The sequence below is a fragment of the Metopolophium dirhodum genome, chromosome 9 (assembly GCF_019925205.1).
Source record: "Metopolophium dirhodum isolate CAU chromosome 9, ASM1992520v1, whole genome shotgun sequence".
NCBI lineage: Eukaryota > Metazoa > Arthropoda > Insecta > Hemiptera > Aphididae > Metopolophium > Metopolophium dirhodum.
Window position 1 is genome coordinate 1,277,152 of NC_083568.1, and position 288,358 is coordinate 1,565,509.

Consider the following 288,358-nt stretch of genomic DNA (forward strand, 5'->3'; position numbering starts at 1 on the left):
CGTTTGAAATTTCTTATTTTTCACGTCAACGGTAGTACGATTTCCGACACGACTCTCCGTCGAACGATTTTCGTGTGTTATGCGCTGCGATCCTCTACGAGTTTTGCATCCACGATATTAATTTTATATTATATTTGTGTACAACAACTGAACAACTACGAGATATAAAATCCTATATATAATTCTAAATGTAGGTAACATACAATACTATAATATATATTATTTGAATATTCATTGCGTAAGTCATAAAATATACATACGTGCCTACTTCGACTATATGTATATAGCCGTATAGGTGAGTAGGGTGAGCCGTATACGGGGCAAAAGGGCTTGGGGTGCCTGTGTAAAGGATGAATTATTACCGACATCTCCGTACCCCCTCCCCCCGCAGCATCCTAAATCGTAGACCCTATATAATCGATCCGTTTAAAAACGACAAATTTCCTTAACGATGTCGGCCGCGGCGGGTTCGAACGCCAACAGCGAGAATTCCGAATCGAAATAACTTTTATTTCGATTTTTTCGGATATTATTATTCTACCGATAGGTTAAAATTGCATATTATAAAACATAATTATTATTGTATTGTGATTATTGATTTTGAAGAAAATTTACTTCGGATCGATGTCATCGAATACGGGATAATAAATATGAATGTGAGTATATATAAGTTCAATCAAAATTCAAAATGTATTGATGTCGTGATGATTAAAATTGGTCTTGATCTTGCGGTATTGCAAGATTCTAGCTACAAGGACAAGACTACGGTATCGACTACCGGCACTAGCAATAAGACCGAGACCAAAACAATACAAACGCTGCAAGACTCTTTCAAATTTATTTTTCCCCCGAAAATATATTAGTGTATCTTGATTTAACTAACTTATTTATAACGAAAATAATAAGAAATTATCTTTGTATAATTATTAAATTTGATCGGTATTTAAGGAAATGGCAAATAATTGAAAAAAAGATAAGAAATAATTGGAATTAATATTACAAAATAATATACTTAGTTGTTTGATAATTATTAGCAACTACCAAAAAATTATTTTATTTTCCAAAAATTGATATGGACTTCAAAAATACTTCTTTGAATTTAATACTAATAATTTCTGGAAGTCATTGCGGACAGAAATGGTCTATTACCAATAAATATTAAAATAAACCTATCAATCTAGTACTAATATACTAAGTAAATAAAATAAGAATAAAAGTTATAAGTTGAATAATAAATTAATAAATAAATATTATTATAATATCATTATAAATTATAATAAATATAATTAAGGCTGTTGAAAGCAAACTATTTTTAAGGGGCCGGATTTAGGCAACATTCTATAACCATCGTGAGTTATGTGTGTGTAGTGACTGATCATTAGCGTGTGTGAGTTCCCCGAACGCTTTATTTAGTTATAGATAAACTACGGTCTACGGCTGAGATTCTTGGAAATCAGTAACGTATATACGTGTAGTTATACAAGTCACTACATTTAGCGATCAAAAAAGCAGACAACGATATTACGTTTCAATATGAACTATGTAAATATCAATTTTTATAATAAGTTTTGAACATATTGATACTTGTGATAAAATAATTGGGTAGATTAAAAAAAAAATCCCATTTAAATCTCCTAGACTTCATTATAAGAGTAATAGTTCAAATCGGTAGGCAACATAACGTGCACGGTGAAGACGTTTGCTACAAAAAAAAAGTGAACGATGAACGGAGGAAGAAGAAATATAATTAATATTGATTTACTTATAATTTAATATTAATCAAGCAGGGAGAGTGTTGAATTGTGTGGATCGGTCCGATGGTCGATGGGTGTCGTCCGAGCTGATGAAACAGTTTATTTAGAAAATAAGGGTATAAATGTAAAATAATATATGACCACAGATGTTTACATCTGTGTGACTGTATATACAATAATACAATATTATAATATATACTGATATGATAAGGGTTATGATGACACATTGACACATTATTACTCTATGGATGAGATTCTTTTTAGTTTTTAGTATTATCTAGTTATGAAGAGCGGCTATCATTGCAGGTATGTGTTACACAATATATTACTTGCATCATTGATTTGATTATGTTTTTAAACTAAAACTCAAATTCAATAAAATATTTAAATATATACTATTGGGTATGCACTTAGGGAATTTCACGGGATATATAAAATATTATGCGTACTTATAGGTTAAAATGGTTAAATGCATAATATATACAACATAATTATTATAATATATATTAATATTATGGATATAGACTGATTAATTCGTCTATAAGACACAGTGTACGGATTAGATAAGTATTTTTATATCTAGATAAAGATAAAGATAATGCAACTCAAATGTATCTAGATAGATATAAAACATAACTTAACTCATATTTATCTAGATAAAGATAAAGATAAATACTTTTTTATCTAGATAAAAAAAAGATACAATTTTTTTTAAAATGGGTTTTAAATTTATGTATATTTTAGTTGGGCACTAGGAACATAATAATAATAATGATTTAAATAAAAATAATTACATTATTTATAAGCCATAAATTTGGTTTGAGAATCTGTATAAATATTTTAAACACGTTTGTACAATTTCGCGATTTTTATCAATAAAAAATGTATCTAGATGAATTTATTTAGATTAGTAAAAAATTATCTAAGATGAACGTTTAGATACCTTGTAACTATTTATCTAGATAAGATAAAAGATGAATAAATAATTATCTAGATAATTCCGAACACTGATAAGACACGAATATCTATAGTCTTCTACTATTCTTTTATCTATGAGTATAGTACCTAGACGTGTATACTGTATACACAGAAATATGCTATAATAAAAAGTTCATAACAATAGCTACCTATATACTATTACTATTATACCTACTAGGTTTTATTATATACATCGTCGTGTTTTTCTGCCAAATTAATAATTTTAATAGGCACCTAGTATAAATTCGTGATAAAATAACAATTTTTAAATAATATACAAAAAAATGTATTAACTTGTAAAAATATTTTGAACACTTTTAAAATGTATTTGTATTTATATTCAAATACTTTTGAAAGACAGCATTCGAATACGTATTTTAAATTCAAATACGTACTCTGGATATATTTGTAACAATACTGGTACTGGATAGGTGGAAATCCATTAAAATGTCAATGGGGGACGAACATTTTCAACTTCAATGTGAGTGTGGGGGAAAGGAGTTTCGATCCATCACGACTAAAAAGCTGTCTGTTTTTAAGGGGCCACCTCCCCCTGATTTCCACCTGTGGATTAAGGTGTTTTAAACTCATGTAAACAGCAACTAAAAAATATCATACAATGTCTGTACTCTGTAACCACATTTAAGATAGGTAGATTAATATTATGGCTGACTGATTATGGCCACGAAGACAAGGATAATAGGAGCCCAAACCCGTAAAACATTACACTTATTTCTCCACCAGACTGATCAGACGTCTCCGAGGCCATCCGACAGTTGACACACGATTAACAGATTACCAATGTTATAAAAGACTTTTTTTAACCTTAATGTACAACAAAAAACGGTAAGTCATATTAAAATCAGCTTTATATAAGTTTTAAAATAGGAATAACATTCACTAGTTACAAATGTATAAATGTATGACATAAATAAGTAAAATAATTTTACTATTAATAATTATAATTGTATATGCAGCGGTAAAATGCAGCCGGACACAACTTATCACCTCACCACCACCAAGACAATATCATTTTACCGCTTTCTGCAACATTTGTGACAAGCCTTTACCAAGCATTAAGATTTATTAAAAATCGGTTCTAAAAAAGCGCCAACAAGTTTTAAAACTGAAATATAATTTAACTAGATAACATCAATATATAAATATATTATTTTAGTGAATAAATTGTAAAACAAAAATTACATTGTAGAATATTAACAGTAAGAATAACAGCACAATAACAAATAACTAATAAGCCAATGACGTTGCAAAATATGTTATTGGGTTAAACATTAAATTGTTGATTTTAGTCTCATAATTGAAATTTGTCATATGAATAACATAATTATAACACTATATTATTTTAATAAATTAGAATTGTTAATGTAAATGATTAAATTTAAAATTATTCTACTTCAAAAGTATTATTATACAATACAAGTAATTAGGGTCTATAAATAAATAATAATAGTAATAAGTTGACAACGCCATCGTACGCATTTATTAATACATAAATAATAAGACAATTATAATTTGTTTAATAATCTAAGTATAATAACAAATTAATATTAAATGATCAAGCACCAATTTTTAGACTTTTAACAGTCATAAACATTGAGTTTATAAAATTCGTTTAGTGTTTTACAATATTTGTCGATGAGTGGCACGTATTTACCCTGCTTAAAATCTAAAGTATTTGTAATACATAATATAATTAATATAAGCTATCGAGCAGATTTGGCTAATTTAATTTTGGTTTATTTAATTAACAATATAAAAAAAATATAGAAAATATTAACAAATCTTCAAAATTAATAATAAAAATAAATTGACATAATGAAAATGGATACAAATTAATTTGGCAAAGTGAGTTTAAATGTATACCGTGTGTTAAGTGGTAAAAAAATAGAAATGTTTAAGATTTATGATGTATTTATGTAATACTAAAAATAACCATTATTTTTTAAATACCCAAGCCCAAAGTATTTAACTATCAAATACCGACATTTATACGATTCACAATAGATAAAAAAAGAATAAACTATGAAATTTAAATCTTGTTTTAAGAATGAGTAAAAATATATTTGTATACAATATCAATATTAAATGCAAAAAACAAAAATGAAAATAGTAAATATCAATTTCATATCTTGAAATTAAATAATGTAAAATGTTTTAATGATTATATAAATTGAATTGAATACTGTATAATACTATTATACGTATATTATGATTTTTAGCCAACAACTAAAGCCGTCAGACATTTTTTGTAGTCACCAGATGTATCGTCCTGCAACAAAAAATTGATTAATAAACAAATAAGATTTCTGTAGACACCATACATATTATAAACAAAGTAAATAAATAGATTAGCTTTTTCTACAATGGTTTCTAATGGATGGGTGCAAAATCAACAATTTTCAGACTTAGGTTAAAATAAGTTCAAGCAAACCAATAGTTTTAAATATTAGTTAATTATTGATTTATTCAGCAGTCAATTATTAGAAGCAGTGGCATGGCGAGGCAGGTTTTTTTAGTCATGGCTCTGTTGATTTTTGGGGGTGGTGGTGGTATAGATTTGTAAAATATATTGCTTCTAAATTATGAACTTGAGAGCTGAAATATCAGCAAATGTTGGTATACATCCTGTTGTGAGTGGGTGGGTGGTTTGATGGATAAAATATATTTGGCTCCTTTAGTTAAAATTGTTCACCACACCACTGATTAGAGCTAACATATTTTTCATTCACTACTCGTGCAGTCGTGCAGCAACTCACCATAGTATCAGACTGTTGATTCGCATAAATAAAACAAAACAAATTTCAAATTAGGTGTTATATTTGTCGTCAATAGTTTTCTAATTATAAAACATTTTTTTTTTTTTGGTTATTGATTTATGAATATTTAATTTAAAAAAAAATACTATATTAATAGTCTGATTAAATGAGATAGGTCATACAATAGTATGAAATTTGAAGGTCACAAGCTTGAAAACATTTAATTTTAAATTTATCCTACACAGTATAGCAATCACAAAACTTGTTAATTAGTATAAGTTCATTAAAAATAAGAACAATTATAATAGTACAGAGTACTGAAAGTTACCTTTTTAAAGTTGAATTCAATAAAGTAAAACTATTTACCTCTAAAATCTGTAATAATTTTAAAAGAATGTTGGATAACTTTTGGTGTGTATTAAAATATTACACTACACATAAGCAACGTCAATGCAATCATTTATCTCTCACTAATTGAACTTAGGTTTGACACACTATATGAGGGGAGGATACGAGTAGATAGGTACTTATTTCTCACATCCTGCTATTATGCGCCACAAATGAGTCAAATCAAAGTTAAAATGATGAGTGATAATTGATAAATGATTGTAATGACTAATGGCAATGCCTATCTATAGTAATTTAATCTATGCTAGAGTTATCTAACATTCTTTTAAAACGGTTGTAGATTATAGAGTTATTTAATCTATGCTAAAGTTATCTAACATTATTTTAAAACTGTTGTAGATTATAGAAACTATATAATTGTTAATTTTTTTTTATTATCTTTTTGGTCCTTAAATTTTTAATTAATTTTAAAAAAAGTATTAGGTATCTAATATTTATTTTAAAACCTATATCATAATGTTTTATTATTACCTATAAAATAGTATAAAATTATTGAGTGGTTGACGTATTGTGAAACAAAATTGTTAAGCAACAGTAGCAAATCTAATTCAATTAAGAGGGAGCCACACACGTGTGTTTCATCTTTCTAACACAATTAGCACATTTATGTTCAACAGGTCAATTTTTTTTTTGGCTTTTATTGATATCTTAATTTAAGTATTAAATTGAGCTATAACTGTGTAAAATATTACAATTTTTAAAATGCTCATCTCACTCAAAAATTTAAGTATTGATGAAAACCATTGAGATGCCCTAGAGAATATTCTTACCTTCAAATTTGATAATGAGCCACTCTAATAGGTAATATTTATGCAATGAATTCATTCTAATATTAAAGATAACATAAACAACTTGATACTGCTGAATTCAGATTTTGTACGTTGTAAGTTTGTAAGACAGAGACAATACATGAGGGTGTGATATCTTTACATAATTGTATGAAAAATAAATAATGGTAACATTTTTATTATTTTATTTTAATATCTAGGTAGTATTAAAAAAAAAAGGTCAGTCTAACTATAACTACCTGAATGATTTAAATAAATCAATTTTTAACTAAAAATGTATTTAAATTTATAAGTCAGTTATGTTGGAATATTATATTAGGCACCAACTTTATTTCATTTATGTACCTATCTATACTCTGTTCCAAAAGAGAAGACACCAGATTTACGGAAGAAACCCAGATTTGCCCGTAGCAGCCTGGTGTCTTCTAATTAGGAACAGGGTATTGAAACTACAAAAATAAAAAGATGAATTTTATTGATTTTCACATTTATCAAATTATTAAATTAATGTTTAATCAAAAAATGACATTTGAAAAATTTTATCTCCAGAAAAACAAAAGTAATTAAAAATATAAAACCCATTTAATACAAAAATTAAGGTACATTTTCTTTCATTGTTGATAAAATATTTGGTATGTGTCTATTGTGAGAGATAAATACAAAATAGTAGGTAGTAGGTATTTTATAAGCTATAAGTTAAAACAAAATATTTTACTTAAGGACTGTTTTTTTTTTTATTATTAATAAGTAATGCTTAGTAGTATGGCACACACTAGCATAATATTATGTTGTCTTCTTCTAACAAACATACAACTTAGCATTTTAATATTATCTGTTTTCAGCAGATTCAATTTTTGAGTAACCTTTAATAATAGAGTGAATTGACCCGGGTTGACCTATAATCAAACTAAAGGTAAGAACGCTATTTTTGTTTTCGCTCTGGTTTTTCAAAAGATTAATCCTTATCAAATTAAAAATTGAAATTTAATAATTATTGCGAACCCTTATTTAATAATATGACTAATATAATATAATATCATCTATAAAATATAATGCTTACCGCAATATCAGCCTCCAAAGATTTTCCATACATTGACATGTAAGCATTCTTAATATCAACCATATCTATTTCACAACGAGTTGCAACAATACGAATCAACGATCTATCATTTGTGCCAAAACCAGCCATGCTCTCATGCAAACGTTTGGCGAAGTATGAACTTTTGTCTCTTACGGATTTCACTGTAAAATGATAATAGAACAGTTTACGTACAAACCGTTTAAATTAGAAAATTCCAAATCCTTACCAACTGCTCTAAGCCCATTCTCAATATCTCCACTGAATTCACTTTTGATAACATCTTCAAAATCTCTTCCAGTAAGACGATGATATTCTAAAAATACTTGTTGTAGTTGACAGAAACTACGGCTACACAAGACCATGTTGAATGTAGATTCATCCGTTCCAAATTGTAGTTCACCTATCAAGTTAAAATAATTTAAAAATACATTATTGGTTTACATTTTTTTTTTAAATGAACAAAATATTATACCAGCTTGTAACAAGTTTTGTGCATCAGCTTGTGCAGATGCTACATCAACAAATGTATTTTCATTGCGTTGTCCCTATACAAATAAAAGTAAAATTATATTATGACCAAGAAATAGTACTAAAGAAAAAACAAACCTGACAAAGCGACACTAATAATCTGCGGAAAGTTCCTGATGTTTCTCCCATAAGTTCTTTTTCTAAATCTTTTCCAAATACTAGAAAAAACATAATAGTTAAATTAATAAACAAATATAATAGATTAATAACAAACTTTTTAGTATAAACTAAATTTAACCTACATTTATGGTATGCCATTTTTATATTATTAATCTCAGCATTAGAAGCAGTGCATATGATTTCAATTATTGTTTCTTCATTAGTGCCAATACCATCAATAGCATTATGAATTTCCTTAGCAAGAAAATCATAAGTAGGTGTCATGAGCGCTACAACCAAATCTTCAAACTTTCCGCTCAATTCACTTTTCAAATCAGATATTAAATCCTAAAATAATAAAACAATATTTTATTTATCACACAAAAAAATTAAAAATTATGTAATTACGACTCACAGTATGTCATAAGTCTAACAAAAATTGTGTACTACATACTTTACCAAACAGAGTCTTGAATTGAATTGCAATTTCCTGTCTTTGAGAATTAACTCTATGGGCCAAGACCAGTATTATCGATTTTTCATCAGTTCCAAACCCTTTCATAGCTTTACGCAATATTTCAGCATCACGACGTGGATCAAATGGATTGACTGGACGAAGCGTTGGATTAGACTAAAACAAAACAGAATGTTTTTCAATATGCATAACATAAATACAGTACACATTTTTTATAGGTACCATTATTTTTTTTTTTAAAACTATTGAACTAATATTACAATGTAAAATTAATGAACAAACTAGCAATAAATAACTATTAGTTACTGGTTATTAACTATAAAAATTAACATTGATTAAGAATAGGGCGTATGCATCATCCATTTTTTAATAATATGAACAGCAGAATATAAAAGCTAATTATCATGTTATCAGCATTATCTTAATTATGGACTTTCAGCATTAATTAAAGTTGGTGCGATGCAATTAAGTGTTTATGAAAGCGAGATATTAATGAAGTATATTATATAATATGTATTACTATACTTCAGAACTTACTGTTATTCCCTAAATAATAGACATATATTAGAATCAGCACTGATTAACAATATTCAATCATGTATATTAGTTACATTTCTAAATATATAGTAAATAGTTATAATTTTCAAAATTGCATTTATCTATTTCTATCAGATATAAGGTTAAGAATAAATAAAATAATTAATTATTTTATTATTGCTTTAATAACAATTTCAATTCCTATTAAAAAATGAAAAGTTTTATGAGTAATGTAATTTTTATAGATTTATTATTTTAACAGTAATTTTAAAATGTAAGTGGTACAGTGAAAAAAATTACACTGATGGTATGGTGCGGTCTTCTAGACCACATAGTTTTGTTAATTATATTAAGACCATATTTATCAGTTGTTCCGTCGCATTATTTGTAGAAATAATATGTTTACACTTCACAGTGTCAACTTTTATTTGACTATCATTTTTTCGACTCAAATTTAATAACTTTAAGGAAATTAATTAATTTTTTAGACATTTTAAGAAGTAAACCAAAACAAAAAACTGCAGCGGTCTATGGGACCAGACCAGACCACTTACGGGTTAAGCTAAATTTTATTAAAATAAACTAAAAAATGTAAAATAGATATTTATAATTCATTGATGGCAGTTGTAAATATATTGAACCATTAATCTTGATTAGAATCATAATGATTATTTCATTAATTATTAAATTATTTGTATATTTAAAAAGAATTTTATGAAATCTCACCTTTTTCTGAGCAGGTGAGCTGCTCAATGGTTGGTAATGAGCAGGAGTGCTAACAGGTGGATATGCTGCTTGTGGTGGAACTCGAGAACCACCATCGTAACCACCTGCTGTCATATTCGGATAAACTGAAGTTGCTGGTTGAATGGGTGGGTAGGCTGATTGAGTTGGGTATGCTGATTGAGTTGGGTAGGCAGCCGACTGTGGTGCGTAACCAGAAGGCAGTTGGGCATTTGAAAATGCAGAGGCCTGTGAGGTAAATTGGCCTGGTACAATAGATGATGGATACATGGATGGATTTTGAGCATATTGACCAGACTGAGGTAAGAACTGTCCGGGCTGTTGCGGTGGATATTGACCTACTTGAGGAGGGTATGGGCTCTGTTGGGGGTAGCTTGGTTGGCCTGGTGGATAAGCACTTGGCATTGGATACCCTTGTTGTCCTACATTACCTCCGGGGCATTGTGGATAGGGTAACTGGGAGCCAGGCTGTTGCACTCCAGGATGACCAGGGAATCCCTAACAAAAAAACAAAATAGTTCATAAAATATTTTAACTAAGTAAAAGCTAAATACATTTTTTCAAACGTAGTGATTTGTAAGTTTGTAAGACAATTAAAAATAATTATCATATTAATATTTAGCTTTTAGAAAATGATAAATCCAATTTTTTTTTAAACATAAATTACTTATATTTAATCATGAATGTACCTACATGTATGATGTAATATACCTAATTAAATAATCGGGTTCGAGATTGAGTTTTAATATAGTTTTTTAGAAAAATTATGATTCATCTTGGTAAATTTAACAATATTTGTACAGTACCTACTAGAATAAAATGTATAGGATAATATATAGATAAAAAAATAATACTTAATATGCTTATATAATTATGTTATTCCGAGTTATACCAATATATTTAAATAAATAAATACATCCATAGTACAATAGTTAAACTTACCTATATAAAAGTAATCATATTTATTTCCAATCTTACGTTAAACAATGTGAAAAATGTTTAATTTAAGATCAGTGTAATATCATATCGTATATCTACAATTTTATTCTAGATCTAATTAATGGTAGCTGTTAGATAGTTATTTGTCAATCATTAAACCAACAGTGTTTATGTTTGTGGTTTACATACATAAACAATAAAGTATGAATGTACTACATTGTATTGCTTATTGATTTATTTACTGCTAATTATATCAATAAATTAATGTATAAGAGTGAACTTAACTGATAATATTTTAGTGTGAATTTATTTTATTTAGTCTTAAAGAGAACATTATATTATGAACCAGTTAATAAAATTACCAAATGAAAATTAGAGATGATACATACATTTAGTGCTATTATACTAATAAAGGCACTGATAAAACTTGTTAACATACAATTATAAACAACGAAGGATAAAATTATCCGTAAAATATGAAGATTTGAAGTTTATGAACTGAAATACAAATTTTTTTAGCTCATCAAAAAGCATATTTCATATTTCAAGAATATTTTATGCAAAATAATATGTTTTAGGAATATATTGCCATATTGGGGTTTTAATACAAGCATTTTATAAAAGAATGTAATGTCTTATAAAAAAATTGCAAAATATTTTTGACCTCGATCAATTTATGTACCCTTATTGAGATGAAAAGACACAAAGCAATATTGATAAGAATAGAGGATTCAAAGAGAATGACTATACTCTGTTCAAGTTAAGAAACATAGTCGGCGATAACCAGTTTCCATCGAGCCGTAATCAGGCAACACCCGTTTATCTCCCTGCCCAGTTAATTATCTGTATACCTGCACACAAATCAGCCGCTGACAATGTTTCTTAACTCGAACAGAGCCCGCTATGACTAAATATCACTGATTAAATAATTTTTTAAAGATTAGGATTAATTTAACTAATTTATAATTTTTATAAACTTATCCTTTTATCAGTTTTATCAGTATTTAATACGTTTTTATGAAAATCATGTTTTTTATTAAAAGAATATAAAAGATTATTTTGATGAAATTATAAAGCATAATAACATATTATTTTTAAGATTTTAAGCACATATAAATTCTGTCTTAAGTAATGACTAATGACACAATTAATGTGTAAATACACTTTTCCTACAACAATAATGAAATAAAACAAACAAAATGTTTTTGCATATAAAATTGGTAGATATTCTGGAAATTAACTGTTTGTAACACATAAAGATTTGATTAAATTTTTTCAAGCCTGTTTGTAAACATTAATGACTACCTAATATTGACTATTAATTTGGAATTTAATCGATTGGAAAAAATTATTTGGTACCTTCACGATGTAAACGGTTTCTACAACATGGGTAGGTACCTACCACCTATTAAGTATTTATAAAAAAATATTAGTCAATTTGTTAGCTCTCAAACAATTAAAATAATTATTTGAAATTGATTTCTACTACCTTGCATGCATACTTCATGCAGTTAGATGTTTTGCTCTATAAAAATAGTTATGTACAGCCGTATAAGTAAAGAGACACATATTGTAGACCATGAAAAATTGTAGTCTTAAAAATAAAAATTAACTCACCTGATTGTTAGGAGGATATCCTGGATAGCTCATGTTTATAGATTATTGGAATTAGAAATTTTTTTTTAATATAGGTGTATGGACGGGGAGCAAAGTTAAGATTAAACAAACGAAATAAAATATGTCCGATAGTGAACGAGTAAAATAACAGTAAACACTCAAGTACTTAACGTTTGACTACTGACTGTACCAGTAACCACCAACGAGTAACGAAGAGAATATTAGAATACTGCAACAAGTAGTACTTTAGTAGTGAATAAGAAGAGTTGCGACTGAAGATGACGAATCGACGGATGACTAATGGGTTTTGATTATTGAGTTAATTAGTAATAATTACAATATGAGTAATATGACTACAACCTTGATGACAAAATAAATAGGCATGTCAGCAAAATCGTTCTGCGGACCAGGCATGGAATAAACGAGTTCTTTATCAATATCCCAATGTATTGAGGCCAAAGCACGGATTTACTCGATCGTATTTTTGTGATATGCTGCTGACATACCCGGTTAGTTATACGTGGTTATATCATCATTGATTAAGGTTATCAATTATAATTTCTTATCACGGGACCCAACTCTTATCACGGGGCCCAACTGTCCCCATCCCGAATAATATTTTGTGGTTATGTACTTATATCATGATTGTGACGACGCTCATAAAACACCGCGCGCCATACTCGACGTCTCCGACAATCGTATACACAGCACACTGTGCTTACTGCTTAGTGCTTACTGCTTATACAATAAGTGAGTTATACTTGGAGTAAATATCTTGGGTAAAACTTCCCGTCATCGCCCATTCGCCATAGGCTAACAATACTATTAACGAATAAAGATCATTTTGCTTTTTTATGTTTTGTTTTTACGTTTTGCCTTTTGTTTAATAATTATCGTTGGTGCGGATTATTGGAGATTGTATGCCATATTGTAATAAATTATCCAGCAGTAAGTACCTTGTAAATGTATCTCATATTATTACAACAATAGTTTATAGTTGGTAAATCATAATTGAATACCGAACTCAATGTTTTCTATGTTAAATGCACTAAACTAAATATTTAGTATTATATGTAGAAATTTAAGAGGAATTCGGGGCACTTTTTGGTTTCTCTCTTTGGTCCATACTCAACATAGACAAAACACATTTATGCGGAATAATTTTTTTATGTTAAACATAGGTGCAATTAAGGTAATTTTTCTGGTAGGGGGGGGGCTAAAATTGTATCAGCAGCACAAACCCTATTCACTAATATTTTAAACTAAAATATGATCAAACACTGGGGAGCTTAGTCCTTTCCCCTACTTGCGCCTATGGACACGCCTAATATCAGAAATATGTATTTATATACTCATTTTTTAGCTGAAGGACGCTGCACAGATATTTGTTATCTCCGTCTAACAAGTGCATAACATATTAAATTTATGCTGTGTCTCGACACCCGGCTGATTTATGTGCATGCGCCTTAGACACCATAATTTTATTTCTATTTATTTAGATTTTTCCGTGCATGATTGCAAAGGCAAAGCATCCAGGTGGAAAAGGCGCTAATGCCCCAGAACAATTTAAGTATGTAATTTAATATTACTATATATAATTTTTTTTTTTTAGTAGGTAGGTACCTATTTTTTAGGTGTTTAGGGCTTTAGTTCTGAGTTTTATTAATAATAAATTATATTATATATTATTATTTATATAACTATATATATAGTTTTCTCTCAAACCAACGTAAGATAACACCAGAAACAACAGCCGCAATTGCTATGTAGAATATTAATGGATTTAAATGCTAATAAAAAATTTATCCAAAATAAGTTGCTTAATGAAACAGGAAAGGTTATAACTAGAGCTATGCATTTGTATGAAAGTGCATTTTTTCAGGAATTGTGAAACGTAGCTTTGTAATTGCATAATTTGAATTATGTAACTACGAGTCCATTTATGAAACTTTTACGCAGTGTCCAAAGTAAATCCAGCGAGTGCGTGCGATTTCTATTCTGACCATGCTGTTTCAATTGCGTCCAATACGGCGAAATACAAGCTGTTTTGTTTTTTGACGCATTTACTTTGGATACGGTGTTATTTTGCACTTTTTGACGTTAATTTTTTAGGTCATGTTTTTGCATATTTAGATCTTAATTTCTGGCATTTTTCAATCAAATTCTGTCAATGTTGGAAAAACATTTTTTTGTAAATAGTAATGCAATGCAATATTAAAGACGAAATATAAATAAGGTACCCGCAAATAAAAATATGTATGTTTGTTTTATTATTTTAACAAAATAAATACTTAAAAAAATTTTCTTTTAAATGTTTAAAGTGAATAGCATTAAACAAAATTCAAATTCAATCAATATTTTTATTATTTTTTTTTATTATTAAATAAATACATTTTTATGCATGAAATGTAATGAAATAATTTATATTATCCTATAATATCAATATATATATAAAAATTAAATTAAAAACCATTTTAAGCGAATTTTTGGCATTTTTTAAGGTTTTTTAGTGCATTAAATTCACAGCCCTGGTTATAACATTATTATTTATATGCTCATATATACCCTATCCATACATAAACTTAAAAACCGTACATAATATCATATAATTTTATTTTAATTCACATACCTATCATGAAATAAATAAATAAAGATCCATAGTCAAGACAAACTAATTTTCAACCATGTTTTTTGGGAAATTTATTTTTTATTACATTTATTATAAACGAACAAATTATATTAAATACTTTCTCAAAATATCTCGGAATATCTTATTAGTTTATATATTTTTCATTTTAATTTTTATCACGTATATTAAGAATATAATGTATCAATATAGCTTAATATGGGGATAAAACAGATTTAACTAGTTACAGGCTTATTTCATTAGGAGGAATTCTAGCCAAAATCCATGAAAAAAATAGTAAAAAATCAACTATTAGAAATCTTGGAGCAGCATACAATTATATTTAATGGACAATATAGATTTAGAAGAAATTTAGAAACAGAAGATCCATTATTTGATCTAACCAACTTTTTTTATAGTAAAAAAGGTAATAAAAAAAAAAATTTAATATAATTTTTAGACTTAGAAAAGGCATTTGATTCAATAAGCAAACAATTATTATTAAAGAAGTTAAAAACAATTAGGCTTTGATTTAAATGCATTAAAGTGGTTCACTAGTTATCTGAGTAATAGGCAACAATAAATTAACCAAAGAGAGTCAAAGATTATGGAGTCACACAAGGTACTTCACTAGGTCCAATATTATTCTTAATTTATTCTATCCCTTAACACAAATAAATCAGTATGCATGACAATAGTCACAAGTCGTTCACAGCTGCCTGATGGATACAACTTTATAATACACAAATGCAATACTAATTTAACCAGTTGCAACTGTAAACCAATTAATATGGTATTATCATTCAAATATTTAGGTTTATTAATATTAATAGATTTTGAACTGAAATGGTCAAATCATATACAGAATGTTAAAAATAAAATGAGAAGTTTAACTACTCTATTTTACAAAATTTGTTTTCTAAATAAAATAGTTATAAGACAAGTATATAATATGGTATTGTGTAATTATATAAATAATGAAGGCATTGGATTCAATTCTTTATGATAAATATAATTATATTGAAATTAATGTAGTCAGTTAGTTAAATTTATTATAACAACTTAAGAACCAAAAATTTGATTTTTCTTTTTGGATGTTACGTTAACACATTGTTTATGGTACAGCGTTAAACAGGAATTACATAAAATGGAATCTTCATCATTTTTTTCACTTTGACAAGTAGGGCACACCCAGACATTAATTTCCTTTTTTAATTCAATTATGTCTGAGTAAATCCCAAGCACTACACAATGGTTTAATTAAATTGATATTAACTTCTGGTTCAACTATTCCCATATGAATGAGTTCAACGTGAGTTTTTATGTCTTCTCTTTGTATAATATAATTTTGTTTTCTGACATTTTGGGCAATAGAATTATTTGTTAACCACTGAATAATTATAATTTATTGCTCTAGATAATGTTTGAGTCTAAAACCAACTGGTTTGCGTAATCCTTTTTTTTTTTGGTAATCCAAGAGTTGTCAATATAGCTCCTTTGGGTCAACCACAGGTTTTAATTTTAGTTGGTAATTTTATATCACGAACAGCTGAAATGGGCAATTTGTAAAATATTAAAATAACTCAAAATCTTAGTAATAATTGATTAAAAATAATATAAATTATACCAATTGAATGATTTGTAGAATCTGATTCCGGTACATTGGTTATTGTAATTGATGTTTTCTCAGGTTGATCTAGAAAATTATTCATTATATTTTTCAATATAAACATTATTTAATTTTATAATTTATATTATACAAATAAAAGTATTTAATTAAAAAAAATACCAAAAGTAGGTAATGATAAATCCTTATCTAATAGATCAGTTGAGGCATCATTAAAGATAGATCTGTTGACAACACCATATTTCACATTCATTAATCCTCCAGCAATAATAAAATAGTTATGATCATGTTGAGTGGTGTTGACATTTTGTTTCCTATAACTTGTGTCCATAAAATCACCTAAAAACATATAATATAAATTGTATATTTATATTTTGTATGGTTACCATTACATTTGGTGGGTAATTATGTTAAATAATATGACAATAAAATAACTCCCAAAATGCAGCATAATGTTTGTTTTTGGTTAATTAACTAGTTAAGTTTTGTTTACCATTTAAATAATTATTTAACATATTATCATTGCACACATTGGTATCATAATCATTAATATTGTATATGTCCATTGGTTCTTCCATTTTTTCATTTTTGCCTTAAAGTATACGTAAGAAAACATATAATATTAAAAAAATTTAACTAAAAAATGACAAATTTTTAATAAATATTATATGAAATAATATTTGTATAGGTAAGCTTTTAGATATTTATTTTATTAAGTTAGAAATACATGCCACTATTATATAACTATTATTATTTGAAAACCAGTCATAATATTTTTCAAAGTCATAGAAACAAATAAATACCTAAAATAAAAAATATTAAACTAAAATGTTTAGTCAAAATAGTTGCCGTAATTGTTACCATACATTTGGTGGAATTTTTGTTAAAGAATATACAAAGACAAATGACAGTATTAAAATAACTCCCAAAATGCAGTATAATATTTTTGAATGATTAATTAGTTATGTTTTATTTACTATTTAAATTATTATTTAAGGGGATTCGATATACCGTGATTTTCTGTTTTTGTCTAACATGTCTAAAACACGTCTAAAATACTAAGTTACGCGTGTGTTAGACAAAAACAGAAAATTACGGTATCGAATCCCCTTAATATGTTATCATTGCACACATTGGTATCATCATCATTAATATAGTTTATGTCCACTGGCTCTTCTATTTTTTCATTATTTATTGCCTTGAAGTATACATAAGAAAACATAGAATATTAAAAAAGTTCACATTTAATAAATAATATTTGTATAGGTAAGCTTTTAGATATTTATTTCATTAAGTTAGAAGCATATGCCACTATTATATAACTATTATTATTTGAAAATCAGTTATAATATTTTTTCAAAGTTGTAGAAACAAATAAATAAAATATGATATACTAAACTAAAATGTTTAGTGAAAATAGTTTTTTGGTATTTATCAAGGTATTTATTTTCTAAGCAAGTTATTTTTAACAAACACTGTTAGTATTTTAAGATGGGTACTCAGTAGTTGAGAAAAATATTTTTATAAATAAATAAAAAAATGTATAACTATAAATTATAATGAAACAAAATAGTATTAAAAATATCAATCTAAGGTATAATGGTTTATTTTATTTTTAACCAAGGCGCCTCCTATATCCTTATATTAATATTATAATAGTAGTAGTAGTATTGGACGTTTATACCATCAATAACTGTAATTTAAATCTCTTTTCCATCACTCCAGCTTCTTAACAGTAAATTGAGTTGCTCAAGTTTTCTATCAAAATGGACATGGGATGTATATGAAATAAGCTCAGCAATTTTAGTAACACAAAGTTACTAACTAAATCTCTATGCCTTTCGAAATTTCTCATGACTACTTTTTGGTTATTTTGATTTAATCTGTTCCATATGAGGTTCAACATTTATTTCCACATAATCTTGTTCATTACATTCAGAATTGTCTATGGCTGTTTTTAAAGCTTTTTGTGATTTGTAGTAGAATTCTCTTAACCATTGTTTATCACATAGCGTTGAATCATACAGAGGAAAACTTGATTTTTGTCGATATTCAAATATATGACAGCATGGTAATCTCATTGCCATAAAAAACTGACAATTACATGTTTTTTCGGTTGTATTTTGATTAAAGGATATTTTACTTTGAAATTGTTTTTTAAGAAATTCAAATGCATAGTGTTAAAAGATTAAAATATTTAACTAATTCTGGATTTTGTATACTAGTAGTTGGTTGTTTTTGGACCATTTTCAGTGCATTTTTATCCCTTTCTAATCTTAAACATCTAATAACAAATAATTTTTCCACAAATGTTTCCAAATTTGAAAAAATAGGAATTACACTTTAATTTATCGTTAAAATTTTATAATCTATTGTTTGTTAAATTCATAAAGTTCCCATTACTGCTAGTTAAACCTGTTACCCATTAAATCATACCAATTATTATTAAAATACTCTAAAACTGAATTAGGAGCAACTTCTTGTAGATGTTTATACAAACAGGAATATTCTTCTTTATTTTTTTGAATAGCATAATTTTTCAAAAATATTTTTGACTTGATCTCTTACTTGGAGTGTTATTCCACGTTTTCCACAGGTCAATTCTCTATTGAAGGTTTTTAAACTATGAATTAAACATATTTCTAAAGAAGCATCTGGGAATACTTCTCGTATAACTGACCGTTCTTTCATCTCTTTATCGCTGACAAACAAACAAATTAAAGTGCTGACTGAGTTTAAGCGCTTGAAGGTTTGAAAAAACCATAGAAGTATATCACGTTTTTCATTTACAAGTAATCCAATGCCTCCTACCTCACTTTGCCCATTACCATCTTCTAATAATAATATATATACTGGAATTTTCCAATCCATCAATTTATATCTAGCATCAACAAAAATCACCTAAAATCAATTAAAAAATAATAATAAATTATTATTACTTTATAGTTTATATACTATTAAACATTTTGGATTTATAATTTCAAATATTACAACGTTTACTGTTTAGGCCTTAGGGGACTTAGGGGCTTACAGAATTTGTTATATTGATATTTGATATAAAAAAAGTTTATTTATAGTATTTTTACCTTGAAATGACTTGCATAATTGTGTCCTGAATGAATATCCCAATCAAACTATTATCATCAGACACAGATAATTCCACTGAACAACAATATGTTTTTTTTAATTTTTGGATTATTTCTTCAATATCACAATTTGATTGTTGTTCTCCTTTTAATTAATAAATACTTGTTTAGATAAATTATAGAATTTGTGTTATGAAAAATGTTGTCATAATGTCATAGTTAATAATATGGTTCTATCTCTATTTTATATTATTAATTATTATTTAATTAATATGAAGTTTGATGACTGAAATGGAGTGTGTAAAGCCCCACTTATAATAAACTCCCCTAAAAAAAATCCTGGTACCATGCCAGTCTATAAAGATTAATAATTAATAATTCAAATACTTTGTTGCTGAGTGGCTAAAAAATGCTGTTTGAAATAAATTTAAAATAATAGGTATGCTTAATAACTAAGAAATTATTAAAAATAAGTATTCCATAAGATAGAATTTAGACTGTAATTATATTTGCAATCAATTGAGTTCAAGATATGGTGTTTATCTATAAAAATAACGCTTTTTTAACCAATTTTATTTAAAATTGACTTGGTGTTTCTTTCCTTTTAGAGTTAGTCAGCCACAGTACAATTATTAAGCAATCATTCTTAATAATTAATATTGATACTTACTTAAGAACTTCACAATTTTATTATAAATAAACAAACCTTAATTAATCATGACTGTTTATCAAGGATTAGGATTTTAGGTTAATATGTGTTAGTATAATATACTATAGTTTATAACAGCGGACAGCTGTTCTCAACCATAGGGTCAAGACCCAATTTTGGGTCGCCAATAATGTTAAATGAGTCGGTAAAAATTTAAAACGTTGATATTATATTTTTATTTTCGAGTCTGGCTACCTATATGAAATAGTTTTATAAATAATAAATTAAACCGTTTTTGTAAATTTTTCTAAAAGTTACCATTATAAGTCATTCACAATATTGATAATTGGTATTCAGTAAAATGCTTATCAAATTTAATTGTTTCATTGAACATTATTTATAAAAAGGTCGCATGAAAAATTTGGTAAATATCTTGGGTCGACACTATAAAAAAGTTAAGAACCGCTGGTCAATAACATAGTTAGATACTTAAATACCTACCTGATCTACATTTGTTTGTAATGTCTTTTAATGTTATAACCTTTCCTGTTTCATTAAGCAACTTATTCTGCATTAATTTTTTGTTAGCATTTAAATCCATTGATTCAACATTTGCTGCCATTGTTTCTGGTGTTACCTTACGTTGGTTTGGGAGAAAACTTAACATTGTCCGAGTTATTGGATGATTGTGGATTTCATTATGTTTGGAAATGACTAGTGCATTTCCCTTTTCAGTTATTCATATATAAATATATGCTTCACAGCCATGTTTTAATGTTCTGAAATTAAATAATAATAATATATAATATAACTATTACTAGGACTCAGCTACTAGAGCCCTAAACACGTGAAATCAGAAAATAGTTGCTCACGAGGTTATACGCTTGTCAAGCCATGTTTTTATACACACCACCGTGTACAAATATATATTTTATATAATAGTATTTTAACTGTCCTGGGGCATTAACACCTTTTCCACCGGGATGCTTCGCCCGGATGGATTCTAAAGTTTTACAATCATGAACAGAAAAATCTACAAAGTTTGTATCTTTATATTGTTTAAACACTCTCTCAAAATCTTCAAATTCTTGAAATTTATCTCCTAACTTCATCTTAAGTATGAGAGATTGTAATTCCAAATTATAGTGACTACAACCACAGAATATAACAATTTACAATTAGTGACTAGATGATCATGCGCCGATAATATGTATGAGCATATAAATAAAGCATATATAATATATAGTAATATATATGATCATATAAATAAGCATATATAAATAGAAATAAAATTATGGTGTCTATGGCGCATGCTCATAAATCAGCCGGGTATCGAATATTATTTGTTAATACCGTTTGTTTTTCATTCAGCAATGTTTAAGGTGAAATATGAATATCGTACATGGTATAGGTACCTACATAATACAAAAACACGAAATCGAACTGACAAACGCATACAACTTAAGAGGGCGCTACACCCGCAAATTGTATTCTCAGCAGATCACGTTTAGCTCTGTTAGTTTAAAAATTAAAATGAATTGACATCTTATACATTTTAAAGGTAATGATATTATCTTGTGAAACTCATAGTTTTTTTAGATTTTAATATCAAAGCAAGTTATGAGTAAGTGTTTTAAAATGCACAAACAAGTTACTATTTTAAAATACTGGGTCTCAGAGAGAAATAAATATTGCGCTGACATTCTCTAAATGTATAATATAATCAAAGTATCTCTGATAATATTAATGTGAGAATTTAAAAAAACCATTTTAGCATTGTTTGGTAAAATTATCCATTTTATTTACCGGTAAAACACAATCTTACATAGTTTTAATTCCTGTAATCTGTCTAACACTAATGTACCTACTCTGCTATTACAAATGTGAAAAAAAGCAATTTAAAATTCAACAGAAAACAATGTTTTTATATTGATGTATAAAAAGAGAAATCTTTTACAACAATTGAATATTTTTACTATTGACATTATTGATTGTTGGGACTATGAGAGACATATTATGTATGTAAAAGCGTTAAAAATTTTAAAATTTGTTCTTGGTAGTTGGTAAATATTGTAGGAACATAATGAAAATGTACCTATTTAAAAAATAAAAAAAAATACTGACTTAATATTTAATTTTAAATGCCTATCAGTGTTTCCATTTTATTTGTGGCAGTCCAAAGCAAACGGTTTACAAAAAAAAAAAGTGCAAGTGCACACCCTAACAATTGCTTTTATGACCAAATGATAGGTGTGATATAAAAAGTACCTAATTGTAATGGTCCATGTTCACAGTACCTAATTGAAAAACAAACAATTAAAAGGATAATTCAATATGGAACCATTAAGAACAACAATTGATGATTGCAAGATAAATTCCAAGTGAGCAAACACTTTTTAATATGTGTAGCATTACAAAATTATGTAAATTTAACATACATTTTGATAGAATTTTATTTTAAAAAACTAATTGTTTTGATAATTTATGTATTATTAAAATGGTGTATTGTATTTAATTAATACATTAGTAACCTATAGGTACCTACCACGGACTAAGATAGAGAGGACTGGAAATGATATGATGGGCGGGTGACGGGGAGCCGGACCGCAATTGCCTCGGCACCTTCTACACTTCCCTGCCAAAAATTGATTACATAGTTAACATGCACACTATCTGCTTGGTAAAATATCAACTTTTTGGATTTTGATTTTTGAATTTTTCATTGATTTTTATAATTTTCATTCATATCATCATTCAAATTTCCATTTACCCACAAGGTAGCATTAAAACCAGTTATGTATTTTGGAAATCAGCAGAGGTACTTCGGATCCGTTAAAAATTTGCTCGTTTCTAGTCTTCTCTATCTTAGTTTGTGGTACCACCTATTAATAAAAAAATCTATTTTTTTACAATTTATTTTATGTATAGTTATATAATTTACAGTTCTAGAGCGTTGTCCAATTCACTTATTAGATGTGATTATCAAGTATTTAATGGCATTATTAAACAGGAAAATATTGATAATCAAGTATTTAATCGAACGATAAAAGAGGAAACTATTGATGAAACAGTTAACCACAATTATAGTCAATTATTACAAAAAGGGTATTTATTTATTTATTTATTTATTTATTTATTTATTAAGTATTAAAAGGGCAAGACCCTGTTTCCATAGACATATAAGTAAATATGCCTATGGAAATTGGTAAAAATAATAAACAATGTACAATAATTATTGAAATAAACATAGCGTGTTTAAGTGTTGAGAATTAAATAATCACAATACGATTTGAATGAGTCTAAATTTGGTGAGCTGAACATATCAATTTTAAATTTATTAACAGTTTGCATTAATCTATTGCAGGGAGTATTATTTGTATAGTTGGTAACTTGTATCCCTAAGAGTGTGCAATTGTTTTTTTTTTGGGTTGCGTCCTCTTAAGTGTAATAATTATCAAATAATCAGTATTTAGTTGTTACAGTTAATCTTAGATTATAATGTATTGTTTGTATGTTTATTGATTGTAAAAATTATCTACCAATTATAACCGATTATAATTTATGTCTAAATAATAATCGATTATAGTGTAAAAAGTATCGATTATAACCGATTATAATTTTTCTTTTGATAATAATCGATTACAATTTACAAAGACAAAATAACCGCTTATAGTAAGTATCGATTATAACCGATTATAATTTATGAATTAATAATAATTTATCATAATTTATGTATAAAAAAATAACCGATTATAACCGATTATAATCGAAAACATTTTCTACATATCGATTATATGGATATAAAATAATCGCGCAGCCCTAGGCGGTAGTATAGTAATTTCTATAACTAATAAAAATTTCTAAATAATTTTAGTCTTTTAGTTATTCATAAACATATCGATTTTTCGATTTCTGAGCCGAGCGATGAATGTATGATTTTACAATGATGTGTGTTTGTTTATTTAATAACTAGCTTTAAGTGAAACTCGGGGCACCGTTGGACGAATGAACGAGAACGGACGAATTTTGGTCGCCGCCCAGTATCGTTATACCGGCGGCGGTAGTAAAATATAAATATTAGGTGATAATTTTATAAATACAAAATCGATATCGTCAAAAAATTGGTTTTTCGTAAAAGTTCTCATTCTTCCTTAAATTAATTTTTTGGTTTTTCCCGATACTTCGAAAAAAAATTGAAACTTTTCAATTTTTACCTCTCAAAAGTAACAACTAAATTCACTTTGACAGAACAAAAGATATTGAAATTGAAAATTTAAAGCATTATTTCGACTATTTATTTTGTAGAATTATTTATTATATTTGAACGTATTAAATCAGTGGTTCACAACTGGTGGTCCGTGGACTAATCTTAAGTGGTCCGCGAATAAAAAAATGAGCCAAATTATACTTGATATTTTTTATTATTAACGGCTTAGCGTCTAACAGCCAGATAACACACTATCGCGACCGATGACAATTTATGTACGGATAAATAACATTCGGTCATGCGGGTATAGATGAATTGTGATAAATATTTATCTGCGTTTTTCCACTATACTACTATATTACGGTAACTATTACTAGTTATGTCTCATAATCTGTCGATAATATTATTACGTAGGTATTACCTACTCGTTTCCTTATTTATCTTCATTAGTATTTTATCTATTATTATTTTACTCGGATCATATTTATTTGTCATATCGTAGTTAGTACACTACGTGACTTCGTAAAGAAAGTACATATTTTCTTGTGCGTTGTTTGATTAAATAACATTTATTTGTTTGTATAATTATTTATTATACTATAATATTACTATTAAACATGCCACCGAAAAGAAAATACAATGATGAATACATTAAATTTGGTTTTACCGATATTACGGTGAATAAGGAAGTAAGACCACAGTGCGTGATATGTACAACAGTTCTCAGTAATGATGCACTAAAACCTGCAAAATTGGAACGACATTTGAAGACAGTCCACCAAAATTTTAGTGATCGTTCTCGAGAATTCTTTGAAGGTAAGAAGGAAAACTTTAAAAAAATGAAACTTGGGACAAGTGGTACGAGATTTGAAACCTCTGAAAAAGTGCTTCATACCTCATATGAGATCTCCCTATTAATTGCAAAATCTAAAAAAACCTCATACTATTGGTGAAACTTTGATTAAACTGTGTTTGTTGAAAGCCACAGAAGAGATTTTAGGTAAGGATGCAGCAAATAAAATACAAGACATTCCTTTATCAAATAACACTGTAAAATCGCGAATAGAAAATATGTCACAAGACATTGAAGAACAGCTTATATGCCTCATAAAAAAATCTCCCTAGTTTGCTCTTCAGTGTGACGAAAGTACGGATGTAGCACAATGTTGTCAATTGCTAATCATTGTTCGATTTTTAAGTGCAGATAATACAATAAAAGAAGAATTATTACTATTACAAGTATTAGAAACTACGTCAAGAGGGGTTGATTTTATGAAAATAATTCTTGATTATTTTGAAAAACATAAACTAATGTGGGAAAATCATGCTGGATTTTGTACCAATGGCGCTCCTGCTATGCTCGGGTCACGTTCAGGTTTAGCTACATTGGTAAAACTAAAAAATCCAACCACATTAACTACGTATTGTATTATACATCGTCAAGCGTTGGCATCCAAAACATTACCAAAAGACCTAGCTTTTGCGATAAAAATATCCATACAGTTAGTGAATGCTGTTAAAAATAGTGCACTCAATACACGTGTTTTTCAAAAATTATGTGCAAATATGGACGCTGAGCATGAAACATTACTATTTCATACTGAAACAAGATGGCTTTCGAAAGGAAACATGTTGGCACGTTATTTGAGCTTCGAGAGGAGTTGAAGGTTTTTTTAATCGATAAAGGTATGAACTATTTACATGAGCAATTTTGTGAGCCAACAATTGAAATGCAAATTGCATATCTTGCGGATATATTTGCCCACTTACATCACCTAAATTTGCAACTGCAAGGTCCCGGTAATGTTAAACTTGAAGATTCCGCAAATATTTTCGTATTTGAAGATAAAGTTCGCGCTTTTGTCTGCAAGATAAATCTTTGGATTGACAAAACTCAGGTGAAAAATTAATCTGTATTTCCTACACTGCGAGTTCTTATTGATGACGAACACTACAAATGTTTTACAGAAGATATTCAGAATAATGTATTAGAACACTTAAGAGTCCTTAAAGAGGAATTTACCAGATACTTTCCAGAATATGGTGTAGTAGGCACTGATGTTGTTAAGAAGTTAATTCGTAATCCTTTCACTGTCGAAGTCAACAACGTTCAAGAAGAAATGCAAGAAGAATTAATAGATCTTCAGAACGACAGCAACTTGAAGAGTTCGTTTGAATATAGTACAAACTTAGAAGAGTTTTGGTGTAAAAAAGCCATGGGATATCCAAACATTCGGCAAACAGCATTACGTTTCCTCATGGTTTTTTCAACCACATATTTATGTGGGCAAGGATTTTCTTCACTATTATCTATAAAAAATAAACAACGAAATCGTCTGAATCCAAGTGATGATATGCGACTGGCACTAAGCAACAGCATCGTTCCAAGAATTTCACAACTGGTAAAAGAAGCACGCCCTAATAAGTCACATTAATACTCAATAATATAAATTTGTTATATTTTTTTCTCATTGAATAAGTTAATTAATATAAGTTCGTAAAATGTAAAATTTAAATTTGTATCAGCTTTTTTTATTAAATTAAATTTTTAAATAAATAAGTTAAAATATTTTTCCACGACATAAACTGTATTTCTGATTTTATTTTGTACCTAGAAATTATAAACTATATATAAAACTATAAAAAAATAAGTGATATATAGAGGGGGTGGGATGAAATCAGGGAGTGGTCCGTAACGGTGAAAAATTTATAAAAGTGGTCCGTGCCTATTGTTGAGTTAGGAACCACTGTATTAAATAGATGGATATATAAATAAATATATGCATATAATATTTTATTAATATACATTTTTATTCTAGATGTACGTTTGATATAATACTCTGCTGTACACATTTTTTCTCATATTATTAAAATATGCAAACCAAATATAATTTGTTATAAATAATCTTGCCATAAAAAATATTCAGCCCTCAATTACTAGCGATCCTGGTGTGTGTTAAACGCCAGAAACTATTTATTAATTAATAATTAGCGCTGGAATATTTTGTACCGCAGTGAACGATCATTAGTATTTATAATCAATGCAAATATCTATGTAGTAGTTATATTTATTTTCTTTATTTGATAAATGTTTTTGATATACCTAATTTTATTTTTTTAGAACTAAAACTGAAGAAAAAAGAAACACAATCGATACCGAAATTAAAGTAGAAATAGATTCAATTGACTGTTTTGTATATGAAGGAACAGTTTTTAGCCATTGCAACTCTTCAGAATTCAGTACTCTTATGAATTCGAACTCGACATCTAACTGTTTAAGGACAAATTCATTGATTGAAAACTGTGATAAAATGTCTACCGGAAAAAAAAAGTATATATGTGATGAGTGTGATCAAATTTTTTCTCGGAAATCAAATTTAATAACTCATATAAGGATGCATACCCTCAAAAAGCTATATAAATGTGATTTATGTGAAAAGTGGTTTTCTGCAAAAACTTATTTAACATCTCATATAAAGACACATACTGGTGTCAGGCCGTATAAATGTGGTATGTGTGATAAGCGGTTTTCTGGATCATCTTCTTTAACTATTCATACAAGGTCACATACCGGTGTCAAGCCGTATAAATGTGATATGTGTGATAAATGGTTTTCTGTATCATCAAATTTAACAACTCATAAAAGAACTCATACCGGTGAAAAGCCATATAAATGTGATATATGTGGGAAGGAGTGTTCTTCATCATTCAATTTAACAATTCATTCAAGGATACATACCGGCGAAAAGCCATATAAGTGTGATTTATGTGATAAGTGGTTTTCTGCAAAAACTTATTTAACATCTCATATAAAGACACATACCGGTGTCAAGCCGTATAAATGTGGTATATGTGATAAGCGGTTTTCTGTATCATCTTCTTTAACAAGGCATACAAGGACACATTCCGGCGAAAAGCTGTATAAATGTGATATCTGTGATAAGGAGTGTTCTTCATCATTAAATTTAACAATTCATTCAAGGATGCATACCGGCGAAAAGCCATTTAAATGTGATTTATGTGATAAGTGGTTTTCTGCAAAAACTTATTTAACATCTCATATAAAGACACATACCGGTGTCAAGCCGTATAAATGTGGTATGTGTGATAAGCGGTTTTCTAGATCTTCAGTTTTAACTATTCATACAAGGTCACATACCGGTGTCAAGCCGTATAAATGTGATATGTGTGATAAATGGTTTTCTGTATCATCAAATTTAACAACTCATAAAAGAACTCATACCGGTGAAAAGCCATATAAATGTGATATATGTGGGAAGGAGTGTTCTTCATCATTCAATTTAACAATTCATTCAAGGATACATACCGGCGAAAAGCCATATAAGTGTGATTTATGTGATAAGTGGTTTTCTGCAAAAACTTATTTAACATCTCATATAAAGACACATACCGGTGTCAAGCCGTATAAATGTGGTATATGTGATAAGCGGTTTTCTGTATCATCTTCTTTAACAGTTCATTCAAGGATGCATACCGGTGTCAAGCCGTATAAATGTGATATGTGTGATAAATGGTTTTCTGTATCATCAAATTTAACAAAGCATTCAAGGACACATACCAGAGAAAGTCTTTAAAAATGCAGTATACTTAAGACACATAAAATCATATTATTTAATATTTATTAGAACTTTTGAATTCAAATATACCTGGACTTCGGGATCTACCTAACTCCTTCTCTTTCTTTCGAAAAGCTTATGAATATTACAATTAGTAGAGCCTTTAATGTTCTGGGTTTCATAAAGCGCAACTCTAGCCTTTTCACGTCTCCTGCTTGTCTTCGTTCCCTCTATATCTCTCTTGTCTGCTCTATTTTGGAATATGGATTAGTTGTATGGTACCCATACTCTATACCGCCTACTCAATAACTCCTAGATCCATACACGATATTTTGAATTTATATATTAACATAAATTTGTTAGTTTTTAATTGTTTTGTACACTAGTTATGTAATGTTTATAATTGTATTAAATATTTAGTTGAATTGCGCTATGAATTACTGTGTTTCACCTTTGTTTTTTCTGTAAGATCACTTAAATCACTATTATTATTATACATTTTCTGTATTTAACTTGTGTTGTCTCTTAGAATTGCCGATTGGCGTTAAATAAATAAATAAATACTACTGTTCCTATTGATAAAAATCATTAATGCTTCGTCTCAACTGGCACGGATACTGACGACTAAATGCGAACTTTGAGTCCACCGTGGCACCGTCTAAATCGCGTATCGTGTGTAGCACCAAAACGATTTCTATACTTTGTTTTTAATGACAACTAAAGCAGAAAACCCGACTTCACATAAGTATGTAGTTGGAAATGGTAATAACTAATAATGCATTTTCAGATTCTCCTGTTAAAATTGGTTTATCTTTCAGTTGTTCCCAAAATTAACCAATAATTAATATTGAAAACAAGAATAATACATCAATACTAATATGCGTACCTATACCAAAATTACGATAAGGACGCATCGAGGTACGCCGTTGGGAAATAATACTATGAAAAAAAAGAAATTATATACCTATACTACGCTATGAAGGTACGACCGCACACGGCTCGTCCATATTTTTTTAAGGTGCATTTCCCTGGCACCCCCACCTCAGAATTTTGGATTCAAACCAAGGGCTTTCGTTTGTGCTACGTTTGTGCCGGATTGTGCTCGAATTTCATCGTTTGTGCTGCAACCCTTCTAAAGTTATAAGGGATAATGATTGGGGGTGCCAGCGAAACGACTGCACCTCCACCTCAGAATTTCGGATTCAAACCAAGGGCTTTCGTTTGTGCTGGATTGTGCTCGAATTTAATCGTTTGTGCTGCAACCCTTCTAAAGTTATAAGGGATAATGATTGGGGGTGCCAGCGAAACGACTGCACCCCCACCTCAGAGTTTTAAAATATAAATTATGCCATTCGTTTGTGCTGGTTTGTGCTCGAGTTTTATCGTTTGTGCTGCAAACCCTAATGAGCTAGAATGGATCTTTAGTGGGGGTGCCAGCGAAACGGCTGCACCCCCACCTCCAAATTTTTGAATTTAAATTATGCCATTCGTTTGTGCTACGTTTGTGCTGGATTGTGCTCGAGTTTCATCGTTTGTGCTACAACCCCTAATGAACTACAGGGGATCATTAGTAGGAGGGGGTGGTATGGAGCCATAATGCAACCCCAATTCAAAATATTGGTTCTCCAAATATGAGCCAATCTTTAGTAGTTTGCTACTGATATCCTGTACCATACAGTACTCTACTACTTCCGGAGTTATCCTTATAAATTTAATTAGGGGGTTGTAAAGACGAGCCGACACCCCCCATATTGAATTAATTGGTAAAAATGATCCATATATGTCATTAGTTATTTCTCGTAGTTTTTACGTTCAAATAACTTACTTGCATGAGTTTGATTTTAAAATTTACGTAATCGTAATAATTATTGTGAAAATTAAAATTCTCAAATTTACGTTTTTATCTTGCAAAACTATTAGAAATAACTAAATGGCGTACATAGATCATTTTTACTTTTACCGAAAAAATACGTATCCCTAACTGTTGAATCAAAGACCAAAACGAAAAAATTTTAAAAAAGTTAACCAAGGAAATACGTAATACGCGTGATTAAATCACTCAAAAATCAAAATAGACTTTAAAATTTAATAAAACACTTAGGTAAAGATATTTAACTATTTTTTTAAATTATGTAGTAAATAGTAATAAAATATATTGGCTTCAATAAATTTAATATTAAAATTAATTGATATTATATAAGTAGCTACCTTAGTTACCTTATTAAACTTGTGTAGGTACCTATAATACTAGGTACCTAGTATAGGTACCTATAATTCACAAATCACCTACTTATGTACATGTACATTGTACACTTTATATAAAACTTCTCTGTTAATATTTATTATTATATAGTAAGCACTAAGCAGTATAACAGTATAGTACAATAATTGTAAAGTACAATAAATTATATTATACAATAAACAATATTATTTACTTATACTTTACGTTACAACTAACGTTTTATATAAATAGTTGCAAAACATCAATGGACAATTTGTGCAGGTTATAATATAAACTTTTATTTTATAATACTTACCTATGGTATTATACTGTAAAGTTTTTTCCTTGCCCAAGCCTAAAGTAATAACATTTTTAATTTTCATTAACAAACGTAGATTTTTTAAGACATAGCCACATAGGTATACAGGTCTGAAGCTATCTATGTGTTTTATTTTATCCTGATACGTGAGTTATAACTTACAAGACTTGTAATACAAGTTACAACTCACAATTCATTGTTTTTTAATATTATTGGATTTTTAATCATCATCAATTTATTCGCCTCTGAACTTAATACTGTCTGTTGAATAATCTGGTTGGATTACCTACCTACTTAATAGTATAATATTGAGTGTACCTAATATTGATTAGTGATTAAGTACCTATTGACAATACATTCAGTGGAATCCAACTATTGTACCTACTGTATTTATTAATAATTTATTCTTCAACATAATTTGTTTAGGTTCTAAATTACTACAGGTAACATCTAATTTTTTTTCATGTTTGGAATGTTCAACTATTGCCTTTAAATAGGTACCTATCTAAATAATGTGTATATTTTGTTATTTTTAGCAAAACCTCTTATTTTTTAGTCTTGAATAAATTAAGCCTGGAAACTTTATGTTCTACAATATTGTCATGATTATGTAAGTAAACAAAAAAACACCTTAAAGCAGGCGCGGAACTTGGGGGTGTATAAGCCTATATTAAGTTGAGTGGTCAGGGACATTGAAAAATTGTAATTTTTGGTAGGCTACCGTGCATACTATTATGTATAGTGGCCCCCAACACCCATGCCTAATAAAATTTTTTATTTTTTCAATTTTTATTAACAAACGTGATTTTATAAAATATAATATGTATCTACAGGTCTGCAGGTAGGCGTATATTTTAATTTTGTATAGTTTTTTATAATACTATTATATAAAAAGGTGGCGGTACAAGTTACGACTAGCCACTAGGCACCAAAGGTACCCAAGAAGAAAAAATGGGAACATAATAACAATAATATTATACACAAATACTGAAATACCTAGGTACCTATCTATAATAAAATATCTTTGCAGGATAAAAATAATAGCCAAGACAATAATATTAAGTAGGTATTATAATTCACTATTGTTTCCCTCATCATATTTTAGTAAAAATTATATTGAATATAATTCACCTGTCAAATGCAAATTTACAATCTACTAAATTTTAGGGTTTCACCTATAAAGGGTCATCTTTTAAGAGATTAAATTAAAGTATAGTGGTTAGGTAGGTACTTTTTATTCCACGTACTGCTGACGGGTTATTTGTGCGAAACCTCACGACTACTCATTATTGTAAAAAACAAAACATTGTTGTTCAGTTCAACAGTAAGTTTTTTTTAAGTAGAAATTAGGGATGCAATTAATATTTTAACATATTTATTATTCATCACTATGTTTTTAACTGTGTTCGAGCGTATATCTATAATATGCGTATAGGTACTCGGTGATTTTTCGTTCGAATTGTTTTGGAAATCCAAAAGAGATTTGATTCATCGTACATTTATGGTATGTATTCATATTTTATAAATAATTATTATTTAGTATAACATAAGTATTATAAATATTATAATATTATGTAAAATATATACATTTTAAAGATACTAAATGTTTACATAACTATTAAACAATTAATGTATTATTTTTAAAAATAATTCTGTTTCATATTTAATAAATTCACCAATTTTTTTCTGTGAATGTAAAATATTTATTTATAATAAATAATAACAAAAATAACTACAACTCAAAAACATTGAAAATATTATTTAATCAACTCGTATTGTAGTAGGTATAATAATTTAAGTTTATGTGACCACTCAGACCAGGCTTGGATTTTAAAATAAAATATTCAACCGTTTCATTATTTTACTTTTATAATTAATTAGAAATTAAATGTTATTTAAACAGGTAATGCATTAAATATAACCATGGTTTTAACGATACCTACCTACTTTTCTTTTGAGTTTAATATTATGTATGATTTATTATAATAATATTTTTTATATACCTACAAATAAATTGTTACAATAAATTTACATTTAACTTTCTTCAATTTTAAATGATGAATTTTTACTACTTACTGCCTTGGCCTTCCTTCAATTTTGTTTAAAACTAGGTAGGTATACAGTTATAGACCTTATACACATAATTATAATTTAGGGTGTTTTTTCCAACATACAATTTTTTAATGATTAAGAATATGGTTTTAACCACAACTAAGAATAATACATATAATATGAATATCAATATAATATATGAATATGAATACCATTGAATATAACCACTAGAATTACTTTCCCATCTACTAGCTATCAATAATGCAATTAGTATGTACCTAGATGCCTACTTAGTTATTACTTATTAGTAGGGTTCGGATTTGAAGGCAATATAATCAATAAAAAAAGCATTTAAAATGTAAAAAAAGGCATTTAATTTATATAAAAAGGCAATTCATAAATATACTACAAAATAAAAAAGTGAACATTTTTTAAACACTTTCAATCGCACACATTTTGAGAAAAATACAAATTAAAAATTAAAACTGCATGCAAAATAAACTAGTTGGTATTAAAAAAAAAATTGACTACCATGTACTTTGATAGGCTGTCTTCAGTAAATACCAAATACTCGATAAGACGATATCGATAAATATTGCGAATAATAAAATCCATTTGTAGCAATATACGCAAGCTGTGTATAAAATTATAAAATCAACTGAAAAATTAAACAAAAAATAGGCATTTATAAGTACAAAAGGTAAAAAAAGGCATTTATAAGTAAAAAGGCAAAAAAAAAAAGGTTCCATCGTCTAAGAAATTAAATGAAACACATTTTTGTATAAAAATTATTTTTCTATTATGATTAATAAAAGAAAGGCATTTGCCTTCAAATCCGAACCCTACTTATTAGTTAATAGTTAATACATACCTAGGTATTTATATTTATATACTTACACAAGGTGATTTTTCAAGCATTCTTACCCCCATTTTTTCACTTTAATAGTAGGTAGATACTTTATTAATATTGTGGTTTTTAGAATTTTTAAGTAGGTAGTACTTATGTAAATACCATATTTTCAAATTCTTGATATTTTTTCTATTACTTATGGATGGTCATGTGGCGATACGAACAATAAACTTCTATTTTTCAAAGGACCCTCGTATAATTTATTTTTAAAATTGTATTTTATAATTTTACGATTTCTACCGAATCATAAATGCTGGATAAAATATCATAATTCATAATAATAGATATTTTATAATTTTTTAGCCTTTTTAGGTATCTAACATAGATAGTGACAATTATTGTAAAATGCATTTAGGCAATTCATATTATTAAATTTCAGTTATCTCAATAAGGAAACAACTATCATTAAATGTATACATAATCAACTATATGTTTTGTTTTGTTCTTCTGAATAAAACTGAACAAGGTATCACAAAACATTTTTATTTTGGTACCTGTATTTTTTTTTTTTTTTTTTATTAAAGGTGTTGCAAATTAATTTTAAATTTGTATAGGTGGGCTCTTTGCCTCTTTCACATTTTACACTTATGCAATTATACAAACATTATAAATGCAAAACTATCTTTTTAGCATTACTCAGGTTTTAAATAATAATGTTTGCATCATCTAATATATGTATTAATTATAATATCTATGTGATACTAATCCTCTTTTTAAGTGATGCTGGGTTTAATACAAACCTCTCCTAAAAAAATATCAAATAAATAAATAATTACATGTATCTTTAAAAAATTGTTTATTAAACCATACAAAATAATAATTAAAATAATTGAAAAAAATAAAATTATGTATTTTTAAAAATTGACAACATTAAAATCAACAAAATATTACAAATATTCATAACTAACATTCTTTATTAACACAAAAAAAAAACTTATAATATTAATACATCCTATATTATGAACTATAAATATTAAATATTTTTATTATTAATTTCAGAGCACACAATATTTACAATTCATTAATTTGTATTCAAATATTGAAGGATGCCTCAACAACCGAAGTTTGATATTGATCATTTATTATCAATATTGATTTCAAATAAATCAAAAATAATAAATCCTGAAAATGGAATCATCAATCCTCCTGCATCAGAATGCTGGAATAATATTTCTAAGGAATTAAGCTGTGCTATTTCGTCAAAATATATTTATACCATAGTTAAATTAAACAGATATGGCATTAACGATAAGTTGGTGGGAAATTTTGATTCTACTACAACAGCAATTTAACATAAGGTTATTGATGATGAAAAATCAGATATTTTTTCATCCGAATACACATCAGATGACGAAGAAACCATATTACACTTTAATTTAACATTATCAAAAGAAGAATGGGATAGTATTCAAGAGCCAACAGAAACATTATATAAACGATCCGATAAAAAATATCCTGTGCGAGCATATCAAACATTGAAGTGTAATATTTGGGCACCTTTAATTCATGAACATTTTTTTGAGCAAACACAGCTACCATGTACAATTGTTTATAAAAGGGCAAAAATTTATAAGAATGGCAATGTGTATTTAGATATACTGGGTTATTGTTCAACATGTTTGAGTAATTTTAAAGGTGTTGTCAATAAGCAGCCAGAACCTAATAGCCGTGTTATAGTCAAATGTTCTCTGATTGGAAATTTTAAAAATTGCAAACCCTCAAGTAAACGCAGACTAAATGGAGAGCAAAAAATAAATGTAATCAGTAAAATGGTAACAGAATGTAAATCTGCTTCATATGTGAGACGAGAAATGGCCAAAAATTTGATGAATTTTGGCGATCAAGAACCAAGCAACTTACCATCATCGAATGCTTTACGTGTTATCAAGTGCAAGGCCATTAAACAGGGATTACATAATGATGATCCAATTATTTCATTGTTTATAATGAAAGGATTATCACCATTTGATGAAATAATACATGATATTGGGTATGACCGGTTTTTTTTTGCATTATTGGTCCACAACAGAAATCAATTTGTACCGTACATATGCAAAAACAACTAAAACTCCAACAATTAGCATTGATGCAACGGGTAGAATTGTGAGGAAACCAACATTGATGTCAGGAAGAATAACATCCAATATATTTTTATATGAGATTTGTGTTATGGATAATATCAATTATTGTCAGTTTTCAGTGGCACATATGCTTTCTGAACGGCATGATAACAACAGCATTGGATACTGGCTTAGTGAATGGAAAAGAACTGGAGTACCACAACCAAAAGTCATAGTAACAGATCAGTCTTTGGCTCTCATGATGGCAGCAGTTACATCATTTACACAATACTCATCGCTGGCAAAGTATATAGACATATGTTCTTTGTTAATAAATAATAAAACCACAGAACTGCCAAACTGTATGTTACGAAATGATTTTAATCATGTCATGCATATTTTAAGTACCTGGTTTGACAAGAAAATATCCAAACATATTAAACATTTTTATTTACGTTCATTTGGCTTAATAATATCTTCTACTGATTTTAAAGATATAAAGCTACTTTTGAAATACATCTTTACAATAGCTTTCTCTGAAACGGATGGATATAACCTAGATGGGACACTGACAGATTGTGAGTTTGCAAAACAGTATCTCAAATGTAGAATAGCTGGGATAACATTTGTTGATGACTTCCTAAACAATTTGGAAAGTACTACTGAATTCAAAGAAGATAACCACAACTCTCTAACTTCTAAAGACAATTTTGAGTCAATAGCTATACATGAAGAGATTCAAGAAATACATGATACATGGAAAAATGGAGATCACGATAATATGCAATATGATGCAAACATAGCAAAAAAACTTCTGAAATTCTGCAAATTGCTTCCATGTTGGTCAGCTGTTATGACACCAATTTTTAAGTATGGCAATATTACAGAAAGTAGTGCATCATCGGAAAGTTTATTTAAGGATCTTAAACATATTGTTCTACAACATAAAACTCTTCCAATCAGAATTGATGATTTTATAAAAGTTCACGTGGACTCAATAATTGGTACAAATAATATTATAAAATCAAAAATGAATATTAATAATAAAGACAATGAGGAAGTTCAGGACGACTATGACAGAACCAAACCAAATGAAATTCATATGAACTCTAACAATAATATTCAGGACCAATATCAATCACCAGAAAAAGAATTCGAATCAGCAGCCATCGAAAATTGGAAAGGTTTGGGAGAAGTCGAAAAAACAAAGAAAAAAAAAGGAAATTATTTGGAAAAAGATCAAACCGTACTCTATTACAATGAAAACAGCAAAACCAAAAGTACAATTATTGGAATATTGCGAAATGGAAACTTTTCAGATCTTCTTCCGGTTATACTGAATGGTATTTATCATACTTTCTCTAACACTTGTCCATTTGATTCAATATTTCAATTATTATGCACCACGTATGCCGATGACCATCTTTATGCAGCATTTATTGATAGTAAGATTGAAGAAGATCTATTTTTTAAATCCATTTCCCGAGCAATGAGAGATGGGATCAACGTACAAACATATAAACGACGAGCAAATATACTAAAATATATTTACGAAAACCAAACTAAGGAGCTGACAAATAATTTCACTAATATAAACTGTGCATCTACATCACATTTTATAATTATGAAACTTTTTCAAAATTGGCCTTCATACGAACAAAGTACATCTTGCTTGGGTTGCAGTACAATCGACACGAGATGTTCTTCAACATTAATGGCTAATTTACCAACCAATACCCTAGATTTTTTAGAAGATGTTGTCAATCAATTATTGGAACCTCAACAATTAGACTGCACCTACTGCAATCTAAAAACAAGGTCAAAACAGATTAATTTAAAACAGCAATTAATAATTGAAACCGTGGCTTCATTTTCTAATCCAATTAATAAAAACAATTTTGAAATATCAGTACCTTTAGAAAATATTCCGACACATTTATTAATTAATAAATGTAAACACTACAATTTAAGAGGCATAATTGTATTTATCCCTCCAATATCTTCATCTCCACTAGCAATTGGTCACTACGTTAGTTATAATTGGAGAGAGCACAATAACACATGGGAGCGATATGACGATACAACTACAAAAGAAAAAATTGTTAGACGGTCTACAATAGTCAACTGCCAATTTGTTTTATACACATAATATTTTATTGTTTGATTATATTGTAATTTAATATTTAATTTGTACGTTAATTTTACTACGTATTAAAAGTTGTAAAATAGTTATGAATATTTATTAAGTTTACATATTTTAAATACACATTATAATGTTAACTATTAAGTTTAACTATTAATTTTACGTTTGTTGTTTGTTGTTAATTTAAATTTTTCCAATATTTAAATTTACATATCTAATCATATATATTTATGACTTACCATAATGCAAATAAAATACATATTACATACAAAGTTATTGCTACATTAAATAGTTTGTAATCATTTTGAAAGATTTATTTGCTATTCAATGAGTTTAAGTGATTGTGCAGAACTTCCAAATCAATATTAACTTTCAAGACATTTTTGATCATAAAGAATCTTTGGAAACACCAAATAAATCCTAAAAGTTATTATTTACAAAATTCATTTTCAAAAATATATAATGGTAGGTACATATTATTTTAAAGTAGATACAAACATTTAATAACACTGTTTAGCATAATTTATCGATGTAAATACATTATAAATTAATATTATATTAAGAATTTATAAAAAAAATGCTCCTAATAATAATTACCTAGAGGTTAATGATTCGTATACTTCCATTAAAGTTTAATTTCAAAAAGTTGTCTACAGTTTGGGCTATTTCCATACTTTCTGGTTAAAATTGTTTTTCCATATTGATAATAATAGTATCAAGTATAGGATAAAAACAATACATTATCCAATAATTTGTATTAATTGAAGTACGCATTAGTACATGGTCTTCTTTAGCTACACTCGATAGCTGAACTAGTTAATAATACAGCATACTATTGAAAATTTGAGGTTTCCTTCTGCGACGTTTAGAGACACCTGTATTAATTTAAACTATATCAATAATTTGAACCATAAATTTGTTTTATTTTAATAGGTATTACCCACAATAACACACCTTATCCAATGTTGTTCTTCACAAAATATAGTAATTTCATTCCACAGAGTATCAAAATATTCATCTGTACGATTATTTTTCAGAGTATCAATCGCACCACACACTAATGAACTTGACTTTCCAATCAGATTTTTATTGCAATTGAGCACTCCGAATGTGAATAATTTGTAAAACATCTGACACTGGGACCGCCATATGATTAAACTATTATATTAATTTTGTCTAAATTCAAACATTTTAAAAACTGTAATAGAACACCAATTATACTGTCAGCATTTTGATTTTTGGATACCTACATCTAAAAATCCAACAAATTGTTCCTCTACTTTAAGATTTTTTAGATAACGAACACACACAGCTAACTGTTCTTCTTTCTGGAATCTTGAATTTTTTTTATATAAAACTATTATCAAAATGTAAGGTTGTTAAGATTAAACAATATAGTATTAAGAAATTACCGTGCTTCGTCCCACAAAATGCTATACATTCCAGCGTTTATTATATCTTCAACAATAGTATTCCTTACATGCTTAACGCATATCTCAATAATTTAATTTTGTATTAACCAATTAGAATGATTTGTTGATTCTGCATAATTTAAAGCAAAGTTGGATTATACTTGCCATTAGTTCGCATACTTCTTTTAAGTTACCTACAATAAACATGATAAATAATATAAAATATAAATAGGTATATAAATAATTTATATTAGTTAATTATAGAAATAAATAAATTATATGGCACTGAATTCACCTAACTCGCCTGGGTTCAAAGATGTTTCATTCTCAATATGACCTCTAAATGCTATTCCTTGATGTGTCAAAAATAATATAGTATCTAATGCTAGCATGTAATCTCTTTTTTCTAATATTTGATCACGGTGTACATTTATAACTATATAATGTATGAACAGAACCAGTAGTTTTAGATTGGATATGTGCATGCCACTTTGTCATTCAAGTCAAATGGTACAGACAACTAGTATGTAACTCCAGCTTTGAATTAGTGTATTTTGGTCATAATCTTCTAGAGCCAAATTCGACAAAATTAATATTAAGTATGTTCAAATAAATAAATAACCCACAAACATGAATATAATATAAACATATCAAAATAACTCAAAAATAGTCATCTAACAATTACTTTTTCCCAATTTCTAAATCCTTTATATAAAAATTTCATGTAACACTGATTATAAATACTAGTAATGATGTTAGCTACAGTTCTAGTGCCAAACATTCTACAAGGATAGCATAATACAGCATTCTCAACAACATTATACTCTATCCAATTGAAACGATTATCAACTGTAGAAGAAAAACCTCTATTTTGTGAACCAAATTGTGTCTGAGGGTATTTCTATACAGAAGAATAAAATTATTGATTATTATTAATTACTGACTAGTTTTAGAACTTAAGCTACAAAAAGCCTTCTTGAAAGATAAAAATATATTAGAAACACTATAATGTATATTGTATACCTATTTTATGATAATATACTATTATATTTATTACCTATTTAAATATTTTAAAATAAAATATCTAATTTTTGTACTGCACAATTTATTATCAAAATAATAACTAGGTAGGTATTAATTAAATTGTACAACTTACTTGTAATATAGGTTTAGCAGGACCTAAATCGATATCAGCTAAATCATTTACCCTGGTATTTGACTGAAAACTATTAATTTTTGGATCCTTGTAGGAGTTTAATAGTACATTTTCATTTTAATCTATTAATGTTGTAACGCTTCCTGATCCAGATGATCAATCTTTAATAATGTGAAATGTTAATTCAAATTTAAAAATACTACTTACAACTCAGGGTGATGACTGTAGAATGCCATAATTGCCTTTTTTGATGTCTTTTTCAGTACCTATGAGTAGGTACTTGTTAATTTGTATACACTTTTAAAAATGCTAAATACTGATTTGTTGTCCATAATTTAAATTGTTTTTAATATTAGGTGAATTTATTGATTAGTTTATAGCAAACGTTTTTAACACTAGCACTGTTATATACAGTAACAACTGTCATACTGAAGACTGATAAATAATATAAAATATTACAATAGTGCGTACAGAGTACAGACATATACCTAACATAATTTTCTATGGTACAAACTATATTTGTTATGGGCACATTTTTGTAAATGAAAACTGCCAGGACGGTAATCAACTAATAACTAATGCTAATCACTAATTTCTAATAATCATGAACTAATAATAAAATAATCAAAAACGTACGTATATAACAGCAACATTATGCTTGATAATCACTGGAAAACCCCATTACCTGTATATACACATAATATATACTATCATGCCTTTATAATATAACATGTCTATTATGAATCTTATTATAAATTCTTAGACAAATATTTATATTCCCAATGATTTAAATTAGGTTATCAAAAATCAAAATTACTTATTTATTTTCATAAATTAATTAATTTTGTATTTAAAATGTAAAAATAAAGTTTATATTCACGATATTATGTACAGCCGAAAGCCACATTAAATTATTAATACATTATATTTTAATATAAGAGTACATATTGGTGTGAGGGGGCTTAGATGCATTAAGGAGGGGGGTATGAATGTATTGTCAATAGGTACTTAATCACTCATCAATATTACATTCAATATTGTTCTGTGATATTATACTATTAACTATTAAGTAGGTTGATAATCAAATAAGAATTAAAACAAAGTGATTTTTCGAACATGGATGATTGCTGAATTTATTGAAATATTTAATGAAAAGGAATCAAAAGAAAAAGTATCTAAAATAGATAATGTTATGATAATCATAGACATATAGAACAACTATAATATTTAATTTTGTTTAACAATGTTCCATCTTCCATATAATATCTACTAGCTGAATTACCCGTCGTTGCCAGGTTTAAGTATAAAAAATGTCTACAGCCCAACTTTAACCGGACGGCCGCAGACCAAGACAGATGATTAATTTTAATAGGTATATAATACAAAATAATAATGTATGACAACAATCTTATTACAAAATTACCCAACTATAACTAAAGCTACTTCATTAGTAGTTGCAGCATTGTAACAGCCTTTGTGTCCATTAGCAGGTTTTCTATCAGCGTGAATAACCACCTGAAAATTAGAATTATTTTGACTTGGTTCATAGTGCCAATGTTATTTTTATAATCAATTGTGGGATTATAATACGCTAGACCAGATAATTTCTTAATTTTCCATTTGCGTAAATTAATTTTAGTCGGAAACCCTAAAGTTTCTTGGTGTTTGATTGCTTTGTACTTTGTTATAGCTTTCTTAACTTGGTTGATTCGAGTTGTATCTGTATATCTAGCACGGCGACGCTTCTTACTTTTTTTATTAATTTTATTTTTCTTACTATTTTCTGTGAAACTAACATTATTAAAAATAGATAAATCGCCCTCTGAAGTAGTAATTAAATTTACTACAACATTATGAATATTAGGAATAGATAAATAAACAACAAAATGACCACTATTAATATTTCCAGTTTAGACGCAATCTTTTTACTGGGAATGTATCTACACCAAATTTAGCATAAAAATTATTATTATAATAAATTTGAAATAAAAATGGGAAAATATTTCCAGCTGCAACCAATTCGCAATAACCACCGTAGACAGTAGGATTGACCATTTCACGAACATAAGCCTCAGCAGTGGAAAAGTTGTCACCATTTGAATTGTAAGACATAGTAATAAAGTTATTCCAACTATCAGACACATACGAAACAATCGTATTTCGGGTCTCCTGACATCTTACTTGAGTGTTAAACAAATGAAATGATATTGAACGGAAAAGGCAGGCACCATCACCGATAATTGGTACAACTATTTGAGGTGTCAACATTCTATTGACAAAAATGTCTTCAATCGATGACATTTTTAAAAAAATGTATTCAAACAATTAAATTGAATAAATATAATATTTCAAATAATTTTCCAACGTGTTCCGGGTAATCTTTATACTTAAAATGTGATCTACCTACATGGCTACATATAATGTACAGCTAGAGGCTCACGGCTTATTTTTCACTAAAAATATATTACGTATTATAATAATAGATATATTGGTCAATATTTTACGTCATAAGTTTAGCGGTTGAAGCCGTGTTATAATACGTATTAGTAAAATACATATAATGTGTATCAGAACGTATCAGTAGAGCAGTGAGCCTCGGACTCGTGAGTAAGTCAGTAGACAAATTAACTGTCGTAAAGACTGTGAATAGTGTATATGGTGTAAATGATATAGGAAACGCCGCGACGGCATGGTGGATCGTAACACGTTTATCGCATAAGAAATGTATTATTATTTTTCGATAATGCAATATTTGTTTAATTTGTAGTCGATGTTTTCCATACAACTCATAAAATATAGCCTCGGAACAATACATATCTACACGCCGATAAAATACACACAAAAAAAGGCCAGAGTCCAGGTAGATGGAAACCCTCGGGCCGCCGCGCCGTGCCTTACATTATTTCCTGTTATCGGTCGACTGCTATTGTTATTATTATATCAATATAGATATACAAATTACATGTAAAAAATTATTTTTACCGATTTCAACCCTTTAAAATCAAAATTTTGATAAATCCTTTCTTAGTGCCCGATGAAATTATTACAAAAATCTATCCTCGAAATTTCAAGTCGATAACTCAAATAGGTTCGGCTCTGCGTTGATTATTGGTAAAGTACACTTTCTTTTATATAAAGAGATGATGATAATTGATAAATGATAATAAATAACATTAATGATTAACGATCTATATTATTCTAAATTCTAATTACTAGTTTAGAATAATAGATTTGAGTATTTCAATTTCCATTTTCAGGCATAAAAATAAAAATAAAAATTTGAAATTCACAAATAATGTAAACAGTTTTTGGACATAACCTTAAAAAAAGCACAAAATTGTCTTCCTCTCTTTAAGTTCTCTCTTCCCCAAAAAAGCACACGGCCCCATATGAAACTGGTATAGGCATGTCCTATGGGAAGCACGCCAAAAAGCCACCCGACAAATAACCACCCGACATAAGGCCACGAGATAACGACAAAAAACCATTCGACAAAACACCATCACCAAAATCCGACAAAATGCCATCCGACAAAAAACCATCGTACCACACTACCAACTGTAAATTTGCGAATGAAAATCGAACACTATTGAATCGTCAAACAGCCACTCGACAAATAACCACCCGCCATAAAGCCACTTGATAACGACAAAAGGTAATTCGACAAAAAACCATCATACCACACTACCAACCGTATAAATACGGTAACATTGTCATAAAATATTGACAAAATATCACTTAAATTAATTATCAAAATGAATTAAGTTTTTGGCGCTTGATTTGAACCACTAATCAGATAATAGATATTAAAATTTAAATCTTATGGGCCATGGCATAACGTTTTAAAATTTCACATTTTCACGATTCACGGATAAATGACACAAGTCACGTCGTTAATAATTTTCTTCAGTACTTCAAAATTTTCAAGTTACAAGTTGCGAATTATTGTTGATGATTATTAAATAATGTTCGATATATTTCAACATTAACACCAACTAAATTATAAAAAAAAACGATAAATCGAAACGTTTAAAACCAGAAAGTAAGTACTTCTAAATTCTGAAAGGAGCGAAGAATGTAGCAATGATTTTCCGATGTGTTTAATACTATTTTTTTTTGTCTGTAAACACCTTTCAGGGGTGCAGTAATATCTATAAAAACTAATATCGCATCGATTAAAATACATTTTGTACTATATACTTTTCGGGTAGAAAGTGAATCTAGTTAGTATACTTTGGAGGGTAAAAAGTAAGACATTTTCAGTAATTTTCAAAGGGGATCGGGTTAAACAAAAAAAAAAAAATTATGAAAATTTAAATCTTTTAGTAATATATATTTTATTTTTTTGGTGTAACAGAAACTTGTAACAGTATATAAGTACTTTAAATTTCACCAAATGTTTATATGATCTTTATCCATACATCATAAAATTTTCAAAATATTTTGACTCTTAATGAGCTATTTGTAACAATCAGAAATTTACTTTCAATTATTGTTATTTACTAAAGGTATATATTAATATATTAATGGTTTATTCAACTTGCCAGTAAATAAAAATATTATTAGTTGATATTATTAGATGATACCGTTATATTATCTGATAAAAATATAGGTCCTTAATACAAAAACCAAGTGTTATTATAAAAAAAGTAAAATACTCGTTTGACAACAACTTATTAGAGTTAAATATATAAGTCAAAATATATTAGTTTTAATAATAACTCTAATGTTAATAACATTTAATTGATAATATAATAATTGAACAAAACCTTTGTCACAAAATATTTATAAAAAAAAAAAAATTACAATAAACAAATAAAAAATAACATAACATAGGTATTACCTGAGTTAGGGCAATGTTATACAGTTTTTATATAACTTAATTAGTAATTAATTACAATATTTAATATTTTAATGTAATTAAAATGTATTTTTAAGCTACATTATTTCATTTTATGAAACCTTAATATTCGTCAATTATTTTACATTTCTATATTATAGGTACTTATCAATAGATATAAAATTAATAAATAATCATGAGCTCAGAACTGTCGACTGATAAACAACTTACAACTAGATATAGAACTTCAAACCTTACGGCTTACAACAACTTTGAAGATATCAATAAATTAGTTATGATTGTACATTTGTACCTACAGTATAATTACACAAATAAATTTATATTTTATATATTACTTACACTTTTTGTTCATCAAAATATATTAGCATACTTATTTTTATTTAATACTATATGACATTGAATACATATAATTAATACAGTGTATTAGCTTAAAGAAAATCTTGGTCACAAAATATTTAACTAAAAAAAAGATTAGAATCAAAAGTAAGAATTAATGTTACCTTAGCTACATTTGAGTTGTTAGGGTAGTGATTTACAGTTTTTATATAACTCAATAAGTAATTATCTACGATATTTAAAATTGTATAGAAACTATATTATACATATTTAATTTCATATCAAACTATCAAAGATTTAAATAATTAGTAATTATAGTTATAATTTATAATAACATATTATAATTATAGCTTATATTTTAATATATAATAAAAATAATGACAAAAAATAAAATTAATGAAAAACAAATCTATTTAATCATCATGGAATTCTCTGAACCTGGAAAAATCAATACCTGCAAAATAACAAAATATATACATATATATATATGTATATTCAATCTTATGAATACATACTAAATAAAAAATAATATTATAACAATCTTTTTTGAATTTAAACATGCAGGTAATATCAATATTATAAATTTGATTTATTTTGAAAAATATGCGTTTGTATTATAGTATTCGTTCAAATAAAAATGTCAGTCCCTAAAATGGAAAGTGAAATATATTATTATTATAAGTGAGTTTTAAGTACCTTTTAAGTTTGCAATAATATATTTTATATTTTACTAATGTTATTGTTATTTACAAACTACTGTGGAAATTAATTTTACTATATAATATATTTGAAATTATGTTTAATGCTTAAGTATTAAGGTAGTACTTATTTTTTAAGTTTCATCATAATATTCAAACAACATAATATGTATGTTTACTATTTTGTTTATTATCGGCATCTACTTTATGTATATTTTCTATTATTAAATTATTAGGTACCATCCATACCTTATTGTTGTTACCTACTTTAAAATATTTGTACGATTAATGTGGTTTCGATGTTACAAATAGGGCAACGGTTGTGGATTAAATTGCCCAAGCAATCTCTACACAAGCATTTGTGTCCACAAGGAATGCATGCGTGGCTGTTGACATTGCTTAAACAAATAACGCAGCAATCGGCGGGTCTTGGTTCAACTCCATTGATATCGAGAGGAACATGAGGGATGTTTTCCCTGTCTTGAGCCCTCCTCTGTTCCTCAATTTCCGCCATAGCAATGAACACCGGATCATCATCCTCTGCTAATACAAAATCAGGTTCATCTAGATTATAATAAAATACAGGTACTTAAAAAATAGGTTAGTAAATAAATAACATTTAAATTAATAATTATGGTATGGTTACCGTTAAAAATATTTAATGCATTATCCTGTTCTTCTGCCATCTCCCTTATGCGATTTTGTTGTTGTAAAATCAATTCTCTTAATTCATTTTGTCTATCAAAACCTAATGCAAAATTGAGTTTAATCTATATTTGCTTATAAAACATCTAATTTATAAAAAAAAATCATTAGGTAATGGTAAAAATAAAATTCCACATGAAACTAAATCTCTTTAAACCAAACATTTAATAAAACTAATAACTATACCTACATAATAATAATATAATAATGACTTCAATACATAATATTAGAGAGACTATAAGTATAAAATTAGCAACCGTTTATGAACACTTATGTCTTTATACCTACAGTTTTTATGTTAATAATACTAATTTGGATAGATGCAATTTGTGTGGGTAATTAGGTTACCAGTGAAGTATTTTTTAATTATATTTTTTATTTTATTATTTAAGTAACATCTGCCATCCAAAACATTTAATACAACAAATTAATATACAATGCTCGTAATAGGAATAGGTAGGCATTTGACGTATTTTCACGGGGGGGGCCATGTGCATATTTGAGCAATTCTTAGCATATTTGTGAATATTTCGCATTTTTTTTTTAGTGCACTTAGAATGGTCGGAAAAATTTTATTTGAATAACATTCAAAAATATTTATTAAAATAATTTCGGTTTGGGTAGATAGTATAGGCACAAATAGCGCTTGAGATTTGGTGAGGCTGAAGCTTGAAAAGTCCTACTATTATAATATTAAAGAAGCTTAAAAAAAATCTAGAAAATATTTCGGAGGGCTGTTCAAATTGATGGTGGTAGCTTGGCCTCCAAATTCCTTCTTCCTATTTGTGCGTTTAGCAGCAGTAAAACTAATTTGTCACCTAGATTCTAGGTTGTACAATGAAATGAAAATCACAAGATAGGTACCTATGTGGTTGGTTTTATATTTGAACACCAAGTCTTTTTATTCCTATAGTTCACAATTGAACATATATTTGTAAGTACTTAAATGGTATTATTTTGAGTTCAAATATTTTAAATTTGATAAAAATCAAACCTCCAACAACGTTGTCTTCCACATTTACAGTAGGAATTTGTTCTGAAATGTTATTTAAACAAAATAATAATTAGATAATTGCATATTGTCATTGTGAACATTGCACTGTGAATATTTTAGTTATTTTTTTATTAACCTTCAATAGTTTCCACGATTTGGGGTGGAACAATTCCTACGTTCCCCACTCCACGCCTTCGTTCTAGAAATACAATTTTTTAATGTAAATATTGTATGTTAAGCAAAATGATTTCTTTTATTTACAGTCACTTGAAGATAACTAATTATTTTTTATTTATTTTAAATGTATATTTCATACCTGCATCATAAGCCAAATGCCCAGTGTAGAGGAGAAATTCTTTAACAGAAATCCTGCCCTGGGCCAACCGTTCAGTGGCTTCGCTGATTTTTTTATCGATTTGAACATAAGCTCGACGCCGGGCTCTTAGAGCTGGTCTGCTTTGCATCCTTTCATATCTTGTGCCATATTCTTGTTCAATTTTGACTAATGTTTCTATTGATATTATTCATTGAAGTATTATAATTTATTGCATTAGTTAGAAACTAGAGTGGATGAAGAGTATGTATATGACTTCCAACTGGTTTGGAAAAATATTCAACAATTAAGGAAGAATAAAGTACATTATTCAACATAATCATAATATTTTAAAAAACAGTGTGGTTATTGTCAATTGCATCTACCAGATAAGTTATATAAAAAGTTTAAAGTTACAAAAATTTACCAAGACTTTTTAAAAACTAACGTTTTTATAAAAACAAATACATTTTTTAGATTGAAAATATTTTTTTGGAGTAATCAAAATAATGATTATACATATAAAATATTAAAATATAACTTTTATTAATGTAAATATGTTGATTTCATTATTTTAGTGATATTAAATTTAACTTACTGGTAAAATGCCAAATACCAGGACGTGGACTATTCATGATAGTGTTTAAATGGCGGTGAAATATCTCCTGGTCGTTGTTAGTTCTCCTTGGCATGCCATGTACACAAAAGGTTTCCGGTCCAACCCCTAATGTTAATTAATATTATTATGGATAAAGACTACTTAAGGTAGGGTTATAAACTTTGTTTAATTTTTGTAATTTTGTTAAAAAAAAATCTGTAACTGGTTTGACTGAATATGAACACTTAAACTTACAGAAAAAACAAAGTTACGATTTATTTTTATTGAATTACTTATGATTTAACTTTTAAAATTAGATACTTAGTAATCTCAATATATTCATTAATTTATAAGGGTTCATTAAAAGAATAAATTGTGACTAAATAGATATTAAAACTCAATTTTTATCATAATTTATTATTGAAATATGAAAATTGAAATGTTTACTATCTATAAAATATATGTCTATTATAAAAATTGAATTTTGAAATTCTATTCCTAAGTGTAAAATGTAACTAATTATCTTAATAATCTCATATGTACTATTTAAACAGTTTTAATTATTAAACAAATTTTAAAAATAAAATTATAGGTAAGTAAAACTAATTCTTTTAGAATAACTCACGTTCCATCCACTGATTTCTAAAATATGTAATGTATCTTTCTGCAACCTCAGTATTTGGAGAAAGCCTTGCCTCGTTGACCACCACTTCGAAGCCTTCAATTATCATGTTTGCCGGCAAAAGTGCAAGAGCTTTTGACATACGAAACATAGTATGCAGTGCATTGTCAGTCCTGTATACTTGTCTCCGTATGCCAAAGTCTCTTGCATTCTTTTCGAGTGCCTATTTATATAAAATAAAGTGTTTAAGAAACTTGTTTTAATTTTAATATTATTTAATCATTAAACTGCACAATTCCACAAATCAAAGTATCTAAATTTTATCTTACAGAATTAAAATTGTTACATTTTTTAGGAAATCATACTTGGGCCATATGGAACCAGCATTTCTGTAATCTGACTCCGGAAAAAACGTTGGTCAACGCATTGCTCAACCCTACTTCGTAGTCAGTGACAATGTTACTTGCACTAATCCCCGGAACACAAGTCTTAATATGGTCCAATACACTTGTGTACGCCATTTGAGTTTTTCGGGTCATTAATGCGTATGCAACGGGAAATGCCTGTTAAAATAAATAAAATAGTTAGGTATTTAGTTTATAAAAAATTGGTATAATGTATTAAAATATAGCATTAGGTATGTATTAACGTTTAAACAAAGTTTACCTGGTCCATGTACATGGCCATAATTATCAACAGTTGTTCTGTTTGTGGAACAAGGGGCCTGCTTTTAAATGTGGCATCTATATGAAGTTCTCGAGCAGAAGTCAATAGGCTAAAAATTGTTTAAATTAAGATACATGTTGAATATACCGAGGAGTAGATTTATATTCTAACATTGTGTTCTTGATAGTTAAAATTAATTACTTTTCCAGGGATGGAGATATGAAAACGACTGCTGATCCAGCGTCAGGAGGACCCATGACGAACCCTCTGAACATTTCTCGTCCATTAGCAGTTTTGAATAAATGAACGTATCGAGCATCTACCAGATTACCTGCGTATTCCATCAGATCTCGTGGTATTTGTGGTTGTGCTGCAGCTCTAGTTCTCTCCATAGTTCTCAAAAGAGAAGTATACCCTAGGTGATGTTCTAACCCTTGTGTTCTAAACAGTTGATGTGTAAGATAAAAAAAAAAACAATAAATATGTGCAACATTTTTTTAAAAGTAAAAGTACTGCTTCTGCCACTTCATAATTGTTAAACGAAAAGACAAAATTACTACCTACCTTGATGTCTCTTCTTCATAAATCACCCGAAGTGGAGTACATTCTTCCACGCACCTTCGTAAAATACTCTGCTTTAAAGTCACTAGGGCTAAATAGTTCATGTCAGGGCCATGTGTAGTGTGAGTACGTTTCTCATACAATAAATTTTCCACGATGAGACCTTTAAGAAATTGGTAATACAGCTATTTGTAAGTCAATGTGCAAGACTTTTCCACAGAAATTATCATATTTATTACATTAGAAACCTATTTTAATAATTACAATTGGTGAGTGTATTTACTATTTAAATTAGGTGCCTGTAGACTCTTTCATTTTTTTCAAATTGAATTTATTAAAACCAACTATTTTAATGTAAATTAAATTATTTAAAAAAAATATTACATTACAATTATCATATATAGGTAGTACTAAATATTCCTAGTGTATTTTTCAACTCCAGAGAGTGAAACAGATACCTAGATATTGGCTATTACACTGCAGTCCTTTTAAAATAACAAAATAATATGCTGAATACTCGTAGGCGTAAATAGTGTTTGAAATTTAGGGGGGGGGGGGCTGTAGATCAGGTCTCTACTTATAAACTCTTATGATACTTTTGAATTATAGTAGTGAAATCATTAGTTTTTGGGGGCTACAGAAATTTCAAGGGGGGCGAAGCACCTCCAGACCCTCCCCCCCCTATTTGCGCCTATGTAAATACTCTAACCTCCTAATTCAAGTTGTGAACTTGATTTCGTCCTAGTTCATTAAAATAATTACCAGTTGCAGGACAGTCTGTTTTAAAAATGTAGAACGGTTCTAGTACATTTAACTTTGTAAAAATATCCATTGCTAACGTGGACAATTTTACTATTTGAAATGAAGCCTTCAGTCGTGACGAATTCCATTATATAAATATTAACATCAATATTTAAATTTTACGTCATTATTTATTTAAAATATCAATTGTATGAAATTGTCAACGGATAGGAAACGAGTAAAAAAAACGTGTCCTAAATAAGATTATCACCTCGGTAAAATATTTTTTTGACTTTTTTTCTAGTGTGGGACTTTTTTTACCAGGACTTTTACCGGGACTTTTTTTTTCCGATTACCAAAATATTAACATTATCAGTTTAGTATTCATATTATATAACTTATTTTATCAATATCTTGATTTTATTGTATAGATTTGTACAAAATTACAAAATACGCGGATTTTAAGAAAACTGTCAACCATTTTTAAAAAAGTGACTTAAGGTGACTTAATGAAACAAGGGGACTTTCAGACTTAATAAAAAAATTACTTTTAGTTGAAAAAATGACTTAGTGGCTATAGTTACAATCATTATAAAAAAAAAGGTGGATAAGTGGATGAATAATAATTTATTACCTATCTAATTCACTAAAAAAATGTTTTAAATATAATAAAATTTAGCATAAATACCGGTTGCAGAACAGTCTGTTTGTATACTGTATACATTGCAATGATTTAGAATTTGTTCTTGTACATTTTATTTTGTAAAAATACCCATTGTTACAATGTACAATTTTACTGTTAGCCTTCAGTCGTGACGAATTCCATTATATAATTATTAAGTAGCTAATTTGAATTTAAATTAATTTAAATTTTTAAATATTATAGTGAATGGAGAGAAAACAAGAATAAAAATGAATAGGTCAATTCGGTTAAAACCTTAGAACACATAAACGTGAAATGACTAGATCTTAATCGCAAAGCTTGGTAAATTATATTTTTATATAATTATATATACAGTGGAACTTCTATAAGTGGAATTTTCGATAATTCCAAAGAATCCCATGCCCCCCGCATTTCAATGTTGGAACATATTACAATATGTGCGATTAATTTTCTAGATAATTAGAATTTCTCGATAAGTCTAAGTCATTTGTGTTGAATTTTGGCTTATAAGTTGAATTGTTTGATATACTGAAATACAATATATTATTATATAGTTCGTATGTAAAATTATGTAGGTACATACTTATTATAATAACGATACCTATTAGTAATCAAAAATACGGGTAGTGATTATAAATTTAACCTAGCCTAAATTTAAGAGGAACCTTGTATTAAATTTTCAAAGTTTTTGACCGATCAAAATCTTTTTTATCGACAATTACAGAAGAAAACAATTGATTAAAAATGTCAATATAGTTTAAAAATTATACTATTATGTAGGCAGTGGCGGCCATCCTAGAGTAGAGGTGTCTAGATGTGCTATTTATTAATTTAAAAAAAAAAAATTAAGGAAAACCTGGGATTTTCACGCTAAATCGGTTTTCGACAAAATCGATTTTGGTTTTTGGTGTAACTTTAAAACAAATGACCGTTGATATATGAAATTATTTAAATAAATTAGCATTTTCTATAAACGATAAAATTTTGATTTGTTTCGACCCGTTTACGGACATTTTCAATTTCAATTTTTTTTAGTTTTTATTTCTATGAATGTCAATAATATTTAATTTGTCGGGTAAAAAATCTTGAAAATTTAATACAAGACTCCTAATATATTGTTACAATGAAATTTGAATAATATTAAAAATCCAGTCACAATTTTTTTTATAAGGATTTAAAGTTCAAATGTTTATATATATGAAAAATATTTTGAGCTAGAAATTGATAAAAAAATTTTCTATTTATATTTAAGATTTGAAAATGTAATACAAGATTCCTCATAAGTTGGTCTACCTATGTAAAATGCTAAAAGAAACATTAGGTACATGTTATAAATATCTTTACGATTATTTGTTTTTAATTTACAATAAAATACTGGTTTTTGTGAAAACTTTTTTCTCTAGTTTTTTAAAAAGTACTGAACATTTTTAATTACCTATTACTAATTTACTTCTCAAAGTACCTACCAGCTAGATTTAGTTTCCTACCAGAAAAAATATTGAAGTTGATAATCAATGGTATTAGCTATTTACCATTATTATTACAGTGAAACCAGGATTTTTTTTAGGGGGGTGTTTTTTTCTTGTAATAAAATTTGACTTGTGAAGGATTTTACACTTACTATATACAATGTAGCCACAAATTGTTTTTATAAATTTCAATATGCGTTTAACCTCCAAATATTTATTTAAAATAAATTGTTTTACTTTTTTCATAAATAATTATAATGCAAAATGGTAAATGGACATTTCCCTCCCGGACTGTTTTCGGTCTAGTAGAACATTTCCTCCTTATATATTTTTGATGTGGACATTTTCCACCCATTTTTTTTTATTTTTTTTAAATAAAATATTATTAGTCAATAATAAACTTTAAAAAAAAATGGGTGGAAAATGTCCACATCAAAAATACCTATATGGGAGGAAATGTCATACTATATCGAAAACAATCGGGGGTAAATGTCCACGATTCAATGCAAATAGTAGGTAAACAATAGTATTCATACCAGTCTAATGCGACGATTCTTTCTAGCCATATTGTCTATAACTTCTCCAACAGATACTTCCAAGTCACGGTGAATGTTCAGTATAATATTATGTTAACCCATTAAGTCGTTTTTCACTTATTATATTCCTCAAATATGTTTTCAACCACCTAAGGGTCGAAAATGATCTTACACTAGTTGCAGTAGTAACTGGTAAAGAAGCTAACATAATTAAAAGTCTGTATATTAAAGAATATAATATGTTTTCATAGCAAGTTAGAACATTTTGTATAGGTTTGGTTGTTATTTGTTCTTTCCATAATGCAAATTTTTTTCCAAAGTAGAATAGTCATCACTCATCAGCTTTAATGTCAACTACGTAGTTTTCAAAAGTGCTTTGAAAAATTCATCACTATTATCTTTATTTTTTATTCGTTGACTCCTAAAACTGCACACTCACGATAAAATACAGACCAAAACCGCACACTTTCAATAGGTTAAAACCACATAAAAATTTAAAATTGTTGTATCCAAATACCGTATACTTATGATTTTAACTCCAAAAAGGTCTTTACAATACCTAGGTACTTTATAATGTATATTATGTACAATATTATACAAACAAGATTTAAACAAGTGCTCCTAAAAATAAATATAATTTAATTAAAAATCTAAAATATTACTATTATGTATTTACTAATTTGTTTTTTGTTTTAAAACGTGTAAGCATGATTATTGTATAGTATCTTTTTATCTTTTAGCACACAAAATAGTGTGTGATCTTAACCCACTATAACTTATAAGTTTAGTTATACCATGACCGATAAAGTGTGGGGTTTTTGTCTATCGACATTTTTAGTTTTTGTGGTCGAAATCAAAAGTGTGCGGTTTTTGCATGCAACCCTTTTATTTAACAAAGTAAATTACTCAGAATTGATTTGTGTGCTATTTGTCTGCCATTCAATTGTTGATTAAAACTATCCAAAAAAGGAATAAATAAAGGGTCTCTATAGTATGAGTTAGCCTAGTCTGTTATCGCATTTGTTCTATGCTCTTGATTGTTTGCTAACTAGGGACTTTTATATTGATATCAAACTTTTCAGATTTTTTTAATACCTCATTATATAAGTATATTTTTAAATCGTTTTTCTGATAACATTTAGTACATTTTGTTTACTTTTTGTTACAATTGACCAAGGTGGGGGGTGTTGTAACGAAATTATTTATTTAACCAATTAGTCATTTAATTATGTAAGAATATACATTACGGGATCATAACATTTTCGTTCAAAAAGTTTTTTTAACGAATTGATTTTGTGTCATTTTTCTGAGGCAAATTTAAAAACTATTTTATTGTCACATTTTTATAAAGTGTAGAAACTATTATTTAAATAAGAGCGTGCATTTTTATGGTTGGAATGGCACACAAGTTGTTCAACAGCTGGATATATAAAAGTTATTATTTTTTTTTAAAATATAATTTAGGTACATGCTATTAATATAATTATTTAAATGTATTCTATTTATTAATTATTAACAATTTTAATTTTTTTTATTTGGTATTTTATAGGTATTAAGGATATTGCTAAATGCGTAACACAAAATCCATTATCGAGTACATCTATATTATACTTACTCAATGACGAAGAATTCTATAAACCTATTACCACAAAGATACTTTTTAAACTTTGCTTTGATTACCTTGGTATTTTCATTCTAATAATAGCGTAGTATACTGTTATACTTATTATTTTAAACGTGTCTATACTATACTGTTATACCGAGACAAACCACAAGCGTAGGTATAGCTTATTGTGAATCAGGGTGATCCTACCTTTGTAGTTGGTGGGCCAATTTACACTTTCACTTTTGTTTCACAAAAAACACTGGCGGAAGCCAAAAGAAAAAAATTTTATTATTTTTTATATTTTATTTTATTACTAAGATATTATATAATGCACAAATTATTAAATTACAGATTAATATTATAACATATAGATAATTATGACGATTATGTAACTTATATTTATAAATTTAGATACCTAATTAATGCGATAATCGGCATTGATTTATAGAAACCAATTTTTCTTTGAACATCCTGATACACGATTTTAAAGAAGAGTTGTGAATACGGTTTTTTGATTTAGACTTTATTTAGGGTGTTGGTGCCGGTCATTTATTAAGGAGTAAAATTTAGGCAATTCAATTCACATGTTGTATCGACCTCACGCGGAATATGCATGCATGTGAGAACTATGTAAATCAATATTAGTGTGACTGTGTGAGTGAGCTTTAATTACACGCTCAGATAAAGATATTTACGCACATACATGCACAAGTCAGTGGTATACTTCGATGGCTATAAATTATTGTCGAAGCATTATTTTGATGAACAAAAATGCTTTTACAGGAAAAACTCTCATGCTTCGTTGATACGTCGGATTTTGGTAATTTTTTTTTTTTATCTGAAAGATGAGAAGTTTTTGCTGGTAATAGAAGAAAAATACGTTTGAAAAATAACAAATATTGCGCATTATTCAAATGCATATTCCAGCTTCTATAATTACAATTGTCAACATCAGGCTTTGATCCGACCTACAAAATGTTCTGTACTTTTAAATAAAAAAAAAAAATTAACGAAATCCGACTATTCTACAAGGCGTGGAGAGTGTTTCCTGTAAGACATGTTTTTGTACCAAAAAACGCACCGGCTCCGACCCCATAAATTCATATGGCAATAAATGCCGATTCTCAAATATACTTCCAAATAATGAAAAAATATCAAGATAAAGATTCCTAGATACAAATATGGAATTTTATTGGATAATGTCTTAATTTTTTCATGGATCATTATTGTATAGGTATGGTTGTAATTCAAATTTATTCTAAAATGAATCTAAAAAATATAAGTACTGCCGGTACTGGATTATAATTAATGACGCCTCAGACCGTTCTAAATTTAATTCACTATTAATTTGGTAAAAAAAATTACACACTTCATTATATCTGAGATAATAATTTTTTTATAATGAACTTGGTAAAAACGTATATAGTCTTTGTACCAGTATCACTAATTCTAATTTACCAAGTAAGTCAGGTCGATAATGACGATAATGTGTATTTAAATCAAAATATAATATGCTCATGCAAACTTTTGTAAAATTATTTAAAAATTAAATATTTAGGTGTAAACGTGTAATATGTAAAATATCTTAAATTAAAAGGCTATATAAAATTAGTAGCAAATAAAAAATTAAGAAAAATAATTTGTGATTTCAAAAGTTTTACTTGTATCTTACAATTTAAGAAATTTGGACAAGTATACTATCAATTATCAAGCGTTAAAAGTTTTACCTATAATTAATTATGTAGATGCGAAACAACTATAGGTTCGTTAAAATAAAATATTAAAATTTATTCCAAAAAAGCGGGTAAGTAGTTGTTGCTCTGCTGTAGCGCCTGTAGGTACAGTGGGTCACTCGTCACTGTAATGAATAGTATTAAATTTGAATTCAATGATATAATATCATTGTATACAAAAAACGATTCTGAGCGGAGACGGTTTGTTAGTTTAGGATATATTATATTATATATATATATTATTATTACTTATTATTAATAACGTTTACCTATACTAATATAAAATAACTAAAATCATTATTCTTGGTCATTTATTATGTAATTTCGTCCAAATTTGAACTTAAAATATCTATAAAAAATAATTGTATATATTATAATATAATATATATTTTTAGATTATTTAGTTACAGATTTAACTAATTATGTGCAACCTTATTTTAAATATTCAAATCTTAGTTATAAAAGTTGAACATTTCATACATTTTTTACTACAAAATAATTTGTACATTTCAAATTTGATAAATGTTGTCAACATTTGAATTTTAGATGATTATAAAAAAAAAACGTGCCTATGTATTTTTAATAGTTTTCAACTGCTATTGTAATTTGTAACAATATGTCAGGAGCCTTGTATTACATTTTCAATGTTTTTGACCCAACAAATAACATTTTATCGACATTTATAGAAAAAAAAAACTAAAAAAATAATTTGCAAATTTACCTGATTTTTACGTATTTTGTCGAAACTCAAACTTAAATGTATAAAAAAAAAATGAATGAATTTTTTATATTTTGTAACTGCTATTGGAACAATATATTAGGAGCATTATATTACATTTTCAAGCTTACTTATCGACATCAATTTTAAAAAAACTAATAATATTCGAAAATTTTGTTAGAAATTTAGGATACATATTACAATAATTATTAGAAGTGGTAACTGGTAAGTTGTCATATTGTTGGAGAATCCATGAATCCGTCACTATTAGAATAAAGATTATTACATTCTCATTCTGCTCCTCAAACCAAATTATAGTGTTTCCTATTTAGCTATAGACAGCAGTTAAATCTACCTACAGTTTACTGTCACTAGTAAAATCCAAATGTATAAATGCAAATGTCTCCATGCATTAACCAAATCCCCGTCCTATGTCTCAAATTAAAAATAACACTTAATAAACAATACTCTTAATCAATTTTATTCTAACAATTAGGTGTAGGTCAACAGTTCAAAACGTTACCCAAAAATTTGTAAAAAACTTTAAGCTTTTATTAACTTTTTTTTTTTAAAAATAATATTATGGCTTTATTAGAATATTATATGTATATTATCATTGATTATAAATAGTAGTGTGTACAAATAGCAATAGTTGTGGGAGGAAAAGACAAACTAAGTTTAAGGAATGGCGGCATGGTAGGAAGTCAAGACTTCAAGTCTTGTAAGTACCTACTTGCCTACCTTTTTTCATAATTATTTCAAATTTTGCGCCAGACACTTAATTCATTTTGATAATAGATAATTCATTTACGTGGCTTTTTGTCGATATAAATTTGTCGGTTATCTAACATTATTGTACACAAATATACGGTTGGTAGTGTGGTACGATGTTTTTTTGTCGGGTGGTATTTTGTCGGATTTTGGTGATGGTGTTTTGTCGAATGGTTTTTTGTCGTTATCATGTGGTTTTATGTCGGGTGGTTATTTGTCGGGTGGTTATTTGTCGGGTGGCTTTTTGACGATTCATTAGTGTACGATTTTCATTCTCAAATTTACGGTTGGTAGTGTGATACGGTGGTTTTTTGTCGGGTGGCATTTTGTCGGATTTTGGTGATGGTGTTTTGTCGAATGGTTTTTTGTCGTTATCATGTGGTTTTATGTCGGGTGGTTATTTGTCGGGTGGCTTTTCGAGGTGTAACCGTCCTATGCATTCTTTATATTATCTATGATATTATTATGGTCACGGCCCGCATACAGCGGTATACTGATTATTGATAAAATAAAACATATGTTAAGATTCTAGAATTGATTACACCACCTAACTATCTAAGCCGTACTTGGGTTTTTGGGCGGAGTCCTTTTAGCGTTCTGTATCGTTTATTTTATTAATTTGTAATTTGTACTTAAATGTGTTTTACTTGCGTTTGACGCGTACATCATTTTTGTCGACGATAAACTAATAAATCATCCAAAATGAGACTGAGGGCGATATTGGGCTACTCGATCTTCGGAACGGGATCCACATTGATGTCGGCTATCATACTGTTCTACCTGTTGGCCGGTAAAGGTGAGCAAATCAGTATTGGCTGGTTCTTGGCCAATACATCGCCCTATATGTGGGCTGTGTTGGGTATATCATTGGCGGTTGCTCTATCGGTGGTTGGAGCCGCGTTGGGAATACACACGACTGGTGTGAGCATTGTCGGCGGTGGAGTGAAAGCACCTCGCATTAAGACCAAGAATCTTATATCCGTCATCTTCTGTGAAGCGGTGGCTATCTACGGACTGATCACTGCAATCGTCATGTCTGGCCAGTTGGAATCGTTCACAGACAACGTGGACACCGCACAACAAATCAGGGATCAAAATTGGATGGCCGGCTATTTAATATTTGCTGCCGGTATTAGCGTAGGTCTGGTAAACCTGTTTTGCGGTATAGCTGTTGGAGTAGTAGGTTCGGGTGCGGCATTAGCAGATGCAGCCAACTCATCGCTTTTTGTCAAGATTTTGATTGTTGAAATTTTTGGCAGTGCCATTGGTCTTTTCGGTTTAATTGTTGGCATATATATAACTTCCAAAGTGAAGATGGGTGATAAGTAATCTAACATTCTATGTTATTCATGTGTATATTGATTTTTGAATAGTTTTATTTTGATTTTGAATTCTCCAATAAAAAATGTAATACATTGGATGGTTTTTAAATCTACCAAGTAGTATTAGTGTTATTACTATAAGTTAACTAATTATTATTTCACTTGGTTTATTATTCAATTTATTTGTAAAATACCAATTCCAAATACATTTCACCTAGCCGATTATAATATTATACATTTATATATATGAAAAAATAATTGTTTTATATAATAAATTATGTTAACACATAGTCTATTTCCATCCATATTGTAGTAATTGTGATCAAATTTGGCCTACTAATGATAGTGTATGGAAAATAATTCATACAAAATTAAAATCCTTTAACTTGTAGACTTCTTATTATAAGGGATAGGTTAATAAATTCAATTTTTGCAGTGCATACTGTCCGAGTAATATTCTAAGTATCATGTTACTTTTAAGCTAGTAAACAATAAACGAAGACAAATTGTTCATTTTATTTTAATATTTAATACCAAAATATGTACTTCATCATTCCACGTGTTCATAAATAAATACTTGTTAATTAAAACATTATATCAGTTACAGTATTTATTTGATACCCATCATATTAACCATTTTGTATTTATGTTATAATAAATATATTTACTGTTCATAGTACATTTGACATACTAAAATATAAAGAAACAATTGAAAACAAAAAGGTAAAAACTATGTATTATTTATTTAGAAAACAATGTTGTGTAATGTTTATCTGTGTGCCTGCAAGGGGGGCTTAAAGAGGCCATTGTACCCCCTAAGAATTTTTAACTGCATGTACCACTTGTATATCAATATTACTATAATTAATATTAGATTATAATTTATAAGTAATTTTTATCTTGTCCTGATTGGGATTTTATCCTGCAGGCTCGTGCTTATATGTACATAAAAATGAATATTTCTTTGTTTGTCCTCTTCGTCGTTAACTGGACTGTTTCCAATAACATTTATATAAATAGATTTCTTGAGACCTAAAGGGTGCTTATAGCTTATTTTTTCAACCCTGAGTGGCTCACGAAAATCAAATTTAATTTTTCTATTAATTAATTAAATAGTTGCCATTGGTTAGCAGCAGGCAGTGGTGGCAGGAACTTTTTTTTCCTATGAAGCAATTATCTGAAGTACCTTTAAGTACCCACCCCACATACAAATTTTTTCACACATTTCAAACGCAGGTCGTATGTGATTACATGAGTATAAATTATAAGCTAGTCTAGCCGTCCAGGTTGGAGACTGGCGTCATTGGGATACCCACCTCCACTTTTGAATGAGGCAGCTGCCTTATGAAATAGCTATTGATGTTGCCACTGACAGCAGGGCTGGATTTAGGGGACCCAGGAGTCCATTATAGTTTCCTAATTATTTAACAATAAATACAGAAAAATGTATTTAATTTAAATTTACAAATATTAAAAAGTATATTATATAATATGGAACATGATTTTTCTATTTGAAATTAAATATTTGTAAACAAAATAATTGGTATTTTTGTATTTTATGTATTAACGTATGTAATGTGTTCAAATAAATGAGTTGTGGTCTAGTCGTAGAATATCAAGGTTTTTGTGCAATCTACAATTGCAAGGTTAACTGTAACAATATTCCTAAATGCAGTTCTATAAATACACACACGTGGGTTCAGAATTCTACATTAAAAGTCATGGTAATATGACGTTTAACTAACTACAAATTATACGTCAAAAACATTTATTGGTAATAACAACCAATTATATTATTATGTTTGAATGTAGTACAGCGGCATGTTAATGTTAAAACTTTAGTATCTTAGTACTTTACAAAGTTAAAAGTACATAAAGTTTTAGTGAAATCTAGCGGATAGTGTTACCATTTTCTACAAATGTAAAAATCAAAGAATTATTTAATAATCAAAACTGTACTGTCTTGTTTATTAATTTGCAATATATTTGGCCCATGGGCGGCCACTACATACCTAAATTCACCAATAGGTTACAGATGTATTTATATTATGATAAGTAAAAATGCAGCATATTTACAAATGTTTTTCAAAAAAAAAAAAATTACTTAAACACTGACATTTCAAAATACTTATATAAATGTTATGACCACAATTATAAAGATTACTTTTATGATTTGCTATCCTAATTCTGAAAATTTTTTGAAGTAAATATTAAGATAAATACTAATTTTAACAATTTTGGACTTACTTCAGCGTTTAAGCATTAGTCATTAATCATTGTAATTTTTTGTATTTTATATTTTAACTCAAGCAAAAGTGAAAACAATAAGTAGATAAATTAATTTAAAACCAGACAAAGTCGGGTAATAAAGCTAGTTATTTTATAAAAATTAAAAAGATCATAAAATGAAAAAATCATGAAAAATCATAATAGGTATGTAAAAAAATTAAATTTATTATAGAAATAATACATTAAATCAAACTAATTATGTCCAATTTCATTGATAGACTTTGTAGCTTTGTCAAAAACTTGTTTACCAGTTGGGAATGGATCTTTTTTACTCAATACAACTTTCTTGTGAGCATGTGATAAATATCCGCGTAGCGTCCCTCTATAAATCATGTTAACTAATAGAGACTGCGCTTTGTCATAATCTGTATCAGGGTCGTCAAACTTTTTCAATATAGCTGTTATAGTATCAACTGGTATAATATGATTGTTAGCAATTAAGAAACTGTAAAAAAATAAGAACAGTGTTAATTAATTTTAATGCAAATTGTTTAGCACTTGTGTCATTTTAAATCAGTTCAATTTAATGTCTTGACAGAAAATGTATGAACTTATTATTTTGATAAAACAGTTAATCACTGTAAATCATTTATTACTTCAAAAAAAGTAATTTTGTCCCCAATAGTTATTAGAAAAAATGTATAACTACAACACGTTTTTAATAACTATGACTTAGGTTAGTAAAGACCGGATTTATATTCTCTTAAAATACCTAAAATATGATGCTAATATTCTCTAAAAAACCTCGAAAAAAAATATGCATTTTCATATTTTTTTTCAACATTATTTTAATAGTGACGTAATATAATTAAGTATTGAAAGTTGCGTATTCTAATGGTATTACTATATTGCACTTTAGTAAGAGTTGGAAATGATAAAAAAAAAAATTGTAAATATTCAAATAATATTTTTCTGTGTACCGTCATCTTAAAATTCAAAATAAATACAAATTCTTTCTCACAATTTACGAAATATTCCAAAATATGCTAAATGTGTTAAATATTCTCAAACCCATGAAATATTCTCAAATATACAAAAAAAAACTTTTTTCTACGCATTCGGAATGAACGAACCGTCCACATTTTTTACTCTCATAAGACTGCATAGACCCAGTAACGATATGTAAAAACATATAAATCCGGTCTTTACTTATGAGTGTTTAATTATTAAATTGCTTACAATTTCTTAAACAAGTTCCTGTATACTAGGTTTATCAATTTTTGTAGTAACAAATATATTCCGCATTTCATGTAATGTACTTCATTAACATCAATACACTCCCTAAATTTTTGGACATTGCCCATTTTAATGGACTCGGTTAGTTCTTTGAATATATCCAAATTATACTTATTGAGAAGATCTTTTGATGGCATTATTCCCTAAAACAAAAAAATAGAAATTTATTTGTATAATATTATAATGTGTAAATGCAGTTAAAATGTTATTTACATGCAACATGTTTAATGGGATGAGTTTCTTTAAAATCAATGTCTTGTTTTTGATAGAGCTTCTATGACATCCTTCAAATGCAATTGTTAAATTTTCTCTAGCTGTAATAACCATAAACAATTGGCAATATATTTTATTACATGTTAAATTAACCTATACAAAATATTTTTAACAACATTAGAACAGTTTAGGTTTGAACATATGAAATTCTAAAATATCATGTTTAGTTCAAATAGTGGTTTGCACTGAATTGATTTCATCAAACTGGCAACTATCCACTACCGTAAAAACTGGGCGCACTAAATGTGTAAGATTGTGCGTAAAAAAATGATTATAATAAAACATTGTAAGTAAATTTCAATAATGTTGTTTTGCTATGACATTAAATTATGTAAAAAAAAAGTTAAGTTTTCAAAATAATGAGTGTAATTAAATGGCTCAATTGTATAAAATTAAAATATGACTCCATGTCTATATTATGTTTATTTTATAAAAGTAAAAATGCAATACGTGATTTAATTATATATAATTTATATATATTTTTTTTTTAACACGTATTATTCCACTTTTACTTGTATAATCTCTATTAGTTTTATGTGTACAGTCAACCTTAGATGAAAAGGTCAAAGAACCACTGATTTCTTTATTTGCGCCGCCGCCTCCGTTCCAATCTATTTAACTCGTATTGCAGTAAATTTAATTTACATTACCTATGAGATTTGATGAATTTGTGTCATTTTTGTGTGCGTCTAAGCATTTTATGCAGTAATGCAAAGCAGTTATAGTAATAAATAATACATGAATTAACTAACCATCATTAAATTTTCCTTCAAATATTTCTTTACAGCCAGTATAATAATAAAAGGTGACAATATGTGCAATTGGAAATGTGTTCTTGTCCGGGCACATGAAAATAGTTTTAGTCAATCCTGTAGTCAAATGAAATTTCTTGATTTTATGATACACTTTCAACATCTGATTTACAATAAACATTATTGTCCAACGCTTGGATTGCCGTGCTGGAGCTCGACTAATTGTTAAAATAAATTTTTTAAAAACATGAAAATAATTTTAGAACAATTAATGCTAGTGATATGACTTACATGTCATTAGAACAAATACGGAAATACATCATCATTATATCAATGTATTTTTTTTGAAAATCATTGTACTTTTCTAATTTCAATTTTTTATTTGTGGACTCATATTTATCATACGCATTTAACAGATATCTAAGATCTACACAAACCTATAACATTCAATATGTAATATAATGATTAATAAACTTATTTTTTTTTTAACCATTATATATAATTACTGTGTTTGCAAGTGGCACCATCCAGTTTTCACTATCAGATTGAAGATATTTAACAATGTTTTGTAAAATTGCCAATTGTCCTCTGAAAGCATCATCGTATTTTTTTTCTCCTATTGATTTGAGGACACTGTAATAATTTTAAATAAAGTAATGAAACACTTCCAGTTTTTCATAATATTTAATATTTTTTATTTTTAGGTATGAACGTTTTTGACAGTACAATAATCATAAAGGTACAAATATATGTAATATAAAATGTTAAATATTAAAAAAAAAAAGTATATAAAGAACTTAATTATTAAAATTTTTAATCATATAATACATTATATTTCAAAATAGTAATTTAGGGTTTACCTAATTACAATAGTTGGCTACGAAAAACAAATGAGATGAACTGTTTTTCCGGCGATAATATGTAACTAATATCGCAGATTATATATAGTTTAATATAATTAAATTAATATAAATTAATTTTATATATTTATATTAATTTTTATATATTTAATATATTTAAGTTTAATATAATCTATGCTAATATTACTAGCTAATATGTTAAACAAAGATAACGGATATTATGCATCCTTCCAAATATAATGTTACTAAACAAAATAGTTTGAATAAGAAAAACTAACTTTTTTTGAAGGGTGTAAAGTACATTTATCAAAAACATCAAAAACTAGCTATCTTTAAAAAAATGAAGCTAAGACTTTTTTGCACAATAGATTCTTTGATAAAATTATTATAAACTTTCTGGTCCTGGCAATCTTAACAATCTCTAATGACCTTTATTTTATTTAAAATTTTAAAATTAATTTTTCAAATGTTTTTATGATATTTTTTATTCATTCAATATTTTAAGTTTCAACCATATAATTTTTGTACACAACATTTGAATACTATTACATAGTGCACAGTGGTCATAGGCCAGTGGAACAAATTCTTGCATAGATGCGTTTAACACAAAGTTGTGACTAATAATAAGATAATGTTAACAGTTTTTTTAAATTTCCCACTTCAAGTTTCTTCAAGATTATTATAGAAAAATTCTTTATAGAACTTATACTCAATAGTAACCTATATTATGAAAATTACCTTAGGTGCAGTATTATTTCACTCTCGAAATCAAGTTCATTATCTTCAGAAATTTTTTGAAGATAGTCAATAGTATTTTTGAGGTTCCACTCTTTTGATGAATTATCTCTCAACGAAAAGAAATTCTGTGACAACAAAAACAATTTGTATACTTAAAATTACATTAATCAACAAAAACTATAATTACCGCCAATTCAGAACCATTTTCTTCATTGTAGAACGTTGTGGTCTAAAACATAATATAGTTCTGAGTAAATGGGAAAATCAAAACTAAATATCATTTTAAAAATATTATGATATTTTTACTGTCATACCGATAAAACATAATCTTTTGTATACATGTTTGTTTCTTGGTTCTTGCAAAATGTTTTTTATTCAAAAGCCATTTATGAATGTTGTTATGATATAATTTCTGAAAAAAAAATGTAGGTAAACATAACAATTTTTTTTACAAGCATACAATACATTATAAATATGAATTATGATTATTCAGCTTGATATACTAACTACATTAAAAAGACTTAAAATAATCTATGATATAGTATAAATTGGAGATCATCAAATAGAAAACAAATTTATTTTTTTGATTTTAACTAAATGGGATTTTCTTTCATTTTGATTTTGCCTTTACTTTTTTGGATTAACATGTACATTTAATTTAGATTACCCCCGAACACTTTGTTGAATTCTTAAAATAACAAAAATATTAAATGGTGATCCCTATTCCCTGGTACCTATAATCGACTTTAGTGAATAGATACTTTAATACTTACAAATTATTAGAAACATAGTGGATACTTTCACGTAATTTAGTAACTGTTACATACAATAATACTTACGTTGAGTAAATCTTAACTGTCACTTGAAAGTCGAAAACTCGAAAGTTATATTATATTATAACATTGGGCACTGTCCGTCTGCTGTGTTGTTATCATGAAAACAAGAGATAACTCAGATAAGAAGATCACCGCCGAGGCGCCGACACAAAATATTATGAAAAACTTCCTGAAAAAAAGCGCACGGTTAAACTACTACCAGTAGCGCGTCGGTCGTTTGCGTTGCGAGTACTATCCAAATCATAGATCTAGTTTATAGGTCTATGATCCAAATAGATCTATATTTTAGTCATGGACTATACTAAATTGTGGTTGCAACTGAACTGTGCAAAACATAGGAATTAATAATTATAATATTATTCAATAATTTTAAATCACGATTTGTAAAATTTTGAATTTATGAATTTACCATATTGTATTGTATATGAGTGTATCATATTACATTGAGCCATTATGGTCGCATTAATTGAGATTTTGAATTTATATAAATTATTAATTTATATTAAATTTTGAACTGCCGCACGTTTTAGCTTTGGAATTTATAGAGTATATATTATATTGTCAGGTTCTAATACATATTAGAATGTTCAAGTTTTAAAAGGTTTATTCAACAGCTCATCGCTCTGGTGTGACCTCTGCAGGTTATCTCGCAGATTTCATGCAGAGCTGCATATTTATTTTGATTCTTTGGATTCCGTACGACCGCTGCAGCATACTTCACTGGTAGGTATGACTGTTCACGTCATGGTCGTTGTGTGTTCTCGTTTATCAACGGTACTAAATTTCGTGTCTTATGCTGTTTCGCATATTATATATAATTATTTTGTTCCAACTGGAAAAATTAACCATCAGTGACGTACAATATATTCTATACTCTGTTCCAAAAGAGAACTGTCACTTTTCGCGCATATAACTGACGGCTGTGGCAGTGCAAAGGCCAAACTCCCCCCCTTCCTAGACAACGATCGTCATCGTCTTCGAGAAACGTCGGCTAGCAAGGCGGGGAAGTTTGGCCTTTGCATACTTCCGCAGCCGTCAGTTGTATGCGGGAAAAGTGACCGTTCTCTTTTCTTGGAACAGAGTATAGTTGCCTATCTATGACGCCGCGTGATCGTAATTTTACGATCGAAAAGTATATACCTAGGCAGCTAACGCACATGGTTGCAGTGGCATAGGCCAATATTTTCAACGGAATTTAGGATGTAATTAATTTAAGTGCACTGCGGTTAACAATATTATAACATAACATCTTATATTACAAACCAATTTGAAAAAATTGAAACTTTTTTATTATATTAGATTTTCTTTGTGGAGTGTTAAATATATATAACAAAAAATGTAAAAAAAACAATATTAAAAACTAAATCAAACAAGACGAAAATTCATTGGTCTTGATTTTGTAAAGAGCTCGTTTATGACTTCTTCAGAGATTTTGGTACTTATGTATCTAATCTTTATGTATATATTCGTCAGTTCTAACTTCTAGTCAATTTAATCTTGACCGCATCCAGTGGTATTTCTTATGTATATTTTTAAATGTTTAAACACTGTAAAAGATGAAAAATAACGCTCATTAGATGCTGTACTGCTGTAGTAACGGGAAAACTTTTTGTTTATCATGGTGGAGTTTTAAAAATCGATCTTTTAACTGTACCGAAAAATTATCAAAAAATGGTATATAGATAATGGATTCATAATATTTCTATTGATAAATTTCTCTTGTGTCCTTGGTAAATTAGTAAAATCAATATCTAAGTTTCTATTTTGGTACCACTTTTCTAACTTATTGCATTCATTGGTGAATTATTCAGATGAATATAACTCTTAATCTCTAAACTTTTGTTATATCTGTGATGATATACCAGCATTGCAAGAAGCGTGGAAACATTTCACAGTGATGCGTAGCACGTCTTGACATTATAGACATGAATTTTTAAAATTTATTGTAGACAACGTGCCGGTGTATAACACATATCATATTAGCATACGTGTGTTATAATAATTATTGTTTATTATCAATTATGTACTATATTATTGTATGTACTCAATACTAGCGCGCTCATAATTAATAAGTTAATACACAAAAGAATTTATTGTGCATAGTATTTTGGTACCTACCAACACTGTGGTGGTTTAAAATTAAATTAAAAAATTCAGTGGATGGTAGGTATACTTGCACCAAAATGCCAAAATGGCCCCCCATCTGTACCTACGCCACTATAGTTGCAAGTTTTGGTGTGAAAATATATCCATTGTGAATCGAAATTAGAATGTAATTTTGTTTTTCACTTAAAAAGTTAGTAGGTAAATGGAAATGGCATTGAACACTGGTTGTATATAAATAATAATAGGCCACTTACCGCGGCAACTGGTAAATATTATAAGTTGAATTATGTATAGATTTATGAAATGCAAATAAAATCTCAGTTAAATAATTGCGTCACGCGCCGTGACGAGACGTTTGTTAATAATTAATATACTTAACATAAATCATAATACATATTATACATTAAACATTAATACATTGTTGATCTTCGAAGAGTATATAGATAATAAGTATGTAGGTAGTACCGCAATGTATATTTATTATACAATGAAATACTATAGTTATTACTTATTAGTTGGTTAAGTTCATTGTGGTTAACTTTTATCTAATGTAATTTAATGTATCTTATATATATATATAAATGTTACAATACAAGTAATTTCAGGTAAGCATCTAGTTTATAGCGTAATAATATAACCAAAACCTCGTTAAAATAAATATACTATCTGTCCAAACAATCATCTAAATACAGTTAAATTCTCAAATCAGTAAACATTTTAAATGTGAAAATTAAGTAATTATACATTACTTAATCCCATATTTTAACACGCGGTATAAGGATGAAAATAATATGAAATGTGAATTTAAAAATGTATTATTTAGGTACTTATTATTATTTATTTTACCTTTTAACAAAAAGTTATTCTGGGCCCTAGGGTTATACATAGTTACGTAGGTATAAATACGTTCAAGTTTTCAAAAGTTGTTGTATCATAATCACTCCATACTCCACACTATAAGACTGTCTAATATCATTGAGTATAGATTTACCATCCTTACTTACCTAATGCTAATATTCCAAAGTATATAGTATGTATAGTATATATTTATTTGAAAAATACTGGCTTGTCTTTTTTATACATAATATTATACTGTATTTATGCAATATTTTAATATACCAATAATACCTAGCTGTCCATCTACAATAATTTTATTGTTAGTAAATATACTTAAATTATAAAATATCATATTAATTAACTACTTAACTACGAATTAAACTTATTTTTGGTTACGCACTTTACAATAAAATAAAATGGAACCGAATGCAAACTTTATAATACGAAAATTTAATAAAAGCATAACCATAAAACGTTAAATAAATATCAGTAAACTAATATCGACAGATTGAATGTATAATACTATAATGTATTATGTATATTATAGTATCTATGATGTTGTAGGTAAGTATACTATGATGATTGAAGACCATAATACCAATAATTGTAACATGTATACAGGTATACTATACAGATATATATATCTATAATCTATACACTTACACTCACACAGTCACACCGAACACCGAACACTCAGATATATCATATAGTATTATATAATAATATTTTTGAGAGCTGAACTATATAGAATAGTGTATTTAATTGAATGTACCTATAATACAGTAATATAGTATCGGACTATATATATACACTAACACTTACCTACCAGTTACCAGATATTTAACCTTACCTATAGGCATTAGGCAGTATGTATACATAATACATACATTCAAATATTCAATCAAGATTATATTATGAATATTCATATCATAGTATTATAATATGTTGTGTATACATTGGGTAATTAGGTAGGTAACGAGTAACGACGTAGAAAGTTACTCCGAACATTTTTTTGTTTTTTGATTTGATGTTATTGATAACTGATAGATATATCTCCATATACGTTTATGCGATATATTATAATATACCTATGGGTAGGTATCATAAAATAAAATTAAAACTAATATTTGTTTTACATTTATTTTTATTATAATTAATTATTATTTATTTTTGTAATAAAATGACCAATACCAATAACAGACTAAGCATAATATTATAGTAAGACAAAGTTGATTACCTATATTTTATGAATACCTTGTAATAGAATTATTTTATTTTTATTAATCCATAAAATAATTAATAATTATGTTTTATTTAAATATTGTATATCGTCCCCGTTCATGCAAAACACACTAAGTCCAAAAATCGGGTTTTCCGGTTTATTGTCATATAAAATTCAGTTTAAAAATATCTACAATATGCTGTATTCAACTAAGTCCCAATATTATTTAAAGATGTTTAATATACAATTCAAAATGTTAACTAAGTCCATTCGATATTTTCCTTAATACGCAGAACACACTAAGTCCACACGTGGACTTAATGCGTTGTGCATGACTGCATGAGTTGATTCATAGAATATAGTTACTAACATGCAAAATTAATTAAGTCCATTTTTAATCTATAAATTATTAATAATATTATTTTTTTTATCATTATTGAGTAGTTAGAATCACGATTTAAAGTATTTAATCGTGGTTAGTGGTTAGTGGTTACAATTCAATTGATTATAAATATTTATTATAAATACTTATTTTATATTTATTGAAGTTTATAAATAGTTATTTCTCGCGAAGATTAGAATATTATTTTGATAAGAACTATTAGTTAAATAGTTAAACTACTTAAACTTAAAAATTAAATTTAATAAAAACACTGAGATATGACAAAGAATATCCAAATCATTTGCTATATCGATATGATTATTATTGTTATTGAAATTAACTATCAAATAAATCAATTTAAACTAAATTATTCGATCTACAGATATTTGTTTATAATAATATGTATTAAATTATAGATAACTATCTATAATCTAAGAATTTTTTTACTAATTTATTGTGGAATTTTTATATATTATACATTTTAAACTAGCTATATTAGCTGTTCAAAATGCTATAACCAAGACTCCATAGTTATAAATTCTCCACACTTATTTAAACTTCTTGTGTTTTCAAATGACTTATAGGTAGCTGGTTATGGTGTATATATAGGACATAGCCACATAATTGGAAATAATTGGTTAACCAGAATAATATGCAAACTTTAATATTTACCACTGAAATAAATTATATTATATTATAGGTATACAGTTAACGTAGGTAATAGGTATAATAGTTTTAATACCTACATATAGGTTTATACAATCATACTACATGTACAAATAATATACGATTGCCGCTTGTGAAGTCCTCAGTGTTGAGTGTGGACAGTAAGTTAAATACCCGTAACCAGTAATTCGCTGGGGCAGTAGAGCTGAAATCCGTCATTAAATATTATTTTACTTTTAAACACGATATTAGGTATCGTCTTTGTTTAAGGGATTTTTGTATTATTACAAGACATAAAAGATACTATCTATTTTAATTTTTTTATTAAACTATTGAAGTATTTACTATTTACCACCTACTTACAATACGTTTTGATGAAAAAATCAAATTTTCAGAATTCTTCTTTGAGAATTTTCGTTATTGTGATTTTTAAGTTTTTAAATTTTTAAATTATAATGTGTTTAGCTTTATTTAATTTTTATTGTACAAGTAAACCAAGTACCCATATTAATATGCATGTACATGTAAAATAACATGCTTTTATTTCAGTATTGTAAAGAATACAACTTTTACATGAGCAGACATTTCCAAAATATCGACCTATTAAACGATATAGCTAGGTAGTACAGTGTTCAGCGTTGTGGTACAAAGTGCGTAGTGCATAAAAGCAAAATATAAATCAAAGGTACCTTGACTAAAGTATAGGTAGTATAAATGCAAAGGCCTTGGACGTACACACACATTATACGGCTGATATAATATATTGAGTATTGATTGAGTTTTTGACAATTTATTATAAGTAATAAGTATCCCGTACAGTGGCGTAATTAGGAATTTGTCTTGGGGGGGGGGGGAGGGATATACATTTTTTTACACACAAAATATTAAATTTTCAAGTACATTGGTGAGTATATAATATAATATATAATATTATGAAGACTCTGGGGGGGGTCTATCCCCCTCATTCCCCCCCTTAATTACGCCCCTGATGGCCTGATCCCGTAGCTACATCTTACGGGGTGTGTACTGTACACCGATTACCTACCGCACGGGAAGACAGCGCACACAATATTATTGTCTCGGCTGCCATCACTGTGCCAGGACGTCGTGTGCACATAATATTATTATTATTATTATTGTTATAGCATAACAACGCCGTCGGTCGTGTTGTCGCGTCAATCGGTGGGAGGTTGAATAAAAATTGAAAGCCGGCGAAAAGAAACACGCGGGCCCAGCGCTTCTGTAGGACTGTTGTAGACGGCGACACAGTACCGCTGTGACTGTTGTGAATAACGTTTGCCCGTCGGTCGCGTGTGTTGCGGTGTGCGCGCGTTATCTCGCCGAAACCGTTTTTTTTTTCTGTTTTTTTTTTGTAGTGATTTTCGTTCCGTAATTTACTGCACCCATTCTTGGATAATTATTTGACGCCTACTATAACTCGAGACGCGTGCGATTTACCGATCTCTCCGATGACGGAAGGCTGAAAAGCGTCGTGTTTGCCTGTGACATACACCTGTACAGCGAAGTCTACAACGACCCTTCGCCATGGCCTACAACCTCGGAAGAAATGAAATATTGACAGGTTAGATACTATTTACATGTATAATATTATTATGCAGTCGGTGCATTTGATAATCTACAAGAGATTTTGACACTTTGTCGCCGAGACAATTATCAGTTCGATTTTCATTATTATGCCGGGTTGCACAAAACATTTAATGAATCAATAGTGAGCCCAGATTGGTCCATTAATTTTTTAGAGAACTATTAAATTTTTATAAAACGGTTCACGCAACCGAGCATTAGTCTATTAGATGAATGTAGGGGAAGAGTTATAATATCTAGTAATTTTGGCGCGAATTAGCTAAAAATGAACGCATGTACCATAGACCATCACCATAGTACTTCATAATATTATAGAATAATATACATGAATCGCATAATAATTAAAACTATCCATACTGGATACGAGTCCTGGTTTACAACCCAGTGTTAACCAAGCGCTATTTATTTGTTTCTAAAAACAAAAAGTGGAAGGTTGGTAGGTAGTGAAAACAAAAATTAAAATGAAAAATAGCCATCGTTGGTTGTAATAATAATATTTAGATAAGTAACTAATCCCAACGATGATAATTAAGTAATGATTAAATGTGATAAGTGAAGGATATTATCTAATAATATTTTATTGTTGAGTATTCCATAGGTATTTCAATTAATTTACTCATGATATGTGTATTTTGATACTTAATGTTCTCAATATTCAATACCCTAATGACAACAATTAAATATAAATTTATTTTTCTTTACTAAGCATGCCCGAGTGCCGCTCACAGCCAACGAGGCTGTGTGCTTAAAATGTTATTATTCCTCACTGCAGTTTAATTTATAATATCTTGTATATTTTTATCAATTTCGTTTATACCTACCGTTACATAATGTAGTAATAACACATAATTAACATAAGGGAATTGTTAAAATATTATAATGCTTCGATTATTATCTGAAAAACAACTTTATGTTCTTATTATAATAATTAGCAACATGATTGATATAAATCGGAAATGATAAAGGATTATGATGCGCAAATTTTAATTTTTCATATGACTACGACTTACTAGCACGTACTGCACAAGTACTTACTTTTTCTTTATTTGTACCAAACGAATGGAGATGAACCTTAAATAATTATAAAACTAACATTATTATTTTATTTACAACGAATACCTAATTATTTTATAATTGTTATTTAGCTAGTGTAGGTGCCCACTACAATTTACTTAAACGAATCAAAACCATAACAAAGTATATAACTAATGTAATGCCAACCATCACGTGTTAAATACCCGAAAAGATACTGTGGTAGGTATAGTGTGTGGAAACAAAACTGTTTTATTCTGCAAACAATAATAATTATAAGTTAGACTGACACACAGCATTCATTTCTATCGAAATACTTTCTGTTTTACTAAAACCTATTTAAGAAACGACTATTAATGTTTTCTACGTTATTATGATATTATGCCTAATATGAAGAGAGTACTGCTAATTTTTTTAATAACAGATTTTTATTAAAAAATCGACGTAACTATATATTTTGTTTACAAAATGTATACGGTTATATATATATGCCAATAAATAATAATACATACTTACTGCACAACTGCTGTATTTACTATGTTTACGGGTATTTTTTCATTGGCCTACCGCAATCATATTATACCTTATATTATATTAATTGACTTACCGCGAGTTGTGACTCGCAATAATTCAATCACTTAATCGTAAATTTCTGACATTTTGTTAAGGCTGTAATCTAAAATGATTATAATATTGTGGTTAGCCTGATGACGACCGGTGTTCAGTGTTCACCGTCGTGCAAGTTATTTTTATTAGATGGTTTGTAAACAATATATACAGCCATACAACTTTACTGGTACTGCAATAGTCAATTTGTCTTCAAACATGATTGGATTATTCTTATCACACGTTTCAAACGCGTTTTTGATTTGTAGCGAATATCGAAATATTCTAGGAATAACGTAATAATGAGTCAATGATGAACATATTATTTTGGGTAGCGCATATTAAATATTGTACGTACAACGTACCTATACGTCAGGTATGTAAGAAAAACAATTAACATTCATGGCACGTTCGGCACGAAACGACTGAACAAAATGTGTCTTGAAAACAGGCTTAGCATTCTTCGGTTTGGGTCAGAAAGATGAACTAGAAAATATGCAATAGGTAGGTTCCAGCGTCTTTATTTTTAAAAATTTACTTTGGAAACTTTACAAGTTTAGATCTTTATTTCCTTAAATATAGGCACCTATATATAAAGTGGTCACAAAAAAATGTGTTTAATATAATATTATAACGGTATAATATGTACTCTAATGTACGATGTGTGTGTAAAAATACGGTAGACACACATGGCGCATACACCGCATAATAATATTATAATAATATAATACCTACGAATTTATCGATTAATATCGATCGGCTGTACAAATTGTATTCGTAACGACAATAATCCGTATACCGGTACAAAGCTCGAATTCCACTTTATATTAAAATGTAGTAATATTACGTATAGTTATGTCACTGTCGAACATAATCGGTCAGGTATTATAGTAGTATGCCAATTATATACACCGAGCACCTAATAGACGCATCTGCCAATAATCTGTATTGATGACTTCGACGGAAACACGTGTTTCTGTAACCGATGTTAAATCATTTAAAACACGATTGTGATGCGATTTCACGAATTATCATATTAAATTAGTGTGAGACTTAACCGCGCGCGGTAGGCTGCTGCAGTTTATGTCGGAAAGTTATAGCCGACTACTTTCACTGCGTGCAGTTTAAAGCCGCGCTATCGAATGAAGACGTTTGCTGGAGATTGTTCAAGTTTAAAATACAATAATAATATTATTATATAGCATTATATGCACAATTACTCTTGCCAACAATAAAATAATAAAATAATATTAACAACGTAGAAATTACGCTTCTTTTATTTATAATATATATAAACGCAGGACGTTTATAGCATTAGAAAACTTAATCGGGTGTATAATAATAATGTCAATATTCAACTTACAGTAGTGAGCAGTATAGTGAGTAATGACGCAGAAATACGTTTTCGATGATAGATTGTAAACGCGGTAAAAACGAATGGACATTTACCGCAGCGGTAGTGGCATATTATAATAGTGTCTCTAACTCAGTTGCTCTACAGAGTCTACTAGCTGTCCAGTATAAATATAATATTATAAATCTTAAACTAGAGTTATGAAATTATACCTATTCGTGCAACTAAACGACCGTGAGGATAACAAAATATTAACGCGTGCTGTATGCGGACCTTGGCCGTCGGTAATATATATATTTTTTATGATCTAAAGATTGGTACATCGTATATGGGTATAATATGTTGATGAGTTCTGTGCGTCGCATATTATATACCTACGTATTATACAGACGGTTAATATTCTCAAGATGATATTATTTTTCGTTCCAATGGCGGTCGTTTTAAACAGGGATCCCTAGAGGCAAAACAGATGCGCAAGACGAATAATATTTAAAGTACGCATACCTAACAAGTGTGTATCTATATATATATATAAATAGGTACAATACTATAGGTTAGGTATACATATTATTACATTTTCGTTTAATCGTGATGTGCTGTGTGTGCGTGAAATACGCGTAAAAAATACAAATGGTTAAATCGCAAAACCGGAATCGCTAATTGTCACTTACGGTAAGCCGCGACATATTCGCTGGCTACCTACATTCGTATGTAAAAAAAATACAGATACAGATGCACGGCTCACATAATCCGTCAATAAAACCGTCACACGAAAAGAGGTTACTGGAATACTAGTCCGACTATATAAGTCGAACTTAAATGGTTTTTTTCTCTCAATTAAACGTTTGTGTTTTACCCCATTAATATTGTGGTTGTGAGTTGCGACGACTACAACTGCAGAACGTGAATCGAAGCGACAAAACGTAAATAAAATACGATACAGGTAAAGACACTTAATACGCGTCGTCGTCGTCGTCATCGATCTATCGCGGAGAAACCTATATCGTCTACTTTACGGAAATCTAATACTTCCACGTGTAACTCCGTTTACTTATAATATCACGATACTATTTTTATATACAAATATACTATAATATGTCTATATCAACGTGGGTGCTGCCGTGCTGGTCGTATTAAAGTGCTTAATCTACCTATGCGACTATGCGTTATTATAATTGGTTTAAAAAAAACACACAATTTGCGTCAAAACGATGATCTACACCATCGCCGACGATAGCTGGCTTATATATATGTTTATTATAATGTTATAATTTATAATCGTTCTCATATTATAGTAATAATTGAGTCGACTCACATGTCATCTCGTTTCACCTTTGTGCGTGCGCCACTTGTCACGTATCCCCCCATACATACATACGTATGACGTAGGTATCTATTTCATTGTAAACGCCAAAAATACTAAAACTCCGGTGTTTAAGAGGATGTCTGCGAACTATTGAGCTATTTGTTTTCTCTCTCTGACTCCTACCAAATTCACGTTCAGTAGATCCAACCTTATATGGCTATAATATGTTGTTACATTTATTACAAGGGTGAATTTATCTATTATCAAACTTCAAGTTAACAAAATGGCTTGTGGTCGCTATTTTATGTAAGTTATGAAGTAGTGTCATCCGTGTAAATTATTATCATAAATATATAAATATCGTAGAAAATCCAACGTAGCGACACAGGTAATGTTGTTAACCAAGTTAAAACAGGATTGTTTCTGTTAAACGTATAAATTGGCTATGATACGCACTTCAGAGAGATAAAAATGGTGTACTGACATAATTTATTTTGAAAATTGTATTATTTAAAAATAATTTTATGAATTAATATCTCAGAAGCATGATTTTGTTTTTAAATTTTAGATTATACTGCCTTCCGTGTTATAATTTATAAACAATCAGAAAAATTAAATATTACAATACTGTATAATACAAATAACACAATTATTATTATTCCTCTTAGCATAATAATAATATTCGAGAAATATATTTTTGTTACTACTATTCTTTTGGCGGTTATAATTTTATTATGTGCGTATATGTAATATACGAGTATTCGCACCGAATTATACCTTCGGGATAAAAGTTGAACGACGTTTTCCGCATTGAAAAAAATCGTACAACCAACGACGACGGTATAAATCAAACGCTGGCGCGTATCAGCGGAAGGTCATCGTTTCGTTAAAGCTTATGCAACGCGTATAGGTCCTAAGAACATTAACAAGTAACAACCGCTTTCTTCCTTTCGTGTACAACACACACACACACATATATATGTATGTATTATACGATGTATTTTAAATGTCACGAATCGAAATCTAATCTGGTCCTGTACTTCTGAGTACGGATATTATACGTTTAAGTCGTATATTACGTTTCCGTATAGAACAATTATAATATTATGTGCTCGTCGGACACTTCATCGAGAACCGTTCGAGCGCGAGTTATCGCCAGACGCCTGGACATCCAATATAGGTATATTTAATAATTATTGTATATCTATTATGTGACTTTCACGCGAACCAGGTAAACAAAAACGTTAATTATTGTCGGATTATTATTATAGTGCAACGAGTTGATTGTTTCTTTTTTTTTCGTAAAGACGTAAACTCGTTTTTGTCATGGTCTTTCCGTATCGTTTCATTATCGCAGCTGCACGGGCGATAGTTAGGTTATAACTTATATTATATATACACCTGTATACTGCTAGATAATAATTAATAATAATATTAAACGATCTCTTTCGTCTCGCATAATAATATTATTATATATTAACTATCATACGTATGCGATAGCAGGTGGTTTTCGTTTGTCAACGCGAACACGCATCAGTGGAGCTTAGTCATATTAAGTTATTTCCGGCATACCGCGTGCCTAAATGTACCTTGGTCGTAGTAGGTACCTAATTATTTTATTTGATTATGAATTTATTTTACCCATAGTAAATAATAATATTAAAATATTATATAGATGCCTATAGTTTCACATAACATGATTCTATAGTGCCTTGCGCGTAGTGTGCTAAATACAACCATATACCTATAAAAGAGTATTTTTATTCATATTTTATACCCAAACATATTAATTTGGGGAGGTCAAACGAAATTGCATAAGTTCCTTTCCGATGTTTATTATTTAGGGAAATTGTTGGCCGAACGGGACGAATGTATCGGGCTTACCTAACCTTTCTCCACCATCAATAATATTATTAACCAACTCGATAAGAGCGCATTTCGGAATTGATCCGCGTCCAAAACGCGCAAGTACCTATATCACATTTTAATAAAATACATATAATATCATTATCCTTTCTAAACGACGAAAAAACCAGTCTGGTTGTCTCGGCGATAGATCCAACAGAGGTGGCGGCGGTGGCAGGAAATCGCGGCTTCCTCCCGACCCCGAGGCGGCACAATAACCTGCGTCCTATCCTCCACCTGTTTTTGTAAACCGTCGACCGCCGTGCAGCGCGCGACATGCCATTATAACATGCTATGTGCATTCGCAGTGGTATAGGACGCTCATAGCATTCGTATAGTATTTAATAATAATAAGATAGGTGTGCGCCCAAGTATAATATTATGTTGTTATGTTATTCTTATTTGTTGTTTAATAATACAAACGTTTTTTGAAAAACCGTTACTCGGTAGCTACATTTTTATATTATATAATATATACAGGGAGATACTTTTAAAACAAAACACTCAAAACACGACGAACTTTCGGTTTTAAATGGCAATCTTTGATTTTTAATTCAATTTTAGAAAATGTTTTTCTAAAATTGTTGATGTGAATTTTTTGATCTATGAGCGATCAACTTTGAACGGGACAAGTACAGTGTAGGTACCACATTGACATATTGTACCAATATTATACTAGTATACTATAAGACACAAATCATACATTAATTGCCCATCTCCATTAATTTATATAGTGCCTAAACTCTTAAACTAGGTCTTAACCCCTTAACCTTACATTTTTATACATATACTTAATCATAATTCTTTGATATTTTATTAACCATGTAATTTACATTATTGCAGAAACTAGATATTCATATTTTTTATTTATTATGAATATTTCTATAAGTGTTAGCCGATGTATATCGGGAAAAGTAATCGCCTCGTATACTACAACTGACTTATATAACTCCCCTCTACCTGCGTGGTCCAATTCGTTGGTGACCGATATAATATTAGTGTTATACGCCAGAGAGATCATTATAAAAAAACCCTCCTATCAGTCATATGTTTACCGGTTGGTCGCAAACTAGATGTATATAGTATACATAATATATAATTTATATTGCATTGGGTTACGTCTGCGGGTCTCAACAGGCCCTAAGGGGCCGCTAACGCACAAAGCCACGGATCAAATAATATGTAATATCATATTATTTCGAATTCGACCAACGGTATAATATGTTTTACAATATAGTAGTATTTCCTTTATGCGGCTTCTGAATTTGAATAGATTATCATTGAAAATATTCTCTACGAATTAAAAAATAATAATAATGTTATAATATACATGATACAATTTGTTAGTGTCTAATATGTAGGTATTGATATAGATCATCACTGATAGCATATTCGCTGCAGGTTTTCGATACGATTTTTGAATATATGTTTCACAACTTGTTCGAGTTATTGCCTTGGAACGGACGGAACTTTCTACGCATAATACAAATTAGGTATAGGTACCGCATTTAAATTGACTAGCAAACATAATATTGGATGCTTTTAATGAGTATTTTATATTTATTGTATGATTGCCAGTTAATGATAGATAATATTATTTATAGTACAAAATATATCTTTGAGTGGGAATATTATAATCTAAAATGCATTGATTAAGTATCCCTAATACGTATACAGTAATATTTCAGTAAGTATAATCTTTGATAATTTATTATATTGTTGTGAAAAATTATGAATGAATAACTATAAAATGATAACATATTAATGTTTTAGTTATGTCCTATACCTATATAATATATATTTTGATTTTTGTTATTGGAATTATACATCATATTTAGTAAAAAAACCTGTCTGATACATAGTATAGTTTTTGACGTCATCATTATTTATTTAGAAATGAAAATAACCACTATTTATCGTTTTCATCATACCTATTTCATGGGTTATTAACAAGTTATTATTTATTTCTCATAAAAAATAATTAGGAAAGATCTTTTTTATATATTTTTTTAATTTTTAACTAATTACCAACGTATAGACGTCACCTATAAATTATTTACCTAGGTAGGTAATTTAGATTATCAAAGTTGATTAAAGTGTTTACCTTAAGAGTAAATTAAAATACTTCATTATATTTATTTTATTTTTTATATTGTTGGTAAATTTTATGTTTGGGAAAATGAAAAAAAATTTACACATGTCTGCAGTTGCATAAAGGCTAAAGTAATAATTTATTTTTATGTCAAAGTATAATATCACACTCGTGGGTTTAATGGTGTAAAAATTAAAAATATAAGTGCCATAACAATAACACGAAAGACGTCAATCTAAATTTATCGTTTAATGGCGTAAATAATTAAAACGAACAAAAAGCATTTAAAAATGTAAGGATTGGAATTTTTAAATTATTATTAATCATTTTATATTTTATATTTGTTAATTTCAGCTTGTTTATATTAACAATTTATAAGTGCTTATTCAAGTTTTTGACTATATGTACCTATAATGGTTTTTTTATACAACTTATAAATAATTTTTTTGTGACCATAATATTATTATGAAATACTGTAATTAGTAATTAACTTCAACTTGAATTAAAAATATTTATATTTAATCATTACACAGAGGTCTTTCAAATGTTATGATGAAAATTATTTATTACACTGTAAGATTTGTAAGTGCCTGTGTGTTTTTTTGATTTAAAAACTATGAAAATTATTCTGTATATACTATATAGTATATATAGGTACCTAAATGTATAACCATTCGGTTATCATTTATCGTTTCACTCGAATTAAAATGTTTAATTAATCGGTATACAATATAAACACATGTTTAAATAGGTACAGTTATTATTTGTAATTCATATACAATGTATGTGTGTGGCATTTTCGGAGTAAATAATGACGAAAATAAAAATTGACTATACTGCAAGGTGGAGTTCCGTAGATTCATTGTTTTTCATGTAGGTATATAATGGCCAACGCGGGAAAATGGAAAAACTCAGCAGTGTTGTATTTCCACCCAGTGTAATGTAATTTTACATCATATTTAGTACCTATGACAAGTCTAAGACTTGTCGCGCGTCATGAAAATAACTTCATTGTATTTTAATAATTATAATAAATTATAGTGTTTACCATTTTAAATATCGAATTGCGTATTTAATATCGGTTGTGAGTGGGCTGCGGTGTGACGCTGTGGATATTGGACCCCGGGACTAGTTAATATCAAGTTTGCAAATGTTTCCTTTTCCTGCAAATGTGCGATAATATTATACCAATATCGGGTTGTTATCCTACAGAATTGCATACTTATCTGTGAATGTACTTATGGTATAATATATTATTTACGATATATGCATCTATATATTATAATACGAATGAAAGTGATATGATATAATATTCTCTGTTGTTATTACGGTAACCTATAAAAATGTTTTTCATTTACTAACGTTATATATGGAACAAATGCCTCCGGCGGACAAAGTACCGTATCTCGTATCTATTCAATAAATACAGGACGTGCTTCTAATAGGAAACATTAAAATGAAAAAATATAAAAAATAAAATAGAATTAAAAATAATAATAAACATATTCGTAGTAGTTACTTTAGTATGGCATAATATAGTGTTTCGGGCTATTATATCCTATATATATATATAGATATGATGGTTTATGACACATGGTTTTTTTAATATTCACATATTAACCTTCCCGCGTGAGACCAATTGTGAGATAACGTTTATTTTTATTATTCTTCTGGCACGCACGTCCAATAATAATAATAATAATAATTAGTGGCGTGGGTGGTATACTGCACCAGGTTATGAGACGTCCGCTTTTGCTAAGACTATAACATATACTAGGTTTATGATAAGACTTTATTCCACTGAAATCTCTTACGCTATGACACTAATCATTACTATGGTATTCTAAAAGTTTTCTAAAAGTTGTCAAAACACATACTACGGAATTATAATGTTATATAATAGAATGCGTGAACGTTTTCAGACAATTTACGATGGACGTGAAAATATAATCGTAAAAAGCCCTCATTTGTTTAATAATAATAATAATAATAATTATTATTATTATTATTATTCTTGTTTTTAAACGTTCCATCATCATCTTCCGTGCTGATATAAATTATTGTTATTGGCTATTCATGTAGACACTTGAGAATTGTATATGCTATTGGTTTTCTCGTCGATTGTGTAGCAGTATCTATAGGTATGTATATTATATAAAAACAAGGCGATATTCTTACCTTGTAACGTTTAAAAAAATCGTATTCCCATAACCGGCCTATACTGCGGTGACCTACACTAGATTGGCATCCAAGATCTAACGCCCTCCACAATACGCATATAAATATTCTAAATTATAGACGTCAAGTCACCGTAAATATTAGTTAACTGGCGTAAATCAATCTCTAAATATCTTGCAGAACTTAGACAAGAGTATAAACATATTATTTTGTATATCACGGACCCGTGGGAGTCCTTATTACTCATCTTAGAGTAAATTGTGACGCGTGTACAACAAGAACGAGGAAAAAAATACTGAGGAACGATAATATCACCAGCTGATGCTAATCATAAATATCTTTTGTGATTTGCAAGTATAAGATAAAATTAAAATTAAATATGATTGTAGACATTTTCGCTAAACTGCGTGTAAATGGGAAAAATTTTAAAGAAACTTATGTTTTTCTGAAGCAGGAACATAATTTAGATATGGTGGGTGAAGTGTTTACCTTACGGGTGTCATAATATAGCTGCGAAATATCGATTGCTTCTATAATAACACCTGTGAGGAAATATATAGTGTAAAACCGCCCTGATTGTCCTAATTAGTGCATACAAATCGGAAGTTAAACATCGCGATTTCGTGTATACAAGAATCTCGTACACGTTTAGTATTATAATATATAGCATATCGCGGTCAGTGGCCGACAAAATATACCCGTATTTACTCTTTAGGTAGTACCTACACCGCGGAGAGCGATTAACTCCACGAATGTGAAATCAACCGAAGTCGTAAAATTATCTGAAATTCGGTACCAATTAATAACGCGTCAGCGGGAGACCGGGCTGCCCGCCGATCTTGGACAGCTGACCAGACAGAATCGGATATCTATTGGTATAATATAATATATACATATTACGATTATGCGATCCCGCGGGAAATTGGGGATACCCACGAAACGGTTGCCGCGATGCACCCTCGGGCGATCATATAACGCGATTCATCGTTTAAAACACGTTTGACTATTATATTTCATATATACTCAAGAAAAGTTATAGTCGTGCGAGATAACCGGTAATGAACACTATGCGAGCAGTTTCTAGCAACACTACCTACTGCATATATATAGGTACGATATTATTATTATTATAATACACATGCTGCACTGTATAGCGAGGTATTATAATTATATAGTAAGCCGTAACAATGTATATATATATTCATAATAATATGTATTGGGGAGTTTAGTTATGTTGACTATATGGTTACTCAAAATGGCTGTATTGCGTAAGGCCGACCGAAAAGAAATTCAATAAGCTTCATATCTATACGTATCATATATATACGTATACATGTATGCGAGTATATATATACAGCATATTATAATAAATTATAGGCGCAAATTGGCCCAGAAAAAAGTTATATACGACATTGCTCAAGAATTCCGATGTTTATGATCGCACGAAATTAGCTCGAAAAGTAAACACGATTTTCAAAATATTTAAGGCACACTACTGCTGCTTGTCATTGCTCGTTAAACCTATTTTTGTGGAAGATGTGAAACGTTCAATGACATGCGCGAATAAAAGTTGCGTAAACAATACGTAAGTTATCTGAAAAAAAAATACTTTTTTTATGTGCATTTTTTACTTGTCTTTGAACATATTTGTGTTTGAAAAATAATTTATGGCCCTTCGCTTAAAATAAACGACGAATACACGAATATACACGTATATTTGCTTAGTTGGAATGAAATATATCATCTTTTTCTTCAACCAAGATTGAGTATGATCCGTAATTTTGATATATTACAACTAATAATCACGAAACAATAACATACCCATGCCAAAATATAGTATATATAATATATATTATATATATGTACTTTGTCATGAACATACCCACGTTAACAGTTTTAAGTACCTACCTACTACAAAAATATAGTGTAGTATTTAGAAAAAATAAATTTATTGATTTTGTTGAGTAAAAAAAATTAGTTTAGATACCTACGTTCACGCATTCATTAAAGTTTCTAATAATTGAGCATACTATATTATACAATATACTTTATTTCTTTGGAGTTTAGAAAAGTAAAACAACGTTCCTAAAAAATTTAATTTGATCTTTGTAAGATAATAATATTATTACGTAACCGATGTTAGTTTAGACTGTTAAGAGATCTTATACGATGTATATTATAATATGGCATCGCGATGCTTATAATTAGTTATAAATTTTTACTGTAGGAATCTCACGAAGGTATAAAATATCTTAATATTCTCTTGTCGTATTTTACAAATTTTGTAACATAAATCATACGACCATTAAAATAGGTGAAATTGTGTCTTTCATAGTTAACTCTCATTTTTACATATATGGTAAGAAATTAAAAAATAACAATAATAATAATACAACAAACTGTGGCGCATGTAATTATATTGCAATATATAACATGCATATCTCGATACATATATGCAATAAATAATTCACAAATTGAACATTTGTTACCATTTTTGGGTTTTGTTTATCCTGCTGCAAACGAATCTACAGTCGAACCATTCTAAGTTATCGGTCGATGTTTTTTAGTTTATACTTATATACCTATACTTGTTTAGGTACTTGAACAATATTTCTTTCAACCCTTTTTATGGTTATGAATTTGTTGATGTTATTGCAGTATATAATATAGTTAGGTACCCACTCTAATTCATATTGTAGTCGTATGACTATGTTCAAAAATATTTTATCAAATTTACATATTAAAATCTCATATTGAAAATTATTTTTGATAATTGCTGATTTAAATAAATTTAATTTTGCTATGCGGTTCTACCAACATATTTTCGTATTAAAATATTTGTAGTTTCTCATTTTATGTATTTAAATAATGTTTATACCTATATTTATTTCTTTTCGAAGAGTAGGTATACATTTTTGAAGCAATTTAGAAAATTAGTACCTCGTAAATAATTTATCGGTTTGTTCACGCAATATCTGAGATAGTGTATTTTAAGAGAAGCATGTAACTCAGCAAAACTCCCATACATAAGCTAATGGCATTATATTATGGGTGTGGTTGTTATAATATGTATACACGCATTATCGGTGGACTGTAATATCATAACATTTTGACACTATAAAATGAACAACGTGCATACATGACATAAGCGGAAATCCATTCAAATTTCATAGAGCAACATTTTGCATAAATCGGCTTGCAGACCGAAAATTTCAAAAAAGTAAATATATAATCGCATCAAAATTTGAAATGAGACATTTTGAGGTACCTATACTGTTGAAATATTTTCAATGGATTATATGCAAAGGATATTATTGTATAAAAATAAAATAGAATTACAATTTCTTATAGATACCTCTGGCTACAGTGGCGTAATTAGGAATTTTTTCACGGGGGGAGGGATAGGTATTATTTTACCATGTGCATATACCTATAGATTTCTTTATATTCATTATTTTTTTGTCGTGGTGTCAGCGCATAACCTCACAAGTTACAAATCAATAACTAATTATTTATATATATATACATCAAAAAGGTTCTAGAGGGATCTATCCCCCTCATCACCCCTTAATTACGCCCTTGCCCGCGGCTGTTATACCTATAGTAAATATTCGCTCGCGGTAGGTGTAGGAACTCCCGCCGCAGATGGGCTCAAGAATTATCAAAAAATAACAGCATAAATTATAATCTTGGTTTACTGTTATAATGTTATATAATATAACATTGTTGTTGTAGGCTTATACACTATATATATTATTATTTTCACATTCTATTTCACACGCGTATCGTACTATCGTATATTATTGGCGTAGGTATACTGGACAAATCATAATAATTATTAATCGGACGCACGGGTCGTAGTAAACGTTAAGATGTTAACGAGTTGGTTATGTTAAATAGAATATGATCAATAGATAGTGTTCTCGAGTACTGGTATTTTTCATTATATCCTTAATGTTATTATGCTATCATATACTTTTTTTTAAATATACGCTAGCGTAAAATTAGATTAGTTTCTTTCGTCCTTCGACACTTAACTTTTAAAAGTATCTTTCGTGATACATAATATGCTATATTCGTGGGTCCTATTTTAATCTATATAATATGATACCTATATATACTTGATGATATTAATAAAAAACAATATATACCTAGGTAAGATAATTAACTTTGTCGTGCTGTATTCAATCACAACTGTTGTAAGTACCAATATAATATAATAAATATAAATATATAATGATATAATACCACCAATGTGGTTTTGTAGAATGCTATATGTAAATAATATATTCGTAATGGTATCAATTAAAGCCGATGTTTGAATTCATTGTTTTCAATTGGGACGAGAAGACTACGCCTGTTACGCGGGCCGCGCTCTTTTCGTCCGTATAAAAATTATTTCATTATTATTATTATTATTATTATTATTGTTATTACGGGCTCCCACATGCCGCGATCTCTTCGGTTTGGTTTACACGGCGTACCTATATATATATATATACAATGTTATACATTACATATGTAATACGTGCGTTCGTATTAATCAACGCCATCATTCGGGACATTATAATAATTCATAATATAAAATGTATCCGTCGAGCGGGGTTAATACCCTGAGCTCGGCGAGACGTGCATATCATAATCGGGAAGACGAATAATAATTATTGTAATAATACATTTTAACCCGATTAGTATGATTATCGTACCTATTAGTGCATAGCTTATAGTGTATAAGCATGCGTGTCCGGTGTGTGGCTTACGCGTTAAGGTCTCCACCGATCTGCATATAGCGACCAAATGGTTGAATTTAAGGAGATTATATCTTACATTTAAAAATCACATAACATAACCCCCTCTGATAGGCTTATCTAGCTTTTAAATGTTTTGCTTCTCTTGATCATATTATTATAATATACCTACTCCTGTGCAATAAACAAAACTACATGATTGTGCGCAATTCGTAGATATATGATATAATAAATTGCGTGGCATAATATTCAAATATAATATTTCAATGACAACAAAAAATCAAAAATATGTCGACAGTTTAAAGTTTTTATTGAATAGGTATACCTTGATTAAAACAAGATGTTTTTATACTATTTGTCAAAACGTGGGAATGCTCAATTTTTTAGTTGGGGGGAGGGGGCTTCCTCCAAATCAACGCTAATGGCTTTCGGGGTCGCCGGGTCGGCAGGATTATTAATATTGTCAAAAGTTAAGTGCGTATACTTTCACGCATGATGAACGGATGAACTATATACCTACTATACATTTATGCGTACATTATATTATTATGTATATATATAGGTACACGTGCGCTCCCCTCGTGTGGAGTAGGTTGCTGGAAGACCGTTGTTTATAATACTATATAAGTACCTATATATGTTTATTTTTATATACCTCTTAGGGTCCACGTGTATAAATCGACCAGCGCCAGCAACCATCGACGGATGTGTGGTACGTCTGCAGTTGTACACTTAAGAGGACAATGAGTCGCTTTTGTTGTGTGCGTGTAGTTACTATTATAGTGTGTGTGTGTGTGTGTGTGTGTGTGTGTGTGTGTGTGTGTGTGTGTGTGATCGGTATGCGCCGTGTAGACGCCAATGAAGATTTTTGTCCAGAAAAAGGTTTGTCACGGGACAAAAAAAAAAACATAAAATAAAAATTACAATTAACGATGTTTACGATGCTAATGAGATAACTTATAATACTACAATAGTTCTGCGCGCACGTGTGTATGGGACCGACAACGAATTAGAAAGTGAGAGCGGCCGTTACGAATACGCAGGATTCAACGAAATAATATAATAATATGTATAACGTTGTTAACCACTTTGGAATAATTGCACCAATATTCAAAATTGCAGTATGCATGGTGTGTTATACTGCCCTGATTTGTGTGGCATTTATTATAGAACAGCAGAAAGTAACAACTACTATAAATATTGTATTATATAATTATTGCGCTGATCGCTGGAAAGGATTCTTTACCGAGCACCTATATGGTCATATACCCACCAACCGTCGGGAATATTCGTTTTTCATAAACTATCACTTTAAACTACCGTACATACGTCAGTATAACTATTGACATTCAAAAAGATGTTCAGTACAATTATTATTGTTCGATCCGACTACCTACCTAAATTACAACTATATATGTATCGATATTTTTTTTAAGTATATGTACTTTTAATTATTGGGAAACAAATATACCTACTTTGAGTTAAAAAAAAAATGACTACGAGTCTACGAGCCATAACATTGTAATAGGTAGTATGGATAATATTAAAAACATAAACTAGAAGAGCTATCTGTATCAATATGTATTTATTTTTTATTTTTCCTTATCTGACTATCGGACTATCTAAGCCCATGGATATATCACGAGAATTACGTAATATTTGTTATTACGGCCTATGGCTTATTTGTTATAATATTACAAAACGTATTTGAATAAAAATGTATAATTGTTGTTGTTTATTCATGACCTGCACTTAATTTAACACTATGTACTATGTGCACAGTATTATTTAGTAAAAAAATTACCTTAAGACTATTAAAATAAATTATGTGTTTGCGAAGAATATTTGCGTTAGACTTCCTTTGTTGGTTAAACCAAACACTACTACCATACATCACTATATGCATTTGCATCATCGTCTAACAAAAACTCAGCAAAAATAAACATTGAATATCTAATTGATAGCCGTTTTTAAGAATAGTTTTATGTCATTTAATAATTTCATTGAAAACCGTTCTTCTATTATTCACTATTTTGGTTAAATTAGATTCCGTAAGTATACTTTTAGTATGCTCACGTCATTGAAAGTTTGGTAAAAATTATTTTTCAAATTATATTATAATATGTGTAAGATTATCCAAACAGTGAAGCTTAGTAATTATATGAGACAGCAGCTGCTCTTAATATATTTTTTTTTAAAAAGCAAAAGAAAAGAAATTACAGTTCTTTTAAATGGCTTTATATAATTATGCTATAGAAATTTGTTTAATTCATATTCAACTATTAATGTTTTAAGAAGGAGAAATAGTAATACAATTGCCCACTAAAATATGTAGGCACTCGAACTTCCTTGAATTTTTTGAATGGACCAATAATTGAACACAGTTCTTTCACAAAATTCAGGATGACAACTCTCTACTGTGTAATATGTGATTTTTAAGCATTTATGTTGCATAATTTTACTTTGATAAAAACCATTGCAAAAATTGAAAGTAGTGAATACAAAAAAAATTATAAGAATAAATATTATATGTATAAATACTAAATTTTAAATGCGATTGTCATCGTTCAAATCGATAATATAATATAAAAGTGTAATTATTGTTATAAAATCAAGAGGTTATAAATATTTAATTAGGTGGGTGCTGGAATTGTATTATAGATATTAATAGGCATGCAAAACTTAATCAATATTTTGCCTATATACTATAGTATAATGTACCTAGAAGTACCTATATGTATTATTGATACCTATAAATTTAAAATTAAAATTTATAATAAACAATTTTTTAATTATATTATGTTGGTACTTTTTATGTATATTATATAGGTATACATAATATTATATATTAGTAAATATACGTGAAAGTTAACACATATTATAATAAGTACTCTTGCTAAAACATCAAATTACGAATACTCGTAGATTCTTCAGCTCGCCATTGAACTATATATAAATACCTATGTATATAATTATTATTGTATGAAAGTAGTATAGGTATATTGTTATTATCTATAGTTTTCCATTAATAAATATTCCATGTGAATCATGCTAGATTTTTTATGACTATTTTTATGTAGTGATAAAAACACAAAAAAGTCATTTAAGTCCGATTTAAATTTTAAAAAAAATGTTTAATTTTTATGTTATGTATTTAATAAAATTCGAGTATTTTTCTTACTGTCGAAGCCTATGCGATTTAAAGAGATACGTAAATGATCGCAGTCACAATTCAAAGTCGTTGACAACAAGCTCATTACACGGATGAATTAATTCTGTTTATTGTACATAAATATATGTATAGTATCCCGGTTTCATTCGATTTAAATAACTAAATATTTTTTTTATCGGAAATTATTTTATAATCAATTGAACGGCATAACAATCGTTTAATTTTTTTATTTAAAAATACGTTTTGAAGGTCAATGTGATGAGGTGCAATTTATTAGCATTCACGATACCTACGGTAATAAGCATCACTAAACGTTGCCAAATCACGATCAGCCGATGATCGTTTAGCATAATATTTTTCTCTCAAACATGAATCATTTACTAGGAAATCGATTTTAATATTATTTATAGTATTATTTTATGGCAAATGATGATTACATAGGTAGATACTAAAACAATTTTAAATAATAATAATAATTATATTTGTCCCAAACTCCCAAATGGTGTATAGTTTCAAACGATTGAAAAAAACACGCATTCCTTTAGGTTATAGAGTATATGCAATTTTTTGACTCTAAATGTTATTTAGTTAATATTTACTATAACATCGATATAAGGCAGCATACAAGTTGCATCCCAAAAAAAGTTATATTTTGGTATTAATTTAGGTATAAATTCAACCGATATAACTGCGTCTTGAGAATGACGCAGCTTGGCGATATAATTTTTACTACTTGCTCTAATATATAGTCACAACTCATAAGTTATGACTCATTATATAAAATACTTCCTCAAAACTATATTTTTTAGTTTAGATCGCTTTTTCTATAGGTAGTTAAAAATTTATTTTATTTTCAATTTTAGTACAATAGACCTAAAATTAAAATATAAGTTTGCAGTTATAGTGTAAGCTGACAATTATAGACGATTCTATGTAGTGATATTATATTATTTACGAACATTTTTAAAATATTTAAGTTACAATTATACATTTTTAACTTTAACCGTATATAATAATAAACGTATAATAAATTGGTACGTTTATCGTGTACAAAATATAAAAACATGTGTTCAAAACCTACAGTACCCTCCCCACAGTTCCACAGGCTAATGACCTCAGTTTTCAAAGCCTCAACCCCCAAAAAAAAATAAATTTATAAAATATTTAGTTATTTAGATATTTATAAAAAAAGTAACAATTTTCTCCAACACTTGGAACTTAAAGTTACAGAATAATACATTTCCAAGTATTTATTATACTTTTCATAGGTACTATTGTAATAGTTTAGTTTTAATTATTTTGTTTTATTATATAAATTAATTATAATAATGTGTATAATTAGTTATTATTACAAAATATTATATATTAGTATCAACATTAATTATATAAGAAATGTCCATTGGCAATTTGTATTTATTTAAATGTGTGATGATGTAATAATAATAAATATCTATAATTTATAATATTAAAAACTGGGACGTAACTATATGCTGTTCAAAATGTATTTTTTTGGACGCAAGTTGTAGACATTGTTGAGTAAGTTGTTTTTAAATGTTTCAACACGCAAGTCACATACTACAGATAATAATCGTAGACGCAAGTGTTATGCACCGCAATATAGAACTTCAGTTTCATAGAAAATATCATATCTGACCTCTGCAGTAGGTACCTCAATATCAGTTTTAAATATTCAAGACAGTCAATTGTTGATAAGGTATTATTATTTTGTACCATATGATAATAATATTATATACTCTTATAATTGACATCTACGTGTTGATTTTTTCCAGAAAGTGAGAAATATATGTACGTTATTACGTTCGTAATTATTGAAAAATACAAATTTTTTTAAGTTAGAAATAAGTGTAAAACCAACTGATAAAAAAAAAAAATAATAATAATCAATATTTATACGTGCACGTACACGTGTCATGAAACTATTAAATATTAAATACATTTCTATCTGTTACAGATGTGGCTCTATATTTGCAAACGGTGTTGGTCGCCGAATCCCTTTCAGAGCGAGCCGAAATACAACGCCAACAGCTCTTGGAAAAACTCACCAACAGAGAAATGTCACCGGCTAGGACTCCGTACATGGACATGAACGGACGTTCAAAGGGTGATTATTTTAGCACATTTTTTGTCATGTTTAATTTACATCTCCGATTTTCGGTAATATTCTAAAATCAGAGATGACGAGGAAAAATATGTGCAGTATAGGTACTAATAGCTTTCACCGGGTTGGCAAATAACGGTAGGTCATAATATTATATACTCATATACAGTTTGCAAAAGAAGCAATCAAATAACTTTATATATATATATACATGCACACGATATGAATACATAAAGAGGTAGTTTTTATTATTGTGGCGTTGTCTCGTCGCCTATTTCAATCGTGACACGATGGGTTTCAAGGTAAAATGTTGACATGATATCAAAAACGACAAAAACCCACGGCACAATGCTTCCATGCCGACGCGACGACGCCACAGGTAGAGGTATATAGTGATGGTAGGCCGATAAATACCTACAAAAATGCCCACTACAAGAATAATATAAGAATATAAGAATACGTGCAGCGTACCGTGTCAACATTTGATATAATTATTTTGAGTTTAATTTTAACAATTCTATGCAATTTCTTTTGTGTACACGTTTCCCTACATATCAAAAACGTTACACGGTAAATGGTAAAAAAATAACATCAAATTATTTAGTACCAAATACCAAAATATATAAACATATAATATTAGATATTTTTAATATAATACGTTTATTGTAAATTAATATTTTTAAAATTAAAATCATGTCGGGATTGGAAGCAGCGGTGATTTTATAATTCTTAAGTTTCTATCCATTGTAGCCTACGAGGATACCCCCAGCATTGGAAAGTATAATATTTACTTCTATTTTGTTCATTTCCAACATTAAATAATTTTGAAAACTGTGTACAACAATTATTATATTGAAATTAGCTTCACGTACCTAATACAGATTAAATTTTATAATTTTAAAATGGTAGATACCATGAAAAATTAGTTATTTTTTAAATTGTCTAAAATTTTATTTTACGGGACAGAGATGCTGCTGTATTCCTGTTACAGTATTTTATCTGACTTAAAATACTTTTGAAAACCCTATACATTTTCCATAAAATCGACCTATAATAGCAATAACTGACAAAAATGAAGGTAGGTACTTTTAGTAGTTCGATTTAAAAAATTTTAAATGTTTTGATTCTGTAAAGAAGTTAATTTTGAATCGTTTGGAGCATGTATTTTATAGTTTTTACTTTTTACTATAGCAAATTAAAAAATGTAGGCATAACATTTAAAATGTTTATTTCTGTCGAGAATTTGCTGAAATTGAAAAAGTGCTCCACCGATGCATATAATATACATATATAGTATATTTTGTATATGTATTGAAATATCTTTACAATTTATAAATTCTAGCCTTTGAAAGTACTTCAACTTTTGTCAGGAGTAACTATTTCACGTTCATAAATTGGTTTTGAACATTTTGATCGAATGACATGTGCATGCGTCTGCATAATATCTGCATAATGTATGATGCGGGTGATGGTTGGGGAGTATAATATATCTACAGTACACACACTAATGTTCATTTATTACACAAGACACGAACGAATTATTGCCTAAGCACAACTCCTTAAAAATGACTCGTTTGCAGGGACCTTATCATAATAATATATTAATATGTGCATTGATTGGTTTCGATGTATACAGGTCTGATAATGAAGTCGAACAGCTTCGCGTGCTTACACCAGCAGGCGGCGTACGAAGAACTGTGCTCGAACCAGCCGATCTACAACAACGTGGCGTACGAAGACGACATACTCAATTACGAAACTTTCGTGACCGGCTGCAACGGGTACAGTCCTCCGTCCAAACACCACCTGAACGCGAAACGGCACAGCGCGCCGAACAGCGGCGGCGGCGGTGGAGGCGGCATCGCCGACAACAGCAACCTGTCGACGGGCTTGTTGAGCAAGTCGGCGCTGAACGGCAGCAGCAGCCTCAGCAGCCGGTCGAACAGCGACTCGTCCGAGAGCTCGAAGAGCGAGGTGATCTACGTGTCGGCGAACGCGGTCAAGTACTCGGCCAGCAAGTACGGGCCGCTGACGAAACGAGAGAAGATACTGTTCGTCGACCACACGAAGAAGTACTGGGCCGCGGTGCTGTCGTCCACCATGTACGTGTACAACGGCGAAAAGGAGTTGAAACCTTGTCTGGTCGTCCACCTAGAAGGATACACGGCCAGGGACGCGGCGGGCGGCGGTAACCGGAACAAGGACTGGGTGTTCGAAGTCGTGTGCCCGGGCAAGAAGACTTACCAGGTATAATTACGCCTATTTGTATAACCTGTATAATGGTATTATTATTATTATGATATGTATAGTGTATTGGACTGTGAAATGACACTGTAAAATAATATTTAAAATAGTGACTAAAATTACGAACTAAAAAAAAGTTGAAATGTATGCGATTAAATATATGGGTCATACAAGTTATAGCCTTTATCGATAGTCTATTGTATAGAAACCTTTATTTTGTATTCGAATAAACAGATGAAAAGGTTCAGAATACCCCTATACATTTTGCAAAGAGTTTTTTAAATAATAATAGTATTCTAATATTTTTATTTCAATACATTTTATTCGAATACCTACTTTAAAAAACTGTATAGATCATCGGATAATATAGATGATAAATAATTTTTACAAAAATTTGAAAAAAAGCAAATGATTTAAAAATGTTTTTTTAAGTTGATAGAAGTAGAGAATACAGTAAATTTTTTATTATTAACTTAAAAAAATATACTTAAAAGGTTTTTATGTATATTTTATTTTCACATACGAATACATGCTAAATAATATTAATTACAATAAAATATAAAAAGACAGTCCTTACATTTAAAATCCCACGTACGTCACAAAATAAAATTAAATGAGATACCTATCGAATAAGATTTCTTCTTATTGGATCTAAACTAGATTTGTTCGCCAAGAATAAATGTAAGAACATAATATAAACATCCTAAAATATTGACATCTAAACCATTATAAGTATAGTGCTATATAGGTCGCACTTATCATAGTGTTTAACAGTATATAACACATATTATTATGTATACTAATCGTAGCGTCGTATGTTTTTCTCGACTTCCAGTTCATAGCTCAAAACCAAAATGACCTGCACTCTTGGATCGAGGCCATCAACAATTCATGCAGCAAGCCGTCCACCCCAGAAATGGAGCAGCTCCCGTCGTCTCCCATATGCTTCAAACAGGACCTGTTGCCTAACCGCGAATTGCCCGTACCCCCTGCTGCTATCGAAGACCCCACCGCGCAGGATTACTATTATGATAAACCAAATCCTATCATAAGACCGGTCAATCTTTACGAGAACGGGACGGACGACGTAGACATGATTGAGTCGATATACCACTTTATCGACGAGTCCAAACAAGAAAAGGACACGTTGCCAAAGGTTTATATTACCACTATTGTTATTATTATTATTATTACTGGCTACTGGTATTGTCGTTTTTGTTGTTAACCGATCGTTATCGATTTCTCGGTACTGATAAAAATGTGTGTTTATTTTTTTAGATCGATAAACAGTTCTGGGACGGCGACACGTCGTATTATAATATACCAAACAACATACCGGTGCCCGTGCCAATCAAGGAAGATCGAAATAACAACGAATATGATGATTATTTTGCCGAAAAGGAAACTAGCTACGACATAATAACGAGTATGTTTTATCAAACCTCTCGTTAGGCGCCAGTATGGTAGACAGGAATTTCGGCACAAAAATAAGGATCTTATAGTAATATTATCAAAGGAAGGGGTTTAAGGGCTTTGTTAAATAGGTTTTAGAATCCCAAAAAGATAATTACAAAAACCGTTCGTACTATTTAAACCCTTTACATTGTGTATGTTTTTTCCGTGTTTCATCAATTGGGGTGGTAAAAATGATTGGATTTTTTACTTCAGCATCTTTTCTAGTAGGTACCTAGGAAAGTGAATCAAGTTAGTACATTGAGGTAGGGACTAGGGGGAGGGTGTCAAAAGCAATAAATTCCCACTATAGTTATTAATATAATATCCATTGAGTAAATATTACAGTCGTACAGAAAGAATGTATATGAAAATTATTATTATTTTTATATAACATGAGAAATTGTTATAGAAAAATAGCAAAACTAAACAGGAAGACTTCTTGAGGCTACTTGGCAATAAGTGGTCAACTGGATTTGCATATTATTGAGATTTAAGTATTTTTATTGCATAGAAAATTCATACATATGTAAATAAGTTTGCCAAGTAAAGTTCATGTAAGCCATACTGTGACTACAAATCGAAGTTTAAATAATTCTAGTGAATTATATTTTATTTACTTATAATACTTTTGCGGTTATTAAATTAAAAAAAAAAATAATAAAAGATAATAATCAGAAATCAGTTTACCATTAAAATTGTCATAAGGTTGTAACATAAACACATTTGTAAAGTTGTAAAATATAAGTATAATATGCTAATGTACATGAACTTCGATTACAGACGACGAATGCGAGGTAACTGTGGCGGATCCGGTTTTGGGCGTACAACAGATAATACAGAAAATCGAAGAGATAAACAGCAAAAAGTCATCGCCTTTTTTAAGGCGTAAATCTCAACCAAAGATCAACAACTGCAACGGGCCAATGAGAAACTCTACGCCGATATACACTACCGATGAGTTTTACGAGCCAATGAAAGTGATAAAAAACATACAACCCAACAACAACGTAGCAACAGTTGTCGGTTCACAATCATTTCGAAAATCTCGTTGAACGCACCTATTGAGTTCTCATTGAGAAAATATCCAATGTCCTTGCTATCCAATTGTGTGGAATCTCGGCCATGTCGTAGTTAAATTTCATTCATTTCCCTTAAATTAACTTAAAGGTCGAAAGGCTACGACGGTTGAGGATTGTGTAATATTTATACATTCATATTTAAGAACATAATATACATATCGCGACGCCGCGGTCATAACGAAATATGATACATTAAATTATTATTTTATAGTAAGTCGCTCAATACGTTTTTTAAATTGCAAACAATTTTGATATTGTCATGATATCTTATACACTACCTATATAGTTTTCTCCTATTCTGACAAGTCTGCTTACCGGTAGAGATCCTGTTTATACACTGAATATTATAACACATTATATAAACATTTTTAACACCGAAAAAGGGAAAAGCTACTTTTATGTTTCTAGTCTGTAGGTTGTAAACAATTTTTACTTTATTAATTGATTTTTTTTTATTATTATATAATAGTATTTAGGTAGAAATTAGAATTGTCCGATTAATAACATTGATTTATTATTCTACTATACTGTACTTTTTTTTTTTGTATACAAATAAACAAATACATTCCGTGTTATCAATTCAAAACAATAAAATGTACAGAATTATACTGTTAAAGATTACTGTTGGATCTCTATAATATTATATATTATATTGTATGAATTATACTTACTCCCTTTAAAATGTCACATACCCTCATACTTGTTCGTGCTTTATACATGATAATGTTCTTTAGTTCATCAGAATATCGCAATTTTTTACCGCTTATAATTTTATTATTAGTCAACTACTGTTAATATACATTACTTAGGAATTAGGTGTTAGATAAACCATGGACTTTATATTTTGTAATTTGTACATAGCGTATTACTATATATTATAATATTATTGCAAAAAAATAACCGCATCGAATGTCATTATTTACTAAAACTGAATAAATGCAGTAACATGTAATATAGAAATATTATAGTTAAAAATTAAAATTGTATTTTCTATATTATTTTTTATCCTTGTTGCCTTATTAAGATATATTGTATAATTGGAGAATATTATATCCTATTGATATAATACTAGCTGTCCCAACCGGCGTTTCCCAGGCAAAGTCAAATAATTGAAAATTGAGATTTTTTACATTGACAATATTATAAGGATACTTAATATAAGTATAAGTTCAAGGACTTAAAAACGCATTAATTTGTGTATTATATAAAAGAAAAAAGTATCGTCTATGTTTACACACAATAGTCTATAATTATACAAATAATTTGTGATAAAATAATATACTTTACTATACTTCCTATATTTCAACTTAAAATTGTTTAAACATTATGAAGATTATAAATATATTGTTATTTTAAATTTTTTTTCACAATTTAGACCCTGTAAACATTACTCCAACTTGACTTAAATTTAGAGAATAATCTTAGTAGGGCTAAATCTTATTAATAATTTTAGTATAGGATTTAATCTTGTCACAGTGTCACTTAGATATTACAAATATTTTAGTGAGTGGAAATCAATTTTAAAGGGGGGCTTAGCTCCCTAAGCTTCCTTAAAAGATGTGCATTTTGTTTAATAGGTGGTAGGTAAGAGTCCATTTTTTGTTGGTCACATATTATAAACTTAAAATTAATTGAAATTTTCGAGATTATCATAAATATTTCTCATCTGCTATTGTAATTTTTTACAATTTTATTGTCATATATAAAACCTAAATAAATTTAAAATGTGTATAAATAACTCAAAGTAAGTCGAAATATTTTGAAATGGTTATAAGATTTTGAATAATGACACTTAAATAAATTAATTAATTGTATGAGTAATGAGTATTTGTTAATTTACGTGTAAATATCCAATGTCTATAGCATCAAACGCTTGTAACAAATTGATTTCCGGTAGACTTTTTTTGTTAAAGGTAGACAAACTTATGAGGAATCTTGTCAAATTATATCAAATCTTAGATGTAAAAAGATAATTTTTTATGAATTTACAACTCAAAAAAACTCGACATTTTCTTATGCTTATAAATAGCTCAAAAAGAGTCAAAATATTTTGAAAATTGTATGGTGCATAGAAATTATTGTTAACATAAACATTTCGTGAATATAGACAGTTATTTATTTTAGAGTTAAATCAGAAATAAAAAGCTGCATGCAGGTTTTGTGTAAAAAACTCAGTTTTCCTGACGCTTTTCAAAACTATTCGGACATTTTTACCCCCCAAAGTACTATTTAGATTCACTATAATGTTTATATGATGTATTAAAAATGTATATAATTTTACCTGAGTGTTATGGTTAATCTTTATTCTTTCCTCTGCACTCAAGGGATTCCGCCATGTCTCTTTGATATTCGGTCCATAGTTTGATACATGTAATTTTTTGAAGTAGTTACTGTAGTGAGTTAGTATGTTGGAAAGGTGGGCATATGACCCTGTCTGATTTTAAAAGCAGCCCGCCTGGTTGTTTTAATTGTTATATTTTATTAGTGTAAAACTGTAAAAACATAAATGTTTATTTTAATAATATTTAGAGAAAATATTATATTGTGTACAATACTATTAAGTAGTAATTAACTAGTTACCACTATTCAAATTATTTGATAAATTGTTAATTAGACAATTACTAACTAATTAATAGTTGGAATAATATAATATTTATATTTAGACGCAGGCGCGGGACGTACATGAAAGCTGGTATGTGTGTTTTATGAAGGAAAAGGAACATAATAATATATTTTAATATGAATATAGTGTGCTTGCGAGCGGTACCGATGCGACCCAATTGCCATATAAAATTGTGTGGCCGACGAGCTATGGAATTGTTGTCTGGTAGTTGTCTCCGTAATTACTCATGATAAAACAATTCTGTAGCGCTTACGAGTTCCCAGTGGAATATTTATGTACTATATAATATAGTAATTCACAAAATATTATGTTAGAGAGTGCACTCTGTCAGCTGCAGCTGTTCCCGCGAGTAATTGCAATAGCTATGTGGTATCACTATAATGTTGTGGTATGACAATAGCCCGTCGGGCAACCATTATTTAAGTCCAAATTATATAACGTCCAATGTCGGAATGTCCATTAGTCATTATTACATTATCTTTAGACTTTAATCGTCATTTAACATTTTAACTGGACAACTCACGCCAAACCTGCAATATTATTATACAAGAAATCAATATCGATTGGAATGTAACGAAATAAAATACAATAAATTGAAAACAAAATAAACTAACGGAAACCCAAAAGTAACTATATAGTTTGTAATTTTTGAATTTAACAGTTAGGTACCTTATTTTTAAATTCGTTTATGCTCAGCCTTGAAAATTTGTATTACCTACATAGCATATTACATTGAATATTTTGTTTTTTTTTTTTTATTCAAGAGAAAAAATAACGTTTGGCATCATAGCCATTGAGGGTTTATTGTTTTTTAAAAAATGTGTCTTACATTGACTTTATTATTTATTTTTGTGCAAATAACGACTAACAGAAGATAAATAGAATAAAAGATTTTATTTTACCTATTTTCAGATCAAAATAATATGGAACTAACTACTAATTTAGAAGCATTAAGCTCAGCAAATCATGAGTTTTCGTTTTCTTTGTACAAGGTAAAGAACTAATTTTTTTATTGTAAAAATCATTTGTTTATCTGATAGCTAATATTTCCATTATAGGAAATAGCCAAAAATGAAACAGAAAATATTTTCTATTCACCATTCAGTATCCATGTGATTATGTTTATGGCTAGCACTGGAGCAGATTCAAAAACATTTGATGAAATAGTAGCCACTATGCATCTAAACAAAACTACTCATTCAATGGAAGCGTATAGAAAATTATTGGAAGACTTAACAGTGAGTTTATTATGCCACGTCTCACATTCACAAATGTATAATACCTTTTATTTATTAATGGTTTTTGATGTTTGAATAGGTATAAATTGTTATAATGTTTACTTATTTCACAATAAATTATGAAATTGATGGCTATTGAATATTAATTTCTTCCCAAATTTCATTGGTAATTTATTGTTAAAATTCAGTCTCATTATGTTGTTAAATAAAGTATATTTATGAAAATAGTTTAAAATGTAGACTTTATGACATTATATATGAAGTACTTTAATACTATTTTAGAGTAAAGATGAAAATCTGAAACTAGCAACCGGAATGTTTGTCGATATAGCTTTCAATGTTAAAGATAGTTTTGTAGAAAACTCTATGAATTACTTAAAATCTTCCATGGAAAAATTGAGTTTAAAAAAAAACCCAGAACAACAACGCCAATATTTAAATAATTGGGTTTTAAACAAAACCAATAACAAAATTAAAGATATATTTCCCAAAGGTTTTTATATAATATGTTTCTAAATGAATATAAATAATATGAGTTCCAATTTTTCTACAGGCTCCATTAATGTAGATACTGCCTTAGTATTGGTGAATGCTTTGCATTTCAAAAGTGATTGGGCACATAAATTTGAATATGTTAAAGATGGCTCTTTTTATGCGACTCCAAGCAACATAATAACAGTGAAAATGATGTACCTAAAAAATGATTTGCAATACTATCATGATAGTATCCTAAAATTCACTGCACTTGAATTACCCTATAAAGTAAATATTGCTTTATAATTACTGTAAATTTAAATTTTTGAAAAATGTATTATTTTGTATTTTTCTGTTTAGAATAATGATTTTAAAATGATAATTTTATTGCCTGATGCTAAAGATGGTTTGGAAATTCTGGAAAATAACTTATCAATAATTAATTTGCATGCAATTTCAAATAAAATGACCGAGAAATACGTTAATGTCAAACTACCTCGTTTCAAATTAGAACAGTCTGTGCAATTAAAAAAAACATTATCCAATGTAAGAATATTAAAAAAAATTAAAAAATCTATATTTATTTATTTATATTATATTTTAGCTGGGATGTCCAACAATGTTTACATCAGAAGCAAACTTTTCTAACATTGTTGAAGATGGTGAACTGTATGTGAGTAAAGTCTCCCATAAGGCATATATTGATGTAGATGAAAACGGAACTGAAGCAGCAGCAGTTACTGGTAATATAGTTTAATTTCTTACTGTGGTACAGGCGCTGACTGGTAAAATAGGGCACGGGATGCTACACAATTTAAAAGACATATAACAAAAATTATTGGGGCAAATTTAAAAAATGTAGATTATTTATAAAAAATTAATATATTTTATTTTGTTTTAAAAAAATATTAAATGTATGTTAAAAACGTAAATAAGTACCAAGTTACAACAAACTTTCAATCAAAATTGTACAATATTATAGATTACTAATAATCGTAAGTTGGTAACGATCTGCTGTTCGTTAGCTGTTTAGAGTCTTTAAATATATAATAAATAATATTAGGCAAATATATTTTAGAGCAAAGAATGCTGTAGCATCCCAGTATCCCAGCCAGTCCGTGCCTGCTGTGGTATGGTTTTATTTTACTTTTTTTTAATACCATTTCATTATTAATATTATTTCTTTAAACATGTAAATACTTATATACCGATTTAATCGTTAATAAGTAATAATTTATAAAACTGTAATACTGTATTATGATAATATTTAAAAAAAAAAAACATTCAATTTACCTTGAGTAAATATAATTAAATTAATAAGCCAATTAAAAACATTTGAAATATAATTAGGTTTTGAATGTTGTGATGGCTGTGGTGGTTGTGCAAGAAGTTCTACAGATTTTGTTGTTGATCATCCATTTATGTTTTTTATTTTAACTAGATGTAATATTATTATATTTGTAGGCCGTATGACCAAAATTGATTAATTGGCATTAATGTTATTTTACTCTTGTTAACATTATTTTTTTCAAATAATTTTATATTAGTATTATATTTTTTTTGTTTATTTATTCTGTTATCAAATGTATGAGTAAATACAATTAAACAAGTGCATAGGTATTCTGTGTATTTTTAGTTAATAATAATGTGTATTATATATTTATATGTTTTGATTTATTTTACTGTAGCTTTTATCCATACTCCTTAGTCCTTTAGTCATTTCATTGTTATTCCATTAATTGCTTCCTGTAACAATTGTTTTAACAACGATATTGATTAAGAAAAATTGTTATTTAGGCAAAATTGTATCAGTTTCTGATTTCATAAACATTTTTTTTAATTTTCTAATTTTGTGTCATTTTAGTCATTCTGAGCAGAGCTTACGTATTATTTTTTTTTAATTATCAGTAGTTTTGAGTTGGGAAAAAGAAAAAAAAAGAAAAAAAGTGGCATTTTAACGCCAAACCAGTTTTTAACAACATTTAAGTTTTACTGTTGTCACACAAAAATAAACAACCTTAAATACTTGAAATTTTCACCAAATGTGTATTTGTATCTATTATATTTAATAAAATAATAATATTTAGTTTATAAGTTTGTAAGTTAATTACTTGAATAACAGTATCATAAAATTTACTTATAAAGGGGCCTTTTTTTGTCAAAAACTACAGTTTCTAATTTCAACGATACGTTGAAAATTATCACGATTTTCATCCTGAAAAAATATTCGGATTGCCCGTAATATAATATACAAGGGAACTATCTAGCCACATTTTAGATTCTGAGTGGAGCGAGGATCTAGTGGTTTTACAAAGTGTATTTTTTTTTATTTTTTTTTTGATACAAAATGTGTACCAGAAGGAGCACTTTGATTTCAACATAATATAGTATCTTATCTTTTAGTAAATTGGATCAAGATGGTACTATAGAAAGGTCATTTTTCGACTTTCTCTATAGTTAATTAATGCAACTGGAAAAACAACCGACAAATTACAAAAAACCGCTAAAAATTTAATTTCTAACGCTTTTTTCATCACCATTATAGAAACGAATACAAATAAAAAATAAAATTTTAGTTATTTTGTTGTAGTAATAAAATATCAATACCCAGACTGACGAACCGTCCCCGCTTAATGTAAAAAAAAGCCAACGGCACGTAGTGTTCCCAAGCGGTCACCCATCCAAGTACTAACTACGCCCGACGTTGCTTAACTTCAGTGATCGGACGAGAACTGGTGTATTCAACGTGGTATGGTCGTTGGCAAATAACTATTGGAAAATGATAATAATTAAATAAAATTAGTTATCTAACATAAACAGAATGTAATTATTTATTGACGTTTTTATATGTGTGTCACAAACAAAGTTATTTAATTATTATTTTTTAATATTTATTTGGATATATTCAATTCGTAAATAATTGTTACAATAAGCATATGAGCTGAAATACAAATATACAATTGCCTTTGAAAAAAACGTGAGGGGAGTAGTTAGACTCAGCAGTAACACTCGACGTGAAATTTATTAGGCTATTTTACATAATATATACACTATACATACTTATGTTAATGATTTTTTTTTTCTTATCATTTTATATTATTTAAGTAACGAATTACGCTAAATCGCGATACCAGCGCCTCATTAATCTTCTCGATGGATTTCCCGGATTGCCGGATATGTTTGTAGAGTTGAGAACAGAGAACGAAAAGTAATTAAACAATATTTATGGTGAATAAAGAGTGATTTAAAATTTTGATAATAGTTATGCTGAAAAAATGTATTACTAATTAGTTTATTTAGTTCTAAATTTCTAAATGTTATTTTAATATAATATTATTGTGTACAAAACAAGTATTATTGTCATCATCGACACAAATACACAATTGACAGAGTGTACGGGAATTCGACAGTCAGACTCTTGTAGATCAATGAGCGGGTCGACACGTACTTACTTTTACGTAAACACAATGTGGGGTTCATAGAAAAATATTTATTTATAATTATTATTATTTTAGATTCTGAGCCGAGCGATGAATGTATTGATTTCAAAATGATGTATGCGTGTTTTTTTTAATTCCCTTTTCTCTTTGTTCTCACATTTTGGGACAGAGAAATGCCACGACACGCCGGTAAACATAATATTATTTTATTGATATTTTGTATACGTAACAAAAAAATTGTTAGTTAATGTTCTTTATGCGTCCCAGAGGGTCCCACACTCCCTGCACGTGAACATAATCATGTTCAGTGGGGCCATTATTATGTTGAAATAAATAAAATCGTACTCTTATTAATGTTAAAATCAAGAAAACAACATTTTACTGTGTAAAAGAATAATTTTATTAGATCATATTAATTTGATGAAATTTTGATAACAATTATGCCAAAAAAATGAGATACAATACAACGTTGTAAAAAACAATAAATATAATTATTTTAAAGAAAAAAAAAGGCATCGGACAAGACGAGGCGATGTGGGGGGGGGGGGGGGGGGTACGTGATGGCGAGTGGGTGGTGATGCAGATAATGATGGCCACTGGTCACCTCTACACAGTTCTCACGGCCGGTCCTGCGGGGCGGACGAGAGTCGCGGGCGCGTTTGCTCTGGACGCGAAGACGACCATGGCTGCGGGCGAAGCCCGACCACGACGGCTGCGAGAGCGATGACGACAGTTGGTGACAAACGGCTAGTGCGCGATGTAATGCGCTCGACGGTACTGCGCAGGCGCTGAAGACGACTGTTGTGCTAGCCGCGACGACGGTGACCAAAGCTCGGAGCGAGCGACGAAGACTATATATAAATATCGGCTGACAGGATCAGACCACCGGGCGAAAAAGGGAGAGAACCTGCGGACAGCATCGCAACCATGAACTTATCTTATCTTATCTTAGCTTAACTTAACTTATCTTAGTTCATGATCTCAACGCGCCGCTGTCCTGATACCGTCCATGGTTTTCGCCCTGTCGTCCGCGGAGTTACGCACCGTCGAACTCTGAAACGTTTCGTTTCCTCGAGCCCGGCGCTGCTGACGTCCGTGTTCCTGGCCACCCTGTAATTATTATAGTCATCCGTCACTCACCCGCCGTGAGAGCTCTGAGGCTTCCGCCGCCGCCGCCGCCACGAGTCGTCTTCGTGCAACACTGCAGCAGCAGTCGTCACTATTAGTACCGTCGGAACGGCGTCGATGTCCGCGCCGGTACCGATATAGCCATCCGTCGTCGTGTCGTCGTCGCTTTCGGACCGAAGCAGCCGGGCGCCCGCCGCGCCGCCAGAGGGTCTCGCGTGTCGGCGACCTCGAGCGCGCGACGTCCGCGATCCCGTCTCGCTACCGCCGGTGCAGGCCGCGGAGAACGTGTATCGGCAACTTACCGCCGATCACCCCGAAAGTGCACTGTCACGCACCTAAACCTCGACCCCACGTCATCGCCTCGCCTCGTCCGCTGCCCTCAGCCAGGGGGGAACTCTCGGACGGTTTCACTTCGGCGAACAACAGCAGAAAACGCGTGCGGCCTTGGTGATGCCTGTCCACGCAGCGGACGCGATCCTCGCCGCCGTCCGTCTGCGCGGAGCTGCGCGTTTTGCCACCGTTGCCCCCGGGTCCAGCCAGCCGATCAAGTCTCCAAAGCTGTTCTTGACCTCAGCTCCCCTGGCCGGTGTGACGAACTCCTCCGCCTCGTCACTGGGCGCTTCCACAGGCGCCTGCATCGCTGGCGCGGCGACCGCGTCGTCTTTGATCCGTTCAACCGGTCCAGTACTACTGGAATCGTCGTCCGGTTGAAGGGTTTCCGACGAGTCGCCGCCCGCGAACCTGGTCGCATAGTACAGCAGGCCCGCCAAATCCGCAACCGTAGGCTCTTCTCGGAAGTTGTCAAATACGCCAAGTTCTGTTTCCATTATATCATACTCGATGTTGTTGATGATATTCTTCAAGACGTCTTCTACGGTTTTCTCGATTTGGGCGGTTGTTTCGGTATTATGCGATTCAGCCATTTTCACAGGTAAATAATTGTACGCGTATAGGTATAGTCAGAATAAATTGCAAGTGAGCCGATTCCGAATTTCGTCCTAGGCCGTCGCCGTTAATTTAAAACAAACATCGTTTATTAGTAGCCAGCAAGCAAACCATCGTATTGTTATTAATCGACTTGCAGCATCGCGACTGGATTTCGTTTATTTTTCCGAACCCTATTATTATTATTATTATTATTATTATTATTGATATACCAATACTGTACTTACGTTATAACGCAGTGGTATACTATTGTATTACAATATTTTAACGATGACTTATCAATCGATCTGCATTATATACTGTGTACTCGTTTTATACTTTTATAGGTGAAATCCGAGGTGAAATCTTTTAGATTCTGATGTCCGTAAACAGCTCAAAAAGAGTCGAATTATTTTCAAAATTGTATGGTGTATATAAAATGCTAATATAAACATTCAGTGAAATATTCAAGTATCTACAGTCATTCGTTTTTTAATCACAATAAAATAAGAAAATCGTAATATGAGAAATCGAGTGAATATCAAATGTTGTAAAAATATGAATTTCAAATGCTCATAAAAATGTAATTTAACTTTATTGTAGACATTTTTTTGTTGATAAAGGTGGAAAAATTTACGAGGAATCTTGTATTCCATTTTCGAATCCTAGATTTAAAAAGAAAATATTTGATGAATTTCTAACTCAAAATAATTTGAAAATTTTCGTCATTTTTACGTATTTTGTCAATATTTGAGATTTAAATGATTATAAAAAAGAATGTGACTAATGATTTTTAATTTTTTTTATCTGCCTTTGAAACAATATACTAGAAGCATTTTATTAAATTTTCAAGTTTTTTAAACCAACAAATAAAATGTTATTGATATTTATAGAAAAAAACTTTAAAAAAATGGAAACTGAAAATGTCCGTAAACAGCTCAAAATAAGTCAAAATATTTTAAATATTTTATCAATCATAGGAATTTATAAAATAAACATATCATATAAATTTCAAATTCTAATATGAACATTCAGTCAAAATTTCATGTATCTACGTTCATTTGTTTTAAAGTTACACCAAAAACCAAAATCGATTTTCTCGAAAACAGATTGTTTGTAAAAATTCCTATTTTTCCTTAATTTTTCTTTTGTTTTTGACGGCGTTTTTGAAAATTACTGGGAAATTTTTACTTTTTACCCACCCCCAAACTACAAACTAGATTCACTTTCCTATCAGAAAAGATACTGTTAAAGAAATTCTTAGCATTTTTACCTCGATTTTTACTGTCCTAAAAAGTGATGACAGACACAAAAAAAAAAATTTTAATTACAAAAAAAACACACATCATTGTAAAATCAAAATCAATACATTCATCGCTCCGCTCAGAATCTAAAATAAGTTTGAAATCGATATTAAAAGTCGAGCTTGAAATCGATTTCAAGCTCTGATAGCATTCATTATAATCTCAATTATTTTTAATCGATAGTAACACAACGGACGGCTTATTGGTAAAATACACCTAAATCAGAAATGTATTGCGATAAGACCCAGTTATCATATTTGGATTAAAGAATACACTACTAGTAGGTCACGATCATCTCGTTGAATTCGGCAGCTTTTCGTTTTCAAACACGTAGAAATCGAAAAATACTTACGACTATACGTTATAATAAGCAACGGTAAGTACCTACCTACTTTTCTGCTTCATAATAATATTATTAAAATAAATTATCCTCAACTTTTTTTTAAAATCCTTTTCTTAGTTGTAAGTGAAACTTATATATTATGAAACTTCAGTGCTTGATTTAGAAAAAAATTAAAAGGGGGACTCAGCGGAAGTTGGATGAAAAAGCGTTCCACACAAAATGAACCGTTACGTTACCATGGGGGCTTCGTCTCCACCGACCCTCCGAAAAGTAGCAACAATCACACCAAAACAATATTCAATTTATTCTTCAAATTATATATAAAAAAAAGAAAAACACTTAATTATTAATTATTTTCTTAAAAACATCAATTATTAATAAATTATGCAAGAAACAATAGGTCCATAAATGTTGAAATGAACTATCTTTGTTTTTGTTTTGTGATGCATAATACAATTTCGAAATGAGCGACGGTAAGTACCTATACCTAATTTTCTATTTATTATAACATTATTATAATAGATTACGCTCAACTTTTTTTTAAAATCCTTTCCTTAGTTGTAGGCGAAACTTATATATTATGGAACATTGATGTACAATGTTCAAAATTGTATTTTATAGGAATATATTATTGATAATCTCGCGTAACTGCAGGTCAGGGTCGGGTAAAAAAGGCACGCGTTTTCAGTTTTATTATCTACAGCGTTCGTGTATAACTAATTATAATTAACCAATCGCCTCAGTTGCGCATTATTTAGTATAGTACATAATAAGTAGTCTACTATACTTAGTAGAAATCAATGCTTTACTTTTTAAATTAATTTTTTGAGAGAAAAAATAATCCTGTGGCATCATGGCCTCTGCGAGGAGTTTATTGTTTTTAGCAAAATGTTTTACATTATTTGCGGGGATGATATTTTTTTTATACAATAAAAATAATACAAAAAATTAATAAAAGCAATATTAATTTAATATTATTTATCATATTACAATAAACCAATTTATCATAAATACAAACTATATAATCTACTTATTAATAATCGGATTTTTAATATCGATTTCCAGCCGAAACACTTGTATAAAAGTTTCGAATTTAGTTTATAATTATATTACAATTAAAAATGTTTATGAATTATTTGAAAAATAATTTATTTTATTTAGACAAATTTGAATTTTAAAAGCTTAAAGAAATGTTACATTGTTTTTATTATACTATTTGTTAATATTTAATTATTTTAATAAGTACATATTCTACGTATGTATGACGTAATGTATTATTGTTATTAACTTTTGATTCAATACTGATACTCAGTGGCGGCTCGTGGGTGATGGTGGTTGAGGCGCGACTTTAAATATAATAGTGGTAGCCATAGGTATAACAAATTATTTAAATATACGAAAATATACATCTTACCATGACAAAATAGATATATTTTATCATGCATCTTACTTTTTAGATAGTCGCAGTAGAAAATGGAAATTAAAATAATAATAATAGCGATTAGCAACCGACAACGCTGTTAATTTAAAAATAAATTACCCAATATAGTAATATATAAATATTTTATTGAATCGGACGACGCGCTGCCGATCGTCCAAACCCGTATAATATAAGAATCGCGGCAACAATAAACGTACCCACTACCCACCCGCACGCAAACGATTTCGCGTGTCGCTTATAAATTATTATTATTATATAAGAATTCTGAATATTGCTTGTACGACGCTGCCGGTCGTCCTCCAATATCCGTATATAAGAACGCAGCTTAAACGTACCCACACGCACACGATTGCACCGCGTCGCTTATACATGCGTGATACGAGTATTGTTCGGACTACGCTGCCGATCGTCCAAACACTGCTCGTGTGTACATGCGTACGGCGTACCCATATGGTCCAGGTATCTGAGAGAAATAACCTGTTCAACGCACACGACAATTAATGTAATACATAAATGTAAAGTAGGTAGTAACCATAGTCGGTAACTTATAACTATTTTACTATTTAAAAATTTTCAATATTTAAAAAAAATGTAAAACCAAGAATATTATAAAATTGATTTTCTTCATTTGATTAATTTTAGTAGGGGGTGCGATCGTCCCGTCGTCCAAACCACGAGCCGCCACTGCAGTGATACCTATCGTAGAACGGTGTGAATAAAGGTTCATGCTATAAGATGTAAATAAATTGTAATTTACAAATACCTATATGAATAATATATAATATGCAAATTTCTAAGTTTTTATCGAGCACTCGTTGCAAGTGGTGTATTTACATCCTAATACGTCGCGTGTGCGTTTATCGTATTTGTGCCGTCTATGTCTTAATTAATAATTAGGTACTCTCAAGTCTCAATAACATACCACGCTGTACACCTAAAGTGTAAATCGGCAATCTGTTCAAATTGTAGTTCAATTTTTATACTATAAGGCCGTTAAAGATAGTTGGATTTGTGAACTTTGTAATGAAAATTGAATGAAAAAGTTGTTAACTTGCCGTAAATATAAGCTCAAAATTTGACAAAATTAAAGTTATTTTAGGTTGTCCGATTTTAATTTAAAAAAAAAATTTAAACTCGACAGAAAATTGTCAATAGATCACATGGAGAATTTTATAAAAATAGTAGATTCATGCGATTTTTACTGAATATTTATATTCATATTTTGATACATGTTGAACTATATTTTATAGGCTTATGCAATTTTTGATAATTTGTTATTTTGTAAATTTATGTTGATAAAAAAAAAATTGTTTTTGGTCAAACATTTTGAAAAAGTAATACAAAGTTCTTCGTGAATTGTTGATAGTGGAAATTAAAAAAAAAAAGTAGAACGTAAATCCACAATAATTTTTTATGAGCATCCGAAGTAAAAATCTCGAAAATTGTAAATCATTTTGTGTTAGAAATTAATAAAAAATGTTCTCTTTATATCTGAGATTTGAAAATGTAATACAAGTTTCCTTATAAGTTGTCTAACTTTATCAAAATATGATCTACATAAATGTCTCCCGAAAAGTCAAGTTAAATTTTTAATCTATAAAATAAAGTATAAATATCAATACAATTTTATTTGTTGGGTAAAAAAAGCTTGAAAATTTAATAGAAAGGTCCAAATATATTGTTTCAAAGGCAAATCATAAATATTAAAAATACATAGGCACAATTTTTTTTAAGCTTTTAAACTTTTAAAGTTCAAATTTTGACAACATTTATCAAATTTAAAATTTAATAATTATTTTGTAGTTAAAAATGTATAAAATGTTCAACTTTTATAGCTAAGGATTAAAAATTGAAAACAAGTTCCATGTAAATAGGTTATATATAAATTACTTTCTTCACAATAATATCATCAAATTTACATAGTAATATCATAGACTGTCTCACCGTCTTCGCTCAGAATCGTTTTTCTTATACAATGATATTATATTATTGAATTGAAATTTAACACCCTCCATTACAATGACCCATTTGTAACCTACTGTACAGCAGAGTGAAACCCAATTGCCCAACTTTTTTTTCTTTGAATGTCAATAAAATTTTATTTGTTTGGTCAAAAAGTTTGAAAAGTAAATACAAGGTTCCTCACGCATTGTTATGATATCAGCTTAAAAATATTAAAAATATGTAGGTAGGCAATATTTATATCATAAGCATTTAAAGTTCCAATTTTGACAAAATTGATCATATTGAAAATTTACACATCATTTTGCAGTTAAGAATTTGTAAAATGTTCAATTGTTTAGTTAAGGATTAAAAATTTAAAATGCAAGTATAGTTCATATTATAACCAAAAAATCTAAAATTTATATAAGAACACAGTTTTTTTTTATAGTTATTTTAAGTTCAAATTTGGTTTAAATTAGATATTTAAATGAAGAATAATGATTTTCAATCAGTCATGAAATCCCTGTTACATTATTTGATAATCAAAGTCGTATATTGTACGATAGCTATTGTTTATTAAATATAACTATTGCAAAGTGTTAAGTGTGAATAAATAAAAGTATTTTTTTAATATACATGTTTCAGATCGAATAAAATGGAACTTTTTACAAATTTAGAAGCATTACGCTTGGCAAATCATGATTTTTCATTTTCTTTGTACAAAGTAAAGAAGTAACAACTATTTTTTTAATTGTAAGTATTGTTTTACCTAATAGATAAATTTTTTCATAGGAAGTGGCCAAAACGGAAACAGGAAATATTTTCTATTCTCCACTCAGTATTCACGTTATTATGTTTATCGCTAGTGTTGGAGCAGTGTCAAAAACATTTGATGAAATGGTAGCCACCATACATTTAAATGAAACTACTTATTCACTGGAAGCGTATAGAAAATTATTGGAAGACTTAACAGTGAGTTTGTAGTTTGTTTATAATACCTCATTATTTATTAATATGATTTTTTAAGCGTTCATTACAGGTATAAGTTAAAAGGACGTAGTAATAAGAAATGTTAGTACATAAAAACTAGGTTAAGAAAACAATTATAATTAACATGAAATATTTATCATAGGTTCAATATTTTAAGTTGAGAGTATATAAAAAATTTTTATTTTTAAACCTAAGATTTGAAATTAGTTTTTTTTTCTATAAATATCAATACAATTTTATTTGTTGATTCAAAAAGCGTGAAATATTAATACAAGGCTCCTGATATATTCTTACAATAGCAGATAAAAAATATTAAAAATACATTAGCACGCTTCTTTTTTTATAATCATTTAAAGTTCAAATATTGACGTAATTTATAAAATTGAAAATTTACAAATTATTTAGTAGTTAAAAATGTATAAAACGTCCAACTTTTAAAGCTTAGGATTAAAAATCTAAAACAAAGTTCCACGTAAATAGGTTAAATATAAATTACTTTATTCAAAATAATATCAAACAAATATAATTGTTAAGATTATTAGGTAATGGCTTTTTTAAAAATATTTATGTGTATTACTATAATATTATTTTAGAGTGAAAATGATAATCTGAAACTCGCAACCGGAGCGTTTGTCGATACAGCATACAATCTTAAAGATAGTTTTGTGGAAAACACTAGAAAATATTTAAAATCTTCTTCGAAAAAATTAAATTTTAAGAATGACCCAGAACGACAGCGCCAATATTTAAATAATTGGGTTTTAAACGAAACCAATAACAAAATCAAAGATGTATTCCCCAAAGGTTACAAATTTATATAATATGTTTATGATTAAATATGAATAATGTAAGTAATAATTATTTTTCCAATTATTTTTACAGACTCTATTGATAATGATACTGCCTTAGTATTGGCAAATGCTGTACATTTTAAAAGTGAATGGGCACATCAATTTACAAGTGCAGGTACAGACGGCGCTTTTTATGTGACTCCGAGCAACAAAGTAGCAGTAAAAATGATGACTCGTGAACATGGGTTTCAATACTATCATGATAGTCTTCTACAATTCACCGCACTTGAATTACCCTATGAAGTAATAATATTGCTTTATAAATGTAATTTTAACATTTTGAAAAATATATTATTTTGTATTTTAGAACAATTCTTTTAAAATGATAATTTTATTGCCCGATGATAAAGATGGGTTGAATAAACTGGAGAATAACTTTTCAAAAATTAATTTGCATGAAATTTCACAAAATATGACCCAGCATTATATCAGAGTCAAATTACCTCGTTTTAAACTAGAACAGTCACTGCAATTAAAAGAAACATTATCCAATGTAAGTACCTACCTATAAGAACGAAATAAGTCTAAATTTAATTATTTATTTAATATTTTAGCTGGGATGTCCAACCATGTTTACACGAAAAGCAAACTTTTCTTACATTGTTGAAGATGGTAATCTTTATGCGAGTGAAGTTGTGCACAAGGCATATATTGATGTAAATGAATACGGAACTGAGGCTGCAGCAGTCACAAGTAAAAATAAAGTTTATTATTCTTACCGGGGTTTAGTTATCGTTCTGAATTTTTACTTTTTGGGGGGAAATAATATTTAGTATACTATGGCCCAGGAGAGAGCATTTCTGGGCGGCGGCTCAAACGTGTCCGTTTTCACGCATTCCCATCACAAAACCTTCCCGTACGCTGGCCGCCGCCAACTCAAGCCGCTGCCACCGCGGAGCTAATTCATTTGGATGCGCGAGCGAGAAGTACTCTCTCCTGGGCCGCAGTATAGTTGATATTGTTTCTGTAAATATGTAAATATCTATTGAATGATTTAATCGTTAGGTAGTAAATATATTCATTTCTATAACAGGGATGTCAAATGTTCCATCATTAAGTGCTAAAATTAATCTGGTTTTTTTTCTGCGGCCCATGCAACTATAAAATATAATATACTTGTGGATGAATAAAAAAAATTGTGGGCTAATTATTTATTATTAGAAAATATGTATAATATAATAAATATTTTTATTTTTTAATTGCCCTCAGTAGTTAACATTCAATATTTTTCTTTACCACGAATCTGCCACCCACACATTTTAGACCTATTGTATACAAGGTGTAACAGAAAGACCTGACGAAAAAAAAATGATGCTACTTTAACGTATGACAAAAATTATTAAGATTATATGATTAGTAAATAATTAAAGAAATATACTCATGTCAGCAAAAATTAAAAAAAATTTTTGTATGATATTTGTGTAGTGCAAGTGACTATAAATAATATATTTAAAAAAAAATTTTAAATATTGATAAGAACAAAAGTTATTCCAAAAGTCAGTTCTATCTGTTACATCTTGTATATTATACCTTCTCCACAAAATGTATAGGTACCTATGATAATATTAAAATATAAAACTGTCAATGTGACCTTAATACCTACATATTATAAATGATATTATCTAATTATAACATTTGAAATATTATTAGAAATGGAATTTATCCCAAGGCGTGCAAGATTATATCAAGATTTCATTGTTGATCATCCATTTATGTTTTTTATTTCGACTAGATGTAATACTATTATATTTGTAGGTCGAATGAACACAATTATTGATTAATTGGTCAATTGATCAATTGATTAATTTATTAAAGTTTTTTTAGTTAGATATTTAATTTTGTCAATAACTCAATGCAAATGTAAAACAACTCAAATTTAAAGATTTCAATCTTGATTATTGAAAAAAAATGTGTATTACCTACTTACTTAATAGTTATATTATTACTGTTTTTTCATATAGATATTTTATGTAAAACCTTGAATATAATTCATAAATTAACGTTACATTTTTTGAAATTATATATTATTTTTAATTTTACATAATAGGCAATGTTATGCACTCCAGTTACCGATTTGAATTGTAATGTATTCAGCGTCACATATGCATCATTTAATGTTGTGTCTTACGTGTAGCTATAAAAGTTAATAAAGTAATGTTATAAGTCTACTGCTGTATTTAGAAATCATATGATGTATATAATATTAAATTGAGACAAGTACAGTATATACGATATTTTTATATTTAAGTTTATAAATGTATTTTGGTTTTATTCAGACATCAGGAACATAACAATAAATAATTACAACTTGTACTTCGGCGTGAATTTACAAATTATTTAGGTATTATTTGTCATTTTGTGCTGCAAGTTTGGCTAGTACTGTTGTAAGAAGGGAGAGCATTGGATTTATGAGAGCATGGAAGTCACCGATAAATTTAGATAATAAAGTACCTGTGCCTGATTGATTGTTGTCAGATTTTGGTGGTTCTTGATTTGAGGTTATATTTTCATATGTAAATATGTTCTATTGTGGGAAGATGAGGGATTGGATTCCGCCGAAAGAGACGCTGTGGTTTTTAGATTGAATTAGTTGGTTCGCGATTAGATTCGCGAAATACAAAAATATGCTCCCGGCCCGATGCGCAATATAATTATGTAGGTATAATATTGTAAGTAGTAAGTACTATGAGTACATAATTTTGCAGTGGAAAATGTTATATGTCCATTAATATGATTAATATTAATGTAATAATTGTATAATAAATAATTTAATATTATGTATAATTATTTGATACTTAACAATTTATGAAATCGAATCCACGATTGATGCCACCCAATCAAAACATCATAATATATTATAATAATTGATTACCTACCTCATGTAGCCACGCACCGCTTCGTTACACCATAAGGTGAATATTGGTAAAAATAGTGTATAGTGTAGCAAAGGCGGGGAGTGAGAAATTTCAGTCACTGGTGACGTTTGCGGCAAGAGTCCCAAGACTGAAATATTGTTGGTCACTTGCCACGGCCCTTTGCCACACATACTATTTTTCGTTACGCCTCTGTTTCATATAGAACGGCATGAGTGTAACCCGTTCCTTCCAGCTAGTATCCAGCATGTATATTTTAATCTGATTTGTACAGTTATAAATTATAATATCGCCGAGTAGTAGGTATTTCCATTTTTCCGCATGCTCCTAACGTTCTGGGATTTCCACTTTACCGTCCGCGGGTCGAAAAAAAAAAGATTTACATCTTCAACTGTATCGACGCGAAACAGTATAGGTACACCATAAGTCATAACTATTCATTGGGCATAAGTTAATAAATGTCATAAGACACACTGGCGTACAGTGGTGTAGCCAGAGGGGTGTTTTGGGCGTTGTAACCCCATTAGTCGTTTTTATGCAAAATATAAAATTATAAACAACAGAATGACCTGACAATTGAAATAACTTTTTTGTCACGCCTGCACCGAAAGTTTAGTTTTCGATGAAGCGTTGGAAAGTGACGTTTTTCCGTCCAGAGTGCGGTAAAGTGGGAATCCCCAAAAGTACCGGGCGGTAAAGTGGAATTTCCCAAAAGTACTGGGTGGTGAAATGGAAATCCCCAAGAGTACTGAGCTCAGATATCACGCGTATTCTTTGAATAAACAGACACTAAAATCTATACTATGGTCCTTACAAAACATACACTTTTGGTTACATCTTATATTCATATTATAACCTCCATGCATGACGCTTAAAATAAATAAAACCACATCGTTTCTTTCATGAAATATTGATTTCGTAGAATAGTCTGGTTGTTGCATAGATCTGTTGTATCATGCATAATATATCAAAATTATAATTAAAACTAGGTTAAGTAAACATTCATATGTAACAGGTAAAATACCGAAACAAAACAAATCAAATCATACAATACTCAATAAGCTAAGTAACATCATAGAAACAATTATGCATTCCACCAAATTAGGATAAGATAACAATTATTATGTATTACAATAACAATTAGTATAATTTTAAGCATAGTCAGTAAGTATGATGTAACTAGGTTAAACTTATCGATATTAATATCGATCCTACCAATAGTGCTTCGATTGTAATATTGATATATAAGTAATATGGGAAGACAGAAAGAGGGTCAGTGAGTGGTGATCGTGTGACTCGATCGCCACTGGACGTCAAAATTTAATAAAAGTGCTCATTATAAATATAAAGTTCGTTTATTTGTGTACGTCTGTTAACGGCGTATACGACAGATCCTAGCCTCAATTACCTTTGCCGTGATGGCGCGATCAATGAACGCAGAGGCATGACAAAAAAAAGTATGTGTGGCTCGTGCGGGAAGGCAATTTCAGTCTTGGGCGAAATGCGGCCCTCGCCTATAGGCTATAGCTCGTGCCCCACACGTCACCCGTGACTGAAATAGCTCACAAATTGTTAAATGCATTTTGGAAGTACAATCAAATATAGTATTATAATATAGTAAAATATTTGAACGTAGTTACCGATTTACCTGGGAATCATAATTATTATTTTAAAAAAATAGTTGTTTTGGACTAATATTTATTAAGTTACTATTGTGTTTAGTATTTATTACAAATTGACTGTATAATATTATATTATACTATAAGTATATAATCGTATAATATGTATATTTACAGTTGATTTGGTGAACTAAAAAAACACAAGACTTTTATAAATGGAATTTATTAGACAGATACGTATTCTAGTGAGTGGTGGTAAGTAGTGTGTGGACATTTATTCACTAAAAAGTATCAAAATAAGTCATATAATAGGTATGTAGACAAAATCATGAAAATATGCAAGAAAAAAAAACATTATAGGTAATTGGATAATATTATAAAAAAACACACAATTTGTAATTGATAATTTTCAGTACGTGTTCATACATTTATGAAATATTATTATAATTTAAACCAAATGAAAAAATGTATAATCAGGTATCTTAATATCTTTATTTCAATAACCATTTATAGTGTCTAAAAAAATAATTTTTGTATTTTTTACACGACGAAATATTATACTATACATTTTCATTTATGGTCGTAAAGATTAGGTACTGACACTCGATACGACAAAAAGTAAAAATATTCACGGTCTACTGATAAGACATCGCCTGTATTAGTTATTAATTTTAAACTTTGGGAATGATTATCGGTCCACCGATACGACCTTAGCACGTACGATTTTAATTTTGATATCTACCATTAAGTCATATCTACAGTATGCTAAAAGTCGGCCTCATATACAAATGGCCTATTGTAACATTCATGACGTGATCTGCAATTTTCGAATAACAAATTATTATTTAGCCTTAGCTATCAGTTGATAGTTGACTGTCGTAACGCACGCACGTTCGTATATGCTTCTCGACTATCTATACAGTTATACGTTTTCTTTTTGAATTGTACTGTCTTTTTTAATTTTACTTTTATACCTCTGTTTTATTTTACTATGGAGGACACTAATTTTTCTGATAAATTGGACGACAAAGTTTTCAAATCCATCAATGAAATCAATGATCTTAGCGGTAAGTTACATAATATCTAAGCAATTTAATCTTAATGAACTTCTGACTAAAAACAAATCAATTAAAACTAAAATTGAACAACAAAAAAAATATCTAAATTGGAACTTAATCAATAATCATACCCGCTCAACAATATTAAAACAAGAAAAAATATTTGCTGAGATTAATGACTGTCAGTCTAGAAGTTGCAACGTTATTAATATATTTAATCCAACTGAAACCCAGTCAATGGCTGACGACAAACTGAGTACTTCTAATATATTACGTTAAATTGATGTCATTGTTGATCCTATAAGTGTTCTACGTTTGGGTAAATTATCAAATAAAAATAGGCCTATTTGAGTTACTCTGCCTAGTCAATAAGATGCTTTCAAAATTCTAAAAAATAAACATAAGCTTAAAAATCTGGATTCTTTTAAAAATATTACTGTATCAACGGAGAGAACTCTGCTTCAACGAAATATCTTAACAATCCATTAAGATGAATTAAATGCAAGAAAAAACGCAGGTGAAAATGATCTGTTTATTAATTATAATTATAATTTATATGTTGTTTCAAAAAACTGATTAAACACCTAATTTAAATATAAATCACTTATCAATATATTATCAATTATCAAAATAGCCGTGGTTTAAATAGGTACCTATATTAAATTGGACGTTTTTTTTCGTATTTTGACTCAACTCTTTCTTTCAATATGCATTATTTAAACATTAAAAAAATACATCTACTACATTAGGATTCATAAATAGGACTTGTAAAGATTTTACTAATTCCGATGACTTAAAAACTCTCTATACTTCTCTGGTTAGGTTCTAATCTGGAATACAATTCAGTCATATGGTCACCTACTAGTATTGTTCAGAAACAAAGTTTTGAAACTATTCAAATCGATTTATTCGATTTATTTCGTAAAATTTAATATCCTTCGTCAACCACACTCAAAATGTACACCGTTGTTAATCGTATTAATTACTATGACCAGTCTAGCTGAAAGGAGAAAAATCATGGATTTGAAGTTTCTTCATAAAATAGTAAATGGTTATTTAAACCGTCCTGAATTACTCATCTGCTTAAATTTTAACTGTCGATCTAGATCTGCAAAAACGTATTCCATTCCATTTCAAAGAATAAATTATGCACTGGGTTCACCTATTAATGGATTAATGGAAGTAGCTAATGACGTCCAGGTAGATTTATTTAATTGTCATTCTTTTGATTGATTTTGTTATTATATTACTTATTATTTATTATTTATTATTAAATAACTATTATAAATTATTATTATACTTTATTTATTATTTATTATTACTTATTATTTTATAACTAGTCATAAAAACATTATACCCAACTAGTTTTTTTTTAAATTATTGTCTACACAATTGTTTTGCTCAGTCAAGAAATCCACAGTATTTTTGTGAGCGTCTGAGTTTCACAAATCACAGCGAACATTTGAAAATTATTTTGAATTAGAAAACCATAAAATTGTTTCAATACATATCTAAGATTTTTATAATCTAATACAAAAATACAAAATTCCCCATTAGTTTTCATACCTATTGCATAAAAAAGTCTATGCAACGAATACATTTTTATTAAATTTATGTACCCACTGGCCCAACTTTTTCATTTTTGAGTTACAGCAAAAAAAAAGATTGTGTCAAAATATTTACCAATAAAAACACTTTGATAATATACTAATTTGCAGGTATCTGTTCTAGGTATAATTCTGTGATCTGATCAGTCAGAAATTGTATATACCTAGTCTAAACAATATATTGCTTTATCGTTTATTAGATAAGTGTTCAATATAAACAAAACTATCAAACTTGAGATCCCTATTAAATAATTCAGCAATAATTGTGTATTAAATAATAATAGTTAAAATATACCTTGTATGTGTGAATATTAAATTAATTTTTATCTATTTCAGATAAAAAAATGGTGGAACTCACTGCAAATTTAGAAACATTGCGCTCGGCAATTCATAATTTTTCGTTTTCTATGTATAAGGTAAAGAATTAATTTTTTTAGTGTACATATCATACGTTTACCTAATAGTTAATAATCTATAGGAAGTAGCTAAAACTGAAACGGGAAATATTTTCTATTCTCCATTCGGTATCCATTTGATTATGTTTATGGCTAGTACTGGAGCAGCTTCAAAAACATTTGATGAAATAGTAGCCACTATACATCTAAATGAATCTTCTCATTCAATGGAAACATATAGAAAATTATTGGAAGACTTAACAGTGAGTTTGTAATTTATTTATAATAAGGTTTTATTTATCAATATGTATTTTTATAATAATATACAAATATACCTATATATTATTTTACTGTTTACTAATTTTACCATAAAGGAATTGAAAGCAATGAATTATTAATTTATTCTCAAATATCACGGTAATTTACTTTAGGTTCTGAGCGGAGCGATGATTTTACAATGATGTTTTTTTTTGTTTCTGTCATCACCTTTTAGGACAGTAAAAGTGCTTGGATTTTCTTCAACAGTATCTTTTGTGATAGGAAAGTGAATCTAGTTGGTACTTGGGGGGGGGGGGGGGGGGGTCGAAAACAAAAGAAAAATTAAGGAAAAAATGAGAATTTTTACACAAAATCGATTTATTACAAAATATTTTAGTTTTTATGTAACTCTAAAACAAATGACCATCTACATGGTATTCTTACTGAATGTTTATATTAACATTTTCTATACACGGTCATATTTTCAACATATTTTGATTTGTTTTAAACTGTTTACGGAAATTTGCAGTTTCCAATTTTTTAGCGATTTTGTTATTTTGTTGGAATTCAATTACAAATAACTGTAAGTACATGTAAATTTGAATGAAAGTTTATATTCTCATTTTATATACACCATAAATATTTTGCCTTTTTTTGAGCTGTTTACGGACAATTTCAAACATAAATTTTTTTAGTTTTTTTTTCTATAGATATCAATACACTTGTATTTGTTGGGCCCAAAAGCGTGAAAATTTAATTCAAGGCTCTTGATATAATATTGATACAAAAGCAGTTTAAAAATGTTAAAAATACATAGGCACATTTTTTTTTATAAGCATTTAAAGTTCTTTTTTTGACAAAATTTATCAAATTATTCTGTAGTTAAAAATGTATAAAATGTTGAACTTTTATAGCTAAGGATTGAAAATTTAAAACGATAAAAAGATTCCACGTAAATAGGTTATATATAAATTACTTTCTTCACAATAATATCATCAAATTTACATAGTAATATCATAGACTGTCTCACCGTCTTCTCTCAGAATCGTTGTTCTTATACAATGATATTATATCATTTAATTCAAATTAGTATGTAACCTACTGTACAACAGAGTGAAACCCACTTTCACACCTTTTTTAATTTAATATCATAATGAAATAACATTAAAGTTTGTAAAATAATAAAATAGAGAGAACTTATAAAAATATAGTTTTGTACTACCTTTATCCTATTTTAGAGTGCAAAAGATAATTTAAAACTGGCAACAGGAATGTTTGTCGATACAGATGTTGATGTTAAAGATAGTTTTGTGAAAAACTCTAAGAAATATTTAAAATCTTCAATGGAAAAATTGGATTTCAAGAATGACCCAGAAAAACAGCGACAATATTTAAATAATTGGGTTTTAATCCAAACCAATAACAAAATCAAAGATTTTTTTTCCAGCAAAGGTTATTTACTTGAATTATATTTTAATAATTAAATATGGATTAGTAACGAGATTATGTTTTAATTTTTGATAGATTCAATTACTGAAATGACTGCCTTAGTATTGGTGAATGCTGTGCATTTTAAAAGTGATTGGGCACATAAATTTAAAGATGTTTATGATGGCTATTTTTATGTGACTCCAAGCAACGAAGTAACAGTCAAAATGTTGAATCTCACACGTGATTTTCAATACTATCATGATACTGTTCTAAAATTCAAAGCACTTGAATTACCTTATAAAGTGATAATACTGCTTATAAATGTAAATTAAAAATTTTGAAAAATGTATTTTTTTGTTTTTTTTGTTTAGCATCATGGTTTTAAAATGATAATTTTATTACCCGATGATAAAGATGGTTTGAATAATCTAGAAAATAATTTTTCAAAATTTAAATTACATGACATTTCAGAGAAAATGACCCAGGAATATGTTGATGTCGAATTACCTCGTTTCAAAATAGAACAGTCACTGGAATTAGATAAAACATTATCCAATGTAAGTATAGTTACGATTAATTAAATTAATATTTATTGATTTACACAATATTTTAGCTTGGATGTCCAACAATGTTTATACCTGGAGCCGCAAACTTTTCTAACATCGCTGAAGATGTTAAACTGCATCTATATGTGACTAAAGTCTTGCATAAAGCATATATTGATGTAGATGAAAACGGAACTGAGGCTGCAGCCGTTACAAGTAATAATAATGTTTATTATCTTAAGGGGTTTTATAAAGCACCCCTTCTCAAAATTTATGTCCGTGAGAACATTAAAAAAATAAAACTTTTAATTTAGTTATAGTATCTAAATATAATTAAATATATAAGCTATTTAAACCTTTTAATAATTATAGGTTTCACACTTAGGAAAGGGTCAAGACGTTCTAAAGATTTTGTTGTTGATCATCCATTTATATTTTTTATTTCAACTATGTGTAATTTTATTTTATTTGTAGGTCGAATGACCAAAATTGATTAAGTAGCACAACATCTTATTTGAGTAATTTTAATATTGGCTTTATATTTTGTGAACAGCATTATTTATTTTGTATCATAAATATTATGTTTGTTAATTTATTTTGTTAACAAATGTTATTGATTTATATTAATAAGATAATAAATATTATTTATTAGAGAAATTCAACAATCTGTTATGAATTTGATTCTTATAAGTTGAAGCATTTTAAAGAGGTGCTCAAACAGGGGCATTGAGGTTCACATTGGAAATTTTATTTTTATTTATTAATAGTTCCCATTGGTTATTTGGGCAGATCGGGTACAAGCTTGCATGAATCGAATTATTGAACATTGCCTACCAAGGTAATTGGTGAAAGAGTTGCCCTTTCTCTGCGATCTGACGTAGTCGGATTGCTTACCAGGGTGGCCGAGTTGTACTTACTGCAGCAAGTTACACCCAAATGTAGTTGAACAATCATAATTTTTTTAAGATTTTCGATTTTTTACGGGTAATTAAGTGCTCGGGTTCTGCTATAAAAATATATATTTACCATTTATACCGCTAGAAACATTTCATATCGTTGTCATTAACCGTTTTTTATATTTACTTGCCGATCACATTAAACGATAAAATTTGAATAAAAAATTATACATATCATCGTCCGAAGGAAAAATAAACAATCAACCACGGGCTAAACTGTGCCGGGTCGTCCAGTATATTATATATATATATATAAATGTATAATACTCGGTTGTTATAGACAAGTAATACTAATCTCAATCTCAATACTTAAATATAAATCCAGGTCAGGCATGTGTAGCTAAATAGCCTAGTTATGTCGCCGTGTTATAATTTCGTTATTGAATAATATTCTAACAATTATAATCTTTATATACATAAATGAATGTCTGTGTGTCCATATTACTATGGCAACCAACCCCGGGAAGCGAATGAATGTTTGTCTGCCTGTGTGCGTGTCCTATGGTTGCCATGGTTACCATGGGTTTTGACTTAAGACATATTGATATTATAGACATTTTATAATTTTATTGATACACCACACACTATCATCAAGATCACTAACTATTTTATTTATTGCATTTTTATTTTATTTTATTAGTTATACCATTGGTATTATTGGATTGATTTCACGTAAACTTTTTATTAGACTCTTTACTTTGTGATTTAAATTGTTGAGTATAGTTTTCTCCGTGTAATTGGGAGAGTTTCTTGAACTAGTTAATTATGTATACCTAATATGACAGCTTAATGTATTTTCCTGTTCTTCTGTCTATTATTTCTATAGCATTGAGTATGTTGTAAGTTGATTTGTATGTTTTTAACCGAAATTTGTCTAAATGTATAATTTATTAACAGATAATATTTGTATGGTTGAATAATTCCTCTGATGGCCGATGGGTATTTTAATGGTAGATAGTATGCTACTTTTACAATATTTTTTGTGTAATAGGTATGCAATGCATTAATGCCTGTTCTATTAGTGCCTCCCCAACATGTTATGCCGTATAAATGTATAATATAATTGAATTACAGAGTGTCATGAATATTATTATAGCAGTATTATACTAGCCTATAATATATAGGTACACTCACACATTAAGAGGACGCCACCCGGTCATTTGTAAACTCCGTCTTACAAACGCACAACATGGCAAATTTTAAGTTCCTGCCTGTAATTATTATTATTATTATATTATATAGGTAATATCATAATATTATAATATATTTTTACGAAAACACCGTTAACGTATAATTATTGGTAATTAAGCCCTGTTATTGTTTACTCGGTGCTTTCATTTTCTTCTTTTGTAACGTTTGAATATTGAACAATACAAACAATAATAAATTATAGGTAATAAATAATGATACTGGTATATCTTCGGAGGAAAAACCGAAGCAAAAAGTACGAAGTATCACTGGCCAAAGTATTATTAAGAGGACGTCACACTCACATGTGTTGTAGTTCTACAACAAATATGGTGCGAGAAAAGTTGTCCCGCGCAAAACAGTTTTTGCTATGTTGTACATTTGTAAGACGGAGACAACACATCCCTAATCCATTATAAATTAACCAAAAAGATACCCATAATATTATTTTTTTTTCTGCACAAATGGCACCATTGTTATTAGGTTGGTATTGCTATTTTTATTATGATTTCCAAATCACCGTGTAACACTATTGCCTGTGTCAATCCTCACAACGCTGAACGCAATGAGGCGACGGATGAAAAGAGTATTGCCGAAACGCGTTCCAGCTATAATGGTAACATATATATGTATAAAACATAGATATATAAAACCACTAGATGGCCGACTTGATAAGTATATCGAAGTCGGGCAGCCATACGTCAAGAGGGCCAAATAGTGGCGCCGAAACCAAAAAAATCAGGTATGGCGAACTTTTAAAACTATGAAACACCACCACCCCACCCCATGATCAATAATATTTGACGTTTACAAAAAATATTTGATATTACAAAGGTAAAAATATTTGATATTACAAGGTTTGATATTAAATCATGTCAGTAATAATCATACAAACTTTGATAAACTTTATTATTTTAAATTAAAATTATACTAACATAATAGAATAATAGTAGGCACAAAAGACTTACATTGTTTAGTACATTAAAAATTTATTTAGCACAGAGCTTTTGCCTGCCATAGAAATTATTATATTTTCGTTGTTTGGTTGAATATCTCTTTCACAGCTGATTTTAATTAAATGTTCAAGTCGATCTTGTATCATAGATGTTCTTAATTTGGTTTTGATAAGCTTCAGTTTTGAAAAGCTTCTTTCTACACTACAACTAGTAACTGGCAGAGTTACACTTAGTTTTAGAACATAAAACAGATTTGGGAAGACAGTAACTAAATTAGCTGTAGAGAAAATTATTTACTGTACGAATTAACAACATAATTCATATTTTATACCTATATAATTTTAACTGTTACTTCCTAATTATAGTTACCTTTTACATCAGGTAGATGTTATTTATTATCACTTCGATTATGTACTATTAATGTTAAAAAAAAAAAAATTGTAGGTATTCAGTTAATCTAGGTATATAATTTTATAAATATAATAAGCAGTAAGCACAACGTGAATCTATATTACATTATTACTTATATTATGCTACATTTCTACCTATATAAATATTGCATATTAAACTAACAAGATTTAAATATTATAATAAATAAATACCCACCTCTGTTAGTAGAAAAAAAACTTGAAATATCTAGAATATTATGTTTTAACTTTAGTTTTTTGTTTTTGCAAGCTTCAATGTGGCGTGCCCAATTAGTGTTGTTTAATGTCCCTTTTAATTTTCCACATCCACATAAATCACAGGAATTCATTTTTAAACACTCAAATTCAACCACTGAACCACAAATCACAATATTGTCAATATCACATAATTTTCGTGTGTCGACAATATAAATATAAATAAGATCGACCGTCGGCCGTCGCGACAATGCAGCGCCCTCACCACTCGGCAAAATTCGACGTTTCACGAATAATAATAATATTATATTGATAATTCTATTTTCGTACAAAAATGTCCACTCGTAACGAATTTTTTCGCTACATGTTTACACTGGTTAAGCCACTTAAACACATGGACCATAATAACCAAACCATAGATAAGTATATTATAAAACCAAACATTGACAACAAAATTAATGATTTAATAATATTATCATCGTATGATTTGTAATTTGTATAGCAATATTAGCAATATTAGTATTATACCTATGTATATATCTATTAACTATAATATTATCGTGGTTTTAGGCTTTAGGCTACATAAATAAGTCTACCTAAATACTAAAGACTTAATTATAAACTATTTTTATTTATAGTTTACTATAACTTATAATTAACTCGCTGACCCAACCACTGCACCACCCACCCACCACCCGCCACCAAAATAGTATGAGGTAGGGCAGATGTCCTACCTGAATATAGGGTTCGGCGCCACTGGGGCCAAGTACGATTGGTTAACCCATGATATTTATAACCATGTCATGGTATATAATATTGTTTAAATTAAATGAACAATATTGTATATTTGTATGGACTGTTAAAAATTGTTATACATTAGTGAAAACCTATTTATACAAATATTGATATAAATTACATTTAAAATTAATTATTTTAATGCCATTGCCATAATCATAATGGAGTTATTTATGTTTGTTATACAGTTCACGAATCCATTGAATGTGGTACTTGATTTCTGTAAAAACTGCGATTGAATTTTTTGAATTTGGATCCTTAATACTCACTACTCCGGTTAAATGATAAGAATTGGAGTGCAAAAAGCATAATCCTGCACCACTATCTCCCTTACCCAACCCTTGTCCTGAAACAAAAACAATTTTATAAAATAATAATACCTAAATTAATCATACGATTGTCATTGGATAGGGTGTACAATACAGATTTACCTTATTAGTTACAAATTATTACAAGTACTTTATTACGAGGATATTATGTCAGTGGAATTTGTGATGAAAATAAGTGTTAGCCGATTACCCAATGAATTTTAAACCATGATATAATTGCGAATTTAAATAAGACATAGTGATTATCAAATCTTCATGAATCGCTCATCAACTAATTATTACAAAAAAAAATTGTATACTAAGGTCTTCAATATATTATAACATAACTAGGCATAGCTAGTATAATGATATAAGTATAATACAGTTTAATTTAGCCAAATATTTTATATAAGTTACTAATATAGGTGAATCATATTACCAAAAATCACATTTCACTGTTGTGACAAAATATTTTGATTATCAGAATGGCGAAAGACTATCACACATACATGAGTGAGATATTAATATAATGTATTAAAATTATGTTTTGATTTAATAAAAGTATTACCGACCCTGTACCCATAAACATCTTGTTAAAGTTTATTTTCTTGCAATTGTTTTGCGTTTGACAATTTAGGTACCTATCAATTGTACAAGGGTATCACTATTATAGTATTATGTGAGTTGATGACAACTTTTATTAAAAACTGAATTTACTATATAAGTAGTCAAAAGGTCTTACGAGGCATGGAACTAAAACGATAATCTTATGGTACACTCATACCTTAACATAAGTAACAGTAATACTTTTGGATATAATGCATCATTAAATTGTAAATTGTAAAGTACGAAGTTAATACTTTTCAGTTTTAGCGTAAGTCAATTAAAACAATAAATTAGCAGGTACTGTAACATTCGTTACACCCTATTAATATATTATACACTAAACACACATACTATAGGATTAAAAACAATACAAAATATACACACTCAACACTACATACACTCACCTATATACATTAGCAGCATCTTTCCTATACAGTGAAGTAGTATTTTAAATATAATAATTATTATGGATCTATTAGCCAAATGTGTCTTATTATTGATAAAATACTTTAGTCTTCTAATCCCCAGCTACTGAAAACTTATCCATAAGGAATAGAAAACCGTCTCGTAATCAATGCTAACATCGTAAAAAGGTTACCCGACCACGTTGCATATTTGGTGGTGGCACTGAAGCTATGGACACTTATGTGTACAAAGTTATCAATGACCTTTGATTCTGTTTGGTTTATATGTCTTTGTGTTAGGTAGTAACATAGTTATTAAATTAATAATTTTTTATGTAAAATAAAAATACGGTTTTGTACGGCTTCGCTTTGTATATAAAAAGTTTGAAAGATTTTTAACAATATATTTTGTATTCTTATATTAATTACAATAATATTATTAAAAAATGGGATCTATAGTTTTAAAAATTAAGTTAATCTTAATTTTTAAAAGTACCTATCTTCAATATTCAGTGTTTAATAAATGTAAGTTAAGTAAAATCGATAATTTGATGGTATTAATGTTTAAATATTTTATTACCCAATGCAGAACCGGCACAAAATTTATCAACAGTCACAAATGATTCAAATCCGTTTGTATACATATTCCGACAAGAACTATGATCGATGTATGGTAATGATGCTTCTAATAGTATAGGACTATTAATGCCTTTTTTAGTTGTTCCCCAACCAACAATCTGTAAAAGTATAAAATAGTTGTATAATGTGCAATTACAATTAATGTATAATATTAATGTCCTTTTATGTAAATGGTTAGGAATGTGCATAGTACTATATAGTTAGATAAACAAATTCTGACTGATCAAAGTTTTTTAATTTTGGAATTCGATCAAGTATGAAATTATAATAATGTTTAGTGGTTATCCAATTCGTATTTTGAAAATGTTTTCTGAGCGATGAGTAAATTGATTTTACTATGATGTGTGTGTTTTTATTTTCACTGTTTGTAATCATTTTTTCATGTAGAAATAATGCTTCAATTTTCTGATTCAGCATTTTTCTGATGGAAAAGTTGTCTAGTTGGTAGGTACGTTAGTCAAGTTAATTATTAGGAAAATAATATTAATGTTTCGTAAGTTAAATGTATAGAATTATATATTTCATAATGTTTTAACTTTTTATTTTTTACTATATAAATTATTTATATGTATAGAATTTTGTAATAATGTTTTAATTACAGTTTTATTCCTATATACCTATGTTTTAAATTAATATTGTAATATTTAATTGCATAACATTATTTAATATATAAATAAAATTGTATTCGTTTGAACAAAAAACTTTAAAATATAATACAAAGCTCCCAATATATTGATAAAAATATAGTTAAAAAAAAATTTAAAAATACATTGTCACAATTTTTTTTATAAGCATTATATATTTGAATTTTTACAAAATGTATCAAATTTAAAATTTAAAAACGATTTTGTAGTTAAATATTCACAAAATATTCAACTCTAGCTAAGTATTGAAAAGTTAAAACAAGGTTCTACGTAAATAGGTAAATAAATTAACTTTGTTCACAATAACATCATCAAATATACTTAGTAATATCATAGGATGGCTGACCGTTTTCGATCCCAATCGTTTTTCTTATAGGTACAATGATATTATATCATTGAATAGATTTTTTACACCATCCATTGCAGTGACCCACTTGTAATCTACTGTACAGCAGAGCGACACCCACTTGTCCACCTTTTTTTTACTGTCTAAAATTTTTTCTGGTAAAAACAATAGTACGATTTTCAACTTCAAAATCGTTTCTGGTAGGAATGCGATTCTATTAGGTACTTTTGAAAAGTCAATTTGGAAAATTCAAATTGGTTTTCAATCCAATGAGAAAATCAAAAATAAAGTTAAGTTTTCCTACCTTTAACAAAAAATATTTTTTTTACGAGCGTTTAAAGTTTAAATTATTTCGATATTGGATTTATGCCGTAATTTAATGAATCTCAGTTTTTAAATCAGTTTTTTTTCAATAAACAAGAATTCATTCATTACAAGATTAGATGTAAATTCTTATAAAAACACTTAAAAAAAAAGTATACATTGGCATGATTTCATTTTATAAGCATTGTAAAGTTTAAAATTTATCGAAATTAGTAAAAATCAAAACAATTTGCAAATTATTTTGTTTTAATTAATTTATAAAGTTTTCTATTTTAAATTTAAAAAATGTAAAACATGTTAAGTAATTTATAAGTACTGCCACAAAAAAATCTTTATTCTTTTTTGAAGTTCAAATTTAAACAAGTAAATTATAAACAATATACTATAATATAAACCAACCTTTCCTCGATCTCCATTGACTACATTATAATTACAATTCCAATCGATACAAACAGGGGAAACGCCATTACTAAAAGAAACTGTGTCTTGTAACACAATAATAGCTATATCTTCAGCATGATACCCAGTAAGTCCATAATAACCTTCCTTCAGATAAACAATTTTCACCTGTACAATTATTGTTTTAATTTAAATAATTCAATATGTCAAACCAATTATTTTTTAAATTTTAAATTATTAATATTAGTTACGTTAATCATTTGAGTAAAGTCGTTGTCAATAGTCGTAAAATTTCTATCATATTTTCCAACAGCAATTTTGAATAGACCATCATTTATTGATAATATCTTAGATAACATACCTTTTTGCCAAAAACAATGAGCCGCTAAAAACGATTTCAATTAATTCATTATTTCATAAATACGTTTTACAAAGATTTTACCAGTAACGACTAAATTTGGAGCAATAATTGATCCTCCACAAATCATGTCGTAATCATAATTTTTTTGATTTAATTGATATATTCCAACATTCCAAGGTGCCGTTCCAATAAGTGCTTTTTCACCGTTTTCGACCAATACTTGGTTTTGGACATATACTCTACCGCAATCTAAAATAATATTTGAATATAAATATGGATATAAATTATAATGATTAATTAGTAGGTAATAATACCTATAGAATAGATATAATGATGACTGTTAAAAATAAACATCAAACAATTATGCCTTATGATTATTTGTACTTCCTTAATTTATATAATTTATATAATAAAAGTATTTGGATATAATAAAATATAAATAAACTAGTAAAATATGTATAAATTAGAGACTTGTGTTTATATGACCAAAAATACAATTACATGGATTGCAACTATATAGTTGTTTATTCCACTTTCCGTTAGACTGACAATGTAATTCAAGTGGAGCCGCATCTTTTCCATTTGGTGCAATATATGTTGGCTTACATGATGGTATTGCTATTGTATCAGGCATCAAAAAATTCGAACAATTGGCATACTCACAATTATGACTGCATTTAATATCTAAACTTTCTGATTCTAGAGGTGGACACATTTCTATAAACGTAAATAAATTATAATCAATAATAATTACACTTTGGACTTTTAATATTATACCTATAAATAAATAAGTAATTATTAGGTACAACATTCGAATTACTATAAAATACTTACTTATACACAATTTATCAAAATTGGATAACCATTTTCCTCTTCCCAGACAATACCTAAAGCTATATGTATAAGCCTTATAATATCCAACCTCACAATTCTCAATAACAGTACGTTTGTTATTAATTAATGTCCCGTGAGATAAAATATCATTAGAACCTTCATAAGAATATACGACTCCTTCGACGGTCGGTAAAACGCACGAACTCCCTGTGAACTGTCAAAACCTTAAATGTAAAATATACCTTTTAAAATATTTTCTGATTTATTTTCATTAAAAAAACCAAGCTAATATAATAAATTTAAAATTTAAATTAATACGCATTTAAATAAATATATTTACTTACATGTTTATTTAAAACTCCACGAATCCAATGCAGATGGTATTCAATGTCTGTAAAACCCATGACTGGTGTGTTTGTATCATTTAAATCATAACCTGTGACACTCAGTATCCCGGTTAAATAATACGAATCAAAGTGTAAAAAGGATATGCCTGCTCCTACATCTCGATTATATAACATTTCTCCTGAAACAATAGATAATTTATACATAAAACACAAATCATTGTTACTATTATTAGGTAGTGGGCCTACCATATAGGTGGGCATCTGTTAAATTTATCGGATTGAGGGTATCATTTATTTTTATTTATTTATAAAAACGCAATTCGGCTTTTTAAACAACTGTGTTTAAAAAGAAATAACTCAATGAAAAATGTAACAGTTACAATCATTTAAACTTAATGGTTTATATTCATAAAAAAAAATACGGTGAGCCTTGGTACGAGTGTTTATTAGTTATTATTAGTCAACGATACGGGCACATTCTTTGCCCGTTTGTAAGTTTGAACTTGGAACGACTCACTGGCAAATAAAAGGGCCCTTAGAGCCTATAAATCTAAAACAAAATCACTCTAAATGACGTGTGGGGTATCACAATATGACAATATGACATTCAACTAGTCTTTGGGTTAAATTAATACAAAATTTGACGTGGTATTTTCATCATGATTCGAGACTGGGTAATCTAATAATAGGGCACCCGTAGGTATCTGCCATGCCTGGGTGGGTGATGGCGGCACTTCTCTCCGGACACTGTGACTTGCCCGAAGAAAAATGCCACCCGCGGCTGGCATCGAACGGACGCCTTAATCCGCTCGGCCACTCCGTCCTCTTTTTTCTTGTTGTGCTAACATGTATAGATTGATTGATTGATTGACAAGTAGCAGGTTTCAACACTTCCTCTCCCAGAGAGAAGGTTTCTTAAGATGGCGTATGGGTAGCGCGTGTTGCCTTCGCCTTACAAAAATGATAACAACTTTAACAACATCTTAATTAACAAAATTCCACAACGGGTTTTTTGCTTTTTCATTTCATTATTAAAAATTATTGGTTAGTGTTATCAAAAAAATGTAAAGTCACAGATACAGTTCTTCCCTATGCGTTGTGGAATTTTGGTAATTTTACTATAAATACAGAGAGAGTAAAGTTCTTACTCGCAAAATAGTTTTTAGCTATGTTGTACATTTGTAGGATGGAGACAACGCATGCAGGTAGCAAAGCACCTCCTCTTAATCATTTAAATACTGGAAACTGCAGTACCATATTATCGAATATGCACTAAAGGCAATGGGCCTTGGGGCTAGATGACTAGAGCCTACGATAGTCTTAATCTGGCCAAGTGTCTGCCTAGGATATTTAATATTATGCTAATGCTACTATTAGAAATAATAGGTATATAGAATTAATTTTTGCAAAAAAACATTGAATTTTCATACCTACGTATCTATTTTCTAATATTATCGGTGATTTGGTAACCATATGAAGTAAAAAATACTTACAAAGATTCATGTATTACATTTAGAAATATAAATGCCTATTATCTATAAAAATTAAACATTTTATCAATTTATATAAATGTTAAATTTTTTAAAAAATAATTTTGATATTTTTAGGTAAATGAGATATTTATGATTTATAAGTAACTTTCTATTACAATATATTAAAGCTCTTTGTACAAAATTTTTATCGTAATTCGTAGAAAAAAACTAAAAAGCTTAAACTTAAAACTGCATTTTTGATTGTTCGTATTAGGTTACTCTAAAAAAACAATATATATACTGTCTGAATCTGGTTTTGCATAATCCGCACATTGATTATGTGTTTTTTTCAGTTATTAAGAAAAGTACTAAAATATTCTTACGTTTGACCCTCAAAGTACCAACTAGATTCAATATATCAAAAATGTCCACCATAGTTAAAAAAAACGAAACATTTTTACTAATTACTACGATTATCACTAAAATCAGAATCTAAAAATGTATTACCCGGCTTATAATCGGTACAAAATTTATCAAAAGTCACATATAGATTAAATTCGTCTGGATATATTTGTCGACAAGTAGCAGGTTCACTATATTGAAAAAATCTTTCAAATAAAACAGGAATTTGTGAGTCATTTTTCTTGTTCCATAAATTAATCTGAAAAATATGAAAAAGTTGTATAATGCACAATTATAATAAAGGTATAATATATTAATATCTCGTTATGTAAGTATCAGTAATGAAGTAAATTGTATTTTTAAAAAAAGTGTGACAAATCATAAGTTTTTAATTTTGGAGATAGATCGAATACGAAGTATTAATGGTGTTTAGGGTTTTTACAACTTGTACGTCAAAGCTCTAACGTGCATTAATTTAAAGGGGGTATATTCACACAACATTACAATTTTGACCAAAATTAACTGAGCGAATCGTAAGTTTTTATATTTAATTTTTAACTTAATAGCAGTTGGTTTTCGGAATTTATTCTTAGTTAATCAATTTTAAGCTATCCCCAAAATTTTTTAAATTGTGTAGATAACTTAAACATAACCACCCACCACTTTTTAGAAATTAAACCAGATAAAGACTTTCAAATAATTTTTATGTATTTAATAAAACTACATATTATACAGTACAACATATTTACCATTCCTGCATCTCCATTCTCTACTTTATACATACTATTCCAATCGATACAAACAGGTGCAATGCCATTACTAAACGAAAATTTTTTTGCTAACACAATAACAGCAATATCATTAGCAAATAACCCAAATTTTCCATTATAACCTTCACTCAAGTAAACTCTTTCTACCTGCACAATTAATTTAGCTTTTATTATACATATCATAAACATTTTTTGTAGACTTTGAAATATTAATACTTTACATCCATTAATTGAGGCGTGTCACTGTCAATAACAGTAACAACAATTTTTATTCGACCATCGTCAACTAATAATATATTAGAAACCATATTATCTTTCCAAAAACATCGAGCCCCTAAAACGTTATTTAATTAGTTTCCATTCCTTCTTAAATACATTGGACAAGGATTTTACCAGAAATTACTACATTTGAGGAGATAATCGACCCTCCACATGTAAAACCATGTATGGTATCTGTTTTACTTTTTTGATATATTCCAACATTCCAAGGTGCCGTTCCATTAAGTCCAAACATATCAGTTTTGATATATTGATGGCGATTTAAATACCCTTTACCGCAATCTACAACATTATTGGATGTAATATTAGAAGCTCTATATTTAGATTAAGATGCGTAACTCTGGCATCTATTAGGTATTACACAAACATATAAATAATATTAAATGTAATATAGCTACTATTTTGTACTTGTGGTCATATTATTTGTTCCATATTCAAATTGAGCACACAACTCTTTGGCCTCATCTGAACCATCTGAACAATCCTTTTCACCATCACAAACCCACGACCATTTGATACACAGTACATTTGAACAATAAAACTTATCCTCAGTATTTCTATAATTTTATTGAAATGTGCAACAAATTATTATTTGATACAGTTAATACAATTCAATTAATGTATACAATTTACAAGAAAATGTAAACAAAATGTTTAAAAAAAAATAAGGTAGGTATTCGTAAAGTTTTTATGTAACTTAAAGCGATTAATATAAAATGAATTCAAGTTAATAGTTATCAATTTGGTTACAAACTATATAAATAAATGTTATATGGCATGTCGGAATCCAATGTTCCTATTCGTAGTCAAAATTTTAACAATAGAAAAAAAAATTATAGGATAGTAGATAAAGTTAATTTTTTACATAATTAACATGTAAAAAGTAAGGATTACGATTTTCCAGATCAGATGTAGTTTACTAAGAATACTAAATATAGATCATTCTTTGATTGATGGTGCTCATTAAGACTTTAGGGTTCTAATTCCCACAAGTCCCAAACATCACTAGGCATTTTCGGCACTTGTAATAGCATAATATGTATTTATACTACAGTTACCAACATTGAGCAGGAATCATCATCTTCCCCGTCACACAAAATTCCGGATCCTGAAACAATGAATATTTATACATTAAATACATAAACAATGTTAAGTGAATTATTATTATTATTGATGGTAGGTACTACATTCCAGTCAGTTTTGTATTCAATAATAACACATAAATACTAATTTAAGGTAATATTTTATTATCTTATATTATATCGTGCATTCGTGAGTAATTTATGCAGAGGCAGTATATTTAAGTTAAAAATAGTGGGTGGGGAAACAAAAGTTTTGACCAGCCAGTAAAATATAAATAGGAAATCACCAGCAAGATTTCACTCGCAAGATACTTACAATTTTTTTCTCAATATATTCGCTATCTTGCATTTTTTATAATATATGTTGGCATAAGAACAAAGTACTTTACAGCGTTTTTGTTTGTAGTTATCGACGAATATTAAAGAGTGGTTGTTTTATTTTCACAATTTTTTTTTCTGGCATATACAGTTAATGTACATATAAAATTATGAACGCATTATGATTGAACGTAATAATTATGAATAAGTATAATAATTATAATATTTAAATATAATACATATTATACTAAGTACTAACATAATTTCATTAAAACATGATTTTCTATTTATTATTATAATGTTAACAGTGATATAACGTACCGAAAAATAAACATGAATATATTAACCAGGTATACGTCACCTTCATTGTCAATGGTGAGCTGATATTAAAGCAAATATATTTAAAAATACAAACAATAAATGTTTATGCATACATTTTATTACATTAAATTAACGTCACTATATACACTAAATATATATATTTTATCTTACATTTTCTAATATATTAGTAGGTATACCAAAATATTTTATACTAATATTATAATATACCAATAATAAATACTGACAATATCTGTAGAGAATTTATTAATGTTTACAGCACTAGAGTTCTATACGCAAGACATCGAGGTCTTCTAAAAATCTAAACCACTATCGCATGATGCTGATAATATGTAGTAGGTTTGTTATTATATACCTACCTCTTACTATATGTGATCAAATAACCGAAGGTCATTCTACGTAGATGGTGGAATTATGAATAACTAACTTGTTTTAAAATTGATCTTATAATATATCCTACTACTACATCAAATCTAGTTTATTATTAATGTTTACCTGAAAAATACTTAACTACCTATTCTCACACCTAACAAATATACAAAAAAAGTCATTAAAATTGGTCGAGACGTTACGGAGGAGTTCGTACAATGACATAACTATGACACAAGATTTTTATATATTAGGTATTTAAAAGAGAAATACTCTGTATGTTTCTTCATAATCTCAAATTTGAATGAAAAACAGCCAAACAGGTCAAACAGGAATCTTGAGATTCAAGGTGGAAATTAAAACCTTTTTTGTTTATAAATGATTGCTATTGGTTACTCAGGTAGATCAGGTACAAGCATGTGTATCAAATTGTTGCGCTTATAGCCTCGAATAAAGAAACTAGGTGTATATTAAAACAAAATGTACGTATGTAACTTAGGTATATACTCAAAAACTACTCAGTTAAATTTTAATAAAATCTCACAAACTGTTTTTAGGGGTGTTAGAAAAGTTTAGAGATTAAGTACCTAGATTAAACTTCGTGGAAAAATATTCTGAGTGCTATACATCCAATCACGACTTGTGGTTGCCCATCTAGGTCGAAATATATCACAAATCTTGGTACACTGACGCTGATTTATCCGTGAACTGATATACACAAAAACTGAGATATGCTCAAACTGGGATACATCTATATAGCGTATATACTATATAGGATTTGCCACAAAAAAAAAAACCGAATAAGGGTGAAGTTGGGATATACAGCTAGTATAATATATATAAATAGATTAATTCATATAATACCTTATTTAATGTAAAAAGAAGCACTTATTATGTTTTGCTGTAACAAAAATGAAATATCCCCAAAAAATCTTTCAACCTATTTTAAAGAATCAAGTTAATTTATGGTTCCCCTATATAGACACAACGTCACCTTAATATTTTTATCATTTGGTATGTATAAACATTAATCATTAAAAAATAGAAATTTAAAAATCCAATCAACAAAATAATCAAGTCAGTATAATAACTAAATACAATTGATAAAAAGTAATATTAAGAATAATAGTTATTTCAAGTACAATTGAAAACCAAATAAACAAACAAACAAATTATTAAACAATGAATGAACAATGAAACATTGGTAGATAGGTGTATATTATGCTAAAGACGTTCAAATTTAATATGCGTCAATTATATATTATATAATGGCTAGATACTACTTATGTATTATGATTTATGACTTACCTACGTACCTATTATGTTTAGTGTGATGAGGATTGTATGCACTGTTAAAAATTGTTACACATAATTAAAAACTTATTGTTTTATTTTATAAAATATTAATTTCAATTACAATTGGAATAAATTACTTTAATAACACTACCATACCTAATCTTATTGGACTTAGTTATGTTTATTATACAGTCCACGAATCCATTGAATGTGATATTTAACTTCTGTAAAAACAGCAATTGAGTTTTTTGTTTCTGGATCCCTTATACTCACTACTCCGGTTAAATAATAAGAATTAGAGTGTAAAAAGCATAAGCCTGCACCGCTATGCCCCTTATTCACTCTTTGTCCTGAAACTATAGATATTATTTTATTCATAATGCTTAAATCAATCATATTATGACAGTTATTCAGTAGTGGGCACATTATAGATATACCTTATTAATTAAAAATAATGCACAAGCGTTATAATACAAGCGGTTTTTAGTGAATTTGTTATGAAAGTAGCTGATAGCCGATAATTTAATGAATTTCAAACAATAAAATTATTTAGTGTAATTATTAAACCTTCAATGAATCACTCATCAAAGACTTCCAAAAAATTGTATACTGAGGTCATCTATGTACCTACTGCAGTATATTGTAGATAAACATTAGATAGGTACACATAAATAGCCCTTTACATAGACATTATAATATCTTCATTTTTAAAAATGTCTAACTTCGTCCTTCAATATTCGGTGTTTAAAAAAAATTTAAGTTAAGTTGGTTAAAGAAAACGATGATATCATGGTAGGCATTAATGTTTAAATATTTTATTACCAGAACCGGCACAAAATTTATCAACAGTAACAAATGATTCAAATCCGTTTGTATACATATTCCGGCAAGAACTATGGTCGATGTATAGTAAAGATGTTTCTAATAGTATTGGACTATTAATGCCTTTTTCAGTTTTTCCCCAACCAACCATCTGTAAAAGTATAAAATGTTGTATAATGTACAATTACAATTAACGTATAATATTAATGTCCTTTTATGTAAATGGTTAGGAATGTGCATAGTACTATATAGTTAGATAAACAAATTCTGACTGATCAAAGTTTTTTAATTTTGGAATTCGATCAAGTATGAAATTATAATAATGTTTAGTGGTTATCCGATTCGTATTTTGAAAATGCATATTAGATTCTGAGCGGAGCGATGAGTAAATTGATTTTACTATGTGTGTGTTTTTATTTTCACTGTTTAAACATTTTTTCATGTCGAAATAATGCTTCGATTTTCTGATTCAGCATTTTTTTAGATGGAAAAGTTATCTAGTTGGTAGGTACGTTAGTCAAGTTAATAATTAAGAAAATTAAGAATAATTTTCAAAAGAATCGGTGAAACAAATAGTTAAGGAAAAACGGGAATTTTTATAAAGAATCAGTTTTTGATTACATTGAAATAATTTTTTCGATTCCGTAGTCACTTATTTTTTAAGTAGATGTCAGAACACTATTTCTTGCTTTCTCTCTTGCTCTCACTTTTATTTATTTTCTTGTTTTCTCTCTGGCCCACGTTCAGCATAGACAAAACACATTAGGTAGCGCAAAATAATTTTTTCTATGTTTTTAAGTAATCTTAGAGTAAAATAATCTATTACAAAAAAGATAGAGGATAATTTTTTTGAGGGAATGACATCAATTTTATATTTTATTGTTATTTGACTTTGTACCTACTCGACTTTCAAAAACTTTTTAAACGAAAAAATGTTGTACATTTAAATGATGTTTAAATTGTTTTGAGACATTATTTAGACAAATCGATAATAATATGTCATTCCCTCAAAATTATTATTCTCTATTTTTTTGTTATGGGTGATTTAACTCTAAGATTACTTATAAACATAGAAAAAATGATTCTGCGTAAATGCGTTTTGTCTAAGTTGCGCGTGGGCCAGAGAAAGAAAAGAAATAGTGCGCTGACATCCTTTTAATCACGGAATGCTCGGAACTGCTAACAAACCGAATAATTTTAGTTTCTTTCGATGGCGCTCGCAAATGTATTGTCATATTATGGAACAAACCTAATTATCACAGGCAGGTTTATCATTTAATAAAAATGAAGAACTATTAGGAAGGGATACAACTAGAATACCAGATTTCATGTTGAATAAAAAACGATGTTCCTTACAACGCCTCCGGTAATATTGTTGATGTATCACTATTTATCAATCATTAATGACTCATCGAATAAAGACGGTTTACCAGTGTACACTTGGATAAGAGGACATTTCTAAAATTGTACACTAAAAAACTGTCACCATTATTTGTTTTATAATTTATTAAATAAATTCAATATTACATAATATTGAATTGTGTGTTACTATATATTTCTTATTCTATCGTTAGTCGTTACGTACTGATTATACACTGTTGAAAAGTCGTCACGGAAGAATAACTTCGACGCCTGTGCAGTAGAAAAATTGTGAGGCATGACGCATCCTCGAATGGAACATGCAGTTTGTCGAAATGCGTATGATCATTTTTAACGCTGGATTACGAAGGATATACATTTTGTATATTTTTATTTTGTGAAAAATGTAATGTATAATAATACGATTACCAGAACTCAATTACTAGGTACTAGGTACTCAATTACTAGGTACTCAAGAGTACGGCACTCGAGAGGGAGACTGATTACAAAAATAATACCACGGTTACACCCGGGCTGGTGTCTGTTTTTTTTCAAGTTTTCCTGACATTTATTATCCAAAGTCATTACAGTGATCCACTTGTGGTATCCACTTGTCCATCATTTTTAGTTATGTATTGTAACATGCCAAAATGAAAAATGATCTTTACATATGGATGGACAAGTGTCGATGTTGATAGGTACAGTAATTAATATAGTTATATATATCACAATATTATTATTTAAATAATGGTACAAACCGACCTTTCCTAGATCTCCATTGCTAACATTGTATTTACCATCCCAATCGATACAAACAGGTGCAACACCATTACTAAATGAAACTCTGTTTTGTAACACAATAATTGCTATATCTTCAGCATGAAACCCAACAGGTCCATAATAATGTTCTTTCAGGTTCACAGTTTCCACCTATACACATTTTTTAAATTATATTATTCATACGAATTATTTTAAGATTTTGAATGATTAATAACTTACATTAATTATTTGAGTAAAATCATTATCAATTACTGAAAAATTTCTAGAATATTTTCCTACAGCAATTTTGTATAGACCGTTGTCTATTGATATTCCCTTATAAAGCATACCTTTTTGCAAAAAACAATGGGCCGCTAAAAACGTTTTTAATTAATTGATCATTTCTTAAATACGTTTTACAAATATTTTACCAGAAACGACTAAATTTGGAGCAATAATTGATCCTCCACAAATCAAGTTATGATTGGAATTTGTTTTATTTAATTTATATATTCCAACATTCCAAGGTGCCGTTTCAACAAGTGCTTCTTTACCATTGTTAATCAACACTTGGTTTATGCCATATACTCTACCACAATCTAAAATAATATTAAAAAATATATATACATGATAACAATTAATATATGTAATAAAACCTAAGAATAAACATAATCATGACGGTGTAAAATTGTAAATCAAACGATTATGCACAACCAATATCTATTCTTTGTTCTTCCCTAATGATATTATTTATAATGCACACCAGTGGCGTATTTAAGTGGGGCAGAGGACCCCCCTCATTTGGGCCTGGCATCCAGGTTAATAAATTGGGCTGCTTTTATATAATTGTGTCGTAAAACTTGGAGAAATACAATGAACTGATGCATAACATAGATGTCACATAAATTAGACACAATATGACAAAAAATACAATTACATGGATTGCATCTATATAGTTGTTTATTCCACGTTCCATTAGATTGACAAAGTAATTCAAGTGGAGTATCATCTTGTCCATTTGGTGTACTGTATGTTGGCTTACATGATGGTATTGCTATTGTATCGGGTAACGATAAATTTGAACAATTAGCATACTTACCATTATGACTACATTTAATATCCAAACTATTTGATTCTAGAGGTGGACACATTTCTATAAACGTAAATAAATTATAATCAATCATAACAACACTTTGGACTTAAAATATAGAAATAAATAAGTAATTTTTACAACATTCGAATAACTACACAATACTTACTGAAACACAATTTATCAAAATTGGATAACCATTTTCCTTTTCCCAGACAAGACCTAGAACTATTGGTATAAGCTTTATGATATCCAACTTCACAATTCTCAATAATAGTAAGATTATCATTAATTAATGTCCCGTGAGATAAAATGTCATTAGAACCTTTATAAGTATATACAACTCCTTCGACGGTCGGTAAAACGCACGAACTCTCTGCGAACTATCAAAACCTTATATGGTAAATTTATGTATTATTTCTATAATATCTTAGTTTTAATGTTTATCCATGTTTTAAACCAACAAGCAACCAATATAATAAGTCAAAAATTAAAATTAATATCTATAAAATATCTATTTACTTACATGTTTGTTTAAAACTCCACGAATCCATTGAACATGGTATTTAATATTTGTATAACCTAAGGTTGAATTGTTTTTATTTAAATTCTCGTAACTCAGTACCCCAGTTAAATAAAAAGAATTAAAGTGTAAAAAACTTATGGCTGATCCATCATTTATAGGACTTACTTCTAGTTCTGAAACAAGTAATATTTTATATCTAAGGCACAACTAAAACATATTACTACTGTTGGTTAGTTGGCGCATAGGTGGAAATCCGTTAAATTTTCCTAGTAGAGAAGGGAGGGTAACATTTTTTATTTATTTTTATTCATTTATATTTATAAATACATAATTTGGCGGCTTTTTAAACAATAGTGTTTAAGAAATAACAGAATGAACAATTTAACAATAATATAAAAATGTAAATGTAATATCGATAAAAGAAAAAGGTAGCCTTGGTATGAGTGGTTATTAACGATATAGGCACATTCATTGCAAAGATAGAACGACTCACTGGCCAATTAAAGGGGATTTGGAGCCTATAGTATCACCTGGAAAACGAAAAAAAAGTCGCTCTAAAAGGCGTAAGGGCATCAATCTGATCTTCAATTATTTTCTGGGTAAAATAAATATGAAATTTCAGTGATCATGTGGTTGGATGGGCAATATTTATGTGGAAAACAGAGTAACCAGTTCCAGACTTTTTTGTTAAATTAATGTGAGCCGCGAGGAGATTGATCCCACACAAAACTGTCTAAAAAGCTCCAATTACCAGCAATAATTGGGAAATACAGATTTACATTATTAATTACAGATAATATACAATAACCTCATTGTTGGGATACCCATGTTATATTAATAGAGAACCTACTACCTAAATACCGTGGCAGAGTTGGTTTGTAAGTTTGAAGATATAAATATTAAGTGTTGAAATTTCCCGAAATGGGTTGCACACATATTCATTATCTACTGACCACACCTCATAATAACATTTGCGATCAAATTAACTGTTAGCTACGGTTATATAAATCCATATAATTTATTGTTATTAAGAATTTCATATATTTATTATTTGTATGTTAATTTCCGTTTGTTATTACAGGTTTCGTTTATGAGAACAAAACCAAATTAGAACCAAATTAATTTTATTCTATTGAACGACTTTCTCTACAGTACGATTTTTTTTTGCTGCTCATGGGTACATTGTAATATGGAAGTTTCACTGTATTTATTTTTAACTCAATTGAAAAACATGGAGTTGATTGTAAAATTTCCGTTATTCTTAATTTTTAATTTTGAGTGGATTAATAAATGTATTGATTTTTCAATGATATGTTTTTTTTATTTTATTTTAATTTTTATGTATGTGTACACGATAAGTAGAAATATTTCTTTGATTTTAATCTTCAGCATCTTTTATGATAAAAAATGAATCTAGTTGATGCATCGGAGAGGACAAAACTGAATATTTCCAGTAGTTTTCGAAATGACAAGGAAAAACCTATAAAAAATAAAGAAAAACGTGAATTTGTACGTAAAATTATCTTGTTTTTGGTGTAACTCAATAGAATAACCGTAGATGCATGCAATTTTCACTGATTATTTATATAACCATTTTCACTACACTACAAAATTTCCAAAATTGCTTAACTGTTTCTGAGCTAACAAATATTCGATTTTTATTAGTATTTTTAAAAATACTGTCGATAAACAACTTTTTGCACGGTAAAAATACTTGAATATTTAATGCAAAGTTCTTCATAAGTTTTCGTTAAAGAACATGAAAAAAAAAGTTAAGCATATTTTACAATATTTTTTTCTGAGCTTATCCAAGATTTGAAAACGAATACAAGATTTCTCTTAATTTTGGTACATTTAACACACACAAAAAGGAGAAGAATTGATGTAAAATCAATATATTCATATCTCCACTCAATATCTACATTAATTGTAATACAAAATTGAGAACCGGCACTGAACCTATCAACGCATTCATAATATATTCTTCAAATCTGTTTGTATAAAGTTGTCAACAAGTACCACAGTCGATGTATGGTAAAGGTAGCAAGTGGATCATTGTAAAATATGTAATAGATTTGAATTCAATAGTCAATGATAAATCATTAGTATATGTACAACTAATCCGAGCAGAAATTATTGTGTGTGTCATTTTTTTTTTTTTTAATATAAGTTTGATATTATTAAGTCAAAGAGTAACTTACGTGTTACGAGTAAACTTGTATTACATTTTGAAAATCTTTGACCCATCGAATATATTTTAATATAAAACTAAAAAATTAAAAAGTACCTACTTTCATATAAAATATAAAAATTATCATTTACAGAAATTGAAAATCTAAACATTTGGTCAAAATTTCATATATTTATAGTTATTCGTTTTTATAGATAATATTGTCTAAAACGTGTGTATTACTAAATTTTTTTTAAGTTATTAAGAAAATTACTAATCTATATTACTTGTGACCCTCAAAGTACCAACTAGATCCAATATATTTAAAATCTCCATCAATGTTAAAAATCTAAGCATTTTGACTGTACCTACCAAATGTGGTAACTATGATAGATACAAAAAGAAAAAGAATCACTGTAAAATCAATACTTTCATCGCCATGATCAGAATTTAAATTTGAATTACTCAATTTAGTATCAACACAAAATTTATCAAAAGTCACAAATCGTTGAAATCCGTCTGTATGCAGTTTTCGACAAGTATTATGGTCGATATAATTGAAATCAGTATTAATTTTATGTCGTGTGCCATTAATCGTGCCGTAAACAACAACCTTTAAAAGTATGAAAAAGTGTTATAATATAATATAATCATAATAAAGGTATAATATTAATATCTTTTGTTGGTGTCTGTAATGAATCAAATTGTATTTTTAAATAAAGTCCAACTAATCAAGTTTTTAATTTTGGAGATGGAACGATTATGAAATAAGAACAGAATACGAGGTAAATGGGATGTACAAAGAAGCAATGTGGCCCATTTTGTTCATATTAGAACGGAAAAATTGTTTTTATTGTAGAGCTCAATCCGAAAGTAATTTAAAGTTAACTTTTTGAACTTTTATTTACGTTGCTCAGAGAACAATTTTAACCTCAATTAACATAAAGGGACTATATTTCCACAACTTTACCATTTTGACCAACATTTACTGGATGAATTGTAAATTTTTTTACTTAATTTTTAACTTATTAGCAGTTGGATTTCGGAATTTATTATTAGTTCATCGATTTGAAGCTAGCACCAAAATGTATTAACTCGTGTGGATAACTTAACCTTAACCACCCACGACTTTTTAGATATTAAAACAGACAACCAACTTTTAATTATTTTTTATGTATTTAATAAAACTACATACCTATAGGTACTCAGTTCAGGTTAAGATTGAACCATGCAGACAGAGCCGCCGAACAGTGCCTGACCCCCCCCCCCCCCCATGCAATGGCTATGCGTTCTGTGATTGGCCGACAATCATCGCCGGTCATCGTCGATCGTCGGCGCCGGTGCTGGCCGCCGTGCATACGCTCCCACCGGTATCCGGAATGCGCGAAAAAAACGTGTTTTGGTCGAGCGAGCGGTTCAATCTTAATCTGAACAGAGTATAGGTACTATAATACAATACAACATAATTACCGTTCCTTTATGTCCATTCTCTACTGTATATTTATTATTCCAATCGATGCAGACAGGTTCAAAACCATGTCTATACGAAATGTTTTTCTCTAACACTACAACAGCAATATCATTACCATATAAGCCATCCAATCCATTAAAACCTTCATTCAGGTAAATCTTTTGTACCTGTACAGTTGTTTTTATTTATAATATTATACATATCATACAAATTATTAATTGTACGCTTTGGATTATTAATAACTTACATATATTATTCGATCAAAGTTAAAGCTATTAGCTTTAAGATTTGTTGGCATTTCTTCATTAATAAATACTAAGTATTGTTCGTTTTTTACTGATATTTGCTTAGACAACATACCTTTTTTCCAAAAACAACTTGCCACTAAAAAGTTATTTGATTAATATTATTATTCCTTCTTAAATGCATAGTACAAGAATTTTACCAGAAATGATTACATTTGGAGAAATAATTGTTCCTCCACACACCAAGGAATAACCAACGTCCTCAATTAGTTCTAAAATATATACCAAGAGCTTATCAAATAGTTGTTTTTCCTCATTGTCAATCAACGTATCGTTACTGAATTGCACTTTACCGCAATCTAAATGAATATTAGGTAAATTACATGTAATATTTGATTTTCTATATTTAGATTTATATGCGTAACTCTGGAATCTATTAATTATGACACAGACATATAAATAATATTAAATGTCATATAGCTATTATTTTGTACTTGTGGTCGTATTTGTTCCATATTCATATCGAGCACACAACTCTTTGGTCTCATCTGAACCATTTTTGAACCGTTTTTTTTTTTTTTAGTGTCAATGGATAACCAAAACTACTTAAGTGTATAAAAATTAAAAAAGGTAGTTATAAGAAAAAATTTTTTAGATCTTGTAAATTAAATCTATGTTGGAATTGTTACAAAAAAATTGCCTGTTAAAAATAAAGAAACACGTCTTTCTTTGTCTTAACAAAATCTTATGTCATCGATCCATAATCGTTAAAAAAACCCCGCGTACAATGGCATAAGATACACCCTGTATATAAATAATAATATTAAATGTAGTAGTAGTATAGCTACTATTTTGTACTTGTGGTCGTATTTGGTCCATACTCATATTGAGCACACAACTCTTTGGTCTCGTCTGAACCATCTGAACAATCCTTACGACCATCACAAACCCATGACCATTCGATACATAGTCCATTTGAACAATAAAACTTATCCTCAGTATTTCTATAATTATATTAAAATGTGCAACAAATCATTATTTAATACAATTAATATAAAATACAATTATAGCAAATATTTATATATTTTCAAGTTAATAATTATTAATTCGGTTACAAAGTATATAAATAAATGTTATATGGTATGCCGGAATCCAATTCCCTATGGGTAGTCAAAAGCTTAACAATAAAACAAAAATTAGATGATAGTAGATAAAGTTAATTCTTTACATGATTAACATGTAAAAAAGAAAGGATTTTGATCTTCCTGATCATAATGTGTAGTTGGCACGAAGAATACCTTATATTAAATATAGATCATACATTGATCGATGGTGCTCATTAAGACTTTAGGGATCTAATTCCCACAAGCCCCAACCACCACTAAGCATTTTCTACACACTTCATTTTCAGCAATTATACAATAACATAATAAGTATTTATACTACAGTTACTAACATTGAGCAGGAATCATCATCTTCCCTGTCACATAAAATTCCGGATCCTGAAACAATGAATATTTATACATCAAATACGTAAACAATGTTTAGTGAATTATTATTATTATTGATTTTACTGCATTTTCGGTTTTGAATTTAATAATAAATAATAACATATAAATACTATAGTATAAGGTAATATTTTTCTATCTTACACAAAGTGAATTTATGAGTTATATATGGAGGCGGTATTTTAGTTAATAATAGTGGGTGGGCAAACTTAACCTGAACTAACCTAACCTCATCGGAGGGGCTTCGTCCTGTGATTTTTTTTTTTAAGTGTAGTAAATCACCGTGGGGATTAATGAAAGTCAGGAGATATGTAATTAGTATTAATTATACTAAGGATACCTAATATAGTAATTTGAAATATTAATCGTGTATATTGTTTGATTGTAATTATTAACACTTAAAGGCTCTAAGCCTCCAAGGACCCAATTACCAATATTTTCACCACTTAGAATTACATAATATTTATTCATATAACAGTCGTCAACACTGAGCAAGATGATACAGATTGTCGTCTAATTTTCATGCTAGTTATGCATTAAATACATAAATAACGTTTAGTGAATTAAGATTATTATTAATTGTTTTAATGAGCATTTGCAGTTTGAAGTCAATAGAATCATAATAATATATTATATTATAATCTTATACAATATACATCGTGTGTAACATGTACGGTGGCATAATTTCAGATAATAATAGTGGGTCCGGGAGCTAAAGTTTTACCAGCCAAAGAAATTACTAAAAAAATGGACTTTTAACAATTTATTTTTTACCATTAATTGTACTATAGTTTGTACCGATTTGTCAAACCATTTTCAGAATTTGTATCTGAGTATTTTCCCCGGAAAAATCAATTTTCCACTGGTGCGACAAACATTACACCAGCACTTCCTTTCCTAAAAAGGACCCTGAACTCTGATGGTTTTTGAGGACTTTGTAGGTCAATTAATTTCGATATCTATTTTTTCGTTGAAGGAGATAATGCTAATAATTTAGGACTTTGATTTAAAATTGAAATGTTTGGAGTAGATGTTTTTGAATGTAAACTACTGTATGTATAATTAGGCACTATAAGGTTTTCAGGTATAGATGATACATTTTCTAAAAACAAAAATAAGTTTCTAATAGTATAGGTTAGGTTAGGTTACCTAACCCAAGAAATGTTTTTGAATCATAACAAAATGACTAACCTAACATCATTATTCTTTGAAGTATCTACGGTTATTTGCAGTGATCGAAATGTCTCAAAATGTGACACATAAACGTATAAAATTCAATTTTATACATTTATAATAATAATTATTATTATTAAATGGGAATAAGACGTTTCGGCGATATGTTAATTCGATGATGATGTCCGTTTCGGCGCGCGACTGTTTCGGCGATACAGTAACTTACTTATCTGTAACATTGTCTCGCCGTATGGCGTGTGGTATAGAAATGTTATCTTTATTACTATAAGTTATTGTTATTATTACTACACGATAAGGTGGTCACGATAGTCGATATGGATGATCTGTTAATTTAAATAAAGACCTTCATTGCGAATTTCAAAAAAAATTCAAGCCGTGCGTGACACGTACTATGAAAATCTTGTGTCGGGAAATAGTCCTCCAAGAAAGTTGAAACAATTTCAAAACATAGATAAAAGATTAGTAAATAATTATGATAGGCAAAATAAAATGATATTTCTAAGAACCAAGAGGTATAGAAAATAATATTGCTTTAAAATAAAATTGTAGATAATTTTTTTTTTATATTGGCTAAATAATAATGTTATACCTATATGTTTAACTGTATTAACTAGGTATAAATAATTATAATTATTTTTATTTATTTATTTACGATTTAAAGGGACTGTGGTATACATATTTATATATATACATTTTATTATATTCAGTTATATATAACTATAAAGATTTTTATTTATTTGTTTATTTATGATTTAAAGTGACTGTGGTATTTATACATTTTTAACTGTATAACCTATAAATAATTATAACTATTTTGACTTATTTATGATTTAAAATTACTTATTATATTATATAAAACGTTTTTACATTATATCACATTTTTTTTTTATTATTAATTTTCGCCGAAATGGTCACTTGCCGAAACGGACATATCGCCGAAACGTCCTAGATATATATTAACGTCCTATATTAAATGGTTATTTTTCTACAACTCATATGACTGTGTAAGTAAGAAATATCCAAAATAACACTTATAAGTAATAAGTAATATAATATAATATAATATATTAAATATTAAGCTCCTTATTTTTATCAAATGATAAACAACTTGTTGGAGGCATAACACCATTAGACGAAATGGACACAATAACTTCTACAGCAACGATATTATTACATCAGATACCATCTTATAAAAAGACAAAAAGATGTACTAATTATCTTTGTTCTGAATTTTCAAAAGACAACACGTGTCAAGTTATTCAGTTGAATGTTGTTGATGGATATACCAATACAGACATTGATAAATCTTATGAACCTTTGATATATAAGTTTTTAAAAAAATAAACAGGCAGGAATGTGAATGAAAAATTGTCCCCAAATCCTAATTCAATACCTTTTTTTTTAACTAAAAAGAAAATGTCATGTGGTTGCTTTTTCTTCACCTTCAACTATACTTTGATATACCTACTATTTTCCTATTTCAAATTATGGTACTGATTAATAACTATGTTATACGACAATATGATTGTATGTATTATATTTTATAACAAAATTCTGTATTTAATAATAAGATTATATAAAACAATAAAATATTATCATCGGAATTATATATTTTTACAGTTCGAAAACAATCGTACGTATAATACGCGCACACGCACACATACACACGTCATATATATTTTATTATTGAAACTGATAAAGATAAAAAATTTAAAAAGCGTATTAATTGACATTTGTATAGTAAGTTTAATTGTAATTAATCAGTTCGAAAAACATTGTTATTGAAATTAAATTTTGTTTCATCAGTATTATTGTTTTCGAAAAATTACTGGTACCTACATATTATATTAAGTTGTATTAAGTATTATAACAACTCTTCACATTAAATAGATACATTAATTAATTTTTTGTTGGTAGATTTAATAATATAAACTAACATAATTTTCTACTTATTATTATAATGTTTACACTGATACCTATTACTTACCAAAAATTAAGCATGAATATATTAACCAGAAATACATCACATTCATTGTCAATATTGTGAGTTGCGATTAAAGTAAATTTATTTAAAACTTATAAACAATAAATGTTTATACATACGTTATATGAAATTAACTCCACTATACACTAAACAATATTTTACCGAACATTTTCTAACATGTAGGTATACCAAAATATACTATGACAATAATATAATATTATATATATATATATATATGAAACACTGACAGTTTCTTTATTGGATTAATTAATTAACTTCATAAGTTAACACTTCATCAAATACGATGGTAGCATGTAGTCGGTTCGATATCATGCGCGTACTATCAGCTGTATTTGATCACATTATCGACCTAAGGACAAACTCCGTAGATAGAAGGCAATGAATAAATTATTAAATTATTGCTAACTTGTTTTAATAATAATTGTATAAGTGCTACTACTACGCGTTTACGCAGATAGGTACACCAAAGACTGGATATACTGGTTATCCAGATTATGCAGAATTCACACACATATTATATACACACCACCTACACACTAGCTCTCAACGGATTTGCTCGGTGTACCTGTCCACCTCCTCTTGAGTAGTATCTACCTATATAAAACAGAAACCCGAGGGCGCCTCCTATGGCGATTTTTCGTACTTCTATAGAGGAGAATGGAGAGAAAACGGATAACTTTTGTGGCGCTCCTTTGGCGATTTTTGAGACAGCCAATGAAAAAATTCGATGGGCGGTCTCCCAGGCCTCTGCTTTGTAATATTATGTATCAGAAAAAAAAGGTATATTTACGAAGAACTTTGTAGGTATTTATATTTAAAGATAAAAACTTGTATATTTTATTGATTAGTTCATTTATTAATCTATTAATATAAATAATTTAGTTTATGTATGAAGATATCAATCTTTACCTCCTTTGAGGACTTCCTGCGTCCTCGCTCGGTCCTTATTCGCGTTCCCCGCTAAATTTACAGGCCGCGCGCCTCGGCGGAGATAACGTGAAAACCGAGTGCTGCCGTCGCGCGTGTTCATCGATAATTTTTTTAAAAAGTCGAGTCTTACCACTTTACGCCGCGTAGGTAGGTATTACTATATACAGGCATAAATACATGCGTCGAAAAGTTCGATTTTTTTATTGATTTTTTTTGATTCAATGAACTGCGTTATCATTATATTAAATTTGACTGCCTTTTGTCCTTTTGCCTACTCGGTCACGCCGTGGCTTCCTTATATTTGGTATTTATATATTTGATTTGGCATAAATATACACGCTTTAGCCACTGTATCGGTCTGTAGGCAAGTACATGTATATATTATTATAATAAATAAACGTATAAATATTAATTATATGTAATAATATCCTAGCTCGAGTCGAGTCGACTATACTCAAGGTATGTTTAATCATGAGCATAAAATCAAATTAATAACTAACCTACATGTATACTATATGACTTAATGAGGATCTATTTATTTATTGTTTATTAATATATATTATATAGTAACTGTAGCAGTATTTGTATGCCACATTAAATTATTAATTACCAAAATAAGAAAGTGGCTATTTGATTACCTCAACCAGTTAACTCAACTGACAACTGTAATATTATGTTGATATGTATGTATTGATTAGTTCGTATACCATAGGTACGTATATACAATATGTTTTTTTGGTCTGTGTAGTATATCGTTTGCGTTGTGTGTAGTTATATACTACGGCGAACGTCATTCGAGGTGACTGACCTGCTAGACACCCAAAAAATTCGTTGGCTATATGATTTGCATGGACGCCCTAAATTTTTAAAATTTTTTTTCACGTAATTTATTACTTATTTTTGCTTTTTTGGTGACAGTAATGAAGACTGTCCGCGATCCGACGCAGTCGGATTGCCTACCCGGATAACTAAGGTGACTGACCTGCTAGACACCAAAAAAATCGCGGTGGCTATATGATTTTTTTATGGAATTTCGAATTTCCGGCGGCATAACCCTGGCTACCACGTCGAACCGCGGTGGTCCTGACCTTATCACAGTTCCTTATCACCAGACCTCCTTACACACACCAACCGGCTCGAGACCGACGACCAGACCAAAAGACCACTGCAGTTTCCGACATCGGTTAAAACTCTTCGCCTACTTGGGGGGTTTGGGGGTCTCCCCCAGCGACGCTCGGAGAGCTAGTATTATTATAGAATGTATTTATTATTAATAAAAATACAAGCTGATTGAGCATCACTGAGTGAGATTGACGAGGATTCTAATTTAGAATCGACAAAACCATATTCTAAAATAGAACAAGCTATAGGAAATTATAAAAGCAATATTAAGCAAATGGTGAAATCTAAATCCACGGAGATCTTTATTACACTTATCATTTTTTGCATGATATCGCAGTGTTTTTGGTTTTTTCCGACGTACCTTGTTATGGTTGTTGTCTTGTTGATATTATTATATTGTTTTTTTTTCTGGTCAAAAAGCTTGAGAATTTAATACAAGGTTCCTCGTGAGATTTATACACTAGTAAAGAAAAATCGAAAGTATACCTGTACAATATACCTAGACAACATATCCACTAGTTAAGTTTACACCAGCGTGTTGACGCGTTTATTAATAATAATATCAAATAAATACCAAATAAGTAATAAAACAAAAACGTTTATTATTCGTGTAAACTTACATAATATAGGTTATCCTATATATTTTACATTACATATTTTACGGCAGTATAATAGCCATAATTTATTTTCGATCGGTATAATTATTTATTTTCTTAAACATAGGAGCGCGGAGGGCAGCAGTATTTACCGACCATTTCCACAGCAGATCTATGACTCAAACGGTGCAATTTCAATGGTAACTAAAGTCAGTATAGTGCGCGTGACTTGGGGAAACGTTCAAACGTCGGAGCGAACTCAGAATGAACGCGCGTAGAATGGCGGAAGTAAAAGGATTTTAACTGATTTTCCGGCGAACAAGTTCAACCGGGGACACAAAAATGTGGGGCAAACTCGGCACAAACACGCACATACATTGCAGTCTATGCCGACACAGCGCCGCAACAAAGCATTCGCCGGACGAATCTCTTCGTCCGGCTCCACAGAGAGCGGCGTTTGGGAATTACCGCGGTTACCGTCGGGTCCGTGACTCCATCACTGCAGCCACCGCGGGTTACCACCATATCCCGGATACCATTTGGCTGGTGGACCGATGGTTTCGCCGAACAATTTATAGACTCGTCACCGTCAAACTGCAGCGCTGCCGTGTTGTGCGCCGGACTAGACTGCAGCACGTCGGCTTCGATCGGCCGAACACGTGGCAAAGATGACGAGATGTTGGACGGCGCCTCGATCTCGTCAACTTCTGCAGAGGCAGGTGCCGTTACTGACAACTCGGTGGACGATAAATCTGTCGAAACTTGCAACTCCATCATGGATGCAACGGAAGGTAACTCGATATCGAGTACATCGTGTCTGGGAAATACCGCGGTTACCGTCGGGTTCGTGACTGCGTCACTGCAGCCGCCGCGGGTTACCACCATATCCTGGATACCATTTGCCTGATGGACCGGTGGTTTCGTCGAACAGTTTTCAAACTCGGCACCATCAAACTGCACTGCTGCCGTGTTATACATCAGACTTGACTGTAGCACGTCGGCTTCGATCGGCCGAACATGTGGCAAAGATGACGAGATGTTGGACGGTGCCTCGATCTCGTCAACTTCTGCAGTGGCAGGTGCCGTTACTGACAACTCGGTGGACGATAAATCTGTGGAAACTTGCAACTCCACCATGGATGTGATGGAAGGTAACTCGATATCGGGTACATCGTCTGCGGGGTTACATCGTTGCAGAGCCATATTAGGCATCGATTTATATCGTCGCATAATTCCGGTTGTAAACGGCCACTCGGTCTCGGGTTCATCTGCACCTGCGGAGTTCTTCTGCAGAGCCACATTAGGCGTCGATTTATATCGCCTGCAGTGCGCCTGTAGACTCTTGATATCTCGAGATTCCAACGTTTTCGCTCGATTTTGCTGGAGCACGTCGAAAACCTCGAAATAATTGTCGGTAACGGACTGGACCATGGATTTGGGCGAAGTTTCCAGTTCTACAATATTTGACATATTGATCTGATACGGTTAAGTTAATATATTAAACGAAAACTACGTTTAGACTTTTATAATGTATTATAAATGATCCGTAAAGTTCGTTGTAACAAATAATAGTACTTATACCTGATTAGGTACTGAATATACTGTGACGCACAGAAACAAATTATTTATGTTTCAAACACTTAGGTACACCCGTGGCAACCATATTTTTTATAGATTTTTTAAATCGAGAATGTATCTAGGTTCTTTTTATTTATATTCAATATTATTAATATTTATTAAAATCGTATTCATATGTTATACTGTTCAAGTACTAAATTGGTATACATAGGAATATTGGATATAGGCGCATATAAGAAGTTAAATAATATTAATAATGAATGGTTTTTTAAAAATACTGAATTTCTTAAAACCACACCATGGCTATAAATAGCGTTACACTTTTTTTGTTATATGTAAAAAAACTTGTGGGAAATCCGCTATTAACATTTCTATATTACAACATGACCGGCCAACAGCAGGAGAAGTGGCAGCAGGTGGCCGACCTTATCCAACGGCTGGGGCTGGTGTCCAGTGGCCAGGATGAGCTGCGAACAGCCGCCCAGGTCGCGAGGATGACTACAGGACCCAGTGCGGGCGGCCATCTACAACCGGGGCTGGGCGGACCGCACAACAGACATCCAGCGGAGGTTGCGGCCACAACGACCACCATCGACACCAACATCCGGCAGCCGCACACCGTCACTGACAAGGCCACCACCCCCAGCAACAACCACTACCCCCGTGACACCTGCCCCCGTAACACCTGCGGAGCCGGCACCGGTACCCAGGCCTACGGGGGTACTCTCCGGCCCAACGGGAAGGGTGAGGACGGAGGCGCAGCAGGCACGGAACCGCCGTAAATTCCAGCAGCTGAAGGAAAAAAGGAAGGCTAGGGAAAGCGAGGCAACCCGCGCCAACCTCAGACCCGGAAGCAGCCGGCACGCCTCCGGCCAACCCAACACCGATGGAGGTAGACAAACCAGCATCCAAGGACGGCAAGTCCGAGGAGCCGGGACAGCCCACCAGCCAGGAGTCGCCAGACCAATCAGAGGCCACAGTAGACATAACCGAGGCAGATTGGCTGGTGGCGTTCGAGAGGATGCCGGAGTTGGACGACAATCACTCGTTCTACACTCCGGTAGGGTCCCCAAAACACCCCCAGTAACACACACGGGCGCGGGCAAGTCTACCTCAAGTGAAAGCCAGAGGTAGTACAAGCCACCCCGTCCCATAATGGCACACAGACACCGGTACAAGTGTACCCCGTGTGACGGTTTGGCGGGGGAGTATAACGCGGTACGCAGCGGCCACCAGTACAAAGTACAGGTACCGCAGCGACCAGTCTACACTTTTCGTCAACCGCCACTACGGGCTACAGCGCGACAACGCCAACTCCCCCACCACGCCACAAAGGCACAAGGTGGGACGGGAAGGCGAGTCGCGTTGAACGAGTACCGGCCGTCGTAAACTCACTAGTTAAAAGCACCCGTTCGACAACCTTTCACGGACCACGACCATCGACATAAGTTAACATTTTTTCTCTATCTTATATCGCCACGTTCCGTCCGTTGTTCTTTTTTTTGTTTGATATATTCGGTTTTTTTTGTTACCTACCTATGCCCGTGTGTGAAAAAAAACCAATAAACCAAATCTAAAATACCTGTTAATTGAATTCGTCAATCACCATGCCACAAAATCAATCAACACCAACGACCGGCTCACCGCGGACCATCCACCACCACCGTCGTAGCCGCGTCACCTACATACAAGGAAAGCGAGCAACTTTAAGTTATACATTATTTTGTTTGTGTATTTTTGTTTTTTATTCATTATACATTGTATTATACAATAATAATAAAAATAATATTACCACATGATAAAAAAAATATATAAGCAATCTTTCAAATAAGGCAAAAAAATGTCTGGAAGTAAAATACAGTCTAACGTACTGGGTATATCCGTCGTTATACACTTATACCACACTATTACATTATTTATAAACCATAAACTTGGTTTGAGAATCTGTATAAATATTTAAATGCGTTTGTACAATTTCGCGATTTTTATCAATAAAAAATGTATCTAGATGAATTCATTTAGATGAGTAAAAAAATTATCTAAGATGAACGTTTAGATACCTTGTAACTATTTATCTAGATAAGATAAAAGATGAAAAATAATTATCTAGATAAGTTCGAACACTGGTCCTTGGTCGGGGATCGACGAGTGGCGGCAGCACAGTTTCCGGCAAATGCATATGCGGTCGGGTATCGTTATTAATTATTATTACTGTAAAGCCACGCGGTGTGCTAAGATTGTAAAACTGTCAAATATTTACGATAGACGGTGCCACTGTTGTTCAACCTTATTTTCCCCTTTAGGGGTTGAATTTTCAAAAAATTCTATCTTAGTCAATACTCACGTCATAATAGTTATCTGTATACCAAATGTCAGACAGATTCATCCAGTGATTTGGGCTGTGCGTTGAGAGATCAGTCAGTCACCTTATCGTTTTATAGAGATTATTGTAAATAAACTCAGGGCCAGATTGGTTAGGCAAGCTACCGAGAAAATCTCTGTTGTCCGCTCAATGTTTGGGCTGGTCATGTGAGCGTGGGTGAAAATAAATGCATGTTTAAAATTATACGATTAGCCACATATAAGCCCGTAACAATTTTAGACGAAATTTTGGGCCAGTGAATATGTAAATGGGCCGCTTAGAAGTGAAAATCTCGACGGGCCGATACATACCAATCCGGTCCTGTCTCAACGTCTGTAACCTATCTGTTAAATGTTTCTTACAACTGTCTCATATTAGTTTATATTAAGATAATGTAATAAGTCATCAAGTATTATAACGCGGCCCGCATTAGTAGCAAGTACAATGTACAAGCACTATAGCCACAGAATAGATTAAATCAGAATAGCCTGAAAAACAGTCCGCCATATTGAATGCAAGCACCAGATTGACCACAAACTGAATATTAATGTTTTTTCAATTTTATGTTGCTTACGGTGACACTGTTGTAACGATGTTTACAATTTACTTTCCAATCTCCTAACCAAACATTTTACATTTTACCGCCGTTGTTGTTGTTTGGATGTCGCGGCTTTTTGTACCTTATTATATGGTTTTAAAAATTTTTGACTGTAATTTTCAAGTTTACTGAATTGTTCACTTGCATTACTGTGTAACTTTGTTAATTTATTCACAATGGAGTTTATTGTTAATAAACGGGCCAAACAGTATTCAAAATGTTGTTTGATCAATTGTAAAAGCCATCTGAGTATTTCATTTTTTTTTTAATCAAATTTCTATCAAGTAGTTATTGGCGATCATAAACTTATCAAATTGATCTATATTCCGCTCATCTCATCTGAAAATACTTATAACTTCTTAACAGAAACTTGATTTTAAAAAAAATGAAATACTCAGAGAATATGATTATAAAAATGTATGGTCTCAATTAAAAATGTAAAAAGTTTACAAATTATAACGTTAATAGCAGGTACATAAAAATAATATTTTGTTCAGAAATGTTATAAAATTACATCAAATTATATAAGGTTAATTTAAGGTAAGTTTAAACTTTTTCAAATAATCAGTGTTAACACAATTTATGGATCACTCGGTATTATTGGAATATAAAAAGTCATGTAAAATATTATTTTTCACAATATGATATTAAAAATGTATGTTGACTTGTAAAATAGAAAAATACTTAGAATGATAAAAATTGTAAAAAGTATTTTTATAGATTTTAAAGAAGATATTAAGAAGACAAACAATTGCATTTTTTAAATATCTGATTTTCTTAATTGTATTCAATTTTGAAATAAAAATAATCTATTATTATTATTATTATTATTATTACTACTAAGTAACTCTTTTTATTACTTGTTTATAAAATAAATTATTACTCAATGATGAATTATGTTTTATTTGTATCCTAGAAGTGTGTCACCTATATTCTTTAATTATATCAAATTAGTGTATATTTTTTTAATTCATTAAAATCTATTATTGATTTATAGTTGTGTTACATTTGGTTTATACCAATATTATAATTATTTAAAATATAGTACAGAAAAAACCAGTATTTTACCACATAAACTATTGAATTTATTTTGAATATTATATATTTATGTGTAATACATTTTAACATCTTGTTGGATATTTATGAGTTAATCCAAATCTCAATAACGTTACCAAATTACCAAATATGGTATTTAAAAAGAAAAGAAGAATATTAAATAATCTGTTAAATATAAATACAAATATCTTGAAATTTGAATCATACATTCTAAAACAGATCAGTATTTTGATGCATTGATCAGCTTTTTAGAACAAAACCCATAATGGAACCGTTAAATTAATGATATTGCTGAGTTAAAAGTGTTTCTATTCAGCCCGTCTTACAACATAATAACTAGAGACCGGATTCTCGTGCAATTGCAACTTTTTTTCCTTTGCTTTAAAACATAAAAAAACAAATTATAAATCCGAATCATGAGAAGTAGATTAATTTAAACGTAGTTTTATTTTGCACGAAATTGCAAACGAAATTGCACAAAAGATTTTAATAACAGTATTCATAATTACAAATATGAATAAATAAAAATAAAACTTATAGCTGAACTATTGTATAGTAAGAGGTAAATTTAAGATTTTTTTTTTTGGGCAACACTGACGTATGCATTCAATATGGCGGACCTTCTTATCAGCTTCCCATAAGAATAATGTAATTTTTTTAGATGTGACCATTCTGATTTAATCTATTCTGTGCTATAGCGGCCTGTCTATCTTATCTCCAACCACCACTTCGGCACCCGGTTGACTCTCCCACCAATCAGGTAAGCGTAAGACGTACAACAGTTCGGCTGAACAAAACTAAAACACAGTAACTAACGTTCTTATCAAAATCGACTTTTTTGTATCCTCATTGTCATCTTGTTACGCTGAATTAAACGATATTATTTTCTTTGGATTCGGATGATTATTTATCAATTTACAGCCAAGTAACTACAAGAGTTTATTATATGATAAGCCTGTTAATGTTTAGAATATTGGCTCTCCTGAACAATTTCACAAACTGTAGTTACTGTGTTTTAGTTTTGTTCAGCCGAGTTGACGGAAAAGGCCAGTCGCTTAATCCATCATCGTACGACCTCGTCGCCTGAGCGGCACATGTATTCATATTTGGTCATAATATAATACATATTTAAAGTGACATCCATTAAGTGTTTGTGTTGTGTTTTTTATCACCTCAATCCTAACCAGACACTTCGACCGGACCACGATCAACCTTGATTAAAACACAGAATAAAATTAAATCATCGGGTCCGCGTCAATTATTTATATCACACGGCGTAAAAGATAGACTATTTTGCTACGCCGGCGTCTTGGGTTATTTTTACAATATTTAGCATTCTATTATAGTTATTTCTAATGCCTATTAAAAATAGCTCAATGGAAATTTAATGTTTTTCCGGTTTCGAGTTTTTCCAACAAACTAATTCGGTATTGTCAACAAATGGGTATGATTAAAAATTGTTTTATGTTTTTCCCGACTCCTATGATATGGATTCTGATATTTCTTGCACTACTCAAAAAATGATTTTTATTTTTCAAATGAGAACATACCTTTTTTTCTGTGGCTTGATACCGTTACCGAAATTGTCAGCTACGGGTTTTAAACCGGTACGGTTGTTAGCAGTAATCTATTACCGGTCCTATATTAAGGGGATCGCATGTCCCGTATTTTTCGTACGTTTTAGACCAATAAGCGGTGGTAATTTACACATACTTCTGAATGTCCGATTTTAATTTTTAATATATATATATATGAATTCTTTGGCAAAATAGCTAGGCTTTCTAAGAAGTCGATTTTCAATTTTCAATTTTATAGGACCATAAAATTTAGATATTTTTTTAAAAAATCTCATGAAATAATTTCACTGCATTTATATTCATTTTGGGCTTTTTGGGTTTTATATCAAAAAAGTGGTTCCTACAAAGCATAGTCTAGGAGCTTAAGAATTCAACCCTTTTTCGAAATTACAATCAAACTTCAGGAAGTATGTTTAATTTACTACCACTTTTGGTAGTTTTTATAGGTGATGCGATTTATTGACATGTGCGTGTGCGTGCGAGAGTGGCACACGGCGGATTCCTAACGTATCTACGCACACTAATGATCATTTACTTCGCACACAACCACACTGTGTAACGAGTATAAGACATCGAATTGCCTATATGCGACTATCTCCTTCAATCCCCTTAATATTGCAGGTTACCGCTTAAGCGGTAACCGGTTTTAAGCCCTGTTTTTAATGCAAATTATTTAAGGATAATGATCCTTAAAAATATTTTTACAAAACTATAAATTTTATTATTTTAGTAATTCTTTTACTTGGATAATTTTAATAAACTATTGGTATGTATAAACCAATAGTAAAGACAGACATTTTAAAATCATCTAATCTTCCATATCTACTTTTGTAATGGTCATTACTATAGACATTTCCTTAGTAAACAAATTTAATAACTCAAAAACTAATACTAATATTAAGACAAGTAGTTTATTCAAATAAAATTAACAATAACTAGGTACTATGTATAATAATTATGAAACAATATGAATGTACAAGGCAAAATTGGTATCAACTAATAACTGTTCGATTTTAATATGTGTCAATTATATGTATAATGCTTAGGTACTACCAATGTATTATGACATATTATGCACTTATTATATTTAATTTAAATGAAGAATTTTATGAACGGTTAAAATTTTTTACACATAGGTAAGTGAAGACTTCTTTATCCAATTATTTTTTTTCATTTACAATTGTAATAAAATATTTTTATATCATTAGCATAATCTTATTAGATATAGTTATATTTGTTATACAATCCACGAATCCATTGAATGTGGTACTTAATTTCTGTAAAAGTTGCGATTGAATTATTTGTATTTGGATCATTCACGCTCGCTATTCCGGTTAAATAATAAGAATTAGAGTGTAAAAAGCTTAAGCCTGCACCGCTATCTCCCTCACACACTCCTTGTCCTGAAACTAAACATTTTTTACCCGTTATACTTAAATTAATCATAATTTACAGTTATTCGGTAGTGGGTACAATATAGATATACCTTTTTAAATTTTAATTACAAATAATGTGCAATGGTTTGTAAGTAGAATTTGTGATGAAAGTAACTGTTCGATAATTCGATGCATTTCAAATTACGGAAGTTATTAGTATTTATTATTAATTACCTAATTGCAAATTTAAATTATATAGTTTCATTATCAAATCGTCAATGAATCATTCGTCATCTACTTCCAAAAAAAATTTACCATATATTAATTACACACGATGGACAGGCACGGTATTACAAGGATATGCGATATAGTATACCTGTATAACATGTAGCAGATGTGGTTTTTTTTAAAATTAAAAGTTAAAACGGTAGTAATATTATGCAGTTGTACCTCACCAAAATACAACATTGTCAGCCCGATTAACCTTTTAGATACTATGGATCTTTAACTAATAGAGTTGTAAAGTACAAAGTCAATACGTTATAGATTTAGCGTGTGGTACCGACAAAACGTAAGTAGGGAGTTTGCTGCGTTTATATGAATATACTTTTTATTCTTAAATCAATTACAATTATTGTAGAAAGTGATTCATTAATTTAAATATTTAATACTAATTAAGTAAATCTTCATTTTTAAAAAGGTCTACAACGTTCAATATTCTGTGTTCAATAAATTTAAGTTAAGTCGATAGTATAATACTATATAATAATTAATAATTAATGTTTAAATATTGTATTACCTAATGCAGAACCAGCACAAAATTTATCATCAGTCAAAATACATGCTTCAAATCCATTCGTATATATATTCCGGCAAGAGCTATGGTCGATGTATGGTAAAGATGATTCTAATAAAATAGGACTTGAAATGCCTGTTTTCGTCTTTCCCCAACTAACGATCTGTAAATGTATAATACCGTTATGTAATGTACAATTATTATAATGTTATCGTATGTTCGTATAATTATATTACACTTTGTAGGTATTTTGAGATTTTATTTTTGATTCTAAACAAGGCGGTGATGGATTTTACAATGATTTGTTTTTTTTTTCAGTGCGTAAACATTTGTTTTAGTAGAAAAAATGATCGATTTTCAACGGTTACAAATACAATTAAAAAAATATAAAGATACATAAGCATGATTTTTTTTATATAACTCTGAGGTATTCAAAGTGTGCGTCGCGGCTCCAAGATGCGTCGTGAGAGTTGTTGAAGGGACTAATAAGGAGCCGCGTCAAAGCACCGAATACTTAAATTAATGTAGATCATGTACCTATAGTTAAGATAAATATTATTTATAATCATTAAAACGATTATGGAAACAAAGATGAAACACGAATTACCTGACTATTTGAAGTTTTATTTCTAATACTAAAATCACTGTTATCATCACCCATATTGACTATAATATTATTGTATCCGTATTGTTTCAATTTTTTTATAATCATTTGGGAGCCATAAAAATATTGGAAACACAAAAAAGAGCCACGGGATGAAAAGATTTGTCTATCTCTCATATAACCGTTCAAAGTTTAAAATTTGACATAGTTCATCAAAATCATGAAAACTTATAATTTATTTTGTAATTAGTTACAAATTAATACAATTTTCAGTTTTTATAGCTGAAGGGTTGAAAATTGAATACACGGTATATCATAAGTAGTTTATACTGACACCAAAAATCTTAAAAATATATGTATATAACTACACATTTTTTTTGGTAGTACGTAATTTGGGACAAAATTAGATATTTAAACGAAGATTACCTAACGATATTAATTATTTTATTGGGATTTAAAAGTATTATTATAAAATAGGCTGACCAACAGACCGTCTCCGCTCAGAATCCTTTTTCGTATACAATAATATTATATCATTTAAATGTAAAACCGTCCATTACAATGACCCACTTGTAACCTACTGCTCAGCAGAGCGGTATTCATTTGCCTATATTTTTTAGTTATGTATTGTAATTATCTGTAATTAGTAACAGTAATAAAATCACAATTTAATTATTTAAATAATACTAGAAACCAACCTTTCCTTGATCTCCATTGACCACATTGTATTTACCATTCCAATCGATACACACAGGTAAAACATCATTATTAAAAGAAACTCTGTTTTGTAACACAATAAAAGCTATATCTTCAGCATGAAACCCAGTAGGTCCATTATAACCTTCTTTCAGGTAAATAATTTCCACCTATACAATTATTGTTTTAATTTATACTATTTAATATGTCAAACCAATTTATTATCTTTAGACTTTTGAATTATTAATGACGTACATTCATTATTTGAGTAAAATCATTGTCAATAATTGTAAAATTTCTATCGTATTTTCCAACAGCGATTTTGTATAGACCATTGTTTATTGATATGTTATTAGATAACATACCTTTTTGCCAAAAACAATGAGCCGCTGAAAATTATGTTAATTTAATTTTTATTCTTTTTAAAATACGTTGTAGAAAGATTTTACCAGTTATGACTAAATTTGGTGCAATAATTGATCCTCCACAAATCAAGTCATAATTATAGTTTTTTTGTTTTAATTGATATATTCCAACATTCCAAGGTGCCGTTCCAACAAGTGCTTTTTCGCCATTTTCGACCAATACTTGGTTTTGGATATATACTCTACCGCAATCTAAAATAATATTTGAATAAAAATATAAATATAAATTATAATGATTAATAGAGGACGCCACATGGATATTTGTTGTCTCCATCTTACAAGTGCGTAACATTCCAAATTGATGCTCAGCAGATCACGTTTAGCTTCATTAGTTTAAAAATTAAAGTGAATCGACCTATTATAAAAATTGATGGTAGAAAAATTATCTGTATTCGTGTGTTGATTTTTTACGATTATTCAGTTTTTAAGTAAGTTATGAGCATTTTAATTTACGCTATATTTTATATGCATAACTTTTACTGTAATTTTTAAGCTAACAGAGTTAAACAGGATATGCTGAGCGTAAATTCGCTATGTTACGCACTTGTAGGTAAGCCATGTTGAGCTCAGATAACAAAAAAAATATCCAGATAAGAAAAAAATTAAAAAAAATTTCTTTATATTATAGACAAAGATAAATATCAAACGATAGGTAGTTTAAAAATCAGAGTGAATTGATCTCTTATAAAATTTAAAGGTAAGATTATTATCTAAGTAATCTCATCGGCTTTTTATTATATTTTAATTTTAAAGCGATTTATGAGTATTTTAAGATGTACAAACAATTTAAATTTTAAAGTACTTATAACTGGCTTTAAAATTAAAATATAATGAAAACACAATGAGATCGTTTGGATAATAATCTTACCTTTAAATTTTATAAGAGATCAATTCACTCTAATTTTTAAGCTACCGGAGCTAAACGTGTTTTGCTGAGCTTACAATTTGGTATGTTACGCACATGTAAGATGGAGATAGCAAATGTCAGTGTAACGTCCTCTTAACAATATTTATCTAGATAAGGTAAGATATCAGCAATTATTATGAAGATAATCTCAACACTGCTTGTAAGGCAGAGACAACAAATACCCGTGTGGTTTCCTCTTAATAAGTAATAATACCTACAGAGTATGTATAATGATGACTGTTTAAAAGTGTACATCAAACAATTATGCTTAACATAATGATTATTTGTACTTACTTAATTATATCATCTATAATGCATACAAAAGTACTTGGATACAGTAAATGTTAAATAAACTAGTAAAATATGTATAAATTAGAGACTTATATGTTTATATGACAAAAAATATAATTACATGGGTTGCAACTATATAGTTGTTTATTCCACGTTCCGTTAGACTGACAATGTAATTCAAGTGGAGCCGCATCTATTCCAATTGGTGCAATATATGTTGGCTTACATGATGGTATTGCTATTGTATCGGGTATCGATAAATTCGAACAATTAGTATACTTACAATTATGACTGCATTTAATATCTAAACTATCTGATTCTAGAGGTGGACACATTTCTATAAACGTAAATCAATTATAATCAATCATAACTACACTTTGGACTTTTAATATTATACCTGTAAATAAATAAGTAATTATTAGGTACAACAATACTTACTGAAACACAATTTATCAAAATTGGATAACCATTTTCCTCTTCCCAGACAATACCTAAAGCTATATGTATACGCCTTATGATATCCAACCTCGCAATTCTCAATAACTGTAAGTTTATTATTAATTAATGTCCCGTGAGATAAAATATCATTAGAACCTTCATAAGAATATACAACTCCTTCGACGGTCGGTAAAACGCACGAACTCCCTATGAACTGTTAAAACCTTAAATGTTAAACCTATATATTTTCCTTCTAAAATATCTTAGTTTCAACGTCATTAAAAAAACCAAACCAAAATAATAAATTTAAAATTTAAATATTGATACTTTTAAAGAAATATGTTTACGTACATGTTTATTTAAAACTCCACGAATCCATTGGACATGGTATTTAATGTCTGTAAAACCTAAGACTGGTTCGCTTGTTTTGCTTAAATCATAACTATTGACACTATGTATCCCGGTTAAATAATATGAATTAAAGTGTAAAAAGGATATGCCTGTTCCAAGATCTTCAGCCGATATTTCTTTTTCTGAAACAAGAGATATTTTCAGTAGCGTACGCAGGATTTTAGTTCAGTTAGGGTTTTACTTGAGTAAGTAATTTACATTATTTTTTTCTAAACATTTTTTATATAATTGGCTTTAACAAATTACAGTTAGTCTGAAATGTAATAAACATTTAGAACACTCGACTGTTTAACCAGGACACTTAGGCATCTATATAGTCTTCGGGTCGTAATAAACGTGGTAATAATCGATGGACGATGATCGACGACTTTGTCATAATTAACAATTTATTTTATATCTATTATAAATGATTAACAATTGATCGACTGTGTGTATTGAAATGGTGGTAAATAATTTTTTTTTTGTAAAAAAAATACATTTCAGGGGGGGAGGGGTCAAAACCTTAGATCCCTACCCCTGCGTACGCCACTGGATATTTTATACATAAGACACAAATTAAATATATTAATATTGTAAGGTAGTGGGTGCATAAGTGAACATCCGTTAAATTTTCCGGATGGAGGGCAAAATTTATTTTTATTTATTTATAAATTAACACTATTGGGCTTTTTAAACAATTGTGGATAAGAACATAATGAACAATGTAACAGTATCAATCATTTAAACCTAATATCCATAAAAGAAAATGGTGACATTGGTACGTGTGATTGTTGGTCATTAGTTAACGATATGGCCACATTATTTGCGAAGTTGGAACGAATCACTGGAAATAAAAGGGCCATGGAGCATATTGTTACCTGGCAAATGAAAACAAAATCTCTCTATCAATCTGACCTTTAATTATTCTTTGGGTTAAATCAACAAAAAATCTGACGTGGCATTTTAATCATTGTTCGAAACTGGGTATCCCACAAAATAGTGCCTTAAAATACACACATAGGCAAGCCACATGCTAAACTGCCGGACTATAATTACAGGGAATGATAAACTCCTACAATTGTAGGTAATCTCCTACGTAGACATAGTGTTAACTCCTACAAAAGATAGCGTTGACTCTTACAAAAAAAAGCGTTAACTCTTACAAAAGATTGTGTTAACTCCTAAAAACGATGGTAAGTTTTTAAAAAAAAGTCAAATTAATTTTTAAAAAGGTGGACAAGTGAATACTGCTTGTACCGCTGTTGTTTCCTCCCATCATTGGTACTTATATAAATTATCAAGTTTAATAATTTCCTCCATTTTAGATCGTTTACTTAATTAATTATTAAATATTAAAAACCAAATGACTTATGTACATAGGTAAAAAAATCAAAATTATATTAAAAAAGAAATCAGTAAAAAAAATATATCTTCGTATTTTCGACATTAAAAATAAAATATCCGTCTTGCAATACATTAATACATATTATACAAAAATAAATTCAGCTACCTATATAAATAACAACTTAAACAATAATAAAATTAAAATATATCATTAACCAAGTGTCAATCATATTAGCTGGTAAAAATTCAAGGCAGGTATTTGCTTTGCTAATAAATTTAATTCTGGATCATTAGAATACCTTGAAGAGAGACCACGGCTGAAGTTTTTGAAAATATTTTGTTATAAATATAAAAAACATGCCGAATGTGTTGCGAGAGGAAACTTATAATTTAATGCATTAATTGTTCCCTTTTCTAAATCAGTGACGATTTATAAATCTGGATTATCATACATTTTTTTAAATGAAAATTTCTCTTGGGAGGCTTTGTTCTCCATTTGAATCATGGGAGCAAACGCGTGAAAATATCAGCAACACTGACAAATGTAACACGTAATGCTTTCGATCCAATGCATCTATAGTATATGCATTATATATAATATATATATTATGTGTGCGCGCGCTTTTTTAATATAAGAATTTATATAAATATTCATTTTTTTTAAATATAATTTTGTTGTTTTTAGGTAAATGAGATACTTATGAGCTACAAGTAACTTTGTATTACATATTACAGCTTTTTGCCAAATTGAATACATTTTTATCAAAATTCGTAGAAAAAACTGAAAAATTAAAACTTAAAACTTCGTTTTTGGTTATTCGCTGAAGATTACTCTAAAAAATAAGCAAATTCTGTGCAGGCACATATCAAACTATTACTGTACAATCTACAGGTTTCATTTTTATTATTTGTGTTTGCAGAGAATTGTTTAGTAATCAAAAATAATAGTAATAATAATAATAATAATAGCTTCAAAACGCATGGAAACCATTTATAAACAAAATTTTCTATCGGAAATCTCAAAATCCCTGTTTGAGCACCACCCGGGGACGGTCCTCTCCCTTTTTAAATTAGCCAATCTCTTGCCCAGAGGTCTTATCTAATCTAATCTAATCTAATCTTATCTTATCTAATTAAATATCTCGTTGCTAGCCAACCAATAATGTTATTATAAATCGTTACCGATTTTCGTCTTATGGCTGGTATGTCGCAGACTTGAAAATTTACTCCCAGCGCACGTGTAGAAGTTTCACTTCAAAAAACAATATAGATATTTTCTAAAACTGGTGTTATATAAAAATCCGCGTAGTATAAATTTTTTTTTAAGTTATTAAGAAAAATACTAGAATAATCTACTTCTAACCCTCAAATATCAACTAGGTACAATAGGTATATCAAAAATCTCCACCATAAAACGAAACATTTTTACTGATAATTACTATGTTTATCACTACAGTACTCAGAATCTAAATTTGTATTACCCTGTGTAAAATTGGAACAAAACTTATCAATAGTCACATATTGATCAAATACGTCTGGTTTTATACTTCGACAAGTAATAGGGTTAATGAATTGAACCGATCTTTCTAATAAAACAAGAATTTGTGAGTCATTCTTCTTGTTCCATAAACTAACCTGAAAAATATGAAAAAGTTGTATAATGTACAATTATAATAAAGGTATAATATATTAATATCTCGTTATGTAAGTATCAGTTATGAATTAAATTGTATTTTTAAATAAAGTCTGACAAACTATAAGTTTTTAATTTTGGAGATAGATCGAATACGAAAATAGATAATTGTTTAAGGATTTTACAAAAATGTTTTATTTTGGGTGCCAATTTAAACCTTAGCACTTGTGATAACAACAATAATTATGCTTGCAGAACTCATACTATGTATTAGGGATGAGCAAAGAGGCAATGTAGCCCATGCTGTTCATATTAGAACGGACTAATTGTTGATATTGCAGAACCCAATCTGAAAGTAATTTAAAGTTGGTTTTTTGAACTTTTACTTTAACTTTTACTTTTCCTCAGAGAAAAGTTGTGATGTAAATTAACTTGAAGGGGCTAAATTCACACGACTTCCCCACTATCGATCAAAATGTACAGGGTGAATTGTACATAGGTATTTAAGCATAATTTAAACCTTATAAACCTTTGGTTTTCGGAATTTATTCTTAGTTCATCGATTTGAAGCTAGCACCAAAATGTATTAACTTATGTGGATAACCTAACCATAACCACCAACCACTTTTTAGATATTAAACCAGACAACCAATTTCAAATTATTTTTTATGTATTTAATACAACTACATAGATACTATATAATACAATACAACATATTTACCATTCCTGTATCTCCATTCTCTACTTTATATATACTATTCCAATCGATACAAACAGGTGCAAAATCATTACTAAACAAAAATTTTTCCACTAACACAATAATAGCAATATCTTCAGCATAAGACCCATGTTTTCCATTATAACCTTCTTTTACGTAAATTATTTCCACCTGCACAATTGTTATAGTTTATATTATACATATCATAAACAATTATTTGTAGACTTTGAATTATTAATACTTTACACTATTTATTTGATGAAGATTGTTATTGTCAATAGCAGTAACAATAATTTTATTATCCTGAACTAATATTTTATTAGAAAACATAACATCTTCCCAAAAACATTCAGCCCCTAAAAGATTATTTAATTAATTTCCATTCCTATTCTTAAATACAATATATGAGGATTTTACCAGAAATTACTACATTTGGAGCGATAATTGACCCTCCACAAGACAAGCGATATTCGATCATTTCTTTAGATTGTCGACTTATTAAAGCATACCATGGTGCCGTTCCAACAATTTCAAACATATCATTTTGGATATATTGAGGGCGATTGGAATACACTCTTCCGCAATCTATAACATTATTAGATACATTAGATGTAATATTAGAAACTCTATATTAATATTAATATCAATATAACTCTGGCATCTATTAGTCATTACACAAACATATACAGAGTGTACACTGTACCTATAATATGTCATTGTATGCGGGGTTTCTTAACGATTATAAATCGATGACATCGAATTTCGTTAAAACGAAATAGACGTGTTTCTTTATTTTTAACAGGCAATTTTTTAATATAAATTTCAAAATTTTTAAACACGCAGGTGTACTAATAGCAAAATTAACTTTATTTTTTCATATGGCAACTACTATATTTTTTATGGATTCTGGTAAAGCTTTTTTTCCTGAAAATTTTGACAGTCAAATCACCAGTTTTGGTTCGCTAGTTTATTAACTCTAAAGTTTAGTAAAATCTACTTTAATACTTTTAATTGAAATAATTGGTATAATAGATTTAATTTACAAGAGGTAAATACATTTTTCTTATAACTAACTTTTATAACTTGAAATTTGAACCATAAGTTCCCTATATTGGTAGGTATCGCATGCAAAGTATGAATTTAGCAGTTGAAATTCTTTAAGAATTATTTAATAATCGTGATTTAAAAGAAACTATTTGCAAGATATTTAGATAAATAGTCAATCTCAATATAGGTTTGTAAACTAACTAGTTTGTAACCTAACTTAGGCATACTTTTAATCTAAGTTAATTACAGATTTTTAATATTATTATAACACGAATCAAATACCATTAGGTACCTATTACCTTAGTCCTTAGCCGGCTAATAAAGAATCCAAATTAATACTGTTGTAAGAAAAGTATAATAAGAATTTATGATAGGAAAAGTACAAAATAAAATTTAAATTTTAAATGTCCAAAATTAAAAAATAATAGGGGTTATGAATTTCAACTCCTAAATTCATACTTTGCATGCGATACCTACCAATATAAGCCTACCAATAAGTATAACCTACATGGTTCAAATTTCAAGTTTATCCTTCTACGAGAAGAGCACCACAAAACATTGCACTTTTTTCATTACACAATTTTTTTTAACCCCCATACATACCTAAAACATTAATTTCAACAATCGAACCATTTACCAATTTATCATTATTACTTTAGCCACCTAATAAAGAATCCAAATTTATGATATTGTAAGAATATTAACTGTGAAGTAATTAATTACGATTACCTATAAAAACAAATTAAAATAATAATATCGATTTTGATGATTGTATGTTAAAATAAAAATAATGAACTATATGTTTGCCAACAATTTTGTTTATGTTTTTTTTTTTTTTAGTGTCAATGGATAACCAAAACTACTTAAGTGTATAAAAATTAAAAAAGGTAGTTATAAGAAAAAATTTTTTAGATCTTGTAAATTAAATCTATGTTGGAATTGTTACAAAAAAATTGCCTGTTAAAAATAAAGAAACACGTCTTTCTTTGTCTTAACAAAATCTTATGTCATCGATCCATAATCGTTAAAAAAACCCCGCGTACAATGGCATAAGATACACCCTGTATATAAATAATAATATTAAATGTAGTAGTAGTATAGCTACTATTTTGTACTTGTGGTCGTATTTGGTCCATACTCATATTGAGCACACAACTCTTTGGTCTCGTCTGAACCATCTGAACAATCCTTACGACCATCACAAACCCATGACCATTCAATACACAGTCCATTTGAACAATAAAACATATCCTCAGGGTTTCTATAATTTTATTAAAATGTGCAACAAATTATTATTTAATACAATTAATACAATGAGGTATAGAAAAAAAAATTGTTTTATACTATTTATATTTTTTATTTTCTGTTTTGTCAATATACAATCTGTCAATTATTTTACAATAAGAATATTTGCTACAGCAAAATACTTGACATGAGTTACTTGAAAGAGTAACCTAGTAGCTACACTTTATTCAAGCAAATATAAATAAAACATTTAATAAAACAATTTTTGAAATTTTTATAGAGTACTTGAAAAGATTAATATAAAATAGTTTCAAGAATAATTAACAATTATATTACAGAGCATATAATTAAATTTTATAGGGAATGTCAGAATTCGATGACCTATGCGTGGTCAAAATATAACAATAGAAAAAAAATGTGTGGATACTGGATAGTATGTAAAGTTAATTTTTTACATAATTAACGTAAAAAAAGGTTTTAATCTTAATAATTATAATGTGTAGTCACTAGTTAGTACTATACTACTATGAATATCTAATATTAAATAAAATTCATATATTGGTTGATGGTGCTTATTAACGCTTTAGGACTCTAAGCCCCCATATTTATCTATGGCCCTAAACACCACTATTTTCGCCGCTTATAATAACATAATAATTATTTGTATTACAGTCACCAACACTGAGCAAGATGATACAGCTTGTCGTCTTTCGAGTTTTCTGTCACACAAAATTCCGGATGCTAAAATAATGAATTTTTATAAATTAAATACTAATAATATCATATTTTATGTAATATTTTGAAATATTTTGTAATCATGTGTATATGAAATAATTTTTTTTTTTGGTGGGGGCGGGGGTTGAGGCTTCAAGTACAGAGGTAAAGGAGTTATTAGCCTTTGGAACTGTGGTTTTGTGTGTGTGTTTGGCAGATTTTTATTGGGCATCCATAGGTATCTGCCATGCCAAGGTGGGGGATGTCGGCACTTCTCTCCGGACACCGTGACTTACCCAAAGAAAAATGGGGTGAATGTAAGTTCCCACGCGAGATATAGCAGGTAAAAATCACACCCGGGTGTGCATAAGTAAGTTCCCACACGAAAAAAAATTACACCGAATACAAACTTCCTTCCCACTTTATTCAGACTTAGGACTGACAAATTAAAAGTAGTTGGTGTGGTTAAAATTTGTTTGTTTTCGTGTTGCATAAAAAAAGTATAATCAATTTTTAAATTGAATCTAGTTCAAATATATAATAAAAATTAATAATATTATGTGTAGGTATGATCCACATATTATTTGTATGGGTATAAAATAATAATAGTTATAATAATAGATAAAAAATAAATTTTGTGTCACGCCTGCACCGAAAGTTTAGTTTTCGATGACGGTTGAAGCGTTGGAAAGCGATGTTTTTCCGTACAGCAGGCAGTAAAGTGGGAATCCCCAAAAGTACCGGGTGGTAAAGTGGAAATCCCCTTTTGGTTACATCTTATATTCATATAATAACCCCATGCATGACGCTTAAAATAAATAAAACCAAATCGTTTCTTTCATGAAATATTGTTTTCGTAGAATAGTCTGGTTGTTGCATAGATCCTAGCCTAAATTACCTTTGCCGTGATGGCGGGATCAATGAACGCAGAGGCGTAGTATGTGTGGCTCGTGTGGGAAGGCAATTTCAGTCTCACTTCCCGCCCTTGCCATACAATATACTATTTTTTTGCTTATTGTGAAAGCTCAAACACTTTACATAGTCATACTGTGCATAGGCGTGTGCAAACATTTGTGGCAGGGTGGGCTAAGTCAATAAATAAGAAATCTGAACTCTGATGGAAGAAACAATTAAAATATTACATACTTTAATTCACCTACTCATAATCACCCACTATTTAAGGCACAAATCTTTCATATGATAAAAAACAGATACATATTTTTTAAAAATTAAATAAGAAATATTTGAATTGTCAACACAGTTTTAAATTTTAAATAAATACAATTTCGCAACCTGTAATGGTAATATACTAATATGTTATTCATTTTATTTTAAAGACATTTAATTTATTATTATTTATTATCATTGAGTATCGATGTTATTTTTCACCTACCTATTTAATGTTTTATGATTTAAAAAATCAAACATCGTGATGTTTAGATCATATATTACTATGTATACAAATTTCGGTACGTCTCGCACGGGTTAGGTTAGGTTATACCTAACCATACCTACACATTATATTATTAATTTTTATTATATATTTGGACCAACTACGTTTAAGTTGTGAGTCCTAAGTCCGAATAAATTTTCGTGTGGGAACTTACGTACGGGTGTAATTCTTTTCATGTGGGAACTTACTAAACCTCGAAAAATGCTACCCATGGCTTTAATAAAACTTAGATAGTCTTCAACAGAATTATATCTGATAGTGAATCTAGTTGGTACTTTAGGTGGTCACGTAGTTGATTCTGTAACCAAAAAATCTAAAAATATAAACACATTTTTTATATGTTTAATATTTAAATATTATAAATATTATACCAAGTACTAACATAATGCCATTAAACATTGTTTTCTAATTATTATTATAGTGTTAATACTGATATTACGTACCGAAAAATAAATAGGAATATATTAACAAGGAACACGGCTCCTTCATTGCGATTGGTGAGTTGAGCTTAAATCAAATATATACTTTAAAATATAAACAACAAAATATATTATTCTAAATGAGCGTGACTACACACTAAACATAATTGTAAAAAAAATTAACAAACGTGGGTATAGTAAAAAATACTATATTTATAAACTAATAATTAATATACACTAATATAAAATACAACATCTGTAGAGAATTAATTAACTTTAACATCATAAGGTAACACTAAGTAGGAGACGATTATAATACCAATATTCTTAACAACACCAGACATATATAATGTCGGGTCTACTACACTATTTGCTCACGAAGCGAGTATGTAGTCGGTGTTAATGTTATGTCCTACCAGATAATGCGATCACGTCATGATGAACTGAAGGACAAACTACGTAGATAGGTGGTAATGATAAATTAGAGAATTACAAACTTGTTTTAAAATTGCTTTTATTGACGCTACTACTACGTAAAATAAAACTTGAGGTCCTTCGACGTACCTATACAAAGTACGTATAATACCTACTGGTTATTTATACTATGTATGAATCTACATAAACATACATACATAAACACATTATAAACTATTTTTGCTTAAATTTAAATGTATAGTAATTATTTTATATTATTCGTATATTTTATTATTTCATATTATTATAGGGTGTAAACCATGGCTGAAATATACTAGTAATTGCATATTGACTCGGATTGTTATCAACAGAAACAAAATGGTTGCGTAAAGGGATATCACAAATATCAATTTTTCTTATCATCAAAAACGCGCTGACAAAAGCTAACAAATTCAAAGTTCCCGCGCATGTATACTTGATTATTATTGGGGCTCCCTTTAGGGCTTAGGCTACCATTTTTGTTTTTATCATCAAATATTTGATTGAGAAGGGATATAAAATGCAATAACCTTGTATATATTTTCAACCATGGTGTAAACCGTACAAGCGGCAGGTATTACTAAATAGTAATAAATCGTGTCTATAAAAAATTTAGGATCGATTTATATCCTTATATTATTCGGTATATTTGTATACTTTATCCTTGTATTATTGTGTTATGTGAGATATATTATAAAAATATAATATTATTATGTAGATTATACGAAAAGGTTTGCGTTATTTTGGCACGGCCGCCCAAAACCTAAAGGCAGTCATTTCCGTAATGTCAACGCGGAATTATATTATATTATACGTGCGCAAATCGCTGTTTTTATATATATTTATTTTATGAATCATAATATATACAGTATAGGTACAGGTTGCGGCTGGTTAGACCTCACATCGTCTCGTTGTAAGTACCTATAACTAGTTGAATTCGATTATTATTTCCGTTGGCTGTTGGGCCAGTAGGGCCATTTTTATTTTTAAAAAATATTCATAAACCTCCCTTATCATAGCAGATTAAGCGTGAGCAACCAAATTGTTTATTACTGTGAATTATTTATTATATTGTGTATTACTGATATTATTGATTTTACATTTATACAGCAGCTCAATTAGCAAACATTTGTTACCTTTTTGTCGTTAAGTTTTTTAGAAACACACACACACACACACATATTTACACCCCCCCCCCCCCTAAGATGTCGGTACTATGACGTATTCATATCTCACGGCGTAATAGATAGACTATTTAGCTACTGGCAAGAAATATTCACACAATCAGTGATCACCCGCAGACCGCAGAACCGCAGTCTGTACTCCCAAGTCTCCGAAGCGGCAACGCGACCATCGATGAAAAAACCGATTTCTAACGACTCGCCGGACAAAAACTTCGTTGGGTACTTAATAGTAGGGCGTGGTTATTCATAGACGTTTGTTATCGCTATATATCGTATTTTAAAAATCACTTACTTATTATTTTAGTCGGGTACTGGATCTGATCTTAATTGAGCCAAAATCAAATTGTTTCTCATTATGTTGTAGTTAAAATATATTATAGTATAATAATAGCCGAAATATACCTATTGTTAATTGTGAATTAATTATTAATTAATATTAAATACATTTTATTTATATATCTACCTATTTCAGATCCAAAAAATATGGCACTCAATACAAGTTATGAATCATTGAGCTTGGCAAATCATGATTTTTCGTTTTCATTTTACAAGGTAAAGAACTAATTTTTTTATTGTAAACAAATTGTTTTACCTAATTATTACACTTAATAATTTAGGAAGTGGACAAAACTGATGAAGGAAATATTTTTTTTTCTCCATTCAGTATTCATGTGATTATGTTTATGGCTAGCATGGGAGCAGCTTCAAAAACCTTTGACGAAATGATAAACACTATACATTTAAATGAAACTACGCATTCAATGGAAGGATATAGGAAGTTATTGGAAGACTTACTAGTGAGTGTATTATACGGTGTCTGACGTGTATAGACTAAATTGTTTAACTTTTTATGTTTTTAACATTATTATGAAATTTAAAGCAATGCAATTATAATTTTCACCCAAATACCATTATAATCTATAATTAAAATGTAGTCTTATAAATTTCGTAAAATTAAGTATAATTAAAACTGTATGGAAATAGTTAAATACTTAAATGTATTTACGTTATAAGCTTATTACAATATAATAATATGTAGTAATATAATACTATTGTAGAGTGATAATGATAGTCTGAAACTAGCAACCGGAATGTTTGTTGATAAAACTTTCAAAGTTAAAAAAAGCTTTGTGGAAAACTCTATGAAATATTTAAAATCTTCTATGGAGAAATTGAATTTCAAGAATGAACCAAAAGAACAGCGCCGATATTTAAATAATTGGATTTTAAGCAAAACCAATAAAAAAATCAAAGATTTATTTCCTCAAGGTTATTAACTTACATAATATGTTTATATTTAAATATATATAATATGAGTAAATAATGTTCCAATATATTTTACAGGTTCCATTACTAACGACACTAGCTTAATGTTGGCAAATGCTGTCCATTTTCAAGGTACTTGGATATATAGTTTTAATGATGCTGTAGACGACTTATTTTATGTTACTCTAAGTAACAAAGTACCAGTCAAAATGATGAATCTCGTAGATGATTTGCAATACTTTCATGATAATGATCTAAAATTTGCCGCACTTGAATTACCCTATGATGTAAATATTAGTTTATAAATGTAAATTTAATAATATTTTGAAAAATGTAATACTGTATTTTTTATTTAGCACTATGCTTTTAATATGATAATTTTGTTGCCCGATGATAAAGATGGTTTGAAAGATCTGGAAAATAACTTTTCAAAAATTAATTTGAATGATATTTCAAATAAAATGTCCAAGTATGATGTTACTGTCAAATTGCCTCGTTTCAAATTAGAACAGTCACTGCAATTAAAAGATATATTATCCAACGTGAGTATATTAACAAAAAAAAATAATCTATATTTATTTATTTATATAATATTTTAGCTTGGATGTCCAACAATGTTTACAGAAGCGGCAAACTTTTCTAACATTGTTGAACGTGGTGAACTGTATGTGAGGCAAGTCGCACATAAGGCATATGTTCATGTCAATGAAAAAGGAACTGAGGGTGCAGCAGTTAATGGTATCACAATTTATTTTTCTTATCGGGAATTGGTTATCGTTCTTCTTTTATCTACTTATTAGGGAAAAAAATAACTTTTTTGTCACGCTTGCACAGAAAGTTTAGTTTTCGATGACGGTTGAAGCATTAGAAAGCGATCTTTTTCCGTCAAGTGGGCAGTAAAGTGGGAATACCCACAATGCTGGGCGGTAAATTGGAAATCTCAAAAAGTGCCGGGTGGTAAAATGGAAATCCCCGAAAGTGCTGGGCGCACTATCACGCGTATCCCCTACACAATCAAACACTGAAATCTATACCACAGTCCTTACAAAACATAAACTTTTTGTTGCATCTTATATTAATATTATAACATCCATGCATGCCGCTTAATATAAATAAAACCAAATCGTTTTTTTTATGAAATATTGTTTTCGCTGCTAGAAAATGAATTGCCGTACCTATTTTAACAACTTTACTCTACTTATAAGTAATTACTTAAAATAATTTATCTCTTTCGTTATTAAATAAACATCCCACCAAGGTTTGTTATAACTATTCTTTTTTCTGACATATTAAATTGATGTATCCAAACAGCTTTACGGAAAATATATTTATATCTAAATTAAATTATTTTAAATACCTATATATATATGGATTCAATATACTATAATAAGTGTATTTGACGTTTAACAGTCATGGCTTACAAGAAAAGTTTGCAAACCATATCAGTATATCACAAAGGGTAAAGTGAATGAGACCACTGTCTGCCAATTGTTGACCCCTGATATAAACTATGTATAAAGAATTGTATTAAAATTGTGCTTAGAATCAATGGTTACTCAGATCAATTTTAAAGGATTAATATGTGATTAATAACAACTATACATTACAAACATTTATGAACACATTTTTTAAAGGCAATATAGTACCTAGCTTTTATATTAATTCTTATAATAAAAAGTTATTGCAGCTTAAAGATTTTATTAAATACATTATTATAGAGCTTATTATAATGGTTAGTATTACACGGTTGTCATAAGAATGATGAGATGTGCTAAAGTATAATTTTTAATTAATTTGTATACTATAATATTCTTTAGCTATAATAAAATATAGTTTGAATCATTGATTGTTCTGTGTAACCTTGTTGTTGTTTCATATCATATGATAAATAAAGACAACAAACTTTGGTGTTGATTCTTCTTTTATAATATAATATAAAAAAATAAAACTTTCAATCTGGCTTGAGTATATGTTGCAAATTGATTAAATACCAAAATATATTAAATGTATGCAAATTCATAATATTTTCAATTATGTCATCCATTACATCTGATAAACACCTAATAACTAGTTAATTTGTTAATTTCGTTGTATACCTATTTTGTTTGTGCCTGGCACGTTTGCTTCTATGCTTACCTACTATATAATTTTTAAAACAATTGATATGTTGTTGTGTACCTTATTCTAAGATTGTTTTATTTTTATACAGGTTTTAATGCAGTTGTACGGACCATGCCTGATAAATTGTCCAAAGTGTATTTTGTTGCTGATCACCCTTTTTTTTTTTCGATTGTATCTAAAACAAAAACCATTTTATTTATGGGCCGTTTATCAAATCCGTTAAAATAATATTGTTTCTAACTTTCAGTTATTATACAATTAATGTAACATTTGGCAATTTTCAACGCATACCTGTTTTTACTTATAAAAGTATTAAGTTACTACTAGTGAGTGAAGTGGTCTATGTGGATAATATTATAGGTTTCAATCTACGATATTCATTTGTAGCAGTAGGTACTAATTGTACGTTAAATATTTGAATATACCACATGGGAATATACCATTTAACAAGTGAGGGTTGCATTCTATACTCATCTTCAATTTTCTCAGGAGACGACTTAAGATTCAATGTGTTTAGTTATTTATCTTAAGTACAAAGTATAATGTATTACTTATTTTATATTACTTAATAACTGAGTCACCATGTATATTTTGAATAAAAAATTAAGTCTAAGATTTTTTTTATTTTTTTATTTTACACACAAAGCATCGACTTTCTAAGGTCATTGATCGCGATCTGTGTATTAGATGAAACTAATATAAAAGTTTAAGTAGTTAGGTAATAATGTAAATTCATAAAAAGTACAGTGGAAGACTTGAAAGCTAGATAAAATGTACATTTTTAAAAAAAAAATTTCTAAAGTTAATTAGAATGGCACTGTTAACTCGTTGAGGTACGACGGTATGCGCTTGTCAATTCTTAGTTCGTTCCTATCTAGTTGAAATGACTCAAAGATTACATATACCTTGGCACTATTCAGTTTAATAAAACTTCTTTGACACATATAGTACGTATATCCCGGCGCTGCTCCTATAAAAGGTAAGAATGTAAGAATGACTAAAATAATGTTTAACTCGGGTTTTCAGGTCGGAAACACTTTTAGTATATTAAAACAAACATAAATAAAACACTTAGCAAATTCGGATTGCCTAGCCCGTACTACCTACGATGGTCGTTTCACACGGACGTCGTAGCTACACGTCCGAATCACTCAGCGACAACGGGGGTCCTGTGCCTGCGCGTACGGCGGTGTTATATAGAAAATATTATTGTCGCCTCAGCACATATTGCTTCGCTGGCCTGAGTGCCTGACCTATGTCAATAATTTACAATTTAAAATATTCCCACCTATATCACATATATATTAAATAATATTATTTTGACGACTGTCTACAATATACGACAATATTTATTATAAGACAAAATAACTATCTAATTCTTTAAAATCCGATTTATGATTATAATAATCAGTTTAATAACTTTAACTTTTTTAATATTTTAACATATTTTAGACTTAAAATAAATAACAATATATGTTTATAATACGCTATAGTACCTATACCTAATTATGTGATATTATGACAATATTCTATAAAATATTACGATGCTCTTAATAGTTAACTTTTCAGTAGGTATTACAGTAAGCAATATTGTATTTCAATAAACACTGCATAGAATAATTTAAATATTTTATGTACCTGCGTGTTTAGTTATTTTATATTAAAGCAGGTAAGTACCTAATTACTTTAAATTGACCCATTATCATTTCTTTTTTTTTTATAACAAACTTGTCCATAGTATAGAAATAAAATAAGTAGGCAACTAACTTAATAATTTCTTTATTCAAAACTATAAACGTGACGATTTGATGGATGCTTTTACCTCATCTGCCCGAGTAACTAAGTAATGGTAACCATTTATATGCAACAAAAAATACTAATTACTACTAATTATTTCTCATATAACACAGGGTACGGCGGTGCGCGACTCCTGGACGGGACGTCAGGGCAAAAATCACAGAATTTTTGTGTTTCCCGACGTTTATGAAAACTACAACTGGGAATTTTTGATTTTGACCTCTTAACAGGCCTAACTAGATCCAATTTGTTACCAGGAACCACTTTCAACATTGAATATTTATCATGTACCTATTGTACCTAGGTAAACAAACACAAGAAATAAAAAAAACACAAACTTGTAAAATCAATACATCTATTATCACTCTGCTCAAAATTAAAATACAATCTTTGAACTATAACAACAGAATATTCATACAAAATAAAGTATACCTACATTCATACCTAGTTTACAATAGGTATACCTACTTAATTTATAGAATAAATTATAACTATTAAAAAACTTATGCCGGGTTGTATGAACAATCACTAATCATTTAATGAATCAAGGGAATAGTATGTATTTATTAGCGTAATATTACTGCCTTAAGTTCACAATGACAATCCGCATATATGGCATTCTCCGATTCCATTAAAGCGGTCCCAGTCAGTCATTCTCTGTTTTTTTACTAACACATGCGCAAAATAATTATAGAAGAGTTCTATTGACAAGTGACAATACGAACCGATTAATCTAGTGAAGCGATAAGAATTCTGAAAACAAATTTTAATTCAGCATTAAGTCTACAATGGAATGTCCAGACTATTTTTTGGAATATCAGTCCCTAACTTTATAAAAAAAATTGATTTAAAAAATTCAACATTTTTGAAAATGTATAAACATTTTACATTTATAAAAGGGACACTCTGCAACTGGGCCACTACTTAACTATTTTTAATAAGCTCCTATAACCATAATATACCACTTAGTTGAACATAATATATTAATATATGAGCGTAACGTATAGGGTATATGATTGTTACTACTCCATAGTAGGTATTATCAAAAGGAACCATAAATAATTATGTGTATGGTGTATCTGAATCTAGAAAAACTAAAAAAAAAAAGTCTTTGGCACTCGGGGACTGCCGTGGTAAAGCTATTGCATAGCAATTTTGTAGCTATGTATCATGTAATACTACCCATGATACATAACATTATAACTATTTATTTTTGATATTAATTCAAGTTGCACGTTTTGAACACGACGACGGAAAAGAAAATGACAAAATTAGTTTTTTGTTGATAATTGTAAATAAACACTGTACGGAAATATTTTATTTGAGACTTTTTTTTCTTAGACAACTGGTTAGACTGTAAATAACAAAAATAATAATAACATCTTACGGTGACGCTTTTTCGTTACGAAAATATTTTTTTCAGTCACCACGCCAAGCCCGCGATAAAAGCTATGCAATAGCTTAACAGTAATCAGATACCTAATGACGGCGAATTTGTACATAACATCACGTCCAAATACCCACAAATTGTTAAATGCTTTTTGGAAGTACAATCAAATATAGTATTATAATATAATAAAATAATTGAACGTAGTTATGTGCCTGGGAATCATATTTTAAGGTATGTAGTCAAAATAATGAAAATATGCAAGAAAAAAAAACATTATAATTGGATAATATTATAAAAAAACACACAATTTGTATTTGATAATATTCAGTACGTGTTCATACATCTATGAAATATTATTATAATTTAAACCAAATGAAAAAATGTATAATCAGGTATCGTAATATCTTTATTTCAATAACCATTTATAGTGTCTAAAAAAATAATTTTTGTATTTTCTACACGACGAAATATTATTTTATACATTTTCTTTTATGGTCGTAAAGATTAGGTACTGACACTCGATACGACAAAAAGTATGCACTAGCAAAAAAATGCATGGTCTACTGATAAGACATCGCCTGTATTGGCTATTAATTTTAAACTTTGTGAGTGATTATCGCTCCACCGATACGACCTTAGCACGTACGATTTTAATTTTTATATCTGCCATTAAGTCATATCTACAGTATGCTGTAAAAGTTGGACTCATATACAAGTGGCCTATTGTAACATTTATTACATGATCTCAATTTGCGAATAACAAATTATTATTTAGCCTTAGCTATCAGTTGATAGTTGACTGTCGTAACGGACGCACGTTCGTATATACTTCTCGACTATCTATACAGTAAGTTATACGTTTTCTTTTTGAATTGTACTGTCTTTTTTTAATTTTACTTTTATACCTCTGTTTTATTTTACTATGGAGGACACTAATTCTTCTGATAAATTGGACGACAAGGTTTTCAAATCCATCAATGAAATTAATGATCCTAGTGGTAAGTTAGATAATATCTAAGCAATTTAATCTTAATGAAATTCTGACTAAAAACAAATCAATTGAAACTAAAATTGAACAACTTGTAAAAGAAAATAATATCTAAATTGGAACTTAATCATATCCGCTCAACAACATTAAAACAAGAAAAAATATTTGCCAAGATTAATGACCGTCAGTCTAGAAGTTGCAACGTTATTAATATATTTAATTTAACTGAAACCCAGTCAACGGCTGACGACAAACTGACTATAGATGTTGTTCTAATTGCTGTTAAAAACAAATATCATTGCTGTCGTGTAACTATCCAAAATAATAATATTGAAAAACTAAGACCTAGCTCTTAAAATTACATAAATATGCGCTATAATAGTACCTTAAATATCGCTAAATTTGTGCTAAAAATATGCAAAAAAAAGGAAATGTATTAATTAATAATTTTTTAATCACTTACACATTATTTTAGGTAGTTACTTAAGATTTGAAATAATTTAGTCACTCTGATCAGAATCCAAATGAATTGACTATACAACACATTCAACGCTCGTTCGTTGATAATCGGCGATTAATAATCGCAGTAGAAATCGACAAAAAAAAAACCCAACAAAATCAGCAGAGAACAAAAATTAGAACCAAATACTTAATACGAAATTATCATAAGAATTCGATGGACAAAAATCTAAAAACACGTTTACTAATTTATAATTTCATAAAATATAGCCGATTTTGATTCCAAAACAGGTAAAAATGCAAATAAGTCTCAAAAAGTTCAAAAAAAAAACAAAATAACATTTTTAATTTCAGTTCTCTGTATCATGATTTCATGAAACATATTTTTATCCTACTCTGCTATTTTTTAAGCATCTCATAAGAAATATGCAAATGCCATAAAATGCCAACCCTGATAATGATTATAATCACAACAAAATTATAAATATGTATCTGCCTTAACATTATTTTTTGTTTGATAAAAAGTTTTCATTTTATTTTTAACTTTTATATTTATTTCCTGAAAATTTACTTTTTTTGAGTGGCCTTATTGTACTGACGGTGCGATATATTTTTGAAGTCGGAATTTCACAAATCACAGTGAACATTTGAAAATTATTTTGAATTAGAAATCCATACAATTGTTTCTATATATAGATATAAGATATTAAAATCTAATACAAAAATACAAAATTCACATAAAACCCACTGGCCTAAATTTTTCATTTTTGAGTTACAGCAAAAAAAAGAAAAAGATTGTGTCGAAATATTTACCAATAAAAACACTTTGATAGTAATATATACTAATATACAGCCATGCAGGTATCAATTATAGGTATAATTCCTTGATCTGATCAGTCAGTAGTTCTATATACATGGTCTAAACAACATATTGCTATATCGTTTATTAGGTATAAGTGTTAAATATAGATAAAACTATCAAATTTGAGGTCTCTATAGCATAATTCAGTTATAATTATGTATTAAATAATAATAGCTAAAATATACCTTAAATGTGTGAATTATTACATTTTTTTTTATCTATTTCAGATAAAAAAATGGTGCAACTCACTCCAAATTTAGAAACATTGCGCTCGGCAATTCATGATTTTTCGTTTTCAATGTATAAGGTAAAGAATTAATTTTTTTAGTGTACATATCATACGTTTACCTAATAGTTAATAATCTATAGGAAGTAGCTAAAACTGAAACGGGAAATATTTTCTATTCTCCATTCGGTATCCATTTGATTATGTTTATGGCTAGTACTGGAGCAGCTTCAAAAACATTTGATGAAATAGTAGCCACTATACATCTAAATGAATCTTCTCATTCAATGGAAACATATAGAAAATTATTGGAAGACTTAACAGTGAGTTTGTAATTTATTTATAATAAGGTTTTATTTATCAATATATATTTTTATAATAATATACAAATATATCATATGTATATCTATATATTATTTTACTGTTTACTAATTTTACCATAAAGGAATTTGAGACAATGAATTATTAAATTATTCCCAAATATCACGGTAATTTATTTTAGATTCTATTCTGAGCTATTGATTTTACATTGATGTGTTTTTTTTTAAATTTTTTTTTTGTTTCTGTCATCACCTTTTAGGACAGTAAAAATGCTTGGATTTTCTTCAACAGTATCTTTTGTGATATGAAAGTGACTCTAGTTGGTACTTTAAAGGGTCAAAAAACAAAAGAAAAATTAAGGAAAAACGAGAATTTTTACGCAAAATCGATTTATAACAAAATATTTTAGTTTTATGTAACTCTAAAACAAATGACCATCTACATGACATTTTTACTGGATGTTTATATTAAAATTTTCTATACACGATCATATTTTCAAAATATTTTGATTTGTTTTGAACTGTTTACGGAATTTTCAGTTTCTATAATTTTTTTTTTTTTTTTTTATGATTTTTAATAAAGTTTTATTTGTTTGGTAAAAATGCTTGAACATTTATTACAGATACAAGGATCCTAATTTATTGTTTCAATGACATTTGAAAAATATTAAAAATCCAATCACAATTTTTTTTTATAAGCATTTAAAGTTAAATCACAAAAATAAACAAATTGTTTTGAGATAGAAATTCATAAAAACTTTTTACTTTTAAATCTTAGATTTGAAAATGTAAAGCAAGATTCCTCATAAGTTTGTCTACCTTTATCAAAAAAAAAAAAAAATTTCTACGAGCAAATTAAATTTTTATGTGCTTATAAAGTTCATATTTTTAGAAAATTGGATATTCACTCGTTTTATCATATAGCGATTATGTTATTTTGTTATTCAAAAACGAATAACTGTAAATACATGTAAATTTGAATGAATGTTTTTATCCTCATTTTCTATACACCATAAATAATAAATGTTTGAAAATATTTTGGTTTTGAACTGTTAAATTTTTTTAGTTTTTAATCTATATATATCAATAGACTTTTATATTTGTTGGACCGTGAAAAAGTAAACATTTAATAAAAGGCTCCTGACATTATATTGCTACAATAGCAGTATAAAAATATTAAAAATACATAAGTACATTTTTTTTCATAAGCATTAAAAGTTCGATTTTTGACAAAATTTATCAAATTTAAAATAATATCATCAAATATACTTAGTAATAATGTAATATCATAGGCTGTCTGGCCGTCTTCGTTCAGAATCGTTGTTCTTGTATAATGACATTATATCATTGAATTCAAATTTAACACCATCTATTACAATGATCTACTTGTAAGCTACTATACAACAGAGTGAAACCCACTTGCCCACCTGTTTTAATTTAATATCATAATAAAATAACAGTAAAGTTATAAAATGATAAAATGTAGTGACATTATAAAAATATAGTTTTGTACTACTTTATCCTATTTTAGAATTATGATTATAATCTAAAGTTGGCAACCGGAATGTTTGTCGATACAAATGTCGATGTTAAAGATAGTTTTGTGGAAAACTCTAAGAAATATTTAAAATCTTCAATGGAAAAATTGGATTTCAAGAATAACCCAGAAAAACAGCGAAAATATTTAAATAATTGGGTTTTAATCAAAACCAATAACATAATCAAAGATTTTTTTTCCAGCGAAGGTTATTTACTTAAATTATATTTTAATAATTAAATATGGATTAGTTATGAGATTATGTTTTAATTTTTGTTTATAGATTCAATTGCTGCAGAGACTGCCTTAGTATTGGTGAATGCTATGCATTTTAAAAGTGATTGGGCACATAAATTTAAAGATGTTTATGATGGCTATTTTTATGTGACTCCAAGCAACAAAGTAACAGTTGAAATGATGACTCTCAAACGTGATTTGCAATACTATCATGATACTGTTCTAAAATTCAAAGCAATTGAATTACCTTATAAAGTGATAATACTGCTTATAAAGTAAATTTAAAATTTTGAAAAATGTATTATTTTGTTTTCTTTGTTTAGCACCATGGTTTTAAAATGATTATTTTACTACCCGATGATAAAGATGGTTTGAATAATCTAGAAAATAATTTTTCAAAATTTAAATTACATGACATTTCAGAGAAAATGACCCAGGAATATGTTGATGTCGAATTACCTCGTTTCAAAATAGAACAGTCACTGGAATTAGATAAGACATTATCCAATGTAATTATATTTATGATAAATTAAATTAATTTCATTGATTTACACAATACTTTAGCTTGGATGTCCAACAATGTTTATACCTGGAGCCGCAAACTTTTCTAAGATCGCTGAAGATGTTAAACTGTCTCTGTATGTGACTAAAGTTTCACATAAGGCATATATTGATGTAAATGAAAACGGAACTGAAGCGTCCGTAGTTACTGGTAATATAGTTTACTTACTTATTGTGGTTGGATTCCGTAAAATTATCTTTTCATAATAAATTAATATTGTTTCTATAAGTATGTAAATGCTTGTTGACCGGTTTATTCGTTAACAAATAAATTAAAATCATTTATAAAGATGTATAATTCACCTCTCCCCACAATTTATGTTCATGATAATATAAAAAAAAACTTTCAATATAGTTTTAGTATTTAAATATAATTAAATATATAAGCTAATTAAAACATTTTAATAATCATAGGTATGCAAAAAGCGCTTTCCTCAAGTTTGTGGTCAAGACAGCCTAAATATTTCGTTGTTGATCATCCATTTATATTTTTTATTTCAACTAGGTGTAATTTCATTATATTTGTTGGTCGAATGACCAAAATTGATGAATATGTTATGTCATCTTATTTCAGTTTTTTTAAGAAAAATGGGTAATTTTCTTTTTGAATAACATTAATTATGTTGAATCATATATATTATATTTGTTCATTTATTTTGTTAGTAAATGTTATTGATTTATACTAATAAATTAGATAATAAATATTTTATTAGAGTTTATATTCAACAATATGTAAAATATTTGAAACAACAAGTGGACGTAATGAATAAAAATAAAAAACTTTTGATTTCGATTTAAATAATAGTTTTTGAATATTGTGAGTGTTAGCTTAGGTTTCTATAAGCTCGTTCTTAGTTACTAGTAAACCCGCTGATCTATATTCTATAGATACTCAATTATTAATATAACTGACAATACCATTTTTCACTGGCCCGTGCTACATTTCAAATTAATTTATAAAAATATAAAATGTTAGGATTCTTCTGTATTTTATTATATTTATAAAATTACTAAAAACGATGATTATCGTAAAACGTAGATGTAAATTCTTTTTTTTTTTTATTGATCTCAAGCTTCGGCAACTATGGCCATTAGCTGTAGTGGTTTGTTTGTGGGTTGTTAGTGTCGGTAGGGGAAGGAACACGTGTGTGTTGTGTTTGGCAGAATTTTTGATTGGCACCCGTAGGTATCTGCCATGCCCGGGTGGGGGATGGCGGCACTTGTTCTCCGGACACCGTGACTTGCACGGAGAAAAATGCCGCCCGGTGGTCAAGGATCGAACTCGGACCGGCTGTCCCGAATCCGTCGCGTTAGACCGCTCGGCCACCTCGTCCCCCATGTAACAAAGCTTGTCCCGGGGAAAGTTATATTATATTATACAATCCTTTTTGTATAATCTTTTTATTTAAATTGAAACCAAGAAAAGAAAAGGAGAAGCTGCTCGAGAAAAAGAAAAAAAGAAAAAGCAGTTATTGGAAGTCAGTAAGAAATGTGTAAAATTAAATTCATTTTTTTCAATGGGTACTTCAGGTTTTTTAATTAACTATTATATTTATTATTTAGGAAGTACTCTAGTTGGTAGTTTGTAATCTAGTCATCCAAATTAATCTAAATTTAATTAATCCAAATTAAACAGTTAACTAAATAAATAGTAAACCTATAGCCAAGTGCCCAAGTAAGCGGTGTGTAGATTATTTTCTATTTAGGAGTCTAAACAAAATATAATAATCTAACCATTATAACCTAGTACAGTATACAGAACATAGAAGTACCTAAGTACTTTTATAATATTTATTTTTATTTTTGTACCTATGTATCATAGATGGCCAACGTTTGGATGAAGTCAAATGTGTTTCCAACGTTTTACCCAACCTAAATCTTTAGGAATTTTTAAAAATGTCGATTGCAGATGAGTATGAAATAATGAATTGGGAGATTGAAAATTACGAGGATGATTTGGAAGTAGACTCTGAGAAAAAAAGTCAAGTTATGTGTAATAGTTGTAGAAACTGTACACTGTGTTGTTACAAGTTATTGATAAAATACAATTTATACAGTAACACTTATCAAGTATTAACAGTTGCTTATAAGTATTTATTGTGTCTTCCTGTTACCCAAGTTGCCTGTGAACGATCATTTTCAACTTTAAAGTACATAAAAAATAGGTTGAGAAGTAAACTTAGTAATGAAAATACTGAAGCTTTTATGTTAATGTCAGTTGAAAAAGAAATGTTGATAAATATTGATAATGATCAAATAATTGATTTATTGTCACAAAAAAGTAAGCTTCTTTCAAAATGTCTTTAAAATGGCATAACTTATTATTTATATTTAAAATATAAAATTAATTATAAAAGCTTAATTTAATGAATATTCATTTTGATTTGTTAATTAGCGTTTATAAAATATAATTTGTTATAAAAAATTCAAGCATATAGTGGCTAATTTAACTTTTTGTTCAATTGTTTAAAGATAATACATAGAGTTATAGAAATAGGTGTAACTAGGCCTTTAGGCTTCAAGGAAATTGAATTTAGATGAACAGTCTCACTAAAATATTGATACTGATTGAAGGTCAATTTTTTTTAATGCCCTCTTACATAATATAATTAGATAAATAAATAATTATAAAACAAATTGGTAGTGTTGGTGAGGAGGGGGTAAAACATAAGCTCAGCCATCCCCTACCCCCCACCACCACTATAGTTATGCCTATAGGCTTTAAGGTAAACATTGATATGTCACCTGGGTAATAAATTTTCCCGGCCTGAATTTTTCTCCCAGGCCATCTAGTTCCCATAGTGGGAAAAGGTCTGGCGGAATTGATTAAACCCCTACAAATAATTTCTAAAAACTATTAATATATCTATATGTTTTATATAAAATTCCATGTGGCGGTGTTATTCGAACTCCTTATTTGGTTGCCATTGGTTAATTGAGCAGATCAGGTGAAAGCATGCATCGAATCAAATTTTCGCACATTGCCTACTTGATATGCTGTCGCACATTGTCCGCGATCCGACGTAATCAGATTGCATACCGAGGAGGCTGAGTTAAAGGAGTTGAACCAACACAATTTTTTTTAAAAGTTGTAATTTTTTACGGGCAACTAAGTGCGCGGGATCTGCTAGTTTTTTCATTTTTTGTATATTATTACTTACTAACACTGCTGTATAACGTCAGCCGGGAAAAAATGAACAAACCTAAAATCTGTTGTTTAACGTGTAATATCACTTCGATTTTAACGACAAATATTACGTCAACGACATGCACAATGGCCGGCCATATAATAATACCGGTCGGAATATTATCCAGAGCCACGGTTAATGTAGACAATGTTATACCTACTTGTACTTAAAATACAATACGTCAATGTGGTATAGTAGTCCGAGGCCTTGGAGCGTATAATAATCGTTTACAAGTATCAGCCTTAGAAGTGAGTGTTAATATTCATCGAACGTATATTATAATATGACGTGCGTGTGTGTGTGTGTATGTGTGTGTATATGACTGAACTGTAGGTATACACCATTTACGCTAATTAGTAATATTTATTAAGAGGATGTCAGCGCACTATTTGTTTTCTCTCTCTGGCCCACGCACAACATAGCACAAAACACATTTGCGCAGAATCGTTTTTTCTATGTTTTTAAGTAACCTTAGAATAAAATCACCCATTACAAAAAAGATAGAGAATAATATTTTTGAGGGAACGACATATCGATTTTTCTAAATATTGTTTCAAAACAATTTAAACATCATTTAAATTTACAACATTTTTTTGTTTATTTTGAAAGTCGAATACAAAGTCAAATAACAATAAAATATAAAATTAATGTCATTCCCTCTAAAATATTATTCTCTATCTTTTTTGTAATGGGTGATTTTACTCTAAGATTACTTAAAAACATAGAAAAAACGATTCTGCGCAAATGCGTTTTGTCTATGTTGCGCGTGGGTCAGAGAGAGAAAACAAATAGCTCGCTGACATCCTCTTAATTATTATAGTAAGTACAATGTATTTAGTTCGGTGGATGTGAGCAACTCTGAGCTCTATCAGTAAAATGCAGATAAATTCTGTCTATATTTAATATTATACTATTACAAATTGAATCGATGGTTTTTATAGGGAATGCACTGGTGCCGTAGAACTAGTGTTGTAAAATTACCGGTAATATTACTTTTTTATGATAATATTGGGAAATTTATTTTTCAATATAAAATTACCGGTCATTTATTTTATTATATTAGTAAAAAATATGTATTATTATTTATTTTAATGATATTTCGGCTGAAATTAGTCAAACAATTATTTAGGCATTATAGGTATTTTATTAATATTGTACTCACTGCAAGTGTGTGAATTGTGTGTACTGTGTTATTACTTATTATCAGGGCTAGGATTTGTATGCAATAAAAAACGGTAAAATATGCATTTTATTTACCAAAATATGCAAAAATATGCATTTAAATTTTTATAAGATAAACACAAAAATATAGTTACAAAAAAAATATTTTTTTGTTGAAATACATCAGTGATTAGCTGTTCGTCTTTAGGGTCACGTTACCAGTTTTTCAAATTTTTCACAATTTTATAAAATTTGAAAATTAAATTTTATATTTTAGTTGCCATTTCAATTATAAGACTTTTACACTAATCTACTACCTGATACCTATTTAGGGGGGGGGGGGGGGGTTGATAGGGTGTATTATATCGAAAAAAACGACTTTACAGGAATAACGCTCAAACTTTGTAGAATTGTCGGATTCTGATGACTTTTTTTTATCTGAAAGAAGAAGACTTCCTACAGCCCACATCAATCTCTGATTTTGTATTTTATTTCAAATAATTGTATTAAAAAATTTGTAAAAAAAATGCTTTTTATCTTGTATTTTTTTAGACATATTATAAAGTTTGAGAATGAAATATTGAAAAACAGAGATCGATGCGGGCTGTAGAATATTTCTCTCTAGCAATTAAATAAAAAATTATGAAATTTGGTTGATTCTATAAGGTGGTATCATTATTCCCGCAGAATATATTTTTGAGGACAAAATGGCATCGGCATCGGGCGTCTTAATATAATATAATTGAGAAAAAAAAATAATTTAGAAATAAATTTTATAATTCACATTCACTACGAGTGTTACATGCTACGATCACATATTTTTTCAAATTTTCGAAAATGAATGTCAAATTATTTAATCTTTTATCGCATACCTATTATACCATAGGATTGTATTTATAAAAATAAAATTTACGTTTGACAAAAAACCAAGTATTATGAAATTTACTATAAAACATTTATTTTTCGCATTCTTATAATCAAAATGTACATTAATATTAATTTTATTCAATATATGCAATAATATGCATTTCATCCAAAATATGCAAAAACATGCAAAATAAAAATACCACCATTTATCTCATCATGAGGTGATTCGTGGACATTACTGACAAAATCAATAATCAGAAGTCGCAAAAAAAACATGCTTTTGCATATAAATCCTAGCCCTGCTTATTATTGATCCATTTACAATGTTTTTGTAATATTTATATTTTATTTGTTGTGTACCCACTAAGGACTGGAAACTTTTGAATTTATCGGTATCGGTTCCGGTACTCGTTCACCAAAAATAAAATAATTGTTCCGGTTCAATTCTAGTTTTTTGATAAAAAAAAAAATAAAGGTATCGGTTCCAAATAATTTCGGTACCGGTACCAGATAATTTAGGTACCGAAAAGACATATAGTAATTTTAAATACCTACCGGAATGCGGGTTTAATTAATAGTAGGAGAAATATTAGAAAACTCATATGATCATACATAGTTTATACACAAAACAGTAATACCATTAAATTATGATAGATAGTAAATCATCTTAATTTTAAACCTTGTTTTTTTTTGTTTCATCACTACATGGAAGCCGTACGCTTTCACATTCCTTGGCCCCCATGCAGCATTGTTTATTTAAATAAGTAAGCATATAAATGTGTACAACAGTTGGTTTCGGCTCGCATGGACCATAGTATAGCTTCCGCAGCTATCACTGGTATATTATATTCCTATGCTACGAGCTCCATGATGCCTTACACGTCTTTACAATGGCTAAGGCCAAATGGGAATAGCCCGGGCAATCCCCTCACATAGTGAATTTTGCAGTTTTGCAATTTTGCGGCACAACAGTGTTCGAAGTCTTCTAGCCTTCTAATCTTCTAGCCAGCCGTTCTAGACATCTCGTTCAAGAGGGTCCTCTTCTCGGACCAGCCTGAGACAGCCGTCCTAGACTTCCCGTTCTGGACTTCTTCCTTCTCAAGCCGGCCGTAACCCGCCGCTCTCGCTTCACGTGCTTGATTGGTCACTTGCCTGCAGCTTCAGCCGCCTGACGAGCCCTCTCCTTTTCCTCTTTGAGGGTCAGGATCTCCTTCACCATCTTGTAGAAGATCCTGAACGTCTCCTCTGCATCGCGGACGGCTATTGCCTTCTTATAGAGATCAACCGGGAGATCCCCGAAAACCGGACCGCACAGTATGTCCTGTACGTTCACAGCTTCCTGGGGGCGTCCCAGCCACTCCCGAAGTTCATTACGATGCACATCCCAGTTGGGGCAGTGGAATATCGTGTGTTCGGAGGTGTCTGATCCAGAGGGACAATGCTTGCAGCTGGGGCTGGGAGCTCCGGCAGAGCGGTGAAGGTAAGTCCAAGGAGATGACCAGTGTTGTATAAAGATACTTTTTTTAATATCTAGATAAAGATAAAAGATAATTGCTAGAATAGTTATCTAGTTGAAGATAAAAGATACATAATAATTTAATTTTCTAGATAAAGATACAAAATCAACATTTATTATACAGATAAAAAAAAAGATAAATTTTTTTTAATATGTACCTACCTATCTATTTATTACAAACCTAACGTGAATACAATTTTTAAAATTCCGGTAACAATATTCATAATTAATAAGTGATAGGAAATTATTAAATAAACACATAGGAGGCTAGAGCCGCCTTAATAAAATATAGATATACACTAATCATGTAGATGTTTTTGCAATGCTAAAATTAGTATCGTAGGTATTTTATTTTACACTAGATAATATTATTATTATACTTATTATTAATAGTTAATCAATAATAATTTATTTTGTGAACGTTTCAATTTTAATTGCAGAGTGCGGGTATCCTGTTGATGGTCAGCGAATACGACGCTGATACGTAGACACGTAGTTAACCCACAACGTTTATTAGTTTATTACTAAGAACATTTAAAATATGAACTTGATATATCTAATAATTTAAGGATGAAAAAAAAATATAGATATATTTATAAATTATTAATTATAATACTAATACATATTAAATAATAATTTTTACCTATTATGTTTAAATATAAATTTACTATTTTGTAATCAGAAAATTTAAAATACCTAATTAACATTAATTATAATTTATAATAGAAATATTTAAAAATTAAACTGTATCTGGATAAATTTATCTAGATGTTTTAATTATTTATCTTAGATAAAATATTTCCCATTTATATGTACCTATAATATAAAAGATAAAAATATACCTATGTAGATAATTTATCTAGATAAAACACAACACTGGAGACGACGAGAAGCTTTGCCAGTAGCTTTCCACTTCGTTTGCCGGTTGGAAATAGTGGTTTCCTCTCATCCTTCTTGATTTTGGCCTTGGAAAGGGGAGGAACTCCTCAGGTCCTCAGACATCCTGACCTTGATCCTCCGCCTCTCTTCAGCCATGAGATCTACCCCGGCATGTCCACCAGTAGGAAAGCGGCTTCGTCGGAGATCGTTCTGTAGGCCCTGATGACCCTCAGCGCAGCTTGACGCTGGGGTCTCCTCAGATTCGTCGTGTACTTAGCTGATGCGCTGACGGACGTCGACCGAACCGGGGTGGCATACTCTGAGCTGGATCTCTACTACCATACCAAGTAATCTCCTTATCCACAGGCTTTTATTTGTGAACCTAAAATAACCTATTTAATTTCAAAATCCCGGTACTCTATTTATTAAAATAAAGATTTGGATACCGGTTCCGGTTCTTTTAAGTTCGGTTCCAGTCCCTGGTACACACTTTCGTGTTTTGTGAAAAATGTATTAGAATTTAAGGCAACAACTCTTTCTGGTTAGAATACTGCCTGCTGACATTGCTTGTGAGTTGTGAGTTGTGAGTTATACACTTATACCTACCATTATAATGAGTTACCGAATAAATTTATTGTTTATTATATTGTAGTATTGTATTGATGGGCCAGAATAAGAGCCATATGATTATTATTGTTGAGATATATTATAATGGGCAAAATTCTTATTCAATTCATATATTTATTTATTAATAATTTTTGTTGTACCTACCTACCTACAGAAAACACTTAGGTAGGTATACCCAAAATACCATTATTGTTCCCATTTTTAACAGATTACAATAATACTACACATGTGTCACATATGACAAAGACATAGGTACCTAATAGTTTTTAAATAACCAACTTCACATAATATAAAAGAGTGTATAAAATATAAATACAATTTTTTTTAGTTTTAGTTAATAAGTATTTGAAATATCAGAATGATCATATAGTCCAGTGATGGGCAACTCAATGCTACTAGAGGGCGATTTTAAAAGTTCGAAAATCCAGCGGGCCAAAGAATATAGAAAGTGAAAAAAAAGCTACAAAATATTATGTTAACTAGGTATGCCCCTATAAATAATATAATATTATTAATTTACATTTAATAGTTCAATACTAGATAAGAATTTACATTTACGTTTTACGATAATCATCGTTTTTAATAATTTTATAAATATAATAAAATACAGAAGAATCCTAACATTTTATATTTATATAAATTAATTTGAAATGTAGCAAGGGCCAGTGAAAAATGGTTCGCGGACCAGGTGCGGCCCACGGGTTTGCCCATCCCTATACTACATTATTATAGTCATTAAGTAATCATTTCAAATATATTATTATAAATCATAACACAAAGACTACTTAAATACTATACGACATGGTATTGTCAGTTATATTAATAATTGAGTATCTATAGAATATAGATCAGCAGATTTACTAGTAACTAAGAACGAGCTTATAGAAACCTAAGCTAACACTCACAATATTCAAAAACTATTATTTAAATCGAAATCAAAAGTTTTTTATTTTTATTCATTACGTCCACTTGTTGTTTCAAATATTTTACATATTGTTGAATATAAACTCTAATAAAATATTTATTATCTAATTTATTAGTATAAATCAATAACAATTACTAACAAAATAAATGAACAAATATAATATATATGATTCAACATAATTAATGTTATTCAAAAAGAAAATTACCCATTTTTCTTAAAAAAACTGAAATAAGATGGCATAACATATTCATCAATTTTGGTCATTCGACCAACAAACATAATGAAATTACACCTAGTTGAAATAAAAAATATAAATGGATGATCAACAACGAAATATTTAGACTGTCTTGACCACGGACTTGAGAAAACCATATGTGACATACCTATAATTATTAAAATCTTTTAATTAGCTTATATATTTAATTATATTTAAATACTAAAACTATATTGAATGTTGTTTTTTTTATATTATCATGGACGTAAATTGTGGGGAGAGGTGAATTATACATCTTTATAAATGATTTTAATTTATTTGTTAACGAATAAATCGGTTAACAAGTATTTACATACTTATAGAAACAATATTAATTTATTAGGAAATGATAATTTTACTGAATCTAACCCTGATTAGTGAGTAAACTATATTACCAGTAACTGCTGTCGCTACAGTTCCGTTTTCATTTACATCAATACATGCCTTATGCGAGACTTTAGTCACATACAGTTTACCATCTTCAACGATGTTAGAAAAGTTTGCGGATCCAGGTGTAAACATTGTTGGACATCCAAGCTAAAACATTGTGTAAATCAATAAATATTAATTTAATTGGGTAATCGTAACTATACTTACATTGGATAATGTTTTATCTAATTCCAGTGACTGTTCTATTTTGAAACGAGGTAATTTGACATCAACATATTCCTGGGTCATTTTCTCTGAAATGTCGTGTAATTTAAATTTTGAAAAATTATTTTCTAGATTATTCAAACCATCTTTATCATCGGGTAGTAAAATTATCATTTTAAAACCATGGTGCTAAACAAAAAAAAACAAAAAAATACATTTTTCAAAATTTTAAATTTACATTTATAAGCAGTATTATCACTTCATAAGGTAATTCAAGTGCTTTGAACTTTAGAACAGTGTCGTGATAGTATTTTAAATCACGTGTGAGAGTCATTATTTCGACTGTTACTTTGTTGCTTGGAGTCTCATAAAAATAGCCATCATAAACATCTTTAAATTTATGTACCCAATCACTTTTAAAATACACAGCATTCACCAATACTAAATCAGTGTCTCGAGTAATTGAACCTGTAAACAAAAATCGGAACATAATCTCGTTACTAATCCATATTTAATTATTAAAATATAATTTAAGTAAATAACCTTCGCTGGAAAAAAAATCTTCGATTATGTTATTGGTTTTGATTAAAACCCAATTATTTAAATATTTTCGCTGTTTTTCTGGGTTATTCTTGAAATCCAATTTTTCTATTGAAGATTTTAAATATTTCTTAGAGTTTTCCACAAAACTATCTTTAACATCGAAATCTGTATCAACGAACATTCCTGTTGCCAGCTTTAGATTATTATATCCACTCTAAAATAGGATAAAGTAGTACAAAACTATATTTTTATAAGTTTACTACACTTTATTATTTTATAACCTTTACTGTTATTTTATTATGATATTAAATTAAAAAAGGTGGGCAAGTGGGTTTTACTCTGTTGTACAGTAGGTTACAAGTAGGTCATTGTAATGGATGGTGTTAAATTTGAATTCAATGATATAATATCATTGCATAAGAACAACGATTCTGAGCGAAGACGGTCAGACAGCCTATAATATAGCTTTTTTACCAAATAAATAATATTTTATTGACAATCATAGAAAAAAAAAATTAAAAAATTAGGAACTGAAAATTTCAGTAAACAGTTCAAAACAAATCAAAATATTTTTGAAAAAACGATCGTGTATAGACAATTTTAATGTAATTATCCAGTAAAAATGTCATGTATATGGTCATTTGTTTTAGAGTTACATAAAACTAAAATATTTTGTTATAAATCGATTTTGCGTAAAAATTCTCGTTTTTCCTTAACTTTTCTTTTGTTTTCGTCCCCCCTAAGTACCAACTAGATTCACTTTCCTATCACAAAATATACTGTTAAAGAAAATCCAAGCACTTTTACTGTCCTAAAAGGTGATACAGACACAAAAAAATGTAAAATCAATACATTCACTCAGAATCTAAAATAATCGTAATATTTGGGAATAAATTAATGATTCATTGCCTTCAATTTCATTGTTGTAAAACTAGTAAACAGTAAAATAATATATAGGTATATTTGTATATTATCATAAAAATACATTATATTAATAAATAATAAGTTATTATAAATAAATTACAAACCCACTTTTATGCCTTCCAATAATTTTTTATATGTTTCCATTGAATGAGAAGATTCGTTTAGATGTATAGTGGCTACCATTTCATCAAATGTTTTTGAAGTTGCTCCAGTACTAGCCATAAACATAATCAAATGGATACCGAATGGAGAATAGAAAATATTTCCCGTTTCAGTTTTAGCTACTTCCTATGGAATATTAACTATTAGGTAAACGTATGATATGTACACTAAAAAAATTAATTCTTTACCTTATACATTGAAAACGAAAAATCATGAATTGCCGAGCGCAATGTTTCTAAATTTGGAGTGAGTTGCACCATTTTTTTATCTGAAATAGATAAAAAAAAATGTAATAATTCACACATTTAAGGTATATTTTAGCTATTATTATTTAATACATAATTATAACTGAATTATGCTATAGAGACCTCAAATTTGATAGTTTTATCTATATTTAACACTTATACCTAATAAACGATATAGCAATATGTTATTTAGACCATGTATATAGAACTTCTGAGTTCTGACTGATCAGATCAAGGAATTATACCTATAATTGATACCTGCATGGCTGTATATTAGTATATATTATTATCAAAGTGTTTTTATTGGTAAATATTTCGACACAATCTTTTTCTTTTTTTTTTTTGAAAAAATTAGGCCAGTGGGTACGTAAATTTAATAAAAATTTATTTGATTAGGTAGACTTTTTTTCTGTAATATGTACCTATGGTGAATTTTGAATTTTTGTATTAGATTTTAAAATGTTATAGATATGTATAGAAACAATTATTGTATGGATTTCTAATTCAAAATAATTTTCAAATGTTCACTGTGATTTGTGAAATTCAGACTTCAGACGCTTATAAAAAATATTGTGAATTTTCCGACTGAGCAAAAACATTTTGTAGACAATAATTAAAAATAATTAGTTAAAATGTTTCATGACCAGGTATAAATATAGTTCATTGTGTAACAGTGTCAAGATATTTTGAAGGTTTTATCGTGTATAGGTAATTAATGTTATTATAATATATTAACATTCTGTGGAAATTCATGTAGTTATTTTTTTATATAATTACACCAAATCAATTTTATGAAAAACTGGTTTTGTGTAAAAATCTTAGTTTTTCTTTTTCGTTAAAAAGTTCGAAAAATTAATACAATAGTACTCAAAAGTTGTTTATATCCCAATTACAACAATATCAAAAATATATCGCACTGTCAGTAAAATAAAGCCACTCAAAAAAAGTAAATTTTCAGGAAATCAATATAAAAGTTAAGAATAAAATGAAAATTTTTTCATCAAACAAAAAATAATGTTAAGGCAGATACAGATTTATAATTTTGTTGTGATTATAATCATTATATATAATTAAGTGATTTGTATCCTTATAAATGTCTTTACTTTTGCGTGATTTAAATTTGAAAGAACAAAAATTGAAATTTTTCTAGTTATTTATTTATTTATTTTATTAATTGAAACGGGATGAACCCAATAACAATTTTTTATAGTTATTACATTTGTGGACTTAAATCTATTTAAATGAATTAAGTACAGTTAAAAGTATATGCATATAAAAAATAATAATAATAATTTCAAAACAATACAAAAATAAACATCGAAGATAATAATAATATTATAGCTATAAAAAAATTTGTAAGGATTGGAAAAAAATGTATAAATAATGAGTTATATAATTACAAAAACAATCAAAAGGATGACAAATAAATAAAACTACCTGGACGTCATTAGCTACTTTCATTAATCTATTAATAGGTGAACCCAGTGCATAATTTATTCTTTGAAATGGAATATTATACGTTTTTGCAGATCTAGTTCAATGAGGGACATTAAAATTTAAGCAGATGTGTAATTCAGGACAGTTTAAATAACCATTTACTATTTTATAAAGAAACTTCAAATCAATGATTTTTCTCCTGTCAGCTGACTGGTCATATTAATTAATACGATTAATAACCGAGTATATTTTGAGTGTGGTTGACGAGGGATATTAAATTTTACGAAATAAATCGAATATATCGGTTTGAATATTTTCAAGACTTTGTTTATGAACAACACTAGTGGATGACCATAATATTATGACTGAATTGTATTCCAGATTAGAACGCACCAGAGAAGTATAGAGAATTTTGAAGTCGTCGGAATTAGTAAAATCTTTACAAGTCCTATTTATGAATCCTAATGTAGTAGATGTTTTTTTGTAATGTTTAAATAATGCATATTGAATGAAAGAGATGAGTCAAAAGTAACGCCAAAATTGCAAATTTCGAAAACGCGCTGAAGTACAATTTTATCTATGGTATAATCGATTATAATTGGAGAGCGAGGCCTGGTAAAATACATTACTTTGAACTTTATTTTGATTACACCAAACAGATAGTGACGATAGTGTAGTTAAATCATTTTGAAAGAGATCTGAACCAGAATGTAATTTTACTAAGCGAAAGATTTTTATATCATCATCGGCAAAAAGTATTTTTTTAGAATTAGGAAAATGTAAATCATTAATGAATAATAAAAAAAGGGTCTAAGTGAGATCTGTGGAACGTCTGATGGAATATTGAAAGGATCACAGTTTAAATAATCATATATTATAGTTCCAGTAAAATACAAAGTTTGAATATTAACATTTATTTGAAATTTAATTAGTAAAGCAGGATGATACAAATAATCTATTGGAACCAAAGCATACAGATACAGTTCACATTCCACTTCAAAATTTAACCTATTTGATAAATAAAGTCTGACTGAATATAATTATATTATTTTTTATTGCATTAAATTGTTTTAGATTAAGACGAGAAAAATTATCTAATGCGTCCTAATCGATGTTACCATTATTATGAGAAACAGCTACATCACTAGTTAATGTCGATTAAATGGTAAATTAAAATCACCTAATATAATAATTTCGGCAGTATTGTTATTACATAACAAGCTAAGAACCGCATCAGTTTGATCATTTTGGATATTTACATTAGAATTAGGTGGAATGTAGATAACTGATAAGGCCAATTAAAAGTATAGAATAAAAAGTCCATCTATATAAAACAGAGACCCGTGCGGCGCCGCGTATGGCGATTTCTTGTACCCTGTAGTCAACCCTCCAATGAAAAAATTCGATGGGCGGTCTCCCGGCGGCGGCGGAGCCGTCGCTGCGCTATCAACGCTCCTTATCACTTTTCACGATTTTTTTCAAAATTTTCAAAATTTCTTCAGATTTTTCGTTTTTACTCCGTCCGAGGACTTTCCGGCTTCCGCGTCCCCGCTCGGACCTTATTCGCGTTCTCCGCTAAATTTACAGGCCGCGCGCGACTGCACTTTCTCCGGGACGAGTCTCGAGGCCGCAGGACGACGCCGAGAGCCGAGTGCCGATATCGCCGCCGTCGAGTGGGTATTACTATATACAGGCATAAATACATGCGTCGGAGGGTTCGATTTTTTTTTGAATCTCGCCGTTTCGACGTCCGAAGACTGCGGAGCACGTCGTCCGCTTACCGAGCGTCCCCTTTACGACGCCCTCTGCGGACGTCAAAACCGCGTTCGCAATTCGCCGGGACGGCGAAACGGCTTAAGAGTCATAGATTCGACACCAGTTTTCAACTCAGTAGGTAGGTAAGGCGTTGATGCGGATGACCTGGGGTCGTGGTTTCGATGCCGGCCGCCGGGATTGAAGTTAATTTGCGGCGGCCGTGTATATTCGGAATTTTTTTTTCGTTATTCACCTTTCGCTATCACTTCCGCCTTATCAAAATATTCGTATTTAACGAACATTTTACGTTTTTATTTTCAAAATTCGAGTTTTACTCCTATTGAAGACGTCGGACCTCCCCGTTTATGACTTTTTCGCGTTCCCCCCTAAATTTATTGACCGCCTGCGGCTGTACTTCGTTCGCGGACAGCGAGAGCGGACGGCGTCGTTATTACTATATACATATGCGTCGAAGAGTTCGATTTTATATTTTACAGACTTGTGCCTACTCGGTCTCGGTGACGCCGTGAGCTACTCACATCGGTATTTATATATTTGATACACGATATAGCCACAAAAGGTACTGTAGGTACATGCATACTTAATAAATAAATGTCTAAATGTTAAGAGTTGATACGGTGGTTGGGTTAGTTAAATTATATAATAATATCCTAGCTCGAGTACAATATATTATTATTAATCGATTGGTCGATATGACTATACTACGGGTAGGTATATTTTGTATGCTACACTAAATTTTTGTTTACCAAATTTTACTCACCTTAAAACTGTAATGTATCAAGTACCTACTACGTAGTAAAGGTATTATATATTTAATATCCAACCCAATAAATGTAGACAATAAAAGCAATAGCTGTGCATATCAATTATTTGTTATTTACCTTTTAATTATCTATTTATTAATTTGATATACAATACCTACCTACATAAGTAATATCAAATAGTATAGCCATATCATTATACAATTTAACTTTAAATTTATGATTACCAAATCTGACTCACCTAAAAACTGTAATATATATGTACCTACTACATAGTAAAGAGCATAAAATCAAATTAATAAACAGATAATTAAAAGGTAAATAACAAATTGATATACACAGCTATTGCTTTTATTGTCTACATAGTACATTTATTGAGCAATATCCATTGGGCTCGATTATGTGGTTAAATATTAAATATGTAATACCTATACTATGCAGTAGGTACTTAATATATTACAGTTTTTAGGTAATCATAAATTTAGTGTAGCATACCTACAAAATATACTGCAATAGATTCTAAATAATACAATATTAATACAATAACAAAATAGACGGTATATGGGACGGTTCTATTATAATTTACCTACATGTATACTATGTAGGTAGTACTAAATATATTACAGTTTTTAGGGCAGTTGATTGTTTGAAGTAATATAATTTGCTAATTATAAATTTTATGTATGATACAAAGCTGCTGCAGATACTATATAATACAATAATTATTATAAACTAATAGATCTACATGTATTTAATTAAATTCAGGCAGTTAAATTGTATAATGATATGGCTATACTATTTGATATTACTTATGTAGGTAGGTTTAGTTATGAGTATTAAGTGATCAATTACACTATTTGATAAATAATTAGCTACATTTATTAAGCATCGTTTGATAGGTTCAATCATTAGCATAAAATCAAATTAATAAAAAACAAATATACACAGCTATTGCTTTTATTATCTACGTTTATAAAGCAACGCTCCTAAATCGTTTGACATGGGCTTGAATATGTGGTAAAATATTAAATATTAAAAATTTAATATACTATGTAGTGGGTACTTCAGTTTTTAGGTGAGTCAAATTTGGTGTAAAATACAAACAATGCTACAGATTAAAAATAATACAATATAAATAAACATAGTAAAAATGTATGTATTTAATTAAGGTCTGGAAATTAAATTGTATGATTATATGACTATATACTATTTGAAATAACTTATATAAATATAGGTAGGTTTAATTATGAGTATTATATGAAATAAACTATTTAATACATAATTAATTAATTACTCGAATAGACAATAGTAACATAACTAACGTACATGTATACCATGTCGTGCTTAATATATTACAGTTAAAGTGAGTTAATTGGTTGAAGTAATGTATAATGATATGACTATACTATATGGTAGGTTTTGAGCGCATGTCAAACAATTATGTGGTTAAATATTAAATATATAATAAAATATTACAGTTTTTAGGTGAGTCAAATTATGTATATTAATAGACAAAATATAACTTATTATGTATTTAATTTAATTCTGGCAGTTAAATTGTATTATGATATGACTATACTATTAAACTATTTAATAATTAATATTTAATTAATACTATTTTATTATCTACACATTTATTAAGCAACCCACCTATATTATTTAACAAGGGTTGGATTATATGGTTCTTTACTTAAATAGACAATAGTACAATATAACTATATAGTACTATTCATTACAGTTTTTAGGTGACTTGATTGGTTGAAGAAATTAAAAATTATAATGCTGCAGATACCATATAATACAATATTAATAAACAAATAGATCTTCATATATTTCAGTAAAGTCTGGTAGTTAAATTGTATAATGATATGCCTATACTGTTTGATATTGCTTATGTAGGTACGTTTAGTAAATATAGTTTTTAAATCAGTAATTGATAAACAACAATAATTAATTTAGCGGCGTCACGTCGTTATTACTATATACAGGCTTGAATATATGCGTCGGAGGGATAGATTTTTTGCGCAATACGGTTTAAAAGTTATAGATTTGACGTCAGTTTTCAACTCGATAGGTAGGTAGGTAGGTTTAGGCGTATGTGCGGATGACTTGCGGGTTGTGGTTTCGACGCCGGCCGCCGGCTAACCGTATTTTTTTTTCCGTTATTTACCTTTTGCTATCACTTCCGCCTATATTATTCGTAATTAACGAATAATCCGAAGTCCCGGAGGCCGATTGACATCGCGGAAAGCTCCGCCGTCGTGTCGCTATTACTATCTTATTCAGGCTTGAATATATGCGCCCGAAATTTTTTTAATTTATTACTTAATTTTGTGTTTTTGGTGATAGTAATGAACGCTGTCCACGATTCGACGCAGTCGGATTGCATACCTGACAACGTGACCCGGCCGTCGCACATTGTCCGCTACCCGACGAAGTCGGATTGCCTACCCGCACCACTGAGGTGACTGACCTGCTAGACAACCTAAAAAGACGGTGGCTATATGATTTGCATAAAAGCCTGAAATGTTTTGAATTTTTTTTCACGTAATTTATTACTTAATTTTGCGTTTTCGGCGACAGTAATGAACGCTGTCCGCGATTCGACGCAGTCGGATTGCATACCTGACGACGTGACCCAGCTGTCGCACATTGTCGGATAGCCTACCCTTATTACTACGGCAAATGTCATTCGAGGTGACTGACCTGCTAGACACTCAAACAAAGACGGCGGCTATATGATTTGCATGGACGCTCGAAATGTTTTACATTTTTTTTTCACGTAATTTATTACTTAATTTACGGTTTCTGCAGCAGTATGATTAGTTGGACCGTCCGAAATATTTGAATTTTATTTGTAAAAAACTTACAGCTCTCCGGTTAACTAATCCACCATTCTTATCAGTAATCCAAAATCCTTATCACTTATCAACCATCCTTATCACAAATCCACCATTCTTATCACTATTCACAGATCCTTTCTCACCATAACTCCGTATCACCTTTACACATTACACCGTCTACTGTCTAGCTCGAAAGTCGAGACCGACGACCAGACCACAAGATCACTGCAGCTTCCGACATCGACAACACTCCTCGCCAACCACGGGGGGTTTGGGGTCTCCCCCAGCGACGCTCGAAGAGCTAGTAAGAATATAAAAGAAAATTTTACAAATAGTTGTTCAATATTATTATTCTGGATAGTTACACGACAGCAATGATATTTGTTTTTAACAGCAATTAGAACAACATCCATAGTAACATTATTTAAAACACTGCATCTATCACAACGGAAGATGATATAATTAGGAAGAAGTACCAAGTTCGCAGTCGTAAGTCATAACCAAGTTTCCGATAGAACAATAATGTCATGATTTTCTAAAGAAATATTACTACAAAAAAAAACGCCTATTTTTATTTGATAATTTACCCAAACGTAGAACACTTATAGGATCAACAATGACATAAATTTGACGAAATATAATAGAAGTACTTAGTTTGTCGTCAGCCGTTGACTGGGTTTCAGTTAAATTAAATATATTAATAACGTTGCAACGTTGCAACAGTATAGAAGAATGACGGTCATTAATCTCGGCAAATATTTTTTCTTGTTTTAATGTTGTTGAGCGGGTATGATTACAATCCAATTTAGATATTTTCTTTTACAAGTTGTTCAATTTTAGTTTCAATGGATTTGTTTTTAGTCAGAATTTCATTAAGATTAAATTGCTTAGATATTATCTAACTTACCGCTAGGATCATTAATTTCATTGATGGATTTGAAAACCTTGTCGTCCAATTTATCAGAAGAATTAGTGTCCTCCATAGTAAAATAAAACAGAGGTATAAAAGTAAAATTAAAAAAAGACAGTACAATTCAAAAAGAAAACGTATAACTGTATAGATAGTCGAGAAGCATATACGAACGTGCGTCCGTTACGACAGTCAACTATCAACTGATAGCTAAGGCTAAATAATAATTTGTTATTCGCAAATTGATATCATGTAATAAATGTTACAATAGGCCACTTGTATATGAGTCCAACTTTTACAGCATACTGTAGATATGACTTATTGGTAGAATTCAAAATTAAAATCGTAAGTGCTAAGGTCGTATCGGTGGACCGATAATCACTCCCAAAGTTTAAAATTAATAGCTAATACAGGCGATGTCTTATCAGTAGACCATGCATTTTTTTGCTAGTGCATACTTTTTGTCGTATCGAGTGTCAGTACCTAATCTTTACGACCATAAAAGAAAATGTATAAAATAATATTTCGTCGTGTAGAAAATACAAAAATTATTTTTTTAGACACTATAAATGGTTATTGAAATAAAGATATTACGATACCTGATTATACATTTTTTCATTTGGTTTAAATTATAATAATATTTCATAGATGTATGAACACGTACTGAATATTATCAAATACAAATTGTGTGTTTTTTTATGATATTATCCAATGTTTTTTTTTCTTGCATATTTTCATTATTTTGACTACATACCTATTATATGATTTATTTTTATACTTTTTAGTGAATAATTGTCCACACACTACTTACCCACCACTCACCAGAATACGTATCTGTCTAATAAATTCCATTTAAAAATCTTGTGTTTTTTTAGTTCACCAAGTCCACTGTAAATATACATATTATACAATTATATATCATAGTATAATATTATATTATATAGTCAATTTGTAATAAATACTAAACACAATAATAAATTAATAAATATTTGTCCAAACAACTATTTTTTTTAAATAATAATTATTTTTGATTAAATTATGATTCTCAGGCATATAACTACGTTCTAATATTGTATTATATTATAATACTATATTTGATTGTACTTTCAAAAAACGTTTATAGCCCAGGCAAATTAGACTCCATTTTGACAAATAGCGGAAAATATCAGGAAAGCTGAATTTGGTATACACCTTTATTGAAGGGTTCTAAGTAACATACTAAAAGTCCTCTAAGATTTTATGACCGCTACCCCCACTAGAGCGCGCTTTGTGCAAGAAAAAGCAGTTTTTCTCAAATAACTCGGTTTTTTTTTAAGATTATAAGAAAAATACTTATATATTATATTATAGAAGAGGTAATTACCTATAAAAAATGTATTTACATCATATTATGTGGGAACAATATTTACCTTGATAATTGCACATGAATTTAATATAATTTCTGTCTTATGACGTCCAAGTGTTTACATTAAATCCAAATTAAATACCAAGTTTCTGTTAATGAATTATAATCACTAATGTTTCCTAGTTTTGATTACTCTTCTAGAATAATTATGAAAAACCCATTTTTCCTTCTTTCTCAAATGTTTGAAATGCAATTTGATGTATAGTATCTACTTGTTGGCATAATTGATTTTAATATATTTATCGGACCACTCGATTTTACAAACTGTTTTGGTGTAATACAACGTATACCACACATAGAATGAAATGTATTTAAGCCATCTAAATATCTAATGTATTAGTATTATGATCGGCATTGTCAAAAACATATTGACAAAATGCCCCAGAAATAAAAGTTGGCTGTAAGCTAACTAGGAAAGACAATTCAAAAATCATTACTTCATTGTATGTTGCACAAAGTCTCATACTCGACATCATTGAAATTAAATCCTTAGACCCAAATTTCCTATGTAAGTTAATAGAGGTTCCGACTATGTAGTAAGGGAGTAGTAAAATGACCTAGGTCTAGTTGCAGCTATTATAATATGAGCCGCAGTGGTATGTTTCATATGTAATTTATTTTCGTTTTTATTATTTTTAACTTTAATGAGCGTTGTAAGAAATAAGTTAAAAGCTTCAGGAATTTGATTTTGTAAATCACATAAAAAATTTTCAGACGAAGGATAAGTATCCTGCAGCTCATAAACTTGGGACTTAATTTCTTACCTTATAATTTTAGCTGCAATCTCTTCAATCAGTAACTTTCCTTCATTTTCGTCACTTTTTTTTCAGTATACCATTGATTAGTTCAAATTTTATAGCCCGTATCACGAAAACAAATAGTAGTTTTTTATTTTTTAGAAGTCGACACCATAACGTCACTTTTATATTTTAATTTCAAATGAGTGACAACAGACTTTATTTCGAGCTCATGACAATATTCAGTTTCTCACTTGCGGGTCTACCACGTTTTTTCCCTTGTTTAGACAAAGTAAAAAACTTTTTACGACAGTCTCCGTGGTATTTAGCCTCAACCGCTACTAAATCTATATATCTATCATAGCTATACCACTGAATAGATTTAAACTATTCCGTGGCTATACTACTTATTTACTACTTATATAGTATATACTTAAGTACTTTTTTATTACACATTTTATTTTATTTATATTTCTGTTAGGACCTATTGTTATATTATTCCACGGACTAAGATATACATATTATATTAGTCCGTGTATTATTCTAAATTGTTAGTGTGTTACTAAGCGTGAAGGTACGTTAATTAATGATGATATAAAATATATTGCACACGAGTCAGATAGATAAAATTTGTTTTCTATAATAATCTATATGTCCTGCGATTGGAAATATGATGACGTCGTAGTACGAGCATGTCGTCGCTGCGCGTTGCCTGTTGCTTTACATGGTGGAGGTGGACCGCTGGGATATTTATCTTTTATGAGTTACGACTTATCTTAACAACGAACCACAACTGTCGATATTCGATATTCAAAATTTGACACATGGCAACGTTTAACTAACAGAGAAAATGCCCGAACAATAGCAATAATAAAAGGTATTAAAACATCATACTGCATACAATAAATTATTAATGCAGAGTGCAGCAAACAAACAGTGCAGTTTTGAAAGGTTGGTACTTCCTGGTGGCTTGGCCGGTAGCAATCTTGGAGGGGTATCGTACTAATGTACTATATTGTTGTGTCGGGTGGGTCGTGTACTCAGTACTCGTATCTCATGCAGTCGTGCAGTTGCAGTATGCACAATAGCAGTCGTACCGTGTTGTCGGTTGGTCCAATGGTCCATAAAACAAACTCTTCTGCAGCAACAGTTGTTGTTCTCTGAGGGACTTCGCGCTCGTCTGGTTTGAAAGGAAAGTGTTTTGAAAACCGGCCCCACACCTCAAGAGAACTCGAAGATCAAATCTGAAAGGTAACCACTGCTATTATACTCGCCGAGAAGTTCCAACAACTTTAGAAATCTCTTTATCAACGTATCGTTGCTGAGGGCAATCCTCTTTTTAATGCTTTTTTAGGGGCTTAATGCATAAATAAAATAAACCTCATTTCTGTAAGTTAAGTCGTTTATTTTTTTCATAGCTTTTTAAAACCACTGTTTGTTATGCCCCACCTGTACGATTGTTCTGCATACTACTAATAATAACATTTAGGGTTTGAAATCAGAATTAAATTTTCAATGTGACTTAATGATATTTGGTGTTCTTGATTTTGATTTAAAATATTATATTGTTTTTCTAATTTTTTATTTTTTATTATTGATTGGTTAATATTTTCCGATTTTTAATTATTTTTTAAACATAATATTTGTTTTTCTATGTTATATAATATCTTTTATTTTTTTTTTTTATTTTTATTTTTTTTTTTTATTTACAATATGTTACATAAAATGAACAATAAGTAAAATAGATAAGTGAATAAAAGTGGCTTTTCAGCCTCAAGCCACTTTTTTTTATATAATATCAATTTTTTATTTGTAAGTTTTAATTTTGTGATGTACCTACTGGTACGTCATACACTCATACCTACGTGCAAAACCGTTGTTCGCGCGTTCTGGCCGTATTGCGCAGTTGTTTAATGGATCGATGAAAACGGAATATTTGTTAATACTGTTACTGTGTAGTGTGTTGCCCACCGTTAAAACCATATTATAGACCTGTTGTCTATTTTCGAATTAAAAACTATAAAACGTTTATTTTTTACATAAATATCGATTTAAATTTTTTCCATTTTCAATATACATTTGGAATATAATTAAAAATAATTTTATAAAGTTCTCATAGCTATTTAAAATCGATTTCAAGCCCTGAGTTATAAACATATACTATAGTTTTTATTATTTTGAATCGACACTAACGCAATGGACGTATTATAGGTAAAAGATTCTTACGTCCGAAATCGATTGTGATAAGTTGTCATATTTTGAATAATAAATAAATGTATTAATTAATTAATTTATAGATTATACCCAGGCTGCTCGTGAGTTGCGATCATCTCATTGAAATCAGCACTGTTTCAAAATACGCAGAAATTGTGAAATACCTACGGCCACGTTATGAGCGACGGTTAGTAGTGTTAGTACATTCTTACTCCATAATGATATTATTACAATAAATTATTTTTATAATTCTTAAAATAAAAACTTAAAACCTTTTTGCTCAGTCGGAATCCCAAAAAAAGACCAATGACAAAAACCGGAAAAAATAACAACCAAAAAAGTACAATTTATTTTTAAAAATTAAAAATTAATTAATTGATAGAAAATAGAAATAAAAAAATTTCAAATGGTATCAAATATCAATAGTATGGAAAAAACTATGAAAATAAATTTTTGCATTTCCAATAATATGTTTATTGAGTGGTTTAAGAGTAAAAACTAAAAATATCTATTATCAATATTGTAGAAGAGAAGTTAATCTGTGCCTGTATAAAAGTAAATTTTCGATATTTTAATTATTAAACTCAATAATTAAAATTCAAAAAGTAAAATATCACAAGTTTTAGAGTCTTAGAGCTAATTATTGGACATTTATTAAAATAAAATATTTTAAACTGACTCATACATAACATACTTCGAATCAACTTTGATTATCATTAATCATTTGAGATTCTGAGCGGTGCGATGAATTTATTGATTTTACAATGATGCGTGTTTTTTTTTTAATTTCTAATTTTTTGTTTGTGTCTGCCATCGCCTTTTAGGACAGTAAAAACTTTAAGTACTTAGATTTTCTTAAACAGTATATTTGCTGATACGAAAGCCGAAAGTAAATCTAGTTGGTACTTTGGGGGGGGGGGGGGGGTCAAAAGTATTTAGTTTCAATTAGTTCTCAAAAGCGCCGTGAAAACAAAAGAAAACTTAAGGAAAATTAAGGAAAATCTGGAATATTTACGCAAAATCGGTATATGAAATTTCTAGTGAATGTTTATATTAGCATTTTCTATACACTATAACATTTTAAAAATATTATGACTTTTTATAAGCTGTTTATACGGACATTTTTAGTTTCCGATTTTTTTAGATTTTTATTCTATATATATCAATCATTAACATTATAATTATTGATTAAAAAAGCATGACAATTTAATAGAAGGCTCCTAATATATTGTTTCAAATATGTTCCGTGTTTATTGGCCATTACCATTTCAACCTCAATCATTTTCAAACTGAAACACTTGTATTTCATTTTCAAACCTTAGGTTTAAAAATTAAACATTTTCATGAATTTGTACTGGAAAATTATTTTTGACAAATTTGAAGTTTAAACGCATAAGAAAAACATTACATTTATTTTATTGTATTATTTATTTATAGGTATTTAATTATTTAGATAGCATATATGTATTACCGGTATAATTATATCATATATTAATATATTATTATTGTCAACTGTTGAGTCAATACCGATTAATCGTTGAACGGTCAGAAAAGGTCTTTAGTATTTTTAAATTACAACAAAACCATTTTCTTTTTTTCGTCAAAATAATAAACTTCAGACAGAATAATATTAGTGAAATTGAAAAATATTTTCTCAGGAACTTTCAAAATGTAAATATGTATTATGTATATTAAAATTGTTTGAACTATAATTCAATAATTTTCAAATGTTGATGGTTTTGACAAATTTCTTAAAAATTCGAACTTTAAACGCTTAAAAAATATACTGTGGATTTATATTTTCGATAATAGGGATATGAAGAACTTGAGAAATGTAGTATTACATTTTCAAACTTTTTAATCAAAAACACAATTACATCATAATTTTCATTTTTGAAAATCAAAAAAATTATTCATTGTTCCTCTCAGAATTAAAAACACCATCTCCAAACTTAACTCACTGGACTATATAGGTAATTTCTTACGTGATTTTGAAAAATAAAACCGTATCTTAAGCAAATTCTGTTTTGAATATAGGTAGGTTGCTACTTCACCTTGTGCTGGTTGTTCGCCCATCGCTCGTATCACTCGTATTTTAGATTCTGAGTGAAACGATGAATGTATTGATTTTACAATGATGTGTGTTTTTTTTTTTATTTTTTTTTTTTATTTTTTTTTTTATTTTAGATTCTGAGTGAAACGATGAATGTATTGATTTTACAATGATGTGTGTTTTTTTTTTTATTTTTTTTTTATTTTTTTTTTTTTATTTTTTTTTTTATTTTTTTATTTTTGTGTCTGTGTACACGATAAGTAGTCGAAATAATGCTTCGATTTTCGACTTCAGTATCTTGTTCGATGGGAAAGTGAATATCGTTGGTGCATTGGGAAGGTCAAAATTTTAATTTCCCAGTAGTTTTCAAAAGCGATGTGAAAAATAAAAGAAAAATTAAGGAAAAACGGGAATTTTTACGCAAAATCGATTTTTAACAAAATCGATTTTGGTTATTGGTGTAACTCTAAAACAAATGACCGTAGATGCATGAAATTTTCACTGGTTGTTTATATTTGCATTTTCTATACACAATACAATTTTGAAAATATTTTGACTCTTTTTGAGCTGTTTACGGCCATTGTCAGTTTTCAATTTTTTTAGTTTTTTTTTCTATAAATATCAATAAAATTTTATCTGTTGAGTAAAAAAGCTTGAAAATTTAATAGAAGGCTCCTAGGTTATTGTTTCAAATGCAGATGAAAAAAATTAAAAATCCTTAGTCACAGTTTTTAATTATAAGCATTTAAAGTTCAAATTTTGACAAAATACGGAAAAATCACGAAAAATAGCAAATTATTTTGATGAGAATTCATAAAAATTTTTCTTTTTAAATCTAAGATTTTAAAATCTAATACAAGATTCCTCATAAGTTTGTCTAACTTTATCAAAAAAAAAATTTCTACAAGAAAGTCAAATTAAATTTTTATGAGCGTTTTAAATTCATATTTTTACAACATTAGATATTCACTCGATTTCTCATGTACCGATTTCCTTATTTTCTTGTAATTCAAAAACGAATAACCGTAGATACATGAAAATTTCACTGAATGTTTATATTAGCATTTCCTATACACCATACAATTTTGAAAATATTTTGACACTTTTTGAGCTGTTTACGGGCATTTTCAGTTTTCAATTTTTTTAGTTTTTTTTTCTATAAATATCAATAAAGTTTTATCTGTTGGGCCAAAAAGTGTAAAAATTTAATACAAGACTCCTGATATATTTTTACAATAGCAGTTGAAAAATATTGAAAATACATAGGCACAGTTTTTTTTTATAAGCATTTAAAGTTCAAATTTTGACAACATTTATCGAATTTATAATTTATTAATTATTTTGTAGTTAAAAATTAATAAATTTTTAACTTTTATGGCTAAGGATTGAAAATTTAAAACAAGGCTCCACGTAAATAGGTTATATATAAATTACTTTATTCGCAATAATATCATTAAATATACTTGGTAAAATCATAGGCTGACTGACCGTTTTCGCTCAGAATCGTTTTTCTTATACAATGATATTATATCATTGAATTCAAATTTAACACCATCCATTACAGTGACCCACTTGTAACCTACCGTACAGCAGAGCGACATCCACTTATCCACCTTTTTTTTTTTTATTTTTTTATTTTTGTGTCTGTGTACACGATAAGTAGTCGAAATAATGCTTCGATTTTCGACTTCAGTATCTTGTTCGATGGGAAAGTGAATATCGTTGGTGCATTGGGGAGGTCAAAATTTTAATTTCCCAGTAGTTTTCAAAAGCGATGTGAAAAACAAAAGAAAAATTAAGGAAAAACGGGAATTTTTACGCAAAATCGATTTTTAACAAAATCGATTTTGGTTATTGGTGTAACTCTAAAACAAATGACCGTAGATGCATGAAATTTTCACTGGTTGTTTATATTTGCATTTTCTATACACAATACAATTTTGAAAATAATTTGACTTTTTTTGAACTGTTTACGGACATTGTCAGTTTTCAGTTTTTTTAAATTTTTTTTCTATAAATATCAATAAAATTTTATTTGTTGGGTAAAAAAGCTTGAAAATTTAATAGAAGGCTCCTAGGTTATTGTTTCAAAGGCAGATGAAAAAAATTAAAAATCCTTAGTCACAGTTTTTTTTTATACACGTTTAAAGTTCAAATCTTGAAAAAATACGGAAAAATCACGAAAATTTGCAAATTATTTTGAGTTAGAAATTCATAAAAAATTTTCTTTTTAAATCTAAGATTTTAAAATCTAATACAAGATTCCTCATAAGTTTGTCTAACTTTATCAAAAAAAAAATTTCTACAAGAAAGTCAAATTAAATTTTTATGAGCGTTTTAAATTCATATTTTTACAACATTAGATATTCACTCGATTTCTCATGTACCGATTTCCTTATTTTCTTGTAATTCAAAAACGAATAACTGTAGATACATGAAAATTTCACTGAATGTTTATATTAGCATTTCCTATACACCATACAATTTTGAAAATATTTTGACACTTTTTGAGCTGTTTACGGGCATTTTCAGTTTTCAATTTTTTTAGTTTTTTTTTCTATAAATATCAATAAAGTTTTATCTGTTGGGCCAAAAAGTGTAAAAATTTAATACAAGACTCCTGATATATTCTTACAATAGCAGTTGAAAAATATTGAAAATACATAGGCACAGTTTTTTTTTATAAGCATTTAAAGATCAAATTTGGACAGAATTTATCAAAATCTCGAAAATTATCAACCATTGTAATTAATAAATTATAAAATGTTCAGTTTTTATAGCTAAGGATTGAAAATTTAAAACAAGATTCCATGTAAATAGATAATTTGGTTACCAAAAAATCTAAAAAATACACAAGCACAGTTTATTTGTATAGTCATTTTAAGTTCAAATTTGGACGAAATTACATAAAAACCTAGAATAACTATTTTAGTTATTTTGTTGTGATTGTATAATATTATTCGTGGGCACTTGAAACTTCTAATTTGTAATATTTTCATCGATATATTATGATGATAGTATCACGGTTTGTTGTTGATGTATAACGCGTTATATGTACCTAATGGATATTGTGATATGATTAATTTGGAATTTATTATAGGTCAATTTTTTTTTTAATACCATAGATAAGTGTATAATATGTCTTATACCTAGACTGACATATCGTCTCCACTCAGAATCGTTTTTCTTATACAATGATATATCATTGAATTCAAATTTAATACCATCCATTATACAGTGACCCACTTGTAACCTACAGTACAGCAGAGCGACATCCACTTGCCCACCTTTTTAAAATTTTTTCCTGCATCATATTATAACTTTGTATTTTATTGTTAATCAATTTTAAAAGGTGAACAAGTAGGGAATCAACATCGTACAATGTGTCAAATGTAGATTGTCATTTAATAAGTTACAGTAATGGATGAGCTAAATTTAAATTCAATGATAGATAATAATTTATATTTTGTTAATAACGTAAGTTTTAAAAAGCGACTTACCAAAAATTGAAGAATATTAATTATTATTATAATTAATTTTTTTTCCAAAAATTGTTTCAATTTAATACTAAACCCACATGAAAGGAGTAATTTTAAAGGAATAATGATCATCATAATGTTTTGAAAAAATGTACCTACCACCTACGTATGTTTGTTGGTTAATGTTAAGTCATAAAATCACATTGATAATATTATTAAGATCTTAATTATATTTCCGTGACCTGAACAATTTTATATCTGTAGTTTAAATATTATATTGGTTTATAGATTATTAAATAAATTATCAATAGGTAACAAATAAAACTATCAATCTGAAAATCCCTGTGACATTATTTGTTAATAATTGTATTTGTATATTATAAATAATATAATTTATATTTTTTTTATACCTATTTCAGATCTAAAAAACATGACACTCACTACAAATTTAGAAGCATTACGCTGTGCAAATCATGATTTTTCGTTTTCTTTGTATAAGGTATAGAACTAATTATTTTTATTGTAAATATCATTGATTACCTAATAGTAAATAATTCTATAGGAAGTGGCAAAAACCGAAAAAGGAAATATATTTTATTCACCATTCAGTATCCATGTGATTATGTTTATGGCTAGCACTGGAGCAGCTTCGAAAACATTTGATGAAATAGTTGCTACTCTACATCTAAATGAAACTACTCATTCACTGGAAGCATATGGAAAATTATTGGAAGCCTTAACAGTGAGTTTATTATGCCACAATGCCGCATATCTTGCATTTATATTACCTTTTTTTGAATTTGATTATAAATTGTTTTACTATTTGCTTATTTTAAAATTATGAAATGTATGGAAATAGAATATCAATTTCTTCCTGAATATCATGTTAATTTATTTTTAAAATTTAGTATCATAATGTTGTTAAAAAAAAGTATTTTTAAAACAGTATGAAAATAGTTTGTGAAATAATAAAATGCGATGTCCTTATAAAAATAAAATTTGTCTATAGTACTTTAATACTATTTTAGAGTGAAAATGATAATCTAAAACTGGCAACTGGAATGTTTGTCGATACAGCTTTCAATGTCAAAGATAGTTTTGTAGAAAACTCCAAGAAATATTTAAAATCGTCTATAGAAAAATTGAATTTCAAGAATGACCCAGAACAGCAGCGCCAATATTTAAATAATTGGGTTTTAAACGAAACCAATAACAAAATCAAAGATATATTCCCTGAAGGTTTTTAACTTAAATAATAATATGTTAATAATTAAATATGGATTAGTGACGAGATTATGTTCCAATTTTTGTTTACAGATTCAATTACTGAAGACACTGCCTTAGTATTGGCAAATGCCGTGCATTTTAAAAGTGATTGGGCACATCAATTTAAGCATGTATATGATGGCTCTTTTTATGTGACTCCAAGCGACCAAATACCAGTCAAAATGATGTATCTCGAACGAGATTTTCAATACTATCATGATAGTGTTCTAAATTTCACCGCAATTGAAATACCCTATAAAGTGAATATTGCCTTAATGCTTTATAATTAATGTAAATTTAACATTTTGAGAAATTAATTATTTTGTTTAGAACCATGCTTTTAAAATGATTATTTTATTGCCCGATGCTAAAGATGGTTTGAATAATCTGGAGACTAATATTTCAAAATTTAAATTACATGATATTTCAAAGAAAATGACCCATCGTTATCTTAGTGTTAGATTACCTCGTTTCAAAATAGAACAGTCACTGCAATTAGATGAAACATTATCCAATGTAAGTATATGAATGAAAAATAATATAGTATTTATTATTTTAATATTTAATTTAGCTTGGATGTCCAACAATGTTTTCACAAGCGGCAAACTTTTCTAATATTGTTGAAGGTAAACTGAATGTGAGTAAAGTTTTGCATAAGGCATATATTGATGTAGATGAATACGGTACTGAGGCTGCAGCAGTTACAAGTAATAATAAAGTTTATTTTTCTTATTGGGGTTGGACATCATAAAAATACCATTTCATAATAAATTATTATATTGTTTCCATAAGTATGTAAATAATGGTTGACCGATTTTAATTAATAATCGTTTATAAAGCCAATACTTAATATAATACATCCCCCTCCCATTCACACAAGTTATGCCTACGTTAATATAACAATTTAACTATTTCACTCTGGCTTTTGAACTTGTCTAAATTTAATATTATTAAAAAGATCTAATTATAGCATTTGTAATATTATTAGGTATTGAATTATGTTATTTGTGTGCAAGATCATCTGAAGATTTCATTGTTGATCATCCATTTATGTTATTTATTTCAACTAAATGTAATAGTGTAATATTTGTAGGTCGAGTGATCAAAATTGATTAATTGGCACAAAATCTTATGAAAATTTTAAGTTATTTTAATTCGGTATTTATGAATCATTTATATTATAATATTTGTTATTTATATATATATAATATTTTATTAACAAATTTGTGAGTAAAAACAATAATATTATATAATTATGTATAAGCGGATACCATGTAATTTTACTATTTTTTAGTTTGAAATGATGCGTTTATTATGTTTTGATATTTAACTGTAGCCTTTAATTCTTACTTTTAATAATGTTATTCTATTTATTGCTTCCTATAATAACTTAATTGATTGGGAAGGAAAGATTTTTATCAGGGCTCGAAACTGTTTTGGTTTTTGTTTTAATAAAAATTTTTTTAATTTTCCTGATTTTGTGTCATTTTGGTTATTTCTTGCAGAGCGATGAATATATTGATTTTACGATGATGTGTGTTTCTTTTCTGCCCGTCTTCATCTTTAGGGTCAGTAAAAATGCTCTGATTTCTTACTTCAGCATGCCAGCATCTTTCTGATAGGAATGTGGATGTAGTTAGTAAATTGGAGAGGCTAAAAGTTAAAAATTACCAGTTTTTTTCAAAATTGTCGGGAAAAACAAAAATTTTTGTAGTAACTCAAAACTGTAGATACATTAAATTTTAACCAAATGCTTGTAGTAATTTTCCATACACAATTTATGACTATTTTGATCTATGATAATATTAAAAAATAAAACTTTCAATTTGGCTTTAGTAAATATAATTAAAATAATTTTAACGCATTTAATGCATAAGCTAATTTAAACATTTTAAATATTATAGCTGTTATCCAATATCCACAGCAGTGTGTAACATCATTTAAAGATGTCAATGTTGATCATCCGTTTATGTTTTTTATTTCAACTAGATGTAATAGCATTATATTTGTAGGTCGAATGACCAAAATTGATCAATAGGTAAGCATAAAATCTTATTAAAGTTATTTTAATCAGATATTCTATTTTATTTACAACATTAATTATTTTGTATCATAATATTATATAATACATATATTCTAATTATTATTTATTTATTTTGTTATGAAGTTTATGAGTATTGATTTGCATTTATTAATTTATTATTGCCATTCAGTTTTTTTTTTTTTAAATTTAATTAATCAAGTGCATTCTGTGTATTTTTAGGTTAAAATAATATGTATGTGTTTTGATTTTTTAAACTTAATCTTTTAATCCTTAGTCTTAAAATTGTTATTTCATTTATTGCTTTTAATTGCTTATTCAACAATTTTTTTATTATTTCCCTGATTTTGTGTCATTTAACATTTTGGTCATTTTGTGCAGAGCGATGAATATATTGATCTTACGATGATGTGTGTTTCTTTTCTGCCAATCTTCATCTTTAAGGGCAGTAAAAATGCTCTGATTTTTTACTTGATTTTTCTGATAGGAATGTGAATGTAGTTGGTACTTTGGAGAGGCTAAAAGTAAAAAATTAATGGTTGTCATCAAAATTGTCAGAAAATACAAAAATGAAATTAAGAAAAACTAGTATTTTTTACGTAAAACCAGTTTTCGACAAAAATTGTTTGTTCTAGTAACTCAAAAACAAATAATTGTACCTAGATACTATACATTTTCAACCGAATGTATATGACTATTTTCTATACACGATTTATGTCAAAACCCTATAATTACCTATATTAAAAAATAAAACTTTCAATCTGGCGTTTTTGAATATAATTAAATGCATAAGCTAATTAAAACATTTTTAATATTATAGTTGTGCAAATTCAACAGCAGTGTGCAAGGTCATCTATAGATGTCACTGTTGATCACCCATTTATGTTTTTTATTTCAACTAGATGTAATAACATTATATTTGTAGGTCGAATGACCAAAATTGATTCTTCTTCTATTCCTTCGCCTCCTCTCCCAACTATTTGGAGTCGGCCGCCCTGGTCCTCAATTTCCACTTACTACAAAATTGATTAATAAGCATAAAATTGTATTAAAGTTATTTTAATCAGGTATTATATTTTATTTACAACATTAATTATTTTGAATCATAATATTATAATATATTATAATTATTATTTATTTATTTTGTTATGAAATGTATGAGTATTGATTTGCATTTATTAATTTATTGTTGCCATTCAATTCTTTTTTTTTTAAACTTAATTAAACAAGTGCATTCTGTGTATTTTTAGAATAAAATAATATGTATGTGTTTTGATTTTTTGAATTTAACCTTTTCTGAGTCTTAACATTCTTATTTCATTTATTGCTACCTATAAAAATGATTTAAATAATGATTAGAAAGGATTATTATCAGGGCTCAAAACTATTTCAATTTGTAGATATTGGTTTCTGTTTTAATACGGTGTTTTAAATTAAACTTTTCGTTTTGGTGACGGTTTCAAGAACGGCTTTGCAATTTTTAAGATTTGGTTTGGGTTACTAAGAACAGTTGTTGTTGTTTTTGGTTTTAGTTTCGGTTTCAATACGACAATACCTAATGGTTTTTGAACGACTTGTTATTAAATAAAATATTATAAAACGGACTTCGTACTACGTGATTTGCCATTGCCAATTTAACACAGTTTATACTATTACTCTATTCACTACCATCAACCATGTGTATTGTAATATTGTTATTTCAACTGTTTTGTAAATAACTTTTTGATAAACCATGACAAATAAAAATAAGGTGTACAAATAAAATAAAACATCAGCGATAACTGCACTAAGTAGTTAAATGGTATAACTATATGATATTATGAGCTTATTAGTAATATAACAATTAACAATAAATTAAGAACACAGATTAGCATTAATACCTATTATAGCATATTTGTGTTAGCAAATCCCGTAGCTCGCCCTGCCTCCTTGTATATAATAATATATGTACCACGATAACGCCAGGGACCATGATTTGCACGAGCAAATACAGCAACTGTGTAGAACTTAAATAGTTAAATTATAATATTAGTCTTAAGAGGTAGGTCATCAGGTCATATTTCTCTGTGAGAGTTATGTATACCTGTCGTCAAATGTTTAGTGTTATTATTACTTATTATTTTAAATATAATAAATATTCTTTTTGTCAGGCAGGTTTACCTTAACAAAATCTGTTTTACCTACTCAACTAACAACTTAGGGGCGTAATTAGGGGGGGAAGGATAATGGAAGTGTACGTTATAAAATATAATTATAGCTGGTAAACATAACAGGTTGTCGAATATCGACAACAATTATTGTCTGTTGACAACAATGCAGTTAATAAAATATTGGAGGCTTATAATATTTTTAATTTGAAGAGTTTGCAATGCAAATATATTACCTACACATGACGCATGTCATAATATGTACTCAACATTTTATATTTGTTTGTCAATATTATATCATTAGTAGGTAGGTTAGAGAACCGGATGCCTACCTATAATAACAGTATTATTATACTAGCCAATAATACCTATCTAATAACAATTGTTAACCTAATTAACAATACTCAAGTAGGTACACTCACACATTAAAAGGACGCCACACGGACATTTGCTGTCTCCGTCTCAGAAACGTAGATACAACATAGCAAATTGTACGTTCACAATAACACATTTTACTCCGTAATTTCTAAAATTAGAGTGAATTATTATCTCTTATAAAATTTAAAGGTAAGAATATTATTTATAGCACCTAGGAGGATTTTATTGATATTTTTATTTTTAAGTAAGTTATGAATTTATGATTATTTTAAAATATACGGTTTAAACTTGCTTCTTAATAAAAATATCAATGAAAGCCTCCGATATGCTCAGATAATAATCTTGCCTTTAAGTTTTATAATAGGTAAACAAATGCCTGTTTGGCGTACACTTAAGTTAAAAAATAAACATTATTATAGGTATTTATTTGTATTCATCTCTACCTGATATGATAATATGACATAAGTACCTATTATTGATGATAAATTTAGGTGTAGTACTTATTTTTCCTTAATAATTTATACATACAAGTATTATAGAAAATACGATATTTAAAATGTAAATGCCAATTTAATGACGCATAGCGTCAATAGTTGTAGGAAGTAGATACCTGTTTTTCTTTATAATTACTAGATAGGTAATATCATTGATTATAAATACTATAATAATACTATAATACTATTTATAATCAATGGTAATATCAGTGTTGGGAAGGAACGCGTTCCTTTTATAGGAACGAAGCTCGGAACGCGTTCCATTTAAAATATAGGAACGAGGAACGGGAACGAGTTCCTATTTTGAAGGAACTTGAACGAAAATTTCCGTTCCTCAAATAATGAAAAAATTTTAACACGTTGAGTGCCACAGTATATTTTATGAAGCGCATATAGTGTGTTTCCGCGCCAAAACTGAGCCGCGACGCCGTCGGTCGACTACGTGTCGTGTTCCGGGTCGTTTCCGGTTCCGCGCGCCAAATTAGTTCTTCTCAAACAAAACAAAATGTCAGTATAAAAATATTTTTTCAAATAAATTGAATTAAAAAAAAGGTGGGCAAGTGGATGTCGCTCTGCTGTACTGTAGGTTACAAGTGGGTCACTGTATAATGGATGGTATTAAATTTGAATTCAATGATATATCATTGTATAAGAAAAACGATTCTGAGTGGAGACGATATGTCAGTCTAGGTATAAGACATATTATACACTTATCTATGGTATTAAAAAAAAAATTGACCTATAATAAATTCCAAATTAATCATATCACAATATCCATTAGGTACATATAACGCGTTATACATCAACAACAAACCGTGATACTATCATCATTCATCATAATATATCGATGAAAATATTACAAATTAGAAGTTTCAAGTGCCCACGAATAATATTATACAATCACAACAAAATAACTAAAATAGTTATTCTAGGTTTTTATGTAATTTCGTCCAAATTTGAACTTAAAATGACTATACAAATAAACTGTGCTTGTGTATTTTTTAGATTTTTTGGTAACCGAATTATCTATTTACATGGAATCTTGTTTTAAATTTTCAATCCTTAGCTATAAAAACTGAACATTTTATAATTTATTAATTACAATGGTTGATAATTTTCGAGATTTTGATAAATTCTGTCCAAATTTGATCTTTAAATGCTTATAAAAAAAAACTGTGCCTATGTATTTTCAATATTTTTCAACTGCTATTGTAAAAATATATCAGGAGTCTTGTATTAAATTTTTACACTTTTTGGCCCAACAGATAAAACTTTATTGATATTTATAGAAAAAAAAACTAAAAAAATTGAAAACTGAAAATGCCCGTTAACAGCTCAAAAAGTGTCAAAATATTTTCAAAATTGTATGGTGTATAGGAAATGCTAATATAAACATTCAGTGAAATTTTCATGTATCTACAGTTATTCGTTTTTGAATTACAAGAAAATAAGGAAATCGGTACATGAGAAATCGAGTGAATATCTAATGTTGTAAAAATATGAATTTAAAACGCTCATAAAAATTTAATTTGACTTTCTTGTAGAAATTTTTTTTTTGATAAAGTTAGACAAACTTATGAGGAATCTTGTATTAGATTTTAAAATCTTAGATTTAAAAAGAAAATTTTTTATGAATTTCTAACTCAAAATAATTTGCAAATTTTCGTGATTTTTCCGTATTTTTTCAAGATTTGAACTTTAAACGTGTATAAAAAAAAACTGTGACTAAGGATTTTTAATTTTTTTCATCTGCCTTTGAAACAATAACCTAGGAGCCTTCTATTAAATTTTCAAGCTTTTTTACCCAACAAATAAAATTTTATTGATATTTATAGAAAAAAAATTTAAAAAAACTGAAAACTGACAATGTCCGTAAACAGTTCAAAAAAAGTCAAATTATTTTCAAAATTGTATTGTGTATAGAAAATGCAAATATAAACAACCAGTGAAAATTTCATGCATCTACGGTCATTTGTTTTAGAGTTACACCAATAACCAAAATCGATTTTGTTAAAAATCGATTTTGCGTAAAAATTCCCGTTTTTCCTTAATTTTTCTTTTGTTTTTCACATCGCTTTTGAAAACTACTGGGAAATTAAAATTTTGACCTCCCCAATGCACCAACGATATTCACTTTCCCATCGAACAAGATACTGAAGTCGAAAATCGAAGCATTATTTCGACTACTTATCGTGTACACAGACACAAAAATAAAAAAATAAAAAAAAAAAAAAATAAAAAAAAAAACACACATCATTGTAAAATCAATACATTCATCGTTTCACTCAGAATCTAAAAAAACAGATTGTTGTATCATACTATGTCCTATACTCCTATGGGCTATAAGCCTATAACCTATAGCATATCTCTATGTGTGGTGTATCGTGTATAGTACACACTATACACTGTATACTATACTACTATAGTAATATACATGTATAATATTATGCAATTATGCAATATGAATGTATATATATAAAGTTTCAAGTCTACGCTATACAACTTTTGAATTATAACAAAAAAAATCTAAGACAAATCATTTTTGTTAAAAATCGGTGCTCCTAGAAAGGAGTGAGTTAACCGATTTCAGTGGTGGTCAATGGTGTTTTTTGCGAAAAATTTTTAAGTCAGAAATAATCGGTTAACTCTCTCGGTTCGATTATTTCTGACTTAAAAATTGTTCGCAAAATACACCATTGACCACCACTCAAATTGCAAAAAAAGGAACATGAAGGAACGGGAACGCGTTCCTTTTTAAAAAGGAACGGGAACGCGTTCTTTTTTCGGGACAGGAAAGAGGAACGGGAACGAGTTCCTTTCTTACAGTAGGAACGAGGAACGGGAACGAGTTCCTTTTTAAAAGGAACTTTCCCAACACTGGGTAATATTCATAATGTGTTATAATAATAATATTCTACAGTTTTCTTTGACAGTCAAATAATAACTAAGCCATAAAATTAATTGATAAAAACTTATTAAAAAAAAATTGAGAAAATTAGGTGCGAATAAACCAAAATATACTAAAATTATTCAAACGTTTGTATAGAAAACCTTGATCATTTTTTATTGTAATGAATAATGATTTTAGTAATATTATAATATAATATATATTATTAATAATTATTAATATACCTATAGAGTAGGTATACGTACTATATATTTTATATATTAATAAAATGTTTCTTTTTTGTGTTTAGCTTATAATAATCATCATTTAATAATTATAATAAATTATATTAATAATAAACTCAACCAGTATTAATATTTTTCATAATATTGTGTTGTTGTTTTATAAAAAAACGAAAGAAAACCAGTTGCACGGAAAAGCATTTATAGGAATGTAGTAGTAGTAGTAGTACCTATTATTACCTTGTATGAATATAATAATATTATGTTAAAATAAAATAATTTATTTGAAATAAATGATTTTTAAATATTTAATTTTAAATGCCACTCATTGTAGTATTTATGAGAGATTTTTAAATCTCTTCAGGAGAAAATTAGTAAAAATATTTCAAAAACTGGTGACAATAAATTATTATAGTAGTGTAGAGCCAGCAAATTTGGTATTTTAACATTTGAGATCCTCTCGGTTCAGTCGGAATGCCTGTGAATATAAATATATTATAATATTATGATGCTTGTAAATACTAAATTGTAAGTATGTGACATAAGTGGGTAGAGAAGGGGCAAATTGTAATTGTCCGGTAGCGCCACATTCCTAAATTTGGCCTTGAGTGTCGCAGCAATATCACGGATATTTGCTATTCTGCTGAATATCATAATATTTTATTATAATCATTCGACATATTATTATTATTATTATTATAATAATTAATAGTAAGATCAAGTTTGCTAAAGACTGCAAGACGCCAAGACGTAAGTCTATATAGGTGTAGTCCGAAAAAATATTAATAACCCATATTTCATTTATATCTTTGATTACCTATACAATATATGATTAGATAATTAGATAATTAGGTTATTTAGACATGAACGACGTGATAATAGCCTGCAAAGCTGTGAATTTGAAACAAACACATTATTTTGCATCTTGCACTTTGCAGTATTACGTCTTGTAAGTTGGACGTTGTAAGACTCAGTTTGTTCATAAATAGAATTTGAATTACCTTTATAGGTTATGAGACATATGATTATAATAAATATAAAGTATAATATAAAGTAGGTATATTTTTTTTATAGGTTCATATCTAATTTTGAAACTTTTATTTTCTTTCATCGGTATTAATTTTTTAATTGCATCTCTTATTATTACTGCATTTTTGTTCATTTCCGTATTTTTAAAATACCGTCTATAATTTTATAAATAATAAGTAAGGACATTTTAAATGTTTATTTTATAGGTATGTTATATATTCACAGACCTAAATAGGTACCTAATAATTGCAATGTAGGTAGCGGTAGACAGCGTCAAACGAATTCCCAGGGGAACCAGAAACCACAACATAATATCGAGGTCGTTGTGCCCCTATTGTACTTACCACCAGCACCTATTATTGAGTCTTTTTTTTTTATAATAATTCACGTTCAGAAGTTCGGAAATAACGTCACGGCACTATATAGAACGTCGTCCCTGCGCCTCCTTATCGCTCTACGCTATGGCGGGGTGGGACGCGGAGTGCGGACAGTGTTAACATTCTCTTATCTTATCAACGACCGACGACACTCGACAATATAAATTGACAACGCATAGAAATTGTATTAACGTCACTCTCACAGGAAACTCCGCTTCCAAACAATAACGATTAAGATTAACAATAAACAGCATTAGATAATAATTTACATATTATATTACTAATTAAAACCTTAAACGTTCTCATTCTTTTCAGGCGACACGAACGCAACGGACGAATTATTCGTAGTTACGAGTGAAATTTATCGCAAGAAGTCATACGGTTGTCAAATTTTAATTAAAGAATACCACCACGGCTACTCGCAGGTCGCGATCATCTCATTGAACTCGGCACATTTTAATTTCCAAACATACCAATTCGCAGAAAACGAGAAATACCGACGGAGATAATATGAGTGACGGTAAGTACTTTCCCACATCATAATAATGTCAGTATAAATAATATTATTATAACATACTTACTTGCCCTGTCGACTATTTAAATTACCTAATTACATCATTGGTTTTATAAAAAACGCAAATAAAGATGCGATTAATTTTATTGATACCTATAAATACAAAGAAAACGTTTCAAAATTATGTGTAATGGGTAATATCATAATATTATAAATTTTTACGATAACATTAAGGTACACAGTTATCGTAATTATTGATATATTAAGCGCCCTGTTATTGTTTACTTGGCGCTTTCGTCTGAATATTGAACAATACAAATTACAATTAATAATAGATAATAATTTAATGATAAATTATAGATAATAAATAACGACGATTAGAGTTCCCGGTATATTATCTGCTGAGGAAAAACCTAAGCGAAACGTGCGTCATCGACGATGATGGCGAGTGGGAAACCGTCCGTGCACTTTGCACATCCTATTAAAAATCCGCTCATCTGGTGGTCGCACCGCCGCCGCCAATGCAATTGGTTACTGTCCGTAGATTTCAGGTTGTTGTTGACTTTTGTCCCGCCTGATCGAAGTACCATTAATGCAAAACATCGTATTTAATATTATACAATAATAATAGGTAGGAAAAATTCACGCAATCAGTGAACAGCCGCAGTACCGCTGCAGTCTGTGCTCCCGAGTCTCCGAAGCATCAACGCGACCGTCGATAATCAAACCGATTTCTCGCCGGACAGTAACTTCGTACGGGGGTTTTGAAAAAAAAACCGTTTTCAAGGTAAAATCTGTTTCGAATGGGTACTCAGGTAGGGCGTAGTTATTCTTGGTCGTTTGCCTATCGCTATGGGTTATCGTATTTTAAAAATCACTTACTTATTATTAGGTACTGGATCTGTTCGAAGTTTTCGAAAGATAACACCGGTTTAATAATAACCCCAATACTATATTATACTTACCATTTTTCGTGCTACGTCTCCCAAGGTTTCTGACGTTTTGACCGTCACCTAAATTTAACATATCACATCTTTTATAGTGAATTAATAATTTATAAAAAATAAAATATTCATGTATTCATGAGATTAAATGTTTTTAAAAATGCATGCACCTATGTCCTATGCTGACTGTTTAATGCCAAGATACCAAGTTATAAAATCATTTTTCAATATTGATATAATAATATGATTTCCATAATATTTTGGCAACCTGAGTAGTTAACTGTTTTATATAGTCTAAATATATTACTTTATTGTATATTTGTGTGTTAGATAAAAATTTCACTGACTGAGATATTTTGTGATTTTGTACTCTTTCTGAAAAAGTTGATGTGTATGGGCACTGGACAGAGCGAGTTTTGATGGTTTTTTTCGATTATTAACCTCTTTGGTAAGAGTTACTTTACCCCCCCCCCCCCATTTACAAATTAGGTTTTTATTACAACATATTTACAGATATTTTCAATGTAACAAATAGTAAACTTAATTACCTACCTTTTTCTGAATAATTACAGAAGGTAAATACCTACATTACTTTTATGACTATTCTTCCTCTATATTGTAACTTGTTAGGAAAATATTTATTTTCAAATTAAAATGTCATGTGACTTGTAGGTAATTATGTTTGGTAGGTAGGTAGTAATTAGATCTGTTTAGCTATTGGCTTATTTCAGTAAGTTTTTTGTGTATTGTTTTTGACTCGTCATAAACTCATAACTATACCTATAATTTTATTAGATTGAAGGTCAATCTTTTTATTAATTTTTAGATGACCCATCAACTATAAGTGGATTAGATAAGTGTTCATAACATTATAGCTTATTTTTGTCTAATACAATTATATTCTAGCACATAGCTAATACATTATATCCCATGCATTTTGTTGCCCCTTAACATGTTGAGGGCCACGTAGACATGGCGAACGTTGCCCGTTAAATGTACCAATTTCGTAAGACTCAAACATTATTCAATTTGTTATTTAATATTCGATGTATGGTGTTCAAAACTTTTTATCGATCATCTTGAATATCAAAATACTTGTGCAAGCACCACCTTATAAAATGTGAATTTTGGAAGACGCTTTCTTTGTGCACACTTACATGGTGGTACAAATGTACCATGAAAATTGCAAGCCTCAAGCTACCATTATTTAGGCTCGGCGTTGATCAGTCAGAGAGACTTCGATTATATCATATTATAGCCATCCCGACCAGTGTTGCCTGTGAGACACGCTTGTTATTATGCAAACAGTTTATTTTCAGGTAGGCAATCCACCTGTGGTGGATTGTAGACCTCTCATACACACAGGCGCAACTAGACATTTGAACAAGGGAGTGCTTAGCTCTAAGTTTTTTTGTGACTCAATGGGACCTAACACTATTATTTGCCTATATGTTAAGAAGTAAACACAACCACTAAAACCAAACAAGAATCATAATTCTGGGCTTACACAAACAATCCAAATATTTTTTAAAAACAGAAACAAAACAAAAATCATACTTGGTGTGATACAATGTTATATTATAAACAATGCTATTGTGTTATAATTGTAATTCGATAAATTATCAACTTTTCATTTCAAATTTCTAATCAATTTTTTAGGGGTGCTAAAGACTCAAAGCAAACCACCCCGCCTTAGTTGCGCTCGTACATTATAAATTATAATGTTATTGGATGACTTATTTTTTTCAAATGATAAAATATTATTTATAAAATTCTATGTGTCTATTTATTATTATTTTTAATTTAATTCATAACACTCAAAGAGCAGAGAGTACAGATTAAATTAAATTTATTTTGTACAATGTGATTCACAATTTAAATGTACTACATTTGATTATCATTTGAGTGAACATTGGTAATACAAAAGTAAATGAAAGTATACAATTATTTCTTGTTAGCATTATCAATCTTGAAATCCCAAATCAAATTATTTCTCATAATTTTATAGTTAAAGTAAATTATAGTATAATAATAGCTGTAATATACCTATTGTTAAGTGTGAATTAATTATTAATTAATATTAAATACATTTTGATTATATACCTATTTCAGATCCGAAAAATATGGCACTCATCACTACAAATTATGAATCATTGAGCTTGGCAAATCATGATTTTTCGTTTTCTTTGTACAATGTAAAGAACTAATTTTTTTTATTATAAATATAATTTGTTTTACCTAATTATTACTCTTAAATAATTTAGGAATTGGCCAAAACTGAAAAAGGAAATATTTTCTTTTCTCCATTCAGTATTCATGTGATTATGTTTATGGCTAGCATGGGAGCAGCTTCAAAAACCTTTGACGAAATGATAAACACTATACATTTAAATGAAACTACTCATTCAATGGAAGGATATAGGAATTTATTGGAAGACTTACTAGTGAGTGTATTATACGGTGTTTAACATGTATAGACTAAATTGTTTAACTTTTGATGTTTTTAACAATATTATGAAATTTATAGCAATATAATAATAACTTTCACCCAAAGACCATTGTAATTTATACTTAAAACTTATTCTCATAAATGTTGTCAAATGTTGTCAAATGATGAATAATTAAAATTGTATGAAAATGGTTAAATGTATTTACGTTTTAAACTTTTAAAAATAATATATAATAATATGTAGTAATTTAATACTATTTTAGAGTAATAATGATAATTTGAAAATTGCAACCGGAATGTTTGTTGATGCAACTTTCAACGTTAAAAAAAGTTTTGTAGACAACTCTATGAAATATTTAAAATCGTCTATAGAGAAATTGAATTTCAAGAATGACCCAAAAGAACAGCGCCAATATTTAAATGATTGGGTTTTAAGAAAAACAAATAACAAAATCAAAGATTTATTTCCTCAAGGTTAGGTTACTTATATAATATGTTTATATATAAATATAGATAATATAAGTAATAAATGTTCCAATTTATCTTACAGATTCCATTACTAAAGACACTGCCTTAGTATTGGCAAATGCTGTCCATTTTCAAAGTTCTTGGGTATATAAATTTAATGATGCTGTAGACGACTCATTTTATATTACTCCGAGTAATAAAGTACCAGTCAAAATGATGAATCTTGTGCGTGATTTGCAATACTATCATGATAGTGATCTAAAATTTGCTGCACTTGAATTACCCTATGATGTAAATATTAGTTTATAAATGTAAATTTAATAATATTTTGAAAAATGTAATATTGTATTTTTTGTTTAGCACTATGCTTTTAAAATGATTATTTTATTGCCTGATGCTAAAGATGGTTTGAAAGATCTGGAAAATAACTTATCAAAAATTAATTTGATTGATATTTCAAATAAAATGTCCCAGTATCATGTTACTGTCAAATTGCCTCGTTTCAAATTAGAACAGTCACTGCAATTAGAAGATACATTATCCAATGTGAGTATATTAACAAAAAAAAAAAATCTATATTATTTATTTATATAATATTTTAGCTTGGATGTCCAACAATGTTTACACAAGCGGCAAACTTTTCTAACATCGTTGAACATGGTGATCTGTATGTGAGTAAAGTGGTGCATAAGGCTTATGTTGATGTCAATGAAAAAGGAACTGAGGCTGCAGCAGCTACAGGTAACACAGTTTATTTTTTTTACTGGGAATTGGTTATCATTCTTCTTTAGTCTATTTTTTAGGGAAAAAATATAACATTTAACATCTAATATTATTTCTATTAATTAAGTTCATCACATTATCTGCCAATAGTTAACCTTTTAAAATGTTTAAATACTGGTTAATTTGTTTAAAACTCCTAACGATTGTGTGCATGGTTGTTTAAAGCTTAATGTTGGGACTTTTTTTTTATAATAATAGTTAATATTAGATACTTTGGTACTTATTTCTAGCAACTATTAATAGGCATTATTTTAATGTCATTACTTATAAGTAGAGGCGTGAGCTGGTATTATCATTGATTATTAATACAATTTATTATCAATGGTTTTATATATCTGCATACAATTTTATTATACGATGTATTATACATGTGGTATAAACAAACAAATATATTGGTTAATATTATTAGAAAATTTATTTGATACTTACCGTGAATTGTAACTATTTTTTAAAATTAAAATTATTGTTAGTCACTAGGTTTATCAGGGTTGGAACAACGGTACCATAACATTAAATATTAATTTACCTACTTTAAACTAATTTTTGTATTATTGTTGTTATTAACAATTTTTTCCTAAATTATTAAAATATTTTTGAAATTAGTGAAATAATGATTCACATAACCTGTGTTAAATTGTTGATAATGTAAGGTAATACATGGTTTTATACCGTATAATACAATACAAAAATGAATTGCCGTATTTTAACAACTCTACTTATAAGTAATTTATCTGAATAATTTATCACTTTCGTTATTAAATAAACATCACACCAAGGTTTGTTATATCTATTCTTTTTTCTGACATATTAAATTGATGTAAATCTAAATAGATTTGCAGATAATATTTTTAAATCTAAATTAAATTATTTTAAATAAATATTGATTCAATATATTATTATAATAAGTGTATTTGACGTTTAACAGTCATGGCTTAGAAGAAGAGTTTGCAAACCATATCAGTATATCTCAAAGGACAAAGTGAATGAGACCTCTGTCCACTGTCTGGTGACCCCTGATATAAACTATAAAGAATTGTATTAGAATCTTGCTTAGAATCAATGGTTACTCAGATCAATTTTAAGGGATTAATATGTAATTAAATAACAACTTTCCATTGCAAACATTTATGAACAAATCTTTTAAAGGCAAATAGTAGCTTTTATAATAAATATAGTAAAAAGTTATTGCAGTTTTATGATTTTATCAAATACACTATTATAGAGCTTATTATAATGGTTAGTTATAAAAATGATAAGATGTGCTAAAGTATAAGTTTTAATTAATTTGTATAATATAATAAGCTTTAGCTATAGTAAAATATAAATTTAATCATTGATTGATCTGTGTAACCTTGTTGTTGTTTCATATTATATGATAAATAGAGATAACAAACTTTGGTGTTAATTCTTCTTTTATAATATACCTAATATAAAAAATAAAACTTTAAATCTGGCTTGAGTATACCTATATTATTAAATTTATTAGTTAAATAAAAATATTTTAAAAATTATTAGGTATGGCAACTCGTATGAAGAGAAGTTTAATAATGAACGAACGTAAAGATTTTGTAGTTGATCATCCGTTTGTATTTTTTATTTCAACTAAAGGTGGTAGCATTATTTTTGTAGGTCGAATGACCAATATTGATTCCGTGGTACAATCTCTTACTAAAGAAGAACTTTAATTTCCCATTATTATAAAAATGTATTTATAATTAGGTAATTAATATTGTTAACAAATTTAATTATGTTGAACCATATTATATATTATATATATTTAGTTATGTTGTTTACAACTTTATTAGTATTATTTTTTTTACTGAAGAAAGGAGTTTATATGTATAAGTAACAAATAATTTATGTAATTGATATCATTTAAATGTATAGTATGAACAGGTCTAATATTATCTGTTCTAATACAAGTGTGTGCTTATGTTATTAGGAATGACTATACTTACTCGGTGTTTGATGACCCCCAGATCATACGAAGAAGTTGAGTTTTTTGCAAACTGTCCATACATCTTCTTTATAATGGGCCAAAACAATGAACTTTTATTTTTTGGCCGAGTACAAAACTTATCTGAAAATTAAAAGCTACCCAAATGTTATCCTATTAATAGTTACCCGTTTCAATTTTATCAGTATTTTCGCACATTTTTATTATTATTTCATAGTTGGTTTATTATTAAACAATACGATAAAGCATACTTTAATCATATTCTCAAACATAAGTGTTTGTTTTTGCTAACTATTTTTTTTAGTTGAAAACTAATTAATATAAATGGTAAATGCTAATACAGATTTACTATTTATATTATTTAAACAAAATTATTAGTTTTATTTCACATAGTACATTTGGGTACATCTCAGGCGTAGCTGTAGCCAGACCTTTTTTTCAGGGTATGCAAGAAGTCTGTGTACCACAATAAGTCGTGGGGGGGAGGGGCTTTAATATACAATAATATTAGTTATTAAAGACTCACTAACTCAAAATTAATCTGAACTTAGAAAATTCAAATCAGTGTCCTTTTTTTTAAGTCACTAAACCTATCCAGGCTTTATAATCAATTTTTCAATGCAATCATACAAGTCAAATGATTAAAATTAATGTAGAGTGTTGAGATTCCCAATCGTGAGGAAACATTATTAATAAATAATAATTATTATTTATAAAAAAAAAATAAGTTATTTCATATTATGTACAGTATATTTTAGATTCTGAGATAAATGTACTGATTTTACAGTGATGTGTTTTTTTTTTAAAATATTATTTATTTTTATATCTGTTATCACCGTTTGCGGCAGTACCGCTGCTTCAATTTTCTTAAACACGTACATCTTAAGTATCTTGTTCGATGGGAAATTGAATCTAGTTGGTGCATTCCTGAAGTCAAAATTTAAAATTCTCAATAGTTTTCATATTTCAGGGAAAAACAAAACAAAAATTAAGGAAAAATGGTAATACTCAAAATCAGCTTTGGTTTTTGATCTAACTCTAAAACAAATAACAGTAGATACATGCATTTTTCTCTGAATGTTTGTTTTAGCATTTTCTATAAACGATAACATTTTCAAAATATTTAGATTTGTTTTATGCGGTATACGGACATTTTCAATATTTTAGTTTTTTTTCTGGTGTATTTAATCTATGGTTTACCATACTGTGCGCATACCCTGCGACCCCCCTGGCTACGCCTATGATCTCAGGTGAATATTTTCATTATTAATTTTTAATACTGTAATTTAATTACATAATATAATGATTGATGAACAATTGAATATTTGAGTTACTGTCCGATCCAAACTTAAATTATAAAAATTATAAAATAGAACTAATTAGACTTATATAAAACACTGATTATAATATGATATATTTTGTAAGTTGATTAATTAATTTTCTATTTTTTAAATATTAATTTTGAAAGCTGATTTATAATATATATTTCTACTAATTTATTGTATTGTTATTTTTTTTATTAAATTGTTATTTTTTATATCAAACAAGCTTAGTTTCAATGTTCCTGTTCAAATTTATCTGATTTAAGGATAGTTTTTTTTATAAATATACCATGTTAATAATAACAATATCAAATAGCTAAAATTTTTAGATATATATATTTTTTTTAACAATGTATTAAACGATGTATCTACCAAAATGTAAGATTTTTCCATAGGTTGAGCACTAAACTATATTATATACCATAATAAATTGCTTATGTGTATGAGTGTTATGCATTATTTGTTGTTCCCTGTTACATAGCTTTTTATTCTCTATTATCATAGCATCCTCTTGGGTTGATATTTTAGTAAGTTTTACTGTTAATCATTATTATGGTATAACCTTAATGTATTCAACAGGCTGGGCTATGGACAACAGTATGAGTTTTCCAGGAACAAAAAATAGGAGTAAATTCAAAGCTGACCATCCGTTTATTTTTGTTATTTTATCAGTTTTTGATTATTCTCATGTCATTTTTACTGGCAGAATCGTTGCGCTGTGATACTACGGTACTATACTACCTATATTTTTTAACTAATCTATTTTACATACTTATCCAAATAGTTGAGAAAATGTGGTTTTTGTTTCTTGAAACTAACTTCAAGCAAATAAATATATTATTTTATGTTTTTAAAGCACCCAATTAAAAGCTATTTGAACTCTTCAGTTGTATTATATTTTATTGTTACTTCATAATTGGACACAATATAATATTAATAACATTACTAACATTACTAACATTTATATTTATATAATTATGTCAATAAGTTAGTTTGTTAAACAGTTTTTGAAGTATAAGTTACGAGTTATCACAAATAACGACAACAACTTTTTACAAAATAAGTAAATAGATACAAATTAAATAAATAAGTGTGATGAGTCAATGGTACAATTAATTTATTTGTGCGCAGTAATATTGTTAATTGTAGAATTGAATTGCTAAATTTTAAGTATTCTTATTTCTATTTATTTTATTGAAAAACTAATGTTAAAACTATGCTTAAGCTATAAGATCGTTAGGTATTTGGTAACAGTCATTCATTTTGGTGGTGCTGTATGTTGCAAATGGTTAAATACTAAAATGTATTAAATGTATGCAAATTCGTAATATTTTTTTTATTAATTCATTGCATCTGATAAACACCTAACAAATAGTTAATTTGTTAATTTCATTGTATACTTATTTTGTTTGTGACTTGCACGTTTGCTTCTATGCTTACCTACTATATAGTTTTCAAAACAGTCAATATGTTGTTGTGTACCTTATTATAAAATTTTTTTATTTTTATACAGGTGTAAATATAGTTTTACTGAGCCTTCCTGTACAACTACCCAAAAAGTATTTTGTTGCTGATCACCCTTTTCTTGTTTCGATTGTATCTAGAAAAAAGACCATTTTATTTATGGGCCGTTTATCGAAACCGTTAAAATAATATTGATTCTAACTTTCAGTTATTATATAATTAATATAACATTTTGCATATTTCAACGCTTACATTTTTTACTTATACAAGTATTTAGCTTCTACCGGTGGGTCAAGTGGGCGATGTGGATAATATTGTAGGCTTAAATCTCCAATATTCATTTGTAGCGATAGGTACTCATTGTACGTTAAATATTTGAATATACCCTATAACAAATGAGGGTTGCAAGTCACTTGCATCCTAACTCATCTTCAATTTTCTCAGGAGACAACTTAAGATTCAATGTGTTTAGTTATTTATCTTAAGTACAGAGTATAATGTATTACTTATTTTCTATTACTCTATAACTGAGTTACAATGGATAAAAAACGTAGGTCGATCTTTAAACTGCTCTGTAAATTGATTTTTCTAAGAGTTTCCTTTCTCTCCCTCTGATTTTCTCAGCGCATCCCTTTCATTTAGTTTTCATTTTAAACAACCAATAGTGAAGTAAATATTCCAAAATCACCAAAAACACACAATAGTAAAAGAAAATGCACTTTTATGAATTAAGTAAGATCGTTACATTGACTGTACAAAAGTACGAAACTGTCATATATAGTTATCAGCTTCTTAATCCATCAATAATATTATATTTTATATTTTACTATTATATTTTTTATTGTGTAGAATATATTAGGTAATATTAAGTAAATACTCAATGGCTAGACGTGGGATTTATTAATCGATTGGTATATTAAACTTCATATTAAGTTATAAATAGGGCGTGGGTATATAGGCAATAATAAAAAAAAATGCCCCTAAAAATTCTATTTAATGCACTATACACCATTTCTTGTTTCCGTCTTACAAGTGCGTCACATACCAAATTTACGCTCAGCATATCATCACGTTTTAGCTCCGTTCGTTTACAAATTAGTGAATCGACCTATTATGAAAATGTATATGGTAAGAATATTATCTGTGTTTTTGTATTTGGGTTTTTTACATTAGTTCAAATTTTTAGCAAGTTTTGCGTATATAATATAGTGTAAATTAAAAATGGTCACAACTCACTTAAAAACGGAATTCTCGTAAAAAACCCATATACAAACACATTATTACAAAATGTTCATAATAGGTCGATTCACTCTAATTTTTAAACTAACTGAGCTCTAAACGTGATATGCTGAGCGTAAATTTGGTATGTTATGCACTTGTAAGATGGAAACAGCCAATATCTGTGTAGCGTCCTCATCATAATAATTATTGTCGTTCAGCTATAATAATATAGAGCGCTCAATCGAATTTCATAAATTGCTTATATAAATCTTCTTAGATCGAATTCCTGCAATCGTTTAATCCAGCAGCGTATAGGTGCTAAGTTGGGGGCGTCGATGGTCCGATACCCCTCTCCCCTTAGTACTTTTTTTATGTATTTATATATAATGTGTTGTATCGCTTGTAAAAAATGTACTTGATTTTGTTTTCAAATCATCAAATTCGTGACGCATTACAAATGTGAATTATTGAACTACCCGCTATACCATCGTGTACTACCTATGTTTGTTTTATATTTGTGCAGGTATGACGTTCGTGTCAAAGAGTTTGATTCGACCAATTTCGCCGCCACCCATCGTAAATTTCGTCGCCGATCACCCTTTCATACTTTCAATAGTTAGTTACAACGACGTACTCTTCGTAGGTCGTCTGTCGACATTTTAAGCGATGTGTCGATTCGCAGTCTCCCGGTGACACATATTATTTGGTTGTCAAACGAGTGACCTTCTGTAAACATAACATAATTCACCTAAATATTATATAATAAACATTCTGAACCATTTGATCCTGCAGCGTATTTTATGGTGGTGAGTCGATGGTCAGATCGCCCTTCCTCTCGGTAGTTTTTTTTTATGTATTTACAATAGGTACATATTATATAATTATGTCCCTAGTAAAAAATTTACTTGATTTCCTTATTCATATAATATTATAACATACAATTTGTCGCGCATTACAAATAATATGTATTATTGAAATACTTGATATTCTACTATCATATTATATTATCTATGTTTTCTTTACATTTGTTTAGGTATGACGTTTGAGTTAGAGAGCTTAACTCTACTAGCTTTGCCGCCACCCAGCGTAAAGTTCGTCGCCGATAACCCTTTCACGCTTTCAATAATTTCTCGAAACAACGACGTAGTGTTCATAGGCCGTCTATCGAAATTTTAAGTAGTAAATTACTCGCATTCGTCCGGTGACACATACTGCGTCGTTAAACGCGTATACTGCTAACACAATATTATAATGTACCTGCCTAAAATGTATAATAAACATTCTGAAAATTATGTTACCATTTGATCCAGTGGGCGGGTTATTTGTAATAGGTCCATATTATATTATATCCCTAGTAAAACATTTACATGATTTCGCTTTCATAAACTATAATATATTGCATAAAATATTCAAATCGGTCGTGCATTCCAAAGTATTATTGGAATGGTCGCTATACTATCGCATACTATCTATGTATTTTTTATATTTGTGCAGGTATGACGTTTATGCCGACGAGTTTGTTTCGACCACCTCCGCCGCGGCCCGGCGTAAATTTCGTCGCCGATCACCCTTTCACGCTTTCAATAATTTCTCGCAACAACGACGTAGTGTTCATAGGCCGTCTGTCGAAATTTTAAGCGATGTGTCGATTCACAATCTCCAGTAACATATTATTGTGTCGTCAAACTACGTGTATACCTACAATATCTATGTCCTATAATACTGCTTACATAAAATAATGTAAATAATAGATAATAAACATTCTGAACAGTTTTAATTTACGACGATTACCTAAACTCCGGATTAAAAATGAAGCGGTATTACGCGGGTAAATGAAAATTACTCAATATCTCTACTTTTGAGGAAATCAAAAAAAAAAAAGTTTAATATAATATCTGTACTGCGTATCTACTGTTTTTTTTTTTAATATTCCATCATACAAAGTACAAAATTCAAATATTTTCCTAGTAAAAACTTACGTCGCGATAATAATCGTAAGACTACCAAATTGACTTATTCCTATTTTTACCAACGGCGCGCCGTCTACGTACCCGAAACCCAACTATATATCGTTTAAATATGTTACTATAATAATATTATACTGCATAGAACGCTTGCAATTTTGGATTGATAATTTTATAATAATTTAATTTTCGATTATAATACGCATTCGAGTGCAAAGAGTGCATCAGCCATCAGCGTTGTGCTGCAGTATGATCTAAAATATAATCGTTTTGTCGCCGATCGTTCTGTCGAAATTCTGTCACGTCGACGTCGATATTTTTCAAATAGATTTCATCAAATATACGATCGCTATGGAAACGACGTATGACAGTGACGATGACGATCATCATCAAAACCGCGGTGTATACGTGTGTATAATATTTGCTAATCAAATTATGCTCTATACGGCCGTTTCGAGATAATTATACCTACACAGGTTCTGTATTATGCGACGAATAATTGTATGCAACGCATTATTGTGTCCTGCACAATTTGGCCACTTCCGGCGATTTACGCATTCAATTGAACGCCCTCAACTATATGTAACTTGACCGCTTATTCCGTGACACTGACCGCGGTTCTGTTCGTCTACGCGGTTTGCAGTGATGGTTATTACCGTGTATTGTATTATGTACATTTAACGATTTAACCGCCCGAGGTCGAATATTGTAATATTACCTATGTATATTGCGTAATATTGGTGCTTTCTAAATGCTCTTTAATTTGATTTTCTAAAAATTTTAACGATTTTTTTTTCAAATTGATTTCTATAGGCATGGGTAATTAATAATTATTATAACAAGATACATAGGTAGGTACCTACATTTCTAAGTTCTAACGTTGATCTATGTTCTTATTTTTTCAACTTGATATTCGACTATATGATACCACTAAATCACTTTACATATTAATATTATTATATTTTACTATATGGTCATCAATTTGACCGACTTAAATATATTAATTTGTAGGTATATGTATTAAATTAGAATTGTTGGTGTCTTTATTGAACTGTTTATTTAACAATAGATAATTATATTATTTGCGCGGTGGTGTTTAGGTATTACTACCCTGTGGTTACCAAATCGGTCAAGTTTTTTTAAAAATTGCCGGATTATAACTCTCGAACTGTCGACGGTAAGTTTACCGTTCTGATATAATTAACATATTAACGATACGTTTTAATATTGTGATTCCGATTCTGAAATTATCGATAACCGCGTGAACAATTAATGTTAAAAATGCGACTTCGGAGTAGGTTAAATAGGTGACCTATACTGACCATTATAGAACGGACTTGAGATGCAATCGCTCGGTTTGTTCGCCAATCAGCTTCGGAAAGCTCGTCTGTGGTACGTCTTTATAACAGTTTCCCCACACGTTTGGTGAAAAAAGTTTTTTACTTGTTAAATATCAGTAGATAGGTACGTATATTATTACCATCGGTGTATGAAGATACTCTGCCAGCACAGTTAGTTATTGCATCGATATAATATAATGTATGGTTGCTGTTTATCCACAGATTTCATTTCGACATATTTTGTGGTTATTATTTTATTATTATTTAGGGTTTTGGTTAACATTATTTGATTGCCGCACAATCCTATTTTATTTGTATAAGCGTTTCTTTGCGGGAACCTTTGTTGGCTTTTGATAAAATCGAAGGTCGCAAAAGCTGCAGCTGTGTATGTATTGTTCAGACTTGTGTCGTGTTTTTTAATGATATTAGGTACATTGATTGTAAATTGTAATTTTATAAGAAATTGTGGTCTTAATTTTTTAGCAATATTAACCTTCTTGGTGTGTCTAGGGGAAAGGTGCGCGAGTATAATATATAAAAAAGCAGTCTGCGATTTTGTAATTTTTTATGGAAAATTATATAGGTATATAACTAAAAAATGACATCGCTATTTACGTTTCATAAGCTTTGTGTTCTAACTAACAATAATTATTATTGCTGTTTTCCGTGGAGAAATTTAACCGTGAGCGATGGCCATTTTGAGTTTTCTTCGCTGGACGAAAGCTGACTGCCTTAATCCGCACCTTTCCCCGTTACCAGCATTCGTGACTATAAATATTGTAAATCTCACCGCTTAGACATATAATAAATATTTATATTGTGCAGCACTCACCATGGTGAAGTACAGTGCCAGATTTCCGATCGAACCGCTGAAAAAAGTTGAATTCCACGTCGACCGTCCCTTCATCGTCGCTATAGCGTCGCGCAGCAACGACGTCTTGTTTATGGGCCGCCTGTCGAACCCGTGAACGACGTTCCATCATTATATAACATGTATATAGGCACCTATAGGTATACAATCACTTTATTATTATTGCAAGTACGACTCGGCCATTTTTGTGGGTGCGCCTACCCGTTGTATATATGTATATATTGAAGGAATTTCAAACACGATTTCCAAACAGTTAACATTTTGGAGTTATTGTTGCATATACGCATGGCAGTATTATGTTGGGTATTATTTAGGTAGACTGATTTACTTAGTCATATTAATATTGTGGTGAGTGATTAACCAGCATGCTCATTGCTCGCCCCCGTTTTTCTTTAATACCTAATGAAGTTATTCAAAATCCGATTCTTGGAATTCTTAAATATACTTAAAGACCCTAATTTAAAATACATGTTAATACTAATACTTGTTTTTTGGACCATTTAAGGAGTGTTCTGCGACGATACAGACTTCTGTTTATCATTTAAGAACCACCCTTATTTTTTTACTTCAAATTATTCAATACTCAGCAGACGATTTTTTAAAAAAAATTCTGATGTATCTAATTAACAATTTTAACGAATAGTTATTCTGAGTTAATAATAGATGTACACACCATACAATATAATATTATCAATTACCTATGTTATATTTATATTTATAATATTTGTTTACGAAAAAAAGTCATATAATAGATTCGATAAAATTGGAAAAAATTTGCTTTTTATTTGTTTTAAATATTATAGGTAGTTAAGATAATATATCAATCTATTATCGTTTTAAAATATTTGTAATAATTGTACGAATAATAACTTAATAAAAACATGACTAAAATTAATCTAATAAATTTACATATATTTAGTTTTGTGAGCCAGCAAACGGGCTTGTATCATGTATTATAAGGGTCCTTTGTACATCAAGTGAAATAAGTTGGAAACATCTGGTATGAACTTTGATTTAGACCACGGTTATCTACGAATAAATCTATCAGATAACCGAGATTTAGACACATCAACATTTTCAAAAAAAATTATCTGCTGAATAATTAAAAGTAAAAAAGGGTGGTTCTTATTAAAAAATCGGAATTTCATATCGCCACAGGACACTCCCAGACTCCTTAAATAGTATACAAATCTCAAGTATTCGAAAATATATGGAATTTCAATTTAATTAAAAATTCCAAAAATCAGATTTTAAATAACAGCATTATTCAAGAATACAATAGGGGTGAGCATATTCTGGGAATCACCACTATTTGGTGTGTCCACCAACTTGGCATGGGTAGTACCAGTGTTTTTGATTTGACTACTAGAAAGAAAATATTAAAAATCGTTGTTTCTTGTTTTTTTTCTTTTTTAAATCTGAGATATCCAATTTATAAAGTTAATTAACGTAAATACTTTATGAGTTTAATTATGAATTTCTATTAAATATTCAAATAGTTGTGTAAGTTTTAAAGTTTACGCATTGGGGAGGGCTTAGCTGATAGTGCCCACACAGCTACCACCACACTTTATATATATATATTATATACATATACTATATTCTCTCTATTCGCTTTCTGCTCTTAAACTCTATAGTAAGACTTATACGACTATTTGAATATACTTATTACATAAATGCATAATTCAACTCTAAAAGTATTCGAGAAAATTAGCTCTAATAAAATTGGCCATATCATAGATTTTATATTAAACACAAAAACAACGATTTTCGGGGTACATTGGTAGGTACACTATGTGTGTGTTGCAGGGGCTAAAATACTATATCCCCTGAAAATCAAAGTGTGTCCCCTGAATGAGAGACGTGTGTCCCAAGTTTTATAACGTGTTTTTAGTTTTGTAGAAATAACAAACATTAATCATTTAATATTTTAATTTACTTGTTACCTATTTTGTTGACTTAAGTCGACCACCTAATTATTTTACTTCTATACTATGGACAAGCTCGTTATAAAAAAAGAAGAAGAAATGATAATGGGTCAATTCAAAGTAATTATGTACTTGAAGGTACATAATATATTTAAATTATTCTATGCTGTGTCTATTGAAATACAATATTGTTTACTGTAATACCTACTGAAAAGTTAACTAGTAAGAGCATCGTAATTCATAGAAAATTGTCATAATATTATATAATTAGGAGGTTAGGTCTAAATATGTTAAAATATTAAAAAAATTAAATAAGGACTGGAACCGAACTTAAAAGAACCGGTTCTGGGACAGAAACATTTAAAATATTAAGAACCGGAACCGGAACCAAAATCTTTATTTTAATATATAAAGTATCGGAACCAAACAGGAATTTTAAATTAAAAAGGTACTTTTAGGTAATAAAATAATTGTATTTAGGAATTACTGTTTTGTGTATAATCTATGTATGATCATATTGTTATGATTTTACTAATATTTCTCATACTTTTAATTAAACACGCATTCCAGATAGGTATTTACAATTATTATACTTTTCAGTACCGAAATTATTTGGAACCGGAACCGTTATTTTATTTTTGGAGAACCGGTACCGTAACCGATAACGATATATTCAAAAGGTTCCAGTCCCTGAATTTATAAAACTGATAATTATATAATCATAAATCGGATTTTAAAGAATTAGATAGTTATTTTGTCTTATAATAAATATAACTAAAAGGATCTACGTATTATATAATAATATACATATAATATTATATTATAACAGTTTATTTAACAAACCCAATATTATTTTCTAAACGTAATCAAATTTGTTTTTTAAAAATCATGAATATTCATAAAAACTATTTCGTTACCTACATAAATTATATTCTAACTGATAATGATAACATGCACAAGTATTTTTAAATATTTTTCAATTTACTACATACATAGGCTTTTACTGCTTATAGTACCTAGTATATTATAATATTATTCAAGTTACCTTACTAACTCACTTACAGGGTAAGTGGTATATACAAGTGTGGGGGTGGGGGATTTTGTGTGTTACAACCCTCACAGGTTTTTTTTGCTATAGAAAACTGTCAAAGGCCAAAAGTAACAGTTAAATTAATAAGTGTGGGGTGTGCCCCCCGAAATTAGATGTATTTTAGGCCCTGGTGTGTTGCGATTGTATATTAAGACACATTATATATTGCCTTTCACACATAGACTCATAATTTACCGTTTTATTGTTTAATCGTAGTTTAACCCCGGTAACGTAACAATATTATTAATAAGTTATGTAATAATCACGTGTTTTTGCCCTCTTAAAATTGTTCAAAATAAATAACAATGCGTAGAGGAGGTATAATATATGTAATATGTATATAATATAATAGATTATACGCTTTATATACGCCTGTCACAGTCGGCCAAGTCAAAGGTGCTTTTATACAGATAATATTATTACATAGTAAGCTGGTTGCGATTTATATAAAAAAAATCAGCTTTTTATTGGTCCGTTCAAACGCTTTGAATTGTTGTGTTCGCTCGTGCCGCTGTGTTTATACAATATAATAATATGTAACATGTATATAAATAAATATATATATATATATATCATGACGATGCTGTGTGCCCATATTATAGTGTCCTATATAATATACTATAAATGCTATGCTGTAATCAAAATATATTTTGTGATGTTGATTTTTCGATTCGATGTTTGATATATCACGATAATATTATTATGTTTTAATCTGTTTTGAACAGTTTACATAATAGAAAAACACTCATAATTTATTATTATCTTATTGTGTGTGATTTGCGTACAGGAATGCATTTCTCGTTATTGAGTGGGTGGGTACCGAAACCGCCGTCAAACGTTGATTTCCACGCCGATCATCCGTTCTTCATGGTGATACTCTCTCGTAACGACGACGTTTTGTTTCTGGGCCGTCTGTCAAAACCATAATAATAATCATAGTCCTTAATACCAATATTTCATTATGTACCGTACCCAAACAACAATAATATTATACACAATACCTATACTTTGTTACAATACTGTTATTTTTACATGTTGAATACTTTTAAGCGATAATAATATATTTTTTTACCATCTATACATTTCTGAACAATATAAACATATCGTATTTGTAATTTAATAACTACACGAACATATTATTTCTTACCCAAATAACAATTCCAAGCAATTTGATATTTTTTTACAGTCTGAATTTGTTAAAAGTAAGTAAGTATAAACATGGGTATTTAGTATATTTAAAAATATTTTACTACATATGCACTCGTTGGTAAGACATTATAATTTTTGTCTATTTATTAGTCAGTTTAGTTGTTTTGTGTTTTTTCTCGACCTTTCCTCTAGGTACCTTCTTAGTTTTTATTAGATTATTAGGTCATTAGAATCTCTTGAGAATTGCCTGGTTTAATTATACCTTTGAACAACTAATTTATTCATCAAGTTTTCCTTAAAAAATATCCATATTACTATATAAAGTGAGTGTTTCTTAGTTATAACTTGTAGTTTTTTTTTCATTCATTAAAATAATGAGTACCACTGATAAACATGTGGGTGTGTCCCCTGCTGACATTGTCCTCAGTTTTATATTACCTTACCATAAAATATCTTAAATTATAATGTATTATTAAGCGTGATGTGAAATACTAAATAGTCGTCAGAACTACTTAAGTAGATCTATCATCTAGAATAGATCCGATTTGAATACTACGAAAATTATTTTCAGTTCTGATCGTATGACAGGTAAGTAGTTTTACTATCAATAAATGTGTTTATTTTACTTAAAATTGGTATAACAAATAACCAATACAACTATACAAGAGTCGAATTCAAATAGTAAATTTTTTGCTTTTCCAACACAGTGAACACACTGGAACCATACTATAATTAAAAGTATTATCCTTATTTCTTAACAGTTATTAAATTTCATTTAGAACGATTAGTTGAATAATTTTAGTAATTTGCCTACATTTTTATTTATATATTTGTGAATTTGTGATGTATTAACTTATTTTTTAAATTTTATTTCATATGGCATAAACATAAGTGAAAACAGCTGATTAAGACCATGGCTAAATATATGTATAGGTATGATCGCATTGAGACGCATTTTTGTTATGGGCTGCGCACGTACAATTATTGCATATTTTAGCATGGAAAGGAATCTCAGCTGGCAGTGATTTTTGGATTTATTTAGCCAAGAAATTAATAATTTGTATGATTTTGTTAGCAAATAAATCGAAGTGATAATATTCACTGCCAGTGACGGCCATGACACCTACGTATCACAAAAGTTGTGAATTTGTGATCATACCTATATATTTAGCCATGATTAAGGCGATCGGTGTCGGGCTGTTATTTTAGCCAAAACACCAATCTTTATTCCATAATACTGATCGACCTAGTAATGCGATAATATTTTTTAAAACTGATTTAAATTTTTAATTATGTCTACTTGAGATTGGTGAGTCCACTTTTCTTAATTTCACCCCCCCCCCCCCCCCACCCCTAAACAACTATAAATTTAGTTTGAATATTTTGAATATTTAAATTTCTGAATTTTCAAACGTTTATTATTCGGAGTTTAAATCAGAAATCTTAAAATGTGGACTTACCGATCACAAGTAGACATTAAAACGAATTCAGATCAGTTTTTTGAAAAATGATCACGTTATTAGGTCCATCGGTTGGATGGAACAAAACACATACAAATGAGAATAAATTGTTTACAGTTCACTCGCGGAATGTCGAGGCCAGTGAGCGTGCGGGAACACTTCGAAATTTATTTTACACAGTCGCACACACTAATGATCACTCACTACGCACACATTTACAAGATCAATTTACAAATTGCATTCATAATATGAAAATCGCCTAATTCGAACTCCTTAAAAACTGTCCGCCACCGATGCCCTTAACATGAAATATAAAAATTAAAAATTGTAGACGAACTAATTAATATTTTTAGTAAACAATATAATAAATAACATTCTTAGGTACCTATAAATGTTGTTGTCTAAATTGACAACTATTTAGAGTACCTATCCTATTTATGATTATTTAAATACAAATGTGTAATATTCGGTGGTTATAGACAAGTAAGTAATGCTAATCTCAATACTAAAATATCAATCCAGGTCAGGCGTGTGTAGTTAAATAGCCTACATATGTCGCCGTGTTATAATTTAGTTATTGAATAATATTCTAATAATTGTAAATAGATAATATAAAAAAAATGTACCCATCTAATAACAATATTATTGGATACCAGTAGTAAAATGAACTCGTAAAATTATTAAATAAATGGACAATTACTCTAATGTACGTTTTAACGATAAACATTTTGTTGGATACTATTCACTTTATTGTTTTCGATATCTGTTGGTCGTTTGTGTCAATGGTACCGACTATGGCTTTATACTTCAATATTTATAGTGTCCATGTATTATAATAATATTATTATATTATATGTTATTATTGTTATATTTGTATTATTATTTATTGTCTACGTTAAATCGTTGTGATTTTTCATAACAATATCACATTGACAAGTCACGTCAAATCGATTTAAATAATTTAAAAATGTAATAATTAATTATTACATTGCAATTCCATGCATTAGTGTATTGGGTTTATTTAGTTTATTGTACCGATGTATAATATAATAATATTTAGTGCGTATGAAATATTAATTATTCACTCGATGTTTCTTTTTAATATTTGAATTTACAACGTATGATGCGTTCCATGTTTTGATTTATCGATGAAAAAAATATATGCCCATACCATAATAATATAATTGGTTATTATAAATACTAGATAGTATAATACTAATAATAGTATCTATAATCAATGATAATATGTACACATGTATCTACATAGTTAGCATGCGATCATGATGCGTCCATCGTGGCGATAAGTTATCTTTCACACGTGTATATAGCCATAATGGCATATAGGTATCTGATATATCCATATAACAGATACCTATGTTTATTGTTTATTGTGTACCTACTGTTTGTCAGAACCACGAGTTTACGATAATAACAATTGCTTTTATTGGTTCGCGATGAAAGTGATGGGCACCGATATAGAACTTGATACACGTGATTGAATTTAAAAACAGAAAAAAACCGACAGCACATATATAACTTATAGTTGGCAAATTAAAAATATTACTAGGTATAGGAGTATCACTCAATTTACTAGGTAAATCATTTTATTTTATAAATGGTAATAAACTAATAACCATATCTTTTTAATTATTTGTGCTTGAATTATTTAAATTAGCGAATCACTTTTTTTTCTTGTTGTATTTTGTGTCTTAACCGCTCACCAAGTCGCCGACATTTAAATAGTGAATCAATAACTTATGGGTACGTTGAATTTAGTTATCAATAGGTTTATACCTACTACTTATATTATATACCTACATAATACATATTATAGTATATTATAATATAGCCTTAAAAATAAAATTAAAACGTTTATTAGAAAACAAGTAAAAAGTAATTAGACATAATATATTATAGTCACGAATGTGTGCAGGTGATTTAAAACTTTAAAAGTAACGTAATAATAATTATATTGCAGCGCGTAATAATTTAATTATTCATCATTTATGTATGATTACATTGTTCGCGCTGGTTTCGTTGGATTTTTTTTACTGCTTAGTCATTATAATATTTAAATGAATTTGATTCTATCATTATTAAAACCACCCATTTGCAGTTAAATTTGTAGTATATACAATATACATGTGCCTATATAGGTGCCTATGTTATTCGCGGATGCTTATGTATTATACACTACTCTGTGTGCACACACGTGTCAGTATTATAAAATACTTAAGTCCATAATAAGGCGCAAACGAGATGAATATTTTTAAAGACTATACGCTCACACTTGGATTTTTAATATTCGTTTTATTTACACACTTAGTAAAGTTTGTATGTATGGAAAATACCATCAGCTGCGTGTTATTCGATAAAGATTTTTTTCGGAAGTTTATTAACGCGTTTTTGTTACCTACTGGTTAATCTGACTAACCCCTTTATAAACCATTTAACAGTGTCTATATATACTACATACAAAGTGCATGTAACAGAAAGGCCTGACAAATGAAAAATGAAAAATTGATACTAGCTAAATGTATGAAAATTATTTATATGAATAGTAAATAATTATGAAAATTATTTATATGAATAGTAAATAATTTAATATTTAAATAATATTATGCCTAAAAGTTCCCAACAAATTCTAAAAAATAACCTACTTGACTTAAACAAACGTTTTCATCATCGACATTTTCTAAAAATTAGATTTAGAAATTGCCTATATTATTTTTATATTTAATATTTTATTTTTAGTATTAAAAATAACAAATAAATATTGTACACTGTACTTGTAGGGCAAGCGTCCATAAATTATAAATAAAAAAACATTATTTAAGTATTGATTGGAATGCAAATGTTATTTCATTTGCCAGTCCATTCTGTTATATTTTATCTTGTTTATACCTACGCACACATCACCTATTAAATTAATATATTTCATGTAGGTATATAGAGAAATATTATACAAAGTAAAGTATTTTTAAATGATAATTTTAGGTATATTAAGCGATAATCTGCTGCATAAAATGATTTTTTTTTGGCCCCGTTGAATCAGATACCATTAGGTATTATAGGTACATAATAAAAAATTCTATAAAAGGTAGCCTGCGGAAACGGAATGCATTATCAAAGTACAATACTAGTTTACTCATTAAAATATATTGTAGACACAAATAATACACACTAGAGCCAAACACAATATTTTTTACACTTGTATTAACATTATATTAACTAGGTATTTAAGTGATATTGTTATTATGGAGATAAATAGATATATTTAATGTATTAATATTATAATCGTTTGAAAAAGATAAACTTTCTTGTAATATAACTGGATGAATCACATTGCTGAGGGACCAAAATAACGATAGTCTGCAACCAATTTAAATCGACTAGGTACTATAGTAACTGTCAAACTACTCAAACAATAATATAATATACTTGAAGATTCCATTTTTAAACTTGATAACTATAATATGACTTGATTACGCGTGTGTTGTAAGGGATGGTTTTAGATTTTACAAAACGATAAACATTATTGGAAAAACTAATAGTTATGCTTGTTAACTAGCGATTGATCATACATTTGTATATTTATGCCTTATACAGAATATTATAAATGTATAGGTAGTAGGTATACAGTGTGTTCAAAAATATTGGAAACGGTTATTAGACTAGTTAGGACTGATAAATGATAATATGATGTAATTAAATAGTTCACCTTATAAATGTGCATCAGTATTTTCTGTTATTGCTAAATGCGTATGTATAAAAATAATATATAAAAACAGTAAATCGATTCCAATTTTGTTTTAACACCTTATTGTATACAAAAACTGTATTTTCGGATTTTCAAAGGTCATCATCGTTGAATACGACGGGAGTCTGCATAACACATCATTTTTTTCAGACCCTCGACTTTTCCTTTTAACCAGATTTTAATATTATATATGTTCCCGAGCGCAGTATATTATTGACAGATTTTTGTTTGAAGTGAAGGTAGTACAGGCACCTTCCGTACTTATCCGAAAGTTCGTGAAACTTAACCGTACGAAAGTAGAATCTAGAAATCCGTCCAACTGCTGCAACAGTCAAGGTGGTAGCCACGCGTAAGTTCCATTAGTGCAATGTTCATAATATCTATGCGATTTTACTTACGATTGTACTTCCGCGTTTATATAATTTAGGAGTACGCGTATAGAGGGGAAAATGTAAGTATATTCATTTTTTTTTTTTTTTAATTAAAAATATTTTAATTGTTTTACCTACCTACCTACCAAATATCAGACGCGGCATTCCGGCGAGCAATTTATTTTGAACCAGACGTTTTTAAAAGTTAATTAAAATATTAAAACGAATAAGTTTGAATAATTATATTACGTTAATGGTTTTTACTTGGGTATCTGTCAAGAATGAATATATTGTATTATATAATAATATATGTTTGTATATCTGCAGGATGATATGACTACGCTTAATGTACGACATTGTTCCAACACGGTTCAGTTAAAGGGACTTTTTGCGGAATATGTATTATACCTATACGTTTTTCTTTATATATATTTTTTACTACACCCTCAAAACACATTTTCCGGCTCAGTCCATAAGTATTTAATTAATTAATTATAATTGTGAAACTCGACTTAACGCACGGTTCATAATTTAATAACAACAACGTTTCTTAAAAAAAAAAAAATAAACGTTTAAGAAGAATATTTTTTCCTAGTTAGGTACCTAAACTAAATTTTTTTTTTTAAACTGCAATTTATTTGCAGTCGTGAAAATATTATGATAATTGATCGTCGTTAAATTCAGTGGTTAATATCATGGGATATGGTGGTATTTTTTTTCATAAATTTTTATGCGTTTATTTCCTGATAACAATACGCACGTACTAAGTGATTTTTAATGCGCCCCGCAGACGATAATTCATTGTTTACGGTTTGGATTAAAATAATATTTGGTTTTTATCGGATTAAGAACGATAAATTTGTTTGATGTTATATACATTATATTGTACACATATAAAGTACATAATAATATTATAAATCTTTGGAACACTGCATCAACCTCCAAACGACACAACTATAATATGATTATCATCAAAATGTATACCTACCTGTCCTTTTTGCGTCAACTGTTTTGCTACCTTGAAGCGTCTGTTAATTGGACAATATTTTGATTTAGCTAAAATTAATTAAGTAGGTATACTGGTTGCATTGAAAATGCTATTCTACAGTGATCGTGTTTTGTAATGTTAAATATTTTATTCGTCCTGTTTTAAGATTTAAAACTATCTATATTATAATATAAAGATATATTATTTTTTAACTCATAACTGGTAACTGAATAAAATGTAATAATAAAATAAAAATAAAAATATATTAATCAATAGACGATACTTGGAGGAAAATTTAATATGCAATGCTTCAAGTTTCAACAGTTATCAATAAATTACCATTTACCACAATATAAACCATAGGCGTTCGCACGGGGCAGCAGAGACAGCATAATATGCTGCCCCAGAACTTTTTTGGGACTACCACGACGGGAAAATATTGAATAATGGGCCTCGGTGAAATTATACTTCCACAAAATATGATGATTATTGTAGATAAAACAGTTATATATATTTTTTATTTTTTTTGGTTAAACGTAAACTATAGCTAAATATTTTATGATTATAGAATTCACCAGTAAAAAAACGAATCGACAAGTAAGCAATTGTGCTCAATTGTAAATATTAACACCATTTATGGTAAAAAATCAAAAAAAAAAACAAAAAAACAATACAATTTTAATTTTGATACCCTATTGTGAAAAATGTAAAACTACGGGTGGTTTAACGGTGATTTTCGAGAATGGACCAGATTAATCTCTTGCTTCCCCTGAAACTGGAGACTGCACAGTGCACACTTTTATGAAATAAACCTTTGGTACAGATGGCGCATTATATATTATGAGAATTTTCAAATAATATTATTTCACATACCTAGTCATAACTCACTTAAAAATTAAATATCGTAAAAAAACCAAAGAGAGATAATTTTAGATAATTTTCTTACATTTAGGTAAGTTTTTTTTTTTTATTGATCTGAAGCTCGGCAACTATGGCCATTAGCTGTAGTGGTTTGTTTGTGAGTTGTTAGTGTCGGTAGGGGAAGGAACACGTGTGTGTTGGGTTTGGCAGAATTTTTGATTGGGCACCCGTAGGTATCTGCCATGCCCGGGTGGGGGATGGCGGCACTTGTTCTCCGGACACCGTGACTTGCACGGAGAAAAATGCCGCCCGGTGGTCGAGGATCGAACTCGGACCGGCTGTGCCGAATCCGTCGCGTTAGACCGCTCGGCCACCTCGTCCCCCTTAGGTAAGTTTGATAATAGGTCAACCCACTCTAATATTTAAGCTAACAACACAAAATTGTAACTGCTGGACGCACATTAAGCTGTAGTTGTGGGAGTGGGACGTATATGGTAGTATAAAAGACTTGTAAGTCATACAATTTTAAGGGTTAAATACTTCTTCTTAGTGTAATACCATCGTCCTTGCAATCGCAACATTGGTTTATAAAAATGACTGTATTAACGGGGACTTACGTCAATCCCGATAAGAAGCTTACTCCTCTCGTGACTGGTGCTTTCGTAAATTTTGTTGTATATTATAATACTTTACGGTTTACGTTACCTATTCTAAACCTTTTTCGGCCTATGAAACATATTTATTTTGTGTAGCTATCAACTTAGGTAATGCCAAAAATGCTAATTTTACTTAAAATGTGAAATGTTACAATTTTTATAAGCCCTACTTTTTATTATTTCATCAACAAAAATGAAATACCTGTCCATAAGAAAGATTCAGTAAATTCAAAGTTTCTAAATGAAAAAACCTCATTAATTACAAGATATAATATAGGGTTCCTAGTGTTATGTGGTTAAAATTAAGATTTTTTTGATTTTTTTGAATTTTACGTATATTTGTGTGTTTAAGACAATAGTGATTTCAATTGCAGTATTTCTTGTTATTGTACCTAATACTTTATATAAACACTGAAACTGACGACGCGGTCTTAAACAAAATTTTACGAAATTTACTCTAATAGTTTTAAACACTATAAGAAAATGCTATAAACTAATATAAATATAGACAAATAACAATAATAATATGACCCTTGGTATCGCATGGCCCACCAATACAATACTAGCATATTATTATAATATAGATGCAATAATATTATTTTACAATGAGTGTAATTATCTCCAATATCGTAAAAGGTTATACCGATTATAACCCGGCTTCACGGAATTTTCCAAATTAAAAATATTAAAATCATAATATAATCGCCCCTTCTACCAAAAATTAAAATGAAAACATACATTTGAAGTTTTGAAAAAAATCCTATACACAATTCATACATATTTTGGCATCATATATTTTTATGCTGTTCTTATTACTCATATTAGTACTAAGGTTTAAAAATGTCTGCACTACAGTTGCAGCTATATTATTGTGTTCTGTGTTTACAAAATGCACTAAAATTGCATGCACTAGTGGAAATTATCAGAGATGTCAGATGTGATTTTGTCATGTATAATATAATATGTGTACAATTAACCTGTATATAAATTAGTTATGCCTTTATGTCGTTTTTAGGCACGTCTATAAATAATTCTTAGGCCTAATCGTTTTAGTTTCCGGTAAATATTTCAATATTTGCGATGACGTCGTGTGCAATAGGCTAATGGAAATTAGCCATTCGACCGATGCAGTGGCCATATTATTATATAGACATGTCATAGGTATAGTATCCCCATTCCCCGCACCGTTTGATTTATAGTTTATTATATTATATATTTATATTGGATCGATGATTATTTTAATAGTTACCTATCAATAAGTACCTATCTCAAAAAATATATTTAAAGATCGTGTAAGTGGATGTCGCTCTGCTGCACAGTAGGTTGCAAGTAGGTCACTGTAATGGATGGTATTACATTTGAATTCAATGATATAATATCATTGTATACGAACAACGATTCTGAGCGGAGACGGTTATTGTCAGTCTAGGATATTTTATATTATATCTATATTGCTGTTATTTGTTATTAATACGGTAGCCGGTAAATTAAATTAATATTATAAAATTACAAAAAAATAACTATTTTCGTTATTCTTGGTTATTTAATATTATGTAATTTCGTCCAAATTTGGGCTTTAAATAACTATAAAAAAGAAACTGTATTTATGTATATTTTTAGATTTTTTGGAATCAACTACTTTCTTGGAACCTTGTTTTGAATTTTCAATCTTTAGCTATAAAAGTTGATCATTTTATATATTTTTAAATACAAAATCATTGTTTTTAAGTTGATTTTAACTTGATAAATGTTGTCAGAATTTGAACTATATAAATGCTTATAAAAAAATATTATGCATATAAATATATAATGCCTATGTATTTTTAATATTTTTCAATTACTATTGTAACAATATCGAAGCATTATTTCGACTACTTATCGTGTATACAGACAAAAAAAAACACGACATTGTATAAAATCGATACACTCATCGCTCCGCTCAGAATCTAAAATTTAATAAACTTTTTTAAAATAATGTATTATTTTATATTTTAAGTCACTCTAAGGAACGTCCGAGACGTCCGAGAGCATAGGAGAGAGAGAGAGTTAAAAATCGTCCACGTAACCGCTATTGTGGGGGGCTGGTTTAAATCGAGTACAACAACAACAACAACAACAACAACAACAACAACAACAACAATACATATATATATATAGTATTATTGTAGTGTTGTTATTATTATAAAGCTGTGCCCGTACGATTCGTGTTTAACGGGAAACGCGTAGTCTGCAGAGGAGGGTTTTGGTCGTATTATCTGATTCGACTTGGCACACACACACACACACACACACACACACACACACACACATACACACCCTCACCCACCCACCCACACGCACTTATACGTACAATATTATACCCGACGACCTATAAGTACTCTTTATATATATAGTTACGTACACACGATGATGTACCTACCTATGTATGCACTGCACAACAACGGGCTGCAGATTGGAGATATCAAAGTTTACGCGAAAATCGTCGGAAACAATGCCAACGCGACGATGGCCGTATAATATTATAATACAACGCACACGATACTTGCAGCGTATTATGGGTACAGCCGAGTCCTCGTGCGTTTATTCGAATTCTGTTTTCTGAAATGTTGAACCGCGGTATAGGTTAGGTATACCTATTCTGCAAAGATACACAGTCTTATTTTAAAACGCTATTTTATGAGCCCCCGCAGGAGTATACCCTGTCACGACGAGGGCTTATTTTTTTTCAAATTAGGATACTGCTGTTAATTTTTAACCGGAAATTATTGCCAAGCAGATGATTTTCGTAAAATTATTGATGTTTCGCCTCAGTAAATTTACATTTGAAATTCTCGTTTGAAAAAAGAAGTTTTGTATTCTTCAGCGAGTCACCCACTGCAGTACCTATACGAAAATATAGTAGTATTTAAGTATAAACTATATTATATACCTAATATTTACTTGAAAATATTAAAAATCAGAGTTTTAAATATAATATGACGGTAATTCAAAGATAAATCTGGCGACTTGCGTGCTTAACAAATGCCGCAGAACAGTGATTCAATCGTACAGAAAATTGAATGAAGAAATTCGCGGGCGGTGGGAGTGTTATTTAATTTTTACCAACATAGTCCGTTTGGGCCACTATATATTATATCATTATTATACCGTTTTTTATTTACATACGTGAGCTATACCGATACCTGTTGACTTTGCGCTTGTGTTTCGATTTTATTTGTTTTTGACTGAAGTACAGTAACTAAAATACAATATTATACTATTATACAAATATGTTTTATAGTTAGTGTCAATTATTAATATTGTATGTAATGACTACCTATGGTATGCAATTTTATTTTATAATTTTTACTTTTTCAACCTTACATTATATTATTACACTGTTGTGTATACATTAATTTACTTATGAACCAATTCGTACCTACTCATTCGCCCAAACGGAATTTAGGTGCGTCGTCTTGGCACCCATAAATCGTCAAAACCCCCCTAACACATCTCATGGTTTTGTACCAGATTTGCATCCATTTGTACCCTCCATAAAAAAATGTGTACCCCTCTCACTTTGCGCAAAACCAAATCCCCCGTCCGGGTGCTGAAACGACGTCGTCCTGGCACTCGGAACCACCAGAAGTCAACCGATCGATTTCGGACCTATCTCATCTTTTTGTACCCGATCTGTACCCATTGAACCCTCCCTACATTTTCGCTTACCCCTTTCCCTTTTACACAAAATCGAATCCCACGTCCAGGTGCTGTAAAAACGTCATCCTGGCGCCTGGAACCCTCAGAAGTCAACCGATCGATTCCGCACCGATCTCAATTTTTTTTGTACCCATTTGAACCCTCCCTTAAAATGTTTGTACCCCTCTCCCTTTTACGCAAAACCAAATCCCCCGTCCGGGTGCTGTAATGACGTCGTACTGGTACACAGCGTCTTTATTGGATACGCAGTGCTTGGTGTTTTTCAAAATCTTTGTTTTTCGGTTTACATAGCGGTAACTTATAAAAATTCATATTGTAATTTAATAAGGTACCAAAAAAATATAACTTCTCAAATACTGTGTCTAGAGGAACTGGCGGAATAATGCTTTCGAGTAATTGAATGTCTATAAACTTGCGGACCAGTTTTGCATAGTTATATTTGGCATGCTATTACTATAACTGAAATAGAAAACCAGAATAGGTACATTGCTGATCACAAAGATTTCTGTAAAAGCGTATACAATTTATCAACAGACTGTATAGGTACTGTATGTAAGTTCTATGGATTTATCATAGTAAATAATATATTTTATAATAATATCTATGGCAATCGTCAATTATCGACATTTGTCGGCGACGATTAATAATTCTAATAATTTCAGTAAACAAAAAAATAATAAGCCATCAATATAGACGGACGTTAAGCCGTATATATTATTATAATGTAAGTTTTAATACAAACTCGCACATTTCGTTATGTTCAGGTTATTTTCATAAAATATTTCGATACTTTCAAGTTTCAGTTCGGAGCGAGATGAAGATGGATAGCTGTTTCTTCGGCGACGGCGGCACTCTAGTTAGGTTTCACCGGAAGAGTCGATGTTTACGCGTAAGTTTGTTTTCATATTATTACTATTTTATATTTACTTTAAGACTTAAATTAAATATCTATTGCCACGGACAATCTGTTAACTTGGTGACGTAGAAGCGTTTATAAGTTTAATCCTATAAGCGCAATGTATAAAATACGCGAGACCGAACAGTCCAAAGGCCGTCTTCGTTTCGCCACGCCAAGTTTAATACGTACCTTTTTGCATATTATACTATACGCCAGGTATCACCTTAGATTCGCGTGAAGTTTTTAAAACAATATAATGTTATCAATCTTTATATTTTATAATTTTATAATTTTATATACATAAATACATTATACACCTCATGTATTTTATTAGCATACGTACACCTTTTTTAGTGTGGTTTATAACTACTTTAGATGTCTAGATATAGGTATTAAATGTTTTGCAATTATATATTTTACTATAATTATTATTTTTCTTTATAATATAATATTACAATGCACTTAAAAATAAATTAGTTGTTATCAAGACACACAGTCTTAAAACAAACTCTTTTCTGGACGTTTTCAAAACGGATTATGCTTAAAAAAATTGCACAGTTGTCGTAGCAGTCAGCTGCTAGACCAACCCGTGTGACATAAAAGAGGAATTATTCTTTTATTTTTAAATAATTTTTTCAAAAAATATAATATTTATAGCTCATAAAATAAGAATTTATAGGTAATAGAAATGCGGTTGTTTATACTTCATAGATATTTTTTATTGAAATCGTGTTGATAATTTAATTTAACAATCGGGTACCCATCACTATTATCAATTTTATTATATTACGTGTGAAATCACCAGCACAAGGTGCAGATTGTATTTTAAAATTAAAAACATAAAATAATGTTGTAGTAGAAGCTGGAAACTGTAGTTTATTCTAATTTATAATCCAATAATTAATGTAATCGGGAATGTAACCATTAAATTCATCATTGAATGATTATTCAGAGATCACTTTGGGATAAATGCCAAACGTATACCTAAATGTAAATTAAATTAAGAATAATTAAAAAACATTTTGTGAAAGGAACAAGATTACTGCTAATATTTAAGTCTTAATTATTATTAACAAATAAATACAAATAATAGATATTTTAATAGCTTTTTACTATTAACATTCAGTGTAAATTTTTTCTGATAGACTAATATGTAAGTACTTTCTATAAAATAATTATTCATATAAAAAAATCCTAACAATTTAATGCAAGGATTCTCATAAATTAATCAGCAGCAGCCTTAAATCACCAAAAATACATTTGTACCTACATCATTTATGCACTACACCTACCAAACTAAAATTGTACAACATTTTAGTTCCCTATTATGGTGTAGGTACTAATACAAACACTACATTTTTATTTGAAAACTCAATTTCGTATACCTATTATTATTTACTAAATACCTACAATAAACTAAAAATAAATATATTAATACATTCTGAGTACCTATAATATAATATTATATATGAAAATTGAATCTTTATTACAAAAACTTATCGTTTACACAGATCACAAGAAAAATAATTTTAAAAATTTAAAAACTAAAAAACACATCATTGTAAAATTAATACAGTCATCGATCCACTCAGAATCTAAAATCTAAAATATATCAGATACATTAAAAATTTACATATTAAACATTATTATTAATTTCGTATGCAGCGGTATTCAGAGAAAATGATAGCTATCGTGTATTTAAATTATAATAAAATACACAAAAAGTTTCATAAATCCACGAATACCTTTTAAATTACAACAAAATAACTGAAGTTCCAGTGAAGTTATAAGTTGAGTTCCATTCAAGTTAAATTAAAGTTACGTTCCACTGAAGTTCCAGTTGAATTAAAGTTAAGTTCCACCTACGTTCCAGTTCAATGAATGTTAAGTTCCAGCGAAGTTAAAGTTCAGATCCATTGGTTTTATTTAAATTAAAGTTAAGTTCCACAAATGATTTATTAAAATTAAGTTCTAGTTAAAGTTAAGTTCCATATATGTTTTATTAAAGTTAAGTTCTAGTTGAATTAAAGTTAAGTCCCAGTTAAATTAAAGTTAAGTTCCAGTTGAATTAAAGTTAAGTTCCACTGACGTTCCTGTTGAAACAAAGTGAAGTTCCGCATAAGTATTATTAAAGTTAAGTTCCACATATATTTTATTTAAGTAAAGTTTCAGTTGAATTAAAGTTAAGTTCCAGTTAAATTTAAGTTCCACATATGTTTTATTAAAGTTAAGTTCCAGTTAAAGTTAAGTTCCACATATGTTTTATTAAAGTTAAGTTCCAGTTAAAGTTAAGTTCCATAAATGATTTATTAAAGTTAAGTTCCATTTAAAGTTAAGTTCCACATATGTTAGTTAAAGTTAAGTTCTAGTTGAATTAAAGTTCCTATTGGTTTTATTTAAATTAAAGTTAAGTTCCACAAATGATTTTTTAAAGTTAAGTTCCAGTTAAAGTTAAGTTCCACAAATGATTTTTTAAAGTTAAGTTCCAGTTAAAGTTAAGTTCCACATATGTTTTATTAAAGTTAAGTTCCAGTTAAAGTTAAGTTCCATATATGTTTTGTTAAAGTTAAGTTCCAGTTGAATTAAAGTTAAGTTCCACTGACGTTCCTGTTGAAACAAAGTGAAGTTCCGCATAAGTATTATTAAAGTTAAGTTCCACATATATTTTATTTAAGTAAAGTTTCAGTTGAATTAAAGTTAAATTAAAGTTAATGAATGAAAACTTAGTTCCCGTTAAAACAAAGTTAAGTTCCAGTTGAATTAAAGTTAAGTTAAAGTTAATGAATGAGAATTAAGTTCCAGTTGAATTAAAGTTAAATAAAAGTTAAGTTCCAGTGAAATTAAAGTTTATTTCCACATATGTTTTATTTAAGTTAAGTTCCAGTTGAAAAATAATTTCAGTACTATCAGTCTGGTTTTAGTCATAATTACGAAATATATATATTTCCGTCGTATCTAGATATTTTATAATTTTATATAATTAAATTGTTGTTAAAATATCGGATAAATTTATTGTTAAAAAGCGAAAATTAGATGAAGATGATTTTCATCTAACCATAATATTGAATCAACTGCTGGTGAATCAAATCAAGCTAGTTCTAGTTCTACTGGTATAAAATATGTTTATATAAAGTTCCATAAGTTCCTTAATTATAAATTAATATTGTAAATCAATTAATAAATAAAAATAAATAATAATTAAAAATTAAAATTAAATTAAATACAATAGAATAATTTGTTTATAAGTCTATGCACTGATAAATAAAACCGAAGTAGTCTATATAGGCCATAAAGCATAGGGTGCCTCCAGATTTTTAGAAAATGACTAATGGTGCCGTGAGTCAAAAAAGGTTGGGAACCTCTGGAGTAGATTGTTACAATATCAAAAACGTGATTTTGTATTAAAACTTGAGAATTGAACATTTTATTCAGTAAAATATAACAAAGTAATTTTGTCAAATAACAATATACTTATATACTCGTATACAGTAGTAATACAATGTAATTAGTTACTACCATCAATGAGTTATTACATTTAGGTAAACCAAAAAACAAAGATTTTGAAAAACACCAAGCACTGCATATCCAATAAAGACGCAGTGTGCCAATACGACGTCGGTACAGCACCCGGACGGAGGATTTGGTTTTGCGTAAAAGGGAGAGGGGTAAAAATTTTTTTATGGAGGGTACAAATGGATGCAAATCGGGTACAAAACAATGAGAAATGTTGGGAGGGGGGTGGGTTGTCGATTTATGGGTGCCAAGACGACGCACCTACGGAATTTTCGGTGCAATACTTACTCGTCCAAACTGTGTAAACCATTTTTGCCCGAGCAGACTACACTTTGGGTCAATTCGCGCCCGAACGGCCTACGCCAGCAGAAACGCGTGTGGACGCGTATTTGCACATTAAACGGCCAACGATTTGGTCCGGTTTTTCCTACCTTTACTGAGCCTTTAACGGTTATTATAATATACTATATATATACATATAGTTACGTGCACTAAACGATCGTAATAATATAACATTTTGCGTACAACGGAGACATTGTGTGAATACTTTATACCCATACCTAAATCCCGTCGCTGCAGGTCGGACGAACACAATAATTATAATTATTACCGAATTGGACCTTTTCATTGTTTACAATCCGACGGCCGTTTGATTTAACCGTTTTCGTGTATTGTGTGTATATGATATTATTATTATTATTGTTGTGCTTGCTGTTACCACTACCGGTGCGTAGGTACGTAAACTTATTTGCGTAGATAGCTGTACGCTATCCTTACACGCGATATTATAATATATTAGTGTACAGAATATATTCTTAGGTTACTACAGTAGGGCCCACGCGCGTTTGCGTGCAGAGCATTTTTCGACCTAAGGCCAAACCGTATTGTAATAATAATAATATGTTATATACACGTTTGAAACGTTACCGCTCGGTCGGTTTTTTATACCACGATAGGTATATAATATTATAGTTGGTATGTAAAACCAAACCAGAGCGGTATGTGGAGAATTGCACTCGCTGTTTACATCCAAAGGCCGACGTCATATTTTAACCGCCGCCCGCCCATCAACCCGTGGCTGCGGGGTCTCCTCGAGAAAATTGTTTCGAAAATGTCTCGTCCCTGAGGCACGTCACTGAATTTCCATTAACGATATACGCGTACCACATCATATTATCTTAAATGGCGCCCATCACGTGACGCAATGATCATAAGATATATTATAATATAATTATATTATTATACAGCGATGTTGTGGTGTGCGCACAAGCGCTTTAAGGGGAACCTCCAGGCCACAAGACTTGAGATATTTTAGGGGACACAAAATTTTTACTTTTACGATATTGTAATTATTACTTATTAAATATTGTGCGTAAAAGAAAACATCTAATACCTCCAATCTTTAATACGAATAAAAATGATTATTTTTAGAAAACATTTATATTCTGAAAATAAACCACTGATGGATGGTTCTAAATTTAGACGACATAATAGAAAAAAAACTGCCAACCTAGAATAGCACTTTAAATGTAATGTTATGAGTTATATTTTATGTTCTATGAAAGTAAAAAAAACAACTGTAGACGATTTCTTTTAATTTCATACTGAGACCTCAAAAATCTTAATCCGGGCTTGGATGCACACTATATTTATTATAGTAATTATAGTGACTATAATGTACGTAGAACCGAAGTGTATATAAGACTAGTAGAATATTATCCGCAAGTGAGTTGGCTGCACTTTAATCGTACATGTATGTTTTCATGTAACCCCTCTCGTTCTCACCACCCGAGAGCGTCGATTTTCCATCTTTCTGCGAGCCCTGGCGTGGTCAATATTATAGCCCTCATTGAGATACGTTTTTTTTTTATCTCGGTGCCGCAAAAGTATTTCGATCGAGAATTCACCTGACTGTCGTCAGTTGTTTAACACCAACAGAATTTTCTCACAGTATAATTTAAAAATCAGTTTATCGATAAAATACCAATCTGTATATAACTGTGACATAACGAAATCGTTAACAACAAAACATAAGTTAGTTTATAGTATTATAATATCATCATTATGTCGATACATGCCAAGTCGCATTTAATGTCTCTCTAAATTATTTTTTTATATTCATTCGATTTAATATATAATATATAAAACGGGCGGAGAGACCTAAGGTAGGTACAGTAAATTTACATGATAATATAATATACAATAAATAAGACAAATTAGTACGTAGACGGTTGAAATATTTTTATTATTATTATCTTTTTTACGGAAAAAACTCCATTTACAAACAATATATATATATAAAATTGTGTAGTGACATAGATTTACAATAGAATAAGGCACGAATAATATAAAATGTACATTTAATTTTATAAAGGACATATATCTTAATATAACATAATTAGATAACTTTAAATTATAAAGTAAGTATACCTGAGTCACGGTGTACGTTAAAAAATTGCAGGATTCAGTGCAATATACATTTTAACGAAAGTTCATAAGGCCATTAAAAAAAAAAAATAATATAGTATATATTATACTCCGAAAAATAAATTAAAATAAATTAGGTTAATTAATTGTTTAACAACATTATTGATTGGTGATAAAATTAACATTTCTAGGATTATTATTGCTTTTCGAATATATTATTATAATAGAGAAATAATAAAAATCGTTGTTGCGTTAATAACGTTAGGCTGGACGTTATATCGATAGTTTTGGTCGGGTTTTATGTTGTCGTTATATTTTCATTTCGTTTTTAACGACGGAAACGACCTCTCCAAAGTCTGAAGGAATTTTAAAAGTAACTATGTAAAACTTTTGAAGGCCTAACCTTTGTTCTTATACCAAAATATTGCGTCGTAAAATACTCAAATCTATAAACATGCGTATCATGGGCGTCCGCAGACATTGGTCGCAGGGTATGAGGCTGTTAAAATGTGTTCTACAAAAATATAGGTAAATGCTCATAGTATTGCCTTGAAAAAATATTTATAATAAGTATTATTATAAATACGCCATTGGTGAGATCACTTCTTCTATTACTCCGTAGAAAATAATAGTTTTTTCACATTTTTTTTTTTATTGAATCGTATTTTTTTTATTAAAGACTATTGTTTATTGATAAGGATATAATTTCATAGTTCTCGTCACATATATACGCCGTGAACATAGCCGTTGCGGGTACCTTTAAATATTTTTTTCTTTCTAAAAAGTGTTATTTTGTGACTTTGTACATTATGGCGTCTAAAAAAAATAAGTGACTTTCCCGCCCCTCTAGGACATACGAGCGCGGATACCCCACACACCCTGTGTGCGCACGCCTATATATGATGCACATATATAATATTAAGGATGACCGCGCACTGCTGTGCCGTGATAATGATATACACACCCCGTGTAGAAACACCATCACAAAATATATTAACCTGCCGCGCAAGGGTGCGTCGTTGTCCGGGGAGACATCTGGAAAACAATATTCGGACGCCAAGTCTCCGGTGGCGCAGATGTACCCAACTACCCCTACTGCAGTATATATTTGTCGAATCTTCATTCTCCCCCCTACCGCCCACCACAACTTTCCCGCGAATAATTTCGTCCAATTATTTTTCGTCGCTATAGCGGTTTCGCCCGCACACAAATTACATTATACAATATATAGGTAGCAACCATAATACATTTAAATAGTACGTATTAAATTCTACAGGGCGGTCGACAGTGTTTTTTTCAGGGTGTCAAAAGACCCGCTCGTTCGTGTGGAAAACACGTCAGTTGCTGGCACACCCTGTACGCGATTCATAGTCGTTCTTTACACGCACAGGAAATCGTTAACCGCATTCGCGGTGTATGTTTTTCTACCGAATGCACATTTTAACAGTTTTTTTTTCTTGTAAACATACGCAACGTGTCGTGGGTCTCTGAATTTGTTTTAATAGATATAATTTGTAATAAAATGAGAAAATAATATTCGATATTAAGGGCATATCGTTTTTTAAAATTAGGTACACACAACCATTTAGTTGGCATCCACGCTTAAGCAAAATTTTTAATTTTTCACGCATTTAAAGCGTTTAGCTGATGGTTTTCTGCACATTTAAAAACTATATAATATTTTGGTTGCTAAACTAATAGTAGGGTCATAATATGAACTCTTACAAAAGTCCGCGTAGTTGAAATGGAGCTGGTGGAAAAGTGTAAAACCAGATATTTTCTGTTCTGTCTGTCGCCGCGGCCAACCATGACTATGTTACGCTAATGTCAAATATTATTATTATTCCGTCATAATAATATGTATGTTTTTCGTTGAATCAAATGAACTGCAAAAAATAATATTATTGTAAATATTGTAATCCTTTGTTATCTTTGACGTCAATAACACAATTTTTGAACTTAGATTTTTTTTATCCAAGTAATAAAACGGTTTTAATATAATGTTTAACAAAAAATTCGTTTACACGTCATAACCTTTGGTATTTCAGTACTTTCAATAAATGCAATGTTACACGTAAATCGTTATTAAAATAATATATTCTCTGTTGGTCTTTGTATTATTGTGTTATAATATATGTTCCATATACCTACGTATTTTAGTGCATAGTAGGCATATCGTATATTAAACGTGAAGTAAACACACACACACACACAGTGGCGTGGCAAACTAAAAGTTTTCCAAAGGCAAGTTACAAATATCCCAAGTATTAATGCATAATAATGTGTTAATATAATATAAATATAACTAATTATATTTCGGATCATTATTGACTACCTATCGAGTATATCATATTACATTTACTAGGGGACCCACTGGCTACCACCCACCCTTCTATTTAAGAAAAATCTCAGAGGCAATTGCCTCTGAAATTAAAGAAAACAAAAAAAGGTAAGTATATCGAATATTTTATGAAACTGCAGTACACATTTTGTAATCGAAATTACTGTTGTTCATTTTCAAATAGTTATGAACTTATGACTGTTATTTATTATTAAAAATCTTTTTATAGATTGGGTACATACATAATATTATAATATAATATGTATAGATGCGAATCATACAATTTGTTGAGTACATTTCACAATAATATGCGATTCTAACATATTATAAATGTATACAGAATTTAATATTCTAGAGATGTATACATTTTGTTTGTACCTACGTATAGGTACCGATAATAAATTTACAGTTTAAATATTTAAATTTAAAAATGATTGGTTTATAAGTCTGAGCTGTTTACACTCTGAAAGTAAGTTTGTTAGTTGATTGGGTACCTACCTAAAATAATACATTTATTGTCATGTTATTATACAATTATAGTGTTTCCACAGCATTAGTGTATGCATTATTTTTAACTAAATGTGTTCTAAACTGTCTGTACTTAGTATATTTTCAACTATTACAGTATTTAAATATACAATATGATCCGTATAATAACATATTATGTTGCTTGATGATTTTCATATTAACAAATAAATACCACAGAAATCAACTAACGCACGACCATTTTGTGAAATTTTGAGTTATATAATCAGAATATGCTTTTTGTGATATTTTTAAAGGTATTAAAACGTAAGTCCTCTATATACAATAAATGCATGAATAGCAAGAAGTTTACTAACTTTAGTCCTAAACTATGATAGGAGTATAGAAACGCATATCCAGCGTTTATTACATAAGAAAAGTAATACAAAATAATATTTTTGAAGTATACAGTATTGTAAGTCCATTGCAACTAATATTTTTGTTTTGTCTCTCCTGTAGAATTTGCTTTTTGTGACTTGCGTTACTCGACTTCTGTGGTACAGTTATAATGTTTATAAATGTTTTAATTACACAATCACAAATCGCGAGTACCTATATGTTGGAATTTGCACGATGTTTTGCGAGTATCGTTAAGGATTACAAACTCGGTAATGACGACGATGACCACGTTATTATATAACTCAATGCCGTATTTGAATCGTTCAAGTGGATTTGTTTTAATTAAAATTTAAAACCGTTTAAATTCGAATTCAACTCAAATATTTTGTGTTTGACATGAATACGACCGGCGCATCGCCGGAGAGTGAAAAAATAAATAAAATACCCTCTCACTCGTGTGTGTGTGTGTATGTGTGTGTGTACGGAATTTTTTTTTTGCCGTCCACGTATTCGTCTGGTTTATCAAAAAAAAGAAAAAGAAAAAAAAAGCCTGAAAACCAAATCATAAATGCGTTCATCGGACCATGTTGAATTCAATTCTATTTCGTTTGTTCGTCGGTCGGTGTTTTTTTTTTTTTTTAATGACTACCAACCGTCGAATCCGAAAGCTTTGGATTTATATTGTTCGAAATTGAAATCGTTTTTCGATAATAGCGAATCGAGACATGCCGACTACGCCACGCGCGCGTACGTGTATAGATCCGCGAGACGATATTTAATTCTATTTATACCTAGGTAGGAGCTGGTACCTGAACCAATGACGTGTAATATATTACTGTAGTTGTTTTATACGTGGCGGCAAGTGGTGCTGTTTTAGGTATACGCGCAATTATTATGGTAAATACCACGCGACCGCTGTGTAGGCGTATGGTACATATATACATACCACTGTGCGGCGGTCGTTTCGATATCGCATAGGTACCTATCTATTTTACGACTGGGTCTTACATAGGTACATATTATGTGCATAATATGTATTTATGTGTAGGGTTTTATAGTGGGCAAGCTTAAGTACAAATTGCCGTCGGATGGTCGTGTGTGTGTGTGTTGTTATTCTCGTTGTTGGCGACGGCGTTTTTTTTTATTTTCCGTACCTATAGAGCAGCTTTCGTTCCGGTTAAACGCGCGGCCACGTCTCCTCGTAGGTGTAGTAGATGTGACCTTGTTATAATTCGTCATATTTTATATAATAATACACCCGAAAAATGAATATAAAATAATCGACATCGTGTGAGGGCGATATTATTATATTGATTCACGACGGTCGGGTTCGTATATCCATATTCATGTATTATCGCTCGGCCAAAATATGGCCAAAGCGTATGAATATTCTCATCGACAAACACTCGATGTTCATTAGAAAAGGTCAGACGCTTATTAAAGGGCATACCTGACTTAAACCTGACCTGTGAAAACAGTTACGATTTCATTCATCATCATACATTATCCTATAAGGTTTCCAATTAACACCTAGTCACACCTATATAGTATACTACATAATACGTTTTCCAAACATTCTTCGATAAACCATAGTCACCTTGTATTATTATTAATAATTTATTAATTTCACCGGTAGTCTGTAAAATTGTATTATACTATTTATATCTTATAAAATAAGCGTTTGCAAAATATACCAGCTATATATCGCGAAAATATCCTGAATTTTGGTGGGTCTCAAGTCTTTAAAAAAAAGCCTAGACTATAGCAGCCCCTAGCTATCTATAAAGTATAAACAGATCAAAATTGTTATTTATATTAATAATTAATTATTAGACAGTACCTATACATTTAATATCTATTTTATATCGATTAAGCAATCTGAGTGGCTGACAAACACACAACATTTCTGTTGTAAAATATTACATGGCCGGTTGGGTCATATTTATTCTCTGACCACATTTTCTACCAAAAATAAAACTGTGCCGTCTGTATTTATATCACCTATCGGAAATACTTTACAACTTAAAGAATGTTTAAATTATTTTTATTTTTCTTATACATTGTATGGTCTGTATGTTAGAGATTTACTAAGTACACATACTTGATGAGGATTTTATCGAAGATACTTAGGTTTTTTTTTGGAGGGGGGGGGGGTTGGAGAGGCGTCTAAGTCATCTAAGCACCATTATTTGCTGCAATGACTTTAAATCAAACTAACTAATTCCCGTTTAATATTCCTTATTGATTCGGTCCGACTCAATATTATTCTTCAACGACGTCAATAATGGATAATATTTATTAATTTGCCAATACTTTTTGTGCTATGAAAACGTTTCGCATATCGACACGTCTTTGACCGTGCAGTATAATAATATACAGCCTGCTTATTAAATTATATAATAATCGTTGTGCACAGTATAATAACATCATAAACATTTCTCGGGGGCTCCTCGCAACCGTATATACACGGCTCGAACACATTGTTTTAATGAGTCGAGGAATCGATAAACGACGGGAATATTATAATAATTTATCTTACTTAATTCTTCATCAGACTCGCTCGCGTTTACTTCCGCTTCGGTTTTACAGTATTCCGGTTACATTTTTAACGACTGCTGTGTAAAACCCCTTTCTGTCATTTTACGTAATATTATTATCTAATTTTACTGCAGCGCGCGTCTTTATAAAATATATTATAATATTATGTACGCGCACAGGTAATCTGACAAAATATCGTACACATAACGACGTTCATTAGTCCCGAAAACTAATTATCCACACTATTTACCGACGGCAGAACGGAGACGTCGTCGGAGTTTATTATATTATTATTTTCTTTCATCATTCCGGGCTCTTAAATTTAAGTCACGTGCGTCATACATCCTAATACTCCCCATATATTCTGTACAAACGCGCGCACACACACACACACACACACACACACACACACACACACACACACACACACACACACACACACACACACACACGCACACAAACACACACACTTATATATAGGTATAACGATGTTATTATCGCGTAATAAACGTCTGCCCGCCTGCAGCTAACGCGCATCTAAACGTATTAATTATTGTATTGTATTAAACGGAACTTTATCCAATATAAAGTCTACGCGAGTTTTGAAGTCGGGCAAAGCTATTAGTGAACTATATACGGTTATACATGTAGGTACGTTTTATTATTATTATTATTTATTTATTTTTTTTTTTACTCGACTCGTAATTCCGTCTTATTTAATATGTTTTTAAAGCGTTAACGTTAATAATAAATAAAAGTTTAACGAAGAAAGAGGGAATTCGATTAAAAAAGTTTATATTTTTTTTATTAAAAATCCATCGAATAACTGTTTCATAAATGTCTAAGATATTTTATAAATCCTTCTGCTGTAATTTAATTTTCTATCAAGTGTTATAAATTACGGGATTCAACGCTTCATAATAGATTATGAGCTTAAAAGTTCGTTATTGTGTTCCGTAGTCTCTTTTTAATACTACTATACAAACAAATGTACGCTGTAATACTATTATAAGTAGTATATATATATATATAATGTTGTTCATTGACTAAAATATCTGACGCTGGACTGCAGCCGACCGTCATTAAATAATATAATGTCTACTGAAAAAAAATAGAAACGATTAAAACGCTGCAGTGACTTAGGAGTTCCGATAAAACCTTATAATAACGTATATGTAGGTGTAACGCGTAAAACTCTAATTTTATTATTCTAATTATTTGAATGTGATCATGATGGTGACGTCCCCCCCGATGGGCCTTTTATATCCTTTCATTACGCCACTGTGTGCGATAATAGGCAATGACGGGTACATCGTATATACCTATATATTTCGTTTCTGAACGACGTGTGTGGCAATATCAGTGTATATTTATATTATTTTATTTTAGCAAATAATTTTGCCAATGAAAACGCTGAGCAAAATTTGTTTAACTTCACTTTAAACAAAAAAAAAAAAAAAAAAACATGAGTAATGTGGTCATATTAAATATAAATTATAATTACATAATGTTTATTATGACGACATCGTGTGCATGCCGAAGGGGTCTTGGGGTTTATCCGCCCACCAAACTGTCAGCTGGCTATTGTTATTGTTATTATTTTTTTTTTTTTTTATGAAGCAATCGCTTATAAGTTAAATATTTTATACTCAAATATAAGCCTCCCCTAACGAAAAAAAAGAAGAAAAATGAGATTCTTGGCACGTCCCTGCAGTACGTAATTATTATAATTTTAAAATGAGTTATTTCGTGTAATCTAAAATGAAACAGTAGCATTTCATTGAAATAAATTGTTTTAACTGTACAAATATTTGGGATTTTGTGATGAACGATTAAGTAAATTAATGTAGGTACCTATTTAATTTGTAATTTCGATAATACAAGTAAATAGCTTATAGTTATAGGTATAACTGATTACAGAGTTCAAATGAAACGCATGAATTCAAAATTAAATTCCTATCTATCATCCAATTTAATATTTGTACATTATAGAATACAACCACAGTCAACGGTAGATTTAAGTTTTGAAATGACATTATGATAATATTCGATTTTATTAATAAAATTTCACATTTTGTTTTTAGGGTTTATAGTTTTTAAATTGATATTGACGATTCTATGAAATACGTTTTGCCTGAATAATTAATTTGTCTGAGTTCTTATATACGGTTTTAATTTTTAAGTACGATAAGTCACGCAATTGAATACATTTAATTTTAAAACCGTTATTTGTTTGAATAAATACATTTAAAAGCAATATCATATGTCTCTGTGTATAGATATAATTATTAGTAGGTATAGGGAAACACGGGGCAAAACCGACTGAAAAAATGAATATTTTCATAATAATTCAGGATCTTAAAATAAACTTGATCTATTTGCACAGTTGTATTGAGTAACTTCTTGTTTACAATACTGAATTACAATACAGTGAATATCATTCATATTTATTTTTTAACAAGCCATTAACTATTTTTAACATTTTATCGGTTTTGCCCCGATACTGGGGCAAAACCGATTTGTAATGGGGCAATGCCGATGCATGGTATGACAGGTACTAAAATAATGATGGAAAAAAATATAATATTAACCTTTTTTCAAAGGAACTTAGTAAACCAAATACAAATAACCATTGTATCAAATAGCTATAGTAGTGCGTTTATGATATTATAAAACATTTCACAAGTATCAATGGTCTAATATTGTCTTGATATTTAAATTGACAAATTTACATTACATAAATAGTGACAAAAGGCTTAAAGCACATTCTAAATAAAAAAAAAAAATAAAGCTCACCATTATTATATCAGAAATACATTTGAAAAAAAATACAGTTGACTCAACGAAAAGAAAATGAGGTTGTTGTAAAACAGCTGATGTGCGATTTTCCAGTATTAAGTTTTTATAAAGCTTCAAATACTCTGGAGATCATCTATATAACCTATACCGTGTAAATTCTTAATCTCGTTTTGAACCAATGGCGTATTATCGAACACACTAGCTGATGATGTGATAGAAATAAAATAACTAAGAACACAACGAAATTCCAACAATGTCTAATCGATGAGTTTTTATTTTTTTTCTCGATGTTTTAGTTTGTCGATTAGTGATTAAAAAAGTTACGATTAAAACAGACGTTAGTGTTAATGTTATTATAATACATAGTGAAACTTCCATTTAACAACCTTTTCTGTTTAACGAAATAATTTTGAGAACTAAAAAAAATTTGAACCAAATTTATTTAATTCTATTCAACGAATTGATCTATAATCCGAATTTTTTTTGTTGGCTATATGAGACTTCGTATCAGTTTGTAAGATGGCGATTTCGCCGTAATACATTAATGTATAATACAGTTTTTCCGATTGTTTAAAATTTATGAATTATTAACAATCGAATATAAATTAAGTAATTTTTTTTACCTACACACTTTTAAGGTTCAATATTACCAACTATATTATATCATTACAATAATATCATAAAATACTCGTAAAATAGTATATCTCTATAATATAACTTACATATTTTATTATAGGAAACGTTATAAAAAAAAAAATGTTTGCAGAATATCTGCGAGACGGTCTCTAACGAGTTGAATTCAATATTTACCACGTAGAATCGTTTTTTTTTTATTTAAACCCCGGCGCAGTAAAATATTTCACAAAAAGACGTCGTTTACGAAGTCTTAACGTTCGCTGTAATCTCAACATCACCAGGAAACGCATTATGTACCTGTTATTCGCGTCCGGCCATCGTCCCCCCCCCCGCCACACGAGGGGGGTTGTTTTGAATTTATTCCCGATCGTACTGCAGATAATAATTTTTTATTAACGTTTGCGATACTCGGTTCCACTTGAGTACTGAAATATATTATATATATGAATTTTTTTAATGATTACAGTTGTTGATCACTGTTGCAGTTCTACAAATCAATAATATAACATAGCTCGGCTATAGTTTTTTATATTTAACATGCCAAAATTGGTGGTTTAAATTTTCGTGGCTTCAATTAAAATGATCTTTAATAAATTAATATCAGTGTGACAGCTTTAATGAGTGTATAGAACCAGATCTTTTGTCGTGGGTACCTACTGCGAGTAGGCGTATTACCATAAAATCCTATTCATTATAGCTAACTTTAGGTCTCTTCTTTTGGCCACGCTTTTGTCTGTAACAATATACAAAGAAATCCGTTGTAAACTTCGACGGCAAAAAGAAAATCACCGGTTTCGTCTTTAATCATATTTGCTACAAAAACTTAAGTTGCTTACTCTTGTGACGGCAGCTCAATGCTCATATAATAATATGTGGTACCTTTATAACTCCGGTAATTAATATCGTTATTGTCACCTAAATTAGTTTTATTTTTTAATTAAAATATTAATATTTCAGATTTACTGTTATAATTCTAATAGTTACCAGTAAAATAATAATCATTACTACATTCAACATAATATTATTATTATTATTCGAGTAAACGTTACAAAGATGACTCGACTTTTACACGCCTGAGGGGTCTATAGTTGAAACTCGCACATCATAAGGAAGCCGTGGTCTTGGTATAAGCAACTTAATTAAACAAAGTGGTCAACTATTTAATGTATAAGCGTAGATAACTTATGTGATTTTACAAAATGATTATTACTTTACAGATAACGTATGCCACTTAACAGTGGCGTAGCCAGGAATTTTATGTGGGAGAGAGGGCTGTCTCACAAAAAAATACAAAAAATTACAAATAGGTACAATATGTCTTTTACTTACACTTTTATTTTTCATCAATCTTGATAAGACTCTAAGATCAACACAGTGAATAAGGGGGGGGGGCTATAGTCCTGCAGAATAGCATTTAAATTTAACTACCTAGCAATATTCAAATACAATAGTGTATATGTTTAATCAACTTTTCCGACATTATTTGTTCTTATATATATAATTTTAACTTGTGTTGTGAAACTCAGTCGTCGGGTGAAAATAATGGTTTAAATTCCTTAAATTAATTTTATTAATTTTGCATATTGTTTTAAAATTATATATCTTATACCTATATTATAGTCATAAAATAGTAGGTAATTACCTACGCTTAAGTAAAAATTCTTAAAAAAACAACTTGAATTAATCAAAATAGATAACACTTAGTTTATTTTTAAGTCTGCATAAGCTGATACCGAAGATCAGTCCAAATACAATTATTTAAATTAATAACTACAAATGACGGACGATTTACAATTTATGACAAGGGTGGCAAAAAACCACTGCTTGCGTCATAGACTCATATGGCTCGCCTAGTCGCATCTTAACATTTTTATTAAGTAATATTATTATAATAGTTATTATAATCTATTTCCTGCTCTTCATGAATTATTTTTAACTATAATGTGCGACTCTCTTATTGCTGGCAATCACTGATTATACGTACAAAATGATTTGAATTATATAGAAAATTAAATATGTAAAGTAATAGGTTTCGGGTATCAGATTCAAAGTTTACGAAGTTACTCTATCACCTTCATAATAATATGCAATCGAATCTGTAAGTTTGAGTGATTTCAAAGTTTTTGAATAACCCTGAAAAAGTGTAAACATTATAAGCTTTGAATTATATTATATTATTATTACAATATATGATATTGTACAATGTATGTATAGGTAGATCCAAAGAAATAAGTATTTTAGTTTTAAATAAATGAAATATGGATTTCATCCCGCCATAACCCTCTTTTCAATCGTTCCGAGCAACAATAATGAAAAAAACAAATCGTTCGTTCGATTATAATGTTTATGTGTTCGATTCTCCACCCAGGGGCGGATTTAAGGACACTGCGAACTATGCGACCACATAGGGTGGCAAATTTTTGGAAATCGGCACATTTTTTATACGCAAAAAAATGTTGTACATAAGTGATTTTCTTAGGATAAGGGCGGCAAATTGTTATATTTGGAAGAAGGGCGGCAAAATGTTAAATCAGACCCTGCCTCCACCAGTATATTATGTATAATAATTTATCACTTTCCAAAACTATGATTTTTACTGATCTGTTAAATATTTTTTTTTCGTAACGTTCAACGATATTATGTGCGTGAGTGTGCTAGCTGAAATAACATATAAATAGAAATAATGAATAACCGTTTATTTTGTAGGCCGCCATCGTCAAAAAATATTCTATTCTATAAACCTATACTGTTATTGACTCACTTTTATACCGGCTTGTGACTCTATTTAATGGCACACATGAGTCATATGATGAGTTCTGGCAGAATGAATTCTTTTTTAAAACCATCAACGAACAACGAAAAATATATAACTTAGGTATTGGTATTTTTAAATTTCAATTTTTTGTCATAAGGGGCAACCAATATTATTAGTTGCACGACGGCTTCTCGAGACTCAGACCCTGGTGTATCATCTATATCCGATATAGTTCCGATTGGCTACTTCCTCTGACGGGTAATCGCAAATTGCACATGTATCGTGTAAGCTGATTGGCCATTAGGTGGTACCACGTGCGTCTGAATGTTTACAATATCTGGTACCGTGACAACGTCATTCGCGTGACTGAAAACCGAAAAATATGAATATGATTCAATTAAAACTAGATTATTGTGATTATTATTATTATCATTATTTAGACCGCGGACTCGGTACGCAGGAGCACGAAACATAATGGCAGATTCCGACGAGAACGTCGACGACGAAGGAATCTCAAATTATAATATATTATTTATACTCGTATATAATATATATATATATATATACACATATTTATAATATTACTAACTACCGGCTAGAATTTCTAACGGAAATTTAGTGAAATATTACCCGCGTTACTCGGCATTCGGCAGGTATTAAAATATTAATTTACACAGTCCATGCGAAAAGTTTATCCAGTTTTTATAATTTATAACACTGAGACCATAATCTTCAAGACAACCGCGCGGGTAGTAATTATATTGCACAGCTCATCTATAGTTTGCAACTCCGAGTCGAACTATCCGCGTTGCAGCAAAGGTCCGGAAAAAACATAAACTGCACCTAACGGTTAGGTCCTAACCTATAATAGGCTTACAATATATAAGTACCTAGCTTCCCAGGGTCCGTCAAGAAGTCCTGCGTCTGTAGGCAGTCTACTTCTCCACCTTCCCCTTCATGGTTTTAACACGAACACATAGTTTGTAATATATTTATATTTCGACTGTTGTTGTTATTGTTATATATCGGTGTAGTTATACATTATGAAGAACAATAGTACAAAATATATATTATCACATAAAATAACTGTTACATTATATAATAATATATTAATATATTATAGATTGCAACACATATGACACACACATAATATGACGTATAACAATTATGGAAATTTCCATTGCATATATTATAATTTATAACTAACTTTAAACTTTGTACCTACTTTGTATCATATAATAACATTAAACAAAAAAAAAGTGGGTACGTTGGTGTCGCTCTGTTGTACAGTAGGTTACACGTGGGTCACTTTAATGGATTGTATTACATTTGAATTCAATGATATAATATCATTGTACATATAAGAAAAACGATTCTGAGCGAAAACGGTCAGTCAGTCTATATATATCATATGATGTTACTAAGTATATTTTTTGATGATATTATTGTGAATAAAGTAATTTAATATATAATTATCATTATAACCTATTTACGTTGAACCCTGTTTTAAAATTTTCAATCCTTAGCTATAAAATTTGAACATTTTGTACATTTTTAACTACTGTTACTAAATAATTTGTAAATTTTCAATTTGATAAATTTCGTTAAAAATTTAAACTTTTTAATAGATATTTTATACAATAAAAACAGATTAATCAAAGTATATCTACCTATGGTTACATATTATTTACAATATAAGGTTGATTATTTGCAGGACGAAATTTATGTTTATACTGTCTTGATTACTTAATGTAAGAAATAGATTTCTCGTTGATTTTTCAGAGTAAAAGTATCGCAGGGCATTCGGTTTATCTATTTTTTTTTTTATATATAATAATATATTGTTTGCTCATTAACGATTTTAATAAAAATCCAGACATACCTAACCTATATGATTCAATACTTTTGAATTGATAACATTTCTTGAAAAAATTGTGAAGTGGGTATTTATTGTGTCTATGACCCACGTCGCGTTCACACGCCAAATGCGCGAGTTTATTAGTTATTTAGGTTTTAATTTTTCCGCAGCAATTGCGGTCCTGGTCTGTAAAATTTGCACCGCGACCCTCAGGGAAACGTCTCGACGTCCCCGCGGGGTCTCGCGAGCTCTATACCACGTTAAAGGCAACCGTCTGAAATATTAATTTTTGGAAAACGTGCGTTTCATTACGGTAAATATCGCATGAAAAACAAATTAAGTATCGATTTACCGACATAACCGTATAAGGTATAATATAATAATATATTAAACGTGATGCATATTGTATGTTATGAAATAATATAGAACAGGGAATACATTTTTTTTCATCGTGCAATGACAGTGACCGAAGCAATATTGCGGGTTTTTCAAGAGTCATCGACAAAAAACCACATTTGGTACATTTTGATAAAGTTTATTTTTCGGATCGAATAAATTGCACGCCAAGGGCAATGTACACATAATATAATATTATAATGTAAAATATAAATGCAATAAATTATAATCGATACATTTTATATTCGTATGTCCAATTTAAAATTTTGATCGCTTTGTGTACTTACCTACTATTATATACTCGAAATGAGATTAAAAATGTTGAGCTTCTTTTTTTTGTTTTATTAAATTTAGACCGAGAGGTGAAACAAAATAAATTCACATTGTAGTAGACCCTTTTAAGAGGTGGAATGCAATTTTGACTAACTTTTAAAAAAAAAAAACCTCCGGTTAGAGCATGCTTTAATAGGAGGTTTTCTTTTGACATGCAATTCGAATGCAGGCAATTTATTACCCCCGCCGGCAGACATCCAGCCATAAAGCTACGGGCTATATTTAGTCATATATATAATGACACCGAGGTCCGATAATCAGCGGCGAATTTCGTTAGTTTTTGCAGGGAATATAATATAATTTTTTATGATAGTAATATATGTTCTTCCGCAGTAATTACGATTAGTTTTATCTTTGGCACTTCACAGGGCGGTCATCCGGTAAAAACATGCGGGCGAATCACTCACCGCATACCTGCTTTAGCGTTCATCATCGTTTGTATTGGCACTCCAGTTGTGCATCGGCGAAAAACCACAGAGTATCGAATTGTATCAAACATCGTCCACATCCACGAATAGGCGTTAAATCCGCTAGAAAAATATTATATTATTAAATAGTAAACTTTAAAAAAGGGAGGGGGGGAAATGTCCTACTACACCGAAATCATTCGGGAGGGGGGGGGGAGGAGAAATGTCCACGATTCCTGCAGACATCCAGCCATAAAGCTACGGACTATATTTTAGTCATATATATAATGACACCGAGGTCCGATGATCAGCGGTGAATTTCGTTAATTTTTGAAGGGAATATAATATAATTTTTTATGATAATAATATAATATGTTTTTCCGCAATAATCACGATTAATGTTTTTATCTTTGGCGCTTCACAGGGAGGTCGTCCGGTAAAAACGTGCGGGCGAATCGCTCTTTTACATCATGATATCTACTTCAGCGATTATAATGATTATATCATCATCGTTTGCATTTGCACTCCAGTTGTGCATCGACGAAAAACCACAAAATATCGAATTGTGTCAAATATTATGTCCACACCCACGGATAGGCGTTAAATCCGCTGGAAAAATCTTTGCTAAAAATGTAGCTTTCCATCGAAATTTACGTCCCTTTTTTCACATCAACGGCCACGCGTCAACATGCCATCAACAATTTATATGACTAATGGATTCGTTGGAAAACTAAAAAAACCAAAAACACGTCTGAGCGCTTTTAAATTTAAATTTTGCGTACGCATTTGT

General features: G+C 29.2%; 18 protein-coding genes, 3 long non-coding RNA genes and 1 other non-coding gene across 54 annotated transcripts in view; 9 read left to right on the top strand and 13 right to left on the bottom strand.

Annotated features, from left to right (window-relative positions):
• Positions 1-4,206: 4,206 nt before the first annotated feature.
• LOC132951984 (annexin B9-like) lies at positions 4,207-13,119 on the bottom strand. Of its 3 annotated transcripts, XM_061024078.1 has the most exons (9): positions 12,726-13,119; positions 10,152-10,667; positions 8,868-9,044; positions 8,557-8,761; positions 8,393-8,472; positions 8,259-8,331; positions 8,013-8,186; positions 7,766-7,947; positions 4,207-5,022 (listed from the first exon to the last, which is right to left on the bottom strand). In XM_061024078.1, the coding sequence occupies exons 1-9, from the start codon at positions 12,756-12,758 to the stop codon at positions 4,969-4,971; spliced, it is 1,494 nt and encodes a 497-aa protein (XP_060880061.1). In that variant the 5' UTR covers positions 12,759-13,119; the 3' UTR covers positions 4,207-4,968. The 3 variants fall into 3 exon arrangements, with proteins under 3 accessions (XP_060880061.1, XP_060880062.1, XP_060880063.1); XM_061024079.1 differs by lacking the exon at positions 10,152-10,667 and having other exon boundaries at positions 12,726-13,117; XM_061024080.1 differs by lacking the exons at positions 10,152-10,667; positions 12,726-13,119 and adding an exon at positions 9,111-9,249.
• Positions 13,120-13,393: 274 nt separating this feature from the next.
• Positions 13,394-30,060, top strand: LOC132952034 (zinc finger protein ZFP2-like). 4 transcript variants are annotated; one of them, XM_061024157.1, is made up of 5 exons: positions 13,394-13,673; positions 22,085-22,274; positions 23,008-23,094; positions 23,657-23,818; positions 28,042-30,060. In XM_061024157.1, exons 3-5 carry the CDS (start codon positions 23,048-23,050, stop codon positions 29,513-29,515), a joined length of 1,683 nt encoding a protein of 560 aa, XP_060880140.1. In that variant the 5' UTR covers positions 13,394-13,673; positions 22,085-22,274; positions 23,008-23,047; the 3' UTR covers positions 29,516-30,060. The 4 variants fall into 4 exon arrangements, with proteins under 4 accessions (XP_060880140.1, XP_060880141.1, XP_060880139.1 ...); XM_061024158.1 differs by lacking the exon at positions 22,085-22,274 and having other exon boundaries at positions 13,394-13,684; XM_061024156.1 differs by lacking the exon at positions 22,085-22,274.
• Positions 16,305-20,017, bottom strand: LOC132952510 (uncharacterized). Its single transcript, XM_061024817.1, has 6 exons — positions 19,970-20,017; positions 18,663-19,879; positions 17,472-17,570; positions 17,141-17,317; positions 16,979-17,047; positions 16,305-16,900 (listed from the first exon to the last, which is right to left on the bottom strand). Exons 3-6 carry the CDS (start codon positions 17,554-17,556, stop codon positions 16,854-16,856), a joined length of 378 nt encoding a protein of 125 aa, XP_060880800.1. The 5' UTR covers positions 17,557-17,570; positions 18,663-19,879; positions 19,970-20,017; the 3' UTR covers positions 16,305-16,853.
• Positions 30,061-39,686: 9,626 nt separating the features above from the next.
• Positions 39,687-41,904, bottom strand: LOC132952888 (uncharacterized). The gene is made up of 5 exons (XR_009665526.1): positions 41,771-41,904; positions 40,615-40,808; positions 40,453-40,537; positions 40,157-40,378; positions 39,687-40,077 (listed from the first exon to the last, which is right to left on the bottom strand). It is a non-coding gene; the product is annotated as an uncharacterized LOC132952888 (long non-coding RNA).
• Positions 41,905-45,417: 3,513 nt separating this feature from the next.
• On the top strand, positions 45,418-50,513 carry LOC132952550 (uncharacterized). The gene is made up of 3 exons (XR_009665474.1): positions 45,418-45,812; positions 47,978-48,250; positions 50,256-50,513. It is a non-coding gene; the product is annotated as an uncharacterized LOC132952550 (long non-coding RNA).
• Positions 47,357-50,373, bottom strand: LOC132952549 (uncharacterized). The gene is made up of 7 exons (XM_061024875.1): positions 50,276-50,373; positions 49,681-49,875; positions 49,501-49,563; positions 49,365-49,406; positions 48,312-48,413; positions 47,933-48,205; positions 47,357-47,421 (listed from the first exon to the last, which is right to left on the bottom strand). The coding sequence occupies exons 1-6, from the start codon at positions 50,367-50,369 to the stop codon at positions 47,934-47,936; spliced, it is 768 nt and encodes a 255-aa protein (XP_060880858.1). The 5' UTR covers positions 50,370-50,373; the 3' UTR covers positions 47,357-47,421; position 47,933.
• Positions 50,514-50,886: 373 nt separating the features above from the next.
• LOC132952363 (uncharacterized) lies at positions 50,887-51,479 on the bottom strand. Its single transcript, XM_061024645.1, has 2 exons — positions 51,263-51,479; positions 50,887-51,120 (listed from the first exon to the last, which is right to left on the bottom strand). The coding sequence occupies exons 1-2, from the start codon at positions 51,434-51,436 to the stop codon at positions 50,887-50,889; spliced, it is 408 nt and encodes a 135-aa protein (XP_060880628.1). The 5' UTR covers positions 51,437-51,479.
• A 69-nt stretch (positions 51,480-51,548) lies between these two features.
• On the bottom strand, positions 51,549-55,564 carry LOC132952364 (uncharacterized). Its single transcript, XM_061024646.1, has 4 exons — positions 55,535-55,564; positions 52,128-52,309; positions 51,765-52,004; positions 51,549-51,672 (listed from the first exon to the last, which is right to left on the bottom strand). Exons 1-4 carry the CDS (start codon positions 55,562-55,564, stop codon positions 51,549-51,551), a joined length of 576 nt encoding a protein of 191 aa, XP_060880629.1.
• Positions 55,565-60,913: 5,349 nt separating this feature from the next.
• LOC132952587 (V-type proton ATPase 21 kDa proteolipid subunit c'') lies at positions 60,914-62,279 on the top strand. The gene has a single exon (XM_061024917.1). The coding sequence runs from the start codon at positions 61,065-61,067 to the stop codon at positions 61,689-61,691; it is 627 nt and encodes a 208-aa protein (XP_060880900.1). The 5' UTR covers positions 60,914-61,064; the 3' UTR covers positions 61,692-62,279.
• A 1,839-nt stretch (positions 62,280-64,118) lies between these two features.
• On the bottom strand, positions 64,119-68,825 carry LOC132952585 (PCI domain-containing protein 2). Of its 2 annotated transcripts, none has more exons than XM_061024913.1 (10): positions 68,672-68,825; positions 68,147-68,244; positions 68,020-68,061; positions 67,833-67,957; positions 66,741-66,867; positions 66,526-66,671; positions 66,235-66,452; positions 65,423-65,523; positions 65,153-65,352; positions 64,119-64,418 (listed from the first exon to the last, which is right to left on the bottom strand). In XM_061024913.1, exons 2-10 carry the CDS (start codon positions 68,171-68,173, stop codon positions 64,166-64,168), a joined length of 1,239 nt encoding a protein of 412 aa, XP_060880896.1. In that variant the 5' UTR covers positions 68,174-68,244; positions 68,672-68,825; the 3' UTR covers positions 64,119-64,165. The 2 variants fall into 2 exon arrangements, with proteins under 2 accessions (XP_060880896.1, XP_060880897.1); XM_061024914.1 differs by having other exon boundaries at positions 68,606-68,758.
• A 6,141-nt stretch (positions 68,826-74,966) lies between these two features.
• LOC132952584 (uncharacterized) lies at positions 74,967-101,736 on the top strand. The gene is made up of 6 exons (XM_061024912.1): positions 74,967-75,463; positions 95,852-96,001; positions 97,635-98,245; positions 99,078-99,398; positions 99,521-99,668; positions 100,478-101,736. The coding sequence occupies exons 1-6, from the start codon at positions 75,427-75,429 to the stop codon at positions 100,747-100,749; spliced, it is 1,539 nt and encodes a 512-aa protein (XP_060880895.1). The 5' UTR covers positions 74,967-75,426; the 3' UTR covers positions 100,750-101,736.
• A 1,985-nt stretch (positions 101,737-103,721) lies between these two features.
• LOC132952365 (serpin B3-like) lies at positions 103,722-119,257 on the top strand. Its single transcript, XM_061024647.1, has 16 exons — positions 103,722-104,025; positions 104,312-104,391; positions 104,458-104,637; positions 104,920-105,130; positions 105,191-105,399; positions 105,472-105,657; positions 105,716-105,854; positions 106,462-106,595; positions 112,192-112,283; positions 116,281-116,359; positions 116,428-116,607; positions 117,219-117,429; positions 117,508-117,719; positions 117,784-117,969; positions 118,031-118,169; positions 119,232-119,257. The coding sequence occupies exons 2-16, from the start codon at positions 104,323-104,325 to the stop codon at positions 119,255-119,257; spliced, it is 2,253 nt and encodes a 750-aa protein (XP_060880630.1). The 5' UTR covers positions 103,722-104,025; positions 104,312-104,322.
• On the bottom strand, positions 107,756-107,874 carry LOC132953106 (5S ribosomal RNA). The gene has a single exon (XR_009665552.1). It is a non-coding gene; the product is annotated as a 5S ribosomal RNA (ribosomal RNA).
• A 3,420-nt stretch (positions 119,258-122,677) lies between the features above and the next one.
• Positions 122,678-127,913, top strand: LOC132952586 (serpin B4-like). Of its 2 annotated transcripts, XM_061024916.1 has the most exons (9): positions 122,679-123,035; positions 124,133-124,226; positions 124,970-125,049; positions 125,112-125,291; positions 126,525-126,738; positions 126,811-127,019; positions 127,089-127,274; positions 127,331-127,478; positions 127,635-127,913. In XM_061024916.1, the coding sequence occupies exons 3-9, from the start codon at positions 124,978-124,980 to the stop codon at positions 127,757-127,759; spliced, it is 1,134 nt and encodes a 377-aa protein (XP_060880899.1). In that variant the 5' UTR covers positions 122,679-123,035; positions 124,133-124,226; positions 124,970-124,977; the 3' UTR covers positions 127,760-127,913. The 2 variants fall into 2 exon arrangements, with proteins under 2 accessions (XP_060880898.1, XP_060880899.1); XM_061024915.1 differs by lacking the exon at positions 124,133-124,226 and having other exon boundaries at positions 122,678-123,035.
• Positions 127,914-131,711: 3,798 nt separating this feature from the next.
• Positions 131,712-156,766, bottom strand: LOC132953090 (uncharacterized). Its single transcript, XM_061025646.1, has 28 exons — positions 156,451-156,766; positions 153,218-153,263; positions 152,620-152,765; positions 151,962-152,120; positions 151,764-151,900; positions 151,516-151,683; positions 150,418-150,658; positions 147,876-148,048; positions 147,519-147,732; positions 147,197-147,412; positions 146,691-146,858; positions 146,500-146,633; positions 146,263-146,430; positions 144,142-144,292; positions 140,978-141,023; positions 140,324-140,472; positions 140,030-140,197; positions 139,858-139,970; positions 139,616-139,783; positions 138,972-139,125; positions 136,990-137,171; positions 136,646-136,859; positions 136,313-136,528; positions 135,893-136,060; positions 135,702-135,835; positions 135,451-135,618; positions 133,679-133,835; positions 131,712-132,126 (listed from the first exon to the last, which is right to left on the bottom strand). Exons 1-28 carry the CDS (start codon positions 156,494-156,496, stop codon positions 131,948-131,950), a joined length of 4,383 nt encoding a protein of 1,460 aa, XP_060881629.1. The 5' UTR covers positions 156,497-156,766; the 3' UTR covers positions 131,712-131,947.
• A 2,734-nt stretch (positions 156,767-159,500) lies between these two features.
• Positions 159,501-160,253, bottom strand: LOC132952366 (uncharacterized). Its single transcript, XM_061024649.1, has one exon. The coding sequence runs from the start codon at positions 160,251-160,253 to the stop codon at positions 159,501-159,503; it is 753 nt and encodes a 250-aa protein (XP_060880632.1).
• A 6,949-nt stretch (positions 160,254-167,202) lies between these two features.
• On the bottom strand, positions 167,203-181,134 carry LOC132953091 (modular serine protease-like). Of its 10 annotated transcripts, XM_061025649.1 has the most exons (16): positions 180,808-181,134; positions 178,878-178,938; positions 178,068-178,213; positions 176,323-176,490; positions 176,152-176,261; positions 175,909-176,076; positions 175,036-175,189; positions 172,172-172,353; positions 171,821-172,034; positions 171,666-171,719; positions 171,504-171,575; positions 170,209-170,376; positions 170,015-170,148; positions 169,762-169,929; positions 168,463-168,622; positions 167,203-167,696 (listed from the first exon to the last, which is right to left on the bottom strand). In XM_061025649.1, the coding sequence occupies exons 1-16, from the start codon at positions 180,851-180,853 to the stop codon at positions 167,506-167,508; spliced, it is 2,196 nt and encodes a 731-aa protein (XP_060881632.1). In that variant the 5' UTR covers positions 180,854-181,134; the 3' UTR covers positions 167,203-167,505. The 10 variants fall into 10 exon arrangements, with proteins under 10 accessions (XP_060881632.1, XP_060881631.1, XP_060881630.1 ...); XM_061025648.1 differs by having other exon boundaries at positions 167,203-167,690; positions 171,504-171,719; XM_061025647.1 differs by having other exon boundaries at positions 171,504-171,719.
• Positions 181,135-182,038: 904 nt separating this feature from the next.
• On the top strand, positions 182,039-186,422 carry LOC132953093 (serpin B4-like). Of its 7 annotated transcripts, none has more exons than XR_009665549.1 (8): positions 182,039-182,149; positions 182,893-182,972; positions 183,038-183,217; positions 183,479-183,689; positions 183,765-183,973; positions 184,043-184,228; positions 184,311-184,424; positions 185,896-186,035. XR_009665549.1 is itself a non-coding variant. In XM_061025658.1 (8 exons), exons 1-8 carry the CDS (start codon positions 182,086-182,088, stop codon positions 186,033-186,035), a joined length of 1,209 nt encoding a protein of 402 aa, XP_060881641.1. In that variant the 5' UTR covers positions 182,071-182,085; the 3' UTR covers positions 186,036-186,422. The 7 variants fall into 7 exon arrangements, 6 of the variants coding, with proteins under 6 accessions (XP_060881641.1, XP_060881643.1, XP_060881646.1 ...); XM_061025658.1 differs by having other exon boundaries at positions 182,071-182,149; positions 184,286-184,424; positions 185,896-186,422; XM_061025660.1 differs by lacking the exon at positions 182,039-182,149 and adding an exon at positions 182,522-182,834 and having other exon boundaries at positions 184,286-184,424; positions 185,896-186,422.
• A 2,619-nt stretch (positions 186,423-189,041) lies between these two features.
• LOC132952529 (serpin B4-like) lies at positions 189,042-199,952 on the top strand. 3 transcript variants are annotated; one of them, XM_061024843.1, is made up of 10 exons: positions 189,042-189,225; positions 189,498-189,841; positions 189,923-189,992; positions 191,531-191,610; positions 191,673-191,852; positions 193,381-193,594; positions 193,670-193,878; positions 193,947-194,132; positions 194,188-194,335; positions 194,599-199,952. In XM_061024843.1, the coding sequence occupies exons 4-10, from the start codon at positions 191,539-191,541 to the stop codon at positions 194,778-194,780; spliced, it is 1,191 nt and encodes a 396-aa protein (XP_060880826.1). In that variant the 5' UTR covers positions 189,042-189,225; positions 189,498-189,841; positions 189,923-189,992; positions 191,531-191,538; the 3' UTR covers positions 194,781-199,952. The 3 variants fall into 3 exon arrangements, with proteins under 3 accessions (XP_060880826.1, XP_060880827.1, XP_060880825.1); XM_061024844.1 differs by having other exon boundaries at positions 189,669-189,841; XM_061024842.1 differs by lacking the exons at positions 189,042-189,225; positions 189,498-189,841 and having other exon boundaries at positions 189,848-189,992.
• A 3,483-nt stretch (positions 199,953-203,435) lies between these two features.
• Positions 203,436-216,502, bottom strand: LOC132952530 (serpin B4-like). 9 transcript variants are annotated; one of them, XM_061024851.1, is made up of 9 exons: positions 215,965-216,502; positions 214,607-214,683; positions 206,012-206,091; positions 205,770-205,949; positions 204,738-204,951; positions 204,454-204,662; positions 204,198-204,383; positions 203,996-204,137; positions 203,436-203,730 (listed from the first exon to the last, which is right to left on the bottom strand). In XM_061024851.1, the coding sequence occupies exons 3-9, from the start codon at positions 206,081-206,083 to the stop codon at positions 203,549-203,551; spliced, it is 1,185 nt and encodes a 394-aa protein (XP_060880834.1). In that variant the 5' UTR covers positions 206,084-206,091; positions 214,607-214,683; positions 215,965-216,502; the 3' UTR covers positions 203,436-203,548. The 9 variants fall into 9 exon arrangements, with proteins under 9 accessions (XP_060880834.1, XP_060880831.1, XP_060880832.1 ...); XM_061024848.1 differs by lacking the exons at positions 214,607-214,683; positions 215,965-216,502 and adding exons at positions 212,434-212,527; positions 212,602-212,739; XM_061024849.1 differs by lacking the exons at positions 214,607-214,683; positions 215,965-216,502 and adding exons at positions 212,213-212,527; positions 212,602-212,634.
• A 469-nt stretch (positions 216,503-216,971) lies between these two features.
• On the top strand, positions 216,972-241,623 carry LOC132952367 (uncharacterized). The gene is made up of 17 exons (XM_061024650.1): positions 216,972-217,188; positions 218,235-218,338; positions 224,103-224,182; positions 224,246-224,425; positions 224,712-224,922; positions 225,001-225,209; positions 225,280-225,465; positions 225,521-225,656; positions 227,811-228,016; positions 235,690-235,873; positions 238,115-238,197; positions 238,267-238,446; positions 238,715-238,925; positions 239,002-239,210; positions 239,280-239,465; positions 239,522-239,660; positions 241,218-241,623. Exons 2-17 carry the CDS (start codon positions 218,329-218,331, stop codon positions 241,385-241,387), a joined length of 2,580 nt encoding a protein of 859 aa, XP_060880633.1. The 5' UTR covers positions 216,972-217,188; positions 218,235-218,328; the 3' UTR covers positions 241,388-241,623.
• Positions 241,624-287,568: 45,945 nt separating this feature from the next.
• Positions 287,569-288,358, bottom strand: part of LOC132952534 (uncharacterized) — an 11,909-nt gene continuing 11,119 nt past the window's right edge. Inside the window, exon 3 of the long non-coding RNA XR_009665472.1 lies at positions 287,569-287,691. This is a non-coding gene — a long non-coding RNA (uncharacterized LOC132952534). The remainder of the gene's footprint in view (positions 287,692-288,358) is intronic.

Excerpts from the sequence above, each read along its gene's own strand:
- LOC132951984 (XM_061024078.1), bottom strand. The coding sequence starts at position 12,758 with ATGAGCTATCCAGGATATCCTCCTAACAATCAG. Across the intron at positions 8,473-8,556 it reads AAAAATGGCATACCATAAAT|TATTTGGAAAAGATTTAGAA; the intron begins GTAGGTTAAATT and ends TGTTTTTTCTAG. Across the intron at positions 7,948-8,012 it reads GAATGGGCTTAGAGCAGTTG|TGAAATCCGTAAGAGACAAA; the intron begins GTAAGGATTTGG and ends ATCATTTTACAG.
- LOC132952510 (XM_061024817.1), bottom strand. The coding sequence starts at position 17,556 with ATGGAAGAACCAATGGACATATACAATATTAATGATTATGATACCAAT. Across the intron at positions 17,318-17,471 it reads GTTAAATAATTATTTAAATG|GTGATTTTATGGACACAAGT; the intron begins GTAAACAAAACT and ends ATATGTTTTTAG. Across the intron at positions 16,901-16,978 it reads TTCTACAAATCATTCAATTG|CTGTTCGTGATATAAAATTA; the intron begins GTATAATTTATA and ends TGCCCATTTCAG.
- LOC132952034 (XM_061024158.1), top strand. The coding sequence starts at position 23,048 with ATGGAACCATTAAGAACAACAATTGATGATTGCAAGATAAATTCCAA. Across the intron at positions 23,095-23,656 it reads GATTGCAAGATAAATTCCAA|TTCTAGAGCGTTGTCCAATT; the intron begins GTGAGCAAACAC and ends TATAATTTACAG. Across the intron at positions 23,819-28,041 it reads AGTCAATTATTACAAAAAGG|AACTAAAACTGAAGAAAAAA; the intron begins GTATTTATTTAT and ends TTATTTTTTTAG.
- LOC132952549 (XM_061024875.1), bottom strand. The coding sequence starts at position 50,369 with ATGCCAAGGAGAACTAACAACGACCAGGAGATATTTCACCGCCATTTA. Across the intron at positions 49,876-50,275 it reads TGGTATTTGGCATTTTACCA|AAACATTAGTCAAAATTGAA; the intron begins GTAAGTTAAATT and ends TAATATCAATAG. Across the intron at positions 49,407-49,500 it reads AATCGTGGAAACTATTGAAG|AACAAATTCCTACTGTAAAT; the intron begins GTTAATAAAAAA and ends ATAACATTTCAG.
- LOC132952363 (XM_061024645.1), bottom strand. The coding sequence starts at position 51,436 with ATGACCCGAAAAACTCAAATGGCGTACACAAGTGTATTGGACCATATT. Across the intron at positions 51,121-51,262 it reads GCTGGTTCCATATGGCCCAA|GCACTCGAAAAGAATGCAAG; the intron begins GTATGATTTCCT and ends TTATATAAATAG.
- LOC132952364 (XM_061024646.1), bottom strand. The coding sequence starts at position 55,564 with ATGGCTAGAAAGAATCGTCGCATTAGACTG. Across the intron at positions 52,310-55,534 it reads AGAATCGTCGCATTAGACTG|CTGTATTACCAATTTCTTAA; the intron begins GTATGAATACTA and ends ACTTACAAATAG. Across the intron at positions 52,005-52,127 it reads TATGAAGAAGAGACATCAAG|AACACAAGGGTTAGAACATC; the intron begins GTAGGTAGTAAT and ends TCAACTGTTTAG.
- LOC132952587 (XM_061024917.1), top strand. The coding sequence starts at position 61,065 with ATGAGACTGAGGGCGATATTGGGCTACTCGATCTTCGGAACGGGATCC.
- LOC132952585 (XM_061024913.1), bottom strand. The coding sequence starts at position 68,173 with ATGTATACAAAAGATTATGTTTTATCG. Across the intron at positions 66,453-66,525 it reads CGTATTTGTTCTAATGACAT|TCGAGCTCCAGCACGGCAAT; the intron begins GTAAGTCATATC and ends TTTAACAATTAG. Across the intron at positions 65,353-65,422 it reads TCCCATTAAACATGTTGCAT|GGAATAATGCCATCAAAAGA; the intron begins GTAAATAACATT and ends TTTTTGTTTTAG.
- LOC132952584 (XM_061024912.1), top strand. The coding sequence starts at position 75,427 with ATGGCCTACAACCTCGGAAGAAATGAAATATTGACAG. Across the intron at positions 99,399-99,520 it reads AAAAGGACACGTTGCCAAAG|ATCGATAAACAGTTCTGGGA; the intron begins GTTTATATTACC and ends TTATTTTTTTAG. Across the intron at positions 99,669-100,477 it reads TAGCTACGACATAATAACGA|ACGACGAATGCGAGGTAACT; the intron begins GTATGTTTTATC and ends CTTCGATTACAG.
- LOC132952365 (XM_061024647.1), top strand. The coding sequence starts at position 104,323 with ATGGAACTAACTACTAATTTAGAAGCATTAAGCTCAGCAAATCATGAG. Across the intron at positions 106,596-112,191 it reads GCCGTATGACCAAAATTGAT|GTCACGATCATCTCGTTGAA; the intron begins TAATTGGCATTA and ends CACTACTAGTAG. Across the intron at positions 117,720-117,783 it reads CACTTGAATTACCCTATGAA|AACAATTCTTTTAAAATGAT; the intron begins GTAATAATATTG and ends TTTGTATTTTAG.
- LOC132952586 (XM_061024915.1), top strand. The coding sequence starts at position 122,960 with ATGGAGGACACTAATTTTTCTGATAAATTGGACGACAAAGTTTTCAAA. Across the intron at positions 127,020-127,088 it reads CACTTGAATTACCTTATAAA|CATCATGGTTTTAAAATGAT; the intron begins GTGATAATACTG and ends TTTTTTGTTTAG. Across the intron at positions 127,479-127,634 it reads TGAGGCTGCAGCCGTTACAA|GTTTCACACTTAGGAAAGGG; the intron begins GTAATAATAATG and ends TAATAATTATAG.
- LOC132953090 (XM_061025646.1), bottom strand. The coding sequence starts at position 156,496 with ATGAATGTGATGTATTTCTGGTTAATATATTCATGCTTAATTTTTG. Across the intron at positions 146,859-147,196 it reads ACTATATAGATGCAATCCAT|ATTGTGGTAGAGTATATGGC; the intron begins GTAATTGTATTT and ends ATATTATTTTAG. Across the intron at positions 139,784-139,857 it reads ACACGCCTCAATTAATGGAT|GTAGAAAGAGTTTACTTGAG; the intron begins GTAAAGTATTAA and ends TTAATTGTGCAG.
- LOC132952366 (XM_061024649.1), bottom strand. The coding sequence starts at position 160,253 with ATGGTGGAGTTGCAAGTTTCCACAGATTTATCGTCCACCGAGTTGTCA.
- LOC132953091 (XM_061025647.1), bottom strand. The coding sequence starts at position 180,853 with ATGAAGGAGCCGTGTTCCTTGTTAATATATTCCTATTTATTTTTCG. Across the intron at positions 171,720-171,820 it reads TTTTGATAAATTGTGTTTCA|AAATGTGTCCACCTCTAGAA; the intron begins GTAAGTATTGTT and ends TTACGTTTATAG. Across the intron at positions 170,377-171,503 it reads ACTATATAGTTGCAACCCAT|ATTGCGGTAGAGTATATATC; the intron begins GTAATTATATTT and ends ATATTATTTTAG.
- LOC132953093 (XM_061025658.1), top strand. The coding sequence starts at position 182,086 with ATGAATCATAATATATACAGTATAGGTACAGGTTGCGGCTGGTTAGAC. Across the intron at positions 183,690-183,764 it reads CAAAGATTTATTTCCTCAAG|GTTCCATTACTAACGACACT; the intron begins GTTATTAACTTA and ends TATATTTTACAG. Across the intron at positions 184,229-184,285 it reads TAAAAGATATATTATCCAAC|CTTGGATGTCCAACAATGTT; the intron begins GTGAGTATATTA and ends ATAATATTTTAG.
- LOC132952529 (XM_061024842.1), top strand. The coding sequence starts at position 189,917 with ATGGAGGACACTAATTCTTCTGATAAATTGGACGACAAGGTTTTCAAA. Across the intron at positions 193,595-193,669 it reads AGATTTTTTTTCCAGCGAAG|ATTCAATTGCTGCAGAGACT; the intron begins GTTATTTACTTA and ends TTTTGTTTATAG. Across the intron at positions 194,336-194,598 it reads TGAAGCGTCCGTAGTTACTG|GTATGCAAAAAGCGCTTTCC; the intron begins GTAATATAGTTT and ends TAATAATCATAG.
- LOC132952530 (XM_061024845.1), bottom strand. The coding sequence starts at position 213,868 with ATGGAGGACACTAATTCTTCTGATAAATTGGACGACAAGGTTTTCAAA. Across the intron at positions 205,950-206,011 it reads TTTCGTTTTCAATGTATAAG|GAAGTAGCTAAAACTGAAAC; the intron begins GTAAAGAATTAA and ends AATATTCCATAG. Across the intron at positions 204,138-204,197 it reads TAGATAAAACATTATCCAAT|CTTGGATGTCCAACAATGTT; the intron begins GTAAGTATAGTT and ends ACAATGTTTTAG.
- LOC132952367 (XM_061024650.1), top strand. Across the intron at positions 228,017-235,689 it reads TTTCCACTTACTACAAAATT|GTAGGAAAAATTCACGCAAT; the intron begins GATTAATAAGCA and ends CAATAATAATAG. Across the intron at positions 238,198-238,266 it reads TTTCGTTTTCTTTGTACAAT|GAATTGGCCAAAACTGAAAA; the intron begins GTAAAGAACTAA and ends TAAATAATTTAG.